This window comes from Megalobrama amblycephala, linkage group LG6 (assembly GCF_018812025.1).
Source record: "Megalobrama amblycephala isolate DHTTF-2021 linkage group LG6, ASM1881202v1, whole genome shotgun sequence".
Classification (NCBI taxonomy): domain Eukaryota; kingdom Metazoa; phylum Chordata; class Actinopteri; order Cypriniformes; family Xenocyprididae; genus Megalobrama; species Megalobrama amblycephala.
Genome location: NC_063049.1, coordinates 33,417,507 through 33,622,779, shown reverse-complemented (window position 1 = coordinate 33,622,779; position 205,273 = coordinate 33,417,507). Strand labels below are relative to the sequence as shown.

The 205,273-nt window shown below is 37.2% G+C and overlaps 17 protein-coding genes across 31 annotated transcripts in view; 10 read left to right on the top strand and 7 right to left on the bottom strand.

Annotated features, from left to right (window-relative positions):
• The first annotated feature begins 1,851 nt into the window (after nt 1–1,851).
• On the top strand, nt 1,852–12,158 carry pla1a (phospholipase A1 member A). 2 transcript variants are annotated; one of them, XM_048194225.1, is made up of 11 exons: nt 1,852–2,397; nt 3,593–3,812; nt 3,912–4,089; nt 4,324–4,432; nt 8,894–8,995; nt 9,184–9,276; nt 9,376–9,561; nt 10,075–10,164; nt 10,805–10,913; nt 11,017–11,172; nt 11,296–12,158. In XM_048194225.1, exons 1-11 carry the CDS (start codon nt 2,337–2,339, stop codon nt 11,375–11,377), a joined length of 1,386 nt encoding a protein of 461 aa, XP_048050182.1. In that variant the 5' UTR covers nt 1,852–2,336; the 3' UTR covers nt 11,378–12,158. The 2 variants fall into 2 exon arrangements, with proteins under 2 accessions (XP_048050182.1, XP_048050183.1); XM_048194226.1 differs by having other exon boundaries at nt 1,853–2,397; nt 9,394–9,561.
• A 146-nt stretch (nt 12,159–12,304) lies between these two features.
• Nucleotides 12,305–19,058, bottom strand: popdc2 (popeye domain containing 2). The gene is made up of 4 exons (XM_048194227.1): nt 17,621–19,058; nt 14,962–15,070; nt 14,269–14,825; nt 12,305–12,598 (listed from the first exon to the last, which is right to left on the bottom strand). Exons 1-3 carry the CDS (start codon nt 18,115–18,117, stop codon nt 14,319–14,321), a joined length of 1,113 nt encoding a protein of 370 aa, XP_048050184.1. The 5' UTR covers nt 18,118–19,058; the 3' UTR covers nt 12,305–12,598; nt 14,269–14,318.
• Nucleotides 19,059–21,082: 2,024 nt separating this feature from the next.
• Nucleotides 21,083–23,044, bottom strand: LOC125270534 (cytochrome c oxidase copper chaperone). The gene is made up of 4 exons (XM_048194224.1): nt 22,837–23,044; nt 22,420–22,548; nt 21,883–21,997; nt 21,083–21,267 (listed from the first exon to the last, which is right to left on the bottom strand). Exons 2-3 carry the CDS (start codon nt 22,536–22,538, stop codon nt 21,913–21,915), a joined length of 204 nt encoding a protein of 67 aa, XP_048050181.1. The 5' UTR covers nt 22,539–22,548; nt 22,837–23,044; the 3' UTR covers nt 21,083–21,267; nt 21,883–21,912.
• A 2,655-nt stretch (nt 23,045–25,699) lies between these two features.
• On the top strand, nt 25,700–33,021 carry hcn5 (hyperpolarization activated cyclic nucleotide-gated potassium channel 5). Its single transcript, XM_048194223.1, has 11 exons — nt 25,700–26,439; nt 27,793–27,979; nt 28,056–28,160; nt 28,251–28,388; nt 28,516–28,677; nt 30,224–30,317; nt 30,432–30,559; nt 30,663–30,809; nt 30,935–31,172; nt 31,322–31,495; nt 31,811–33,021. Exons 1-10 carry the CDS (start codon nt 26,258–26,260, stop codon nt 31,489–31,491), a joined length of 1,551 nt encoding a protein of 516 aa, XP_048050180.1. The 5' UTR covers nt 25,700–26,257; the 3' UTR covers nt 31,492–31,495; nt 31,811–33,021.
• Nucleotides 33,022–35,522: 2,501 nt separating this feature from the next.
• Nucleotides 35,523–39,578, top strand: ska3 (spindle and kinetochore associated complex subunit 3). 2 transcript variants are annotated; one of them, XM_048194219.1, is made up of 10 exons: nt 35,523–35,667; nt 35,987–36,129; nt 36,225–36,286; nt 36,368–36,539; nt 36,709–37,156; nt 38,106–38,185; nt 38,405–38,595; nt 38,742–38,933; nt 39,062–39,268; nt 39,380–39,578. In XM_048194219.1, the coding sequence occupies exons 2-10, from the start codon at nt 36,021–36,023 to the stop codon at nt 39,401–39,403; spliced, it is 1,485 nt and encodes a 494-aa protein (XP_048050176.1). In that variant the 5' UTR covers nt 35,523–35,667; nt 35,987–36,020; the 3' UTR covers nt 39,404–39,578. The 2 variants fall into 2 exon arrangements, with proteins under 2 accessions (XP_048050176.1, XP_048050175.1); XM_048194218.1 differs by having other exon boundaries at nt 35,572–35,725.
• Nucleotides 39,579–39,946: 368 nt separating this feature from the next.
• On the bottom strand, nt 39,947–41,411 carry sap18 (Sin3A-associated protein). The gene is made up of 4 exons (XM_048194221.1): nt 41,218–41,411; nt 40,725–40,834; nt 40,521–40,643; nt 39,947–40,431 (listed from the first exon to the last, which is right to left on the bottom strand). The coding sequence occupies exons 1-4, from the start codon at nt 41,287–41,289 to the stop codon at nt 40,275–40,277; spliced, it is 462 nt and encodes a 153-aa protein (XP_048050178.1). The 5' UTR covers nt 41,290–41,411; the 3' UTR covers nt 39,947–40,274.
• Nucleotides 41,412–41,542: 131 nt separating this feature from the next.
• LOC125270531 lies at nt 41,543–44,283 on the top strand. Of its 2 annotated transcripts, XR_007185384.1 has the most exons (3): nt 41,543–41,720; nt 42,053–43,945; nt 44,129–44,283. XR_007185384.1 is itself a non-coding variant. In XM_048194220.1 (2 exons), the coding sequence occupies exons 1-2, from the start codon at nt 41,543–41,545 to the stop codon at nt 43,375–43,377; spliced, it is 1,503 nt and encodes a 500-aa protein (XP_048050177.1). In that variant the 3' UTR covers nt 43,378–44,283. The 2 variants fall into 2 exon arrangements, 1 of the variants encoding a protein (XP_048050177.1); XM_048194220.1 differs by having other exon boundaries at nt 42,053–44,283.
• A 928-nt stretch (nt 44,284–45,211) lies between these two features.
• Nucleotides 45,212–62,579, top strand: lats2 (large tumor suppressor kinase 2). Of its 3 annotated transcripts, XM_048194217.1 has the most exons (10): nt 45,212–45,470; nt 46,322–46,364; nt 48,240–48,480; nt 48,580–48,972; nt 55,048–55,180; nt 55,274–56,799; nt 56,958–57,540; nt 57,656–57,838; nt 57,941–58,047; nt 58,533–62,579. In XM_048194217.1, exons 4-10 carry the CDS (start codon nt 48,619–48,621, stop codon nt 59,061–59,063), a joined length of 3,417 nt encoding a protein of 1,138 aa, XP_048050174.1. In that variant the 5' UTR covers nt 45,212–45,470; nt 46,322–46,364; nt 48,240–48,480; nt 48,580–48,618; the 3' UTR covers nt 59,064–62,579. The 3 variants fall into 3 exon arrangements, with proteins under 3 accessions (XP_048050174.1, XP_048050173.1, XP_048050172.1); XM_048194216.1 differs by lacking the exon at nt 46,322–46,364 and having other exon boundaries at nt 48,240–48,464; XM_048194215.1 differs by lacking the exon at nt 46,322–46,364.
• A 3,444-nt stretch (nt 62,580–66,023) lies between these two features.
• xpo4 (exportin 4) lies at nt 66,024–106,715 on the top strand. Its single transcript, XM_048194205.1, has 23 exons — nt 66,024–66,179; nt 73,265–73,370; nt 76,939–77,080; nt 77,240–77,378; nt 78,553–78,669; nt 80,149–80,302; nt 86,616–86,728; nt 92,491–92,648; nt 93,944–94,118; nt 95,468–95,644; nt 95,943–96,085; nt 96,166–96,311; nt 96,587–96,764; nt 99,675–99,834; nt 100,006–100,175; nt 101,235–101,409; nt 101,549–101,842; nt 101,993–102,173; nt 102,256–102,374; nt 102,501–102,631; nt 102,821–102,938; nt 104,243–104,335; nt 105,436–106,715. The coding sequence occupies exons 1-23, from the start codon at nt 66,114–66,116 to the stop codon at nt 105,631–105,633; spliced, it is 3,453 nt and encodes a 1,150-aa protein (XP_048050162.1). The 5' UTR covers nt 66,024–66,113; the 3' UTR covers nt 105,634–106,715.
• A 69-nt stretch (nt 106,716–106,784) lies between these two features.
• On the top strand, nt 106,785–113,627 carry eef1akmt1 (EEF1A lysine methyltransferase 1). 2 transcript variants are annotated; one of them, XM_048194212.1, is made up of 5 exons: nt 106,785–106,887; nt 107,048–107,208; nt 107,350–107,432; nt 111,524–111,813; nt 113,119–113,627. In XM_048194212.1, exons 1-5 carry the CDS (start codon nt 106,785–106,787, stop codon nt 113,247–113,249), a joined length of 768 nt encoding a protein of 255 aa, XP_048050169.1. In that variant the 3' UTR covers nt 113,250–113,627. The 2 variants fall into 2 exon arrangements, with proteins under 2 accessions (XP_048050169.1, XP_048050170.1); XM_048194213.1 differs by lacking the exon at nt 106,785–106,887 and adding an exon at nt 106,909–106,967.
• Nucleotides 113,566–116,287, bottom strand: il17d (interleukin 17d). Its single transcript, XM_048194214.1, has 2 exons — nt 115,788–116,287; nt 113,566–114,265 (listed from the first exon to the last, which is right to left on the bottom strand). Exons 1-2 carry the CDS (start codon nt 116,093–116,095, stop codon nt 113,947–113,949), a joined length of 627 nt encoding a protein of 208 aa, XP_048050171.1. The 5' UTR covers nt 116,096–116,287; the 3' UTR covers nt 113,566–113,946.
• A 127-nt stretch (nt 116,288–116,414) lies between these two features.
• ift88 (intraflagellar transport 88 homolog) lies at nt 116,415–129,602 on the bottom strand. 4 transcript variants are annotated; one of them, XM_048194206.1, is made up of 29 exons: nt 129,422–129,602; nt 128,984–129,070; nt 128,847–128,909; nt 128,670–128,729; nt 128,329–128,382; nt 127,799–127,862; nt 127,581–127,650; nt 127,356–127,446; nt 127,165–127,269; nt 126,981–127,083; nt 126,757–126,871; nt 126,413–126,644; nt 126,258–126,328; nt 126,068–126,154; nt 124,746–124,845; nt 124,566–124,571; nt 124,266–124,352; nt 123,962–124,148; nt 123,697–123,805; nt 123,421–123,571; nt 122,733–122,848; nt 122,592–122,644; nt 122,424–122,489; nt 122,228–122,334; nt 121,812–121,872; nt 119,961–120,005; nt 118,111–118,158; nt 117,025–117,138; nt 116,415–116,810 (listed from the first exon to the last, which is right to left on the bottom strand). In XM_048194206.1, the coding sequence occupies exons 2-29, from the start codon at nt 129,068–129,070 to the stop codon at nt 116,689–116,691; spliced, it is 2,574 nt and encodes an 857-aa protein (XP_048050163.1). In that variant the 5' UTR covers nt 129,422–129,602; the 3' UTR covers nt 116,415–116,688. The 4 variants fall into 4 exon arrangements, with proteins under 4 accessions (XP_048050163.1, XP_048050164.1, XP_048050165.1 ...); XM_048194207.1 differs by lacking the exon at nt 124,566–124,571 and having other exon boundaries at nt 129,422–129,596; XM_048194208.1 differs by lacking the exons at nt 119,961–120,005; nt 124,566–124,571 and having other exon boundaries at nt 129,422–129,593.
• A 111-nt stretch (nt 129,603–129,713) lies between these two features.
• On the top strand, nt 129,714–140,591 carry cryl1 (crystallin, lambda 1). The gene is made up of 8 exons (XM_048194210.1): nt 129,714–129,872; nt 130,332–130,439; nt 131,836–131,962; nt 132,777–132,938; nt 133,652–133,846; nt 138,912–139,020; nt 139,946–140,052; nt 140,221–140,591. The coding sequence occupies exons 1-8, from the start codon at nt 129,832–129,834 to the stop codon at nt 140,317–140,319; spliced, it is 948 nt and encodes a 315-aa protein (XP_048050167.1). The 5' UTR covers nt 129,714–129,831; the 3' UTR covers nt 140,320–140,591.
• An 837-nt stretch (nt 140,592–141,428) lies between these two features.
• Nucleotides 141,429–144,170, top strand: gjb8 (gap junction protein beta 8). The gene is made up of 2 exons (XM_048194211.1): nt 141,429–141,597; nt 142,162–144,170. Exon 2 carries the CDS (start codon nt 142,193–142,195, stop codon nt 142,991–142,993), a length of 801 nt encoding a protein of 266 aa, XP_048050168.1. The 5' UTR covers nt 141,429–141,597; nt 142,162–142,192; the 3' UTR covers nt 142,994–144,170.
• Nucleotides 144,171–145,711: 1,541 nt separating this feature from the next.
• On the top strand, nt 145,712–151,579 carry gja3 (gap junction protein, alpha 3). Of its 4 annotated transcripts, none has more exons than XM_048194203.1 (3): nt 145,712–145,815; nt 146,818–146,881; nt 147,943–151,579. In XM_048194203.1, exon 3 carries the CDS (start codon nt 147,978–147,980, stop codon nt 149,298–149,300), a length of 1,323 nt encoding a protein of 440 aa, XP_048050160.1. In that variant the 5' UTR covers nt 145,712–145,815; nt 146,818–146,881; nt 147,943–147,977; the 3' UTR covers nt 149,301–151,579. The 4 variants fall into 4 exon arrangements, with proteins under 4 accessions (XP_048050160.1, XP_048050158.1, XP_048050159.1 ...); XM_048194201.1 differs by having other exon boundaries at nt 145,755–145,943; XM_048194202.1 differs by having other exon boundaries at nt 145,755–146,099.
• A 14,054-nt stretch (nt 151,580–165,633) lies between these two features.
• On the bottom strand, nt 165,634–187,746 carry zmym2 (zinc finger, MYM-type 2). Of its 2 annotated transcripts, none has more exons than XM_048194199.1 (23): nt 187,591–187,746; nt 184,455–185,295; nt 183,354–183,642; nt 183,021–183,186; nt 180,839–181,051; nt 179,346–179,493; nt 178,926–179,041; nt 178,648–178,770; nt 178,359–178,509; nt 177,967–178,139; nt 177,494–177,659; nt 177,384–177,415; nt 177,130–177,271; nt 176,912–177,039; nt 175,311–175,476; nt 174,349–174,483; nt 174,032–174,141; nt 173,657–173,846; nt 173,154–173,296; nt 171,293–171,407; nt 170,249–170,491; nt 169,916–170,051; nt 165,634–166,953 (listed from the first exon to the last, which is right to left on the bottom strand). In XM_048194199.1, the coding sequence occupies exons 2-23, from the start codon at nt 185,278–185,280 to the stop codon at nt 166,767–166,769; spliced, it is 4,098 nt and encodes a 1,365-aa protein (XP_048050156.1). In that variant the 5' UTR covers nt 185,281–185,295; nt 187,591–187,746; the 3' UTR covers nt 165,634–166,766. The 2 variants fall into 2 exon arrangements, with proteins under 2 accessions (XP_048050156.1, XP_048050157.1); XM_048194200.1 differs by having other exon boundaries at nt 177,130–177,259.
• Nucleotides 187,747–191,573: 3,827 nt separating this feature from the next.
• mphosph8 (M-phase phosphoprotein 8) overlaps nt 191,574–205,273 on the bottom strand; it is a 17,847-nt gene continuing 4,147 nt past the window's right edge. The window contains exons 2-14 of one of the 2 annotated variants that reach the window (XM_048194196.1): nt 203,887–204,036; nt 202,721–203,764; nt 200,308–200,398; nt 199,746–200,216; nt 198,890–199,012; nt 198,681–198,769; nt 198,161–198,301; nt 197,897–197,983; nt 196,370–196,524; nt 195,350–195,507; nt 195,136–195,260; nt 194,949–195,032; nt 191,574–192,795 (exon numbers count right to left, since the gene is read on the bottom strand). In XM_048194196.1, the coding sequence (XP_048050153.1) occupies nt 192,754–192,795; nt 194,949–195,032; nt 195,136–195,260; nt 195,350–195,507; nt 196,370–196,524; nt 197,897–197,983; nt 198,161–198,301; nt 198,681–198,769; nt 198,890–199,012; nt 199,746–200,216; nt 200,308–200,398; nt 202,721–203,764; nt 203,887–204,036 (2,760 nt within the window). In that variant the 3' untranslated portion in view covers nt 191,574–192,753. The remainder of the gene's footprint in view (nt 192,796–194,948; nt 195,033–195,135; nt 195,261–195,349; nt 195,508–196,369; nt 196,525–197,896; nt 197,984–198,160; nt 198,302–198,680; nt 198,770–198,889; nt 199,013–199,745; nt 200,217–200,307; nt 200,399–202,720; nt 203,765–203,886; nt 204,037–205,273) is intronic. The other variant, XM_048194197.1, reaches the window with a different exon arrangement.

Below are 205,273 nucleotides of genomic sequence, written 5' to 3'. Positions count from 1 at the left end.
GAGGCAGTGCTAAGGAATGGAAAAAAATCGGCACTTTTGAAACGGCACTGAGCAAAATGTGAGCTCTTGACAAGCTAAAATCGCAAACGCTGACAAGTAGACGAAACGCAAATATGTGCGTCCGCAAAGCCACTGGAAGGCAAGCCTGCAACCTTTAGCCAAAAAAGCGTAACGGCTAATGCTAACACTGTATCTCCAATGGAGATACAGACCCATAATAATACGATACAGACCCTCATAATACGATCTGGTGTCCGTCACTACACGATTTTTGCCGCGATTTACAGTCTGGAGGAGTCAAAGGCTCAACGCTAGTTGACGAAAATCAGAGCCAGTTTGCAGAAATTATGCAGATTCTCAGAAAATCATGTATGATGGGCAAAGTCATAGTCTTTTAGTATGCCTAGTGTTTTAAAACCTGTTGAGGTTTTAAAGGTAAGTGTAGTGTTTGTTTGTTCAGTCTCCCCCATATCTTCTGCAAAAGAGATGTTCCTCAGAATATAACTGTGGTGACCAGGGCGGGTGAGAGCCGTGAGGGAACGGCGCGAGGCCAGTGGCACGAGAGTTAATGAGCTCCACCTGGGAGGTGCATCGGCCTTGAGTCTCTCACGGAGGAGCTCATTAACTCTCTCGCACCACCTGCCTCGCGCCGTTCCCTCACGGCTCTCGCCCGCCCTGGTCGCCACAATAATCTTTCGTAAAGACCCACCCCTCTTAGTTACTGTTGCTTTGTCCGACAATGGCGCTGTCATGCCACACAGAGTGAAAAATACATCGCGGAGCAAAGACAAAATAATAAAAAATATTATCTGAGGACACAGTGTCAATCAGAGTTTGATTGACAGGCGATCTAACCAATCATAATGCCGAATCCACCATTTTGTCCGACAAAGCAGTCAGGGGAGTTAGCAGATCAACGTCGGTGGACTTGAACCAAAGACTATAGAATAACACTTGAACTTGAAACATGGTGTGTACTTAAGTCTTTCCGCGATTGAAACAACATTCCTTATGATGTTCATTTATGTTTATTTGATGCTAAAAATTAACTAGTAGGAAGAGATGATCCATTCACTAGCCGCTTGAACTGAGTCGCTACAGCGATCTGTCACGACACAGAGCCAAAAAAAGGTATTTATTGTTTAAATTTCTTTATAAATGACAACATTTTAAATGTGAGACTTAAATGTGTCCTCTTTGCTCCGCGATGTATTTTTCACTGCGTGAGAATATGATGTGAGATCGGCATGGCTTGTCAGACGTAGCAACAAGTAACTAAAGGGGGCGGGTCTTTGCAAACGGTCAATTGACCCTTTGTCAGGAGTTTGATTGACAAGCGATCTAACCAATCATAACGCTGAATCCGCTATTTTGTCCTACAAAGCAGTCAGGAGTTAGAAGGTGGACTTGAAATTGAAAAATGGTGTGTACTGACGTCTTTCTGCGTTTGAAACAACATTCCCTCTCATGTTCATTCATGTTTATTTGTTGCTATAAATTAACTAGTTAGGAAGAGATGCTCGGTTCACGAGCCGCTTTAGCTGAGGCGCTACAATAATCTTTCGCGACACATTAAAGAGCCACAAAATGGTTTTTATTGAATTTCTTAATAAATTACACAGTTTGAAAGCTGGGACTTTGTTTAATATCATAAGTAACGTGCTCTGTCTTGTCTGTCGACGTGTTGTCAGTGTCCTCTATGCTGAGGAACATCTCTTTTGCAGAAGATATAGCTTTATGAGGGAGACTGAACAAACAAACAGCTGTTGATAATAATGTCTTTCAAGTGAGGCCAACTGATTGTGTTAATTTCACTTCAAACCATCTAAAACCCTTCTGAGAGTTTTGGCTTGACACTGTGCTAAAGAGGCCAGAGTCCAGCCTCTGGACAAACAATCAGACATTTCATCTGTGAGGTCATTGGTTCACAACCAGCTGCAGACCGGTGGACAGATCATTTGTTTTTCATTGTTACATTCCAAGCTTAGATAAAGCCACCACTACATAAGCTATCACAGGATGGATGCTGGGAGTTAATTTCTCTCAGGTTTACATGCTGACATGGTTTATAACAGCACACCAGGAACGGAAGGAAAAGCCCTTCATCTCACTTAATCGGATATTGTAGCATTTTTCTCAGAAACAGGCATTGTGCAACAGATTGTGGCTGGATATTAAGTGGATTCCAAGCTTCTTAAGGCAACTAGTTGAAGAACAGTAACAAAACATTGAAGGATGCAGAAAGAGTGATTGAAGAATGATTTTCCACCTGAACAGGAATCTAACCAGCAGAAACGTCTCACTCAGCAGATTGAGCACTGTTGATCAGTAAAGCCATGGCTTGGAAATGGATCAAAGCTTTTGTTTATCTGTCAGTGTGTGTCACCTCTGCTGCGGGTAAGATCATTTTTGTTTAATATTACATAGAATACATTTTTTAATATGCTATTTATGTAGGTGTCTGTGAACACACCACACCTAAATGTATTTAATTTATAGAGTACAGCAGTTTTATTTGGAGAAACACTGAAACTTGAAGTTATAGTGTCAATAAGTGGTTCACTGATCAACAATTGCGAATATAAGTGTGTACTGTTTACTAATCCACTGTTTCATTTAAAAGAGACCTTTTGACTTCTTTAAAATTTCGAAAGAAGCAAACAGAGAATAACAAAATGAAAGTAAAAAAATCATTGGTACATAAAAAGCATGTTGAATTGCATTAATCAAAATAATAATAAAAAAAAATACTTTGCTTTAACAGTGCTTGCATTTTTGATGGCTGCAATTTAATATGTTTGTATTTAAACATCGAATATCTAAATTTGATCGTTAAATCCTTAACAATTTAAAAACATAAAAACATTCACCTTCCAAAGTTAATTTCAAAAATATATTTTCTTCCCTATTATTCAATACACAATATTCAGTATTTCACTTTACAAATTTGCCTCTACAAAGTCAAACTTGCACTTCTGGGGGCTTTTATCTCAGGGTACGCACAAAACTAGCACATCTCGCTTCGATGCTTTGAAACTTTTCCCGAAACTTTTAGAGAAAAGCTTTAAAGATTTAAGAGGCTTCATTTCTCCATCCCTACTCAATAGTTTTAGGCCTTTTTGCAGATCTTTCAATCGAATTTAGCTGTTTTAGAGAGCGTTTACTCATTTTGAGCCTGTTTTTAAACATTAACTATTTAAATGTCTTTTTTATGTGTGTAAAACGCGACAAAACTAGCCAATCAGATTTCTTTTCACCCATATCCCCCACGCCAACCCATGCACGCACATTCAAACATTTGACTTTACAACACACAAACGCACACCTTTATTCTTATGCTTTCTTGCTTTCTTTATATGTCATGAGTGTATGTAGTTAGATTATAATACGTATAATACTCAGTTTAAAAATTATGTAATGTAAAAAAAATAAAAACGTCATTAATTAGTGCCCTCTCATGGTACGCACAGTGCGTACAGCTGTACGGCTGCAGGCGCCACAATTATACATAATTAAAATCTCAAAACTGTGTTTTTACTTTTTGGCATACTCATGAGTTCCCACACAGAATTCCATGCGTGCAACTTTACAGGTGATGAGGAACTATCTCGAACCAAGTGTGCCGACTTCAACAACACAACCTGGCTGGAATACAGACAGGCCACCAAGCTCCAGGTTCAGTACCTTCTCCTTACACGAAAGAATGCAGACTGTGCCAGCCTGTTCACGCAGGACTGCCTCAACCACACCCAGAAACACACGGCTTACTTCAACTCATCTCTCCCCACTAAAGTCATTGTTCATGGATACAGGTGAAGCATTTAATCTAATTAAGCAGCATTTTGTAATAGGAAAGAAGTCCACGTGAATGATCTTTTACACAGATGATTCCTTGATTTACTGTGTTTTAGAGCCTTGGGCAGTAAACCTTCCTGGGTGAGTGGCTTAGCCCAGACTCTACTGCGGGCAGAGGACGTGAATGTTCTGGTGGTGGACTGGGTCTATGGAGCCTCCTTTGCTTATAACTTGGTGGTAGAGAACTACAAGGAGGTAGCTGTGCAGATATCGGTGCTTATCAATCAGCTTACGGTAAATGTTTTGATTTTGTCCAAGTATTATAGAATCTATTGTCATTATAGAACATTTGACCACTACGTACTAATGGCTGCACAGCTGTAGAGTCTTCTGTAAGCATTGTCTTTCTGGCAGAAGTAATAAATATAATAAACTTGTTCACATTGATCAATAGTGACAGTAAATGACCAAAAAGTACATTTTAAAGAGTAATATAACATTTAAAAGTGCATTGATGTTCTTTTGCAGAAATATGGAAGTACGCTGGAATCTTTCCATTTCATCGGTGTGAGTCTTGGAGCACATGTGTGTGGATTTGTGGGGACCCTATTTGAAGGCAAGCTGGGTCGAATCACAGGTAATATTTTAATTGAATACCTAAAAAATATATATAAATTGAAGTGAAGTGAAGCGAAGGCCAAGTATGGCAACCCATACTCAGAATTAGTCCTTTTTTAGTCCAGAATTGAAGAGTTAATTTGCAAAAAAACGATAAACGCCATTTAAAAAAATGAACTATGTGCTGTGCATTATTCTCCATATTTAGCACGTTCTGTACCCTAAATCCATTTTGTCAGAAAAGCCGGTTTTGTCCACTGTCGGGCATCGCAAGTTCACATTTTACAGCAGAAGCCGACAAGCGCCCTTGTTGTTTGTGTACAGAAACTAGGGATGTGCACATCGATGCTGCAGTATCGATATATCGATACTCAGAACCTACTATTTTGGTATCGATATTTTCTGCAAAGTATCGATACTTAATTATAATAATAATTTCTGCATAACTAAATGTTTTTTAGCCGTGTGTGCAAGTCGATCGGAACGGTGTGTGTATATATATAAAAGAAAAGCTCTCGCGGACGCCGTGGTATGACGTTACACACCGATCGGTCTGCAGCTGCGCACAGTGCAGTGTGCCACAATCACAAGACGGCACGCATGGTCTCACGAAAAATGGCATGATGGCAGAGAGCAGAAAACGTAGCGTGGTGTGGTGCTACTTCTCAACAGCCGAAAAAAGTATTGCACGATGCAATATTTGTGATAAGAGAGTCACACACTGCAACAATACAAGCAACCTTTTTAAACATTTGCAAACAACACACCCTGAAACGTATAAAGAGGCTTAACAAAAACAAGTTGCCCAGTCTTCTTCTGCCCAGCCTCCCTCTGTCCGACAAAAGACGTTTTCAGGGAGGCAAACCCATCCAGGTACAAAGAGCACAGTCATTAGTTAACTTATTATAACTCACTGTCTCTGTCGTAACCATTAGACGAATAAGAAGAACAAATATAAAGTGCGTAGGCTATTTGTGTGGGGTGTCCTGGTATTCCTTACGTTATGGGTGACAAAACGTTACCACAATCATAATCAATAATATGTATTTTGAAAATGTTACAGTGTTTTCAATGATGGGTAGGTTTAGAAGAATATGTTTGTACAGTATAAAAATCATTACATGTATGGAATGTCCCCTTAATGGTAGGAATACCAGTATGTGTTTATATGTATACTGTGTGTGTGTGTGTGTGTGTGTGTTTTATATATATTAAATTTTTATATATATTAAAAAAAAATAAACTGCTAGCAGTTAAATGAGAAACAAAAACCATGCAAATATATATACATCAGCTACAAAATGTAGAAAGTTGCTACATGCTACAAAAATGTAGAAAGTTGAAGATGAAGAAAACATGGTCTGTTTAAAATTAAGAAAGAAGTAAAAGTATGCACAGTTTATTTTGTTGGTATTTTAGTTTATTAAGATTTGTTATGTTATTTAATCAGTATTTTTTGTAAAATATAGAGATAGTACAATAGAATTTTGAAGAATAAGAAAAAAAAAACTGCCAGTTTAAAAATTACACAATTAAAATTATAAGCAGTATCGGTATCGTTAAAATTGTAACAAAAAGTATCGGTATCGTATCGCATGAAAAAAATGTGGTATCGCCCATCCCTAACAGAAACCGATAAGTCCGTTTTAACGAATCAGCGCACAGTATTCAGGTCAGGTGGCAAGGCTTCTAGTCACTTCAAAAAGACGCGCGAGCTGAGGGAAGTTTTGTCAAAGCTGACTAAAAGTGATCGAGGATTTATAATTTCGACTCCTGTAAGTCCTTGTACACCATACACGACTTACATGCTGAAAAGTTGGTTGTCCTTTTGCTTGTGTGTGTGTACCATAGACTGTAAAAGTGTGTACTTGTGTGCCGATCTGTTTGTGTGTGTGTGTGTGTGTGTGTGTGTGTGTGTGTGTGTGTGTGTGTGTGTGTGTGTGTGTGTGTGTGTGCGTGCGCGCGCGTTTTGTGTGCACATGTGTGTTTGAGTGTGTTTTAATTTAAAACGCAATTACTTGGGTTTTGTTTAACTATGAAACATGAAATGTGGAGTTATCTGCTTTTGCCAAAAAACGACTGTTGGAGTTATCTGCTTTTGCTAAAAAACAAACATTTTTATATATATATATATATATATATATATATATATATATATATATATATATATATATATATATATATATATATATATATATATATATATATATAAAACATACTTTCAATGAACTTTAATTTTTTAATTTACCTGTATTTTTAAGAGTTATTATTACTTAATCAAAACAACCCAACTGCAGTTTGATTGATATTACTTGGAATGCACAATAAAAAAAACATGATTTGTGAGAATTCATAAAAAAGGAATTATCTGTTTTTGCAAATAAACTTGCATTTAACCCCTCCAAGTTAGTGCTCACACACATTAGGAGCAGTGAGCAGTGAACACACACAGACACACAAAACAGAGCAGAGTGCAGCCATTCACTGCAGCGCCCGGGAGCGATTGGGGGTTATGTACATTGCTCAAGGGCACCTCAGTCATTTCCTGCTGGTATTGAGAATCGAACCCCTTGACCTTCGGGTTACAAGTCTGACTGCCCCCAAATATTGAAAATATCATATTGAAAATATAGGTATCAAATGCTGTCATTAAAGCAAATGTTATTAATAGATATGTTCACAATTTATCAAAAATAATATTATAAAATTTAAATGTACAACAAAATAATGAAAATGATACATAATTAAATTCATATTCATGTTAAAATTTTCCATTCAGCTTGTCCCTCAAATTCTTATGCTGACAATATCATTTGTCAAGAAAAAAAAATCTGGTAACACTGTATAATAAGGTTCATTTGTTAACATGGATGTATTAAATAACATGAACTAACCATGAGCAATAAATCTATTACTATATTTGTTAATCTTTGTTAATGTTAGTTAATAAAAATATAGCTGTTCATAGATTGTTCATGTTACTTCACAGTGCATTAACTAATGTTAAATACAAGTCATGATTTTAATAATGTATTAGTAAATATTGAAATTAACATTAAAGGGTTAGTTCACCCAAAAATGAAAATTATGTCATTAATGACTCACCCTCATGTCGTTCCAAACCCGTAAGACCTCCGTTCATCTTCAGAACACAGTTTAAGATATTTTAGATTTAGTCCGAGAGCTTTCTGTCCCTCCATTGAAAATGTTTGTACGGTAGACTGTCCATGTCCAGAAAGGTAATAAAAACATCATCAAAGTAGTCCATGTGACATCAGTGGGTTAGTTAGAAGTTTTTGAAGCATCGAAAATACATTTTGGTCCAAAAATAACAAAAACTACGACTTTATTCAGCATTGTGTTCTCTTTTGTGTCTGTTGTCAATCCGGGTTCACGACTCCGCAGTGACGCTGCTGACGTAAGACGCTGCTGACGTGTTATCCGGTGCGCCCGAGCTTCGTTTACAGTCTGAGGGAAACGCACGCTGTATTCAAGCTATTCTACATTGTTTGTATTTTGGTATTGCTATATTTTTTAAAATGGTGTGTAAGTGTGCATGTCGCGGATGTCCTAATCGCCAAAAACAACAACGTAAAAGTGCATTACCAACGCCGACAGATGAAAGGATTCAATGGAATCAATTTAATGGAATCAATTCAATGGAAAGGATTCCGGAAGAGAAGACAATGCTGAATAAAGTCATAGTTTTTGTTATTTTTGGACCAAAATGTATTTTCAATGCTTCAAAAACTTCTAACTAACCCACTGATGTCACATGGACTACTTTGATGATGTTTTTATTACCTTTCTGGACATGGACAGTCTACCGTACATACACTTTCAATGGAGGGACAGAAAGCTCTCAGACTAAATCTAAAATATCTTAAACTGCGTTCCGAAGATGAACGGAGGTCTTACGGGTTTGGAACGACATGAGGGTGAGTCATTAATGACATAATTTTCATTTTTGGGTGAACTAACCCTTTAAGAAAGTTTAATAAATGCTGTAGAAGTGCAGTTCATTATTAGTTCATGTTAACTAATGTAGTTAACTAATGAATCTTATTGTAAAGTGTTACCAAAAATCTATTAAATTAGAAAACATGGAAAAACAGGTTTTCACATTTGTGTGCTTATGTATCTAATCTCTTCTAATTCGTGTAATGCTATTGCATAATGACTCTGTGTAATAGTAAAGCCTGCCATAGGACCATGTAGGCTGTTAATTTTGTCCTGATAAGAAGATGCTAGACTTATGAGTGGAACAAAGACCAACACTGCACCGCACTGAATGAGTCTTTCAGACAAAAGCAAAGGCCACGAGAGCACTCCAAATAAACAATGACCGATTGTTACAGCACACAACCTTGGCGAGAAAACAAGACCTTGTGTTTAATGTGTTTATGCGGCATCCTAAAAGTGCCTAAATGTGAATAATTTACTATAATACAGAACATATATGTGAGTTTTGTGTGCCCAGGTCTGGACCCAGCAGGACCAATGTTTAAGAGTGCTGATCCATATGACCGTCTGGATTCATCTGATGCCTTGTTTGTTGAGGCCATCCACACTGACTCTGACTGTAAGAGCGAATCAGTTCCTTGCCTGAGATGACCTAAATCTATTTTCATTTATTTAGGAATGCCATCTGATATTGAAAAGGGCAAATTTCTTGATTTATTATTTAACCACAAGTGTTCATATAATTATGCCACTGGTCAATACAGTATATTTTTGCACAACTGAACTGAAAATGTGTACCTTTGCCAGACTTTGGCATATCCATTCCTGTCGGACATGTGGACTACTTCTTAAATGGTGGAATGGACCAAGCCGGTTGCGCGCGCTCAAGGTTTGCGTCAAGTAAGTAGACAGCAAAAGCTGACCAAATCACTAACATAGACATTAAGCTTGAAACGTACCGAAGCTTCATGCTACCTGAGAATCTGTCTATGTTGTCAGTTTTGATCTACTTTCCAGTGTATGGCTATGTCATTTGTGACCACATGAGGGCACTGCATGTCTACATGAGCGCCCTGAACGGCTCCTGTCCGCTGATTGGTTTCCCCTGCTCCAGTTATGAGGAATTCTTGGCAGGAAAATGCATCACCTGCGAGGGCCCCTTTAATGGCACATGCCCACAAATAGGTAATGATGAGTTAGCAGAATGCTTTAAAGGAAAATCTGTTTGGAAACTTTTTGAAGAAAAATATTTTAAATATTTAAGTCTGTTTGTGAACACATTTCATTTTTAAAAGCTTTTTCGAGCTTTTAAAATCGATGAAATCAACATATACATCATACATTTTCTTATTAAAATAACCATAATGCACAAACATTTTTGCAGTTCAAAGACTCTGAATGATGAGATGTCTTCATAAGGAGGATGGCCATATTTAACACACATGTCCTCAATCTCAGTGCCTGTGTCAGTGAAGATGTGTATAATAATTCTGAGGGGGTTTGCATGCTAATCTAATTTTGGATGGTTATTACCATGATGTTCTAGTTCATTTAGGTGTTTAATCAGGCTTGACTTTTTCTGAGTGTGCCCAATTGCAGAAAATTTATCACTTGGATAACATTGTTTCACATAATGTATGACACAAGCCTTTGATGCACAATACTCTCTCTGTCTATTTCTATACGTGTGTATTTTAGGCTTGTTAAAGAACAGTGGGATAACAGCGAGTCCCCTGCCAAATCAGGAGAAGGTCTATCTCCTGACCACCGCTATGGCTCCGTATTGTGGTATGTGTAACTTTGTGCATTTTTTAAAAGTCCACTTTCATAGAATATGGAACATATTAACACTGTGATTTATGTATTTCACAGTATTTCATATTAACTCATCCTGTTGTCTACTTTTTAAACTCTACCTACACTAGTTTGGCATCAGTAATACAGCCTAATACTTTTATTCAGCATGGATACAAAAATTAAATTGATCAAAAGTGACAGTAAAGATATATCAGGGTTTCCACAAAAATATGAAGCAGCACAACTGTTTTCAACAATGATAATGTTGAGAAATATTTCTTGAGCAGCAAATCAGCATATTAGAATGATTTCTGAAGGATCATGTGACACTGAGGACTGGAGTCCCTAATAGTGATGAAAATTCAGCTTTGCCATCACAAGAATAAATTACATTTTTAAATATATTCAAATGTATTTTTGATCAAATAAAACCAGCCTAAAATTTTGAATGGTAGAATATAGACACCCAAAAAATATTTACTTAGGGAGGAAAAAAGTAGTCTCTACAGGCTTGGTGAAATCAATGGAAACTATACTGCCTCACATAACAGTATATAAATGAAGTGTTATGTTAATTTAACATTAAAAAATACAGCCAAATAATGGCACTCATGCCCATACTCTTTTTCAGCGCATCACATCCTTGTGGAATTGAAGGTTTCCCCATTAGACAAGACTGCAGAGGTTCAGCTCACCCTGATCTCTACAGGACACCCTGAGACAGAGCTAAAACTCAAACTGTATGTATTCTCTTTTGAGTTTTACCTGCAAATATTGATCAATGAGCTATAGCCTGTGCTCATTTATTACAGGTTCAGCAGTTTAATTGTACATAATTTTCAGAAATACAGATGAAACTGGGTATAAAAAGGTGGCTGCACACCCGGAACGACTGTGTAATATTGACTCGGTGCAGCTGAAAAACACAGGAGCACGATTCTACAGACAAGGAGACATTCATTTTGAGTACATATGCATCTCTGAAGTCCCTCACACCAGGTAAATGCAGTCTTAATGTTTGCCTTTAAACTTACTTTACACAATATTTTGATTTATACATAAAGTGTGCATGTCCCATGTGATACTGTATTTAATAGTACTGTATTTGTGCTCTATGTGCAGAGGGTTGGATCCATTATGTGTGAAGAACATTAATATTGGACGGGGAGTACCATGGTCACATGACTTTGTACAGGTGTGCTAAATTTAAAAAAACAACAACAAAATCTACTTAAGAGAGCTTATACATTAACCAACTTTTAAAGTCTTAAATTCAAGCGAACGTCACACACTAAAACATTTTTAGCATGTTTAGGTTGGGAAACATTAAAGCTTGGCCACAAAGACATAGCTAAATAGGATACAAGGGGACTGAAATGCTTTGTTAGATATATTTATTGTTTTCACAAAATGATTGTTTTCACAAAAAAATATTTATATGATTTCACAAATAACATAATATATGATTTCAGATACTTTTGTTTTTATGTGCACTGTTCCAGAGAGTGTTATAGTGAAATATCAGTCAAGAGGAATTTAACGTGCCTGAATTTATTTTAGTTTTGTTAGACAACAGCTACAAAAATATTGTATATTATGAAAGTCAGTCATTTAACATACAGCAGTTCTTTTATGTGTTAATATATGTACTGGTTCATTTTCAGTTATTAAAACTTACTATTCAAGTTAAAAAATTCAATATTTTGGCACTTTGATTAGTTTTTATAACTGCACACTGCATACTTGATATTACAAATTAGATCTGTCCATTCACAATTAGTAATAAGGCTAATCTCTGCTTTGAAATGGTATTGTAAGAAGAATATCAAGTCATGTTTTTAACCCAGCACTTAATAGTTGGCCCCATGAAAATACATTTTCATAACATGGTCAGTATACAGTCTCACTACATGATGATAAAGCACACACTTTTGTAATCGTATTATCTACCTACTATCAATAAACTCTGAGGTGTTCAAATTAAATAAAAATTGATTTGTTTGTGTTGAAAAATCTAATTTGTTGCTTTTACCTTACAAATCCTGTCTCAAGTACAGTATTCCAAACAGATTTCACTAACAAACACATGCCATTTCAAATACATATAAAACAACCATGCTGAAATCACAGCAATGTGGAATCATATATAACACAGTATCTGTCTGGAAGAAAAACAAAACAAAAACAAATTTGTGTTTTGTCCTAAACAAAAGTACATTTGATGGATCTTTTACTGTTCTGTGTTAATGTTGTCTTCAATCATGTGAAAGGAAACGGCTATGATGGTGATTTAATGGAGGAATCGTTCAGATGTTATGGTATTTATACCGCTGAAACCATTCCTACAGCTTTGGGGTGTCAGTAGGGGCCAGTGGGGCACATCCTCTTTGGAAACGAAGTGGAAGACTTCCTGGAGTATCATCCTCTGTTAGATTTATGGGAAAAAAATGACACATTAAAATGTCATTGAGAACACTGAAATAAATTCCAACACTCATTTCAACACAACATAATCACATCTTTTTATCCATCGGTGTAGTTCTCACATTGTTTTCGGTATAGGACAGGCTGTATTTCTGGACATGATCCATATATCTCATTCCTTTGGAAACTAGCATGTGAAGGTCATGTCTCAAATGACAGCAGAACCCTCCTCCTCCCACACCTGTCCCACTATCCAGTAGCCTACAAAGTGCAATCTGCCCCTTGCTGGCAAAGCCAAGTATTTGGAGAGGGAGGAGTGCTGGATAAACAGACTTGGCATGTTTGGATCCCTGGATATCCCAAACCCCTTCCAGTGTTTCATCCAGCCTCTGGCACAAGTGTATGTAGTAAAATAAAACCAGCCTTATTCTAAGCATAGAAACATCTGACAAAATATTCTACGACGGAAACACTGAATATAACTCCACTACCACGTACTAAATAAAACTCATCTCTCACCCAATGAAGCGTTTCCTCTGCCAGAAAGGACACACGTGTTAAATTAGGACGTACCATAGACTTTCTTTATAATTCATAATTAAACGTTAAAAATACTGTAATTATTAAAGAGTAACACAAAGCATTCATTTTAATTAAATCATAAATTAATAGTATTAATTTTAATAATAATAAGCCTACAAATGTAAAATTTTAATTTAATAGCATTATGATTATAATAATGACTTTTGAAGTAGAAGTATACTTTGTTAATTACAAAACATTTACTTTTTAAAGGGTTAGTTCACCCAAAAATGAATTTTCTGTCATTAATTATTCACCCTCATGTTGTTCCACACACGTAAGACCTTCGTTCATCTTCGGAACACAAATTAAGATATTTTTGATGAAATCCGAGGGTTTCTGAACCACACATAGACAGGTGTCACTGCACATTTCAAGGCCCAGAAAGGTAGCAAAGACATCGTTAAAATAGTTACCTTAAGTGCTGCAACGTAAATAGCATAGGAGACTGACAGGGAAGAGAAGAAATTGTTGAATAAAGTTATTTTTGTTTTGTTTTTGTGCACAAAAAGTATTCTCATCGCTTCATAACATTAAGGTTGAACCACTGTAGTCACGTTGACTATTTTAATTATGTTTTTACTACCTTTCTGGGCCTTGAAAGGTGCAATGACGCCTGCCTATGTGTGGTTCAGAAACCCTCGGATTTCATCAAAAATATCTTAATTTGTATTCCGAAGATGAACGAATGTCTTATGGGTTTAGAACGACATGAGAGTGAATAATTAATTACAGAAATTTCATTTTGGGGTGAACTAACCCTTTAACCTTTAAAGAAACCTGGGCAACTTTTTATTCAAAACAGTATTCTTGTAGAATATTCATTTTCAATATAATAATCACTATATATGAACTATTGGCCTTCCTTCCTTCCATTTGAATCAGATGACACTAAAGCCATAAATCAAAAGGTAAAAAAAAAATAGCATAAAATATAACAATTCATCATGCACATTCATCACTCTGCATTCTCTTAATCAGTCAGTGTTTGTGCAGTTCAAATGTCCAGTTAGTGCAGTTGTGCCTTTTTCATGCAAACCAGCCCCGTCTATGCCGACCCACCCGTCAATCCCTTACTTGTGTACTTACATTGTGATTTAAGAAGTGTCCCAGTGTGTTAAGCCTCAACACCCTAATCTTTACTTCAAATATTCCCTCTCACTCCCGTAGTCCATTAGAGAGCCTGTCATATCAGCAAAGTCCTCCAGAATCAAGCTGGTTGAGTCCTCACCAGAGGGCATCTCTGTGTCTGAGGGCCAGTGCTGGTGTGGAGGTTTGGGCACAGGGGTCTTTCCCTGGTCCGGATGGAAGTTTTTTTCATCTGAGCGCTGGTTAGACGGTGCTGGATCAATCTTTACGACTGTAGGATCTCCTTGGCTTCCCCTGGGCGGTGAGCTAGTGCTGCCACCCTCGCTGCCCTGTGGCGAGGGGGCGAGGACGTGGTAGAGACTGGGCAGACGAATATCAAGGCGCACGCCGCTCTTGGCAAACAGCTTGTCATTGAGAGAGTACAGTTTGTCAGCAATGTCGCTTCCGAGCATGACAGAGAAAAGTCGGGCAATGTAACGATCCTTGGACAGCAGAAGGTAAAGCCGACGTCTGCGCCAAGAGATGTAACGGCAGTCCGTCTCTGCGGTTAGTGTCACCTGAGGTCAAAAGTAATGTTTAAGGGCATGCAATATTTCATGGTTGTATTAACATTGAGTAATTTTGCTCAGTGGCACAGACTAAAAGATGTTGCCATGATGTACCCAAGCACATAAAATTAGTATGTTATAATACCTGGAAGTTGCCCTCCTCTGTTGGTCTTAGAGACTCCCATTCTGGAGAGTCAAGAAATTGGTGAGGGAAGATATAATGGAGAAACTGACCTTCTAAGGACACTCTAATCCTGTAAAAGCAGAAACGCGTGTCAAGTTCTTTGAAGTGTCCTTTTTGTATTAATGTTGGTTTCATATGGTTTTAAAAAACATTTGTAAGAAGCTTAAAGTCAGCATGAAATGAAAATTCACCTATTTTCTTAATCTAAGCATGTTATTGATCGTATTGTGAAGGATTTATCCATTTCATTTTTAAAAATGTTTTGACCTTGTAATGTCTAATCAAAATGCCATAACTGAACCTTCCGGTGAAACGACTTCTCTCAGTGCAGGGATGACGCATTGTTTTGTATGCCAAAACCCAGAAACAAGTTAGCATTTTAGCACTTCCGCTTCAATCGTGCACAGTCAATGGTTTTTTTATTTTTATGTTTTTGGTTAAGTGCTTGAAATAAGGTCTGTGGTGTACACAAGCTCAAGATATTTTCACATTTATTCTATGGCATTAAATACATCAGTTATACCCTCTTGTGATTTTTTTTTTTTTAAAGGTGCCCTAGATTATGTTTTTAAAAGATGTAATATAAGTCTAAGGTGTCCACTGAATGTGTCTGTGAAGTTTCAGCTCAAATTACCCCATAGATTTTTTTTTTCTTAATTTTTTTTAACTGCCTATTTTGGGGCATCATTATAAATGCTCCGATTTATGCTGTGGCCCCTTTAAATCCCGTGCTCTCTGCCCACAGAGCTCGCGCTTGCCTTAAACAGTGCCTTAAAGTTTACACAGCTAATATAACCCTCAAAATGGATCTTTACAAAGTGTTCGTCATGCATGCGTCGGATTATGTGAGTATTGTATACTGTTATATTGTTTACATTGATTCTGAATGAGTTTGAGGCTATGCTGCGTGGCTAAAGCTAACATTACACACTGTTTGAGAGATTTATAAAGAATGAAGTTGTGTTTATGCATTATACAGACTGCAAGTGTTTAAAAATGAAAATAGCGACGGCTCTTGTCTCCGTGAATACAGTAAGAAAGGATGGTAACTTTAACCACATTTAACAGTACATTAGCAACATGCTAACGAAACATTTAGAAAGACAATTTACAAATATCACAAAAAATATCATGATATCATGGATCATGTCAGTTATTATTGCTCCATCTGCCATTTTTCGCTGTTGTTCTTGCTTGCTTACCTAGTTTGTTGATTCAGCTATGCACATCCAGACGTTCTGCCCTTGTCTAATGCCTTTCATAATGATAATGTTGGGAACGTGGGCTGGTATATGCAAATATTGGGGGCGTACACCCCGATGTTATGTTGAGATCGCTACGTCCATATTTTTTTACAGTCTATGGTTGAGATTCGCCTGTTTTCCGGAGGTCTTTTAAACAAATGAGATTTATATAAGAAGGAGGAAACAATGGAGTTTGAGACTCACTGTATGTCATTTCCATGTACTGAACTCTTGTTATTCAACTATGCCAAGATAAATTCAATTTTTCATTCGAGGGCACCTTTAAAGCTTTTACTTGTTCATAAATGTTTTGTTCATATTTGAAGATTATCACGATGAACAAAATTGAGTAAGAATCATACGTTTTTGTTAGTCACAGACCTTATTTTCTGCAATAATCCAAAAGCCATTGGAAAATATACTATTGTGTTTTGTTGAGGGAACATGCTAACTTCTGGGTTGGCCTATAAAAATACGTCATCCCTGCACCACTTTAATTAGTCCGCTTAAACCCCACCCCTCCACAGCTGACTGCAAGCTGGCATTAATTTTTGAGAGCAATTTCCACATCTCAAAATCCAATCAACAACTGATGGATAGAACCAAACTTTATTTTCTTCTTCTTTCTTTTGATAATCCATTACACTCGGATATACATCACAATATGGATTTAAAGATGTCACTACTGACTAGATTTAATGACTCTACAAATGTCATGTGGTGTAACCATGAGGTAAAAAGTAAAAACATTTATTTTGACCTTAAATAGGCCTACATTATTTTCGAAAAAGGTTTCCAACATAATTTAAGATAAATATCACAGATACTAATAAATAATTCATAGATATTAAGTTTTGGGGGAGTTTTACTATGACATTTTACAACCTGAACTAATCTTGCTGTGTCATAAAAAGGTCAAATTATTTGAGATTTTAAGAGACTAAAGACCTATTCACATGAAGGACAATAACTATAATGGTAATAATATGGTTATAAAAATTGTTTGTCCACACGACAACTATAATGATAATGGCACAGAGGAAAGATATCATTGAAACACTTTCAAGAGCTTTTCTTCATGAAGTTAAGTTACCTTTATTTATATAGCACTTTATACAATACATTTAAATTATGCTCTGTATTTACTGCATTTGTAATGAATTTTTGAATTATTAGATAAGACAAAACACATCTTGACCCCAAAAAAATATTAATTATTACACTATACGATTCAGAATGAACAGCTTGCATATTGTGAGCTATTACAAACATTGCCGTTGGTACACTTTCAGGTAAAGAAGCAGATATTTGCAGATTTCAACCACTAATAGAAAGAGAACCACATGTCTACAACTCTACGATACATTGTTTCTCACCTGCCAGAAATGAGAAAAGACAGCTGATCAATGGGCGTCTTCCCCTCCACGGCATACGTCTCCTCCGCCGCTAGAGAGAGCACTTTGTTCTCGCTGGCAGCCGTGATGTCCTTGAACACCTGCACAGGTACATCCAGCGGCAGATAGACCGCCGTGTAGAGCGCAGAAAGCTCCTCGTTGGCTAAACCGTCCTGCATCAGCCGAAAAATAAGATGACACACCTGGGCCAAACACTGCAGCATCAGCAGCAGGTTCCAAAGGAAGACATCAAGGCCGCACACCGTCAGCCAGCCCCACAGAGCCAGACAGAGGAAAGCTGGAGCCAAAAAACTGAAGATGTACAGAACCCCATATGCTCCACTACCACCCATATAGCCCAAAAAAAGAAAAGTGTTACCCAGATGGTAGATGGCACCTTCAGTGCTGTTGGTCCAGCCATTGCAGAGTGTGTGATTGAAAATTATGCTGTCAATAAAGATAGAGTCGCCACTATTCATGTTTGAGTCTCGAATTCAAAGAAATACTGAATTAAAAAAAGAGTGTCATCAAATACCTTGATGGAAAAATTAGAGGTTCAAAAGCCCAAGGTATTAAAATGGTTGTGAAAAAGACGAGATATTAGATACAAAAAGATTGTTCCCCACACCCTCTAACAGTCAATGCACTACTTACTGCCAAAAACAGTTGGAATGAAGGAAGCTTCATAATTCCGTTCCATTCAGTTCCATTGACACCCACTTTTCCTTTTAGAAATCAGCCCTATAATGTCTCTGCGTCTGTTCCCTGTCCCACACTGGACTGAAGACTATTGGAAACATGGAGCAGGATAGGCGGGGGTAGAGACCATGAGAAGGATAACCATGTTTGGAATTGAAACCCAAGGAGGAAAGAGCCACAGACAGAAAGCAGACTCACTACTTAACATAACACAATGATGGTCGAGCAGAGTGATTATGATAACAAGTGGCATGGAGAGAAGCGTTCACTGACATTTGTGAAGATCTTTGAAAGCTCTGCCAGATCTCACCAACACTCATTTTCTCACAATCAAAGAGTAAACTTGTATTCCAGCGCTTCTGGTGTTTGAGGGGAGGAGGGTCCTAGGCTATGGGGGGCATATTTAGAGAATCTGAGACAGATAAAATAACAGAGGAGATCATGTAACACTGTTTACCTCCCCCTCCCTGACCATTCCTGTTTGTAGTTTCACATAACTTGGCCCAGCAATTGGTAGATAATGTAATACAATTCTGCTGCTATATATATATACATATATAAAATAAGATTTAAGAAGCTGTGCTATACTGTCAAAATCGTTGAGTGACATGCAACATTATTTACATGTAAACAACAGCACAACTTGCATTTATAGCAAAAAAGAAAAAATGCAAACTTAATTTTACTCAGAATTTCCATAAAAAAGTCAGAATTGTGAGATACAAACTCAGAATTGCGATTAGTAAATTCAGAATTGAGAGATATAAACTCAGAATTGCAAGAAAAAGTCAGAATTGTGATAAAGTCAGAATTAAACTCAGAATTGCAAGAAATAAAGTCCGAATTGTGAGAAACTCAGAATTGTAAGATATAAACTCAGAATTGTGAGAAAAAAGTCAGAATTGCGAGAAATAGTCACAATTGCAAGAAAAAAACTCAGAATTGCGAGTTATAAACTGAGATATATGAGAAAAAGTCAGAATTGAGATAAACTCAGAACTGCGAGAAATAGTCAATTGCAAGAAAGTCAGAATTGCGAGAAAAAAAGTCAGAATTGAGATAAACTCAGAATTGCGAGAAATAGTCAGAATTGCGAGAAAAAAGTCAGAATTTTAATATAAAGTCAGAATTTTAATATAAACTCAGAATTGCGAGAAATAGTGAGAATTGCGAGAAAAAAGTCAGAATTTTAATATAAACTCAGAATTGCAAGAAATAGTCAGAATTGCAAGAAGAAAAGTCAGAATTATGAGAAACTCAATTGCGAAAATCAGAATTGTAATATAAACTCAGAATTTCTAAAAATAGTCAGAATTGTGAGAAAAAAGTCAGAATTGTAATATAAATTCAGAATTGCGAGCAATAGTCAGAATTGCGAGAAAAAGTCAGAATTTTAATATAAACTCAGAATTGCGAGAAGTCATAATTATGAGAAACTCAATTGCGAAACTCAGAATTGTAATATAAACTCAGAATTGCGAGAAATAGTCAGAATTGCGAGAAAAAGTTAGAATTTTAATATAAACTCAGAATTGTGAGAGAAAAAGTCAGAATTATGAGAAACTCAATTGCGAAACTCAGAATTGTAATATAAACTCAGAATTTCTAAAAATAAAGTCAGAATTGCGAGAAAAAAGTCAGAATTGTGAGTTATAAAAAGTCCAAATTGTAAGAATATTATATATATATATATATATATATATATATATATATAGTAGTCAGCATTTGAAGTGGATCAAAACCTTCTTCTTAGGACAACTTTGATTAACTTTTTTGATCCACTTCAAATGCTGACTACTGTATATATATATATATATATATATATATATATATATATATATATATATATATATATATATATATATATATATATTATAAATATAAACATAACTAAAAAACACAATGAAAGTCAATATACATTGGTTGTCTTGTGCAGCTTAACTAGCTGATATAGTTGATGAGTGTCAAAGCTACTATTCAGAGCTGTCAATTTGACATGTACCCTTGCAAGAGAGGCATGCAGATACATTCTCTCACTCATACGATGTACACGGTCTCATTGTAGTCAAGCACCATCGAAAGCAATTTGAATGAATGAAATAAACCAGACCAAACCAATTTACACATTAAACATCTGAAAAATATCAATTATGCATTTGCACATGCTGTGCCTATGCTAAGAATTATTAAATTGATTATATAAATATAGGTAATTTTTATTAATTAAAAGCAGAAAGAATAGTGTAATATGCTAAATAAGCAAGTTGTGTTTTTGTCAGAGACTAACTATGCTCATGAACTTTGCAAAATCTATAGAAGAAAATGCAAATTATGAACTGCATTTGCTAGGTTCACACCAGGTGTACATGCAGAATAAAAGCACTTCTGCGTGTAGACCTCAGATTAGAGTGTGCTGGGAGCAGCAGCTCTATTTTAGGCCTGCATGCATAGTTAAGTGCAGCTGTCACCAGCCAAAAGCTGGTACAGGGAATTCAAAGGCCAACCGAGTAAGAGGCTCGAAGGAATAGTCTGTTTGCGTAAAACTGCCTGGCCTGCATGCTGTCGAGCAAAAGACAATACTTCATCATCAATAATTTAATGTGATAAAATTAGCAAACCAAGCATGTGATACATTTTGATTAGACTGAATCATTTAAAATAGACTTGAAAAAGAAAAAGTCAGCCCTGTTTTAAAAATGACATATTGCATACAAATAAAAGGTAAAGATACAAGAAGAGAATGGCTTAACATCTTGCATAGGATCTTTATTGACCATAAACGTATGTAAAGCACATATGAAAAAAAGAGAAAGAAAAGACAGACAACATTTCCCTCAGAGGAACAAATTCGCCCTGTATAATCTTCCCTCCAGTGTAAAAATATAAATAAAAGAGCACACCAGGTCCCATTTCACACAGGCTGTCACACACTACAAAGGAAAGGAAAAGAAAAGTCAATTAGGAAATGTATTGTAACTCATTCTTTAAATACACAAAAATATCCAAGAACATAAGACACAAAAATGAAGACTGTTTTTATATATATTTAAGGGATATTTAAGAGCACTAAAATGGAAATCTGTCATTATTTACTCCCTTCCATGGAAGACCAAGTTTAGCAGAATATCTGAGCTGCTCTGTTTAATACAAAAACATGTGGACCAACCATAAATCCATCAAAAAAGATTTTTGATGACTTTTGCATTATATTCAGAAACTTCTGAAGCCATATAATAGCTTTGTGCATTCCCTTAGTCTTGCTTGACAGCTGTGGTCACCCTTTACTTTTATTGAATGGAAGAGAGCAGCTTTGACAATGTCCTATAAATAATTCCACTGAAGAAAGTCATGACACATGACATGATGGAGTGAAAAAGATAATTTGGGGTGAACTATCCCTTTCAATTCAACTTGCAGCTCACAGAGATTTCTGAAAATTGCAAATTTAAAGTTGTAGTGGCCAAAATGTGGAAAAAATAATGTAAGAAATATCAATTATTTGAAAGAGACTTTCCATTGTCGTAAGACAGTGAAAATAAACTTACCATTCACTCAATATGAAGATGATGGTGGTATCATATCTTAAAACCAAGAGCCCTCATGCACTCCTTGTGTGCTTCAATGAGGTCTGTGCAGCTGTCTTCTCCCTTTTCAATTATGCTGCAACAAAGACAATAATATGACATAGCTGCACAGAATCTAGCTAAAAATGTAAAGGATTCGTTTACATAAAATAAAAATTCTGTCCTTATTTACTCACCCTCATATTGCACCAAACCAGTTTGATAGGCACACACAAAGAGACATTTTAAGAATTGCATCTGCCACAATACAGCTCCAGTACTCAAAGTAGTACTGACCAAAGTAATATTGACTACTTTTATGTCCTTTTTGATGTTTGAAAACCTCTATTTTCTGTCATTTATTAACTGAGCAGTGCAATCCTTCAAAAAGTCTCTGTTTGTGCTTCACAGAAAGTCATGCAGGTTTGGGACAACATGAGGAAAATGATGTGTAATAGCTGGCTTTTAATTTTTATTGTGTAATATCCCTTTAAAGCAGAAGTTAAACGGTTTCCTAACCATGCATCTCGTGCTTTCTTGGTCTCAGGACACGCACAGCACGGTTTCAGAGGTTTCTTCTGCTCTGCCCCCTCTATTGCTGGTGAAGCCTCCACACTGGCTGCTGACAGGCTCGACATTTCCCCTTGTCTGAGAAAAACAAAAGAGCAGGGGACACAATGATTAAGACCAGCTCTAAACTTCAGTTTCAACGCTACATATTTTGAACAGCCACCAGCTGGCAGCAAACTATCCACCATATCACTGGTTACATCATGTCCTCTGCTGTTTAACGACCCGTTTCTTTACAATACTACAACACAGCTGGTATACTTCGCTGTTAAGGATGCTGTATCTAATCTCGGGGGTAACAAGATATTAAAACCGTGCTGTCAGGTAAACTCAATAAAAACATTTAACTAAAAAACGTTCACTCACTTTATATAATGCAGAGACTGATGTGCTCACGTGCGTCCTTTCTTACACAACCTGCTTCTGTCAAATAAAAGCACAACCCCGTAAACGCGGAAGTGTCCCTTAGCTTCCGGGTTACGGTCTTTAATTAAAACAAAACTTAAAACAATTTTAAACTAAGCTGTAGCAATTTATTACCTAAATATGATTTACATTTACACACATTAATGGCTAGAGGTAAAATGAAACGCGATCTAAAAACAGGGCATAACAACATGTCGCAACAATAAAGCATAATAAAGGTCTTTTTACAGAATAAAAGCCATTTATTTATAGTATTAGTTTATTGAAATGATTTATATTATCATAATATTATTTATTATTTATTATCTAACATTTCTGTATAATAATTTTTAATATAAAAAATAAAATATTTAATGGTTTAATTAAATTATCTCATATTTACAATTAATATTAATATCAATGTAATATTAATATTAACAAGAAGTCAATATTTGGAGGCAAATTTAGCTTAACATTCTTACAACTTACAATGCAAATGTTCTTACTGATTCAGCTTCACAGATGTTTCTCATATTGATGATGACATTTTTTTTTTTTTTTTTCTAAGAATTCTGTCAGGTTTGGTGTCAGGGATGAGGCGAGGACTCAAATGCAGGGGATGATGAGCTTTATTTAAATAGCAAAATAAGCTAAAACACAAGAAAAACTATCCCGTAGGAGAGAAAACAGATCATAAGTCAGGTGCTCTACAAAAACATGAGACCTAATCACATGATGAGGGAACTAACACTTGTGTGCTCACAACAAAAGACGAAACCTGGAACATGAATGTCTAGACCCTGAACCGAAACCGAACTTGAAAGGACAGCAAGCTTCACAAACACAATGCATAAATCAATCGAGAGAGCGCAGAGCCCTGGTACAATTGAAGCTACACACTCGCACAAGGACAGGAAATACATGAGTATCAGGGTTCTGTCACTCCGGTTGTCAAGACTTGTGATTCTGCTGTGAAAGTGCAAGCACAAATGTATTCTCAACTTCATGTTTATTCAGCACAACTGCATTGTTTCATACTGTACACATATTCATCACATGAGCGGAATTAAAGACAGCTTGTTTCTGATGTGTAACAGAGATACATCTAGTGATTTCAGGTTTACTACATCAAGTATTTCCTTTGATTATCAACTGAAATGTAAAGATGGTTACCTGGAGTGAGCTTTTGAGGACAGACTTATTATCATAAAATCTAATTTACACGAGATGGGGAATAATTCCTGATTACAGAACCCAATACCTAAACACTAAAGTGTAGCTAAAACAGTGATGTTTTGTAACTAAGTCTGCAACTTGCATCAAGTCTGACTTTTTAGATGTACACCAGGTAACAGCTTATATAGCAAAATATTGTGTTTATAAAACAAAATAAAATGTTTGTATTGCATTTTCTCTGCACCTTCTGCTAAGTTCAGCATGATATAAGCAGTACAAATATAGTACTTTTCAATCATGACGTGAATTTGTAGGCCAACAGAGATGCCAACTCAGCATGGATTCCCTCAGGAATTTCTGCTGGGTGTTTAATATATTTTTGTTTGTATGTCGTGTTCAATTTATGAGTACAAAATGTGGCTTTTTTCAGAACATAAATTGCAAAGCTACTGTACCTCAAACATGACATTTGAAAGTGTTGTGTCCGATTAATCATACATAAAGCCTATAAACAGATGTGTAATTAATCAGACAGCACTGCCGTGCTTTTGTAGCAACTTACATTTTTAACATAACATTTTCAAAACCGTTGAGGTATGACCATGTATAATTTATATAGTTGTTGTTCCTTTTTAGAAATGTTTCCATTATATATATTTAATTATATATAATTTTATATGTTTTAAAATAATTTGGCAATTGTTTTTTATTAATAATAATAATAATTATTATTATTATATTATACATTTTTATTATTAATATAACTTTCTTGTTTTTATATTTAAAAGTTTCACAGATTAAATTGTTGAATGGATGCATCGTTTCATATTTTAAGTAGACAGAAGCTTCACAGATGAACTTGTTAATAAAACCAGTGACTGACTTAATGAATTTGTGACCCTGGACCACAAAATCGGTCATAAGGGTCAATTTTTTGAAATTGAGATTTACACATCATCTGAAATGTGTGTGGTCTGTTAGGATATGACAATATTTGGCTGATTTTCAAACATATATTTGAAAATCTGTAATCTAAGGGTGTAAAAAATCAAAATATTAAGAAAATCACCTTTGAAGTTGTTCAAATGAAGTCCTTAGCAATTCATATTCACTCACAAAAATAAATTTTTGATATATTTACAATAGAAAATTTACAAAATATCTTCATGGAACATGATCTTTACTTAATATGCAAATGATTTTTAGTATAAAAGAAAACTCGATAATTTTGACCCATACAATGTATTGTTGGCTATTGCTACAAATATACCCGTGCGACTTATGGTCCAGGGTCAGATTTAGCGATCCACTGGATAACTGAATGCAATGTGATATATAGACTACAACAAATTAATGTAATTTAGGTGTTGCCTTCTGGGAATGTAAGATCAGTTACCCGTTACATTACTTGAATACCACTCTGAAATTCAACACTGTATTGTGACTCTCATAAACATAGGCTGCCAGTGCAATACAATAGTGTATTCAGTTTAATGGAGATCTGAGCTCCACCATGTAGATAGCTAATTGTGTCTGTTTTTGATGTAAACACATCCACAACAAAAACACAGACCAGTTTTCCCTGATGTACAGGAGTTAAACTCTGATTTCTTACAAAACATAAATGCCTGCAAAAAAAGATTCTCTCTTTTTGCAATAGCAAAATGATCTGTGCACTTTTATGTGCTCATTAGAAAGAATCTCTTTGTGATATCAGTACAGTCATTTACACACAATGAGTGTAAGTAATTCTATCACCTCCCATTGTCAGCCTTGGGTCCGGTCCTATCAGAACCATCTGTCTAGTTCAGATGACAATAGTTGTGATATTCAAAACCGCCTTGTGTCAAAGAACCGCCCCACAGTCCAGATGAGCTGAGCTGATGTGAGCGCGAGGCAGAGATACTGAATAGTTGATGAGACAATATAGTTTGACAGAGGGGAAAGAATGGAAAGACTGGAACTTATCTCTTTCTACATTCTGGACCGAGCCAGAGAACTGTGATGGAAAATTACTCTGTGACTGTGCATGTGCGTGCGTGAGAGAGAGAGAGAGAAAGAAAGGGAGCGAGCGGGAAGGCGAAAAGAAGAAAAGTGGATGAAATGGTCAGCATAAAAGAAAGTCCAGAAATAAAGTTGTCACAGAGGCTCGGTGAGAGATGTTAGAGGAGCTTCGCTGATCATTGTGCTTAGTCAGGGCCTGGAAATGCATCGTTTCGCACCTGAGAATCTCAGGCGCTTCAGTTGGAACGGCTGGAAAAACCTCCTGCTGCCGCAATTGAACAGACGCTCGCTGTTTGTCTACGGCAGTGAGGTGGCGGTTGAGAAGGAGTGTATTAGACAGAAAGAGGGAGGCGTAATTGTCATCCATCCCTTCAGTCGTATAAGGTAATGTGCACTTAACTTGTCCTTGGCGTTTTTATTTACTACATTCTTAAGGTTACAAAAAAGGGGTGATGCCATTGATAGAAGAACCTTTTTTGGTTCCCCAGGGAACCTTTCAGTGAACACTTCATTAAAGGATTAGTTCACTTTCAAATTAAAATTTCCTGATAATTTACTCACCCCCGTGTCATCCAAGATGTTCACGTCTTTCTTTCTTCAGTTGAAAAGAAATTAAAGGTTTTTGATGAAAACATTACAGGATTAGGCTATTCTCCGGACTTCAATGGAGCCCAAACGGTTGAAGGTCAAAATTACAGTTTACAGTGATCCCAGATAAAAAATAAGGGTCTTATCTAGAGAAACCATCGCTCATTTTCTAAATTGTTTAAAATTCTAAAAAAATTTTAATTAAATTTTTCTAAAATTTTCTATTTTAAATTAAATTATACGTTTTAACCATAAATGCTCATCTTGAGCTAGCTCTCTTCTTCTTCTTCTTCTTCTTCTTCTTCTTCTTCTCTATTTGAATTCCAGCAGTGTAGATGCTGCTAAGTGTATTACTGCCCTCCACAGGTTAAAGTTAGAACTAAATTGTCATATACAATATTCTAGTGCAAATATATAACAATTAGTTCAAACTTTAACCTGTGGAGGGCAGTAATACACTTAGACACTACCGGAATTCTAATAATAAAGAAGAAGAAGAGAGCTAGTTCAAGATGAGCATTTATTGTTAAAACTTATAAAAAAAAAAATTTATTTTATTTTATTTTTTTTTTAAGAAAATGCAGTGGTTTCTCTAGATAAGACCCTTATTCCTCTTCTGGGATCATATAGAACGTTCTGAAGCTGCAATGAAACTGTAATTTTGACCTTTAACCGTTTGGGCTCCATTGAAGTCCACTATATGGAGAAAAATCCTGGAATGTTTTCATCAAAAACCTTCATTTCTTTTCCACTGAAGGAAGAAAGACATGAACATCTTGGATGACATGGGGGTGAGTAAATTATCAGGAAATTTTAATTTGAAAGTGAACTAATCCTTTAAGGATTTTTTTTTTTCTTAGTGTGAAGAACATTTTAGTAATTTAAATAACCTTTTCCACTATAAAGAACATTTTGTGGCATGAAAATGGTACATGTAAATTTAAAGATTCTTCATTTAACCACCAAAGCCAATAAAGTACCTTTATTCCGAAGAGTGCAGTGTTTAATGGACTAAATATTATATATAAAAAAAAATAAATAATAATAATACTAATGAGTTTTGAAAAGGTAAAACCCCATGAAATGCCATGCAATGTTTTTTATTGTAATTTAATTTTTAATGCATCTCTTTTTTTCTTATTTATACAGGAGTTACTACATCATGTGTATGATGGCCATAACATTTCTGAATCTAATTGGGATCCCAATGGAGATTGCCTTTCTAGATGGGAACAGTGGAGTAGGTTGGGAGGGTTTCAACGTGTTCTCGGACACTCTGTTCCTGATTGATGTTGGGCTTAACTTTCGCATGGGGATCATTACTGAGGACAGTGAGGTAAGGATTAGCCCTAGACTTTACAAATATCACATTTCTTAAACGTATCCAATGAATCTTTCTGTTTGCTACACAGGGAGCTATTATGGATTTGAAAAGCATTCGACAACGGTATTTAAAGAGCTGGTTTATACCTGATATGGTGGCAGCATTCCCAGTTGGTTATATCCTGCTTATTGCGGTAACGTGTCTTTTTCTACAATCCTTTGGCTGTATTTAAATTACATTGCTTCAAATGGAAAACTTGTGTCTTGTGCCCTTTTCATGACAGGACCTACAATACCACAGTGACTCTCCCTCATCCAGAGCCAGCAAAATGATGCGCATCTTAATGTTTGTAAGAATCCTCAGTCTTGTCCGCCTGCTGCGTGTGTCAAGGCTTGTTAGGTTTTTCAATGAGGTGGAGAGAGTAAGTAATGAATAGCTTGAACATGTGAAACTGAGCTCATCTGAACAAAACTGAATTGTTTATAGTGTACATGTAATCAGGAAGTCATCATTCAGATGCCCTGTTATATTGGATCTCTGCCCCATAGGTTTCAAATGCCAACTTGGAGGTGGTGAGGGTATTCCTAAGAATCTTGTCATTATTTATGATGATTTTCCTGCTGTGCCACTGGAATGGCTGTATTCAGTATTTCGTACCAATGCTTGAGGAATTTCCCTCAGACTGCTGGGTTAGAAGAGAAAATCTAATGGTATGTGGCTGATACAGAACATTCACATAAACAGTATTCCCATAGTTTCATTGAATTTGAAAATTGTACTTACAAGGCCTGGAAAAGTCATGGAAATTAATAATATTTTAATATTATAGTAAAGTATAGCATGTTTTTATAGATATGTTCTAGAAATTATTTCAATGTTTCCAGATGATTTAGAAAAAAATATCTTAAAATGTTTTAATTATTGCCAATTGGTACATTATCCTGCACTTTATATGGCTACGCACTAAATGCATAAATGTGTCGATATGAAATACTGGGCCCTATTTTAACGATCTAAACGCAAAGTGTAAAGGGCACGTCGCAGGTGCACTCAGGGCGTGTCCAAATCCACTTTTGCTATTTTAACGACGGAAAAACGGTCCGTGCGCCGGGGCGCGTTTTTGAAGTGGGTTGTCCCTATTCTCTTAATGAGTAATGGGCGTAACGTTCAATAAACCAATCAGAGTGTCATCTCCCATTCCCTTTAAGAGCGAGATGCGCTCGCGCCATGGCGGATTGCTATTTACATGGCGGAATTTGTTGGCGGAAAAGCTGAATGCTTTTCAAGCGAAGAAACCGAGTCAGTTAATATATATGTGTGTGTATTGGCACGATTGTTCAATTAATTAGCCAATTTCGTTCATCATTATAAGTAGTAATAGGCTGAATTGAAAATAGGTAGCCTAATTCTAATACACGCAATGACTATTCATCATTACATTTTTATATTTATGTAGCCTACACAATAATATTATTTTACACTGTAATCCTTTTGTTTTTAATATTTGGCATGTTTGTGTGATGCGCATCCCTGTGTGTAATAAGCAAAGTCAACGCGCACTGTGGACGCGCCCAGAGGCGCAGTTTCTACCAACGCGCTCTAACAAAAAAAAATTTGCGCCATTGACTTTAGACTTTAGACCAGGTTTGAGTTGGTCTATGGCGCAGTCTATTTTCAGCTCCTTAAAATAGCAATGGGCCGGCAAATGCATTTACTAATTTAAGGACGTGGCGCTGAACGGGAAAACGCGAACGGCGCCGGACGCAAACTAGCAAACACACTTGCGCTGCGCCTTGCCTCGCATTGCGCCGGGTGTATTATAGGGCCCACTGCTTTGTGTTGAAATTATACCTGTAGGCCTATACTATCATAAGGCTGAATCCTGCAATAATATAACAGTAATATTAATACTGAGGTAATCGATAACCGCGCTGATACACTCTTAAAAATAAAAGTTTCAAAGGAAGGTTTTCACAGCGATGCCATAGAAGAACCATTTCTGGTTCCCTAAAGAACCTTTCAGAGAATTTTTTTTAAATCTAAAGAACCACTATAAAGAACCTTTTGTGGAATGGAAAGGTTCCATGAATGTTAAAGGTTCTTCATGGAACTAAAAGCATATACTGCAACTGACCAATCAGAATCAGGTATTACAGAGAGCCATATTACAATGTGATATTATTTTAGAGCTGTTGTGGTTTTAGCGGATAGGATGAATGCATTAATGTCAACTTTTTGTTTTGGGTCATTTGTCAGAATGCCACAGTGGGAGAGAAGTACTCCTTTGGAGTTTTTCGGGCCCTCTCTCATATGACTGCAATATCATATGGTTCCTCTGAAACACCCACAAGCAAGGAGTATACTTTTGATCAGCTGATTTAGCAATATGCTAATTTATCATTCAACAATAACAACGCACAGTTGATACTTCTTTTAATGCCTGATGTTTTGTTTTGGTTTTTAGATGATGTTGAGCTGTGGATTGTCATGACCAGCATCGTGTCTGGAGCCATCATGTACACGGTGATGGTTGCCAACACTGCTGCAATGATGTCTGATGTGGACATAACCGCAAGAGCGTACAAGAACAAGGTGCTAGGAAACAAATACCTTGATAAAGCAACATATTAGATGCTTATTATTGTGTATGCCATTCACATTTTCTGTTTTCTCTTACTTGCTTGTTTTTTCATAGATAAATCATCTGGAAGATTATATGACGTTCATGAAGCTTCCCAAAGCCCTTCGTATGCGCATCAACAACTACTATCAAGCTCGTTATGCTGGGAAATGGTATGATGAGAAGGATGTCCTGAAGTGGGTGTCCTCATCTCTCAGAGAGGTGCTGCTCACTGTTGGAAATGTTAGATAGTCATAGAAGTGATTACTTAAAAGAAGCTTGCTTAAGCTATTAATAATAAAACAGTGTCTTTTATAATTGAATGATGATTTGGATGGTTTTATTAGGAAATTCTGCTGACCATGTGCTCTGCCCATGTGAGAAAAGTTCCCATTTTCCGGAACCGTGACATAAACTTCATCAATGCCATTCTTCTGGAGCTGCAGTATGAGGTCTTCCAGGCAGGTGACATCATCTTCCAGCAGGGCGCTCCTGGTGACCGCATGTTCTTCATCGAGCACGGCCAGGTCCTTGTGGAGAATGAGTTTGTCCAGAAAGAACTGTGTGATGGAGACTACTTTGGAGGTCTGACTCAATAATATATCTTTGCTTTGTCAATGCAATGTCTGTTTAGATTATGTACGGTATTCTGTGTTGTAATACACATAGTCAGTGTCTTGAAACAAACTCACTGATAAGATATTTTAAATAATATCTGTCCTTGCCTTTTCCAGACTCGTGTCTCCTAACAAGAGGAAAGCGCTTGGCCACAGTACAAGCTCTGACTGTCTGTCAGCTCTTTTCCTTGTCAGTGGACACCTTTCATTGTGTTCTGGAGGACTATCCAGACATCAAGAGAGACCTGGAGACATCTCAACAGGATAAAGACATTTTGTTATGTTGAGAAAGTAAGTTAGTTTTAGTGCTATCAATGCTTAATATTTTTATAGTAAGCGTGATGCATTTTTCCAAGATCCTTGATGAATTGAATATTCCAAAGAACAGCATTTAAATCTTTTATAACATTATAAATGTCTTTACTGTCACTTTTGATCAATTTAATGCATTCTTGCTGAGTAAAACTATTAATTTTTTTTTATTTTTTTATTTTTTTTACATTTCTTATAAGTAATACAACACATTAACCAATACTGAAAAGCGGAATTAAAGTGTACTAAGGATGCAGGAGGAAAGTAACATTTCATCTCTATTTTGACTGGTAGATGCCTACACCTGCATCAAACCCTCCTGCAGCTTCCTCAGCATGATATTTGCCAGATTGGGCTTTGCATTACTTGGATCTTCCTCTGTATTGGCATAGATTATTCTATTCCAGCTGGTGGATGTGGGCTTAAGCAATCCCGTGGCCCTACATAGGACAAGCATTTTGGAAACTAGGCTTTGTCCAGTGAATAAGGTGTAACTCTGCATCATGCAACCACACTGGAATGCAATTCCTCTGAGAATACTGATAGGATTATATTAGTTTGTAGGCCTTCTATTCCATTTCCTCCATTCCCTCCTGGCTTCTGCTGCCATACTACTTTCCAAGTGCCCACAGGAGGATGCACCATCACAGCTAAGCATTGCCAGTCACAATTTCACTCCGTTTCCAGGATCTTTGCCACTTGCTCTTCTAGGTTTCTGCTTCTCCACACCTCCTTGATCTGCCTCTTTACGTCTTCCTCCGCCTGTTCTCTGAGGTATCAGAACAGCACATCACAGCCCACCGGTGACCTTTATTTTCAGTCAGATTAGCTTTCAGCTACTAATGTAGTAGTATCAGGTAATTTTTACATTTTAATGTCCCACAAATGTCATCAGATTTTCCCCAAAAATCAGTGTACAAATTCGGTCAGGGCCTAGAAATAACCCACCATTTTACCTTTTTTTTTTTTTTTTTTTTTTTTTTAAATGTTATTTTTCGTGGGGGTGGGGAGGTAAGATTTGCTGAATGTTACATAAAATGATCCAAAAATGTGAAAATTGTAGCTGTGGTTCCTTTTATAAAAATTTATATATGTCATATTTTAAAAAGATATAAACAGGGAACTCTGTCATTGCATTTTTTCCCCTTGTTTTTTCTGAAAACTTTTTGTGAAGAACACAATATATTTTTACTTCTCTTAATACAAAAATGCACGGTTCTTTATTTTCAAGGGTTGTATGTTACCATGTTTAAATTACGCCTGTAAATCAACACGGATAGCAGTTTGATAACAGTGTTTCCCTTTAGCATACCATGAGTTAATATATGCATTCAGAAATCTCTGTGGGCCTTCAAAGAAAAAGTTTCATTAGTCACATCTGTATATAAGTTACTCCTGTACACGCAGATTTAGAGAAACAAGTATTAAAGTTTAGAAGACTCTCTTCTGTCAAGAACATATAAAACATGAATTAATAAAGAAAATAAAGACTTTTTAAAACATGATTTAGTTGTCCCTGATTTTTTTTTCCACATCAAAATGATTTAGAAAGCAATCAGTGTGTAGTGTGTAGATGTTCAATCCTTTCATTTGACCTCTATTTATTACAAGTGTTTTTTAAATAAATGGAAAGACTCGGTTCATTTAGTAAATATAATCTGAAAGGAACAGGAAATGTAAATTAAAAGAAATTTCCACCACTGAGGAATGAGGTGTCCAGAAATTAAATGAAGCATACAGAATCCTGAGGAGATGTCCCGTCATGACTATTGTGTTAATGTAGGGGGAATAAAGACGGCCATAGTCTATCTGAAGCTCTCTAATTTGAAGTCTGGGGCACATTAAAAGGATGAATGAAATTAAACATTTTGTGCATCCAGTGTTAACCGAGGATTACGTCATTAGCCAGGAAAGTTCTATTATTGGAAATAGAATGTTAGTTTTTAGTTTGTAGAACATTTTTTTTTACGTTCCCCTAAAGTTATTTTAATGTTCCTCTAACATTATTCCAACCTTATTCTAACGTTATTTTAACCTTATTCTAATGTTATTTTAACATTCCTATAATGTTATTCTAACATTAGAATAACGTTCCACTAACGGTAGTCTTTGATTCCCAGAATGTTCTTTTTTAAGTTTTGTTTTTGGTAAGCCAGGAAAGCTTAGAATGTTACTTTTTGGTTTGTAGAATGTTTTTCTAACATTCCCCTAATGTTATTTTAACATTCCTCTAACGTTATTCTAACGTTTTCCTAACATTACTTTAATGTATTCTAACATTACTCTAACATTATTCTAACATTCCTTTAACATCTTTGGCTCCCAGAATGTTCCCAGAACATTAGTTAGAACATTAGATTTTGGTTCCCAGAACGTTCTTTTTTTAGGGTTTGTTTTGGGTTAGCCAGGAAAGTTAATGTTCCTCTAATGTTATTTTAACATTATTCTAATGTTATTTTAATGTTCCTATAACGTTATTCTAACATTATTCTAATGTTATTTTAACTTTCCTATAACATTATTATAACATTCTCCTAACGTTAGTCTTTGGTTCCCAGAATGTTCCTCTAACATTATTTTAACTTTCCTCTAACTTTATTCTAATATTTTCCTAACATTGTTCTAATGTTATTCTAACGTTATTTTAACGTCCCTATAACATTATTCTAACGTTGTTTTAACGTTCCTTTAACGTTATTATAAGTTTCCTAACGTTATTCTAGCGTTATTTTTATGTTCCTCTAACGTTATTCTGTTTTCCTAACATCATTCTAACGTTATTCTAACGTTATTTTAATGTTCCTATAATGTTATTCTAACGTTATTTTAATGTTTCTATAGCATTATTCTAACGTTGTTTTAACGTTCCTATAACATTATTCTAACGTTGTTTTAACATTCCTATAACGTTATTATAATTTTCCTAACGTTATTCTAATGTTATAATGTTCCTCTAACGTTTTTTTAATGTTTTCCTAACATCATTCTAACGTTATTCTAATGTTATTTTAATGTTCCTATAATGTTATTCTAACGTTCTTTTAACATTCCTATAACGTTATTCTAACATTCTCCTAACATTATTCTAACGTTAGTCTTTGGTTCCCAGAACGTTAGTTTTTGGTTCCCAGAATGTTCGTTTTTAAAGTAGGCCTATGTTTTTTGTTAGCTAAGAAAGTTTTCTTAACAGAAATAGAATGTTAGTTTTTGGTTTGAAGAACGTTATTCTAACATTCCCCTAATGTTATTTTAACATTCCTATAACTTTATTCTAATGTTCTCCTAACGTTCCTCCAACATTATTCTAACATTTTCCAAATGTTATTTTAATGTATTCTTAACATTAATCTAACGTTCCTCTAACGTTATTCTAATGTTATTTTAACATTCCTATAACTTTATTCTAACGTTCTCTTAACGTTATTCTAACGTTCTACTAACAATATTTTTGGGTTCCCAGAACGTCTTTTTTAACATTAGGAGAATGTTATAATAACATTATAGGAACGTTAAAACAAAGTTAGAATAATGTTATAGGAACGTTAAAATGACATGGATAACATTAGAATGATATTAGGAAAACGTTAGAATCAGATCAAAAGCGCGTGAAGTGAAGATAGAAACAATACCCAAAATGTATGATTTCTGTGCTTTTCGCACTATGCTTAACACTGGCTTAATATTTTAGCTATAAAGTTAGATTTATCTTAACTGCAAAAACATCTTCAGTAATAAATAATAATCTAAAAACAACCATTAGATCAATTTTAATTCACATGCCTTTATGTGAAGCAATCACATTAAAAATATAGTTCCCAAATCCAAACAAATTCATACATAAACCCAGCAAACACAGAACGTTTGCAGTGTAGTTATTTTAAAATAACCTATGCTGAAACTACTTCCTCCTTACCCTACTGGCCATTAATATTTGACTGCTTCGATTTACACCGGAATTTGTTTCTTCCAAGGGCTGAAATGAAATGAGTATGAAATCCCCATCAATATAATTCGCGTAGAATGACAACCATACTGCAAACCATCACTGGGTGGCAGTAATGAGTCTCACGGTGTTTGGATGTACGTCAAGTCTAACGAGTCAGTCAAAACGAACCCGGATGTGCCGCGAAATTTGAAACAAAAGTTCAGAGGTATTTTTATTTGTTGCGTTCGGAATATAGTTCATAAAACCACAGTATTTCTGTTAAGGTATTATGCGTTATCTGTTCCCGTGTATTTCTGAAATGAATGTGCTCAAGACAGTAGCTTCCTTGTGCTTTTTTAATGTGATTAGCTTCTTGTTATTGTACACATTTCTTATTAGCCGTACAATCCAAAACGGTTATAGTTTATTGTTTATGCATATAGAAAAGAACTACCAGTATTATTATCATTTATATATTTTTAATATAACAATATTATTTTATTTAAAAAACGATTTTCTTATTATGATAGTAACTGTCGTTTCAGTTTGCGTGCTGTAAACACCGGAGGGACATTGAACATGAATCCTTCAGAGCGTTTCTTTGCAAAGCTTCGGAAACTGACTGTTTATCTGGAGACTGAAAGCAACAATCTCCTGCATACAAGTCAAAACCTCAAAGACGACGATGGTAAATTGCCAGGAAATGTTTTATAGTTAGTAATAAAATGATCAGGTCATAATTTTGCATCCATTGACTGGTGTATGTGATCTGTGGTTGTTTAGAGGATGAAGAGAATGGGGCTCAAGCACTGTACCAGCTGCACTCTGAAGTCAGAGCACTCAAGGTATGTGTATGTTCAGTTATAGTCCATGATTTCAGTTAATTTTTTTAATATGGGCTACATTTGATACAAAATCATATGCAGCGTCAAGTTCAAGATCAGGTTGCTACACATGATTCAACAAGTACTGAGCTGAGGAGCTTCATCAGAAGATGCTTGGTGCTGAAGCAGAGGACCACAGAAGACATAGACAGGTTGAAGAAACACTATGAGAAGTATGGCTACAGACCACGAAAAGAAAGACAGGGGTATACAGGTAAATGTTTATCACCTCTGAGAATGTTAACATCCCAGTGCTGCCTCTGCTTGGATTTTATATCAATTTATTATCTCTATTTGATTATTAAAATAGTTTATTTTTTTGTTTTAAGTACAATTCATGTATATTTCAGTAGAAATTTTGTTCCATTTTCTCACTATTCTAGAGATGAATGGTACAAAAGAGACAGAGGAGCAAGCAGAGAAAGATGCAGAAAAGTCAGATGCCATGCAGGAAGACGAAGGAATGAGACAAGGTGTTTGTGAAGAGGCTCAGCAGTCAGAGACGCCTGAAAAGATGCCACCACCCGTCGACCAGCTGCGGACACCAAAGCTCTCTGATTTTGGTCTGTCTGCACTTCAGTTCCAAAGAGTGCTTGGTGAAGCAGAGCAGCCTCTCAGTGCCGCTCCTGTCCCAGCTGTGGCTCTGTCACCACCACCGTTTGTCATGAACATGCATCCACCGCAGCCAAAGACACCCAAGTGCTCCCTGCGTATGGAGGAGGATGCTCCGACCCCAAGACTGGAGGACTTCGGCATCTCTGAGTATACCATGTGCTGGAATAATGATTTTACCATGGATTTGTTCAACAAGAAACCACCAAAGTCCTGCAGGTACACTATATCTGGTTATGATTGTAAAATCACAAGCATGTTTGTCTTCTGAATATGCCACTTTGAAAATGTGCTTCATTTTTAAAGTCACAAAATTAACATTTAATGCTGTCTAAGTAACAGCATTGTTGAATTTACAAATTTACGAGTAAGTGATGGTGGCTAGAATCTTCACGGCTTTACAACATTTTGCTCAAAATTTTGAAACTAAAAAAATTATAAAGATTCAAGTGAAATAATATTTTCAGTGTGCATCTCATTATAGTGATTGTGTGTGACAATCTAAAAGTTATACATACATTATATACATAGAATATACACTAAAAAATTTTTATGATTTTGAAAGAAGTCTCTAACTTTATTTTAAGGTGTCCTTGTTACTGTAATTATACGTTTAAGTACTGAGTAATATTAATTTGGTTTAGGGTTAGTTGAATATAATTATGCATAATTTATAGTTATTACTACAGTAACTACATGTAACGTGTAACAAGGACACTGTAAAATAAAGTGTTACTGAATGCTCACCAAGGCTGCATTTGATTAAAAATACAGTAATAATATTATTATTGTTGTTTAATATTGTTGTTTAATATAACTGTTTTCTATTTCAATATATTTTAAAATATAACTTATTCCTGTGATGGCAAAGCTGGATTTTAGCATCATTACTCTTCAGTGTCACATGATCCTTCAGAAATCATTCTAATATGCTGATTTTGTGCTCAAGAAACATTTATTATCAATGCTGAAAATGGTTGAAATAGAAATATTTTGTAACATTATAAAATGTTTTTACTATCACTTTTGGTCAATTTAATGTGTCCTTGTTGAAATAAATTTTGAATTGTTTTTTAAAAACAATGTCTTACTGATTATAAATTTTGAAAGGTTGTGTATATGTAGTGTAATGTAGTGTAATGTGTGTGTGTGTGTGTGTGTTTCACAGTGAAAGAACAGAGAATGGTCAGAAACCCCCTCATGTTTTCTCCACTCTGACTTCTGTGCTTAACAAAGGTGTTGCCAATGGTAAATCATTTAGATTTTTTTTTACATTTTTTTTAATATAAAGTTATGATTAGTAGTTAACCTATATGGTTTGAATAATTGATTCTCAAACTTTTACATTTGGTCTCTGAAATCCTGAATATGTGTTTATATGCGTGTTAACAACTGATTACAAAAGATGCTGGCTCTCTATATTTGTTCTAAAGTTTCTCCTTTTTTATTTGTGTTTAAATATTTCAGAGAGTCTGGAATCCCCAGAGCCTCCTGTGTTTTGCACCCCAGGATTTAAGATTGAGAAGCACCAGATTCCGTCCTCTCCACCACTGAAAGGAAAGAATGATCTCGATTCTCCTCCTCGCCCTAATAACTGTCCTTCTACCCCAGAGCTCCCTGCATTTGAGACACCATTTGTCAGCAAGCTAATAAAAAAGGTGCGATGTGCCCCTTAACTCAGTTTTGTCATTGATGTATAAATCTGCCACAAGACTTTTATTACATTGATTAAACCATGATCGCATACAATACCTGTCAAAATGTGTAATGGTTTTACTCATTCACTGCAATTACTTTTTCACAGGACGACAGGCCAGAAGAAAGTAAGAGGCACAGGGGATCACAGGAGGACAGTTTTCGCCTACCAGATCCCTCAAACACTAACAGAGCTCCTTCGTTTGATGCTCCAGAGATGCCAAAAATGCTACATTATGAGGATGAGGCCATACCTGAGATGCCGACCCTGCAGTCCCTTTTTGGGAGTTCTCTTGCTTTTGTAAGCAATTGTGTGAATATCTTTTAATCATAAAAAAATAGCATCCTAGATTTCATGCTAAACCTTATTGGTTGAGTTTCACTTATTAAGATGCAGATAATTCTTTCCCTTCCATCAACTCTGAATAGAAAAATGCATCTGGTGAAAGTCTCTCTGGGATGAAGACGGGGGCAGGAAATGTGTTAGAGCTGAAGCAGACCCCTGTCCCAATGCCTGAAGATGGCTTCAATCAGGATTGGTGCCTTGCGACTCCAAAAGTCAGAGTGAAGTTCCCTACAGAGCCTTGCACACCAGAGATGCCAGATATAAGTTCAGTCACTCAGGATATCTTAAAAGTGAGTCACTTACAACCTTATAATGCTAAAATGGCTAGATTGCAAATTGGACTTTTATGCCAGAGAAAACATTTCAAATATGGTTAATGTTTTTCCCTTCCCCTCTTTTAGCTTGTGGCTCAGTGCAAATCTTAAACGCTCACCATTGGATCTGTGCTGCAGACCTCAAAGCTCGGCTTTCAAAAAGTGCCACCAAGAGGAGAACAGCAGATTGCAGTCATAACACCATGACTCTATTAATTTATTTTTTTGATAAGTGCAAAACACTTAAGGAGTTTTTTGAAAAATAATAAAGAGAATTTAATAAAGATTAAGGCATTGATGGTTATGTAAAAGGAACCAACTCAGAATAAGTTTGAAAAATCAGAAATTATAAAAATGCAATTATCCATGTCCACTAATTCCAGCATTTCTGGTGAATTTGCGGAGTAACTATATTTCCAGACTAGTCTGCAAATAAGTCAAGATGGACAAAATGCTGTAAAGCCAAACATTTGACTCCATAATTTAAAAAAAATAATGCAGGTCATTTTGAAGTTTAGCTTCATGTCTATAAAACTTAACAGGTTAATTCTGGGGTTGAAGAATTTTGCTCATACAATTGGTTTCTTGTAATTCAAAAGTCAGTTTTGAATTAAAAACAATTAAAGTTCATAAATGTTTAGACCAGAGACAATATACTGAAAAAAAAAATTTATTCAACATTTTATGGGAATCATGGTAACAGGGCTAAAACTTAAAAGGTAGACCTGATATAAAATCCCACGAAGAATGTAAAATATGAAAAAGAATATCTATATAACTTCCAACCCCCCAATATCTGCCCAACCCTGCTGCTGGAGATGGACCTTCCTGTAGAGTTTAGTTCTGACTTCATAAAAACTTCAACCAGCTGACCAAAATCTTGAGGTTCACCTGAAAAGCACAGGCAGAGATTGAACTAAACTCTATAGGAAGGCAGATTTCCAGAAATTCCCCCTTTATGTGTTTAAATGCAGGTTTTATTTCAGTAGGGTCTCATGCGTCCTTGGAGAGGTGGTGCACGGTTAGGTGGAGTGATCGCGATGTCAAGGTAATCTCCAATCTGAAAGCGTTGAGACTGAAGCGTCATGGAGTCATCTGCACCTTTGCGTCCCGAAACTGTATTGCCAATCTCTTTAACCCTACACACAAAAAAAGCCAGGTTACTCTAAATTCACAATAGCAAATCTAAATTGACCAAGCTACACACAAAGCCCCCTCTATACATTACCTGTAGATTTGTCGTTTAGGGTCTGGGTAAACAATGGCAAACCCAAAATGTGTGCCTTTCTTTCTAGCTTCCGGATAGACTTCCTTCACCAGGCTTGTCAGTTCCTTCAAAGTAGCATCCATCCTATAAACAATGCAGATACAATTCAGGATCATAATGTTTACTTAATTTTTAAAAGTTAAAGTTAGACCTACTAAGTCCTACCAGGTGTAAATCTGAAGCTCGCTAGATGGTACATTCCCCCGGGCAAACTCATCCATGCGATGGTGCCTTCCATTGTTGGTGGTGAACACTCTCAGGAGAAGTGGGCATGTCTGTGCGACAGCAGACATGGAGAAATGAACAACATTCTCCTCCAAGCAGCAAATCAACAGACGAATGTGCATTTATTCAATATTGATAACAATATTCAAGTTTGTAATTCCGTGATTGTTGTAAAAAAAATAGTATATTTTAAATATCAAATCTATAGTTTAATACTTGTTATTTATATTATATGCTATACACTTATATTATTAAGATTTGTAGTATGCTATGGTGCAACTAGACATTTTATTATCATCATATAATTTAAGCATAATATGCTGTATTCTTAAAGTTTTACTAGTTAAATGTACAAATTAGCTTAGCATGCAGGACGCGTCGTTTGTACACGATTTTTTGCGCATCTGACGAACAAAAGCAACGAAAAACAAACCTTTTCTCTGTCCACTGGCTTTTCTGGCTCTTTCTTGATTTCCTCTTGTGTAACCCTCGATTCTACAGCCATTTTAATCCAATTTCTTTGGAAAATCGCCGATGAATTGCTGTTCACAACGCCTGTTAATGAGCGATAGCGGCGCGGTGAGATGATATCACCACAGCAGTGACCGGGAACACCAATCACAGCCAACTGATGACGACCAGTGAAATGACGACACACTCGCGTCGTCTACGCTACTCCCACCGCCATTTTGGGAGTCAGATTGTAAATATTAGTAGTGAAGTAAAGCAAATACGTCCACAAATTCGGTGGCCTTAATATGGTTCACACTTGCGTAGTGGCCGGGTGTCGGAACAGGAGGACTCCTGGGACCACATTATCCTTCTACAGGTTTCCACGGGACCCTGATCGGAAGCAGCGCTGGATCGCTGCTGTGAATCGTGAAGGGTGGGTGCCAAATGAGGGCAGTAGACTCTGCAGCACTCACTTCATTTCAGGTATGTTAAATAGGATGTGCTGGGTATTGTATGTTTTGTTTTGTGTTTTGCATGGATAATACTAATCGCTGGGGTGAATGTAGATATGTCTGGTAGTGGGGGAATATGTTTTTATGTTTGCAACGCCCATGTCTGATATAGATAACGGGGCGTCATGTTAACTTTACCATTTTTATACACTTTTATAATTTGCACTGTTTATTAGGATTTAAGATTAACCCTCTGGCATTCTTTACTTAGGAATCAGAACAGAAATGCTCTATTCTAAATTTAATGCACTATTCTAGGTTTGCATTATGATATAAATAAATGTATTCTTGTTCCAATTACAGGAAAACAAGTGAAAAATCCTCGATCCCCAGACTATGTTCCTTCAGTTTTTACTTCAGCGCCACTGTCGCCAAATATGAAAGAAGCAAGTGCCTGTGAAATGTATGATAAACAAGAGGCACAAGTCGAGGCAGCCAATGCTTTGCTCTTCCTGCAAGGACAAGGGCGTTTCCTGGAGGCTCATGGCCAGATCAGAAGTCAAGAAGAGCCAGAGAGTGTTTCCTCTTCACTAAGTAGCTGTGATGAAGAGGATGATAAGACTGAAGATGGCATAGAAGAAGAAATCTCACTGACAAGGGTAAACCAAAAAGGAAGACCTTCTGAATATGAGTCCAGTCTTGAGGTTCTAAAGAAAGAGAATATGGAGCTGAGGGAATCGATAGAAAAGATGTCTCTCACTGAGGCGTCCTTCAAAAATGATCCAGAAAAGGTTCGGTTCTATACGGGATTGCCAAACTATTTTGTGTTCGAGACGGTGATGTTGCTTCTCGTGCCACACATGAAAGGGGACAAAAATGCGAAACTCTCAAAATTCCAGCAACTGCTCTTGACTCTAATGCGACTCAGGCTTGATCTTAGAAACCAAGACTTGGCCTATCGTTTTGGGGTCAAGGTTGCAACGGTGACCAGGACCGTCCATCGGATTATTAATATAATGTTCACCACCCTCGTGCCCACTGCTGTTTTTTGGCCATCTAGAGTGGAGCTCAGAAAAAACCTACCTGCAGCTTTGCGTTGCATGTACCCAGACTGTGCAGTGATCATTGACTGTTTTAGAGTGTCTCTGGAAAAAGCTCTCAGCGTGGATGTAAATCAAGAGGTTGCCTCTACTGCATTGACCGTGCCAGCTCAGCCCACGGTGAATGAGCTTAAATATGTAATAGGTGTTGCTCCTCAGGGTGTGGTCACCTTTGTCTCGAGGGGATTGCCGGGTCACGTCAGCGACAAGGATTTAGTCGAGAGTTCCGGCCTCCTCTGTAAGCTCCTTCCCGGTGATGTTGTTCTGGCCGAGCGTGACTTTGACATTGGGGGCTTGGTAGGGGCTCGCAAAGCCGAATTAAAAATCACTAGTAGCAGTTACACTGAAAATAATCAGAGTGGAGAAGATTTTTCAATGGTGGGTACGCCTTCAGATAAGGTGAATGTTCATAGGCATGTTGGGAAGGTAATAGACATGGTCAAAGGAAGATATTCTATGTTGACCGGACCAGTGGAGAGTCCCTTTACAGTCATAGAACGCACTTCCAATGTGAGCACTTTTGATAAGATAGTGCAGGTTGCTTGTGCCTTGAATAATCTGTGTATTTCTGCTGCACCCCTGGAATGATTGCTCATATTCGCCATACTTTTGCAAAAGTGACTTTTACCCTGTACAATGGCTGAATGCACCTTTATTGTTTCCCTATTTTAACAGAAGAGAAGAGATTTTCTGTTGTTAAAAGAGGGATCTAAACATTTCTAAGAACATTTATGCAACCTAAGGACCAGTTTATACCAAACATATTCATCAGGCACAGCTCACTGAACAATTTTCTGTCTAATCTTTTTTTTTTTTTTACATGAGGAACTTCCTTAGTCTCTAAACTGACTTTGTTGATGCTTTAGTTTGATAGAGACATTCCATCCATAGCTTAACTTTAATTTGCTATTGTCGAGAGTGGCGCTTGTATGCTGAGAATGTAAAACATTCAAGGCACTGAAGAAAGCATCTAGTTATAGTCATGTGTATTGTGACATCGGCTGCCCTTAGTTCCAGTGCCTTTGTCCGTGTGATGCCTATACCGTATTTTGCTTCTGTATAGATATACATTATATTTTTGCATTAACCCAGCAGTAGCCTACATCGTTCTTTCCTTCTGATGATGCCTTGTCATTCTGCCATGTAAAGTGATTGTGTAAGTACCACAAAATTACAGTTTAGTTATTAGCATTGCTATGTGATCATTGTTGTTTTAAATCCACTCTAATAACAATTAGAATGATATAATCACTCTGAAATTTGACAATAGCACATGTTTCAGTACTTTACCCTGACTATCACTTAACTGTGTCTTTGTGTGTTTCATTTATCTGTTAAGGTTTGTGAAGATGATGATGCTTATGTTGAATTTTCCATTTTACTCATATGTTCTATGTGTAAAATTCACCAACACAAATGTAATCAAATCAAGCATCCTGTTGTATAACATGTATGAAAATGTCTCCATAAAAATGTAAGTACTTGTAATTGAAACCGGTACACTTCAGTTTCTTTATTCCTGTGAATTTCTACTTATTTTTCCTAACTTTTTAGGTAGTTAAAATTGTTCTGCGTAGTGACATTCTGTACTCTATTCTAAACAGCATTTTGCTTGTCATTATGATGCGTACTTGAAGTCTTCAGATGCAAAAGCCTCTAAGTGCCATCTAAAATTTTCTTCTAAAATGAGCATTTTTATCAAGCTCGTATGTTTAGGTTCAGTAATTTCACTTTAATGGCAATTAATAGGTCATTTTTATTGCCATTAAAGTGAAATAACTGAACATAAACATATACAAGCTTATTAAAAATGCTCATTTTAGAAGAAAATTTCAGATGGCACTTTTGCATCTGAAGTCTTCACTTGTTAATTATTTAAATATATATTTTTAAATAATTTGAGAGAATGCATGGAATAAATACACTATTAAAAATGAATTAGTCACAATGCAGTAGCATTTAAAACAAATAAAAGAAATGTTTATATTGTCATTGACATTTTAGCTGAAAATCTTGATGATGAAGAAATGTATGAGCCATAATGTGTCAACTATTCAATACCAGTTTCACAATCATTCATCAGAACATGTCAAAACTTATAAGCAGGGTGTTTAGTCTGTCTTTTTGTTTTTGTGCTTGGTTTAATTATGTGTGATTTCCTTTAGGACTTGAGACTAACATAACTAATTAATTAAAGGACGCCATGCACCAACCTGATCAACGAGGAGCCAGTGAAGAATATGTGAAAAAGTGTATTTAAATATTTTATAATAACATTAATAATGACCATTCTGTGTTAATGTCTAAGCGAAGAACGCATATATCGGCCAATATTTTCCCATTCCAATGATTTTTATCTGCTCGTGTACATCAGATCAGAATCTCAGCGTTGTAAATGTAGGAAGCCCCGCCCAGGGTATGTGCAGTGCTGACGTGCATGGCCGCCTCACGTGACTCCTCTGGAATGTTAACAATGCAGTAAGTGTCCAACTTTGTACTGCATTCTAATTCTGCCGTGAGTGCCGAGAAAATGGAGGACAATCCCATGATTTTCACTCTGTGCTTTTTATGAGAGGACATCGAAACACGATCCTTGGGCAAGAAAACACCAGACCGATAATCTACAACTTTACTGAAGTTTAAATCAATTCCTTGGATTAGGGTACCACTTATATCACATGGTGAGTCGCTCAAAACTTTATTAATTTTTCATAACGCTGGGCATTAGTCGTTTTAAGGAATTTCTATATTCGATTTGCGATTGCAAATCCGTTGTAAGTTTCGGAAGGAAGTTGTATCGCTCATTTAAAGTGAAATAGGAGTGAACAGCACATTCTCCCTGTGCTGGAATGCGGACTTGCTCCAGCGGATCTGCGTTCCTCTCGCTCCAGTCCCTCAAAGCGCTGGAACCTCTAGGCCCCGTAACTCTATTCTGCCTTAAAGTTACTTTTTGTCTATGAAAAGCATTTTGAATAGTCGCTGTTTGTTAATCCAACGAGAAGCGTATGTAGCGTACGTTAAAACATTTTTACAGCAGGCATGAAGACAAATGATAAAACCGAATCTTTATTAAAGGCAAAAATATATTGTCTTTCACTGATAAAACAGCCCACTACATTATAGTTATGTTAAAATCTCATGAAATGTAACCTTGCCTGCGGTGGTGATGAAATAGACGCCACCGAGAGCTGCAGGTAATGTTGTATTTTTACTCGTGCGTAACAAACCATCGCTCTTTTCCGCAGGTTTTTTTTGTTTATGTGTCGCGCGCAGTCAGTCAGATGTTTTAGCTGTACTACAATGGTCCGATTGCATTACACATTGATTGTTTTGAATTTTTATAATTCACTCCACCCACAAAAATATCTTTTTTTTCTGCATAAGTTGTGCGATGATGACATGTGCTGGATCTGTCTTCATATGAACACTTGTTGTTTTTGTCTGCTTTGTGTTGTCAATATTTTACTTGTGATGATAAAATTATGAAATTAAGCAACAACAGTGGCAAATGTAAAAGCTTTTTTTTTAACAGGACCACAGAGGGGCCAACATGTAAAGAGAGGAGCCGAATTAATGTCAGTATGATTCTTCATACATGAGACAGTTTTGTATTGGAAAGTCACTGTGCATATGTAAAGGATATCCTTTCAGAATTTGTTTATATTGCTTAAAACAATATGTGTGTTTAAATTGCTTATATGTTACTTAAATTTATAAAAGCAATATAGCTCATGATCTATACAGCATTGTGTGGTTAACGTGATATTTTTGCAAATACTTTATGAAAATTCTCTATTAATTTTAACTAAAGTAAGAATAGTAAACCTCAGTGATTTATGGATCAAGCTATAAAACTGAATGGCCTCCAGTTCCCATGTTACATTTAAATGGGCAATCAGATTTTATCTGGGACCCTGAGACCCCATCATTAGCTATAAGTAATAATCAAGCAAAAGTATGAAAGTTTAATGATTTGAAGTGATGGTAAAAAATCTATATAAATTGTTGGGCATCGTTCATGTCCCATGGATGCCCATGGAGTTGTTGGTAACTAAAGCTTACAATGAAAGAACACATGCATGTTTGTGCTTTATGTATATGAACTGTGGATTATTGCTGCAGTGTATTTGTGGTCAGTTGGCAAAATTTTGCCAGCTATGGACATTGTATCCCCTTAATGAGCTGCATCAATCCAACTGCAGATCTAGCATCATTCATGGATTGTGTATAATGAATATGAGTCTGTAATTTTTTTTTTCATTGATTATCACTGAAGTGTACTTGGATTAGTGTTTGAGTGCAGTGGTTCTCATTTTGCTGTTGTTACTTGTAAAGTGGAAGGCATAGAAAATAGTGTTGGAGGCTTTCCTTGACAATAAGAAAATGAATCTATATCTGTTCTGTTCTAGACTGGGCAATACATTTCCAGTATTGAGCACCAGCATTCCAGAAATATGTTTGTCCTGAATGTCTTTTCTTCTTCATGGTCATATCCCCCTTTCCCTAGAAGACAAGAAATAAGATTTAATGCTGTGAAACATTTGGAATTTGAACACACCATAAAATATCATATCATGATCCATTTTCTCTCCTGTTGTGAATATGAGGTATTTCCTATAGAAACAGGACGTTTGAGCGGACTATATATCGAAGGCTTGCTTTAAGTTGAAGTCACCATGATCAGTAGTTTTTTGGTCTGTTTTGCCAGAACAGAACACTGTACATTTTCAGCAAAAAATAATAATAACAGAATCATTACTCCAGTCTTCAATGTCACATGATCCTTCAGAAATCATTCTAATTTGATGACTTGGTGTTTAAGAAACATTTCTTCTTATTCTCAATGTTGAAAACCATTGTGCTGCTTAATAGTTTTTATGAAAACCTTGGAAACTTTCTCAGGATTCTTTGATGAATAGAAAGAACAACATTTATTTGAAATAGAAATCTTTTGCAATATTATAATTGTCTTTGTCACTTTGCTCTGTTTAATGCAGGGGTGTCCAAACTCAGTTCTGGAGGGCCACTGACCTGCAGAGTTTAGCTCCAACTTGCCTCAACACACCCGCCTGGAAGTTTCTAGTATGCCTAGTAGGACATTGATTAGCTGGTGTGCTTAATTGGGGTTGGAGCTAAACTTTGCAAGACAATGGCCCTCCATAAATAGGATTGGACACCCCTGGTTTAATGCATCCTGAATAAAAGTATGAATTTCTTGCAAAAAATCTGACCCAAACTTTTCAACGGTAGTATATGTTCCACAAAATACGCTGTAGAAGAAAAGCACAGTTATATCAAGTTGATCTGCATGTGTTTAGCGACGTGTTTAAACCCATGACAGAGGTGCTAATGTCTGATCAGACTCAGGTATTTGACATAGAGTAGTGATGCAGGGCCTTGGACGTGCCTGGACCGCACCCTGACCCTTCTGTCTAACGCTGTCTCCACAGGCAAAGATGCATACCGGACTGGGATGGAACAAGCACGCAGATGGAATAACCCCTCACATGTCTTGGGAGGAGGGGGAGTGTGAGCCCTGAAAGGGGTGCTGGGATGTGAGTAGGCCAGCATCCAGCACAAGCCAGAGCCAAAGAGGCAGCAGCAAAAAGACGAGCGACAACAGGAATCCTAATCTTCACTTGCATCTTTCCCACTGCAGCCTGTTATCTATTCAGGTCAGACTGAGCCTGGGTGTGTACAGTTGTATTCTTGTATTCTTGTCTTCTTGTACTACATTTGTGCATTTTTCTAAAAGTGAGAAACTGACTGAATCTTTCTGTCTACTCCAAGTGTGAAGAGTTTGTGTGAGAGTACAGGCCACGTTCACTCATGAGGCCTAAGACCTTCCCTGCCGCCCCATATGTGGGCAACACGCGCCAGCGGCTGCAGGAGATCAAGGAGGGACTGAAACAACCAGCAAAGCTGGTGAGCCAGGCACTTCATGGAGGGAGCACTCGAGGGGAGGGGGGCAGAGGTGGCGACTCCAAGGGCAAAGACCAAGCTGGTAGGCAACAACAGCTCCGGCAGCCCCAGAAGTTCAACAACTACCAAAACGCCCTGCGAGAGATCCGCAAGTCTCTGATGCCCTTTGCCAATGAGTCGGGTGCAGGATCCAGCTCAGGCCACCCTGGTGAAGTCAACAGACAGATGCTACAGGAGCTTGTCAACGCTGGTTGTGATCAGGTAAGGAATGTCTCTGTTGGATATACGTGTGTGTGGTTTAATAATATAAATAACAATACTACTAATAATACTAAAATATAAATATTTGTTTTATATTAATATTTATTATTTATATAGTCTGTATACTACTAAATAAATATGCACCACCCTTCAAATGTTTGGAGTCACTAATATATATAATATATAATTATTTTTTTTTAATTTTTTTTTTTACTTGTGATGGTGACCAGGGGTTAAAAAATATGATTATTTTACTGAGCATAAACTTTATGCATTCAGAATTATTTCTGAAAATCCTTTTATCCTGAGCAATTAACATGGTGGAAGCTTAGCAAATATAGGGCTTTTTACATTGTACAGTGGATATTCAGTGCAGTTTATCCAGTCTTTGCCAAGTATGAAATTGTTACATAATATTGAGTGTAATGTTGAAATGGCAGTTTTCACAACTTATTTAGTATTTTAGTTTTTTCTTCTTTCCTACATCTCTGCCCCAAAGGAAGCGGCAGAAGCCAAGTCAGCTCTTCCTCACCATACAAACATTTATACATGCGTAGTGTTTCATTTATGTATTAGCCAATATCATTGTTAGTTGTTTATGGTCCAGTTCATACATAACTATACTAGAATATAATACTGTAATTTTTTTTTTTAACTGGTTGTTTTAGTGTATTTGTGTTTCTGTGCAGTAGTGGTTGTTGTGCAATCACTACTTAGTTAAATGTGTTACATGTGTTGTGGTCCTTTTGGATTATTTTGGATATTGAAATCTGATGGCTGAATATTAAAGGGATAGTTCACCCTAAAATGCAGAACACTAAAGAAGGTGTTTTGAAGAATGTTGGTGACCATTGAATTCCATTGTATAGACAAAACAACAACAACAAAACAGTGAGATATTTAATCTTCTTTTATGTTTCACAGAACAGTGTTTTAACTTTTATTATAGTAAAACTATTAAATATGTTTTTGGTATTTAAAAATAAAGATGAAATAAAATAAAATTAGAAAAAAAAAAATAAATAAAAAAAATAAATATATATATATATATATATATATATATATATATATATATATATATATATATATATATATATATATATATATATATATATATATATATATATATATATATATATATATATACAAAGCTGATAAAAATGTCAAAAACACACCAAAATGACAAAAAAAAACTCTTTACAATAATTAATCTTTACAATAATTTATTAATCTCAGTTAATGTTAATTACAACATTTACTAATACATTATTAAAAGTTGTATTGGTTAACATTAGTTAATGCACTGTGAAGTAACATGAACAAACAATGAACGACAGTATTACAAATGTATTGCACGTTGTTAGTTTGTTAGTTAATACATTAACTAATGTAAACAAATGAGACCTTATTGTAAAGTGTTACCACAAAAATTTAAATGAAAACTGAAAATATGAAAATAAAAGCGAATTCAAAATATGAAAAAAAATATAACAATTCTAAAATAATTGAAGAAATAAAGTCATAGGTTTGAAATGACATGTGGTGGAGTAAATGATGACAAAATGTTCATTTTTTTGGGTAGTTATTTGGGCTGTCCAAAATAAATTATGACCTCTGACAGATATTCTGTCACTAAATATTATTTCTTATGCAAACATGTTCATAATTTGCAGATATATGATGTGGCCTTTTTTGTTAGTAGCTTGTTCATGTTTACTTGTATCAAACTTGTCGGAGACCAAAACTGAATATGTTTAGTGTGCTTTGATTCATCCTCTCTAATACAGAGCCCTTGTCAGATCATTAATGAATATGTGTTAGGGCTTTGCTACTAATGTTCAGACACCGCTCTGAGAGCGGCCCTGTGATTGCATTAGGCATGTGAGGAATGCTGTGCTCAAGCCCATGCACAACACCACCGAGAAATCCACCACGGCCCAGTGGAATTACGAGGCCTAGCTGAAGGGAGCCGAGCTGCCTTTATGACATGGCTAAATAGAGACTGGAATGAGGCTTTTTTAGGTCTCTGGAAGCTGAAACATGCTATCAGATGAAGTATAGTATGGAGTCGGACTTGATTTGGATCACGTTGTCTGGATACATTCTTGACGGTTTTATCTTTTGCTGTCGGTCTTGATGATTTTATGTTTTACACGCGCGCACACACACACACACACACATGGATCTCAACTGTTTTGTCTTTTGGAGCTATTATTTTACATTGGACATCAAGTGTTGTTGTTGTGGTTTTTTTTTTTTTTTTTTAGAAATGTCCTTAAAATAAAACATTGTAGTTTATTAATATTAATTATTTATTAATGTTATCATAAGAATAGCCATTTTTGGATTACAACCCTCCACTGCTTTAAACAAATTTGGTCTCTCACAAGATTGAGAGCGTAAAATTTTACAGGCTTTTGTGAATCATCAGTCATTATGTTGATTTGTCTTTGCCCTGCATTTATGGGACAGCATGTACAACATTAACACACACAGAGGAAGTACTCCGTTCAGTTGAAGATGGGTGGTACAGTTTCCCCAGCTGAAATGACAGACAGTGGGCTGGGATGGCATAGACTTTCTGACTTTTGCATGTTGTTGTTTTTACGTGTGGGTTAAAGTTTTCTTTTTTAGTTGATACAAAAACATGAAATTTGTGTTTTGTGGCTCAGTCTGTCTGACTTCGTGTCTCCCCTGTATTCAGATTTGGCGTAGCCGAGACTTTTCCTGAGTCGTACACCACATGCACCTAGTCCTCCCATAAGATCTGGGCATATATTTCTCCATGTTTTTATTAATAGTAAAAAAAAAGGTCATTATTGTGAAATGACTCAGCTGTGGTGTGTGACTTGGTATTTTTAGTTCTCTGTCGTCCTCTGACTGGGGCCTGTGTTCCTCTTCTGACCCTCCGTACATTCCAGGAAGGTAAATGGCCGCCGCTGGTCCTTCCCTGGGTTTCTTGAGTTTGATCATTATCATTGGTTTTCGCCTCACAAATTACACAGCAATGCGGCTGACGGTTACATAACCAACTTTGAAGGAGGAAATGTTTTGGTTGTGGAATGAAAGGGGGTGGGAGGGTATAGGAAGAAGATGAGTATGACATGTGTTGTGGATTTGTGGTTTCTTTCGAGCTTAGGATATGAAAAGCTGCCTGCATACATCATGCATGTGATGTTTGTGTACTTGTGGAATATACACAATATGATAAATGTGTAGTGCTGTGTTGGCATATCATGTTTGCACATGATCTAAATGTTTATATTAGCCTTCCCTTGCAACCCAGAATTTCCAGGGTCTCAAACCACAACTGGTCAGTGCTGTGAAGCGTAACATTTTTGCATTAAAGTCAACCTGAAACACCATATGACTTAGGTTATGCGAAATTTCTGTGTGGAACAGGATATTTAACAAGGGCAGAGGTGGAGTTTACTCAATCAGCATACTGGAATGATTTCTGAAGGATCATTTTTGATCAAATAAATAAATAAATAAGCCTTGGTGAGCATTTCTTTCAAAAACAAAAAAAAAACCTTTCCAACCCCAAACTTTTGAGCATTACTGTGTATAGCTATTTTATCGGTTCATGCATACCCTAGGAATTGAACCCATGATCTTGGAGGTTCTAGCGCCGTGCTCTTCTATTTTAGCTATTTTATTACAGTATGGATAGTGTTCCACCTCTCCGTCTCTGTCCATTGATGATGATGTCCATCCGGTCCTATATCTCAGAGTCCTCCATATGGCTTTCATTTCATGTTCATTGGTGGAATGTGTTTCAGAATTTAGGTCAAAGTGGAAGCTCTTAAAAATGAACAGTGAACAGTGTTGGAATACAGTTATGTCACTTTAGTCAAGAAGAATATATATTGTTTATTTTTTTTAAGGAAGTGTTTTGGGGGGGCTGTGTGAGTGTTTGTGTGGTACTTACCAAAACCACAGTCAGAAATTGAATGTCTAGTATAGCTTTGAGGCTTGTGGTCATGACAATAGTGTAAATATATTTTGGATCCAACCAAATGAATTCTAAAGGCACATTGGAACAGAATGATCTCAAAAATAAAGAGGGGAGGAGGAGGAGGAGGAGGAGGGACAATTTAAAGCAAGACTGAAGCATAGATTTCCACATAGCTGGAATTCTTGCTTCCTGGCTCGTGGAATGTCCTGAACATCTGTCGCCATGACAGTGGAGGTCAGGGCTGAAACTCTGACCTGGGGCCAAACCAGACCCAGCCTTTCCCGAAACCAGACTGAAGTTCATGTTGGATTGTTGTTTGTGTGTGTGTTTTAAAAAGAGAGAGTGGCGCCTTTAAATCACTAAGGGGGACAAGAAGGCACACCCTTGGAGCGGACAGTGATGGAATGCAACAGAAAGCCCTGGCACTTCTGAGAGCAGCGATCACAGACAGACAGCGTGTGTTTGGAGTATTTCCTGTGTTTTGTACAGTACCAACCATACTGCCAGACATTTGTGAAAAAGCATTTAGACAAACTGATGGCAATACACATAGATTAACTCTAAAATACTCAGGGAATGTGTAGAATGTGTGTGGATGTGGCACTGCATAATGAGTGTGCCCACGGTTTATAAGGCTGCTTCTTTATGCCCATTTCTTTCTTTTTTTTTTCTTTTTTGTTAAATTACTCTTTCTTCTATAAGTGCCATCTAACCAAAACTTGACAGAATGGTCTTTATTACTCTAACTTTGTCATAGTTACATTTAATATTTACCTACTTGCTGTTCTTTGAATGCATAGTGGACAAAAAGCAAAAGTATGTGCTGAATTAGGCACTTATTCCTTCTTTTTTTTCTTTTTTCCATGGCATGCTTTGTGCAGTATAATGTTTGAACACCAGAGGCAGTATAACCCAACTTGCTGTGCTGCTGTAGTATTTGGTTTGGGCAGAATGTCTTCTGAATGAGGTCATATGCCATTCAAGGGGATTTCCTCATATAGGTGTGGGTCTCTGCTCACAGAAGACTGTACATGTCGGAGTCGTTTTATTTTGGATCGCTGTGGCTTTGCAAAATGTGACAAGGAAAGCTTGAGATTAATCTGAAGATCTCTACAGATTAATACAGAGTTGTTGCATGGTGGGTAATCATGAGTAGAGATTAAGAACTATTTTTACTTTAAATAAAAATTCAGTCTCTCTATATAAAATTATTTCAATTGATATAAAACTCTTTATTGCTTTGAAATGAGTATAACTATAAACAATAATACAAATAATTTTGAAAATTTTAATGTATTACCATGAAATCCATGATCAAATTATTGCAAATCTCTTGCAGTACTATATGTCATCAAATGTGCCAATCTACGGTTTATATTTACATGCATGTTCATGTGTACATACAGTATGTACACAAATATGTGTTTATCTAAATAATCAAGGTGCATGAAGGTCATTTTCCATAACCAATACAAATTCTAAAACCGTACGTGCGACCAAAACTTAACTACTCAATAGTAAGACTCCCCATGAATGTAAACTAAATTAAACATTGCCTTTACATGATGGAAGTCTGACTTTGACTGAAAATTAGTTTTTTTTTAAAATTATATTATTTTGCCTCCATTACAAAATCAGTCTCCAGTCATGAGTTTCTCTAGTTCACACTGGTGCATGCAGCAAACAAATATTAAGTAGCAGATGTTAAAGAAGGAAATCAGGCTCTGCTGCTTGCTCTACATCTGACCTGGGAATATTTGACTCAATAAATATGTCAAAATTTAGTGGCAGTCATGGCCTTAGCAGCTTTTCACTTCTCTTAAAGATAATATTTTATTTTGTTGAAATATGCTCTAATTCGCAGAATTAATCCAAATTATGTCTACAGGTAGTTTTGTGCAAATACTATACTATACTATACTATACTATACTATACTATACTATACTTAAAAGTTTCAAGTAGTATTGGATCATCTCAAGTATCTATTTAAAAACCTTACATGAATGTAGAAGTTGTGCCTCACTGGTGCATAATGAGAGGAAATGCATTGTGAAAAAAAAAAAAATCCATGTGTTACCTATGTTCTGATAGTCCTTTGCTTGAATTTTTGAAACAGGAAATGGCTGTACGTGCCCTAAAACAGACTGGCAGCCGAAACATTGAGGCAGCGTTGGAATACATTAGCAAAATGAGTTACCTGGACCCTCACAATGAACAGATTGTTCGTGTCATCAAACAGACTTCTCCAGGTTTGTGCACATTTTTAAAAACAAACTATATATAATTTTAGAAATGATGCACTGTCTGTAAGTGCAAAGTGAACCTTTTCAAATTCCCTACAGGAAAGGCTGGCATGCCAAATATGATGGACCACAGGACAGCAATGGAAGGCACTGGGGATGGTGCAATGCCCCCTTATCACCAAATGGGAGCACCTCTGTATGAGGGAGCTAGTTATGGGGCTGAGGGTGAGATGGCCCGTGCATACATGGGTGGACCACCTGTCATGAACTACATGGCACCGCCTGCCAACACTTCACAGGGTCCTACCATGGGAAACCCAATGGGTCGTCCTGCAAGTATGGGTGCTTACTCCACAAGCATGGCTCCTCAAACTAACACTGGGACCCCTATGTACACCCCTGGTCCAGCCCAACAAAAAGGATACCCTGGTGGAATAGACCAGGCCATGATGGGATACAGTGTGCCTGGACCACCCATGCAAATCCAGCCTCAGCCCTCAGGAGGCCCTGGGCCTCATTATGACTACAGGCCTCATATGATGGAGGCCTCCAGTTATGGGGTCAAACGAAGTGCTTCCTTCCAGAATAAGATGCCCCCACTAACACCTGAAAACTATGTAAATATGCCAAGCAAAGGAGCAATGGGCCAAAATGCTGGTGGCTACGCACCCAACTTATATCTGCCACCACATTCACACCCACGCCAAGCCAGCCCCACCTCACATCAGGTTCACTTGATGCAACGCCCCCCTGGAGCTATGGGTGGTGAGTTCTCTGATGTTCCTCAAGGCCTCCTCACCCCTTCCAGGGCCAGTCTGAACCTCGACCTGTATGAGCATCACTGGCCAGGAGCCCAAGGTCCTGAGGGGACTCCTCCAGCCAGGCAGCCACAGGGGCCTTTTAGAGGGGAGGTGCGTGTCCCCAGTAGGACCAATTCTTTCAACAACCACCAAAAGGTGACTGTAAGGCAGGCATTGCCTCCTCCAGCTAGTGTTGCTGGCAAGCCGGAAACATCATTGGGTCCACCAAACACAATAACTGCAGTGACCTCTCCACCAATCCAGCCACCTGTTAAGAGTATACGGGTCATGAGGCCTGAGCCGAAGACAGCAGTGGGACCATGCCATCCGGGCTGGCTGAGTGCACAAGCCCAGGAAGCACCAGAGTCTCATGGATACATGCCAGATGAGGCTTTTACCCTGGAGCCCAATCAAGAACACCGCTGCCCGCCTCCACCTTACCCCAAAACACTGCTCCTGCCTGGATCAGGACCTGGAGCTGAGCCTGCATCCCTGGAGACTGGAGCCATGGGTGGACTTCAAGATGTCAGTGCTACAAGTAGGACTGTCCAGAGTGCCTCAGTTGGAAAGCAGGAGGAACCTGTTTCCAAAGACAAAGTGAAGACAAGTAAAGGAGAAAAGGCTGTGAAGGATAAGAAGCAGATCCAAACCTCACCTGTGCCTGTGCGAAAGAATGCCCGTGATGAAGAGAAGAGAGAGTCACGCATTAAGAGTTATTCTCCCTTTGCCTTCAAGTTCTATATGGAGCAGCATGTGGAGAATGTGATGAAGACCTACCAGCAGAAACTCAACCGCAGGATGCAGCTGGAGCAAGAGATGTCCAAGGTGAGCAGTGCTGGAACTTCATTAACCACAAAGCACACTATTTGATGATTTGCACTTTCCGACAATTGTGTTGTTAATTCTTTGAGTGTTCACTATTGAGTGTAAGTGTTATTGTTGTCAAATCAAACCATCCTCTTCTATATCTTTGTCTCCTCCAGGCTGGCCTTTCAGAGGCAGAGCAGGAACAAATGAGAAAGATGCTTTACCAGAAGGAATCCAATTACAACCGACTACGACGTGCCAAGATGGACAAATCGATGTTTGTCAAAATCAAGACACTTGGCATTGGGGCTTTTGGTGAGGTGTGTCTTACACGTAAAGTGGACACGGGGGCACTGTATGCCATGAAGACTCTAAGAAAGAAAGATGTTCTGAACCGAAACCAAGTAGCCCATGTGAAAGCAGAACGGGATATCTTGGCAGAGGCCGACAATGAGTGGGTAGTCAGGTTGTACTACTCATTTCAGGACAGAGACAGCCTGTACTTTGTCATGGATTACATTCCTGGAGGAGATATGATGAGCTTGCTGATCCGTATGGGGGTTTTTCCAGAGCCCTTGGCCAGGTTTTATGTGGCAGAACTGACACTGGCCATTGAAAGTGTGCATAAGATGGGCTTCATCCACAGAGATATCAAGCCGGACAACATCCTCATTGACCTGGATGGACACATCAAACTAACTGATTTTGGTCTGTGTACTGGGTTCCGTTGGACACACAACTCAAAGTATTACCAAAAAGGTAAGGGACATGAAGACAAGGTGATGCACACAGCTTTTAAAAGTGGCCTTAATACTGTTGCAGTGTTTAACAAATCATATTAATTGGTTGACTTCTCTCTGCACTTCTTGAATAGGGAACCATATCCGACAGGATAGTATGGAGCCAAGTGACTTTTGGGATGATGTGTCTAACTGCCGTTGTGGTGACCGGCTGATGACTTTGGAACAGCGGGCAACTCGACAACACCAGCGCTGTCTAGCACATTCTCTGGTTGGCACTCCTAACTACATCGCCCCTGAGGTGCTTCTGCGCAAAGGTAAGAACTTGCACATGATCACCCAGATGTACAAGTAAGTTAACAGGAAGTGCTTGTGTTTAAAGATCTCTTCTCCTGTTGTGATACTTTTTTAATGTGCAGGATACACACAGCTTTGTGACTGGTGGAGTGTGGGAGTAATCTTGTTTGAGATGCTGGTTGGCCAGCCACCCTTCCTTGCTCCAACCCCAACAGAGACACAACTAAAAGTGAGAGCTCTATATGCATGTTCTTAGGTTCCTTTGCTTATAGGGTTGATGTAAACCAGTGTTTCTCAACCCTGGTCCTGAAGGACCCCCAACACTGCAGGTTTTGGCTTTCTCCCTAATTAAACACACCTGATTCAACTCATCAGCTCATTAGAAGAAACTCCACTACCTGAAATGAGTGTGTCAGACAGAGGAGACTTTCAAAATGTGCAGTGTTGGGGGTCCTCCAGGACCAGGGTTGAGAAACACTGATGTAAACCATGGGTGTCCAATCCTGTTCCTAGAAGGGCCAATTAGCTGGTTCAGGTGTGTTTAATTAGGGTTGGAGCTAAACTCTGCAGGATAGTGGCCGTGGAGGAGGATTGGACACCCCTTATGTAAACAGACTAGACATATTGTCTTTGGTGATGTTAAAAATGTATGAGATTTATGGAATGGGGACATTAGGGAAGAAATGTTGCTAATGTTTGTCATCACTTCCACAGGTGATAAACTGGGAGAACACTTTGCAGGTGCCCCCACAAGTAAAGCTGAGCCCCGAGGCAGTTGACATCATTGGTCGGCTCTGCTGCTCAGCTGAAGAGCGTCTAGGAGGCAATGGCGCAGGAGAGATAAAGGCTCACCCATTCTTTTCCGAGATGGATTTCTCCAGCAATCTTCGCACACAACCTGCTCCATATCGACCGAAGATTGCCCACCCCATGGATACATCCAACTTTGATCCTGTGGAAGAGGAGGGGGGTCCAGGGGCCTGGAGTGACAGTGGAGACAGCACCCGCACATGGGACACCCTCTGTTCTCCACATGGCAAACACCCTGAGCATGCCTTCTACGAGTTTACTTTTCGCAGGTTTTTTGATGATAATGGTTGTCCATTCCGTTATCCCAAGCCCCCAGAGGCAACACAAGACCTGTCCAGCAGTAGTGTGCCTGGTAGTCTGAAGGCTGAGTTGGAGGAGGAAGATATTCATGAAGAGGAAGAGCAAGGGGAAGGGTGTGAGCCGGTTTATGTGTGAGAATGTTGGATCGGGTGTTCATGCTGCTCTGCCTTTACCCATAGAGGACCTCGCCAGTTAACACGCTGCATCTCCTACACTTCCTTTCAACCCTACTTTTTCTTCAGCGTGTTTTTGTACGTTAAGTGCATGGAAGAACATCAGAAATGGAGTGCAGAAAGTTCCATGTGAAATGTTTATTCCTCTCAAACCATTATGCAGTATCCTTTGCCTGTTACAAATGACTGAAGCTCTGACCAGGGACCAAGGAAATACACAAGCTATGCAGCTTAATTCATGGGGACATTGATGTGACTGATAAATTTGGCTACTCTCCTACGAGAGCACAAAAACAGAGATGTGTAGCTGCTGCTTTGTGGTTTGTCAGTCAAACCACTCTACTCTTATGGTTAGTGTGGTCTGTCTCAACTGTGCCCCATTCCTTTATTCCACTGGGGGAAAATATCCCAGTCTTACATCATATGTTAACACTTCCTTCACCTCTCTCAGCCTGGTGATGCTAACATAGTCATTCCGAACACCAGAGAGGTCATGGTGAGGGATCAGGAAAGAGCTGGGCTTGGGATGGTGGCTTTGTGGTTAGGCTGCGATTAGGATATGTGCCGAGAGCAGACAGAAATATCACAGTTCCCCTCCATAGCGCAATCCCACAAAAATATAAATGCAATATGCAAATGCTCTATCAAAGCGGTGTGTTTTTACTCATAAAACCAAACTGATTTCAAATTCAGAAATATTTTCTGAAGTATGGAGGCCAGATTTTCAGATTTGGGATCTTATGATCCCAGCCATTTTCATATAATTTGTCTAAAATTAAAATAATTAAGTTTTAGAAGATTTTATGGCGCCACCAAGTGGTTCAAAGTGACACTGTAAACAATCATGCATATTCTTCTGAAGATTTAAGTCCTAGATTATAGACTGACAGTATTAGGTCACTTCTTCATGCAAAGTCTGTCCAAAAGATCATGCAGTATTTTGCAGTTAAAACACTAATCACAGCCTTTTTGTAAATATTATACAGTTATCTTTTTTTATGTTTCATGCCTTATCAGGTGAAATGGTGCTCTCAGACGTGACACAATATATGTACAACCAGCACTTCAAGGACGTGAGATCTTAAAAATCCCATTATTGTTAAACATTTTATAAAACATCTTTTAAATGTTTAAACAACCTATGATGTTAGAGTTGAATCCTGAGGTCATACATAATGCGTGGTAATGACATAAAATATGCCACAAAAATTGCAATATGGAAAACAAAGAGTTAATTTAAATTAACCATTGACTCTTAAATTAGAAAAATGAAATCCTAAATCCTGCTTTTTGTTTGCTTGCCAGTAATATGCACGGTAACATTCATTCATTCAAAATAAATGCCGCACAAAATGTTGCGGTATTCACACATTTTAATTTTGCTTAAGTGTGTTAGTTTAGTTGCCAAAGTATTGTTTTATTTCATTGATATTTAAATTCAACAAACATTTATCTTGCCTGGCTTGATTTAATTTGCTTAAAAGCTTACTTAACCTGTTCCCAATAGTTGCTTTACATTCATCTGCCGCTTTCATGTGTATCTAACACATGCATCACACATTGTTTTTAGAAGTGTGTTTTCTCAGCAGCTAGCTATCCAGAACAAATTCATAGCATTATGGTTTTTACATAAAACTTCTGAGAACAAAACTAGTGCTGGGACTCCAGCTATTTCCTTTTCATGTTATGCAGACAACTTTATGTGCTTTTCATTATATAACTCTGTCTGCTTTATCCTCTTCCTGTTTCCCAGAACATCTTAATTGCATTTAGCTTCATAAGAAGATCTTAAAAGTCAGACGGGTGGTTTTTGTTGTGTTTGTTCATGCTCATCCAGATCCACTGGAAATGATCTTGTCTGTCACCATCAGTGAACTTTTTAACAGATTTAATAGAACAAGTGCGAAAATGTTTTGTCATCGAGGCTGCTGCACCATTTCAACGTGATTACACAGCACAGTATTATAACAAGACAGTCTCTGACTGAAATGTAAAGAATACTTTGAGGCAGACACCTTTAAGAAAATGGCGAAGAAGTGGCAAAAGAAAAAATGTATCTGATGGTATGACTATGTGCAATACAGAAAATACATTATATAGTTTTCTAAATACAACAAATAGCCTTTATAACTTTAAAACTGAATTATGCTATCTAAAAGTATATATTATATTGATTTATATATTTTCAGTATAGTTTCATGACCCAATGCTGCTTATTGTTATTAATATTACACTATAAAGTACATTATCATCATACTTTCATTTATACTTTCTCTCTCTTCGTGTATAAAGTGTGGTTTTGATTGTCAGTGTGATTGATCTGTTGTAAGACGAACTGCGTGCCTTCTAATGAATGTGTGGGTGTGTGTACCATGTGCTGATCAGTATTTCAGGAGAAGATGGAAATGCCGTCACTTCTTGCTCTCGGGCAGGTCCTGACTGTAAGAGAGGCGGTGTTTTTGGTGGGATAGCTTGAGGAAGACGCATAAGAAAGCAAGAATGAATGATTGTGTTCTTTGAAAGACAAAAAAGCAAGAATGAATGATTGTCATTGAGACACTGAAGGACATGTATATGGATGTCATGGCAGGATGGATCTGGTCAATGATAAGGATTGTTTTGAATTTCTGTGATAAGTCCATTTAATTATCTTTCTGTCATCTAATTTGTAGTGATGATGGGTCACTGCATGAAAAGTATTCTCTCTCAAGCTGACTGACAATCATGAGGTTATGTGCTTGCAGTCAGTATTGTCAGACTACCCTGTATGACCGCTGACTGGAAGAGCTTTAAAATAACAGTTGATGATGATCCATTCATATTTTCTTTTCTTTATTGTGTCAGTACGATCAGTTAAGAGAAACCTTTAGAGAAAATGTAAATACCAACTCAAATTGGTATCATGCCTTTGGTCCAATCAAACAAGTTGATTGAGCTCAATGGAGTGTGACAGCAAGTGTTGTAGATGTTTTGCTACCCCATATTCGTCAGAACGGACCACTCAGTGAAAAAGCATGAGCTTTCTAGAAGTCTCTCACAGAGTCAGGTTTAGGGTTTGAATGTAATTAGTGTGTTGTGCTTAAGATGGATTCTGTGTTTTACTTTTGAAAATGTTGACTGACAATCTTTGACTGTATTTAGAACTGTGTGATGATGGGACTTTTTCCTCTCATGTATGTTTTTGTATTTTAATGGATGAATGGGTTGGGCGTTTGTAATCTTTTAACTGTATTATACAATTCTGTTACTATTGAACATATATTTATACAGATATACATATTTTTTGTATTCTTTTATTCTTTATTTTTCTCTTTTCTGAGCTAACTTTTGAACCCCCATGTCTACAGTATTACAGACAGTATGCATTTGGATTTATATCTCATTTTTTTACATGTATGTATGAATTGAGAATGTTTAAGAAATGCTTTCGCTGTCCTCATGTGTAAATGTATATGTCTAAATTAAATTAAATAAATCATCCTCTTGTTTTGAGTATTGTTGAATGAGTGGTGGTGGGTGCATGTAGAGGTGTCTGGACCAAGATCTGTTTAGCTAATGTAAAACAGAGCGTGAATGTCTTTGTGTAAATAACCCATTTATTCCCACCAATAACTTTGTCATCAAAAATTTCTTTTAAGTTTAAAGGGTGGATTTTACACAAGTGCAGGAACAGCTTTCAATTCTGTTATACGAGTAGGGATAGTTGGCAGCCGATGGTGATGATCTCAAACTGCTTTCTTGAAAACAATTTTCATACTGTTATAGTAACAATGTAAATACTAGTGGTCTCTGTAGAAAATAATATATTTACACTAGTGTTCAAATGTTTGGGGTCGGCAAGATTTGTTTTTTATTTATTTGATCAAAATGCAATAGTAATATTGTAAAATTACTATAATTTAAAATAACTGTCTATTTGAATGTATTTTCAAATGTAATTTATTCCTGTGATGGAAAAGCTGAATTTTCAGCATCATTACTCCAGTCTTCATTGTCATGTGACCCTTCAGAAATCATTCTAATATGCTGATTTGCTGCTCAAGAAACTTTTCTTATAAAATTTTTAAAATATTTTTGTAGTAAACATGACATGTTTTCTGAAGTCTTTGATGAACAAAGTTTTATGTGACAGAAATAGAAACTTTACTGCCACTTTCATTCAATTTAATGCATCATATCTTCATAAAATATAAAATTCTTTGAAAAAAAATCATACTGACCCCAAACTTTTGAAATGTATTGTGCTTGCATATGTAAGATTATTTAATGTAACTGGAAGATCACGTTTTAAATTATGAATGAATGCCCTCTGTATTTTATTGTCATTTTTTGGTGCAGTCTTGATTACGTATGATCATTTTTACATGGCTAATGTAAACAGTCACCAGTTTGCTCATCTCAGAAACCTGTCATCACACAAATACAACTTGGTGAATATAATATTTACAGTAAATGGTCTATCATGATTTGTATGAAAGAGATGATTAAAAAATCTATATATGTGCTCACATTTGTGATTAGTATAAAAAAAGCTTTTCATAAATTGTATATTTCAAGGTATTGTTACATTAAATGTACAAATGAACCATGTATTATCATTGCCTCATAGTAATATATATATATATATATATATATATATATATATATATATATATATATATATATATATAAATTACCATTCAAAACTTTGGAAACATTACTAATGTTTTCGAAAGAAGTCTCTTCTACTCATCAAGCCTGCATTTATTTGATCAAAAATACAGAAAAAAACAGTAATATTGTAAAATATTATTAGAATTTAAAATAATGGTTTTCTATTATAATATACTTTAAAATATAATTTATGTCTGTGATGTAAAGCTGAATTTTCAGCATCATTAAACCCAGTCTTCAGTGTCACATCATTCTAATATGTTGATTTATTACAAATGTTATGCTGCTTAATATTTTTTTATAGCGTGATACTTTTTTTTTTCTTTGATGAATAAAAAGTTAAAAAAGAGCAGCATTTATTTAAATTAAATCTTTTGTAACAATATACACTACTGTTAAAAAGCTTGGGGTCAGTTTTTTTTTTCTTTTTTTTTTGGAAGAAATTAATACTTTTTTAATACTTTTTTTAAATTTATTTTTTCAACAAGGATGTGTTAAATTGATAAAAAGTGATAGTAAAGATTTATATTGTTAGAAAATATTTCTATTTTGAATAAATGCTGTTCTTTTTGACTATTTATTCATCAGTGAATCCTGAAAAAAGTATCACAGTTTCCAAAAAATATTAAGCAACACAACTGTTTCCAACTTTGATAATAACTGAGTATCAAATCAATATATTAGAATGATTTCTGAAGGATCATGTGACACAAAAGACTGGAGTAATAGCTGATGAAAATTCAGCTTTGCATTACAGAAAAAATATATATTTTAAAGTATATTAAAATAGAAAACCATTATTTTAAATTGTAATAATATTTCACAATATCACTGTTTTTTTCTGTATTTTTGATCAAATGAGCATAAGAGACTTCTTTCAAAAAAATTTAAAACAGTAATGTTTCTAAACTTTTGAATGGTAGTATATACAGTACAGTCCAAAAGTTTGGAACCACTAAGATTTTTAATGTTTTTAAAAGAAGTTTCGTCTGCTCACCAAGGCTACATTTATTTAATTAAAAATACAGTAAAAACAGTAATATTGTGAAATATTATTACAATTTAAAATAACTGTTTTCTATTTGAATATATTTCACAAAGTAATTTATTCCTGTGATGGCAAAGCTGAATTTTCAGCATCATTACTCCAGTCTTCAGTGTCACATGATCCTTCAGAAATCATTCTAATATGCTGATTTGCTGCTCAAGAAACATTTAATGTGTACAATTGTACAAAATATTTGTGTGCAATATTTTTTTTCAGGATTATTTGATGAATAGAAAGTTCAAAAGAACAGTGTTTATCTGAAATCTAATCTTTTGTAACATTATAAATGTCTTTACTGCCACTTTTGATTGATTTAATGCATCCTTGCTGAATAAAGTATTCATTTCTGTAATTTCTTTTCAAAAAAATAAAAATAAAAATTCTTACTGACCCCAAACTTTTGAACGGTAGTGTATAATGCTACAGAAGCTTTGTATTTCAGATAAATGCTGTTCTTTTGAACTTTCTATTCATCAAGGAATCCTGAAAAAAAAGTACACAACTGTTTTCAACATTGAAAATAATCAGAAATGTTTATTGAGCAGCAAATCAGCATATTAGAATGATTTCTGAAGGATCATGTGACACTTAAGACTGGAGTAACGATGCTGAAAATTCAGCTTTGCATCACAGGAATAAATTACTTTGTCAAATATATTTAAATAGTACACAGTTATTTTAAATTGTAATAATATTTCACAATATTACTGTTTTTTACTGTATTTTTAATTAAATAAATGTAGCCTTGGTGAGCAGACGAAACTTCTTTTAAAAACATTAAAAATCTTAGTGGTCCCAAACTTTTGGACTGTACTGTATATATATATATATATATATATATATATATATATATATATATAGTGTGTGTGTGTGTGTGTGTGTGTGTGTGTGTGTGTGTGTGTGTGTGTGTATATAAAACGACTAATTTTCCACCAGTTACAGTTCTAACCAGTAATAACACTAAACTTAAAAAATAAAGAAAATTCTAGAAGGCATAGAGTGGTTTATCTATTAAGATAAACACAAAAAAGCTCTTTCAGAAATTGATACTGCTTTCCAAAAGTTCAGTGTCTAGATCAAATGCAAATTCCTTAAAATGAAAAAAGCGTGAGTTAATAATAATAAAAAAGTCAGATATTACCTTAGTTACAACGGAATGAGCAAAAGGTATAACATCCAGTGCCATATCGTGTATTACATAACCTTTGAGGGGCATCAGAACTGTCTGCCAAAAAGTGCCCGTAAACTCGCTGGCCCGAAGTGCTGCTTAATCCCACAATGCAGTGCATGGCGCGTCACTGAAGAACGACCATGATGGCGGCGGTCGGTGCACCAGAAGTGATTTCACAGCTGGAAAGCGCTGCCAAAGTTTTAATGGTGAGCATTTCGCCGCTGTTTTCACATCTCTGTCAGTGTGCTGTTAGCTCTGTGTGGGGGTTCACTCTGAGGGGGTCTTGCTGTTCGTCAGTTAGCGGGGAAAGTCTCGATAAACGCGGAGCGGTGCGTGGCGCAGTGCTCGACTCACTCCATCCCGCCGAAGCCCAGCGCAGCCACCATCACCTTCATCATCATCTTCATCATCATCATAATAGCACCACTCTGGTGACAAAGTTAATGTGTATAATGAACGCCGTGAGCTCAGGTGTTGTGTCTCAGAGGCCTAGTTTGATCCTCCAGCCTTGTAAAAGCGCGCTGAATGAGTTGAAGTGTGTCTGCTGGAGTTTCTCCATCAGCTGCTGTAGTTACACACGCTGTTGATTCAGCCTCATGTTTGCTCAAGCACATGTTTAGCGAAGCTCCAGGAGACCAGAGACAAAACAGAAACTTTCAGCTTGTTATTTAGCTCATAATAACACCATATTCTTCATGTTCTGCCGTTAAAAGAGTTAACTGAAAGCTAACTGAAAGTTGAGAGCAGGACATGTATAGTTACATGATGGCCTGTGCAATTCACTAGCAGTCTCTCAAAACCTGGTTACCTGTCTAGACGGCATTTCTGGGCATCATACGGACAAAACGACACGAATTGAGCAGTGTGTGGTTGTGTTAAAATCTCATGGCAGTCTCATTCATGACTAGTATTTATAAATTAAGACTGAAAATTTGGTTTTTGATTTTCAGTGCAGTGTTTGCATTTGGTGAATCACTTTGGTTGTAATAGTCTGTAAAGCTTTTAGTCCAGTGTTTTGGTTAGTTCACCAAGGGTTAGTTCACCCAAAAATTAAAATAATCTAATTTATTACTCACCCTCATGTCGTTCAACACCCGTAAGACCTTCGTTAATCTTCGGAACGCAAATTAAGATATTTTTGTTGAAATCCGATGGCTCAGTGAGGCCTCAATAGCCAGCAATGACATTTCCTCTCTCAAGATCCATTAATGTACTAAAAACATATTTGAATCAGTTCATGTGAGTACAGTGGTTCAATATTAATATTATAAAGCAACAAGAATATTTTTGGTGTGCCAAAAAATAAAAATAACAACTTGTATAGTGATAGCCGATTTCAAAACGCTGCTTCATGAAGCTTTGGAGCGTTATGAATCTTTTGTGTCGAATCAGCGGTTCGGAGCACCAAAGTCACGTGATTTCAGCAGTTTGGTGGTTTGACACGTGATCCCAATCATAATTCATTATGCTCCGAAGCTTCATGAAGCAGTGTTTTGAAATCGACCATCACTATATAAGTCATTATTATATAATATTATATTAATATTGAACCACTGTACTCACATGAACCAACTTAAATATGTTTTTAGTAGCTTTATGGATCTTGAGAGAGGAAATGTCATTGCTGGCTATGCAGGCCTCACTGAGCCATCGGATTTCCACTAAAATATCTTAATTGCGCTCCGAAGATTAACAAAGTTCTTACGGGTGTGGAACGGCATGAGGGTGAGTAATAAATGACAGAGTTTTCATTTTTGGCTGAACTAACCCTTTAATTTCACATATAAAACATTTAGTTGTATTGGAGACTGTTATTAGTTTGATACTGCTGTTAGTTTGCTGATAGCGATACTATAAACTTGCTTCATTAAATGTGTGAATAAATGCAATTATTATTATAAAGAGAGTGCATTATAAATTGACAAGGCTGTGGATGAATTTTGAAAATAACACCAGGAACAGCTTTCAATTCTGTTATACGGGTAGGGATAGTTGGCAGCCGATGGTGATGATCTCAAACTGCTTTCTTGAAAACAATTTTCATACTGTTATAGTAACAATGTAAATAGTAGTGGTCTCTGTAGAAAATAATATATTTACACTAGTGTTCAAATGTTTGGGGTCGGCAAGATTTGTTTTTTATTTATTTGATCAAAATGGTAATATTTTGATCAAAATAGTAATATTGTAAAATTACTATCATTTAAAATAACTGTCTATTTGAATGTATTTTATAATGTAATTTATTCCTGTGATGGAAAAGCTGAATTTTCAGCATCATTACTCCAGTCTTCATTGTCATGTGACCCTTCATAAATCATTCAAATATGCTGATTTGCTGCTCAAGAAACTTTTCTTATCAATTTTTTTGATACAAGTTTTCTGAATTCTTTGTTTTATGTGACAGAAATAGAAACTTTACTGTCACTTTCGATCAATTTAATGCATCATATCTTCATAAAATATGAAATTCTTTGATTTAAAAAAAATCATACTGGCCCCAAACTTTTGAACTGTGTTGTGCTTACATATGTAAGATTATTTAATGCAACTGGAAGAATCACGTTTTAAATTATGAATGAATCATCATTTTTTGGTATTGGGATTATGAGCAGCTAGCTTGTACTGCTTTTCATTGATATTTTTATAATATGATATTTTTCATAAAATCACTAAAATACTTAAAACATATTTGGCTGCCGTCAGATTTAATCTTAAAAAATGCTTTAATTAATTTTTACAGACCTATTTAGTAAGAGTGACCCAATATATCTTAATTATTCAGTAGTTAAAGTTAAATCTCTTGATAATTCTCTCCATTCATCTAGCCCGAAGCCTGACCAGTCCACCGCTGGACTGAGTAGATTAGTGGTTATAGTCAGGAGACTAGGTTTTGTCATGGTTATTTTTTTCAGATAGCTGAAAGGTCAGACTCTACCAGTGGAGATCGGTTATTGATTTGTGGTTGTGGAGCCCTGATCATCAGTCAGACTCACTGATGTCACTGCAGTCATGCTTATACTAATCACTAAAGGGTGCTAGATAGTAGGCATATCATTAAAGTGTAGTATCACTACACTTTCATCACAGTATACATTCAATACATTGATGAATTGATTTCAATTAGCCTACTAATGTGTGATTTTGTTCTGAAATTTTTGTTCGTTTCATATGTTCATATCAGCTTGCTCAAAGAACAAATTTCCAGCTGTGTTGTGAATAATTCTCCATATTCATGACTAGATAATTTTGCTGCTTCTTTTTTTTTTTTTTTTTTACGGTTCCATCAATTAGGGATGTGTGCAACCAATGACTATTATTTCATTAACGTTTAATGGAAATTTTGCAACCAACTATAGACCAGTTAATCTATGAACAGTCAAATCTCATACTAAATGGCACTAAAATAGGTCAGATTCATGTGCTTGCCTTGCATTATGATCATTGTATATTATACTTGAGCGTTCACTTAAGCAATGTTAGCCATTATAGACATATTAATTCAAAACAACTGATTCAATAGTCAGCGCAGGACCAATAAGTTCATAAAAGTTAGTCCACATAAGTCAGCATGTTAAGGTATTGTTGTTCATGTTGTGTGTTAAAATTAAATGCTGAAGAGAATTTTATTTGAACAACAAACATACCCATTGTGTCTGTACCAGTCCATCACCACATCGCCACAGGCATATCTGACTGTGAATGAAGCAAATAAATATTTCCAGTTAATATCACATATCAACGTATGTCTGCTTTCTGTGAAGCCTTGACATGCATAGATTTAGCCAGGTTCTGATGCTGCTGAAACCTTCATCAAGAGCTAAGCAATCAATATACACAGGCAGATAGGCTGGTGACCAGAAACATCAAATAGAGCACAAATATAAGGAAAGGTACGGGAACTGCTATATCTGCCATGTTGAACTGCTTTAAAAGGAAAGTAAATCATGACATTAACACTTTTCATGATTGGTTTGGACTAAATCAGGGGTTTGTGTTTTTCAGGCCAAAGATACCTTGTTGGTTATTGTATAAAATTGAGTGTTACATTATAGCCTGACCTGTAATAACATGAGCATAGTACAGAGTTATTATCGTAAACTTTAGTGTAGTTAGTTAGTTCACCCAAAAATCCAGCTTCCGTGTTCTACATCAGAACGCCGACTCTTTATTGGCCGGCTCCTGCGTCAGCATCACACTCATGCGTCGGGGTGCTCATATAAACGGCACCGGCGTTCGGACATAAACACGGAAGCGCTGCACTGTATTCACTGCGTCAACTGCGTAGGAGACTGACAGGGAAGAGGAAAAATTGTTGAATAAAGTCGCTATTTTTGTTTTGTTTTTGCGCACAATAATATTTTTGTCGCTTCATAACATTAAAGTTGAAACAATTGTAGTAACAATGACTATTTGAACAATGTCTTTACAACTACTCTGTGATAATTTCTTAGATTTCTATGGGAGATTAAAAAACCTCTCGGATTTTATCAAAAATATCTTATTTGTGTTCAGAAGATGAATGAAGGTCTTGCAGGTTTAGAACGACATGAGGGTGAGTAATTAATGATAGAAATTTTAATTTCTTGGTGAACTAACCCTTTAAACTATTAAACATTTTTGTTTATTGGAAATAAAATTATTAGTGTAACTAAAATAAGTTGAAGTTGAAGCACTAAAATTACTTACTGGAAATAACTAAAACTGAAATGTACAAAAAAAGTCATTAAAAAACCAAGCTAATAAAATGAGAAAAGCATGACAAAATTACTAAAAATGAAAACAAACTATAAAATAAACTATAATCATAAATGATTCTAAACTAACAGTGGTTTAGTACCATATTAATGTATTTATAGCCTTGATGCTATATGCATTTATATTTTAATTTTACTTAATACATTTTAATGTGGGAGGGACATTGAAACATTTTGCAACTTTAGATTTAGATTTATTAAGAATTTATTAGGATTTATTGTAGTTAGATTTATTTCTGTTTAATGTACATTTTAATTTTTTTTAACAAATTTGTTTGCGACCAAACAAAAGCTAGTGGACCCTGCAGTACAGCTGTAGACCACCTGTTGTGGACCTCTGGACTAGCTTATATTCTTGTTCATGTTGATGTTTCCATGGCATCAGACCGGATTGAGACCATGGAGCAAATGAAGCAGAAGTCTGCAGGATTCACAACAGCTAATAGGGTGTTATCACTGTTTTCTTCTGATAGTCTTCAACTGGCAGATGGGATTTGATATTTGTGTGTTAGGGAAGTGGCACATTTTTCCAATGCCTCCTGATGGTATTCAAGACTAGAGGTTTGCAGTAGTTGTACAGTCTGACATAATGCCCTAAGGGTTGATCTGCGCATGGAAAATGTTTCTATTCTGCAGTACGTGTTCGTTTTAATGTGCCTAGTGACGCGTGTCAGGTGATCTCTGTTTGTGTGCATGTATCAAATTATACCCTCTTCTCCTTAGTCTGGTTACTATGAGGTGGATGACTGCTATGCTGTAATTAGGAATGGAATGTGATGTTTAACGTAATGACTCAAGTGTGTGATGCGTTCACAGGGCAGACAGGACTGGGTGTGTTCATGTGTGTTGCTTCATTGTTCATCACTCAGCACAGGCTGTTTGATTTCCGTCATCACTTTTGGAGGCTCTTTTACCATTTTATCAGTGACCTGTTATGATTATAAAATGAATTTTTGCTTGGTGTAGTATTTCTTGTTTGTTTGAGACTAAAGGACATTAAAGAACTATTGAAAAATTAAATAAATATATTATACACCACCATTTAAATGTTTGGGCTCAATAAGGTTTATTTATTAAATTAATACTTTATTCAGCAAAGATGCATTAAAAATGACAGTAAAGACATTTAAGATGTTACAAAAGATTTTTATTTCAGTAAATGCTGTTGTTTTGGGGGGAAAAATTAAACTGTTTGGAACACTGATAATAAGAAATGTTTCTTGAGCAGCAAATCAGCATATTATAATGATTTCTGAAGGATCATGTGACACTGAAGACTGGAGTACTATTTTAATATTCCACAGCATTGCTGTTTTTACTGTATTTTTGAAATGCAGTCTTGGTGAGCATAAGTGACTTTGTAATAATTGTAATAAAAATATTGTTTATTTAAATACTTAAAGATGGATGGTATGACCAAAATCTAACCACAAAATAATTAATCTTCTATCACGGTAATGATACATACAGAAAAATCCTCCATGTCCTGCAGATTCTTCAGTTTTCAAGGATTTTTTGCATATTTGAACCCTTTACAGCAGTGGCTGTATGGTTTTAAGATTCATCTTTTCACACTGAGGACAACTGAGGGACTCAAACACAACTTTTAAAAAAGGTTCAAACATTCACTGATGCTCCAGAAGGAAACCGGGGAGTGAACTTTTGAACAGGATGAAGAAGTCCAAATTTGTCTTATTTTGTTGAAATATTTTTTTTTTCATTTAGTACTTCCCTTCGGAAGCAACAGAAGATACTTGCATGTTTCCCGGAAGACAAATGAAGTACAATTTACCTTGATCATCAAATTCTAAAAGTTTTCAAAAGTTTTTAATGCATCGTGTTTCCTTCTGGAGCATCAGTGAATGATTGAACCTTTTTTAATAGTTGAGTTTGAGTCCCTCAATTGTCCTCAGTGTGAAAAAATGAATCTCAAAATCATACAGTCACTGCTGGAAAGGGTTCAAATGTGCAAAAAAATCCTCAAACTGAAGAACCTGCAGGACCTGGAGGATTTTTCTGAAGAACAGAGCTCAGTTTAACTGCTCAGGACAAACAAGGGACTCATGAACAACCATCACAAAACAAAAAAACAGTCATAGATCATCCAGGTAACCACACACAGTGTTAAGAATCAAGGGTTCCCAAACTTTTGAACAGAGATATTTTAATAAATTCAGCTACTTTTTTGTCTTGTGGATTATATGTAAACATCTTTTATGTAAAATATCTTATTCTGGACCGTACTAAATTAAAAGTAGCATGCATTTTGTATGATCTCTCTTATTTTGACGAAATTATTCACATTTTCACAGATTCTGCAAGGGGTTCCCAAACTTTCGCATACCGCTGTGTCTGAATCTGTAAAGCTGCTTTGAAACAATGTGTATTGTGAAAGTGCTATACAAGTAAACCTGACTTGACTTTAGCTCATGATTGGCTTGTTTGTTTTGGTATACATGTGTGATATTCGATATTGACCAGTGTAACATGTTCAAAAACACAAATGTTTAACCTTCCTATGAATGTGTTCACAGGCACCGCCGTCCATGGTCAGCACAGAACAGAGGCAGCATGCAGAGCACATATTCCTGTCCTTCAGGAAGTCTAAATCCCCCTTTGCCGTCTGCAAACACATCCTCGGTAAGTCTCATCACTCAGATCTGACAGACACTGCAACTAGTACTGACCTTTTGCTGAGTCTTTTGGATTCTACTTCTTGGAGGTCACCAGTGACTTGACAGTCCTCTTATAAAACACAGACTATACATTTTAAATGTGTATATCTGCTAAAGGTTAATCTGTTAACTAGAAGTATACCGGCATATGAATGTTGTCAAAGCTAACACAAATTGATTAAAAGCTACAAAACTCCAGTTTTGATTACATGGGGTCTTTCTTGAACTCAGAATTGTCTGTAAAGCTGCTTTTAAACAGTATGTATTTTGAAAAGCTACACAAATAAAACTGACTTGACTTCTCAGTAAGAATGTCTGGTAGATTCTTAACCCTATAAAGTTATAAAGTCTTAGGCCTGGGGCCCATTTCAGAAAGGAGGTTAAGTGAAAACTCTGAGTATGTTAACCTTAAAATAAGGGAAACTGGGTTTTCCCTTTCAGAATGGGAGGTATGTCAAACCTGAGAAAGCGGGGTAAGTCAAGCCCGTTTTTGAAAAAAAGAGGTAACTTATACTCAGAGTCAGTTATCATGGTAACTTACTCTGTGAACCTAACCAGGGGTTCGTTTGTATTTTTTTTTTTTTCTTATTTCAAATACAAATATCTAAAAATTCTTAAATCAAGATGGAATTTCTGTATAAGAAAATGATATAAGATATTTAGTCTTGTTTCCTGGGGGGATCTAAATGAAGTGCATTTTACTTAAAGCTGCAGTACGCAACTTTTTTTGTGTTAAAGATTTACAAAAATTATATAATGAGAATATACAACATGAATCCGTGTTTTTGTCTTATCCTGAATCATTATGGTACACTTATAATAAGTGTTTATATTCAGACTATTTCAGACCGGACTGGTAGGACTCGCCGCAGAGTATCACAGTAACTGCGTGACTCGCCATAGACATACACAGAGAAAAAGTAGCTCCGGCTAGAATGTTCCTCCGCAAGACGCGTGCAGTTCTGTTTATTAACCGCTAGAGGGCCAAAAATCGCGGACAGCAGCTTTAAGTAAAATTATCTTCCAGTGTGGTAATAAAAATAATCTTAATGCAAACATAAAATCAGCCTTTTGCAGAGCTCGCTCTTCTCCCTTTTCCCATCACATATCACATCAGAAAGGCATTTATTTTCAATAAAAATTAAGAAAATGTTCTAAAAGTGGAAGTAAAGTGCCTAACGAGTGTTTAATAATAATAATAATAATAGAAGTATTTACAATTTTAATAAATATTATCATTTACACTCTATTATTGCATCCTGTTAATGTACAACAATACTGAGACGCAAGTAATATGTATCTGCCAGTATAAAGTATAAATAACATCTAATTTACTATTTACACTTATTGCAAAGAACTGCTACTTTTACATGGTAAATGCACTTAAGTAATTCTTTTTTTTTTTGCATATGGTATACCATGAAAATGAATAGTAGTTCAATAACTTACCGTTCTGCCAGTTTTCACCTCTGATATTATAACAGTGATAAGAATTGAACTTGTATTGACTCGGTATGCGGACGTCTTTTTGTTGGGTGCTGTTGACATGGTGAATCGTGATATCGGAGCTCCATTAATGATGGCTTTTCATAGTCGTGGTGCACGTGCTTCAACCTACTCAGAGTTTGAACTAACTCAATTCAGCTGTTCTGAAACCGAAAACTCAGTTTCCCATTTCAGAGTAAGTCAACTCAGAGTTGGTTGAACCTCCTTATTGAAACAGGCCCCTGGCTTCACAAACGGGGCTTAGATTAAGCCAGGGTTAGGCCTTAGTTCAATTAGGATATTTAAATAGCTTTTATAAACATGCCTTAGGGAAAAAAAAAAACATTGCTGGTGTGCATCTTGAGACAAAACAGTGGCACTGACATGTTTTAAGATATGTCAATGCAAGTTGCTTTCAGTTGAAACGGCTCAAACTTGCATTTTAGTCTTGGACTAGTCTTAAGCCTTGTCTGTGAAACCAGGGGATACGAAGTATCGTATTTGATTCAAGGTGCCCTAGAATTGAAAATTGAATTTACCTCGGCATAGTTAAATAATTAGCGTTCTGTACATGGAAATGACAGTGAGTCTCAAACACCATTGCTTCCTCCTTCATATGTAAATTTGATTTGTGCAAAAGACCTCTGAAGAACAGGCGAATCACAACATAACACCGACTGTGACGCAACAGTCTGGATCATTAATATGTACGCCCCCAACTTTTGCATATGCCAGCCCATGTTCATGGCATTAGACAAGCCAGTATTAATGTCTGTAGCTGTGCACAGAGCCGAATCAACAGACATTATGCAGGTAAGAAGCAAGGACAACAGTGAAAAATGGCAGATGGAGCAATAATAACTGACATGATCCATGAATTTTTAGTGATATTTGTAAATTGTCTTTCTAAATGTTTTGTTAGCATGTTGCTAATGTACTGTTAAATGTGGTTAAAGTTACCATTGTTTCTTACTGTATTCACGGAGACAAGAACCATGCCGTTATTTTCATTATTAAACACTTGCAGTCTGTATAATTCATAAACACAACTTCATTCTTTATAAATCTCTCCAACAGTGTAGCTTTAGCCCCGTTAGCCATGGAGCATAGCCTCAAACTCATTCAGAATCAAATGTAAACATCCAAATAAATACTATACTCACATGATCTGATATCCTGCATGACAAACACTTTGTAAAGATCCATTTTGAGGGTTATATTAGCTGTGTGAACTTTGTTTATGCAATGTATTATAGAGCTGCGAGCTTGGGGGCGGGGAGCGCAAGCATTTAAAGGGGACACGCGCTGAAATGGCGCATTTTTAATTATGCCCCAAAATAGGCAGTTAAAAAAATGAATAATAAAAATCTATGGGGTATTTTGAGCTGAAACTTCACACATTCAAGGGACACCTTAGACTTATATTACATGAAAAAGGGTTCTAGGGCACCTTTCACAAATTTCAAAGGCCTCTAAATTATCAACATGGCCAATTTTGCTGAAAAATGTTTTGTGCACAATCTACTATATGACTTTTGTTGCCAGATTGATAATTCATGCTTTTTTAGCATGTAAAAGGCTATTTAGTGTAATTTAAAAAAAACAACAAAAAAAAAAAACATTTTTTTCAGATTGCGGTACACGTCTTTTTGCTGTGAAATTTATAATATAAAGTCAATGTAAGAATTACTTTTATAATGTTAGTAATATTTCAGGATGAACATTTACTTAACTGACAATGTTTATTTGTACATCTCTCAACCTCTTTCTTACAAGCTATCAGAATTTTTCTTACGTTTTGGCCCCACAAACATCAGCAACTGTACCAAATTATTTTTCTCCTCGAGTTTTTTGAAAAAAAATTTTTAATTATAACTTTACTTAACTCTTATTTCGCATGTCAGGCATTTTTAACACCTAAACTCATTGAACTCTGGTGTGAATTTCAGAAGCATCTTAAACTTTTAAAGTATAAAATAATGTTTTAAGAACAAAAAAAGGAGAATAGAGAATAATAATAAATTAATGTTGTCTTTCTTTCTCCACAGAGACTAGTAAAGTGGACTATGTGTTGTTCCAGGCAGCCACAGCCATCATGGAGGCTGTGGTTAGAGAATGGATCCTTCTGGAGAAGAACAGCATCGAGTCTCTCAGAACATTCCTCCTCACATATGTCTTACAGAGACCCAAGTAAGTGTGTGAATGAACATGAAAGTTGGATATGAATGTACCTCTGCATAACCTCTGAAACCCATCTCTGGTTCAGTCTGTATTCAGCTTAGCTCAGTAAAAGTGTACGTCTCTTTCCCAATCTTTGAATTGTGTAAATCTCCCTCTGGTTCACTGCAGTCTGCAGAAGTATGTCCGAGAGCAGATCCTGTTAGCAGTAGCAGTAATAGTGAAGAGAGGCTCTCTCGACAAATCCATCAACTGTAAGAGCATCTTCCATGAGGTCAGCCAGCTCATCAGCAGCGGCAATCCCACAGTGGTAAGACTCGCGTATCACATGGATGAAAGCTGTGAGAGTTGACTGTGATGTAAAAACTATAATTAAATTCACTAAAGGCTCATTAGTGAATTTAACATTAGCTCATTGCATACACTTTGTATGCAAATGATTCCTTCAGTTAGTAACATTATTGTTGGTCTTTTTATTGAAAATACTTTAATTACACAGCCAGGTCTGGGCAAACATCACATAACATCATTAATATTCATGACCACAGCCTTCACTCTAGTAGGACTTGTTTATGTGAGGCTAATAAGAGGATTTTTCTTTAATTAACACTTTATAGCAATTTGAATTGGTAACATTAACAAACAAGAATGATCAACAAATTCAAATAGTTATTAATAGTTTTATTATATACATTCATATTTGAAAGTTCAAAAACATTTAACTATGCATTTTCTTAACATTTAGTCAGGTTTTAGAAATGAGAGTACATTAAGTCATCAAAATGTCTGTAGTCAATATAATTTTGCTAGTTTTGGCTTTTTGTATTTTTATATATATATAATATATATATATATATATCAACAAAGGCAACATTCATGGCAAAAAAAAAAATTCAATTAAACTAAAAAAAAAAAAAAAAAAAATATATATATATATAATATATATATATATATATATAATATATATATATATATATATATATATATATATATATATATAATTTTTTTTTTTTTTTTTTTAATTAAGAAGTTTAATTGTATATTTTTTTGTACTTATTTTTTTTGCCATGAATGTTTCCTTTTGTTGATATGTCAATAAACATCAATCTAATCCATTTTCAGTAAATGTAAAGTAATTCTGGGGGAAAATATCAAACATTTATTGGTCAGAACACGTGGAGGCCCTAATGTGTTGTATGTGACAGTCTATTTAAAAAAACGGCTTTGACCCTGCCTAAAAATTATTATTTTTTTTTTTAAATTTTTAATTAATTTGTTTGAGTTTGGCTATACGAAAAAGGTTAAAAGAAATTGAAGTACATACTGTGTCCTGCAGAGGGCGCTCCAGTTTCATGTTTTGAATTTGTTCAATTGAAGTTTCTGAAAAAGTGTCTAGGATATGTTTCCTAAGATATTTAACCCATTTTGGCTTGATGGAAATTAAACAATGTTGTATCTGTGCATGTCTTTATCTGTCTTGCTAGCAAACACTGGCCTGCTCCATCCTGACGGCTCTGTTGAGTGAGTTCTCCAGCTCCAATAAGACCAGTAACATTGGCCTCAGTATGGAGTTCCACGGAAGCTGCAAACGTGTCTTTCAGGTCTGTCCTCCTGCCCCAATCATTTTCTGTGTGTTCTTTTGATACCAGGTGTATTGACCCAGGCCTGGGCATTACATTTATGTGTTAACCTGCAATAGGCAAAAATTAAATGTGAAAAAGAAAACCTTAAAGCAGTGTTATATTAGTGTCATTGATGTACTATTATAGTGTCTAATTTTTTGAATTGGGTTTTATTTTTATATTTTCTGTTTTCTTTTTAATTTTAAAGTTTTAGTAATCCTATTGTGTATTTAGCATTTTTATTATTTTGTTTTTTGAAATGTATGTATAGATTTAATTCATTTTAATTTATTAGTTGTAGTTTATTTAGCTTTAGTTATTTTTGTATTTCAAGTTAAACCAGTTGAAAATGAGGAATGTTGCCATGCCATCTAGATGATATAAATGTAAAATTTTAGATATATATTAATGCTGTCAACGTTAACGTATGCAATTTAATTTTTTTTCCATTTTAAAGCATTAAAAATATTAACACAACGCAGCATCCATTTTTTTTCTGTCATTCTTTGGCTAGCATTACAATATATGATCACATTCTTATTTATGCAAATGCTTTTAAACCATTTAAACCTGCCAAAAGAGAAAATGAGAACGCGCCGTCTGTGAATGTCTTGTCACAAACACACGCGACGCACACACGCGCCATCGTGCGGATGGACGGCGCGCCAGAATCGAGTTCTCTGTCGTGCTTGAACAATAACACGCACAATAATGCAAAAAAATAGCCGTTTTGTCGAGTATCCTCATAAGAGCAGCCTTGATTGAGTTAAATAAAGTCTCAAAACGAAAGTAAAGAGCTGTGAGAAAGTGGGACTCGTGATCCGCGTCTTGCAGCAGCAGCGGCAGCTCTTAAAGTGACAGCAACCAATAATCCCGTCTGTCATTGAAGATAATAAAAAAGAGAAAAAAGGTAACAGAGAAAATTAATCACTGCTGTTGACTAAATAACTTTTGTAGCTTTAATAATGAGTATCTATATTTAATTTAGGCTATAAATTATGCAGTGCAGACTGTTTGGTAACTTTATTAAATTTCTGTATTTTTTCTATCTGTTAGGCAGGTAGGAAAGCACTATATATATATTGTTATATACACGGTTATTATTGTTAACTAACTAAAACCATAAAGAAATATGTTTGTTACTTGAAACATTATATATATATATATATATATATATATATATATATATATATATATATATATAGTTTCAAGTAACAAACATATTTCTTTATGGTTTTAGTTAGTTAACAATAATAACCGTCTTGAAGCATGTGTTATGGTCACATTGCATATATGCAGAATTATGTAATAATTGAAACAAATCTTTTTACTGAAATATTGTCTAATACATGTGATCAGAGTTGATTTGAATCTTGTGGAATTAAATCTGGAAATCAGTACCAATACCCAGCATTAATTTGACTGCTTGTGCATTTTTGGCGCACGTGTGTGTTGCAGGAGGATGACCTCAGGCAGATCTTCATGCTCACTATGGAGGTCCTACAGGAGTTCAGTCGGAGGGAGAACCTCAACGCTCAGATGTCCTGTGTGTTCCAACGCTACCTTGCACTGGCTAATCAAGTGCTCAGCTGGAACTTTCTTCCACCTAATCATATCCTTTCAAGAAGTGACTTTTTTATATTTGAGTGCTTATATTTGTAGTCATGACTTTTTCACTTTTAAATTTAGTGGGAAATTGAGAGAGGTGATGCAGGCTAGATTTATCTCCCTGGGAGCACAAGGGAACACTAGACCTTGGCTGAAGCTTGAGAGGCACAAGGGTTAAGAAAGAAAATTAACTGACTTATTTTTGGATTAATAATAGACAAGCTATAATGTGATAATCATTCTCAACCTTCATAGCAGTTCTCGTGAAATAATCGCGAACAGAACCGGATCCAGGCACAGTTCTTTTTGCTCCTTAAAAAAACAAACTGATCTAGAGGTCAACTTTTTCTGAGCGTGGAAAAAAAAAAAAGGCTTGAAGCCATTTTTGAGGAATTAGAAAGCAAGTTCTACAGTTAAATTCTTTTAAAATATTGACATCAGTTTTAAAGGTCTGGTTTTAAGGAACTTGTCTCACCATAGTTTTACTTCTGCCTTCTTATGTCATTTTCTTTTGCTGTTAGCATGTGTTTGTGTTAGTCCTAAATCACAAGCTGTGATTGATGGTGCGCGTGCGTCTGTGTGTGTTTTAGCTCTGTTAGGCGTTAATCCCACTCAGGCTGACTTTGTGTCTCTGTGTCTCTTTAAAGAGATCTGAGCTGGCGTCTATGCCAACCAGGGTCACGTATCACTTACAAAGGAGGCTTGTGCCAAGCCCTTATCGTGCTCAATAAGTGTGCCTTTAAACACACAGCTCATTGAGTGCTGGCTTGGAATGTCGGGCGGCCATTTGTGCATTGATGTGTTTGCATAGTTTCAAGTCATATTAATTGCCCACTGGGTGCTGGAGGGGGAGATGGTTCTTTGATACCAAGAGCACATTTGTTAAGGACACAGAGAGGACAGAATGTGTGAGTTTATTAGTGTATATTTATAAAAATCGACTAATCTGTGAGTTGTGTGAATGACTAGTCAATTAATCTGTTCTTTTAAAGTTTAATGTCTATACTAGACTTGCATTCACAGCAGTCTAATTAAAGCACTACTTTAAATGTAAAAGAATAAAGAATGGAAAGAATATATATGGTAAAAATATATAAAATGATCAAAAATACATTAAAAACAGTAACATTGTGAACTGCTATAACAATTTAAAACAAGTCTTTTCTATTTTAATATATTTCAAAATGTAATTTATTCCTGTGATGGCAAAGTTGATTTTTCAGTGTCATTACTCCAGTCTTCAGTGTCACGTGATCCTTCGGAAATTAATTTTTATTATTATGTTATAATAATGTTATGTTGAAAACAGTTGTGTTGCTTGAGATTTTTGTGAAAATAAATTTTTTTCAGGATTCTTTGCTGCTTAGAAAGTTCAAAATAACATTATTTGAAACCGAACTTTCGATTAATTTAATGTGTCCTTACTAAATAAAAATATTAATTAAAAAGCAAACAAATCCAAAACCCAAACTTTTGACTGGTATTGTATATAAAATATTAAATAATTAATTCATTTTATATATATTTTATATTTATGTATGTGTAATATATTGTAAATTTATATTTAATATATATTTATATTTTACATATTCAAGACTAGTTGACCATCTTGACCCATCCCAAGTGTGTGTGTGTGTGTGTGTGTGTGTGTGTGTGTTTTAGTGTGCGTTCCTGACAGCCGCTTAGATTCTGCTTTCCTCAAAGTGCCGCCATCTCTCAGTAGTCAAGGCCATGGCATGCGTGTCATTTGTCCACGACACACTCCCACTTGACGCATGTACATTTTTCATGTACATGTTGGCGTGATTCTTAAACGTGATTCCCCTCAGTGTCTGAAGTACTGCATGTCTGTCCATGGCCCTAGTGACCCCGGGGTGGGTTGTGGCCAGGCTTTGAGCCGGTCAGGTGCTCTGAATGGAAGAGAGAGATGACAGATGGCTGTGTGCCACCCCTCATCTCTGACACACAAACACACATGCACGAGTGAGAAGAGCTTTGTAAGACCACTGTCCCGGGCCTGACATCAGGGAGGAGGGCGTTCCTGGGGCTGTGAGGGGAATCTTAAGAGGGAGGATGTGACACTCAGGCTTCCTAATAGCCTTGGATCTCATCTCTGCTCTCTGGCACCGGCAGCTCCCAGCATTCTCATAATCATTATGTCTGCTGAATGCCCCTGACTGATTCAGTCTGCACAAGACTCCTTATAGTTCTCACACTTCAGTGTCCACTTTTGTTTAATTGACCTGGCCAATACATCAGCCAGGCTATCATTAATCTATACAGAGATTGAAATATACATGTCATGTTCAGTCATTTTAGGATAAGGAAGGAGTAGCTTGCAGATTCAGACCAGTTTCTACTAAATTACGTCTATGGTTGGTACAACTGCCAGCTCATTGCTGTGGCCACAATTGAAAAAGTGTTTTCATTGTGTGGAAACTTTGTGCTTGATATTGCTTTTGTGTTGTCTTTATTTACACGTGTTCTTGAGGGGAAAAGTAAATATTTAACTTTTATGTAGTGACTGTTTCCCATAGAATTTTTCCGAGATGTCACACTGGTGTTTTTCGGAAGCCAAACAAATTGAATTTAAAAATAAGAATAATTTCTTCTTCTACTTCTTGTTCTTCTCTTCCTTCTCTTTCTTCTTCTTCTCCTTCTCCTTCTTCTTCTCCTTTTTCTTCTCCTCCTTCTCCTCCTTCTACTACTACTTCTTCTTCTCCAAGACAGAAATGTATTACTATTGTAATATAGATGCACTGTAAAATAAGTTAATATTTTAGAAGTATATTATTAATGCTTTTAACAGTAGTAACATTACTTGCGTCTTAAAACTCTTGCAGTTGCAAGTCAGGAAATGATTTAATCAACCTCAAGCTTTTATTTTGGCAGAAAACTCTCGGGATACTGTAACGTTTCTGTGATAACAGACTTACAAATGTTTCTCATTACAAATCTAGTGATATGCTGTAATAAGTTCAGTTTACTGCAACATGTGCTGTGAACTGAGCCACTTTGAGATGCTAAAAAACAGATCATGAGCTGCACACGTGTATATGAACACAGTTCCACACTTCACTCTGAAACCCATAGCGCAGTAGATTATAATCATTAAATACTTATTTAATTAAATTTTTGCTATTTAATAATCACAATACTGATTTTAGTTTGATTGACAGATGCTTTGCTAAAGCAGTGGAGCAAAACACATCTTTTCTTATTATGAGAAAATATTTTTGGTTCGTAATGAAACTTTGGTGGGATAGCTTAGACTGGTGGGCCGCCACCGCCACAGTCTAGGTAATTAATAGGAAATGCCGAGTGTCGTTTGGATTGGATTACTTTAAAAAGGTTACAGACTCAACACAGATCAGTTTAGCGAAACAAATTTAATCTTTATGAATTTACAGAAATCTCTTTTGAATCAGATTTAAATCAGTCACTGGTTGATGGAATTTATTTGCTGTCAACTCAAACATTCATACCCCTGCTTGATATCCTGTTCAGTTCTTTAAAACTAGAAAGTACTGTTTTCTCTCGAAGTATCACATCTCCAAATAAACTATGCCTTCTAAAATGTAGTAATACTGCTCTATGAGTGTGTATGGCTCTGTATTCACCCCTTGAGCTCATTTGTCCCTCCATCCTCTCTCTGTCTCCGTCACAGCATGAGTCTGTCTCTTAAATCTAACTTGTCAGACTTTGTCTTCATTATGGCTTGTTCTGCTTTCTCTCATATGTGACACACCATAAGTACAGAACAGATATGTTTAATCTTTCCATCTGGAAGACCATGTATATGGCTCTATGTGAATATAGTGTGTGTGTATGAAAGTGAAGGAATTGTATGTTAATGTTGGTACTGTACAAATTATAATTAAGGCCAGTCTGAACCCCAGCTCTTTTTTCCAGGAGTTATTACTGTCAGACTTCAAATTGGCTGGTTATAGATATCACAGTTTCCACAAAATATTCAACTGTTTTCAACATTGATATTATGTAAGAAATGTTTCTTGAGCACCAAATCGGCATATTAGAATTATTTCTGAAGGATCATGTGACACTCAAGACTGGAGCAATTATGCTGAAAAATCAGCTTTGCCATCACAGGAATAAATTACATAAAATGAACATAGACAATAGTTATTTTAAATTGTAATATTTTTGATCAAGTACTGTTGTGGTAAATTCAGTGTCTCAATGTGCCTTCAGTTCTGGTCTCAAAGAAAGCTCTCTGAGTTGAAGTTCCAGGTCTCAAAAGCTTAACTTTATTGACAAGCAACAAAGTGAGATACCAGCTGTTCATCTGAATTTTTCTCCGGCCAGGGCTCAATTCTTATACAGTTTTCTTATCTGTTATTTCGCAATAACCAAGTGACATAATTCTCTGGTAAGATTCACCCCTCCTGTTTTCCCGCAACCAAGTTCGACATCTTTTGCCTTTCTCTCTAATTGTGGAATTCTGCCAATTGATGGTCAACTCTTTCTCATAGGCAAAATGTAACATTCTCCAAGGACAATCAACTCTTCCCAGTGGCAAAAAGCCTCCACGTTGACACTTTTTCCAACAGTGGTCTTATTTTTTTCACAGCCACCTGTTGTTTCCTTGAAAAATCCCTGACTAAGCAAAATATGCTCAGTGGCCAAGCTAACTTTTCAGATACATTTGACCCTTGTAATCACAGTCGCATAGGCCATGAGGCCTCAAAACACTTCTGGCTTTTATAGTATTCAAGCTAAATCTACAATTGTTTTCTATAGGATAAATAAAAAAGTTCATCAGTAAATGCAGCATTGATGAGCATAAGAAACAATAAAAATCTTACTGACCTCAAACTTGAACAATAATGAATATTCAACAGATATATAGGATAAACATTTACCCTATTGAAAGGGCTTTGCACTCTGCGTTTTATATATTTATATAAACAGTTGCTGGATATACACATGCAACAGTGCGTTTTTGGCTGTTGCATCACATCTCACATTGTTTTTCTTTTTTTTTTTTTTTTTACACTCACACCATGAGTGTTTTTCATTCGTCAAGTTTAAAATAGTTGTCTATATAGTCATCTATATTTTAGTCTAACTGTGTTCGAACACTATAACGTATCCTTTGTGAATGCCCCCTGAGAGACTCATCTTGTGGTCATGACCTCTGACTACTTGATTTGACATGTAGTTTTGCACATCTCTGGTTGAGGTCATCATGTGTTTCGTGTCTTCAGCAGCTGGGACGAGGACTGGTGTAAACGAGTCATGTGCGTTTATGAGTAAGCCCGGGTTGGGTTTCAGGAGGTCATATCTTTAGTCACCCTCCCTGTTTTTCATACGCTCGCACACTTTTCCAGCAATAGCTCCAAGTGACATTAAATGACCGGCTGGTTTATCCCCTGCACCAAGTCAGTGCTTGTTGGCGTCCATCCGTCCGTCAGTCAGTCTCTCCCTGCTGCTTTCATATGGCAGGCTGCTATCAGCTCGCTGGTGGTCAGCACACAAGCTCCAGCCGCTCTCCCTTGAGGCCCGTTCTCTCCTCAGCGCGGGTCACACAGAGTTCTGCCGGCCCTTTCTATTTTTAAGAGGCCATAAAGTCAGATCTGCTCAGGACCGACTTCGGGCAGAGGGGATGTTACGCACTCCATCACCCTAGTCAAACACCTGGCACTTCCTGGTGTTTGTATAGTGAATTCATAGGTGAGTCGCCACGTATTTGCGTGGTGTAAGATAATTTACTTTGATATATGCAGCTGTATATGGCGGACATGAGCAGAAACTGTAATGTCTGTGTGTGTGTGTGTGTGTGTGTGTGTGTGTGTGTGTGTGTGTGTGTGTGTGTGTGTGTGTGTGTATGAGAGCACTTGCATTTGTCTGCTGGGAGTGACTGTGGGTCCGGCCCAGAGGAATGCGTGGCCTTTGCCGGTAACTGGCTTTGATCAGACATTCCTGTGGGAGCCTTTTCTCTCTCTCTCTCGCTTGCTCGCTCGCTCGCTCACCCTCCTCTTGCTCATTTTGTCGTTTTGTTTTCCCCCTCCATCTCTTTTCCCAGTGGGCTACATATGGAAAGGGGGAGATTTTGAGGTAAACATTTAGTGGGAGGGGACAGCACGATTGAACGGTAGTAACAGTGCCGCTGAAGAAGAGCCATAGAGAAAGAGCTGGAGAAAACAGATGCTGGGAATTCACTGCAGCAGTTTTCCATACTTCTCTTATTGTAGATCAGGAGGAACAGCCAGAGAGAAGTGATAGAAATACAAGGGACTTTGAAAGGTCTGTCCTGTCTTTTCTGCTTTTGCTGTTGACCTTAACTGAGGTGTCACTGGGGAGGCACTACATTGCCATGTTCGAAGCGACTCAGAATGTCATGCTCAAGCCAACCGATTCCTGGAGGGAAACTCTTCTAGACCACAGAGTCATGGACCTTTTCTTCACTGTGAGTACCACCTTTTTTTTTTTTTTTTTTTTTTTTTTTTTTTTTTAATACATTTCTCTCGCAGGTTTATTTTCCTTGACGTCTTATTCTTCGCTTTGAAACTGCTCTTTTTTACTCCTTTTTCCTCTTTTCTTATGCTATTGCACATTCAATACCTGCGTTCTCTCATCCTGTTTATTCCTCATGTTTTCTCTTCCTGCTTCTTTCAAATAATTGTCTCTAACCGTTGATGTGGTGACCTAATGACACGGCATCAGACAGAATTAAATGATTGATATTGAGCAGATGTAAAAATACACGTTTAAAAGAAATGAGCTTCATTTTTGTTGCGGTGAGTAAACACTCATTATCATGTGTTGCCTTAGAACCAGCGGTCAAAGACACAGTCCTGTCTGGTCTGTGTGAAGATCTGAGAAAAAATGCGAAAAGAAATCACATGTATTTATTTATTTAGTGTATAGTTGTGTATTAAAATAAAACTCTATCTATCTATGTATCTATCTATGTATCTATCTATGTATCTATCTATGTATCTATCTATGTATCTATCTATGTATCTATCTATGTATCTATCTATGTATCTATCTATCTATCTATCTATCTATCTATCTATCTATCTATCTATCTATCTATCGCATGCAAAAAAAAAAATTGGGGGTCAGTAAAATATTTTGATGTTTTTGTCTTTGTCTGTCTTTGTAACACTTCAGTTTAGGATCCAATTATCACTATTACCTAGTTGCTTATTAGCATGCATGGGTCTAGGATATTGGCTGTTTATTACTTATAAAGCACATATTAATGCCTTATTCTGCATGACCTTATTCTATATCCCTTAATCCTACCCAATACCTAAAACTGCCTTACTAACTATTAATAAGCAATAATTAGGAGTTTGAGGCAAAGGTCGTAGTTAATAGTTAGTTAATAGTGAGAATTTGTGAGAATCCTAAATCAAAAGTGTGACCAAAAAACTAATATTGGGATATATTAATACAATTTAAAATAACTATATTTGTGGAAACCATGATAAATTCTCTGATTAGAAAGTTCAGAAGAACTTTTGAAATCTTTTGTAGCATTATTAACATCTTTGCTGACACTTTTGATGAATTTAATGCATCCTTGCTGTATGATTTATTAATTTCTTTAAAAAAAAAAAGGAATATTTTATTGACCCTCAACTTTAACGGTAGGGTTTATGCTACAGTATATATGATGACTTTCAGCACTCGTGTATACATGAGAATTTGCCCTTTTCATCTGTAACCGAATCTGTGGTGACACAACTGTCCCAGGGCAAACCATTTTCCGAACTCTTAAGTTTGTGTGAGTTGCGCACTGCAATAATGACAACAGTACAAGGAAAAATGTTAGGTAATTATTTCTCCACTGAATGTTCATTAGCTATGCATTAATAATGATTTGGTTCTGTCAAAATTGTACTGAGAAGCAAATCTATTATAGTCCATAATCTGTTAAATCCATAGTTTATTTTTGATGTTACTCTTCAGATTTAGATGGCTGAATAAAGTTACCAGTCAGGAGCAGTGAATGTTTTTTTTTTTCTTTCTTTTTTTTTCTTGTCAATGTTGTTTAATTAGTACTCCCCAATTACCCATTTTATTTGTACGTTTGATCTAGTAAGGTCCCACGCTGAATGAAATATTTTCTTTCTTTGTGCTCTATATTAAAGCAGTATAAATTTTAGATTATTATATCCAGAAGACCATGTGTTATGCATGCATTCTGCATGGTACACCTTCAAGTCATTATAAATTCAGTCTAATGGGTCATTACATCTCACAGAACTAATGCCTGTGAGGCTCCGGTCGCGATGTGTGGAACAATTCCGTCAGGTTACCCTCGGCATCAGTGATGCGCATGCCAAATAGCGTTCCGCTCTTTCTCCATTACCATTGCACGATCTCCCTGAGGCATCTGCTGCCAAATAATGCTCTACTTTCCACCATCAGTCTTGGGTGGTTTGTACAGCCCGATTAGATGTTACTTTCCTTCACTCTGCTGCTCAGGAATGAGTCTACAAGGTGCCAAAATGCTGCTCCATCATTCATGCCTCTTCTGAAAGGAGGCTGCAATCTGGTAACTGGCGACAAACTGTGCACCCGTCTTAACAAGGGTCAGTCTGTTGACCTGGAGGTCAAGGGCTGTTCAAACATAAGTGTCTCATTTGTCTTTTATGGGATTTGCTGTTATGGGTTTTAAGCGTACTGAAATAGCAGATATTTGCTTGTTTTTTGACACATGTATGTAATTTATTTATTGACTTATTACATTTTTTATTTACTTTGTAAATGTCAGTATGCTTGATAGTCATCTAAAATAATCAAATAAGTAATTTTGGATTTTATAAGATTTTAGCTGGTTTAATATGACAAACTATTATTACTATTAAATGTATTCTTTTTATTATCAAAAACTAAGGAAGGTTTAAACAGATTTAAATGTTTACAGCACCACAGCTCAATGTGTCAAAGCACAAGCGTTAGTGTTTAGACCATGACTCTGATAGAACGCAAAAAAAAATTTGGTGTTGTATGAGAGTTCAGTGAAGTCTCCTCGGCGCTGAGCATGATGTTCAGTGGTTTTGTGTCGGTCTCTCGGGGTGTTGTTTGGGCCATGTGATATTTAGTGGTATTTACAGTGGGTGGGGGGAATGTTTTTGTTAAAGGATGAAGAGTGGTCAGCTGTCACACCCTCTGTGTGTCTTTACGAGTCTCCTTGTAGCTCTGTGCGGAGTGCTCGTTGTTTTTCTACGCCCAAGCCAGGGGGATCTGTGTGTATAAGGGTGAATTATTGAAGGGGAGGGTGAGTGTGCGTGTGTCGGCCTGTCAGCGGCGTCTGTGTGTGTATGCTGGCCCGTCAGCTGTTGGTCCTCACTTCTCAGCTGTGCCCTGAACAGACGAGGGGGCGTCCAGACACGCGCTGCTGGGGTCAGAGGTGACTAGAGATGAGCTGCAGGATTAGACTCTGAACCCTGGATTCAAAGCCCCTGTTAACAGCCTCAAATCCTCCCTCAGGTGGTCCGAGGAGAGTTCTAGCCCTCCTTTGAAAGAGAAGGGGTCTCCCTCTGCCTCTTTGATTGCATCTCAGAAGTTTCGAAACTTGCAGAGGAGAGAAAATGAAGCACAACTTAAAATAAATCTAATTTTCTCTTTGCACCTAATAAAGCCATGGCTGCGCTAACATTTTCCTACCAGCCAAATCGGCTGAAGGGTGTTTTTGTTTGTGGTTTTAGTTTTGGTTTGTTCTTACACCCTCTGTCTTCATACGCTCTCTCATTTAGTAACAAAGTCACATTTTTATACATCCATAAAATGGGTGAAACTCAGAAAAACATGTCTGAGTCACATTTCAAAGAAAAAGAAGAGAAAATATTTTGTATTTCCAAAAAATAAGCATAATTTAGGACCCTTAAGATTTTTGCAATGTGAGATTTTCATGACAGTCAAGCACATTCCCACCAAATTTTCATATATATATATATATATATATATATATATATATATATATATATATATATATATATATATATATACTTTTTTTTAAAAGAACAATTCCCATTGTTCTCAGTGATTCTCATTAAAATTTACATTTTAAAAATTACTGTCATACATTGCAGCAAGAAGAATGAGATATGTATTTAATTATTGTCGAATGAGGTCTCAATTCAAAACACATTTCTATTTTTTCTTTATATATATTTCTTTATAATATATTCTTTGTTTTATTTCTTTTTTTTGAGATTCAATATGATTGTAATTTTGATTATTGTAATTACTGTATTTTAAAAATTACTTCAGACAAAGAACTTTTTTTTGTTTTAATATTTGAAAATAAGATTTGTAATTATAAATGTGATAATTTCAGTTAAAACAAATAAATATACATTCTTTCTTTTAGAGTTTATTTTGGGCCACACATTCTTTTCATGACAAATTTCATGAGATTCACCCACATGTGTTTAGCGCTAAGCAAAGAGTTTTAGAAGCTGAGATCAGATTCTGACTCAGAGCATGTGCGTGGTTTGTTTATGGTATAAACACAATCAGGGCTTGTTATGGCACTTTGAGTATAACGCTGTCGTAAGTTGATTGATTGTGGCCTCTGATTTTGTAACAGGATCTGAACACGCTGAATGCGGCTGGAGCAACGAGCGGTGAGAATAGAAAGCAGGAGAGGGTCTAATCCTCCCCGTGGACAGACACAAGGCTTTGTCTTGTCCCTATTAATAGGTCTCTCTGCCTCTTTTCTCTCTTGCATTCATTTCAGAGAGCTACCTTGTCTTGTTTTGATTTAGACGCCCCCTGCCAGACTCTAACTATAGTCTGACTCAAGGCGATTGGCATAGTTTACATGGCGTGGATGTTCTTCAGCGCAGCTGTTTTTACAGAGCATGCTGCTCGCAAAGCGTTGGCCTTGTACTCTTTTCTTTCTTCTCTCATTCCCTCTTTCCCTATCCAATTCTCTCTCTCATCTGCCCCACACACCCCTCCTCTCTCTCTTTTCTCTCTCTCTCTCTCTCTCTCTCTCTCTCTCTCTCTCTCTCTCTCCCTCCTTCTCTTCTTCAGCTCAGAGGATGATTTCACACCGCTCTAGCAGACAGGGCTGTGTGCTATGGTGTGTTAGCGTTAGCACTTTGCCCAGTGGCTGATGTTCATCTGTGTATCTGTAAGAGGTGGTATGTGTTGGGGAAATGCCACTTTAGGTTCATCCACATTCTTCCAGACCGTTCAGAGGGCTCCATCCGACTCCGTGCACCTCTTCGCACAGCATCTCCACCAGAACGTCTGGTGAACAGACGAGCGAGAGTAAGATTCCAGGGATTTAGGAAAGAAAAAGAGCAAAGGAGTGTGCCAAACAACCATATGTGCTGGAGACTTGAGTCAGTCCGCTCAGAAACGTTAGCCGTCTCTTTGACCATGTAGCGCTCTCTTTACGCCTCTCGTCCTCGTGAACGCCTCGGACTGGACTGGTCTTTGAGAAGCCGATCTGATTGATTGGCTTGGGTTGAGGCGACCAGGTGTTTTTGTCCGTGGCAAAAGGCTTTAGTTTTGCCGTTGGCGAAGGTGAGGGGTATTCCACAATTTTCCTCCGTTCATTATTCCACTGAGCAGAAGGTTTCAGAGACTTGCGTGAGATGAGAAATCGAAGACAGACTGCGTATCTGTGCGTAAGAGAGAGCAGAAGAAAAAGAGGGGAGAGAGAGAGAGAAAGTATGTTTTTATATGTCAATGAGAGAGGCTTTTCTCTGTGATTCAGGGAGTCTGTGTGAGCTCCCCAGCCCGTGTGTTTTGTCAGCTGCCCATGGGCCGGTCTGCAGTTCCTCCTGGACTCTTTGAGGGGGCCTGTCTGGTTTTAACACTGTAGAGTGTACGTATGGTCATATGTACATTCTCTCCAAACTCCACTGCTTTTATTTTATCTTTTATACGCTCGTGCTATGGTATCATGTCTCCTGAGGAGAAGAATTTCAGTCTGTTGGTGAGCTGCGTTGGTGTCGGTTTTGAGAGTTTATCATTGTAGGATGTTTTGATCTATCGGTTAGTCAATGAAGGTATATATGTATTTTTGGCAATACAATCTACTCTTAGTTCATAGTAAAGTCAGTTTTATAAAGATGAAGAGAGAATCTGATATCAGACATGCTCCTTTTATGGGGTTTTTGAAAATAGGATTGGTTTACGTCAGCGTAATGACTTGTTTCAGCTCGCCTCTCTCTTGTTGTCTCTGTCTTTTAGGTGCACAGGAAGATCAGAGAGGACTCAGACATGGCACAGGATTCCCTTCAGTGCCTGGCCCAGCTGGCCTCCATGCATGGCCCCATTTTCCCCGATGAGAACTCTCAGGTGACCTACCTGGCCCACCTGGTGGAGGGATTGCTCAACATGATCAATGGGTGCGTTTCTCTGAGACCTTCAGTCATGTGCTGCACTGTGTGCTTGATGTGCTTGCCGTTCACAAATGTATTCTTTTTAATTGTTAGGTAACTGCATATTAGTTGTCTAATTTATAGATAAAATTAATGAAAACAGGTCTTGGTCACATTTCACCCCACAATCATTATAATCCACAAAATAAATTATATTTTGCGTTATTATTTGAGGATCATTGATAAAAATTTTACAGCAATGCAAAACATCTTAATGATCTTAAACATAGGATTAATTCTTTTTAAGTAAATTCTTTTCAAGTGATTTTCCAGTTAAATATGACCCAGACGTGTTCTTGACTGGGAGATTCTACCATATAGCAGGGTTAGAAAATTACTAGGGCAAGTTAAAAAACTACTATCCCGTATATTGAAAATTTGGGGGCAAAAATGCCCCTAAAGTGCATGGTTAAATAAATAAAAAAATACGGTTACTACTACTACTAACTATTTATTTATTTTCTCCATTTATGTTTATAGAATGAAATTGATACTTTATTTACATTGGTAGTTTATTCAAGAAACATAAATGGAACCAATATGCAAAAATGCTCTGAAATCCTTTCTGGGACTTAAAATTATAAGTTAAGTTGTGACACTGATGTACATGTATTGGCATAGTTGTGTGTTAGTACTCGCATTGTAAATGCTATGTAATGTCTATAAAGATGGAATGATGTCTCTGCAGCTTTAAATAACACACATTCTCTTATACACTGCTGTTTGGAATTTGAGAACAAGTAGGCGTAGTGAGTTGGGGTCTCTCTCTCCCCCCACTCCTCCCTCTCTCTGTCTCTGCCATTCTGTAATCACCTATTCCTGGAGCATTTTTCCAGTTGCATCATCGGAAAACCATGCGGCAGGTCCGCCAATCTGCCGTGATTGAACTCTTCTGCTTACAATTTAAATCCATCTGATATGGGTTAGAGCCGCAGTTGGGAGCGTAAAGAAAGGCAGACATCGATGGTCGATGTTTTGGTTGAAATCTTAAGTCTCCCTTTACAGCAGCTGTGGGATTTGTGCTTATAGACAAAGATTTTCAGTGAAACTGGAATTCCAGTGGATAAACATTCAGGCTGTACTACACGTACACAGTTTACACTGGACCACTGCAAGCTCATGCTGTATCTCACTCCCAGATAGACCCAGATCAGAGAACAGTGACTGAGGTTGGTTGTGGGATGACCCTTTAAGAGACAAGCTTGCCACTGTCAGGACATTATTGTTCTGTACTTAACTGTCTTTTTTTGACCCTCTGACAGGATTGAGATTGAAGACTCGGAGGCAGTGGGTATCTCCAACATTATCAGTAACCTCATCAGCACATTTCCTCGAAGCGTTCTGACAGCGCTCCCGAACGAGCTCTTCGCCTCTTTCATTAACTGCCTCACTCTGCTCACGTGTTCCTTTGGTCGCAGTGCCGCCCTGGAGGAGGTGGTGAGTACTACATTTGTGCCACAACAGACGGCAACCACACTTTACAGAGTAGCTGTAAATGTCTGTGAATGTCAAATTCATTATTCTTTTTTTTATATAGAGAACCGCTCTGTTCTCTATATAAAAAAGCAGACCTTTATTGTATTTAAAGGAAAAATAAAACCATTAAACCAGTGTACTTTTTCACACCCATATTTAGGGCTAGACACTGATTTCCTGATTTTATTCCTTTCAGTTTCACATATTATTTAATTAGTTTGGGGTTGGTTAGGTTCTTTATAAAATTAATTTAGTCATAATTCCCATTGCTGTGGAAAACAAGCCAGGGTAAAGGGAATACACCATCATTCAAAAGTTGGTCGGTAAGATTTTTTTTAGTATTTTTGAAAAGTCTTTTATGTTCATCAAGACTGCATTTATTTGATAAATATATATATATATGTATATGTATATGTATATGTATATATGTATATATATATATATATATATATATATATATATATATATATATATATATATATATGTATGTATATATATATATATATATATATATATATATATATATATATATATATATATATATATATATATATATATATATATATATATATATATATATATATATATATATATATATATATATATATATATGTATATATATATATATATATATATATATATATATATATATATATATGTATATATGTATATATATATATATATATATATATATATATATATATATATATATATATATATATATATATATATATATATATGTATATATATATATATATATATATATATATATATATATATATATGTATATATGTATATATGTATATATATATATATATATATATATATATATATATATATATATATATATATATATGTATATATATATATATATATATATATATATATATATATATATATATATATATATATATATATATATATATATATATGTATATATGTATATATATATATATATATATATATATATATATATATATATATATATATATATATATATATATATATGTATATATGTATATATGTGTGTGTGTGTGTGTGTGTAAAAACTTACTGTTTATTAATATTAAATAAAACGTATAGGGGTATGAATCACACACTAAAATTGATTTAATTACTATTATAGTCTGATGTGATTATTATAGTGTGGGTACTAAAAATAATATTTAATGTTAAAGTTATCTAAACTCTCCAGGATAGTGGGTCGCCAGGAGCAGGGTTGAAGACCTCTGATTTAGAGCATGGAATATATTAAAAAGGGTTGTGTCATGTGACATGATTAAAGTCACATCCGTTTTTTTTTCCTCTAGCTGGATAAGGATGACATGGTGTACATGGAGGCATATGATAAGCTGCTGGAATCCTGGCTGACATTGGTGCAGGAGGATGAGCACTTCCCCCGGGGCTGCTTCGTCCAGCCGGCTGTGCAGGTCTTCAACTCCTACATCCAGTGTCACCTCGCAGCTCCCGACGGCACGAGAAACCTGGTCAGAACAACTGCTTTTATTCACCTTCACATCCAAACACAGCTTTTTCACCATGTTAAATCCCATCTGTTAACATTGCCAAAGTGTCTTTGGCTTTCCAATTTGTTGGTAATTTGTTGCTTTTCTCGTAATCTTTTTGTTGTTGTTGTTGACTTTGTGGCTTGCTTTTCATCTTAATTAAAATTGAAATGCATGAAGCACAACAAATGTCTAAAACTGTTTTCCTTCAAAGAATCGTCTTCCAGAGTAACACAGCTGCTCTAGCACATGGTTTCAGTCATATGCTTTGTCTTTTCAGACTGCAAATGGTGTCGCTTCTCATGAAGAGGAAGAAATAAACGAGCTACAGGAGGACGACAGAGAGCTGTTCTCAGATCAGCTGGCCAGTATCGGCATGTTGGGCCGCATCGCTGCAGACCACTGTATACCTCTGCTCACAGGGTACAGACACGCATTCCTCTTCAGAGAAACTGTTGCAATAAACAACCACTGTGAGCCTTATATTTTCCATCTGTCTTCAGTTTGTTGGAGGACAGAGTCACACGGCTTCACGGCCAGCTCCAGAGACACCAACAGCACCTCATGGCCTCTGCAGACCCTGGCACGGTGGACCGGAAAGTTCTAGATGACCTTTACGAAGACATTCATTGGCTCATATTAGTGTCAGGTCCGTGTCATCCTTAAAGGGAAAAAATAACATTCTGTCATCATTTTCTCACCCTCATGTTGTTTGTTTCATCTCACATATTTGAGTAGCATGTTTAACCTCAGATGTATGTGGAGGTGTCCATTCATCCAGGTCATTTTAATGTGTCAGGTTGAACCTCAGTGTTTATTCCAATGCAGCCAGACATTATTTTGATTATTTAGAGGTTCTTTTTATATTTTAGTCGCTTAAGTTGCCTTTTGTCGTTGTTCTGAAGTCTTATGGTGTTTTAACAGGCTACCTCTTGGCTGATGACCCTCAGGGTGAGACACCATTGATACCTTCAGAAGTGATGGAGTACTCTATCAAACACTCGACGGAGGTGGATATCAACACTACACTGCAGCTCCTTGGCTCTCCTGGAGAGAAGGCCACCTCCATCCCAGGATGCAACAGGACAGACTCAGTTATCAGGTAAAGGGTCCTCACAGTATACATGTGCCAGTGTGTCATTACACTGTAAAGAAGATTCAGGTTTGTTGGGAGTTTGTAGATGTGGGAGTCATTATATGATTTCAACACAATTGTTATTTCCTTTCATTCCAGTTTTCATTCAAAGTTTTCCTTTTTGTCCTTATTTTACAACATTTTCAAGTTGATTCTCAGGGTATTGTGCTAAGATACACCTTCACTTCTTGTATGGCATCCTCATGTCAAATTTATTATATGCGAGTGGTTTGATTTAATGACTTTTGACAACCATAAAGATGATATTTACCAAATTTAGGTTCTATTCAATGTTTTTGGTAGGAGTTTTTGATAGTATTTTTTTCTAAAATCTAGTTGGGTAAGAAATCACTGTTCATTGCATGTTAAACTTGATTCAACTTTTTAGGTTAAGTTCAAAAGCTTTTAGTGAAAATGGATGTGAAATTTGATGCTGGAAATTTGATAGTGGCACATTTGATAGTTTGAGGGACTGACCCCATATTTGATCAAATGACTTTTCTTAATGTACCTTAAGTATGCCAAATTTAATATATTTTTAAGGAAGATGCAATGGAAAAAATTAACACACAGAAGGTGTTATACAGTGCTTTACCTCTAAATATATATGCTTGTCATAATTTTGAGTATATGAGGTATAACAATACTACATTCAATTTTTTCCTCCTCTTTGCTACACATTTTGGCCCATCTATTTTGCATAACATGCTCTTCTTTTATACATTTTTATACAACAGCCACAGAGCTTCATAATTGACTAGAAATTTAGCTACAGTACCATACAAGTTTTGGGTCAGTACAAATTTTGGGTCAGTACAAATATATATATATATTTTTTTAAAGAAATTAATACTTTTATACAGCAAGGATGCATTAAATTGATCAAAAGTGACTCTGAAGACATTTTTGTTACAAATGCTGTCTTTTATTTTTTTATTCATAAAAGTGTACTGAAAAACCTGTATCATGTTTCCACAAATATATTAAGCAGTTCAACTGTCTTCACCATTGATGATAATAAGAAATGTTTGTTGAGCAGCAAATCAGCATATTAGAAGGATTTCTGAAGGATCATGTGACACTGAAGACTGGAGTAATGATGCTGAAAATTCAGCTTTGCCATTACAGGAATACATTAAAATTTGAAATATATGAACATAGACAACAGTTATTTTTAATTGTAATAATATTTAACATTAATACTGTTTTTACTGTATTTTTGATTAAATAAATACAGCCTTGGTGAGAATAAGAAACTTCTTTGAAAAGCATAAAACAAACATGGTGGTAATGATCAGCTAGCAAGCCAGCTGTTGGCTGATTTTGCTGCCTACAGGAACAATGACTTGGTGATTTAAGCCACCTCATGTTTAAAGTTTATCACTCAGAAATGCTGCTGGAGAGAGCAGGCGTGGTGTAGCACAGGCCGTTTGATCTGCAGTTCGTTTGCCCAGCGGGAAATGCCCTGGCACGCGCCCAGCGAGGCCTGCCACGCGAACAGCAGCCCTCTAGTGGCCCCAGCCCCGGCGCCAGCCAATCCTGCAACACCACTCCCCACACATTATTCAATTAGAGCCAGGCCAGGTGCCACTCAGATCCCAGGGTCAGTGGGGAACGCTAGGGGCCCGGAGTCGTGCGTGTGCTCAGAAGCGGTTTCCTAGTTGATTGAATTTTTTTTTTTTTTCAATTTCTTTTCCTTCAAAACCTACGTACACCGTTGTTGTATTAAAGGCTGGTTTTATGTAAAATCTTGTTGTTGTTGTTGTTGTTGTTGTTGTTATTTAATAACAACAACTAATATAAATAATAATAAAAATTCTAAAAAATGTAATATAATATAATTGTATAATAGTTTAAGTATAGTAAATATAATAATATAATAAAACAAATGAAAAAATATTATATAAATAATAAAATATAATATTTAATACTAATTTAACTTTATATGTAAATACATATTATAATTATAATAATAAACATAAGGTTTTTTTTTTTGTTTTTTTTTTTTGAGGAAGGAACAAGAGGCAGGCTGCATGTGTTATGCTTAAACACACACTGGGTCTTTTTCCCCTGCCATTTCCAAGCAGATATTTGATCTGATTCTAATCTGATTGGAATGGGATACAGACTGTGAATTTAATGAATAGTGATTTTAATGATGTAGAAGCTGTTTATGTGGTTACTGGTAGGGTCTCATAGAGACCTAGTGGTATTGTCTGCAAAAATCTGCCTGTAATCTGATTTGGGCTTAATGGATGGTGTTATTCCAAAACTGTGGAATGGGATAGAGGTGAGGATTGAAAGATTGGAAGGACGCTGAGTTGATGGGTAGGGGAGGGATGGAGAATTTGAATGGGGGGCGATGTAGAGGTCAAAGGATTTGGAGAGACAGTAGGCTGGTGATGGGTGGGTGAAAGCGAGCAGACTGTAGAGGATTTGGAAAGACAGTGGGCCAACGGATTGTGTTTCCCAATAACAGGCACCGACCCCGCAGCTCTGAAATGTCAGTTGGGTTTTGTCTTTACAAACAATGTGAAACATTTATGGTGCTGCACTCCGCGGGGAGCGTGGGATATCTGTCTTCCAGGATAGTAAGCTGCTGTAATCCCTTTCTTGTGTCCTCTTTCTTTACCAGTGGAGGTGTGAAGGAATGATACCATTTGTTATTGTGAACCTTTGTTGAGTCTCGGAGCATCTAGACAGAACTGCCATGAACTCTGTTCCATCCCCTCTGCCATTTCTCACACTTGTTTTTCTTCTCCCTTCGTTTTCCTGTAAAGAACAGTTTGTCGAATTCAATTTCAGATTGTTCTGCTGGCAGAAATTTGCCTCCTATATATATTCAGCTAGATTTGCACTTCCATTTCTCTGTCGCAGGTTGTTATCAGCGGTGCTAAGAACGTCAGAGGTGGAATCTCGGGCTACGCGAGCAAGTCTGACTGAGCTCCTGAGTCCTCAGATGGGCAAAGACATTGTCTGGTTTCTTCGGCGTTGGGCCAAGACATACCTGCTGGTGGACGAGAAACTCTACGGCCAAGTAAGTTGCCAAAATGAGGTCGATCGATGTGTGGAAACAGCAGGCACAATGTCTGAATGAAGCCTTTTGGGATCTCTGTTTGGTTCAGTTTAGAAATCACGCATAGATTCCTGGAACACAACCTAGACATTTTTATGTGACATTTTATGGCTTCTGTCCTCTCTCCCTCAGATCAGTATGCCCCTCAGCACAGCGTTTGGAGCAGACACTGAGGGGGCGCAGTGGATTGTGGGATATCTGTTGGAGAAAGTAATCAATAATCTGTCAGTGTGGAGCTCTGAGCCAGAGCTGGCTAATGATACTGTGGAGCTGCTAGTGACTCTAGTGGAGAAGAGAGAGAGGTTTGTGGCTGCCTGCTGGAGTAATGTGTATGTGGGTATCAATGAGAGCTAAATATGTGTCTAATTATCCAAACGCCCTGCAGGACAGCTGCTCACTGACAGGCTCAAGGGAGCCAGTGGTTTGTGCTGATGTCTTCATAAACCTAAAATGTTTTTAATGTGCCCCACCTGCTGGTGAAATTATGGCATTGCATCTGAAATTCATTTCTAAACTTAAAGGTGCTACAGAGGATGTTTTGTTTTATACATTTTTGCAATATTACTTGAAACTTTACTAACTGATAAAAGACTATTTATTAGGTGCACTGAAAGGAATAATATTAATATACATCATCTGTGCACAAGGTAGGGCCCTAAAAACAGCCCTCTGGCTTGTCAATCACTGCCATGACGTTCCTTGTGAGAGACGTGCGCGGCTGCGCGCTCCAGTAACTTTCCACACTCCACAGGCGCCGCATGCAATGTTTTTGTCAGGAGACAGGAGTAACAACTGCAGATTATGAGTTACCTGCGGTGAGTGCGACATAATGAATCCACTAACACGACACAGCGAATGCCGGTGGTAAAAAGTTTTGGGAGGCGTTCCCTCGAAATGAGCTGTGAAGGAGGGGGGTTGTTCTTATGCATGCGCTCATTTAAAAAAACTCACTAACAGTCTTTGGTTTCTCAGTTGACGAAAAGATCCTCTGTAGCACCTTTAAGATTGCATAATACTACATGAATAAATTGCACTGTGTATCAATGAAAATCTTTTAAAGAAATTGCATTAGTTTTAGTCATTTACTCACACTCTAGTCATTTTAAACCTGTTCACAAAAGAGACTTTTTTTTAAAGAATGCAGCTCTTTTCCATTAAATGTACTAAACACAAGCACAAAAAAGCACAAAAAACACCATGAATGTAGTACATATGATTAATTTACTATATTCTAAATCTTCTGAACTATTCCTTAAGATGTTTAGTAAAATCTGCTCAATTGATATAAGGTTTGTTCATCTGTGTTTGTGGGTTGTTGTTTTTTTATTTTTATCTTAACTCTTTCCTCTCTCATGGTTCAGGGCAAACATTGTTGTGCAGTGTGAGAACTGGTGGAACTTGGCTAAGCAGTTTGCCAGTCGCAGTCCTCCCTTACATATGCTGTCCAGCACGGTCCAGCGGACCCTGATGAAGGCCTTGGTCCTGGGCGGCTTTGCTCACATGGATTCTGATACCAAACAGCAATACTGGGCTGAGGTCAGGAAAAAAAAAATGATTGAAGAGAAATTTTTTGAAGGAAGCTCAAGCATTATTGCTGCTAAGAACACAAAATAAAGCAGGAGTTTATGAAACGTTGCCTCATTACACTTCGTCTATTTCTGTCTCTGCGCTGCAGGTACTGCATCCTCTCCAGCAGCGCTTCCTCAACCTCATTAACCAGGAGAACTTCGCTCAGATCTGTCAAGAGGAGGCTGTGAAGCAGGAGATCGTGGCCACTCTGGAAGCTCTGTGTGGCATTGCTGAAGCAACGCAGATCGACAACGTTGCATCTCTCTTCAGCTTCCTCATGGACTTCCTGTCCAGCTGCATTGGCCTCATGGAGGTCTACAGAAACTCACCAGAAACAGTCAACCTCATCATAGAGGTGTTTGTGGAAGTGGCTCACAAACAAATCTGCTACTTGGGGGAGGTGAGACATTCACTCTTCCATTGGTTGTGATGTGACCGCACATTTCGGATGGGTTCTTCCACGTGCACTATTTGCAGAGAAAACTGTATGTGCATTACATCCTAAATATGTTTTTATGAATTTGAACAAACCCTGTCTCTTTCTCTACAGACTAAGTCTATGAAACTGTACGAGGTGTGCTTGACGCTGCTGCAGGTTTACTCTAAGAACAATCTGGGTCGTAAAAGACTAGATGTGGCCGGAGAGGAGGATCAGTACCAGGACCTTCTGCTCATCATGGAGCTCCTCACCAACCTGCTGTCCAAAGAGTTCATTGACTTTAGTGACACCGGTACGAGCGCTCATTCGTGATTCACATTGGAACTTGTGAGCCTCTTTGTGTGAGGTGAAGAGTAACTGTGTTATCTGTGCAGATGAGGTGTTTCGCGGGCAGGAGCAGAGTTCTGGTGCTGGACGGGCCGTATCTGCTGCTGATGTTGTGCTGTACGGGGTGAATATTGTACTGCCCCTCATGTCTCAGGACTTGCTTAAGGTAAGCTTTCGACCTGTATTTTGAGAATTATTAAATCAACTGCCTCAGATGTTCATTGCAAACTCATGTATTTGAAGTAAAAGTGCATTACTGTTCTAAAATACTCCCTCTGTCTCTTGTACCCAGTTCCCTTCTCTGTGTAACCAGTATTATAAGCTCATCACATTCATCTGTGAGATCTTCCCAGAGAAGATCCCTCAGCTGCCTGAGGAACTCTTCAAAAGTCTCATGTGCTCCCTGGAGCTGGGCATGACCTCGTATCCTTGTTGTTTCTGTGTATACAGGGAACAGTTTGTTTACACTTATGTTTTCATGATGTTTAATGGTAAGTAAGTATGTGCTTGCTAAGCATATTGTGTTGGATTTGACTGACTTCATTGAGGGTTTTTGTTGTTGAATTCAGGTGTCTATGATCTAGTGTTGTTTTTCCTTAACACACACTGCAGGATGAGCTCAGAGATCAGTCAGCTGTGTCTTGAGGCTCTGTCCCCATTGGCTGAGCAGTGTGCCAAGACACAGGAAAAGGACACACCCCTATTTATTGCCACACGACATTTCCTTAAAGTGAGTCACATGATGTCTAAACAAGTGGTCAACTGTTTTTTTTTTTTTTTTTTTTTTTTTTTTTTATACAGGCGATGTCTGATATGCATTATTGTTAAAAAGTTTGGAGTCTGAACGATTTTTTTTTTAAATGTTTTTGAAAGTCTGAGCAGCCATTACTCCAGTCTTCTGTGTCACATGATCCTTCAGAAATCATTCTAATATGCTGATTTTGCTGCTCAAGAAACATTTCTCATCATTAATTTGGCAAACTGTTGTACTGCTTAATATTTTCTAGAAACTGTTTTTTTTTTTTTTTTTTCAGGATTCTTGAAATGAATCAGAAGTTGGATGTATAGAAAGTTCAAAAGAACAAAATGTATTTAAAACTGAAATTAATGTCTTTATCACTTCTGATCAATTTAATCTATCCTTGCTGAATAAAAGTATTAATTTCTTTTAAAAAAAAATCTTACTGACCCCATACATTTAAATGGTAGAATGCATGACACAACAACAAAAGAGAACATTTAGATTAAGTGAACACATTTTACACAATATTTAATATTTAATAATTAAAGTGATAGTTCACCCAAAAATAAACATTATCCCATGATTTACTCGCTCTCAAGCCATCCTAGGTGTATATGACTATCTTCTTTCAGACAAACACAATTGGAGATATTTTCAAAAATATCCTGGTTCTTCCAAGCTTTATAATGGTAGTGAATAGGGGGCCAGATTTTGAAGCACAAATAAATGCATGCATCCATCCATCATAAAAATAATCCACACGACTCCAGGTGGTTAATAAAGGCCTTCTAAAGCGAAGCTATGGGTTTTTGTAAGAAAAATATCCATATTTAAAACTTTTTAAAAGTAACTAGCTTCCCGCAGATGACCATACCCATACTGTGCAAGTCGATTTGCGCCACAAGCTGTATGGATTATTTTCATGATGGGTGCATGTATGCACCCAAAATCTCCCCCCCGCCATTCACTACCATTATAAAGCTTAGAAGAGCCAGGATATTTAAAAAAAAATATCTCCAATTGTGTTTGTCTGAAAGAAGATAGACATATACACCTAGGATGGCTTGAGGGCCAGTAAATCAGGGGATAATTTTCATTTTTGGGTAAACTATTCCTTTAATGATAATTGAGAGTTATTGGCTGATGTCGACAATCTCAAAATGGTCAAACAAGATGGTCCGATATGTGTTACTAACCTTCATTGTAATACGTAATTGTCTGAGATTTAATATGCATGTATAAAATTTGTGAATTAATAATGAACATTTCTCTCTCACTCTCTTCCTCCATAGCTGGTGTTTGACATGCTTGTGCTCCAGAAGCACAACACTGAGATGACCGTAGCAGCTGGAGAAGCGCTTTATACATTAGTGTGCCTTCACCAGGTACACAGCACTATTTAACTCACTTGTGATAGTAGGTTAAAATAATATCAGCTGCAAAACATAAATCTTATACTTTAAAGGTGCCCTAGAACTTTTTTTTAAAAGATGTAATATAAATCTAAGGTGTCCCCTGAATGTGTCTGTGAAGTTTCAGCTCAAAATACCCCATAGATTTTTTTTAATTCATTTTTTTAACTGCCTATTTTGGGGCATCATTAGAAATGAGCCGATTCAGGGTGTGTGGCCCTTTAATTCTCGTGCTCCACACCCCAAGAGCTCGCGCTTGCCTTAAACAACATAAAAAAAGTTCAAACAGCTAATATAACCCTCAAAATGGATCTTTACAAAGTGTTCGTCATGCAGCATGTCTAATCGCGTAAGTACAGTGTTTATTTTGATGTTTACATTGATTCTGAATGAGTTTGAGGCTATGCTCCGTGGCTAACGGCTAATGCTACACTGTTGGAGAAATTTATAAAGAATGAAGATGTGTTTATGCATTATACAGACTGCAAGTGTTTAAAAATGAAAATAGCGACGGCTCTTGTCTCCGTGAATACAGTAAGAAACGATGGTAACTTTAACCACATTTAACAGTACATTAACAACATGCTAACGAAACATTTAGAAAGACAATTTACAAATATCACTAAAAATATCATGTTATCATGAATCATGTCAGTTATTATTGCCCCATCTGCCATTTTTTGCTATTGTCCTTGCTTGCTTACCTAGTCTGATGATTCAGCTGTGCACATCCAGACGTTCTGCCCTTGTCTAATGTCTTTCATAATGGGCTGGCATATGCAAATATTGGGGGCGTACACCCCGACTGTTACGTAACAGTCGGTGTTATGTTGAGATTCGCCTGTTCTTCGGAGGTATTTTAAACAAATGAGATTAATATAAGAAGGAGGAAACAATGGAGTTTGAGACTCACTATATGTCTTTTCCATGTACTGAACTCTTGTTATTTAACTATGCCGAGGTAAATTCAATTTTTGAATCTAGGGCACCTTTAACAAAACAACAACTTTAACAAAGAAACGCATGCTCATATTGAGGTGAAGTGGTTTGATAAGTGATGGTGTTTGTCTTAGGCGGAGTACTCAGAGCTGGTGGAGACGCTGCTCTCCAATCAGAGGGATGCAGTGATCTACCAGCGGCTGGCGGACGCGTTCAACAACCTCACTGCCAGCAGCACGCCTCCAACCATGGACCGCAAACAGAAGGTGGCCTTCCTCAAGAGCCTGGAGGAGTTTGTTGCCAATGTTGGAGGGCTTCTGTGTGTCAAATAAACCACTTCCTCCAGCAACTGTCCACAGCAGCTTCCCCTCTCTACCCCCTCTACCACTCAGAGAAGCCTTTCACCATGCCAAACCATGGAGATGCTCAGTGCAGCACGGGCTGAGACGCCTCTCTGCTCTGCCTATGGGCCTTCAGACACGCATGCCTCCAGAGAGGAGAGAGGCCGGCGAAGGCCGGGAGGGGGCGGCCAGTGGGCCATGATCATCTCAGTCTGATCTGATCGTTGTTTACTTTGCCATTGAGAGGTCCTCAGATGAACATTTACCAAGTGCGGAGGGGTAATCTTTCTGAAAACTGATCCCTTCATCCCCCTTTTACACTTACACACACAGTCTTTTGCAGACGCTTCTTCTCGAGTGCCTTCGTATTTGGTTTCTCACGGCTCAGATCCAGCTGTGTCCACGGCGACAATAGAACCGTGCCGTACTGCGCTCACGGTACCCAGGATTGTAAGCTGTGGTTGCCATGACAAAAGCCTTTCCCAATGAAACTTTGATTGCAGGAAGGCCCTTTGGAAAACCAAATCACTTTTGTGTTTAAGGGTGTATATATATATTTTTGAAAAAGACAAAAAATGAAAGTGTTTAAAAGGACTGAAAAGTTTTTATAAGATTATAGTTGACAGAAGTTTCTGACTTTTTTTTATTACAACTTCATCTGAATGAAAAGGGGGCTAGTTTGGATTTTTCTTTTTGATTGATTGATTTGATTGATTGTAGTTTTACTCTTTGCCTTTATTTCGCCCTGATCACAGCAGTATCACAGAAAGTGTTTCTCAACAAAAATTCATGTCTGATCAATTATGGACATTTTTCACATGGTCATCTGATGTTCCCATCAATGTTTTGATTTCAACAATGTTCCACTTACACTAGCACATACACATACTCAGAAGTGTGGAACAGTCAAGGTTGCTGTAGCAATAAAATACCAAAAATGATGATCGAGGGATGTCAGCCGTTATATTCAGGGCGTTTGATGGTCCTTATTTCCATTGTTCAAAGCACTAATTCTTATTTTGGAATGCCTGAAATGATCTGTAAAGTGTATATAAACTTGCTATAAAAAGTGAGTCGTCTTTCTTGGTTTATATTTTCAATATGTTGTCTGTGTAAATCAATGTATAGTGTGTTCTCGAAATATGGGCATGCGTATATGTTTCGCCTTTCGGATTTGTACTCGCTCGGCCACCGTAGTTGAAACACGTGTGAAGCCGTTTTCTCTTCTGTGTGCGTTGTTCATTGGTAAGGTAACTTTAAAGTCTGGTTAAAACCCAAGTTACTTCTATATTATTAAATATCGTTTGTGACAGTTGGCAAAAGCGGTTAGCATAATTATTGAACGAGCGTTGTACTGAATGTTTCTTCAGCACTCATTCCCGTGTCATTTTGTATCAAAATAAAGGATCTGTTTCAATGAGTGACAGTGACGATGATGTGCCTCAGCTCTCCGCGGCGACACTTGCAGCGTTGCAAGAGTTTTATGCCGAGAGTGGAAGGACGGGACTGGAGCAAGACTCGATCCAGACCGACAAGTTCTGTGTTGGTGCCGTGGAGGAAGACTGGGTAGGTACAGTAAATGTCGTAGAAGTGCCTTACGTAATGATTTGTTGATTGTTATACATTATATTGTATTTATTCGTGTCGTTTATATATAATATGTGTATGTGTATGAAGTGCGTACTGAGCTCATGTGTTTGTGAACAGCGCATGAGTCAGTTCTGGTACAGTGAAGACACGGCCACACGGTTAGCAGAGGAAGTCATGCAGCAGGCTGGAGAACATGGGAGGTTGGTCTCGAGCTCATTTGGTCAAACCTTTACATTTGTGCAAATGACATGTATAAAACACAAGGACAGTAGTGAAGGTGATTCTGTTGCACATACTGCAGGTTACCTCGATACGCCAGTAGATGGCGACAACTGATCATCTTTTTGTATGTTGAGTGAAATCAGAGATTGTATGGCAAGCCGTTTTGACTATTATTCATTCTCAGAATATGAGTTCTTGATATCGGATACTTCTTTATACTAGTAACAATGGCATTTTTTGATATCAGGAATTACATTTCCACTAGTAACAATGTTAATTCTTGATATCAACAATTCAATTTTCACTAGTTAAAATGCACATTTTTGATATCAAGAATTAAATTTCCAGTAGTAATAAAATAGAATTCTTGATATCTGTAATTGTAATTTACAGATATCAAGAATTAGTGAAATGTCATAGGCTGCCATTCAAATTCAATTGTAGATGTCAATAATTGATTTCTTACTTGTAAAAATGCAAATTAGGCACTAGTTGGAACATCACTTCTTGATATCAACAATTGAATTGCTTCTAGTAAAAATGCAAACTTTTGATATCTGAAAATGTGTTTCTGATATCAATATAATTTCAGATATCTAAAATGGTTTTCTTACTAGTAACTATCACATTCATGATATCAGAAACTAACATTGTCACTAGTGACTAAAATTATTGATATCAAAAACGAACATTGTTACTAGTAGTCAAGTCATCTTCATTTATATAGCACTTTACATATTGTTTCAAAGCAGCTTCACAGTGACAATAGGAAAATTGTTATCGAGCTAAAGTTGTTTTTTGATTGAATCACTTCTGTTGTAAAAATTGTTAATTATTACTTTAGGGGCCGCTTAAATGACACTTTTCCTACTGAAAAAAACCTGAATACCTTTAATGCATTCCTGCCGTTCATTTACGTGTTTAGTCTATAGGTTTGCGTGTTTGAGTGTGTATGTGCGCAGAAGCTTGGTCTTTTTTTTTTTAAGTGATATTTGCCAAATTACTTGTCTGGTCTGCATAATACAGAAAAATTAGTTGTGTCCACGGATCTATGCGAAACTGGAATAATTTTGATAACGTTTTATGGGGAAGGGGAAAGGGAAATGGGCCTTCGCAGGGGATAGTTTAGTTGAAACATCAGGGCTGCTGCGTTATCGTCATGTCTAGATGCAGGTCCTTCATCTCATCTAGATACTGCCTGGATCTGGCAGGCTGCAGCAAACCTCGGGATAAACAGAGAGAGACTAATATTAGCGTAGACGCCATTCTTCTTCTGATGTAGCGAGTACATCAGGTGTTATGGGAAGTGTTCCCGGTTCAGGCTGACCTAATCTATGCAGCCTAACAATTTACATGATTTGAATTATAGAAGTAGATGATGTGTTATGTGTATGCAAGTTTAAACAGATGTGTTAGATTTAAACTGACAGAGTGTGTCTGCTTCCCGAACAGCGATAGGAAGACTGTTCCAAAGTTTAGGTGCTGAATAGGAAAAGGATCTGCTGCCTGCAGTTGATTTTGATATTCTAGGTATTATCAACTGGCCTGAATTCTGAGATCGCAATAGACGTGAAGGACTATAACGCGTTAAGAGCTCACTCAAGTACTGGGGAGCTAAACCGTTTAGTGCTTTGTAAGTAAGTAGCAAGATTTTTAAATATATACGATGTTTAATAGGGAGCCAATGCAGTGATGACAGAACTGGGCTAATATAGTCATACTTGCTGGTTCTAGTAAGAACACTAGCTGCTGCGTTTTGGACCAGCTGTTTGTTTAACAGGCGAGCAGAACAACCACCCAGTAGAGCGTTACAGTAATCTAGCCTTGAGGTCATGAACTCATGAACTAACTGTTCTGCATTCTTCATTGAGAGCATATGTCGTAGTTTAGATATATTTTTAAGATGGAAGAATGCGGTTTTACAGATGCTAGAAATGTGGCTTTCAAATGAAAGATTGGTATCAAAGAGTTACACCCAAGTTCCTAACTGACGACGAAGACTTAACAGAGCAGCCATCAAGTGTTAGACAGTATTCTACGTTATTATGTGAAGAAGATTTTGGTCCAAAAATTAGAATCAGTTTTTTCTGAATTCAGTAGTAAGAAATTACTGGTCATCCAATTTTTTATATCAGCTATGCATTCTGTAAATTTTGTGAATTGGTAAGTTTCGTCAGGGCGCGAAGAAATATAGAGCTGAGTATCTTCGGCGTAACAGTGAAAACTAACGCCATGCTTCCTAATGATATCTCCCAAGAGTAGCATGTACAGAGTGAAAAGCAACGGTCCTAGTACTGAGCCTTGCCTGTACTCTATATTGAACTTGTGATCGATATGACCTCTCTTCGTTTACTACTACAAACTGATAACGGTCAGATAAGTAAGATTTGAACCATGCCAATGCAATTCCACTAATGCTAATATAATTTTCAAGTCTATTCAAAAGAATATTGTGGTCGATGGTGTCAAAAGCAGCACTAAGATCTAGTAACACTAATAGAGAGATACAACCAGAGAGATCGGACGATAAGAGCAAATCATTAGTAACTCTAATGAGAGCAGTCTCAGTACTATGGTATGATCTAAATCCTGACTGGAAATCCTCACAGATACCATTTCTTTCCAAGAAGGAAAGTAGTTGCGATGATACTGCCTTTTCTAGTATTTTTGACAGAAAAGGTCAATTTGAGATCGGCCTGTAATTGACTAATTCTCTAGGATCAAGTTGTGTTTTTTTTTAATAAGAGGTTTAATAATAGCCAGCTTAAGAGTTATCCTAGTGATAAAGATGAATTAACAATATTAAGAAGAGGATCTATGACCTCTGGAAGCATCTCTTTTAGTAGCTTAGTCGATATAGTGTCTAACATACATGTTGATTTTGATGACTTAACAAGTTTAGTAGCAATTCAGTTGTTTATATCAAAAACAGATATTTCCACAATTAATGATATCAAAAATTATGATTTTTACTAGTAAGAATTGTATTTCCGATATGAGAAATTGGAGTTTCAACTAGTAAGAAATCAATATTTGATATCAACAATTGAATGGAAGCCTAGTGAAAATACAATTACAGATATCAAGAATTCTAGTTTTTACTACTGGAAATGTAATCCTTTATCAAAAATTAGCATTTTAACTAGTGAAAATTGAATTGTTAATATCAAGAATTAACATTGTTATAGTGGAAATTTTAATTCCTGATATCAAAAATTGCCATTGTTACTAGAGGAAATGTAATTCCTGCTATCAAGAATTCCTATCCTGAGAATGAATAAAAGTCAAAACGGCTGGTCATAAGATAGATCATATGTATAGATGTGTATACATATAGGCGTGAAATCAATTTCTCAGCCGATTCATTAGAAAGCATGTCAAGTTAACATTAACATGTAATTCTAAATGTCACGAAGTAGGAAAACAAATGAACATTATTGTAAAACTGGACAGCATGACTGACTTTCGCTTTTATATCTACGTGAATCATCATAGATGTGTTGTTTTGGATTCAAAACACCAAATTTTGCCAAAGCATGACACGTGTGCATTTACATTTACGTCACTGCGCTGTGTTTTGCTAAATGAAATGACAAAAAATATGTACATGTTCTTTACTTGAGTTTACTAGGTTTTTTTTTTTTTTTTTTTATAAAGAAGCTCTCCAAGGCTGCATTAATTTAATCAAAAATACTTTAAAACAGCAATTTTGTAAAATAATACAATTGAAAGAAATCATTCTATATGATGATGATTTGATGCTCAATGAAATAATGCATTTCACAGTATTATCATTGTTGGAAACAGTTGTGCTGCTTAATATTTTTGTGGGGACTGTGATATATTTTATCAGAATTCATGTAACATAATAAATGTGTTTACTGTCAATTAAAGTAGGCCTATTCATTTCTTTAAAAATATATATTACTAATCCCAAATTTTTAAACAGTAGTGTGTGTATGTGTGTATAAAACACTTTAAATTGTAAATCTGTAAAATATAAAAACTAATATATTACTTCCCTTTTATGTGTCCCCTCTCACCCACATGTTCTATTCCTGTGTTGTAGGATAGCTTGTATAAGTGCACCAAGTGTGTATCAAAAGCTGAAACAGTTGGAATCCATGAGGTCAGATAGTGTGTCTGCTGTTTTGCTGGAGTTTGACCGACGTTTCGCAGCATATGGAGAAGAGTTTGTCTTTTATGATTACAACAACCCTCTGTGCCTCCCTGAGAATCTCCTTCCTCAGAGCTTTGACATTGTCATCGCAGACCCTCCATATCTGTCCGAGGAGTGTCTCAGCAAGGTGGCACTCACTGTTAAATACCTCACTAAGGGCAAAATCCTGCTCTGCACAGGCAAGTGGAAATTATTACATCTATACACACATATACTATATACACTATATTGCCAAAAGTATTGGGACACCCCTCCAAATCATTGAATTCAGGTGTTCCAATCACTTCCATGGCCACAGGTGTATAAAATCAAGCACCTAGGCATGCAGACTGCTTCTACAAATATTTGTGAAAGAATGGGTCGCTCTCAGGAGCTCAGTGAATTGAAGTTTCCTCACTACTACGTATTCCACGGTCAACTGTTAGTGGTATCAAAACAAAGTGGAAGCGATTGGGAACAACAGCAACTCAGCCACGAAGTGGTAGGCCACGTAAAATCACAGAGCGGGGTCAGCGCGTGCTGAGGCGCACAGTGTGCAGAAGTCGCCAACTTTCTGCAGAGTCAATAGCTACAGACCTACAAACTCCATGTGGCCTTCAGATTAGCTCAGGAACAGTGTGTAGAGAGCTTCATGAAATGGATTTTCATGGCCGAGCAGCTGCATCCAAGCCTTACATCACCAAGTGCGGATGCAGTGGTGTAAAGCATGCCACCACTGTACTCTAGAGCAATGGAGACGTGTTCTCTGGAGTTACGAATCAAGCTTCTCTGTCTGGCAATCCGATGAACGAGTCTGGGTTTGGCGGTTGCCAGGAGAACAGTTCTTGCCTGACTGCATTGTGCCAAGTGTAAAGTTGGTGGAGGGGGGATTATGGTGTGGGGTTGTTTTTCAGGGGTTGGGCTTGAACCCTTAGTTCCAGTGAAAGGAACTCTTAATGCTTCAATATATCAACTAACTCCCAAGTTTGGGGATGGCCCCTTCCTGTTCCAACATGACTGTGCACAAAGCAAGGTCCATAAAGACATGGATGAGTGAGTTTGGTGTGGAGGAACTTGACTGGCCTGCACAGAGTCCTGTCCTCAACCCGACAGAACACCTTTGGAATGAAATAGTGCGGAGACTGTGTGGCAGGCCTTCTCTTCTCATCCAACATCACTGCCTGACCTCACAAATGCACTTCTAGAAGAGTGGTCAAAAATTCCCATAAACACACTCCTAAACCTTGTGGAAAGCTGTCCCAAAAGAGTTGAAGCTGTTATAGCTGCAAAGGGTGGGCCAACTCCATATTAAACCCTACGGATTAAGAATGGGATGACATTAAAGTTTACATGCACGTAAAGGCAGGCGTCCCAAAACTTTTGGCAATATAGTGTATGCCAAATGTGTGTGTGTGTGTGTGTGTGTGTATATATATGTATATATATTTAATTTGTTATATTTCTCTCTCATGATCTGTATTCTAATATTTGCTTTGTTTTTACAGGAGCTATTATGGAGGAGCATGCTGGCAAACTTATGGATCTGAAGATATGCAGTTTTTTACCGAAACACAGTCACAATCTGGCTAATGAGTTCCGCTGCTACGTTAACTATGAATCAAGACTTCTCTCATGAAAAAGGCTTTCAATCTGACAACATTAGAACTTTGTTTTTCCCGTCAAACATCAGCAGATGATTATTTGGAACGATAAATATTCCGGAGAATAGCAGGATCCAGATATTACAGCTAAGAATTTGGCTCTTGATCACAGATTTGCAAGCAGTATTTGATTATGCTTTGGCTGAATTGCATTGTCGATTGCACACAACTTTTAAAGTTGCAGAATTGAAGCAAACAATTTCAGACAGTTTAACTTCATTTTAAAGCATAAAATGGGCCTAGAAGTGAATGTTTGAAATGCATTTGTATATAATATACCATACACTAGAATTGTGTGTTACCAGTGTTCTTGTTTTTATTAAAGTAATCATAAGAGGATGACACAAACTCAAGCTGAATAATATGTCTTCTTGTAAATGACACTCATGCTAGCTTTTAAAAGAAGTGTTTCTAGTGATCTTCTGTATACTTGCACACAGCTGGACTGTGTTATTTCACATCATGATGCTGACTGGCTTTTCCCAAGTACTTTGGATTAGTAAATGTTTGTATTTTGGCACTGAAAGTTTTCCTTTTGCTCGCCCTCACAGCTGCAGATTGTAGTCTGCAGTGCCAAGTTCTGGCTTTATTTCTTTCATTTTTGCTCTCACTGAAAGAAAAAAATAAGAAAAATTTACAGATAGAGAAAAAAATAAAAATTAATCAGTTCAGTTAATTCTTTCTAAAGGTGCTGGAAACTGCATTTTTAGACATGATTTTTTGCACACTTGGCTTGCTCTTCTGTCTTTTTCTGTCTCTTTCCAACAATGGCACACAAGTACAGCCCACTGCGATGGACACGTAGCTCTCCGTGTAGGAATGGCGACCCCCGACACATGAGCCGGTACGGCGTAGTATGACGGTTGGCATATACACTGGGGTGCTTCGGAAGCGGTCACTTTCCTCCCCGTTCGGCCCAGTCAGGCATCCCTTACACAAACAATACGCCTCCGGAAGATATCGAGGGTACCTCGCTGGATCATGGGAGATTCTTGGATCAATAATAAAAAGGTGTTATTTTTCTTGCAGATAAACAGGCAAGACATACAATCTTATGCCATTGGTGTGGGGAACACACAACCGAACTGAATAAAAGATATTAAATTAATAAACTCAACATTTTTGTTTGTATTATTTAATATACAGTTAGTTAGGATGAATGCAATCCAGTAATTTGCCCCTATCTCTAAACTCTGATATTAATCTCATTATTTAGCAAACACAATAATAATGGCTTTTCTTATTTCCAATTATTTCTATTGCGTTTGGGTACGTTTTTGGTTCGGTGTATATCATTTTTGTAAAACAAACAAACAAAAAAATCCATAGTTTTTAGTACAGATTTAAGATTTGTAAATACATTTATTTTTATTTTATTTATTTCTTCAGATTAAAAAAGAAGAAGCTATAACCATTTAAACCTTTTGCTTTCAGGTCTGTTTTGATCCGAAAGTGAACTGTGGCATGTCAAGCAAAAACATGAAAAGACTCGAACAGTTATATGTTTAACATTTACATGTAATTGCTCTGCAGCTATTTTAGTTTTAGTTTAGTGTCGTTTTGTTAGGAAAATAATGTGGGATTCATAAATTTAGAAATCTGTTTTCATCAGTCATGAGATATGTTTAAAATAAATTTATTTAAATCCATTGAAGTTAATGGAGTTCATACTGGTAATTATCATATGCTCTTATAATTTTTTTTCTAATGATATATTTACATAAAATTTCTAATATCAATAAAAAATATTTTCTTGAATCACACTGGTTTGCTAAAAAAATTTGAAAAGAATTTCTCAATTTAACTCTCAAATCAAAATTATAATTCAAAATTAACACTTTCCCCGCCAGCGTTTTTTTAAAATGATTTTTTAAGTTGCCTGTCACCGCCAGCATTTTTGATCATTTTCACAAAACCTTCATGGACCCCAGAATATTTTATTGTATGAATATCTGAACATACAATATCTATCAAAAGAACAGAGCCTCTGCTCTTTAAAAAAAAAAAAAAAAAAAAAAAAAAAGCTTTCAGGCATTCTTTTTTATCAACACTTGAATGTGGGTGTTTCATAAAAAAAGAACAAAAAGCATAAACAATGCTTTTATCGATTGTTTCTGTTTATTTTTTGCCTGTGTTTACCACTTGTTTCGGAGATTCTCTATTCTTTCAGAAGATGCGTAATAGCGCCCCCTACAGTATAACAGTGAAAACACGGAAAGCCGGCCAGTTCCGTCAATGGCGCGGAAGCGTTGTCTCATAAAAGACTGAAAATTCTGTCAACGGCGGGGAAAGAGTTAATGAAAGGGGGATAAATTAAGTAATAGCATGGTAAAAACACGGTAACATTCAAAACTACAACTATTTTATAAGCTTACGTTCCACCGGGTCCAAACAGAACCTGTAATGCAAAAGATGTAGGCTATAGTTTTTAATGCATTTGGAGGATTAAGAAAGCGGAGTCGTTAAATTCCACAAGATTCCCATCCCTAGTCTATCCGGTTCTTGAGCCCTACCTGTACGCCCACGGCGAGAGGCTGAGGAAGTTTACTGGGGTACGTGGTCTGTCGCGCGCTAGACGAGACGCTGATTGACAGGTCAGATTCTGGCGCTCTGGAGGCGCGAGCTGCAGGGTGTGATGAAACGCGCTGAGCACCCCGACCGAGAGCCTCCCAAACATCTGCTCCAAAATCTCCTCTGGTAAGTCCAGACAAGAGCGAGTCCTTGGTGCTCTCCTGGACACCTTCAGTCCCCGTTCACCCGGCGCGCTTCCGCAACACCACAGCAGCACCAGCACAACCGTCGAAACAACTCGTCCGCGCATTTCAATTTAATCCGAGTCTGAGCTCGCTTTACTGTCAGCAAGCGATTGTTGGGAAAGATGAATGAATGTAAACCTTTAGAGAGCTCTTAAACCGAGCTACACAAACTCTCCAGTTGTTGCGTAAAGCTGTGCCTCATCCGTCCGTCCCGTAAATGCGCTCAAGATACTTGACTCCAGATATTGGGCGGACTGTTTGATACTGAATAGATCATGCTCGAACTGATGCGAAACATCTCGCATTGATTTCACCCCCCAGTAATCATATGTATTCTTTTCAGATATTTTGGTGACTGAATCATTCATTAGATGCCGACGAAAAGTCTATAAAACTAGGCTTTAATATTTCACACAAAACATGCAAACATCTTCAACTTTGTTATACTGGTCTTATGGTTTCATACTGAAAAATCTTTTTTTTTTAATTGCACAAAATTCATTTTTCCCTAAATGCAAGTATATACAATACATTGCTATTATAAAATATAGTAAAGCATAATGAAGTAACAATTAAGTATTTTTAATCTACAGTGCTATTGGTTGAGCTTGAAATTCAAACAAATGACTTTCCACTGAACTGAGCTCTGTTGCACACGTCACTCAGGCAGTAAGTCATCTCCCAGCTCTTCGTCAGCAAACTCATCTTCCTCTGTGCGTTTCCTCACTGCTGTTTTTGGTCTCTGCATTTGAGGCCCCAATGGATCGACATAAGAAGCATCTAAAATTATGAATACAACAGGAGCAATACATTGTAATGAGTACAGGCCAGGCTAGAAGCATTTCTCCCTTCACATGAATGAGAAAACTCTAAGCTATTATATAAATCAGTCATTATTTCATTATTCTACCACAATTTTATCTTTATTTGATTGTATATTGGAGCAACAATGACAAGAAACTCCTTAAAAATAACAACCATTGTTGTTCCTCACCTATTTCCTGCTGAGTGCTGGCCTCATACGGTTCATTGGACCCAGGAAGAGTTTTCAGTTTAACGCTAAGCCTCTCACCCTTGGCGCTGGTGCCATGGTTGCTCTGTCCACTGTCTGAGAAAACACATCCACATGTTGGACTTGCAAACATTTCTGGAGTGAGTGTTATTTTACAGCAGTGTCTGAACAGAAGAAAAAAAAGACATTGGCATTTGAGCTGCCATCGTCGACAATGCGAGCCATGCTGTGTTAGAATACTGGTAAACAAAACAAAACAAAATTGAAAAGCTCCAGCTCCAGCTCCAGCTTGCACTTGAAGCAAAGGCTCTGTGGCACTAGAATCCTAATTAAAGTAAGTTCAAAAGAATTGCATAATTGAAAGCAATTGTGTTGCACAAAGACAGCGGCACACAGCTGCATTTCACATCTTGGCTGTGATGACAGGAACAGAGTGCTGAGGGGCAGATGTGAGACTGGAGTCTGGCAGGCAGGTAACTGAGAGCTTTAAATGTCCCTCAAAGGCATTAAAATGACAAGCCTTTTGCTGACATACAGTAGTTTTCCCAACCCTGTCCACCTAACTGAGGAATCATGTCAGAATCACGCTTAAATATTTATCACAAAAACCAAAATCTAAATAAAAACGGCCTCAGAGACTGTTTAAAAAATCACATTTAATGTGACAGCAGTTTATGTAATAGACAAAGTACAGTAAGAATCTGTTGATATCAATTGCACTGTTGTTCAGGAGTGTACTTGTGAAATATTTCACTGGTTTATTTGCACTCAGTGCTTTGCAAACAGAAAGGGTGCTGGAAACACTCTGTCAGACAGTGAGAGCGGGATATTCCCTGGAAATAGTGGTTTTGGCAGATAGGACATTTTCAGGCATTCACAGCACATGTTTGTTTTCTATTGAAATAATGTCCTTGGATGCTGTATCATTACGGGAAAACTTCAGGCATTAAATCATCATTTTGACATATGGATAAGCAAGTTCAAGTTTTCCATGAAGCTATGAGTTTTTCATTTTTAATCATCCAGAGGATTGATCAAATAAAGTGCACAGTGAAATACAGTACATACCTCTGCCCTGCTGCAGCACAGGACTATATTTAGCTTCAGAGCGAGAAACTGCAAAGAAAAGAAAGGAAAAAGAAGACAGATCTCTGAAGAGACAGTGGAAAGGCTGGACAGAGAGTTGAGAGTTGAGATAGGCCTATAAATTAGGTTGCACCATGCAACAATGAAGATTTTTGTGTGTGAATAAAACGGTAAACCTAGCATTATGTATTGAGTTCAGTTATGACCGCAGGGCTGAATGTGAGGAATGAATGGAATCTGTAATAAAGTGCAATAACGGGTGCAGTAGCAGCAGTTTATTCATGAGCACAGTGCTTAATTTGTAAATTAATAATTGCCGGATCAAAAACAGCACTTAAAAAAATGGCACAGCTATAAAAGCATCATTCACAAGTTTCTGCACAGTCCTAACTACAGCCTAGTGTATTATTCTGTCATGCATCTAGCTACTCAGTTGATCAGTGATATTCTCTCTCACCAACGACATCATTGCCTTTTCCATTAGATCAATTTCTGACTGATTTAATTCCGGTTGCTCATGTCTCCTGCTATCCTGATTAGTATCAGAACTGTCCAGGGGTGCAGTTCCATCTTCTCTTTTGATCAGTAACACCATCACCTCTACTTGGGGATATGAAAAATATAAATATGCTTGACTGTCTTACATTTTTAGCGATATTATTTTTAGAATAATTTGTCAGGTATATACACTATCTCCAAACTTTCCGCTGTTCACTGCACGCCAAACAACAAGTAGTAAGCACCAACCAATGAGTGATTTTCAATTTAAAGGGTTAGTTCACCAATTAAAATGAATTGTCATTAATTACTCACCCTCATGTCGTTCCACACCCGTAAGACCTTCATTCATCTTCGGAACACAAATTAAGATATTTTTGATAAAATCCAATGGCTCGGTGAGGCTTGCATTGACAGCAAGTTAATTTACACTGTCAATGCCCAGAAAGCTACTAAAGACATATTTAAAACAGTTCATGTGGCTACAGTGGTTCAACCTTAATGTTATAAAGCGACGAGAATACTTTTTGTGCGCCAAAAAACAAAATAACGACTTTATTCAACAATATCTAGTGATGGGCGATTTCAAAACACTGCTTCATGAAGCTTCGAAGCTTTACGAATCTTTTGTTTCGAATCAGTGGTTCATAGCACGTATCAAACTGCCAAAGTCATGCGAACCATTGAAATTTTGAAACACTTATGGTGAAAATGACTTTGGTGCTCCGAACCACTGATCTAAACAAAAGATTTGTAAAGCTTCAAAGCTTCATGAAGCAGTGTTTTGAAATCGCCCATGATCACTAGATATTGTTGAATAATGTCGTTATTTTGTTTTTTTGGTGCACAAAAAGTATTCTCGTCACTTCATAACATTAAGGTAGAACCACTGTAGTCACGTGAACTACCGGTATTTTAAAGATGAACGAAGGTCTTACGTGTGTGGTGAGTAATTAATGACAGAATTTTTGTTTTTGGGTGAACTAACCCTTTAAAAAAGCTGATTGTTCAAAAATATATATGTTGAGGGCCAATAGCAAAACACAATCTCCAAATACATCTGCATAAACCTGCGCTTGCTTGGTCTCACTCTTTCTCTCTGTCTCACATGCAAGTATGCACTGTCACCATGTAATGCACTTTTTTAATGCTGGATTGTTTAAAAACAAAAGCCGGAATGCAAAAATACAAAATCTGATATTTTCCGTAACAGTATCCGGCTCAAATTAAACACTGCCTGAGCAGAATGCAGTGCCATGCTTCTTGTAATAGTTATACAGGAGGAGTGTGTGATCTCTTCCTTTAATGTAATTCTGTAGTGAGTGTAGTCATACCACTGGCTCTCAGAGGAGGGGTATTGATGGGGCTTGAGCTGCTCCCTTTCAGGTGTACAGCCATGAATAGAATAACAGAGATAAACAATTAAAGAGAAGAACAGATTACTAACAAAATGAAGATGAAGCTGACAAAGTAAAAGAATGCAGGAAAATAAAATGCCTTCTGTGAAGGAGAAATTAAAGGGTTGGTTCAACCAAAAATGAAAATTCTGTCATTAATTACTCACCCTTATGTTGTTCCACACCCGTAAGACCTTCGTTCATCTTCAGAACACAAATTAAGATATTTTTGATGAAATCTGAGAGATTTTTTTAAATCTACAATTGAAAGCAACGAAATTACCACATTCAAGATCCAGAGAAGTACTAAAGACATGTGGTAATTTTGTTGCTTTCTATGGGAGAAAACCTCTCAGATTTTATAAAAAAATATCTTAATTTGTGTTCCGAAGATTAATGAAGGTTAGGGTATGGAACAACATGATACTCAATGACAAATTTCATTTTTGGGTGAACCCTTTAAGTTCTGTCCCGTTACTGTCAAAATGAGTGATTTCATGAATGCGATTATATGCTGTGTCTGACTGGCTGTAAATAAATTACACTACCATTCAAAAGTTTTGGGCCAGAAAGATTTTTTGAGAGAAATTTGAAAGAACTTAATCAGGAAGAATGCATTAAAATTGATCAGAAGTGACAGTAAAGACTTTTATAATGTTCCAAAAGATTTATATTTCAAAGAAATGCTCAGGCATGTGATCAGCTAAAGACAAAAAAAAAGAAAGAAAAGAAAACCTGACCACATATAACCGTTTGATGAGCAGCAAATCAGCATATTAGAATGATTTCTGAAGGATCATGTGACACTGGAGTAATGATGCTGAAAATTCAGCTTTGCCACCACTGGAATAAATTACATTTTAAAATATAATAGAAAACTGTTATTTTAAATTGTATAATATTTGACAATATTACTGTTTACTGTATTTTTGATCAAATAAATGCAGTCTTGCTGAGTATTCTTCTGCTGAGACTTCTTTCAAAAATATGAAAACATTACTAACCCAAACTTTTGAATGATAGTGTATGCCTTTTACCTGGCTTATTTTTCACAGCAATAGGAATTTTGACGAAATTATTTTATGAAGAACCCAAGTCAACCGACCACTTAAGTAGCTTCACATCATGTCTGAACTATACTACATAAAGCAGGCAGTGATCATACCACTGGGCTTCTTGGGGTTTGAGCCGCTTCCTAATGTGTTAGAAGATGTGAAAAGAAAATATTAGAAGAAGAGAGAGGTGAGATGCAGTAAGAAGCTGATAACAATCACTTTTTTGAAAATGAGTGTGTACTGCATGACCTTTAACCCCAGCACTGCCTGAAGCTGATAACTGAACATCACCTGATGTGAGATCCACATCTGATGTCCCAGAAGAGAAGTGAAGAAGGAAAAAATTATATTATTACTACATTATAAACTTAAAATGAACCAAAATCTAAAGGGGAACTGTTGGATTTAAATCTCTAAATCATGTGATTTAGTTTAGTCCTAAGGGAAAAGGTGTCTAAGGCACATTTATTCTCTTTTTTAAAAAAGTCACATCACAGGACTAGCAGTCTCCACTAAGTCTGTCCACCTGGAGTCACCATATTAGGGCAGTTACAGTCATACCGCTGGGTTTCTTAGGGGGAGTGTGTGTAAGGTTTGATGTATTTCCTGTTTACCAAGAGAGGCGGATGACAGGTTGATGGAAAAAGTAAAGTAAGAAGCATGCGTGGAGTTAATGAGCAGTATTTTATCTCGAAAGTTGATTGATGAGGTTTAGTTAAAACCGTCCACTCACCACTGCCAGCGCTGCCTTCCCTGCGACCTCGAGCACTGCTCTCCCTCCCAGATCTCACCCTCTGTGTGTGGGAATAACAGCATGCTGTCAAACACAGGCCATTTCTCCAGCTCTTTATTTTATTTAAGCGGGGAATGGGCTTAAATATTTTATATACAGACCAACACACAGGTTACTCAATAATCAACCATAGGTTTACTGGCTAAAGGAACAAATGAAGAAAAAATCCAGGTAATTTCTCTCTCTCTTTTAGTTTTCAATTCTAAAATATAAAACTCTCCACACTTGATTTAGAGACAGTCGTTTATCCCTCTAGACAGTTATATGTGTTTTTTATTCAGTCCTCACTTGCACCTTTCTATTTAAGGAAGCAAAAGAGGCCAGCATATAAACAGCACCAAGAGAAATCAGGGTACCTGCTCTCTGATCTCCTTCATTTTTTCAACTTTCTTCAGTTTGGTGGCATAATCCTGCACCTCTTTTAGTCCCATATCAGTGCACAGCCTGACCAGGAAGCGTAGACCTGCCCGATAGATAATGACATGAGATGCAATACTACTAAATAGACACAGAGAATCAAAGTTTAAAATAAACTTATGTTGAGCACATTACATTCAACATTTTCAGGAAATTTCCGATGAATGTCCTTGTAGGTCTCAAGTGCCTTCTGATAATTCCCTAAAAAAAAAAAGAAAAAAATATAAATCAGGACTTTGAAGGCACCGAGATCACAGCTTATGGCTCAATTTATTAAATGCATTATTATTGTCAAGTTCATACCACTTCTCCTGTAACAGCTAGCCACCATCAGCTGCCACTTGACCTGTGTTGGTCTGAAATTCATGATATGTCATTAATATAAATATCTCCACATACATGCAGAATATTCATGATAAATACATATGATATTTAGTGACTTACTGAATAAGGGTAGCTCTCTCAAAGTACTGAATAGCTTTCTCACAGAACTGGGTGTCAATGTAATATGCTCCCAACCATTCGATCACACTAATGTTTGAGGGAAAATACCTGTACGACTGAAATAAACAACATCATATAATCATTATTTAAAATGTTACCTCATTCAAATATTTTTCTTTAGAATAACTTAAGTTTTCTAACAGACAACCATGATTCATAATGACTGTAATTCATAAATTATACAGAATATTCTTTCTAAATATCCACTAAAATCTGGACTGTGATCTGTATGATAGGCAACTATGCAATATCATTTTGTCTAATATATATGTCTAATATATATATAGATAATATAGAGATAATTAAATATTTATAATTAATTAAATTTGTATTAATTTAATTTTAGATTTATTAATTTGTCATTATTACATATTAGTTACATTTAACTACAATTTAAAACATGAATTAAATAGTTCTAAATACAGCTATTTATTTGAAAACAATGATTGCTTGATTTAGATTTTTATATTTAGGTGGAAAATCATTGATTCCTTTTTTTTTTTTTTTTTTTTTTAAGTGCCATTTCTAGTCCTGCATTTATTTTATTCAAACCACATCAATAGTTTGAGATATGACTGATGAGCATGTCATGTCAAGCAGTGGTTTTAGGGAAAAACATTTTTTTCACCTCATAATAGTACTGGAAGGCCTGAGATTTGTCTCCTTCATTGTCATAGAGGTCTCCCAGTTTGGCCAGCACCTGGGCATCTGTGGGGGTCACACTGGTGAGCTGCATCAGCCACTCAATGGCCTGATGAGGGTCCTCCAACATCTCATATCTAAAGCTGCTTAAGGAATATGACTCTTAACAAGCACTTATCATACTTATGTCATGCTATTTATTTCCAACTGAAATTCCACAAACTGTCATAGAACAGAATGCTGATGTTTTAAGGAAGGATACAGATTAGCCAGCTGGTACATGACCTGAGCACTGTTTCTGAGGATAGCGTGCAGTTTGAGGAAGCAGTCCAGGGCTTCCTCCAGCCTACCCAGCCTCTTATAGGTCAAACCTGCATGAGGATACAGAGATTTCTGCTTTAAAAGGATTTACATTATTAATGCATAGTCTTGGTCTCAGAAACATTTTAAATGTAGAAAATGAGCATGTATGATGTAAAATGTACATGCAGTGTAACCCTTAGGATGTCATATTTGTGACAGCAGACCTAAGTTATAGAGGGCTTCGGTACAGGACGAGTCATTGCGAAGAGCCTCCTTGTAAAACTCTGCTGCTTTCTCATAGTCCTCTTTCACAAACACTGTGTTGCCTTTGTTAATGAGGGCAGCAGGGTTATAGCGGTCGGCGCTCATGGCCAGCTCAGCATAGCGGTCAGCCTGGTCATAATCTTTTTCCTGGAGAAGACAGCAAAAGAAGCAAAGCAAGAGCATATCTGTGAGAACCTGTATTTATGTGATAAATACAGCAATTTCCAATTCTTTAATGTCAATGCTTTATAGTTCTATACTCACCAAAAAGTAGAGAAAAGATAGATTAGTGGCAGCGGCACTTTTTACCCGACTGTCCTTCTTCTCAAACATCTTTAGCGTCTCCACTGCCTGAAAACAAAGTAAGTGATTAAGCATATTCATAGTGTTAGTGACATAAATAGATGTTTCACTATATTTTCTTTGAATAATACTCTTGAGATACATCACATTACATTTGCTACTACATGAAATGAATGAAGCAAGGTAACACAACACAACATCAGCACACATATACAGGGCTTACTGCAGACACACACAGGTTCTTCAAAAACGCAAACATACCTCAGCCTCAAGAGTCATGCAGATGGACAGGCAAGAAAACAAAATAAAATGGACCATTGAATGTGAAAAGTGTTAAAAGACAGAAACAAGGGTTCCACACAGACATAGAGCAAAATGGCTCTCTTCTGTGGTAATATGTTGAATGCAACGCAATTTGAGTGTCTCCAGGGTCAGATCTACCTGTTTGAAGTCCCTCTGTCTTAAGTATGTAATAGCTTTATTGATCTCCAAGTCATTTGCAAGCTCCACATATTGTGAACCCTTCACCATGTCCACACACCTAAAAAAGGACCAAATCAAGCTTCAGCACAAACTGAATGAACAGTTATGTTATTCTGTTATAAATGATCTTAAGTATTAATAAAGAATTATAACTATTCAAAATAAATACTAAATTGTTAAAGGGTTGACAATCAATTGAATAACAATATTGTAATACTTCACCCAAAAATGAAAATTCTGTCATTAATTACTCGCCCTCATATCGATCCAAAGCCATAAGACCTTCGTTCATCTTCAGAATACAAATTAAGATCTTTTTGATGAAATCTGAGAGCTGTCTGACTCCTCCATATACAGCAATTTAACCACCACTTTCAAGGCCCAGAAAAGTACTAAAGACATTGTTAAAATAGTCCACGTGACTTCAGTCAGTGGCTCAACCTTAATGTTATGAAGTGACGAGAATACTTTTTGTGCCCAAAAACAAAACAAAAATAACAATTTTATTCAACATTTATTTATCTCTTCTCTTCCATGTCAGTATACTGACGTAGAACCCAGAAGCGCTGCACTGTCTAAACAACGTAAACCACGTAGGAGAATGACACAGAAGAGAAGAGATTGTTGAATAAAGTCATTATTTTTGTTGTGTTTTTGAGCACAAAAAGTATTCTCGTTGCTTCATAAAATGGACTATTTTTATGATATCTTTAGTAACTTTCTGGACCTTAAAAATGGTGGTTAAATTGCTGTCAAAAATGGATTAGTCAGATACCTCTCTGATTTCATCAAAAATATCTTAATTTGTGTTCTGAAGATGAACGAAGGTCTCACGGGTTTGGAACGACACGAAAGTGAGTAATTAATGACAGAATTTTCATTTTTGGGAACATCATGAGCAAGACTTGCGATTTAACGCCCTCTTGTGGAATACATAAAGACTTTAATGTTTTTGAAAGATGTCTCAAGTCTCTTATCTCTTACAGTAAATTACAGTAACATTATGAATTATTAATATAATATAAAATAACTGTTTTCAATTGTAATGTTTTAAAATGTAATTTATTCCTGCTATAGCAAAGCTGAATATTTGAATAATAAATGCATAATATTTTTGTGGTGATGCATTTTTAATACAACAAAGATATATCTTTTCAGGATTCATTTAATAAAAAAGAACAGCATTTATTTGAAAAATAAATCTTTTGATCAACTTAATGCATCTTTTCTGAAAAATCTTAATGACTCCAAACTTTTGAACAATAGTATAAGCTACTTACCAGTCAAACCCAGCTGCAAATGACGACTCAATGGCTGGAGCAATAAGCTTGGCTGAGGTCATAATGTATTTTTCTGCTAATGCTTTCCTAGAAGGAAAAACAAAACAAAATGCAGATACAGATGCAAAGATTAATAAATGCCAAGCTGTAGTATGATAGATCCAACAGAATGTGCAATACATTATAATACCTCTCCCTTTCCATTTGGTGAAGCTTATCATTCTTTATAGCCTCAATCACCATGTTTGCATGAGAGTCATCCTGAAATGTAAAAAATAAACGTGAAAAATAAGCTGTAATTCAGTTGAAATGTATGACTAACAAAGATTTTAACTATACACTCACATTTGCAGGGATATACTTGTCTTCATCATCAATATCGAGGGGCACACAAATGAGCTTCTGAAAAGCTCTCTTCATCCTTTCACGGTCTCCAATGGCATAGTAGCACAGGATGAGGTTGAAGCCTGTCTTTATGTTGGGACTCTCACTCATGATGTACTCAAAGGATGTGATGGCATCTGAGTACTGGCCCATATGTATGAACACAACACCAATGTTCTGCATGATCTTGATCCTATACAATAAGGGAAAGTTACACATTGAAAATCACGCCAAATTGCTTACAACCTGAATAAGTTGAACAAATACGCAGTTCACACAACAAACGTACTAAACTAAGTACTGACCTCATTGCATTGTGGGCATTTGAGATCTGATCCAAAGCCATGCGGTAAAATTTGATTGCTTTTGTGTAATTCTTTTGCTTGAAATATATATTTGCCATGTTTACTTTCAATCGTCCTATAGTAGGGAAAGTGGTTATAGAAAACCTAAAATTAGAAACACATTTATATCAAAGAGAATTGAATTTGAACTAAGATATTTTAAATAATATTTGAAATTCGCTCACCGGCATTATTGAACATTTTGTTCTTCACAATGACTTGGTACGTGTTCAAGGCCTCAGTGTACATGTCATTATTGGCATATTGGTTTGCTAAATTAAACAACACCTGAACAAAGCATAAATATGTAATGAGAATTTTCAGAGTTTTCAGTCAAGACATGTATTTTATATGGAGCAATAAACTCACAGAGTAGGTCAGATCCAGATTGATGTGGTCTGCGGTGCCTGTTTGTTCTCTCTGTCTCACCAGAGCCCTTTCCTTCCTGCCCGCCTCTTTGGCTTTCTCTAGAGACTGGAGAAAAAAGATAATTCAGCATCTAAATATTCATCCTTCAAAAAAATAAAAATCAGGTATAGCAGTTATAAAGCTACACCCACCAGCTGAAGATCCCCACGAGCATGAGCGAGACAGCTCTCCTCTATCAAATCATTCACCTTCTTTTCCAGGATCTTTATCTTTTCCTCTGGACTGCACAAGAAAACAAACAATTAGACCAAAAAATTGTGTCCATCTCCAAGTAAAACTAAAGATGTCAAGGAGGATCTAATAAACAAAACTTGTCAGTTGCTTCTCAAGCACTATGAAAACAGATGGACACATACGTGTCTTCGTTCTGTTTCTCTAATGGAGGGGCTGGTCCTTTTGCTTGTCCCAGTGGATCAAACACTGAGCCTGAAAATTCAAACAATTAAAATGAAGGAGCCTATCATATTTTCCACCAACTCAGAAGTTAAAATGTATTCTTTCAGTATCATTATGAGACAGTTAAACTGAATTCCTGGACAGCACATGTGCAAGAGGGTTTAATGTGCGAAAGCACCTCTAGCTATAGATGAAGAGTATCCTGCTGCCCGCACTGCAGTCATGGGACGAGCCGCACCGTCCTGTACAACATACCACAAAAAAATAAATAAAATTATAAAATTTCATTGCATTTTACATATAGAAAAAATAAGGAGAACCAAATACATAAGAATAAAAATGGAATGCATAAGAAATAAAAATAACAGTAAAAACAGAGAATACCACTATCTGGATGGAAGAGTTAGAAAGTTTCAGGGAGTTTTTTGTTGTCTGTCAATGTGGATCTAAAAGGATCTATCCATCAGATCAGATCTAAATGGATCTTCCTCACACAGAAGGATAACTGTAAAAATATTTATGTCAGGTAGCTGTGCGTTTAAACAGACAAATCTTCCTGGACTAACTCTGTCAGAGGTCCATCCAGGGATAACAAATGCTTACTTTCTAATTCTCCCAGCTCTTTCAACCAGACAGCAAGACTTAAAATGCAATAAGAGTCAGAAATAAAAAGATGATACATAAAATAAACAAGAGATCGAGTCCCACCTGAACAGCTCCAGTCATAGGCCTTCCCATCGCAGTGCCAACAGGAATCCGAGACTGGAATATTAACATCAGAAATATAAAGACATAAGAGAAAATAAATAGAATCAACTCAGCCTCGCAATCCCTTACTTAAGCAAATAAATTCAATTTCTATCTAACCATAAATGCATTTGTTTTTCCAATAATTGATTTGACAGTCTTGATTCTGACTGTATATGCCCTGACAGCTTTCTTCTTGATTATAAGACATAATACATTCTAACATGCCATCAAGCCAACTTAAAAAGCTATTTTATTTTGAGTCAGAAATGTAGTAGTGTAAATCCATGTGCTCCTCTCACCCCATAAGCTGTTCCAATCGGTCGCCCTCCAATAGCAGTGCCAGGATATTTTGCGGTCATCTATTCAAATAATCAAAAATAAATGTAATGTCTATTGTGAATGAAATATTGCTGTGTGCTGATGTGCTTGTGCTTCCATACAGCACCTTCTGCAGCAGATCAAGCAATTTAACTTACAGGTGGTCTTCTGCCATGACTTGTCCTGACGGCCTGCTGAAAGCCCACATCGTTGTGAAGGTCCTGCAGGGACAGGAAAATGATGATGCAAAAGCAAGTTCGCAAAATGCATGTCTAAGGTGTAAGTATTTCTGCACCTCTGAGTCAAAAGTCGGATTGTAATCATTGTAGCCTGTATACAAATCATCCTCCTCTTCCTCTGGGACAAGATGCACGTTCTCCATCTGAAAAAACAAACAAAACAAAACCCATAGAAGTCTCTGATGCTATTTGTCGATATTTTTAATACATATTTAAAACATTATATTTGGATAAACAGGAGGCCATATAGGCTAATTATTTATCCAGCCTATTGGGAACATATTTAAAACAAGAAAAGAAAGAAGAAACTCTTAGGCAATATTTTGAACAAATATGCGAGTTCTTCTATTACAAACATTTCTTGACAGATAACTACACCGTTACACGGCTAGTACGTGACCACACCTCTTATCTCGTATACAAGTTATTTGCCAACATCTTTGGTTGTGAATTATGATAATTTAACATACCCGAAAAAAGAACAGTTTGCTTACCTAAGAAAAGTGCAAATTAATGGCCGTATTAAGCTGAAATATCCTGAAAAATAGCGTCTGTAGCCTAGCAGCACCTACAGCTCGCTAACTAAGCTGAGCAACACATCGGTTGCTAGGATACAAAGAGGGGTTGCCTTTAGGCACACAAGAGAGATTTTGCCATGTTTCGATGTTACATTGATTATGTTCGTGTCTTTAAATATTGTCTTTTAACATTACATTTCTAAATATACGTATAAACTTCTGAGCGTATAAACTATTATTCTTCTGCAAAAATCCTGATGTATTTAGGCACGAGTGGGACGCCGTAGCTCCGCCTTTCCTTCGTGCACATGATAACCTGAGGTCTGGTGATATTAGGGTTCAGGAAAGTAGCGGCTTGAGTTTTGAATTCTGTAAACGAGACTGCTATGAGTTCATTAAAAGGAAAGATCATTACTGTTGTCGGGAGGTGAGAGATAACTCGTCAGTTAATGTCAGTCTTTCCATTTGCGCAGACATGATTATCTAACAGATTGGTCTTTGAACTCTACTATGATGGTGTTTATGAATAGATGTATTTCTCCATATCAGAACAGTGCATGTGAAAAATGAGCAGTGCAATCATTTATGATAAAGCTCAGAAAAACATGTAACTCAGTATTGCGCTCATTTCACATATATTGGTGTTATTATTCTGACTATTTTACATGTTTTTATGCATGGTCATCAAAGTCATTAAATCTGTGAATTCATGTTTTTTTGTCATGCACTAAAGTTCATTGCAATATTTAAGTTCCTGTTGAAATAGCATCAGACACATCCCTCATTCTGGTATATAGATAATCAATTGATTTTCACTAATCTTGATCTATATTTGTATGTGGCTCATTTACTTTGTCCTCATTTTTATGTATGTGGCATCATAAAGTGGACTGATTGGCCGTTCCTGGGCCATGGTGTTCCTGAGTGGAGGATACAAGGTCAAGATCTATGACAACAAACCAGGACAAGCATCAGGGGCCATCACAGAGATCAGGTCAGTGGAAAGCAGGAAAGAAAATATGACTAAGTCAAAATGACCTGTTGACCTTCACCCAAATACTCTCCCATTACTGCTCAACTTTTTTTCAGAGCAGGTTTATGACCCATTTTGATGTTACAAGCTATGAAAACCAATGCTCAGGGGAGCTAATAAATGGCAAATGTACATAATGTGTAAAAAAGATAATAATAATAATAATAATAATTAAAGCATGGGCGTCGGAACCATTGTATGGGTGGGACAAGACCCATATTCCTCTGGATATGCAATCTCTTGATTCTTTTTCCCAAATCTTTTCACAATAATTTCCTTATTTTACTGAAATTATAGACGCGTAAGCCGATTATTATAAATTGAGGGACAAGGAAATTAATTAGTTGTAGAAACTGAAATTATTATTATTATTATTATTATTATTTGTTACAGCTTAGGCTATAAAAAGTTAGGCTATTGTGGTTTTTCTTCTTCTTCAGCATGTCAGTTTGTAGTAGTTCCCACGTGCCAGTATTCAGTTTCGCTTCTCCTGGCAGCGCAACGTCTTGTGCGGAAGATACATTTTGCTTTTCTGACAATTTTCAAATGGTGACAATAGCTTTGGAATATTGGGAAAAATCATGAATATATGAGACAAGATGGACTCTGTACTAGTCATTTGTCAATGCCCTCTCAAAGCACAAAGCCCGATGGGCTATGATAAAATAATTTTATTAAACTGACTTGTTTACAAAATTTCTAGTGCTTTCCTTGTTCAAGGACTTTGTATAATTTCTATTTTAATGCACTTTTAAAGATTGGATCACCATAATTTGTACAAAACGGGCTTGCTTCTTGTGTCTGCTGCAAGTTTTGCACACAAGCCACACACCTTTCTTAACTGACGATCGATAAGATCTATCTATCTATCTATCTATCTATCTATCTATTAATAGCATCTACTTCAGTAAAAAAAACTTGGGGGAGGACCCACCCACATTTTTTTGCTTAAGACGCCCATGAATCAAAGTATGCACAAATTAATGTTTTGGTACTGTCTGTCCATATCTGTTTGTTGTTTAACACACCTTCTTCCTTGATTCACCTCTTCTGTCACCAGAGGGAGTTGTAGAGCTTTCTGTCTCCTAGATATGATCTAGATGCCCTGACTTTAATGCAGTAAAAATGACGGATTAGGGCACATAAATTATCTTCTGTAATGCATGCTGAGTCGCTTCAGTTATTAAGAGGAAATACAGTTTTTCTGAAAGGCATAATTTACAATACACAACAAAACCTTATCTGCAACGGATACAGATATTTTATCAATCATAAACCATGGCTGAATCACTGTATTTGGACATAGGATAGGTATTTTTGGCAGTTTTTGAACACATTTTGTTTTGTGTGTGAGCAGGAAACAGCTTGAGGAGCTTCAGCAAGCCCAAATGCTAAGAGGAAATCTCAGCGCTGCAGAGCAGTTGAGTCTACTCAGCAGTCATGATGACTTGCAGCAGGCCCTAGAGGGAGCTTTCTTTGTCCAGGTATAGTTTTCCACTCAAACACACTAGATAACTTCCTGTTCAGCCAAAAATGACACGGGGGAACAATGTATGAAACAAACGTAATGGGTATTTCATGTGTGGAGAAGAGAGTTATCACATGATACATACCAAATCAGTCATTCCACATTTAATTTAGTCAGAAGTGTGACTGTGGTTTTAGTTCTGCAAGAGCATTCCATGATGGCTCTGTCACTTGAGTTAATGTGATTAACTATTGAAAATGCACCCAGGCTTAATTATTAAAATATATTGAACACTTAGGAGCCAAGCCTCTGTTTGCTATAGGAAAATGCTTTTTTTCAATTAAAGATGGATGAGCTAATGTGTCTGATCATGCATTCTTGTCTTTGTACTACATTCATTGACAGCAGATGGTTTCTGTATGTCTCCGTTATGATGACATCAGCATTTAATGACACCATATATGTGCTGATACTGCTGTATTTGCACATTCTTGCATTAGTGATATTCATATTATTTTAAGTTATTTTTATTTTTTTTTAGGTTATTATTTTCAAGTTATATTACTTTTTTATTACATTTACTTTAGCAGTTTGGTTTGGATGCTTGTTTTTATCCCATTATATCCTCTAAAGTCTTCTTATTCTTAATGTCGAAATGAAAATTCATACACAATTAATTCATTGTTTCTGCTCTTGTATTTCCTCCCTCTTTCTCTCTGTGCTCTTATTGTAAAATAGTTGCTACAACTTCAGTGTGGTACATTTCATAACGTCACGTTTGATACATTATTGCCCATCAACTGCTCTTGTCCTCTGTTTTCTGTGAAAAGGAGTGTGTATTTGAGGACCTGGAAGCAAAGCAGACCGTCTTCCATGAGGTGGAGAATCTGGTCACAGAAAGCGTGATTCTCAGTAGCTCCACTTCCTGCTTGATGCCAAGCAACGTGTTCTCTCGTGTTCAGAACCGAACTCGATGCATCATATCTCACCCGGTTAGTTTTGATTACAGTCACATTGAAAATGAGTCAAATCTAACTGTTAAGCTTTATTATGAAATTGTAAGAAATTATTATGTAAGAAAAATAGAAATAATGAAAATGATTATTAAAAAAACAAAAACAAACTCAGATTTTGTTTGTTCCAGCGTAATATTCCGGCTTTAGTTTGAACCCCCAACATCTCCCATTGAAAACAAAACACGTCTAGACAAAAATGTATTCATGCTAATTATGCTAATGGCTACAGCATAAATCCTCCTACAGATTCCATTCATTTTGAATGTTCCTATAATGAAAAGAAACTTTTGAAAATGAAAGCATTGAAAGTATTATTTACATGGACATTGTTTTTCTTGTCAGCCCTGATAGACATGTTTTTTTCGCCGTCTGTGGTGAGAAATGGAGAGAAGTATTTTAGGCCCAGAAGGGCATTACTGCATTTTGATTCCTTGCATGCTCAATGGAAATTCCACTCTGATCTCATGAAAGGTCTTGCCAGTCTTGTTGTCCTTCAAAACGTTCAAATAGTTCACCTTCACCTGCATTTAGTGAATGTTTAATCCTAAATGTGGTCAGACATTTTAGTCAGAAAGACCTTCATAGTTGGCTCTTATCTCTAGCTCTGGTAAACACATCGGTATAGTGTCTTGTCTGTGTCCAGGGGCAGTTAAACTAGTGTAATTTCCTTCTTGTTTTTAACCTCTCAGGTAAACCCGCCCTATTATGTGCGTCTTGTGGAACTGGTGCCACACCCCGAAACACTGCCTGCTGTAATAGATGTTGCTTACTCACTGATGACGGATGTCGGACAGGCACCTGTGCGCCTCAAGAAGGAGATTGATGGTTTCGCATTGAACCGTGTTCAGTATGCCATTATAGCCGAGTCCTGGAGGCTGGTTCAGGTTGGTTGAGCCATGGAACGAAGTCACATATGAGTTGTGGATATTCTGTGTACTGGTTTGGCAAAATTCATAACATGTTAATAACATGAAAGTTCTGTCATTAATTACTCACCCTCATGTCGTTCCACACCCGTAAGACCTTCAGAACACAAATTAAGATATTTTTGATGAAATCCGATGGCTCAGTGAGGCCTCTATTGCCAGCAAGATAATTAAACACGTTCAGATGCCCAGAAAGCTACTAAAGACCTATTTAAAACAGTTCATGTGAGTACAGTGGTTCAACATTAATGTTATGAAGCGACAAGAATACTTTTTGTGCGCCAAAAAAAAACAAAATAATGATTTTATTCAACAATATCTAGTGATGGGCGATTTCAAAACACTGCTTCATGAAGCTTCGAAGCTTTACAAATCTTTTATTTCGAATCAGTGGTTCGGAGCGTGTATCAAACTGCCAAAGTCACGCCCCCCAGTGGTGAACCATTGAAATTTCAAAACGCTTATGACGAAGCCTCGTTTACTGAAATCACGTGACTTTGTCAGTTTGATACACGCTCCAAACCACTGATTCAAAACAAAAGATACGTAAAGCTTCGAAGGTTCATCATTAGATATTGTTGAATAAAGTCGTTATTTAGTTTTTTTGGCGCACAGAAGAGTAAAGATCGATTACCAATGGTAAAATCATTGCAACACACAGTTTATCATGGTTTATTGGTTGTTCGTGTGTGGGGAAAAAAATATTGCTGTCAAATCTCATTACTCATCTCTGAACAGGAAAGTCCAAAATGCGTTTTCTAAATTTTGATGTACGTCTCTGTTACACTCTGTTATTATAGAGAAAGGGAAGTGAAGTTAGTGGAAAGAAAGAATGAACAGAGACTATTGGGTAACACGTTATTTTACAGTATCAGTATTATGCATGTTACATGTAGTTACGTAATAGCTATTAATAGTAATAGCTATAAATAATACCTATAAATTATGCATGCAACTAACCCTAAACCAAACCAAACCCTTAACCTAACCCTGTAGTAAGTACATGTAGTTACTTAATATTACTCAGAACTTAAATGTATAATTACTGTGTAACAAAGACACCTTGAAATTAAGTGTAACCTACTATTGTATTTATTAAAAGCAACATTCATACTCTTATCACATGCTGTTTACAAATGATCAATTGAGAAAAGGGAAAAAACATCTCGTTTCCTTGTTTCTCTTTTAGAACAGCCAGCTTATCTTTCCTCACACTGGTGGTTTTGTCCTGCTTGTACAGTACACCTGTATTACAGTGTATCAAATGAACATAGGGTAGAGTGAGGTGATCCACTTTAAAAACCATGCCCTTTTCAGCTCTGCCCACAAGCAAAAACAAAAAGCAGAGTCAAGAAAGCACTTCAACAAACAATGGACATCTTACTGCATAATCACAAACTGTATATGATTCATGGCGACACTGAATGATGGTTCCATACTTGGGTGTGGAAGAACATATCGTACCTCTTTGTAAAAGAGGTGTGGTGAAATTGTATTTTATTATGCATGATGGCAAATTTTTAAAGGTCAGTTAAAGAGACGCAGTTAACTCTTTTGAGAACCGTTAATCCTAACCATAGTTGTAGCCAATAGTAGCTACGTAATAACGTTAGTATTACCCATTTTGTTGAAATCATGGTTTTGTTGCCGTATGACACTGTGTCTTTGTTGGTTCCTGGAAAGCTTTAGATGGGTCAGAGTAAAGTCCACTTCTCTTCAGCATCCACAACAGCAGTTAATTCTCTGACAGATATTCAAAAGATAGTCTGCAAACTTGTGCATGATGTGGACACTCAAACACCACACCAATATGTGCTTGTGCAAATGTATTTAAAAAAAAAAAAAAAAAAAAAAAAAACATTGTTTAGAAGGCAGTGAATGACCGCATGCTTCTGTCCATGCAGAGCTTATGAAAACTGAGAGTATGGCCCTGTCTGGTCTTTGATAAAGACCCTTATTCTACATTAGTGACGCTGATTAACCAAAAGATTTTTATGCACAACACAGTTATCTCTTATAATTATCACTTAGGGAGTAATTGTAAAGATTCATCATCATCATCATAATTTTATATCATAAATTACTCACCCAAACAACATTGTTTCAAACGCATGATTTTCTTTTTTCTGTCTTCTAAATGAGATATTTCAAAGAATGTTCAGACTGCACTTTTCATACAATAGCAGTAAGCAGAAGAAAGTCAAATGAGCAAAGAAAAAAATCGGTTCTTCGATCCCAGAGGAATACTCTCGATGTTTATATAAAGCCAAAACAGAGGTTCCTTGCTGAAGAAAAAGCCCTTGTGTTCTTACCTGAGAACATGCTGTGACTAAATCAAAGTGACCGACATTTGATAGGTTAAAAATCGAACCACTTGTACTGATGTTGGTTAGTGTCAAATTTGCTATTCATTTAAGCTGGTCAGAGATGCATGTATATGTTGAATATAGCATGCTTTTTGACTGGCATGACAGCTTTACTGCTTTGAAAGATTTATAACCACTGAATAGAGGCAATACTGAAGGAAAAGCTTTTGTGAGGCTAAAGACAAAATGTTACATTTGTTGTAAATGTCATTTGTATTGTACCATTGATCTTATTTATCATGTCCATATTTAGGAATATATATACAGTACAGTCCAAAAGTTTGGAACCACTAAGATTTTTTATGTTTTTAAAAGAAGTTTCGTCTGCTCACCAAGGCTACATTTATTTAATTAAAACTACAGTAAAAACAGTAATATTGTGAAATATTATTACAATTTAAAATAACTGTTTTCTATCTGAATATATTTCACAAAGTAATTTATTCCTGTGATGGCAAAGCTGAATTTTCAGCATCATTACTCCAGTCTTCAGTGTCACATGATCCTTCAGAAATCATTCTAATATGCTGATCTGCTGCTCAAGAAACATTTAATGTGTACAATTGTACAAAATATTTGTGTACAATATTTTTTTTCAGGATTATTTGATGAATAGAAAGTTCAAAAGAACAGTGTTTATCTGAAATCTAATCTTTTGTAACATTATAAATGTCTTTACTGCCACTTTTTATTGATTTAATGCATCCTTGCTGAATAAAAGTATTCATTTCTTTAATTTCTTTTCAAAAAAATACAAATAAAAATTCTTACTGACCCCAAACTTTTGAACGGTAGTGTATAATGCTACAGAAGCTTTGTATTTCAGATAAATGCCTTTCTTTTGAACTTTCTATTCATCAAGGAATCCTGAAAAAAAAAGTACACAACTGTTTTCAACATTGAAAATAATCATAAATGTTTATTGAGCAGCAAATCAGCATATTAGAATGATTTCTGAAGGATCATGTGACACTGAAGACTGGAGTAACGATGTTGAAAATTCAGCTTTGCATCACAGGAATAAATTACTTTGTCAAATATATTTAAATAGTACACAGTTATTTTAAATTGTAATAATATTTCACAATATTACTGTTTTTTACTGTATTTTTAATTAAATAAATGTAGCCTTGGTGAGCAGACGAAACTTCTTTCAAAAACATTAAAAATCTTAGTGGTTCCACTAAGTGTTTTTTTTTTTTTTTGAGGTATCATGACATACTTTTGACATCTTCCAAGTCTTGTGATTTCCTCGCTGTCAAAGAGAAAAGTTACATTTCTAAACATTCCTCATTTGAAGCACAAATATACAGATTTACAGAGATCATGCAATCACTTTGCCCTCTTGCACAGTTTTACTGTCACTGACAATTAAATGTTTTGTGTCAACTTCTATGACATACTTCTCCTCCTCCTTCTCTCTTGTAGGCAAATGCTCTCAAGAATTTCAAAAGAATCTGCCATCTGAATTGTTAAAAGGTTTGACCAAGCGCCGACCATCATTTTTTAAAAAGCCATGTTGATGAACCAGTTAAACCAGCATGCATACTGATTTATGTATACGAGTTTTCTTCCATTACATCACATTTTAAAGGCCAGTTCACACTGCGCCGACAGACGGCAACAGACACTTCGTCGGGTTTTGTCGGATCAGTGTGTTTCCCCAGTCAGTATCTGTTTTCGGCGCTTGATTGAACATGTTGAATCGGTGCTTGTCAGGTCGTGCAATGTCTGAGAAGTGACATACTGTAATCTGGTGATCCGCGTAGGTCAGGTCTGTCAGTGCCTTAAAACTGTACTAGCTGAAAAACAGTTTGATCTGATGATCATAACAGCACTAAGCTTTCCGCAACCCTTTTTTTTTAGACTTTTAGACTTATAAACTTATGTTTTCATGATCTTGCCTCTTACATATTGTGTGTGTGTGTGTGCACACAGAGGTGCGTTTTTGTTTTTTATGATGAGGATCATTTAAAGTTTGGACGGTGCACTACACACAAGATTTGCAGCTCAAATCCACTCATGCTTCCTCTCAAAGTTCAGGCGGGCCTTTGAGAGAGAGCCAGCTCTGGAAAGTAGAGCGGCTGGGAAAGCTAATGGCTGCCCCTGGTGATTACCGTATACAGGAAAGGCCCCTTTTCACGGTTTCCCCAGCCAGTCCGCCGCCTGGCGACACTGAGATAACGGCCTCGTTGTTGCACGCAGGAAATGAACAAAGACCACCCTGTCCCCCTCCTAAACTCATCCCCCCACTGCCCGTTCTGTATCCAAGCTTTGATTTCAGCACAGTCAGGCAACAGGTATCTGTGGCCACAGGTAATCTGAGTGCAAAGTGGGCCCAATGCCTGGCACAACTATGCTTACCTCCCCTTGCCATACCATCCCATTGTTCAGAGGACACTGAGTTAAATGATAAGAGAAACCCAATACAGTGGGAGCAGCTTTAGTACTCTTCAGATGGGACAAAAAGGGGGGGGCAACCTCCGTTTTCCCCTCAGTCAGGTGAACCTTACCTTGTTGGCTGGACAAACTACTAAGCAGGAAGCTGTAATTTTAGGATTAGAACATCAGTAAACCACTTTTAGAAACATTGTCTTTCATCCAAGTGTATAATGCAGAGCAAGTTGCCAAATGAACTTCTCTTTCTTCTCATCCAGGACGGAGTCATCTCAGTGAAGGACATTGATCTGGTGATGTCTGAGGGCCTGGGCATGCGCTATGCTTTTATAGGTCCCATTGAAACCATGCATCTCAACGCACCAGAAGGCAAGCTACCCATTAACCCATGGAATCTTTTTTTTAAATGGCATAATGAAACTTTTGTAATTAACCACTGAGAAGTTTTTGTTTTCATCATGCATGGAAAAAACATTGCTGTGGTGCTTGGGGCAGCGGAAAAGCAGTCTGTGAAAAAGCTGCTGCCGTTATCAATGATCAACCTCACATGACTTTAATAAGTGTGTGTGTGTGAGCGAGAGAGTTGGTGAAAGTAACTGAAACAAGCTCAAAAGTGTGTAAATCTGAATGTGTTTTGAAGAGATCTCGTGTTCACGGTGAAAATCAGACGGCAGTGTGAAATCTGTAGGATGACCCTGCTCCCCCCATGAAATGTGCTTTGCCATGTGACACCAGTACTAGCGTTTGATGATGACAGATGAATTATTATCCTCAGCCCGGCCTGCTTGTACTGTGAGTGAGGTGTTACAGTACTCTCACTGTGGTGATAAAGCCCCCTGTATTCACAGAGTTTCGCCCTTGTTTCTTGTAATGGCACAGGTTCTTGGAATCTGTAAGGGAAGAACTATGGCTGAACTTTCAATGGTGCACGTCTTATCTGCTGAGAGACCTTCTAAAAGCACTCATGCCCTTCAGATGAGGAGCTACTCAATTCATGCTTGAAAACTCTGCTCGAAAACATCTATTTGCTGAGTCATTTTGGACTCAATTCCACATTGAATATGCAGACTTTACCTTTTGTGTGAAAGTTATTCAGAATGACAAGGCAGTCTTTGATTATACTAAATATGAATTTTGTAGCTTGGTTAAAAAATTATACAATAATATTAAATAATATACTTAAATGATCTAAACAGTTTGTGTAATATGTTGTTTTTAGAGTCAGATTTAATGGTCTGCTGTATTATATAAATGCCTCTTTATTTAATCCTTAACATGTGTTTTGTCTGTCCAGGTATGGAAGACTATCTCCAGCGCTATCGTGAGGGCATGAAGAGGGTTCTTAATGCTTTTGGGCCTGTACCAGACTTTTCTGGAGAGCCAGCAGCTAGAATCATAAAAGTATGCAATATTAATAATATTTTATGAATGGAAAAAGTCGGTTGTTTTAGAAATCTCAAAACGGACCGATGTTCTAAATGACCACAATTGTTTTATTAAAAATAATAATAATAATAATAATTTTTGTAATCATTATAAACTAAAATAAAGATTTTATCACTGCTTTAGGAGATCTGTGAGCTGATCCCTTGTGAGCAGGAGCATCTCACAGCCAGAAGAGAAAGAAGAGATCAGCTACTGATGGGACTAGCTAAGCTAAAGAAATGAGGCTAGTCCATAATGGAAATGGTCATAGATCATCTGAGCCATTGTTGTCCTTGGTTGAATATTTCCCTGCTGGGCAACTGAATATGTCTGATTATAGATGAAAATGACTGTAACAAAAGCTAACCTCAGAAATGGCTTAAGTGTTCATTTAATTATGAATTGAATTTTAACAGTATTTTTAAAAATCTTATATTTGTGACATACTTGTTATACAGCAAAGCACTTTCTTGCTCATGGTGTAAAATTCACAATTAAAGGGAAAATGAAAGCAATCTCTAGTTGGCAAGTCCTTTTCCTGATCCATGCTCCCCAGTGAGTGTTTGACTCGGCATGAAAAAAAATATGGATCCTTTTAGCAAATGTGTTTTCACTTGTGACTTCTTCATGGCACATTTATGAATAAGTATGTGGACACTTACCTTAAAATGTCTGAATGTTTTTGGATTACATAACATGGCAAACCAAGTGTCAGATACAAATAAATAATGCTAGAACATTTCTCAGAACTAACAATGACTTTTAACCAACTGGTGTCAAAGTGTATGACCTCAGTTCACACCGGTTCAGCAGGGTGAAGTTCATGACATTAAGTATGAAAATATTCCATATTACAACATAATTATGATTTTGAATAATTATTATCATTTAAAGATAACTAACTTATATTTGTGAAATGTTTTGCTTATAAAGTGGGTTTGTATATTCAATTTACTATTTGGTTTAATATTTTGTATTTTGTTATGTAATGCAAACACATTTTTAGGAGTGTCTAATACTTTTTGGAACCAATGCTTGTAAAACTTAGTAGTTCAAACTATCCTGAATACTTTTTTCTCTCTTAAATTGAAGTATTAGCCTTTTAAAAAGTAAAAGAGCTCGAGTTTATATTTTTACCGTCAAAGAAACTGTAGTTATATTAGTTTTATGGCCACTGAACGTTCCAAAAGTCTGTGTTTAAAAAGCAATTTCTATGCGACTATTGGTTATTTGGAACATGACACCACATCTGCACGCTAGAGATGGGACTAATCAGCTGAGTTATACAAGCATTCGTGGAGAATTCTAGTTTTGTCATTTGCGACCTCAAGAAGCATCCAATGAATGCGGTGGCTCCGCCCGGTTTTCAGGTGAACTAAATATGCGCTCGCTGTCCTCAGTCAATCACTTCATCTCACTCTTAAGCCTACAAAGGAACTCCGCCAGTGAATTTACTCATTTTTACTCACCTGGGCGGATATATATCATGGATTTGGTCGGAATCATCTTGTAGGCTAACAGGTACCTTTTTTGTGTGTGTGTGTGTGAATTTTTTTTTTAGGTGATCATTTTGTGTGAAAATTTTGACGCGTTAAGCTCGACCAATTATAACCAAAGTTACCAAATGTAAAAGAAAAACGGAATGTAACATGTGTTAGGCTAATTAATTAAGTGTTTTATTAATGTTATTGAATAACATGTTAATAAAAGCATTTGTAATTCAATACGTTGAGTCTTTTTGATGACATGGAATAATAGTTAATATAGGCCTACATTTACAAAAGAAAAAGTGGAACAGCCTATAAATTATTAAAAATAGTGATTTTCAGTGTATTTTGTTTGTCTGTGTATTTTTTCATCCAAAATGTAATTTTGAAGTTACCAGAAAAGTTGACAATAAAACTGTGTAGACAATATGTAAGGTTCATAAAGTTCACAAAATTGCATGAATATAACATATTGTTTACACAGAATCAGCTCCAGTTTGTGTGCCTATTGTGCGTCTAATTCAACAAATGGTTAAAGGATTTAAAGTTTGCCTTTTTATAGTTGCTATATCAAATTCCTCTCTTTCTTTTCAATTAGGAGCTGAGAGCAACAGTAATCCGGACTCAGGATGAGTTGGGGAGCGCTTTATGCCCAGCTGGGAGGGGTGAATAAACACTCCACCAGCTTGGGAAAGATCTGGCTGTCTGTCCTCTTCATCTTCCGCATTAGCATCCTCGTAATAGCTGCCGAGACGGTCTGGGGAGATGAGCAGTCCGACTTCGTCTGTAACACACAACAGCCCGGCTGCAAAAACGTCTGCTACGACCACTTCTTTCCAGTCTCGCATATCCGTTTCTGGTGCCTGCAGCTCATCTTTGTGTCTACGCCGGCTTTGCTGGTGGCTATGCATGTGGCGTACCGCAAACGCAACGTAAAGAAAGGCCTTTTGGCCAACCGTGCTGGCAGTGCCAAAGAGGACGACCTGGAGAGCCTGAAGAAGAGGCGTCTTCCCATCACTGGGCCGCTGTGGTGGACCTACACCTCCAGCCTGTTCTTTCGGCTCCTTTTCGAGGCCGGATTCATGTATGCACTGTATTATGTCTATGATGGGTTTCAGATGGCACGTCTTGTGAAGTGTGAGCAGTGGCCCTGTCCCAATAAAGTTGACTGCTTTATCTCACGACCAACAGAGAAGACGGTCTTCACCATTTTCATGGTGGGATCTTCTGCCATCTGCATTGTGCTCAATGTGGCTGAACTGGGCTACTTGATTGTCAAGGCATTGCTGAGGTGCTCAGCCAGATCCAAGGGGAGGCGCAACTTTGTACACCAAGATAAAATATCCACAGAAAAGGCACTCTTACAGAACGAAAAGAACACAATGTTGCTGTCATCCACTTCAGACTCCTCGACCAATAAGACTGCTTAAGATTATCCCTACATCCAGTGACTCAATTCTACCATCTTGGATGATAGTAGGCTCATAGACAACAGTGTTTGTTTTGTAGCTCGTTTTTGACAAGTTGAGAGCAGGTTTCAAGCATGGTTCATTTCAAAACTGACTTTTGGCTTAAAAGATTATTAGGGAGTATGGCACTGCATTGACTAAAAATTTGAGGGTTGTTGAATTTTATTTTCCACATTGCTCAGTAGCCTCAGTACTCTCTAATGGCATTAGAAAAGCCCAAGAGCGACTCCTAGTGGTCAGAAAAGGCACTCTTACAGAACGAAAAGAACACAAAGTTGCCGTCGTCCGCTTCGGACTCCTCCATCACTCCAAGACTGTTTAAAACTATCCCAACATACCATTATGGATGATAATAGCCTCGTAGATGACAGTGTTTTAACAGTATGTGATTTTTAGCTCGTTTTTGACAAGTTGCCTTAAGAACAGAACAAAATGGACTTCAGAGACCTTTGCACAAAATTGAGTGTCCTGTTTCTGAGGGACCAATTACTATGTTGTGTATTGTACATAAATGCTTCTCTTTATTTGGTCTTTTACATGATTGAGTTTTGCTTTGTTTACTTGTTTTTATTTTTTGGCTCTTTCTGTTACCCATCAACAGTTTTAGACTAGCAGTGTAATTTAGAGAGGGTTTGTGTTTGTATGTTTTTATTTGTGCTTGTTTTGGTATATGATTTAAATGTCTTCAACGACGGCACGTCTGTTTAGTTTTAAGTCGTTTCACAATATCCTTGCATTGACTCCTACCGGAGATTTCATATCAGCTTACAGCAGTGCCTTATTGAGAACAAATAGGCTGTAGTCGCGTGAGAATGTTTACTAGTGACGCGCCGCGTGCTCTTGCGACGTCTTGTCAGTCAGTCTACCTGTTGACAGGTGAATAGGCAAGAGCTCGTGCGTGGTTTCTCCGTTTAGTTTTTCTGCTCTGAGTGGGTCTACAAGTCAGCGGCGAACAGTTTTGTTTTTAATTCTGTGATTTAACCGCTGAAATCATTGTTACCAAAGTGTCCACATGTGGGTCGAGCTGTGATCATTTTTGATTGTCAACTGGTTGTCAGATAAGTACGTTTCTTTCTAATGTTGGCTAACAATTTAACTTTTATATGAATATCTTAATAAAAAAAACTTTTTAAATGTTTGATGTGTTTGTCAGTATTTTGAATCCCACTGGTGGGTTCTCCCAGGAAAACCAATGGAGGGCGGTGCATTTCCATTCTATTTTAGGCAAGGCCTGCTGCATGACTGGATACTTTACTATGCAATACAAAAATTACAGAATTTATGACTAATTTGTAACTTTTAGCCATTTTACAGCCACAAACCAGCTTTTAGTGATTGCTTTCATTAATAATGTAATATCCTAATTAAATTTCTATTATCAACTTCCACACTCCTGACCTTGCAGCCTAGTAACCTAAATCAATCACATGAGCAATAGTGCAGTTGTACTGAGCATTAGCTTTTTTTAAATAATTGTACATTTTTGATTATGATTAATTAGGGTAACATGGGGTAATATGACCCCTGGGGCAAGATGACCCTCCCACCCCCCACCTTAATTTTTTCTCCTGACCATAGATGGCACAAAATTGTAGGCCCTATCTCAGCACTTTTGATGAATAGCTACCCTATTTTTAATTGTCATTTCATCTGAATATCAACATTTGTGAGATTTAATCAGTCAAAACAGTTTTGAGGTTAACTGATCTAATTTTGTGTCCCTGGAAAATAGTGATTTTATATATATATATATATATATATATATATATATATATATATATATATATATATATATATATATATATATAATTACACTCTAAATGGACAAACCCAGGGATTGGGTTGTTTTCACCCAGCCATTTTTTTCAACCAATTTTGGATTTATTTTTTTAGCCCGCAATATAGTAATATAGTAAATGGCATGTTTTTGCTCACCCCTAAATAGGGGCAAATCTGTGGGGTATTTTAAGCTGAAACTTGACCAGACCAGAGACTTATATTACATCTTGTGAAAGAAGGCATAATAGGTGCCCTTTAACCCAACCTGCTGGGTTTGTCCATATTTAACCCAACTTGAGTTGTTTTTAACCCAGCATTTTTAAGATTTACATCAAAAGTCATTAATAGATTCTGTAAAGTGTGTGTGGGGGGTGGGTGAGGGCTTGTTACCCCAGGTAGGGGGCCATCTTACCCCTCTTTTGATATTTGACATGGAATATGCAATAAAAACTCAATTAGCAATTGTTTCCTATAATAACACATTAGCTGATGCATCATTATCCTGCACATGCTACACTTATTTCTAAATATGTTACAGTCTAAAAGTAAATCCACATTGTTCTTAAGGGGGCATCTTCCTCATGTTACCCTATATTTTACTCCGCCGACGAAAATAGTTCCGCAGAATCAACGCACGGCCTGTATTGAACGCGGAGTGATACAAAAAGTAAAACGTCCCTTTTTTGTTCTTATTTCATACAATAATAGGCCTAATCACTTTTTTATAATTATCATCGTCATTATTATGTTTAGATGAATCGTTTTTATTATCATTATTTTATGACATTTGGTATAAAGTAAAATAAAGCATCTGTCTTCATCGTATAGACGTGTGTAAAATATTGTGTGTTGGAGTATAGTTAAGTTGGGGCGATGAGTTTACCCCAGTTGACAGGGGCGTGGCGTGCGCGCTGACTGGCCGATGACTTTCTGAACGCAGCACTCCTGCATGACCACTCAAAGTGACAGTAGCGATGGCTGGGAACGGGAGACAGCTGCGCTTGGTGAGACCCCGTCTCCACACTCGATTTGCCATGAAAAACTAGATGTTCCACGAGAGTTTGGCCTCGGGTCTATGTGTGAAGAACTTTTGTGAATGAATAAGTTGGCCGGCCACTTTCAAAAGAGTTTGGTAAGCTGGCAGTGCTGCCAGGATTTGGGAACGGGGGGAGCGGGGAGGGCTCCTGCTGCCTTTGGGAGGTCTGTATGCTTTCATCGCACTCAAACTGTGGCACCAGTGGCCGCTGGATATTGATTTCTTTAGATAAGTTTGCCTACTTCAGTCAAGGTATGCTTTAAGTTAGGTGTACGGAATCTTTTATCATTTTACATCCCATATTAATTAATGAGAATTTTCGATAGCTGATAGGCCATCAACTTTGACTCCAGTGTGAAGGGTTTCTGCCTACTAACAGCTAACATCATTTAGTCACATTTCAAGAAAACATCTGTTGTTTGAGATGAACGGTATGAGCGCATAATCAGTGCAAAGAATAGAAAATCTGACCTGAATCTACAGTGAGAACAGAGGATAATAATTACTATCATCCGTTAATTATAATAAAACAGCAGCAGTTTGTAATTAAATGCTTAGCTGATAGATCAAAGACGATAAATATTAGTGATAATTATAAACTAACCACTTTAATAACTGTAATAATAGCTACCTTAGGAACCAAAAGTTTTTTTAGGGTATTTTATAATAATAGCCATATAAGACCATCAATTACTGGACTGGCTAAAATTGTTATTATCTATGGAACTAGTATAAAGATTTTAAAATAATCTTAATAAATGAAATTAATTTGTAAAACTAATAAAAATTATATTTGCAGTTTGTAAAGTTATATATATATATATATATATATATATATATATATATATATATATATATATATATATATATATATACATACACATACACATTTAAATTAATTAAAGTTTAATGTAAAATAAATTAATAAACAAATGTTTTATTATTATGTAACTTGCACCTTCTCTTTCAGGGTCATAGACTTGATATAGAACCTTAGTCGATGGATTTGCCGCCCTCAATACAACATCATTTTAGTAAGTAAAATTATTGTTTTTCTGCCTGTTGTATGTCTTTTGCTATTTTGGGGGTCATTGTTTACAAGTGGCAATACTATCTCACCCTGGTTCTGTTAAATCTTACTGTTTATTTGTGCTTATTATGATAAAGATGAATCTGTGTTGATCAAAATCCTTAGGTTATATATCATGACACTCATTTCTGGATTTATCCATTTTTCAAATCACTGACAGGGTGAATTCATGAATTGCACAGTTTTAGCTGGTAATTAATTATACTCATGTATACGAGTGTATTATAGATTCACACCTATAAAGTGGCCTGGTATTGGCAGTGCCATGTCTCCATATTTCACTGTATTTTCCCCCTTGATGTCCTGAAATTGGCTCTATCAGGGCCCTTCACACATCACTGTCCAGTCAACGCTTTCAACTGTTTTTGAACATTATAATGTCGATCTCAGCACATGCCTGCTGGGCAGTGAAGCGAACAGGTGAGAGAGAAAGAGACTGTGTTTGATTGTGGTGAAAAAGTGTGTGTACGAGTGTGTGTGTGTCAGTGGCTGGAGAGAAAGCGAGCCATAGAGAGTTTGCTTACACTGTGCATGCCAGGTTCACAGCAGCCGGTTAGAGAGTTAAATAGCGAGGGGTCACGAAATCCATAAGTTTATGTCAAACGTTTTTGTCAATGTGATATTTTTACTGTCATCATTGACAAGGCTGATTTGCTCGATTTTCCTAAACGTCATTTGATAAATTAGTGCGAGGTATTGGCGAGTGCTTCATCAGGGCTTACAGTTCGGATCTTATGCAGAACCGTGAAATGCTGTGTGAGTTCACGAGAGCTGAGCGTGTTTTTTATAGGTTAATATACCTTTAGCTGTGCCTGTTTGAACATACCTTCACGGCACAGGCCCAGACAGACCGAGAAGATCCAAACCATCTCATGTACAGTGTAACATGTTATTTTGTTAACTAGTTCTGATGAATCCTCTCTGTTCCCCTCTTAACCCTTTTTCTCACCTGACTCTCCACTCTCTCTCTCTCTCTCTCTCTCTCTCTCTCGCTCTTGGCTCCAGACTGTACTTTCTCTCTAGGCTAGAAATCGTGAAGCATGGGTGACTGGAGCTTTCTTGGGCGGCTCTTGGAGAATGCACAGGAACACTCGACTGTGATCGGCAAAGTCTGGCTGACGGTACTCTTCATTTTTAGGATTCTAGTGTTGGGAGCGGCGGCCGAGGAGGTCTGGGGCGATGAGCAGTCGGACTTCACCTGCAACACGCAGCAGCCCGGTTGCGAGAACGTCTGCTATGACGAGGCCTTCCCCATCTCCCACATCCGCTTCTGGGTGCTCCAAATCATCTTCGTGTCCACGCCGACGCTCATCTACCTGGGCCACGTCCTGCACATTGTTCGTATGGAGGAGAAGCGGAAAGAGCGCGAGGAGGAGCTGCGAAAGGCCAGCCGGCTCCAGGAGGAGAAAGAACTCCTGTATAGAAACGGAGGGGGAGGGGAGGCTGGTGGACGGGGTGGGGGCGGCGGCGGCGGCGGTGGCAAAAAGGAGAAGCCGCCAATCAGAGACGAACACGGCAAAATCCGCATTAGAGGTGCCTTGTTGCGCACCTATGTGTTCAACATAATTTTCAAGACCCTGTTTGAAGTGGGGTTCATTTTAGGTCAGTATTTCCTCTATGGTTTCCAATTGCGGCCCCTGTATAAGTGTGCACGGTGGCCCTGCCCCAACACGGTGGACTGCTTCATTTCCCGGCCCACGGAAAAGACCATCTTCATCATATTTATGCTTGTGGTGGCTTGCGTGTCCCTTTTGCTGAATTTGTTAGAAATCTATCACCTCGGATGGAAGAAGGTCAAACAGGGCATGACCAACGAGTTCGCCCCCGAGCGCGAGTCGCTGCCCGACGCGAACGAAGCGGAGCCCGAGTCTCCCAGAACTGCGCCTCCTACCCTCAGCTACCCGCCAGACTACACGGAGGTGGCAGTGGGTGGCGGCGTGTTCCTCCAGCCCGTGTCGGCACCCTCCACGGCCGAGTTCAAGATGGACCCTCTGCGCGAGGAGCTCGAGGAGTCCTCGCCTTTTTACATCAGCAACAACAACCACAGGCTGGCTGCCGAGCAGAACTGGGCCAACCTGGCCACCGAGCAGCAGACTCGGGAGATGAACGCCGCCTCCCCCTCCCCTTCCTCCTCCTCCTCGTCTCGCTCTTCCAATAATGGGCGGCAAGCCAAAGACGCCGCTCAGCTCGCTGACACCCCCACCTCTGCTGGCGGCGGTTTGAGCTCTGGGCCGGAGGAGGGGCACGTCACCACCACGGTGGAGATGCACGAGCCGCCCGTCATTTTCACTGACGCTCGACGACTGAGCAGGGCTAGTAAAGCCAGCAGCGTGAGAGCGAGGCCCAATGATCTGGCGGTGTAGTGGCTCGCCACTCCGAAACGCAAGTTTTTGTGGACAAAAACACAAAGAAATACACCAAAAACAAGAGGAAGTGAGAGGCAGATTGCTGGAATGGAAAAGTTCATTCCATTCATAAAGCGAGCGATGTAAAATCGCAAAGAGCTCATTCATCTCTTATGGGATTATGAAAGATGGCTGCTGAATGCTGGTTAGTGTAATGCAGTAGTTGAATGGAGCAGCCCACCTGATGCACGTTATGTTTTACCTGAATCTGGAGTGATTCGCTGAAAAATGTCACCTAAATTAGTCAGACAAGGCCTTAAAGTAGGAAACTCATATTTACGATAATTCCGAGGCAGCATAAGTCTCATGATATAACAAAGGCACCAAACATAAAATGTTTGCAGTGCGATAATACAGGTTACTAACAACAAAACTACATTTTAAATACAACATAAATACCGTCTACGGTTTAATTGAGTAGACAATGACACGACTCTCATGTATTATCACGTACTATATTTTTTATTTTGTTTCATTTATTTTTTAAACCTGGAATAGAACAGGCAAAAAATGAGCAATGATTGAAAAAAGTAGTTAAAGTTGTCAAATTCATAAACCCTTTTCTTTCTTTTTTTTTAAGTTCTCTTTGTTGTTCCAGCATCTGTCTCTACATTTCCTCACTCTAAAGAGAAATCAAAGTGTTGGGGAAGAAAAAAAAGAAGTAAAAAGCACATTGCCTGATGAAAGTGGCAAACCTTAATGCATAACAGAGAAAAGGTCATCCATACATGAAAAAATGAACATATACTGAGGCAAGTGACATATTTAGATAACTGTTGTACTACTGAATGGTGCAGTTTTAATTCATATAGCTTGTGTATTCTCTGGACCACATTTCTTTTTTTCAATCCCATGATCTGAAGTTCACCTCCTGCTCCTCTGTTGGATTTGAGAGTTTTGATATATGACCATCTTGCCATCAGGAATACATGAAGTACACTTTTGAAGTAGTTAATCTGAGGAGGGGAGTACTAACTCTCATTACATGTGACATTTGAAATCCTTATTGGTTTTTATTTCGAAAAGTTTGAGCATTTTTATTTCTAAAAATGTAAGCAATTGGTTGAGAATGAGTATAAAAATGTCATCAAAAGCATTGCTTTTCTGTAGTCAGTTCGTGGTTGCCAAAAAAGTAGTTACTTCAAAATGGACAAAAAAAGATGCTGCAAGTGTCTAATGCTAATATGAAGTTTATCCCCCTTTTTTTTTTTTTTTTTTTTCCCTTCATTGTTGGTCCAGTTTCAGGTTACTGTGAGGCCCTAATTTTCACTGACTACTACTGCTGTTGTATAGAACATGCCTTCGGTACACATACTGTAACAACATGACAGCACAACATGATTTTATTTTTATTTTTTTATTTTCTTGAGACCCATTTAAACACGATGTACAATGCTTTTATTATCAGGTATATACTTCAGCAATCTATTTAAAGAGACAGACAGCCCTAAATAGAAACGGTACATCATCACACAGAGACTGTGCAAGTTTGTGCTTAGGACAGTATTACTTTTGCTTTTATCAGATCACAGTATTTACAGATGTATGTTATTTATTTTCTGCTGTTTTAATGTATCCAAAAATGAAAGTGTGTTATTTTGTCATTTTTTGGTTCTTAAAGTTTACATTTTAGTAAAAAGTTGAAGATTTGCACATTTAGGCAAAAGACACTGTTCAACAATTCTTACATTGATAGAAAGGAGGAAATATTTTTGATCCTTAAAGGAAAATGTCTTAATGGTAAAAGTCGTTGTGTTGATGGCAGTATTATTCCACTTAAATAACATCAAATGTAATTTATAAAACAGCACTTGTAGAGTATAAGAAATATACACGTTTCCCATGTTTTATTTTAGGACTGTTGTGGTGGCCTGAAAGGACCGCAGGAAATTTGAACATTGTGGATTATAGCATTTCATCGATTCTGAATTTGAATTGGCCAGCCAGCCAGCTCTTTCCTATCTCGATCCGTTTGTAGTGTACTTAGTTGCAGCCCATTATTCTCAGATAACACTCATTTCTTGAACTTCTTGAACTGATTTTCTCAAGCAGAGCTGATTATTCTGACCAATCAGGGAAGTGAACCACCTACATATGCTCAGAACAGCAGCCTGTTTCGATGCTGTCTTAAGAGAAGTGCCTTGTGTATTCAATTTTATAAGAACAAGTTGATGTAAATGTTCATTTACCTCAAATGTTTACAAAGCTGTTACTAAATAAACTTTTTGTACCATAAATGTAAGCTACTCTGACCTTTTCATTTGTAAACGGCAGGCGTCAAAACGCACGTTTAATGTTATTGATGTTGTTGAGTGCTCTCTCAAGTGCAGGCCTGCTCACTAAAAAGGCTCCGTCAGTGGCTATTAAAAAGATCAAGGCAGAAACTTTCACAGAAATATGGGATCTTTGTAAAGGTTAGCATGCAATTAAGTTCATTTTGTCATTTTTAACCAACCCTGAATTTAATTAGACAGTTTAAAAGTTAATGTCTCAAATCCTTGTCAAGGCATTTATGCAATTTTATGCAATTCAGGCCAAAATCATCAAGAACAACACCATACTGAGAAACTAATCTGCAGGAAGCTTGAGCATGTCTCAACCGAAAACTTGCACTCGTTGACCTCTGACCTTTATGCTTATCAGTCCTCCACTTCAGATTCCAAGAGGGGAAGTGAGAATGAGACTGAATGATGAGGGACACTAAAATGTCCCCACGATCCACACAGTCTGTGAGGGAACGGCAAAACCATGCAGGCCATATTTGTTTATCACTCAGAGTGTTTCTAGAAGTCCCCACATGCAATTTAGATGCTGCCAAATAAATGTTTTCTTAAATGGGATTACTGTTACATCCGACAAGTCATAACTCTCTCACAATACACATCATGTTCTCACACAGTGAAAAATACATTGTGGAGCAAAGAGGACGCTGACATTGACAATGTGCTGACAGACAAGACAAAGCGGGTTACTTTTAGTATAAAAACAAAGTCTCCGCTTTCAAATGTTGGCATTTTTGTAAGAAATTCAAACAATACTGTTTTGTGGCTCTTTAATGTGTTGTGACAGATCGCTGTAGCACCTCAGTTCAAGCGGCACGTTAAACGACCATCTCTTCCGACTAGCTATAGCATGAAATAAACATGAATGAACATCAGAAGGTATGTTGTTTCAAACGCGGAAAGACGTCAATAAACACCATTTTTCAAGCTCAAATCCACCGAAATCCAATCTACTAACTCTCCTGTCTGGTTTGTTTTCCAGACAAATTAGCAGATTTTGCATTATAATTGGTCAGTTTGCCTGTCAATCAAACTTCTGGCAAAGGGTGAAATGTATTTGTGTTCCCATTTGATCCTGTCACCCTAATTGAGATTCGTATTCTGTTTGTGTCAGATAAATGCTGCTCTGTTTTGTTAGCAAGCCATTTATAATCTGAATAAAACTTAGCTTTAATGTATTTAACTGTTTGTTAGAGGTAATACCTGGAGAGAACTATCTGTTAGCATTCCCATTCTTCTCACAGGTCCTAATTGAGACATTAAAATAATATTCCCTGCTTTGCATTTTACTTTAGTTTGAATTGAAATAACTAAGCTCTATAGCTTTGACAGGCTGCTGGCATTTCAAAGCATCAAAGGAATGGTCCCCTGTTTCAAAAGATCTATACACAAATCAGTTAAAAAGAGCTTGTGTGCATTGCAAAGAAAAACATTTAGAGATATGACTACATATCAGAGATACTTAGTCAGTGATAAACTAAGTAATAATAAAAGCATAATCATAAGCAGTTTGTTCAATAACAGGGGTTATGAGAAGAGCTCTTTCAATGGGACAGTTAATAAAAACTTGATAATGAAAGTTCAGAACTGAAAGTTGCTGTTTTTAAAGACTTTCATACTAATTTGGGAACTCACATGTGTCAAAATCCAGCTGTCAGTCACTGATTCCAAAAAGTGCACATAGTAAAAGGTATGTCAGGAGCATTGTTGACAATAGTGATAGCATGCACTTTCAACAACTGCTGAAAGAGAATTAATTCAACCAAAGTCAACAGCTAAGTTACCAACTAACTGGAACACTAATCACCATAATGGTGACTTCAAACTTCAACAACCTTTGTACATGTACCAAAGAACTAAAGCCAAACTGGTTTGTAATAAGTGAATATGGTAATGCTGTTCAGTGTTGCCAATTGCTTTCAGTTGAAAGTAGATAAAATTGTTCACTAAATGTCGTTAGATGACGTCATACTGGCGAGTTCACTGATCTATATTAATATAAATAGTGGGCGAGTAATGGAAGCTAGATAAGGTTTCTAGATTTGTCACTAGGCTTTTGAAAAAAAGTCTCAAAAAGGGCAGGGAAGTAGCTAAATCTAATGACAAAATTGCTAAATTTGCAGCACTAATGCTGTGTTTGGTGTTATTTAATTATCCTCTGGTGAGATATTGATTTTATTTGCAGTTGATTTCATCTAAGGTTGTGTGGCTGTTTTTTGTGTTCCTGTTGTTCCTCTTATCTTCAGTGATTCTACTTGTTAACCACAGGTGTCATCACTAATGCTCAGTCATCACTTGTAGAGTGAACTTTATTTCACTACATGCAACATTTTTTCACTACTGCAACATTGCTTCAGTGTTACTTTTACTCTATAGATTGGGACCATTACAATTAAGGCAAATTTTTCAGCATGTAGTCAAACTTTACAGTAATTGACATTTATAACTATAAATATCAAATTAAATATTTAAAACATTTAAAACATGAAATGGAAGTTGTGATAGTCTTTTCTTCCCTACTGTGATGCATATCCAAGTGAAACTTTTTATTTAAAAAACAAAAAGGTTATACCTACAAAGTCCAATGGAATGCAAAAACTTTGAAGCTCAACATCTCAGAACTGGAAAAAAAATAAAGTATGAAATGGAAGTTGTGATAGTCTTTTCTTCCCTATTGTGATGTATATCCAAGTGAAACTCGATTTTGTTCATTGGGAATTGATTGGATGGTTGTGGTTTGCTATTGCTGTGATGTCATGTGAGCGACAGGTTGTCCCGTCCTTGCGCCAGTAAACACATCATCAGTGAAGAGATGTCGCTGCAGGAGGGAGGGGAAGTTATTTTGATTAAAGATTATGAGGGCACATGAATTAAAAAAAATATAATAAATACTGCAGTATTCCATAAAAAAATAAAATTGTCAATTTTGATTTCATGGTGACTTTAAACAGAGTCATGGGAGGCTATAGTGAAAGCCTGAGAGATGTTGAAGGGAGGCAGATCTCAACACTAGCAGCTTAAAAATGTCAGATCTGACATTGGAGTTCAAATTCAGAGAACTTTAATTCTCACTGCACTGGTCCGTTTGAACTGACACTTATTGCATTTAGTCAGCACATGCTGTGTGTTGTGGGAACAGACTCATACACACACACACACACACACACACACACACACACACACACACACACACACACACACACACACACACACACACACACACACACACACACAGCAGTTGAAGCTTGGCTGTTTCATGTGCTCTGTGTCTAGATATCTATGAGAGGACAAGTGTGCTGGGTTATTTTAGGGCCAAAGGATTAGAGAGACAATGCAAATTTAAAACGGACAAACCTCCTGTTAAGGTTACTGTACAGCACAGAATACAACATAGAACTAATATGGAGTATCAGTATTATGATAAGAATCAGTGATGACAGTGATCAATGACTATAACGAGAAGAGCAAAAAACATGACATCAAATGAAAGGGATAGTATTGGTAGAGGATTGTGGGAAGAAGAGCATGGAGCCAGGCATTGAAGAGGAGGTGATAGGCAGTAGGTGTTAAGTCCAGTGTTTAAGGGGTGTCATTTGATTGGTTGTCTGCGGGTTGAAGGTTGCAGTACTATCTATGAAGGGCAGGGTCTGTGTGTAGCACTTGGCTTCACCATCCCAGAACTAAAAACACACAGGCAGTTATTTATAGCCTTTAATCACCTTGGAAATTCATGCAGCCTCTCTGCCTGAATACCACCGTGCCGTGTTGTTTATATCAGGAAAGCCACTCAATATGTTTGGGGCCCAGTCAGCACCAAGGTGTGCATGTGCAGTTAATGACCACCAATGTTTTTGATGTTAGATTTGAACATTAGAACAAATTCTTTCAACAGTAAAAATCATATTTCTGTCAATCATATTCCATATTCCATTTTGAAGAAAGATGAGGAAGGCTTCTGGGAAGGCTTTCCACAAGATCAGGCCTGGTTCACAATCTCCATTCCAGTTCATCCCAGAGGTATTTGATGGGGTTAAGGTCAGGGCTCTCTGCAGGCCAGGCCAGTCAAGTTCTTCTACACCAAACTTATCCAACCATGTCTTTATGGACCTTGCTTTGTGCACTGGGGTACAGTCATGGTGGAATAGAAAGGGCCTTTCCCAAACTGTTCCCACAAAGTTGGAATCACAGCATTGTACAAAATGTCTTGGTATGCTGAAGCATTAAGATTTTCCTTCGCTGGAAGTAAGGGCCTAGCCCAAACCCTGGAAAACAGCCCCACCCTTACAAAAAGAAGTTTATTCAAGTGTGCTATTAGTATACTTCTTTTAAACTAAAAATAAGAAAGTATACTTTCAGTCTACTTTTTATGTACTTCTCAGACATATATTTAAAAGTTTACTTACACTGACAGAAAAGTCTAAGTATATTTGGTCTATATTTGTACTCAATCTTTTGATTGAGATATACTTAAAAGTATATTCTAAGTATATTTGGCTTGTAGTTGTACACTGCCCAGCCAAAAAAAAGGTCGCTGTTTAGATTTTAAAAGGCTAATATTTAAGAGTCTATGGATGGATCATTATTACAGTGTTTATTATTTTTCTAGCATGTTATATGTTTGGCAATGGTTCTTTTAACCCTTAAAGATGGAGTGTGTAGCTTTTCATTTCTTAAACAACCATGTATTAAGATGTATCATGGCCATATTCCTGGATGACAATGTCAAGATTCATCAGGTTCAAATAGTGAAAGAGGGAGCATGAAGAATCATTTTCACACATTAATTGGCACTGACCTTAACCTCAGTGTTGACCTCAGAACCTCAGAAGTTTTTGGGATGTGCTGGAGGAGACTTTACAGAGTGCTCACCTCTTGCATTGTCAATACAAGATTTTGACCAAAAAATGATCCACCTCTCGATGGAAATAAATGTTGTGATGTTATTTCCATCCATTTTTGGTCAAGATCTTGTATTGACAATGCAAGAGGTGAGCACTCTGTAAAGTCTACTCCAGCACATCCCAAAAACTTTCAATGAAATTAAGGTCTGGACTCAGAGGTGCCAATTCAGGTGTGAAAATGATTTACTATGTGCACTTCATGAACCACATCTCTGAACCATTCTTTCACAATTATAACCCTGGTGAATCTTAACATTGTCATCTTGGAATATGGCTATGATGTGTATTCCTACATGGTTGTTTAAGAAATGAAAAGCTACACACTCCATCTTTCAGGGTTAAAAGAACCATTGCCAAACATATAACATGCTAGAAACATAATAATCACTGTAATAATGATCCATTCATAAATTCTCAAGTATTTGCCTATTAAAATCCAAACAGCGACTTTTTTTTTTTTTTGACCGTGCAGTGTATTTACTCTTTTGATTGAGTAGTCTATTAAATTCTTTTTTAAAATAGTTTTACATACTGTCTTATATGTTTTGGCATCCGATACAATAGATTTGTTTGAAAATATTGAGAAAACTATAAGTGCTGACTTAAGTACACTTAAAGAAAACTAGTAGTCATGCCACAAGTAGTTATAAATTCAAAGTTTACTACTGTTATGTTCATACTTAACAGTATAATTATACACTAAAAAATGAAAAATGGGACAATTTAGTCCCAAGTAGTATTGATATAGTACATTTATACTAGTACATTGATATTGGTATACTTACTACATAAATATATATATGAAACTAAGTATACTTAATAAAATGAACTTTTTGTAAAGACGTCCCTCCTTCACAAAACTTTACATTTGGCACAATGCAGCCACGCAGGTAATGTTCTCCTGGAATCCTAAATGTTGTATGTATGTATATAACATTTAAAACATATTTTGCTAACTTGTTTGTACTCTAGCTGCATTTTAGATCAGTACATATTTTCATGCTCTAAGTAACTGTAAATATTGATAAATATACTGTAAGTCAGAGTTCAACTGTGTTTTAAAATCATGTGGTATTGTATAGGAATAGTGTGCATTGCAGTTTGACCTTTTGCCAGCTAAAAGCATCTTTCACTGCGATTGCAGAATGACCCAGAAGACAATGACAGGGCGCACAGATCTCTCTGTGAACGCACTCTCGCACCATTCTAGTTCAGTACAGAGAATGTCTGGACTTGTGCTTATATACTAAACAAGAGTCAGTATCTAAGGGCAAAATGGCAGTGACAGTGACTCTGAGTGAACTTACACAGGTCATGTTCATTCACAACGAGACCTGTTGTTCTGTTTAAAATGGGCTGTATCACACTGAGTCAGATTCTACATTGCTGGTCACACTTTCGACAAGCTTTCTAAACACAGATAGGACATTACAAATAAGTCCTTCAAACTGAGCTCTATGGGATAACAGCTGTCCGTGAGCATAATTCTGACTAACATCTTACATAAAGCAGGGCAGTTTTAAAGCTCATGTAGAAATGAAAATGTGAGAACTGTGGTGGTCATCCATACTGGTGTTTCTCACTTTAGGACAGCTGGTCGCTGTGTTCCCCCTCCAACATAAACTCCTCCTCGCTCAGCTCACTCTCTGTTGTTTTATAATTAAATGGTGACATTAGTTCATATCATGTGATTCTAAAAGGATTCATCACACATTAGAGGGCCTAATCGCCACCTATAGTCTGCCTCTCGCCTCTGCCGCGGCTCTATCCCAGATGACCCTGCTGAGGGCAGCACTTTCTTTATGTCCCCTGAAAGGACTGGGGATTGAGCCCAAACAAAAAAACCCACGAGGGTGAAAAAATGTTTTTACATCCGCCTGCCCTCTCGCCCGGCCGGCTGTGTGTGCGCTCAGGGTCGTTTTCGCTTTAGATCAATGGGACAAGTTATTGGAGTCTGGCCAACTCTAACTGATGGAAAAGAAAGAAAAAAGCTGCCTCTTCAAAAAAAGAGGGTTTGTCATACCTGCACGTGCCTTCACAAAACAGCCCGTTCTTCTTGTTCTAGCCGCTGATTTATCTCTCTTGTACATAATTTGGATTTTTGAACTGAAATGTTAAGCAGATTTGTTCCCTGTGCAGTACAGAGAAAACATCCACACACATAACGCTCACAAACGCAGGGAGGTGCCAAAGTTCACAAGCACACTCAAATAGGTGGGGTAACCTCAACGTGCTTTGCGTCACTCAAACAGGAAAAAAAACAAAAAAACAAAAGAGAGAGACCACATTCCAGTGTTCCTGAAGCAGGGATCAGAGTCGTGCCCACATGGAGAGCGATGGCCATTTATCTGGAAACAAAACTCACACCCAAATGTGAAAGAATTTAATGTCTGCATTCTGCCCCAGCCCGTCCTGGTTTAATTTTGGCACCTACACGCGTGCACAATGTAGGACGCCCCCAACTGGATGCACCGCAAGGACACGTGCTGAAAAACACCAGCTGTGGTTTCAAAAGGGCTCAAACAATTTTGCTAAACATTTCCAAAAAAGTCTGAAACTCTGAGATTAAAAATTTAAACCTGAAAACAAACCATTTTGGAAGCTTTAAATCAATGAAATGTTGTGATGTAAAATTAATAAGCAATATTTCTGGGTCAAACATCAAATATTGTGAACAAACACATGTCAGGAGTTGGTGGCTAACCTAAAATAACTAGAACTTTTCCCCAAAATAACAGCTCATTTGTGAGTTGTGAGTGGCAGCATGTTACTACGCAATTGCTATGATGTTCTAACTGTTTTTTAGCACATTGTTATGTGGTTGCTAAGTTGCTCTAATTGGTTTTTACGCATGTTACTATGCAGTTGCTATGCTGATTGTTTACTGGCCCATATCAAAAGAGCCCACTGCAAAATCAATATTCTGGTCTCTAAGTAAGGTCATCCTAGTTTAGGTCTATATGATTTTTTTTTTCACCTATTTTATCATTTACCAGATGAAAATGTTGCCTGAGCACAAGTAATAGTATCTCAAACTGCATGATTTCATGTCATTCATGTCTAGTACATTGGAGGATGAGTAAAGTGTCTTAAGCCCGAAGTGTCCTGCTGGTGGTACACTACCCCCCGCCAAAAAAATTCATAATCAAATTACTAAGCAAGTAGTGACGGGAATAACACAAAATAGGTATCATTTTAAAGCTTAGCTTTTTAATGCATCCAACCATTTTGTTCAACTCTTAATGATTGCTCAGTCATCCCGCTAAACCGGAGTGTGCCACGGTACAAACAAAATTAATAATCATATTTTTCAAAACTACTGCCATGATCAACACCAAAACAGATGTCATTTGAAAGCTTAGAGTCTGAACTTTACAATGAATGTAGCCAATTTGATTAACTAACTAAGTAGTGCTGAGTTATTTGCTGAAAAAAAAAAAAATTCATAATTTATGAAATAGAGTATTTTTATGTACTGCTACTGCAATGTGTCAAAAACATCATACAGCTCAGATAATCATATGTCGTGTGTCATTTGAAAGGTCTCAAAAAATACATCACGGAGTAAAGAGGACACTGACAACATGTTGACAGACAAGACAGAGCAGGTTACTTATGATATTAAACAGAGTCCCAGCTTTCAAATTGTGCATTTTTTTTTAAAGAAATTCGAACAGTAAAAAACATTTTGTGGCTCTTTAATGTGTCATTACAGATTGTTGTAGCGCCTCAGCTCAAGCGGCTCGTGAACCGATCATCTCTTCTACTATTTCATTTACAGCATCAAATAAACATGAAAGAACATCATAAGGAATGTTGTTTCAAATGCAGAAAGACGTCAGTGAACACCATTTTTCAAGTTCAAGTCCACCAAGGTTAATCTTCTAATTCCTGACTGCTTTGTCAGACAAAATGGTGGATTAAGCATTATGATTGGTTAGATCGCTTGTCAATTAAACTCCCAGTGAAGGGTCAATTGTGGGCTTTGACTAAACTTGAGCATGTTTTTGCACATGAAGCCCCAAAGACCCATGTAAATAATATACCGATGCGGCATTTATACCACGTTTTTGCTCGTAACTTCACAAAACATGATTGTGGAAATTTGCACATCATTTACAGCAGATTCTCACAATTAAAATGAGTCCAACATCAACATAATCCAATAAATTGATCATGAGATATTCCTCACGGAATTACGACACATAAAACCCCACAGGCGCACAGACGCTACCTAAAATCAGATGTAGCTTTCACGTGGCATTTTCACTTATAACTTCAAGAAACATGCATAGATCGTAGAAAATGGCACATCATTACTTAAAGTGGATGCCTCCGATTGAAATGAGTCCACGAGATATTCCTCGTGATGGAACGATTTTAAAAATGCCCATTAGGGGGAGTCAAGGGCTAAACAAAAAGGCTACTTTGGTTCAAATGCTGTAACTTTTGATTACTTTATGCTATCACCACAAAATTTGAATCAGATGCAGCTCACATATAGAGGAACATCACTAAAAATTAATTACCCCCCCACCTTATTTCCTTCATGAGATATTGCATGTCAAATTAGAAAGATATGTAAAATTTCCCTTGAACACCTTTTTTTTTAGCAGTTTTTTAACATGAGAATGTCCTTTTTTTATTTAAAAAAAATTAATAGTTTTCTTTCAAATGATACCAACCTTTTGACTCTCCTTGCTATAGTTTTAGAGTTATGAGTCTTTACTTTTTTGTATGTCACTCAGAAAAAACTCTGAAAATGCCTTCAGGGCTTAAGGGGTTAATTGATTTGTTTACATCCCTGAAACCAATTATAAGTAAAGGTGCACTCACATTTTCCATTGTTCTGCAAAATTTTGCAGGCGAGTCATTTCCAAAGGAATCCACAGGATGGGACATTTTGTGTGAGGGCAAAATATTTCCCCATTCAAATTTTGCAACAGTTTCAAGTTTATCATACAGATTGCCTGTGTTTAGTAACAGAAAGCTGCTTGGTTTGAAGGCGATTTCTGTGTGAACTGGGCTTCATACATCACGATTCACGACTACTGACAATCAAGATTTATGCCCATGAAAATTCCCTAATATATGACCAATAAATTATTAAGTGTTTGCATAAGACCAAGTGTTTTCCTTGAATGTTTGACAGGTAAAGGTGTTTATTATCTTATTAAATTAAAGGATTAGTCCACTTTTAAATACACTTTTCCTGATAAATTTACTCACCCCCATGGCATCCAAGATGTTCATGTCTTTCTTTCGTCAGTCGAAAAGAAATAAAGGTTTTTTGAGGAAAACATTCCAGGATTATTCTCCTTAAAGTGGATTTCAATGGCTACCAACAGGTTGAAGGTCAAAATTACAGTTTCAGTGCAGCTTCAAGGGCTTTAAACGATACCAGATGAGTAATAAGGGTCTTATCTAGCGAATCGATCGGTCATTTTCAAAAAAAAATACAACCGTTTATGCTTTATAAACAAAATATCGCCTTGAACGTACTTTCCGCTTCCGCATTCTTCATAACGCTTACGCTGAATGTCCTACGCCTTCCCTATTCAAGTTTCAGAAAAAAACGAAACTGACGCCGCGTTCGTTCCGTAAGTAGAATAGGGAAGGCGTAGAACATTCAGCGTAAGCGTTATGAAGAATGCGCAAGCGGAAAGCACATTCAAGGCGATATTTTGTTTATAAAGCATAAACGGTTGTATTTTTTTCGAAAATGACCGATCGATTCGCTAGATAAGACCCTTATTACTCATCTGGTATCGTTTAAAGCCCTTGAAGCTGCACTGAAACTGTAATTTTGACTTTCAATCTGTTGGTAGCCATTGAAATCCACTGTAAGGAGAAAAATCCTGGAATGTTTTCCTCAAAAACCTTCATTTCTTTTCGACTGACGAAAGAAAGACATAAACATCTTGGATGACATGGGGGTGAGTAAATTTATCAGGAAAAGTATAACGTTATTTAAAAGTGGACTAATCCTTTAAGTTTCAAAAGTCAAGTGAACACATCATGTCACAAAAGCTCTCATTCCTGCAGATCTCCTCCTTCCACTTATACCTCAATAGTTCCACTGCCCTATAAATAGATCAGCATTCAGAATAACTCCTATTTATACTGAAGAGGGGAGTGCTGTACTGCCTATGATAACATTACTGCCTGTCAATCACAACTCAGGCAACCTTAGTGAAAATAGAACATCACTGTCCACCTGGCAGCCATTTCCTGTCACATGACCATCCACTGCAATGACCTTGTGCTTCCCAGCGTAGTCGTTGACATGAGACACCTGCTGGAATAAAGTCCATCAAGGGGTTTGGTCTGGGAGCCATGTGTTTGTTTGGGAGGAGATGATACCAATCATTGGTGCCAAGTGAGCTCATGTCACTCGTCTGGCAGAAAGAGCTCATGCAGTACGACCCAGATAAATATAGTCTAACCTTACATCACAACTGCAGGCCAGGCTCAACTCTGGGACAATATGGAATTAAAACTCATTGCTGGCCATGTGACTACATTAGAGAGGCCTTCTACTATTAGCATAATGCAAAACGTAAGCACTACGATAGGCTCACCCACATTTGCAGTGTCTTGAATGATTTTGCTCAATATATGTTTCCATTCATGAATATCATAGGTACCAAACGGGAGGGGGTATAGGGTGATGCTAGCTTCTGCAAAACTCGCTTCCAAAATGCGAGGGTGTTACTAAATGCGATTACATACTAGCCTGAATAAAATGAGCCCACCCCCAAGAGTCTATATATACTGGCCACTATACACTACCAGTCAAAATTTTGGACATTTGTGACTGAATTGGTTTTTTTGTAACTTGGTATTTTTCCGTAACGCTAACTTAAAGGGTTAGTTCACCCAAAAATGAAAATTCTGTCATTAATTACTCACCCTCATGTCGTTCCACACCCGTAAGACCTTTGTTCATCTTCGGAACACAAATTAAGATATTTTTGATAAAATCCAATGGCTCAGAGAGGCCTCCATTGACAGCAAGATAATTAACACTTTCAGATGCCCAGAAAGCTACTAAAGACATATTTAAATCAGTCAATGTGATTAAAGTGGTTCAACCTAAATGTTAAGAAGTGACAAGAATACTTTTGTGTGCCAAAAAAACAAAATAATGACTTTATTCAACAATATCTAGTGATGGGCGATTTCAAAACACTGCTTCATGAAGCTTTGAAGCTTTAAAAATCTTTTGTTTTGAATCAGTGGTTCAGAGTATGCATCAAACTGCCAAAGTCAAGTGAACCACTAAAATTTCGAAACATTAATACACTAGATGTTGTTGAATAAAGTCGTAATTTTGTTTTTTTGGCACACGAAAAGTATTTTCGCGCTTCATAACATTAAGGTTTAACCACTGTAGTCACATGAACTGTTTTAAATAGGTCTATAGTAGCTTTCTGGGCATCTGAAAGTATAAATTACCTTTGCTGTCACTGAGCCACCGTTTTTTTGTATCAAAAATATCTTAATTTGTGTTCTGAAGATGAACAAAGGTCTTACAGGTGTGTAACAACATGAGGGTGAGTAATTAATGACAGAATTTTCACTTTTGGGATTTGGGATTTGTGAACTAACCCTTTAACCAAATGAAATTGAAAAATTAATGACTAGTTTTCTGAACCCCATGTATCCTCATCTGCCAATTGTCAAGATAGTCCCCCAAAAAAAAAAAAAAAAACGGTCCAATAGTGGACGATTTTTAAAAATTTATTGAGTTAAGGCCCTTTGACACTAGGAACGATAAATATATAGCTAACTATAAAATTTTAATAATCATTCCATGAGAATTGGGAAGTACACAACATAACTATAACCACAAAGAACAATATCATTGGAATCATGGTGCATTCATGTCCTCCTGAGAAGTTTATATTTACGAGTTGTGAACTTGTATTTATGACATGAGGTGCATTCAAGTCACTTATATCAGAGATTAAAATTAAAATTCTCGCAACTACAAGAAAAAAGCATTTAAGTCACTGTAAACTGTTGTGTATATTGTTATAACACAATGCCATTATATTTTGCACAGACAATTAGCTTATTTTGATGCAAATTAAAAAAAAAGCATGACAATGTCACTACTAAATTCTGAGTTTCTCACACTAATTTACAACTTTGTGGTGGCGTTCATGTACATACAACTCATAAAGCCAGCTGATGACCGATAAAAACCTCACCCGACTTTAAAGAGCTTGAGCATTAAAGCGGCAATGACAACTGCAGAGCGCGCTTATAATAAACAGAACGTTATGAACTATATAGCATCCACACCATTAGTTATTTTTAAAGCTCTTATTCTTGGTGTGAACCGGCCGTTATTCAACTTGCGAATTGCTTATTTGTACAACATTCATATATTGAGCTGGATAGGAAAAAGCATTAAAAAAATTAGTTACTTAGTGCTTTTTGAGACAAAAATAAACTGTGCTTGTGTATGAATTTGTTTTTTACAAATAAAAGAGACCATTTAAAAAAAAAAAAAAAAAACAGAACAGAAAAGCAAGGATCCAACACACATTGGTCCTCCAATAGCATGATGAACCTTGTTAGGTTTCAGAGCTGTAATCTAAGGTGACTTTTTTTAAGAAACTGAAATAACTTCTGGTTTAGATTTTATGCATATTCCTCTAGAAAGAGAGTGTAATTTACCTTAGTTTTTTTGGCCACTATACTTGGTGTTATGATTTTATATTATATTACCATTATATTAAAAAACAATAATAATTAACTAGTATTAAACAATAGGCAAGCATGTACAAACTTGAATGATAGATCGATTTGCACAATGTATTAATCTAGTGGATTCTTTCACATCTCCAATCACTTCAGGTAGAACACATGATTTGAGGTATCACTCGTGTCCACTGCAAAAACGGTGCAGGATGAATTAAGTGCCAAAGTTTAATATTTTTCAAAACCCTATAACCCTTGTGATGAGCTTGGCTTAGCAAGCACAAAAACAAACATCTTTACTCCGTTACAGAAGGCTACTTGCTTCTACCTCTTCCAAGCCAACAGAAGAAAAGGGCTGTAAACACAATGACAAAACTGAAAATTCACATTTCACGGTCTTGCTTAACAGTATATTTAATTAGAAAATATGATCTTTAAAAGGGTCTTAAGGTAAACCATTGAGACCAAGAAATTAGCTTGTAATTTATTGGTAGAAAAGGTCAAGGAAAATAATCGTAAAAGCCATGAAAACATAAACCCCACTGACTTTCACCTTATAAATAAATCACTTTTACTCTTGCATAAGCTAAGTGTTTTGAACATAACGTTTAATTATCTTTGTGCACACGCACATCCTTCAAATTACTCTAGACTCAAGGAAGGGTACAGAGCGAATCCTATGACAATGTTTAGACATTGACAATATGTCTCTGCTTATCTGTGTAATCAGTGTAATGCTGCAGATGAAATTCAAAGTTAAATTTCATACACTTGATTGTTCAGAGGAATAGTTTCACACTTAAAGGTTCAATGCCATTAACATATTGGCTGTGCAGGACCAACTCCTATCCAATCCACTCCAAAACAACACAAGAAAGGGGAGGGAAAGATGCACACGTTCACAAACACTCATTCCACTCGCACAAAGAAGAGGTCCAGGGCTGCAGCAGGTTTTAATGCTATTATGGAAGGCCAGAGAATTTGCACACATGGCACAGCGTCCAACACACACACCCTGCCTTGCTATTACAAAATCTTGGACTCTCAGATGTCAAATCAACAGTAATAAATAAATTTAATCTTTAGAAGGCTTTGTTGGGCAGGAAGAAAAAAAAAAAAAAAAAAAAAAAAAAAAAAATCCTCAACTCCATTAGTTTCCTTACAGGACCAAAGTTCCCATGTCTTTTGTCTGCTAACAGACTACACAAATATTTTCAGACCACAGTGGCCTCACAAGTAATGCTACATGAACAAAAGTTTCCAACAAATTGAAAAGAAGGGGGAAAAAATAAAGAAGAAAGCAGCATCCTGTAGGTTTCGTTTTTGGAGAAAACTCCTCAGGGTCTTTGGGAAGACTGATCTGAATCAGCATAATCCCACCAAAATCCATCCTGACATCATCTCTTAGCTGTATTGGGATCAGTGTGTTTAAAGGGAGAGTGACAGGGTGTGAACATGGTAAGCAGCTCGTTGGTGATGCACAGGGTGTGTCACGACAGCATAGTAAGAAGTCTTCAGTGCATCGGCCTCTAGACTCCCTCCTCCTCATGCTGGTTGTCTTTATAGATATCTCTGACCAACAGCACTCGAGTCAGGAGCCTAGCCAGCGCGCTCTTCTCTAGAGGCGTCGAGCTGAACCATAGCGGACTGTCCGAGGAAGCAGAGACCTCTGGCTTCATGTAAAAAAAATCTGTCCTCTGTCTCACAGACTCTGGGCTGAGGAGAGACAAAGAGAGGAGATGGGTAAAATTTAAACGCCAGTCAGATCCCACAGAGTTCATTTAACAGAACTAGAGATACAGCAATATTAAAAATACTAATATTTTCATGTTAAACTGATATATATTTAAATAAAACCCTAATATCAATAGTTTTAAATGCTAAAAGTATATTTAGGAATCACAGTATGAAAAATGGAAATTCATTTTGAGATGAACAGAGTAATCTTTTGCTTAAGATTGGTGTTAAATTTAACTTAAATTATTAATTATCTCCACTGCATAATTAGATCTACACTACCATTCAAAAGTTTAGGGTTGGTGAGATTTTTTAAAATATTTTTGAAGGAAGTCTCTTATTCTCACCAAGGATGCATTTATTTAAAAAAATACAGTAAAAAAAACAAAACAAAAAAAACGACAAAACAAAAAGTAAAATTACAATTTAAAATAAATTTTAAAATATATTAAAATAGAAAATTCATTTCTTCCTGTGTTGTCAAAGCTGAATTTTCAGCATCATTACTCTAGTCTTCAGTGTCACATAATCCTTCAGAAATCATTCCAATGCGCTTATTTGGCACTCAAGAAACATGTATTATTATTATTCTTATTATTATAAATGTTGAAAACAGTTGTGCTCCTTAATATTTTTGTGAAAACATGGTACAATATTTTTAAGGATTCCTGAATGAATACAATGAAGTTCAAAACAACATTTATTTGAAATTAGAGATGCACCAATTGCAATTTTCTTGTCTAATTCAGATTTCTGATTTCTGAAGTGCGACCTACCTATACTGATTTTTGCTGATTCTGATTTTCTTTCAGATACCTATAATTGACAGGATATACAAACAAAAATCTACTTTTCTCTAATGAAAAATTTTATTTTCATAAAAAAAAAAAAAAAAAAAAAAACAAGCAAAACGACAGTAATAAAGTAAGAAAAATATAAACAAATTTGAAACAACAGCACTAATAAATGCAATAGAATAAAGAGATATGAAATAGTTTTTCAGGTGGGTCTAACAGTATATTTAGGTAAGAAATACTACAGAAATTACAGTAATCAAATGTAAAATAACACTGGACAGTTTTCATTCTAAAAATTAAATACATATTAACTTACAATTGCTTACAATTAGTTACAAAAGTTATTCAGTCAAGACCAGAGTTTTCTTTGTCTTTTGTTGTTTTATTACCATGACAGACAGCAGCAGGAATATTAGACTGCTGTCACTTGAAGAATTTATGCACAGACCCAATATACTGTTATACAACATGTGTTATCTTTTTCAACTAATTAAGTTCCAAAACTGACTGTGTTTAACCGAATACTCGCCGAGACGGGCAATTTGACAAAATTTTACGTGTATTTGACAGCAGTAAGCCACTCATTTTGGTACTTGTTACTCACAAGCTGTTTGAGACTGAGAGGCGGCTTATGTGTGCGCCAATTATATAGATCAGTGGTGCGCGTGCTTTTGGTGTGAGCGCAAAACCTGTGGGAATTAGCAAAATTATGCACAATGCAAGCACTATTTAACCTAAACAAATGAGACAAGTGAGTGAGAGGCGGAGGGTGTGTCACTGCGCCTTCAGAGAGAAGACAGCAAGAACACGCATATGACGTTATTGCCTGTGATGCTGAAAAACAAAATGGATCGGCTCGGAATTGGCAAGACATGAGACTGACCAGCCATTTACGGGTACAGGCCGTGGAAAATAGTCCGATTCTGGTCCCTGGCCGGTCAATCAGTGCATCTCTATTTGAATTAGAAAACTTACCGTCACTTTTGATTAATTTAATGCGTTTTTTCTCAATAGAAGTCCTTAAGGGATAGTTCACCCAAAAATGAAAATTTGATGTTTATCTGCTTACCCCCAGCGCATCCAAGATGTAGGTGACTTTGTTTCTTCAGTAGAACACAAATGATCATTTTTAACTCCAACCGCTGCCGTCTGTCAGTCAAATAATTGCAGTAGATGGGAACTTCATCTATAAGAGTAAATAAAGCTTGCTTAGACAAATCCAAATTAAACCCTGCGGCTCGTGACGACACATTAATGTCCTAAGACACGAAACGATCAGTTTGTGTGAGAAACCGAACAGTATTTATATCATTTTTTACCTCTAAAACACCACTATGTCCAACTCCGTTCATGACTCCTTTAGTGATGTCTGATCGCGCTCTGACAACGGAAGTGATGTCTCGCGCATATACTTCAATGAGTGTCAGACATCACTGCCGCTGTCAGAGCGCTATCAGACATCACTAAAGGAGTCATGAACGGAGTTGGACATAGTGGTGTATTAGAGGTAAAAATGATATAAATACTGTTCAGTTTCTCACACAAACCGATCGTTTCGTGTCTTAGGACATCAATGTGTCGTCACGAGCCGCAGGGTTTAATTTGGATTTGTCTAAGCAAGCTTTATTTACTCTTATAGATGAAGTTCCCATCTACTGCCATTATACGACTGACAGACGGCAGCGGTTGGAGTTAAAAATGATCATTTGTGTTCTACTGAAGAAACAAAGTCACCTACATCTTGGATGCGCTGGGGGTAAGCAGATAAACATCAAATTTTCATTTTTGGGTGAACTATCCCTTTAATATCTTTTTTTTTTTTTGTCTGGCTTGTTTTAATTTTTCTAACTGTTTACATTAATACCTCACCAAGACAGGAGTTGGGTCACTGCAAGGTCTCTTTACAGAGAGTATGATGTGTCCTCATATTACAAGTGTCAACACCATTTTTCAGGATGTGAACAGCAAATGTTATAATCACTGGACACTGCTTAGTTCAATACAACTTGAACAAGCTAATCAAGGTCTTGGGTTGCCCTTTCCAACCAAAATAGTGCTAGTGTTTGGTCAGAGGATCTGCACACCTCTTTTAGATGAAGTTCTTCAAATGTATAACAAATAAGCAACTGTTATATGTGACTCACCACTTCGAAAGGTAAAGCTCATAGAGTCGGCACTCGTGTTTCTTAACAGGACAGTGAGCAGATCCTCCTGAACCACTGTCCGCCTCAAAGTTTGAGTCACAGTCATCTTTACGCCTCCTCTTACTTCCTGATTGCTCTACAGAAAAATAGACATGTTTCAGCATCAGGTAAAGTTAAAGGTACAGACAAAATTACATTTCAGCAAACGACTAAAATAAAAATCTGTTGCAGAATAACAGCAATGATGATGATAAAATATATCAAAAAAATAACTTTACAATACATTTTAAATGTATACATTTTGCTATGGTATAATACTTCAGATGAACACACCGTGCTGCTCCTGTGAGATGGAGGGGATACGTATACAGACGGTGGTCTCATGGCTGTGTGGTTTGGAACTGCTAGGGCCGTAGACGTTTCCAAATGAGAGGCGTAAGTGCTGTTCAGTGGTGTGAAGACCAAAGTATTTGGTGTTAAGATAGAGGAGGGATCTCAGTAGGACGGAGGGCGTCTGCTCCCCGAGCTGACCGCTGCTCCACAGATACTGCTCTTCAACACGACCCCACCGAGAACCTTAACACAAAAAAACAAACAAAAAACACTTAACACTGAAACAACACAGATCTTAACAGCTCATGCAAACTGTTATTGTATTTCTAATCAGCAATAAAATTAGACAACAGTCAAAGTCAGGTTAAAGGTAGGGTAGGCAATTGTTTTTATAAACACTTTTTGTTATACTGGTTGAAACTCTATTCACATCCTGATAGTGATCAATAATAGAACTTGTCTAAATATTAAAAGATGTACCCAAACAATGAGCTTATGCTGGGCTCATGCCATGTAGTCACTGCAATTATGAGATGGCAACCCATGACATTCTACCCGGAGATGTTTATGTCCTCAGACTCAGATTTATGCGTTTCTATGTTAACACTATCAACAGTAAAATGAATATGCAGCAGTCAGGTGGTACAAGTAAGAGCTCTGTAAGTTGTTTACGTACATTATTATTGTAATACAGCATTATATGCTTTGAGACATGAAGTAATTTAAAGCAGTCTTGCTTTGCAGAACGAGCGTTCATGTGTTTTGGAGGAGGCGTGGTTTTGGAGAGATCTCTGAAGGGACGGTGGGATATCATGCTTTCAAAGCTTGCTATTGCTAGTCTCTCCAAAATTGCCTACCCTACCTTTAAAGAAAGACTCCATATACTGAACACTTTTTGTGTGTGAAATGTCCTCATAGTTGGATTGAGTCAACAGTACTTTTCAGAATGTGAACAGCAATAGTTATAATCACTGGACATTTCAAAATGGCAATCATATTAGAATGATTTCTTTACATTTTCTATAAATGTATTAATGCATTTACCATCTGGAAGAACACTGGGTTGCCAGTCTTTGAGGAGCTTGTTCAGTTCTTCCCCAAACATGTGGTACTGTGGATCACTAAAGAGGTCATCTGTCCTTCCCTTGTCCTGCAAATACTACAAAACACCCACAAAAATTTGATAAACAAAACAGCACATTGCAAGACACATGCCTTTAATAAAAAGCGACTGGGTCAGTCTCCGATGAGTAGTGTAATGTGTCCTCATAGCAAAAGCATCAACATCATATTTCTGGATGTGAACAGCAAATGTTATAATCACTGGACACAACTTAACCCAGGAGTGCACAAGCCTAGACCTTGTTTCCTGCACAGTTTAGCTTCAAACACAACTTTACTAAATCATGGTCTTTACTTAATCATGGTGTCTTTATTTCTCATTTTCAATTGATGGGAACTTTCGATGTTGAACTAAAGACTTGTAATTTTTTTTTCAGGATTGTCTCATCACAAGATGGCTTTGATGTTTAGGGGTCCAACATGATTTTGTAAAAAAAAAAAAAAAAAGTTTAAACAAATGTACTACTTTATTAATTATTAATGTTTTTACTCCACATGTGTGCAGTTTTTTTTTTTTATAAAAAAGGTATTAATTTTGAACCATTCATTTCTAATGTGGGGTCTGGGGAGACCCCAAACATACTGAGCATGACTGTTTCCACACTAACATACAACCAGATATCATTCAATTTTTTTGTTTGTTTATTTGTAGAGCTAGTAAGTGTCAAAGTCATCAAGTCACATAGCATTTAGATGAAGATAAATGTTTTTTTTAAACATCAGCAAATGCCATTTGAGTTCTAAAATGACCCCAAACGGCGCATAATGGTTAAATACCTACAGATCGGTACCATATTGGTTATTTCCCATTTTAGAAACTTTAGTTTATTAGTACTGGTTAACATTGGAAATTTTAATCTGTTGAGTTACAGACAGAAGTCAATAAGGCAATATCAACACTAGAAAACTATAGTCTATACTTTTTTTTCCTGAAAATCCTGCACACTGCACCTTTAATTGTGCATGCTTATTTCCCTTATTTTTACATTTAGATTACTTTTTTTGTCATTTATCAATTTTTCACACTATCCATTATAAAATTCACTTGCATTTAAAGTGATTGATTTTAGTTTGTTTTATTTTTAAATTTATTCACACAATTTTATTATCAGCCATTTATCAGTTATCAGACATAACATGAAAACAATTGTATGCTTATCAATATAGGACAGAATTTTAATATTGGTGAATCCTTACTTGTAAAGCAAAATGTAAAGCAAGGTGGTGTAAATCAAAATAAATAAAAGTATAACCAAATTCAAGCATAATGATATTTGTATATCTGCAAATAAAATTGCAAAAGGCATAGTCACAATTTTGAATTTAATTAATTTATTTGTTATTAATGAATTGTGCAAACCTACTCTGGGGAAAAGCCTGCATCTCTGAATTTGTATTGATGTATATTGGGTTTCCATAGGCACATCATAACTTTCATTTATATCAAATGCACAGGTTTACTGAAGCACAGAATTTTAAACTCCACTGCCCTTTTAAACAAGATGCAGATGTCTAATGCAGTGATTCTCAAACCTGTCCTGGGACCCCACTAACACTGTTAGTGTTATGTCTTCCTCATCTAGCAACACACCTGATTCAACTCACCAGCTCATTAGTAGAGACGACAAGACTTGAATTGGGTGTGTCCGATGAGAAAGACAGAAAATGTGGAGTGGTGAAGGGTGCCTAGGGCAGGTTTGAGAAGCACTGGTCTTAATGATCCTCTTTTACAGCTTTAATGGGCAACAAGCATGTGCAAGACTCAGGATGTGGACAGTCTCACCTTCTGTATGCTGAGACAGAGGTAAAGGAGGCTGTCTGGAGTATAACGCTCCCCGTTGGGTCGACGCACCTCTTTGACAAAGCAAGATAAAGACTGATTCAGCTCTGCTGGGCTCAGGGACAGGAGACTGCCGTTTAAACTAACTGCCCATGAGAAACAAAAAAATTACCTTGAGTGACATCAGTATAGCATAGATAGACATTTTTAAGATTATCTTGATGACATGGCATAATAAGGCAGGTTTTACAGGACTGGGATACTGCAATCAATTCAGATGGATGGAAAAAAAGTGCCCTCATAACTCAAAGTGATCAACAAAACTGATTCAGAATGTGAACAGCAGTGAAGTTATAATCACTGAGCACAATTAAACCAAACGAAAGTTTCAAACAATCCAAGCTTGAAAATGTCCCTGGGACCATCTGGCATTACAGTCTACAAATCAAGCATTAAACTGAATGAACCAAGTTGAAGTTTGTGGGAAGATCAATCATGACGAATACCTTGTTTCTGGCTCTCCTTTCCTTTGGATTGACTGGACGGTGAGGCTTCAGATGTGGCCCATCTCCTCCATGCGTTTAAGCCATATCTGGAGCTCAAAGGGAAAGAGCTGTCTGCTGCTGAGGACTCTACTGTTGGTGACGAGGATAACGAGGATGAAGACTCTTCCTCTACTGCCCGCCTCTTCTGACCCTGCAGCAAAAGTAGGTCAGAAACATTAGCATACACACAGTGATTGTTAACAATCACCTCTGTGACTACTAGCCTCATATAAAACTTCAGCAATCACGACACATCAGCATGTGAACAGCAAATGGTTTTCTAATCACAGGACAGCACTGGAGATGTGATGTTACTGGAGTGAATGTGTTCATTACCCTCCTCCTGGTTCTGGGCCGAGGTGTCTTCTCTTTCTCCTCAGCCAGGACTGGAGGCAATGAGAAGAGCATGTCCGTATCTAGACGCTCAACCAGGACGGGCTCTGATGCTGGAAAAGACATGTCTTTTTACTATGTATAATTTTGCATTTTGGAAACAGTGATCGCATATTCAGAGAGATTAACAGAGGAAAATACTTTAAGGTAGACATCATCACGATTGGTAGAAATGGTATTGATATTGACCCTCCAAACATAAAAAAAAAAAAAAAAAAAAATCTTTTGCAATAACAATTGTTTATTTAGTGGTACTGTACCTAAGGGCAGGTCCTTCTCCAGGTCCAATTCTGGTTCATACTTGTCTTCCTCCTCCTCTTCTGAACTACCACTGCCATTTTCATGTTTTAAACTTTCCATCTTCACTTCTCTACTGCTCTTTTCACATTTGATGTCTATACAAAAAAAGAAAAGAAAAAAAGACATCAGGGTTTTAGCTGTAGGATTTCAGCTAATAGTTGCGTTGATTCTGCATAATGGGTTTTTGATGGGGATGCAACAATATGAAAAAAAAAACAATATATTGGCTGATAAATCTAAATCCAAATTTTTATATAATTTTTGAGAGCCCAGTTACAAAAACAAAAGTTTCACCATTAAAAACCCATGTACCAAGCACTTCAACATCACATATACAGTACAGCATCCTAGTTTGAATCAGTGTGTTTTAAAAATTAATTTTACACTCCTATGGCTAACTTTCTTTATCAAAACAAACAATCAAAAAAAAAATATTACCTTACAAATAAATAAAATAATGCCCAAATAATGCAAACAACTCATTGGACAACATTACTTGCATATAAAGAATCAAAATGCATATAACATGGATAAATAAAATGGAACAGCCTCTGCACAGACAATAATGAAATAATTTTAATTAAACCACATCGTTAATAAAAATAATGAGAAAAATGTGCTGGTTAATATTATTAATAATGCATCAATGTTTTTGAAAAAGAAACAAAATTAACATTACTGCATCCATAGTTTTTGAATATTTGTTGTAAACTGGTTCAAAAAGACATTAAACATGCAGTGTCAATTTAACAAGAAACAATGGTGCAGTATGAATGGGGAGGAAAGATTGGTTTATAAAAGAAGGGAGTGTGGGATTGCTACTGGAGCAGAAATGAAGAGGGTGTCAAAAAGCTGAGGCAGTGACTCTAGCAGAGTCTTGCTTCTATCTGTCAAAGGTAGATGGCTCCTAACAGGTTCTTACTTGAGCATTTGGGCTTCTCATCTTCTTCATGTGCAATCACTTCAGCCATCGCTATTAGATCAGCTTCCAGAGGGTCAGAGGGAACTTTGGCTTTGAGCTCATTGATGGTCTTCACAATCTGCTCAGCGTTCTGCAGCGTGGTTGGTAGAAACACTGGCACAGGCACCTGAAAGCACCAGAACGAGCCACAGAGCAATGTGGGTCATCTCCATGAAGTAAGGCATGTTGCTGTAATATATTTCAGACCATTCTCACATTTATACACACATATTTTTGTTTTATTAGTTTATTAATTTAAATAAATTAATAAGTAAAATAGTATAAGCACAACATGAAGCATTTTCACAAAAGGACTTAGGGTGATTTCACATTAGCACTTTTGGTGTGCACCCGGGTTCGACTGATGTCAGAGTTCGGTACGCAAGTGCCATTATGAACAAAACAAATTGTTCATAAACAAAAAATATAAAAGTGAGGAGAGCAACGTTATGCATTTTGCCGCCTTCTCCTGTGCCGCCCTTACGAAACAACGGAGTAAACAGCTACTGGTTTGATGATGCAAACGAACTGCAGGTTGGACCCAAATAATATAATATAATATGAACAGTCCAGTGGGGGCAGGGGAGGGGAAGCAATCAAACTCGGGTTCGGTCCAGGCAATTGAACCAAGTGTGAAAGCACCCTTAGACTTTGAATTGTACTGTATTTTCAACTTGTAGAGGAGCCTGACTTGCATATACCTACTAAAACAACATATACCCATATATAGGTCAGGAATAATTGGTGACAGGCTGTTGAATTATTTAAAAAAAAAAAAAAAAAAAAAAAAAAAAAAAAAATGCACTCCCGAAGTGGTAAAGCGGCCATGATGCAGGTGTGCATTATTTTTCCTTATAATTCAGCAGTCCAGAGTCAATTATTCCACTTATACTACGGATATCACACCTCAATTGACATTGTTCAGATGTTTTATTTCAAGACATTTGTGAGGTTTTTGTCCTTAAAATACTTGTGTATAGGACTCATTCGTCATTTCTAACGCATCTCATTGATATGCAGACTAATGCAATTATGAGACAGATTAATTGATTAAGGCTGCAGCGCCTCTACTATTAACAAAGCTAATAATTGAACTGCTTCAAGAACAGCGACATTACCACCTTTCTACTGAGAAATGTGTGTGCACCTACTGTACGTGTATGCATTTGCATGGGAAAGAGAGCAGGAGAAAGAGAGCGTGCTTTCCACAGATAATAAAATGTAATTTCATAGAAATAGTTTGTCATTTTTATCCTATTGTTTGTTAGATTTATTTGCCTGATCAATGTCTTTGTGGGTTTTGGTTCTTTTGCTTTTGGAGGTAGTAAGGACCTTTGAAATAACTGAAATAATTTGGCGAAGTGATACAGAACTGTAATGCAGACAAGAACTGCCTGGAACTACTTTAGCTGTGCGTTTACTGGAAAATAACTGCACACCTTAAAACGTTCATTAACCAATCAGAATAAAGCATTTAACAGCCCATGGTGTACACATTTATATATGCATATTGCAATAATAATAATAAAAGTGATGCTTTCATTCTGTGAGGAAACTCTTACCGGTACAGGTATTGCAATAGGAGTGGGTGTGGCCTGAGCATAGAGGTTCATGGGTACTGGGATGTAAACGGGAACAGGGATCGGAACAGGAACATACTCCTTTCCTGAGCCCTCCAGGTCTGCCTCATCTGAGGGGAAGCAGAGGAAGAAGCACATAACCCTCAATCTTTTCCAGAAAGTTTATGCATTTGTTTTGTCACAGAACAGAAGGTGCTCACCTGTCTGCAACGGTTTGCTCTGCATGTGGGGTTTGCAGTAGGTGGCCTTGGTCATGGTGAGGGGCTTACAGAGCACAGCTTTATTCTTCACATCCTTCAGGACCCCTCCCCCAGCATACGATACAGGCCCCTGAGTAAACGACTGCAAGTCACAATAAGAACGGACTACAGTGAATTGAAACAACTACTCTCTGTGCCAATCTGTAGCTTCTTGTGTTTAAGAAAGATTCGGTCAAAACTGACAGCATCCTCACCATCTTCGATGCTTGGGTTGGTCCTCCAAACCCTGTAAATGGACCAAAGGATTTAATTTTAAACATGATTTAAATATGCATATTTACAGATGCAGGGTTTTAAATTGCACCTAAAGCTGTGTTTTCCGGGCCTTTCTGAGTGGCCATGTCAGGCTCATTCTGCTGGCAGTAGAAGCGCAGGAGACACTGCTGGTCACAGAAATGCTTCATCTCTGCACGCCACTGCACAGACTCTGTCAGATTCCCCTGTACCTTACAGCAGTCGCAGCGCGCCGCCTAGTGGACACAGCCCAGAAATACAGGGATTTCAAATTACTGCAGCACAGAATTGGGTTAAAGACCTGTAATTTACAACAGAAATTATTTGAAGTATGAAGGATCTCTGATATCAACAGTTCCCCTACATATGTAATCCCTCATAATAGTCCTACATTTACTCTGTGTACTTTAATCTGGAGGAGGCCATTTTTGTGTGTCATCATTATATGTCAGTTCCATACAATCCCCTGTGTTCAGTGAACAAGCAGCATTATCAGGGCTTGATCACATGATCTTAAAGTTAGGAATGATTAAATCAGTGTACCTTGTAGTACCAGTCATGAAACTTTTTAGCACACGTCTCGCTGCAGAAGTCCCTGCTGACTCCATCTATCTGTTTGGTGACAGATTTCTTACACATCTGAGTGCAGTGGTTGCAAGTGACACACTTCAGGCCCAGACGCCTGGCAAAATCCTGCTTGAACAGTAACTTACAGCCTGCAGAAGGAATAAATAGACAGCCTGATATATCACACCTGTTATTATGAATAAATGTAGCAAACAGCTTAAAATAATACATCAAATTCATTAGAACATTGTCCTCATACCCTAAAGATAAAATCACAGCATGTCATGATGTGAACAGCAGTAGATTTAATCACAGGACAATATGCTGTTAAACGTGCCCCGAAATTTGACTGTAAACAGAATAATGACCTTCACTACAGAAGGGCCTCTTCACCCCCGAGAACTTCACAGTCTCATGCAGAGTCTTCTCTTCTTGACAGTATTCGCAGAACGTCACTATGCAGTGAAGCTTCTTGTAGTCATCACAACAGGTCTTACTGCAGAACTGATGCACTTTATCCTGCAGAGTATAAATAATAATAAAATAAATAATAAAAATGTGAGTAAATAAATGGCAGAATATTAATTTTGAGAAGAAGAATTCCTTTAAAATATTTGAATCTTAATAAAATAATAGGCCATTTGAAAATGTTCTCACCTCCCACTCCAGAATCTCTGGCTTCAGGTTGAAGGAACCTCGACAGTAATTGCATTTCAGCTGAATGTTGTCTGACGCTGAAGTAGGAAGTTGCCCATTGGCTGATGTTTGGATGGTGGCATTCTGCAGGGGGCATTTGGATAACAAAGCCACCAGTAGAACATTACTATTGTGTACTTAGACATGGACATTCTTATCATTTTAGGATGCATGTACTAGCTTGAGTTCTTCTACTCAGAAATACCAGATATAACAAGCTTTAATGGCATCTGAAGTACCTGGAACTTAGTGACACATTGTGAACTGCAGAAGCTCAAAACCTTCCCTTCAGGCAGTGTGGCCTGATATTGAGGTAATGCATTTCTCTTACAGAAGTGGCATGAGGGCTCAGAATCTACAAATACAAACAAGATCAAACATGAGCTGACATTTATAACAGATACTTAGTTCTTATAACTCCAAATCTCTGACTCAGAGTTTGAAGAAATCAAATTGCCTATCAAGTATAAATGTGGTAAAAACTCTATGGGCATTATATGTACTGCAGAACAAAAAATGTGGAGAAGATTTTGTATATTCAACAACACATTATGAAAACAACATCGAACTTGGGCATTAGGGGAACACAAATGTAGGCTGTTTGGCACCCACGGAGTAAGAGTCACAATATCAGCTCTAGGTTGTGATTATCTACTCACTCTGTGCAGCAGCTGTGAATTTGCTCTTGGTCATACAGGCTGTGGTGCAGTAAGACTCCATGGCTCCATTTGACCCGATACACTGAGTGGCATCAAATGATCTGCACATCACTTTACAGCCACTACACTGCACTATCTTCCCATGAGTCTGTGAAAAAAAAAAAGAAAGAAATGAGAGTAATCACTAAAAACATTAGAACTAGGGCTGCACAATTAATCAAAACAAAGCCTAAACTGAAATGGCTTGGTGTGATTATCAAATTACAAAGGCTCAGATTTGCTCAGATATGCGCTGCACGTTTCAGAGTGAAGCACAGCACTGTGTTCTTTTACACGTATGCAGCATGATCAGGTGTTTTCAGTGTCCTAAGGCCCATTCACACAAAGAGCAATAACTATAAAGACAACGATAAAGATATAATTCTAAAAATTGTTCTAAATATAATAGAATAGCAGAGTCCACACCACAGTTATAACGATAACGATATAGGCTAGAGAAAAGATATCATTGGAATAACTTTCAGAATGATTTTTTTTTTCCAGCTGTTGACTGATAAAACACAGACAGCCAATGAGAATCCATTTGAATTTAAGGGCTTGTGCATTTAAAATGACAGACATTGCGGAGAAGTTAAGGTCCAGAAAAATCCACCACTGTTTGACAATTTAAAACCCCTTTACAAGGGTACTTTAAAGAAAATGGATATATGGAAAACAATCGGTCATACCCGTGGAATAAATGGTGAGAAGCATTAACGATAAAATTATTATTCTAGACAAGCAAACAGTGTGACATAAAAATTACCTCAGGTATCCAGTGCTAGTTTTGACAACATTGCCTTGTTTCCTTTGATGTTGCAGTGAAAAAGACTAGGCGTTGTTTTTATTTCACTATATTGACTTTGTCAGCTAAATCCACTGTTAGATTAGATCTATTAAAAAAAAAGCTATTTGCTCAAAACATAGCATGCTGAGGACATCTGCTGGTTAAAGCTGTGTAAATGCAACAAGAATAGCAAAAATTAGTTGTACACTTTGAAACCACAGCGCATGAGCTTAGAATAAACAGACCGTTATCGTTCGTTGATGTGGATGCAATGAAAATGAGATGAGGATGAGAAAATAATGACATAAGGACAGCCACAAATGTTAGTATTGTAATTTTACAGTGGCACTATAAATTACTTATATTGTTATTTTTTCTTAAATATTTTATTTTACAGTGAAATATTATAATAGTAAATTTCTTATTTTGTTTTATATTTTTATTTAGTAATAATAATTATTACAAACAACCATTGCAAAAGTTTTTTTTTGTTTAAATCGCAAGTTAATCCAAAACAAATGTGCAATAAAATTTTCACAGAACTGAGTGATGTGAACGTTAAAGTTTGACTTTGTAGAGTTTCTTGATTTGAATGTCAATCAAAGACTGAGCTGAAAGAAATGAGTGAATTTTTCAGGACTTTAACACATTAAACTAAAACACTGACCTGTTTATAGTCCCTGATGCAATTTTGACAGCAAAAACGTTTCTGCTGACCGTCGATGAGTAAAAAGTGGTTCGCTGTGGCACGACTTGGCAGGTAGTTCCCGCACTGTTCGCAGCAGTTCATAATGAGCCCGTTAGCCATACGGTAACGATTAAAGCATGCGTCACTGCAGATCTTGTGGGTCACATTCTTGAAGCTCACCTCATGTCGAATCTGGAGAACATACATCAAAATGATGAATTGAATTGAATGCTCATTCAACAGTTAGATTAACATTATAAATCAACAAATAGACTACTAAATTGGTGTAATGGTCTTTTCTTCTGTTCCCAAGGTGATCGCTATGGATACACCACAAATACAGTCAAGGATAGCAGTAACCATGGCTACAAGGCTGGAGGCTTGATAGTGCTCGAAAATGATATTCTACAATGCACAACAATAAAAGGTGGGTGAAAATTACAGTACTTGGGTTTTCCATCCAGTTGCAATGAACCTTTATTACAGATATAATGAATATGTGAGCTGATTATGACCATCCTTCCTAATTGGCAGCACTTTTAAAGGCAGGATTCCAGCGCTCTACGACGAGTGAAAATTATTTGGCCGCACAAGTCCTAATACAGTCAAAATGCACAAATTTATGTACATAATACCATCAGAATAAAAACTCCCTAAGCACATTGCATCACTTTCAGAGTGCACACAGCCTTGCTGAATGTAATGGGAATAATCTAGCTCTAACTTGTCACACTATTCATCATTAATTACTATTCATAATCTAATCTATGGTAGGATTCAACAGCATTCACAATCATCAGTACAGCTTTTATCATTTAGGCCTACTGAGCGAACATCACGTAACAAAAACTAATTAATGAACTAAGCATTTTTAAGTAGGATTGGTACATTACAGAATATAGACATACTAATTTATGACAAACTCTTTACGATTTTTATTCATTGTTTTAAAGTTGGTAAAGTTGAAACAGAAGTAGCATAAGATCTTTTCATCTACTTTTTGACATATCTGAGAGTAAAAAACGATGGGCATGATTCTGTGTTTATTGGATTTAGGGATGTGAGCTTGCAAGAGCGGGGTTTAAGCAGACTAAAGGATTGTAGAAGTCATGTGTCACTGGAAGGCCCAGTTATGACATTTTAATTAAACATCACAAGGTCAAAACATTTATAAAAATTGAAACATGAATTGTTCACAACAAAATCTTTAACATGAGTTTATAAAATCGTTAGAATGAATATTCATTTCATGTGACTTTAATTACCTATTTCAAAAGACTTAACAGATACAATCAAACAGTTTTGATACTAGAATTTGATTCATACATTTCGCTTGAAAAATTTTAGGGTCAGTATGATTTCATATATTTGAAAAAAAAGTCTCATGCGCCAAGGCTGAATTTATTTGATCAAAAATACAGTAAAACTGTGATATTGTGAAATATTATTACAATTTAAAATAACTTTATTTTTACTTTAATATTTTTAAGTCATTTATTCCTGTGATTCCTGTGCAAAGTTACATTTTCAGCATCATTACACCAGTCCTCAAAGTCACATGGTCCTAGAAATAATTGATATGCTAATATGCTGCTAAAGAAACATTATTATCATCAATGTTGAAAACAGTTGTGCTGCTTGATATGTGATATGTTTTTCAGGATTCTTGAATGATAAATAGAAAGTTTAAAAGAAAAATCTTTTGTAGCTTTATAAATGTATTTACTGTAAACTTTTATTGGACTACTGATCTGTTAAGGATATGTAATATGTAAATGCTTCATTAATTTACATTAGTCGAATAAATAAATAAATAAATAAATATAATGTCAGTGCAATTGAAATGGTTCATCATTGAAAAGGTCTAATGCCCTTTATTATGCATCAAGTATAACAACGGATCTTCGCCTGTGCCTCAAAATGTTTGTCTGCGCATCGTAAACAGAAACGCAAGCACAGAGCCCTGACTCCAGAATTCACATTCTGAGTAACACCATATCCTAATCAGGTGGAACAACATTCTTGATAGAAGCAATTTGTCTGTACACATTGAACGTGAAACAAACGTTCACAGCAAAAAATATATGCAGACATAGTCATGGCTGCAGCTGTGAGAGGTTCAGTACAAATCAAATGTATAGCAGCATGTAAATTGTCTGACCTCAGTGAGCTTTCCACAGACGGTGCACTTGGTTTTGAGCTGGTTCTTCTGAGGATTCTGTTTGTTTTCATAAGCTGCCAGGCAGCCGGTGCTACAGAACTCCTGAAATGATTCACTGGAGTCCACCTGGGCCACTATGGTGCCTCCTTTCATGTTGGTAATGTCTCTGATTTGGAGAAGAAGCACAAAAGAGAGAATGACACTCTAAATGAAGAAAAAAAAAACCTATCAAACTGTGCATTTACAAGCAATAGTGCTTCAGTGTCATTTTAACCTGTGGTTAACACCTTCAGACATAAGATTACTCTCTGAATCTCATTTTAAATGACATACTTCTTGCACATGGTGCAGCTCTTCTTGGGAGCGGGCTTATGGGAGAAGGCAGACAGGCAGGTTGTTGAGCAGAACAGGTGGGACGATCCTTTGCGCTGGTACGCAGTCTGGCCTTTCTTCAAAGGCTTCTTACAGTTGGCGCATGTGACTTTCATGGTGCGCTGTGGCTGCTGGGATCCTGAGGAGGACTGGCAGGGAGGTTTGGGCAGAGGAGCTGCAGGAGACGGTGAGTCCACTCCAGGCTGCTTCTGGTTACGGGGAAAAGAGGCCGATTGGGAGATCCATGAATCTGAAGAAGGACCAAAAAAGAAAAAAGATTCAACCTCATACGTCATGACAGTCCCTATTAAGATCTCTGCAAACCATTTGGTTTTTGAATCCTGGTAACAAAATTTTACCTTAAACTACTATAAAATATGCACATGAATGGTCAAGTGATCATCATCAAGTCTTTTAAGATAAAGAGAGTATCTCTTAAAGTCTGCTTTCACGCTATTTATTTTCTAAATTCATGTTACAGATCTTATTATAAACACTTAATCTGTGCATGCATTCATTTTTTAAAAATGTTCGAACCTCGTAATATTTAATCAAATCATAACTTGACCTTCCGGTGAAAACAACAGACTTCTTTCTGGTGACATATGCCAGACATCTACAATCATTTAGTCCTCTTTATCTCCACCCCTGAAAGCTCAGGTTCATCTGCATAAAATTCTGAGAGCAACGCTCACATCTCAAAATCCAATCAACACTCAATGCATAGAACCAAGTCCCCACTCTACAATTGTTTTTTTTTTTATTATTATTATTTTTTTTTTTATAAAATGTATGTCACAATACAGAAGAAAAGATCTGTCGCTACTTCCGTTTCATTGCAGCTTTAAAATACATATCTGTCAGTGAGCAGTCTTTCCTAGTGGTGTAAACATCTTTGCACAACATGCATTACGGATAATGATGCACTGCTTTTGGAAATTGAAACCTCTAATACAGATATAGTATTGTTTTATTAGTACTAGAGAAACAAGTCAATGCAAGCCTTATGTACATCATGTTCGTTGTAAAGGATGACACAGCAGCTACGTGTGGATGACTTACCAGATCTCTGGTGTGTCCCCGTTTCTCCATTCTGCACAGGCTGGCTTGCAGCGCTAATGCGTCCAGGGTTGAACGTGGGTGAAGGTCTGCCGGCTGTACCCTGGTTCTGCTGGGCCTCTGGGTTCAGGCTGAATGCACTGCTGATTTGCAGTCCATTCTCAGACCCCTCCAAATCCTCCAACCGGCCTGCCGCTGGACCGCCCTCGCCTTTCAGCGATGTCACATTCGTGATCATGAGGTTTATATCCTCTTGTGCGCACACCGCCAGTGGAGTTGCTGTTGACGTTGCCAAGGCAACCGCAGAAGAGTCCATTCCCAGCGTGGTAACACTAGCGATTTTGATTTCAGAGTCAGGCTCGGTGCTGCTCAGGGCATCCTTAGACTCAGGGGGCAGCAGGCAGGAAGAGGCGGCACCCTTGAGCTCTGAATCCTCCTCATCGTCGATAACGATTGGCTCGCTCTGGCTTTTGGCAGTCGTGGATGCGGTTGTGCTGGTGGTAGCTGCAGAGGAGGGAGGACTGGGCGTTTTGGAGGAAGCTGTTGCCGTGGTAGCCGACTCTGCACAGTCATTGGCTGCAGCAAGGGTATCTACAGGTGTGGGGCTGGGGGGCTGTACTCTCCCCTGAGACTGAACAGGAGGCTCTTCTACCAATACTACATCGTCATCATTGTCTTCTGAGGCCTTGGGCAGGTCTGGTGCTGTCTGTGACTCTTCTGCAGATGGAGTCTGCTCTGTCGTGGGTGTTTCCATATGACCCTCCTCCTCCTCCCCTGTGACCGTACCTGCCTCCTCAACATCTGCCCTGGCTTCCAAATCTCCATCCATCGCTTAGGCAACCACCTGTAGACACAAACACAATGAGCTGAAAAATTACCTGAGGAAGCAAAAAAGCCATGTGAATTATGAGTAGAAATAGCTTGTTGATCAATAATCCTTGTATTGTCTGACATAACTGAAAAAATTAGCTCAGATTACTGTTAATAATGACAGATGTCAATGCGATTAAGAATTTACCAAGGGATTACAAAAGATCAAATTTCAACAAGGGGTTCTTTGGAGGAAGAAAAAAAAAAAAAAAAAAAAAAAAAAAAATCACTGGTGAACTTCAAATTATGAAATGCATGAAAGTGAAAATGATTAAGAGTCACCAAGTATCCATGACATCATTATCAAGAAAACAGTAATCATTAAGCAACCCAAATTATTCACTCAAGCAAAAGGCTAATAAATTAATAGAAACTCTTATCAACATGTGACCCATTTAGACTTTTATTACAGGGCTCAACAAACACCATTTGCCTGACTGTGCTTTCTATCAAAATTAAATTGATGCATGTGTTATTTAAAGTACATTTAATAACTTAAAAACATCAAATCTTTTGGTCTCTCTGTAGATTATAAAATTGCATATTAGTCTTAAACCCATGTGCAATAGTACACACAAAAATCAGTGTGATACAACTTTACAATGGATGGATTGTCATAGCAGACACAGACTTCCAAAAGCAAAGACTTTGGTTGAACTTTAATACATCTGGACTGCAATGCAGAGCTTGGAGTCTGTCTCGGTCCCTTCCCAGGCTTTCACACTGAATGCCCCATTTCAGATCTTAATGTTGATGCAATACCGGCACAGACGAAGGCGACGCCAAACAGCAAATACAAAAACAAAGCTCAAATAGACGTGACAAGTCAACATTTTAAATCTGTGGGCTTTGCTTGCAGGCTGATGTCATGATCAGGATGCTGGAAAGAGGAAAGTATATGCAGTGCTACTGATCCACCTCTCAGACGTGATATAACCACATGCATATGCGCCATGCGCGCGCCAAGTCTGCATTCTAAGCAACAACGCAAATGTTTTCCAAAGGTCCCCACTGAAATGCATCACACTTTCATGGCCCCATAAATCTGCACTCCTCGAGCACCAGTTGTGTCAATTAGCAACATAATGAAGTCATTTTGGGGCGATTCCTACCATTCACCCCTGGGCCGTGCCCTTGACTCTGGACCCTTCGTATCCACACACACACACACACACACACCCGACCGTGATCCGCGCGCTGTCAAGGCAACCGGATGACGACGTCAACACGCGGTGCTTCATAGGCTTTCATTATTTTCTGGAAACTCAAGGGCCAACGGGTCTTCAAACTTGCTTCGCGAGACCCCCAGGCGGGAGGAGCCTCCCAATCTACCCCAACTGCCCCTCTTCACGTAAAATCCCCGGCCCATGTGTCGATTGTGCTCCCACCCCTGGCCTCTCTGGCACATGCAGCCATTGGATTAGCGGCGAACTGGAGGGAGGAGAGCCTCCGAGACTGCGCCATTGTTATTGTAGCGAAAAAAATAGTCAGAAGTAGTTATCTGAGAATAATCTCCGCGACAAAATTGGAGGGAAACTGAATTAGAACATCATATATCCATATATATGCAAAATGACGCTCTAAAAGATGTAATATTTGTTTAACAACCCACATATAACATTGCGACCAATTTCGACTCTTGCTATGAGACACTGAACACACTTCTAACACGTTAATTTAGGAAAATACGTCTACTTTTGGCTATACTTATGATCCCCTTTAGGATTTCTACGAGAATAAAGTTTTATTGCCGGTATTACACTTGAGTGAAGGTTTAATTGAAGTTACCCCAGAGCGTTTACCACTTGCAATCAAAAAGCAATACCTGTGGTGCCCTGTGGGGGCGCTGCACTGTTAAGAAACATCAACTATAACGCCTATAGGTGACCAGCCACAAATATTTCACTAAATATTCAAAGCTTGTCCATTTAACTAGGGTCTAAAATCACATGTACTAATTAGCAACAAAAAACAAGAGCTATTTACAAATTGGTAAATCATCTTGCCCCCTTCAGTCAGCGGGTAGCACTGCTTCATGTCCGCCATTAGAGAGCGAGCGAAACAATGCGCGAGAGCATAGGCAATAGCACCCTGCCACGGCGGAGGGGGGAAATCTCAGGCGGGGTAAAATTGCACGTTAAATTACCCTCGCGTACAAACGCAGGTGACCCCGATAGTTTCCTCAGCTCGAGCTCCACGGCGGACATAGTTGTAAAAACTTTGGCCAATTACGCACAGTTCAGCATCAAAACGCCAGAGAAATTCTTACCGGAGTAGAGCTGGAGATGATAGAGCGCCACTTTTGTGCCTTGACATAAATCCTGGCGCGCATGCGTGAAAACGTACATACGTTCCAGGCGCGTGGGAGGAGAATACTGCCAGCGAGCTCTTCGCGCTACTCACAACGGATCGTGCGCGCGCTGGTTATGGGAAGTCCGATTTGTGTGTGGGAATCGGTTCTTTTGAACAGTTCCTTTCAGAGACCCGGTTTAAACGCGATTCCGTGATTCTTTTTACGCCATGACGTAATAACGCCACCACGTGATCCTTGACATCTCAGTGTGGCACATTATATGTTTTTAAAAATTCCATAATGTTATTGCTATTCTCTCGAAATGCTATAATCATCTCACTCACCTTTTTCTGGCTCAGTATGAATCAGACATTTTCAGAAGAGACGGTTCTCGGTTCAATGAGTCAGTGAGTTGTTGACTCAAACATCTCTGACCGAATCATGAACGAACCATTGTGTGAAATGGTTCAACTGATTCATTGAAAAGAATCGACTCGAAAGAACTATTCGTTTACGAAGCAGACATGGCTGGCGCGCGCAGGCGTAGCAGGAACAGCGAACACGATGATGATGACACACCTCATTAGATATATTTCATCACGTTGACAATTCACTGAAGCCATGATTTGTAAATTAGAGCTTAAGTTGTTTTGGTCGATTTCATCCTAATGGGATACAAATTAACACTTTAACGAATATGCTATTGTATTAGTAGAAAAGCAATAGTTAAAAGGAAAATGCTTAAGTGTTCCTGAATGTTACTTAATTTCATCAGTTTAGAGGAGAATTTATCATAGATTAAGCTTTAGATACTTGCACAGTTCTCTCAAGCAGAACAATAACAAGTCAATAGCTGTAATTATACACACTGGAGCGTTTACGCAACATTACACTTGGGTGTAAATATGGCGACGGAACTGCATTACGTAAGAGTCAAAGTTACATTTTAGGAATCCTTTCTGTAATAAATCCTTTCACGAAACATATATAACAAACTTTTCTGACTTCAATTACTTAAACAAGTGTCCTTAAAGACTCCTTTAAAGACTTCCTTGCCCAACACAAATGGACACTGATGGGATCCAAAGAGGAAGCGAATGGAGTGACCCAGTTCGTCGTTGTGAAACAATTTGACTGTGGCTACAAACTCAGTACCATTGGTGATAATGTGCTGACATTTATTTTGACAAAACAGACAGGCCTATTTTTTTTTACAGTTGTAATATGTCTGTAAGTGGTGACAGGCAGCAGTTTATTACCATAAACATTTGTATGACAGATACACACACGAATAATGTTATACGTTTAATCAGAATAACCGTCTTAGCATTATAAGATATGTTTGTTATTTCACATAACCGTTATACTTGGACCTTTTTAGCTGTTGGCTGTTAATCCAATGGTTACTAGTTTGATATCACCGGGGACTGTATTATGAGTGGTCAAGGTCGATATATCGGCCGATATTTGGCATTTTTTAAATTTCTGGGTGAAGTTTTTCAGTTTCTGTGTCGGAAGCGGGACTTTTATTTTGACAGCGCCATTACCCATGAGCAATTTTAGTTTTAACCATAGGTTTTAACATTTAATATGAACCATATTAACAATTTAATTTCAATGAATATATATAGATAATATGTAATGTAATGTAAATAAGCTTTAAAATAACTAGCCTACACGTGAGCTTACATGTTCCAGTCTATTCAAAAATACAAATACACACAAGACCGGCTCTAGTGAGGGAAAGAACTACAGTCCCATAATCGAATTAAAAACGATGCAGAAATATAAAAAAACACTCATTTACAAATGTTGATTTTATATATAAATAATATATTTTATGTTTATTGAAACAGCTCAAAAAAAGATCAAGGCACACTTTTAAATCAGAGAATAGCATCAAGTCAAATTACTGGGATATTAATCTGGGGTGAGTTTCCCGAAAGCATCGTTGGTGAACCATGGTCGTAAGTCCCATTGAACTCTATTGGTAACGACGGAACTTGCGACCATAGTTCGCTTTGGGAAACGCACCCTGGTCAGTTAAGTAGCAGAGGGGTTTCAGCTGCTTTGGTGTTAATGAAATTAACAACAGGCGCACTAGATGGGCAACAATGAGATGACCAGGAATGGTTTTACAGGTGAAGGCCACTGATATTTGTGTCTCTACTCATCTTTTCTGACTGTTTTTCACTAGTTTTGCATTTGGCTAGGGTCCGTGTCACTACTGGTAGCATGAGACGATACCTGGACCCAACAGATGTTGTACAGGCAGTTCAACTCCTCCAGGATGGCACATCAATACGTGCCATTAGGTATCGGGATGAAATCCTTGGACCCATTATCAGACCCTACGCTGGTGCAGTGGGTCCTGGGTTCCTCCTGGTGCATGACAATGCCCGGCCTCATGTGGCGAGAGTATGCAGGCAGTTTCTGGAGGATGAAGGAATTGATACCATTGAATGGCCCCCACACTCGCCTGACCTAAATCCAATAGAACACCTCTGGGACACTATGTTTCAGTCATAGACTGTAAAAAAAATAGGTTTCAGTCCATCCGACGCTGCCAGGTTGCACCTCAGACTGTCCAGGAGCTCAGTGATGCCCTGGTCCAGATCTGGGAGGAAATACCCCAGGACACCATCCATCGTCTCATTAGGAGCACATACAAGCACATGGGGGCCATACAAACTACTGAGTACCATTTTGAGTTGCTGCAATGAAATTTCAGCAAAACAGACTAGCCTGCTGCATCATTTTTTTCACTTTGACTTTCGGGGTGTCTTTGAATTCAGTCCTCTGTTGGTAATTTTCATTTCCATCAATTGACATGGCATCCTTTCGTTCCTAACACATTACCCAGTCCATATCAGTATAGATATCCAGCATGATATTTTCCCCATTGAGATCTGATGTCACACACAGACACACACAGCTAATGTGATCTTTTGGCACATGTTGTTTTTTTGACTCCCTGATTGGTGTAATTTTCTGTATAGCATCATAGGTAATGTAGTTTTTCACCAGGAATTCCACTATTAAACATGATTATTTTAAAAATAATGCAGGCTGACATCTTCAACAGAAGCAAATACCATCAATTAACAACCTCTTAGCTCACTGTAGGTCTGTCTTTAAAGGTTTATAAGTTATCGTTAAAAATCAATCTCCCTATGTAGAAAACTAATGGAGTTTTTTTCTTCCGAAACCCAACTGGTGCGCGAGAGCGATTTGATAACATACAGAATCGTCTGCTCTTTGGTGTCATACACCGATTGGTCTGCGCAGCGCCACTTCAATTCGAACACACCTGATATTTTTCAAAGCATGTGATTAGCTGTTAGCTACTGATGTCACACTTTCATGTGCACATGTTCCATATTTAGTTGACAGAGAAAGCTTGAGGTACCAACAAAGCCTGATTGGATTTGTTAGGTTTTGTAAACTCAAAACTAATCCTGTAACCCTCTGGACTTATTCCCATGTGAAAAATCTGTTGCCCTTATAGAATATATAGCAGGGATGGGCAACTTCGGTCCTGAAGGGCCACTGTCCTGCAGGTTTTAGCTCCAACCATGATGAAACTCACCTGCCTGTAGCTTTCTAGTAATCCTAAGATGTTGATTAGCTTGTTCAGGTGTGTTTGATTAGGGTTGGAGCTAAACTCTGCAGGACAGTGGCCCTCCAGGACTGAAGTTGCCCATGCCTGATATATAGTAAAGACATTTCTATCACAACCATCTCTAGCGTGTATGTTGGCTAAGGCCCATCTTTCCCATCTGAACACATTCTAACATGCATTTGTTCTGAAATACAGTTTTCCTTGTTACAATGAATGTGTATACTAAATTAAACTGCAGGGATGAAAATCCCCAATGCTGCACCAGATAAGAGAACAACTGTTTATTTATTTCAGAAATGTGTAGGTTGCTATATTAAAGAGGAGTGAAGACAAAATATTGATTGTTATGGAAATATATGTACAGTTTATTTACTGTAGTCAAAAGATGATGTGAATCAATGAGCAGTCTCTCTCACACTTACTAATAGTACAATGACGGGAGAAAAAGAGGTAGGCCATGAACAGAATAAAAGAACTCTTCACTCCACTTCTAAAACTTTTCAGGATGAGCCCAGCTGTAAATTCCTGATCCGACTCTTAGTTCATTCATAAACGATTTTATATAATGTCTGTGAAAACTACACTCACGTGACTTGTATAATCAGTATGAGAAGATGACCTGAGCTCATGTGCTGCCATTTTAACAGTTATATAACTAAAGTCAAATGCAAAATCTAATAAGAAATTAAACTGACATAGGTACACACATGAAAAAAGTCACATTCCCTACTAATCAGCATTAAAAAAACCTGTTCTACTGATAACTCGTACTTGGATGACTTGAACCTGTGTGGATCCTCCCCTCAATGCAAACACAAAGAAGCCCTTAAAATACCTCACGAACCAATTGTACACATTCATTCATTTCTTCAACTATAATGGCTTCATTTTGTCCAATTTAGGATTCACGCCATTAGTTCATGCTTTTTAAAAACCATCACATTCTCAGGAAACAAAAAGAACCCACTCGTGTTCAAAGTCACACTTGGGTCCAGTCTTGTCACAGTCCCACGAGCACAAAGCGACAGGGAGACAAGAACCACTCGTTCATTACTTCATTCACTCTGCAGAAGCGATGCAGATAGAAGCACATCGGACGAGCGTGTGGTCGGGTTAAACACAGAACATAGAACAATGGGTAAATCTGAAGTGATAAATTATTCTATTTAAAAGAAAAAATAAAAGGAACACTTTACAAACAAGATTTACAAATGACCTTCAGATATAAGCCCAATGCGTCACACTTCATGCTGACCTCACGTGTAATGCAGTTGCTATTCAAAAATCAGACCTCCAGAAACTCGTTACAACACTTAACCAAGCATGAATTTATAGTCACACCGTGATTTGTGACTGTTGTTAATGACCTGTTTCTACTTCAGTCTTTCCCCAAAATAAAACAAATCCGTTTCTAAACCGTCTCCTGCTCAGCATGTGTCAAGTGTAGGAAAAGTCTCAGTTCTTGGAGAGGCCGAGCTCCTGCAGTGATCTTTGACCTGGAAGGGAGGACTGTGGCATCACTGTAGCTGGACTCTGTATGCACAAATGAGGAGTTTAACCTGTGGAAAGAGAGAAACGCATATCTGATTAATACATTTAAATTATCATAAAGCTTGCTTAGCTCAGAGTTACCACTTTTCCATGATAAGGATTTTTAAAGGGGATGTATAATGCTATTTCATGCATTCTGACTTATTTACACTGTTAAAGAGTTGGATTCTCATGCTAAACATGGCCAAAGTTTCAAAAAAATGAGTTGGACGTATGACAGAGTATTTCTGTGCCAAATACTCTCCTTCAGGGTTCGTATTCAGTTTTTTTTCGAGTATGGCCCTGTATGACGTCATAAAGGGCAGAATTCCTTGTATGGACAATTCTGCCAGAAGAGTGCGTACACACATCAAACAGAGCGAGAGCAATAGCACGCCCATCAATGTGCTTCATTCAGGTTACGGAAGCCGTCGGCAGTGTCGTCATTTTGTTTTTAGACCAAAGAGTCAACAATGTCACCAAAGAAAGGTGTTTCTGGTTGTGAGGGAAAGATAACCTTGTTCGGCTTCCCAAAGAACCCAGCGATAAGGGTTCAGTGGATGCAGTTTGTTTTTCCAGGGCAGCAACGGAGTTGTGCAAGTGTTTATTCCTGGCATTTCAGTGACAGGAACGCTGGATTTGCAGATCGTTTGAAACTGAAAGATGGAGCAGCCCCAGTGATAAAATATTCCGGTCATGAGTCGGAAAGTACCACAGTACTACAGGCGGTAAGTAAAACAGCACCAAATGTCTGTGTTTTGTTGACAATCGGCGCGTAAAGCCGCGCACACACTTAACGATTGTAAGGCCGATTATGAATGTAAATTGATACTTATGACGGATCGCGCTCAAACGCGTCCAGTCAGAGCCAGTTGCGTTCAGTCTGCGATTGCAGTCGGTGTTTAAATTCCATGTGTAAGTATTTAAATCGGCTTCAGTCGCAGGAAACAATCGCTTGTATGTTGAGCACCATCTTAGAATGTTTTAGCTATTCGTTAAATGGGTGCCCAGCTTAAGTGCATATAATGTAAACAACACGAACGTATAGTGAATCAAAAGTTAACCAGGGATGCAATGATGTATTGTGTGTAATGTCGTGACTCTTTAGCTCCGGCCATGGCACGTCTCCAGGAGCTCGACTGTTTTCGGAAAAATCGGTACAGCATATCAGTCTTTTATAAATCTGATAAAACTAAAGACTTTTCAGAGATATGAAAGATGTAGTACTACTTTATAGGTACTCAAGATTAACAGGAGATTGGCAGAAACCCTTCAGACTGATTTGTGAATTGATTAGAATGAATTTAAATCAATAATAAAAAAAAATCTACACAGAATTACTCTAAGAAAAACCAGATGCTATTTTTATTAATATATTTCCATGACTTTTCCAGGCCTGAAAAAAGAAAAAACTATTAAAGTCGCAATGTAACTGAAGTATCAAAAGTCCTTTTCTTCTGTATTGTGAATGTGGATGACATTTTTGATGAAAAATGAAATGTTTTCTTTAAAAGAGTGGTAATGGAAGCATTTTATTAGTTTTGCTTAATTCTTACTTTATGCTCTCAAAATAATATGCTTCTCACAGGCTCATATAAAAATGCTCCTCACATGATTTAATAAGTCTAGACTTTAGTAATGAATATGAGAATACTGTCAGACCAGTATGAGTGTAATACATGCATGTTTCAACTTGAGAATTTTTAATTTGCAAGATATAGCGTGTGTATTTTTTTGGTCGAGTTGCTCTGTTGTGTCTGTAGTTACTACCGGCCGGTCGCTAATGAAGCTTTTTATTGTAAAGAGTACTTGGGAGTGTTGCATAGCTAAGGAAGCACTAAAGTGATAGTGATAGTGGCTTCTTGGATGGGGTGCCGTCCTCTAGGTGGTTAGGGTCTACCAAAGGCAAGAAGGTAAGAACAAGGCCAACAAAAAAAAAAGAAGTGCACAAATAAATTGTTTACAATAATTTTAATACTATGCATTTAAAAAACAGATAGGGCCAACTTTTACATTCCCTGATATTTCCAAAGAACCATGGGAACCAAGATAGCTACAAGTTTGATTATTTTGCAGATGCCATGTTGTCCCACTTGTTTGCTTGATTTGGTGCATGTTCAGGCATTTATACAGCAGTATCTAAACTCTCATATAAATATTAATGTTAAACAGTCACAATTACCTTAGCTGTGGGGGATTCTGCCAGACGAATGAACAGTTTATTGGCTCCTTGAACAGGACTGAAAGAGTATATGAAATGGCTGTCCTGTAGGGGGAGCAGCATGCAGAATGTGAGAGACTGCAGACATTCAACAGAACAAAGAAATGATACATTTGAATAAGGATCTTTCATGACATCAGCGTCTTACCAAGAAGATGGGCAGCTGAAACTTGTCATTCAGGACGACAGCATGGACACTACAGGGCCCGCAAAGTCTAGCTGTAATCTCATTAAGGAAGTTTGCATGGAAGATGAAAAGCAGGATGCCAGATCCTGAGACAGAAAACACAATAATTGCACACTAAATTGGTAAATAAAATGGCAGTTATTGAGAACAGAAGATTTTGAAGCAAGTGTCTCACCTTCCCCAGGTGTGTGTTGAGGGGGTTTGTAGTTGAACTCCAGTGAAAAGTCTGGTCCCTCGCACAATCTGTGGCAAGCCAGAGGAAATACAGGTTCCAGCAGTGCCAGCCGCGTTTCAAAATAAGCTCTGATTGTCTCCTCCGCCACTGTTGATAACCTGTGAGATACATTTCACACATGCATCTTTATATTCAATGTATTGACACATATTAACACACACACGGGCTTTATAGACAGACAGATTGAGATTGACTCTTGAAGGACCACCACAACATCCTCTTGTACCACTGTTTGAAGAATTTATCTTCCAGAATGTGTGCAGTCTGTCTATAAAGCATATAAAAAAATTAGTCTTCATGTATTTTACTACACTTCAGCTTGTGATTCTTATTAAGTGCGCGTCATTTTTTAGGATTCTTTACCTAACCTAAGTCTCTGAGATCCTGACAGCTTGGACTTCTGGAGACTCCAGGTAGGTTGCAGTTCTGGAAAATGGTGGCGCTGGAGACTAAAGGAATCCTGATGGTTTCACACTTAATTCTTCACCTTAATTCTTAATTCTTTTGCAGTTAAGGGGTCTTTTCTTCTCCACCTGTTTTTGTCTGACTCTGCTGAACTAATGAGTATTTTGCTGTCCAATGGCCATGCTTTAACTTTCCAATTTCTAGTATTGCATTAGTATAACATCCTTCTCATGAGCATTTAATAATTTTTGACTTTTCAGTCTGAGCTAAATCTCTTTTTGGCTCATTTTATCTGTATAAGAAAACGTGCTTAATAATTATGCACACCTGAATATAAGGCGTTTTTCACTTCCAGCCTTCATGAACAATTATATATCACTTATAAATGATTAAATACAAAATTAATAGTAGTTTTTAATATTGATGTGGTTTGGAATTGGTAAAATGTACTTGGAAAAAAAATCATGATTAGAAAAATCAACCTGCATAATTATGCACGCAGTGTATATACATAGACGGCAGTGTTCGAGATAATAAATAGCAACAAACACTCACGTTTGCATGTGGTCTTTGATGAGATCATATACCATAACATTGTTGCTAACTTTGGCACAGTACAAGGCAGTGTTCTTGTGTTTAGACAGGATGTTGCAGTCAGCCCCATATTCCAGCAGGAGGCGAACCACATCTGCATTGCCCCTTTTACAAGCCTTAGAAAGAAAAATACAACAATCAGGAATCAGGATACACTGAATTGATAGAACATCACAGTAATGACATTTACATTGTCACAAAAAATTATATTTCAAATAATTCCTGTTCCTGTTCGTCAAAAAAAAATAAAAATAAATGAAATTATTGTAGTAATATGTAGTAATATGACTGAGCACCAGACTCTCTCTCATGCACACACGCACACACACACACACACACGCACACACACACACACGCACACACACACACACACACGCACACACACACACACGCACACACACGCACACACACGCACACACACGCACACACACGCACACACACGCACACACACACACACACGCACGCACGCACACACACACGCACACACACACGCACACACACGCACACACACGCACACACACACACACGCGCACACACACACACACACACACACACGCACACACACACACGCACACACACACAATCACTGTGTGCCAAACTACCTAAAAGGTGCCTCGGTAGGCACTGGAGTGTTAATTATAATCAACAGATTTTTTAAAAAATAAAAATAACTCTATAAACGAGTTCCAAATGACAATTATTTTTGAGCCCCACAATTTTCAGGGATTCAAAGCTCTAACAGTGGATGGTAAAGAATAAAGATAAAAAGAATAGGGCAATCATTTCTGAATGGAACGCTCTCTCTCCCTCTTCTCAGAACTGTCTCTCATCCCTCACAGTCACACGTACAGAGCAAACATCCTTTCTATTCTAAATAACTTAGTGATACAGTCTTTGTTAGCTGTGGCTTGAATAATTTCTGTGCAGATTTAAACAGTGGCTCAGGATTTATTTATTTATTTTAAATAAACGAGCACATTTAGCTAACATATGAATGTTTGAATTATCACCTCGGAGATTGCATTCACTTTCAATAGTTCAATGCAACTTTGACGATCCCTTATTGAATCGACGCACTTTAGCTATGTTCATTATTCTTTCTAATTTAATGTCAGGGGAATGTCCTTAAACACTAATCAAAGAAATATCATACCCTCTGTTCGCTTCTTTTTAAAGAATGTCCAAAGATGCGTTTGAACAGTTCTCTTGGCCAATTTGAACGGCACGAAAAATGACTAAGGCTTGCTTGACTGAGCGCAGCGCGTTACAGTATTGAGTTCTGATTAGTCAATCGTTGTTATTTATAGTTTGTTAATTATCATACATAGAGAATTTTAATTTGCAAGTTTTGCATAATACACAACACTTTTAATCTAATGGGGATGGCAAGAAGGGAGGGATGGTGGTTTTACAGAGGGGATGCTTTTTGTCATTTTTTTCAACAAGGGGGATGCCCTGAAAAAGCCCTGAATATAACAACCTTCTGACCTTCATGAGAGCCGTTTCTCCACCCAGAGTTTGGGCATTTACAGATGCTCCTGCCTCCAGAAGAATGGCCACTGTCGTCAAGAAGTTCTGCACCAAACAGGACGGGTTATAAAAGAGACAGATGAGAGACTGTGCACTTACCAACAAAATCACATAGAAAATGAATGCTTAACTATACAAAATATGCTAATACTCTCTTGGATTTAGTGGTTGAAGTGAAACAGCCATTGTGAGGGTTCCTGAATAGAGCAGTGTTGTTCTCACCTTTTCAGCAGCATGCATCAGGGCAGTGGTGCCATTCTTCTGTCTGGCGTTGACCTTCACTCCTTTCTTAATCAGCAGCCTGAGGACATCATCCTGACCACCTGCAGCAGCCAGCAGCGTTAAGGACATGCCGCTAGAGTCCTGCAGGTGGCAGCACATAAACAAAACATTCAAAAATGTTCACATGATATCATCTCAAATAGGTTTACTTTTCTAGACCCCCAAAAAAGCATATTTCTGCACTGATTCAATTTCAATTAAATTCAAAATATTTCATTACATTATAATAGATGTTCTAACAGATGAGCGGTATGTTAACAGATAACTCTGCAGGTATAGACAAGTATGTTCATTTGAGTGAAAACGTCTGTTCCTGCTCGGTGAATGATGGTTAACACAGGGATTGAATGTTGAACTGTAACATGACCCAGTTTCTCTGAAAAGTCATAACAGATTTCAAGACAGACACAGGCAGAGATAGAAAAATAAGAGAAGAAGAGAGAAAGAGAAAGTAGCATACCTCCTGGTCCAGATTGTAGTCCTCTTTGGAACTAAGTGCACGTTTTACCGCCAGGTAATTCCCATTTTTCACCGCTTCTCGCAGCTCAGCTAAGAGTTAGACGGTAAACAAAAAAAAAAAGGGAGAAAAGGAGAGGAAAATTAAGAAAAAAAACTGAGTGTTACAATAAATGAAAGATGATGCTATTGTTTTTCTGTGTTGTCACTCACTGGGAGTTAAGGCAAGCGGAGAGAGATTCTCATCTTCTCCATTCAAGTGTTTCTGAAAGTCCTCCAGTGTCATCCAATCCAGCTTGAGCTCCACCCCAAGATTAAGAGATGGCAGTCCCCTGTCTGTCACACAGAGACTTATGGTTACTTATGCATAGGTTATGCATTCACATGCATAGCCTATAATACATATATATAATAGGCAAATGCCTATAGATCACACAATGTGCTATTCCATTAAAAAACAGCTAAAAAAAACAATTAGGGCTGCACGATTTGGGGAAAAAACTGTACTGGAATTGTATTTTTATTTTAAAAAGTGTAATTGCGATTTTTTTTAAAGGCACCTGGTTTAATGTGCTTGTTTACAATTTGGCAAAAATACGACTAAAAATACAAACAATAATTATTATTTTAATTATGATGATTATTATTACTAAAAATATTATACAAAAAAAAAAAAAATATGTTATTTACAGTACAGGTTTAAAATAAATCAAATGTATCGCTTTCTTAACTTCATTTTTAAACATTAAACCATCAAGCTATTATTTTGAAACATGTTGCTTTTTCAAATGCATGTTATAAGTGAACCAAACTCAGATGCAGAGATGATTTTGTGTGGATCATTATTTACAGTGAAGCAAGCTGCTCTGAGACACTGAAAACACTGGATCATGAGTGCACTCACGTATAAGAACACATTGGTGCCCCTCACTCCGAAACACACAATTCCGTAATCGCACATATTGCGATTTCGGTTTTATTTTGATTAACCGTGCAGCCCTAGCGCAAATGAACAAGACATGTTTTTAAAAGTTGAACCTCTTTTAACTTCACATTGACATGTACAAACCAGGAGTTTTGTCTGAGCGCTCCATAGTCTCCTGAGAGTCCTGATTGTCATCGCAGGCGGTGAAGACCCGTGATTCACTTCTCCTCCTCTTGTCCTTCCACCTGGAGTCTTCTGTAGAGTCAGGAGACGCTATTGACTCCGTCATGGACTTCCTTTCCAGCCGCTCTTGCCGGGCTTCTTCTGCCAGTCTCTGTGCCTCCTCCATGCGTGCTTTTCTCTCCCGTTGGGCTTCCTCGATTCTTTCTTTTTTCTTTCTCTCCTCTTCTTCAATTCTTTCTTTCCTCCTCCTCTCCTCCTCTTCCATCTTTTCTTTCCTCTTCCTTTGCTCTTCCTCTCTCTGCTCCCTTTGTAATACCTCCTTAGACTTTGGGGCCGGCTCATCTGATTTATCACTTTTCTCCATCTCGGATGTTCCCTTCTCCTGTTTCTCGTCTAGCTCCATGGAGACAGGACTCTGACCTGGTCGTGGCACTGGTAGGAGAAGAATGTATTTGTTAATATCAGGTGATCAAACACAGCACAAGACCATTAAAAATGAAAGTCAGCTGCAAATGTATTTTACCATCTTTTGCCTTCTCTGTCTTATCTGAATCAGGTTTCCGTGCAGGAGACTGCTTTGACAGTTTTGTTTTCTTGTCATTTTTCCCTGCACCCTGTAGAACAAGTTAAAAAAAACTGTCAAATCACAAACACAATACTAGATATTACATTTTCTGAAAACATTTCTAAGCATTCTTGGTGGCTGCCAGTAAGTAAAAGAAAAATAATTAATACTTACACTACCGCTGAAAAGTTTGGAGTCAGGAAGTTAAAAAAAAAAAAAAAAAGAAATTAATACTTCTATTGAGCAAGAATGCATTCATTTGATCAAAAGTGACAGTAAAAACCTTTTCATTGTTACAAAGGACTACTATTTAAAATAAATGCTGTTCTTTTGAACTTCATTTAATCATTAAAGAAAAATTTATCACGGTTTCCACAATGATATTAATCAGCACAACTATGTTATCGAAAATAAGAAATGTTTCTTAAGCAGCAAATCAGGGCCCGTATGTATAAAACTTCTCAGAAATGCTCTTAAGAATAGTCTTAAGTTTTGACTTAAGTATCAAAAATTTCTTAGTAAAGAGTAGGACTTTTCTAAGAGTAGGAGACTTTTATAAAGAAGCTAAAAGAAACTTTTAGTAAAGTATAAGACGGATTCTTAAGTGCTGACTTAAGTGTTGTGAACTAAGGACTACAATGACGTCAACTCAAAATGGCTGCCCTCAACCTCTGAATCAGCCAATAGTGAGTCTGGAAGGGTGAAGTCACAGCAGCACAATACCAATCATTTAATGTTATTATAAAAAAAACAATAAAGAAAACAAACGTTTTAATATTTAAATTTATTTAAAAGCAATAGCTTTGCATTGTGCAAAATTTTCACAAATTAGTATTGATGGTGTGGAATCTTTTTCTACTGATATACGTGTCCTCATTTACAGTTAGAGCAATGATGTGAACACGCGTTTATCAATGGCTCCAACAACTGCAGGGAAGCCCACAGTCAACATAAAAGTGGCTTTCTTTTGCCGCATTGATGGTCAGTTGGAAAGTCAATGAACTGCCATAGAGTAAAGGCCAGATGTGATGTCCAGCTGTATGAAAATTGACATCTTCAGCCTTAATTCAAATATTTTTAAAAATGTGTTAAAAGATGTAAGCATATTGTGTAGCTGTGCTTGGAGTCAGTTGTTTCATATGTTATAATGAAATGAAATTTAAAATTATTGTTGGCCAGGCTGTCATACAAAGAAATTACGAACACATGCAAAAACAAGAGAGAACCAATTAAATATTAAAAACTGATTATGTTGTAGTCAATGTCATATTTTAAAAACATTTAAATAACAAACATAAAAATAATATTTTCCTCATATTTTGATGGTTTAAGCAAAATTGTTTGCAATTAACAATAAACTCTTGTTTGCATTTACTCTTGTGTACTGTATGTTCATTTTTTGTGCTTCCTTGTTGTTCGTTCATCATCTGCGCTTTATTTTTCGTGAAGCATTTTGTTTCGCGTCAGCTGTGATACACAGACACCCACTCTCATTATGTGTGTAACAGTGGCTAGATAGAGAGAGTTTTGCAGGTAGACTACTGCACACTGACGCCCACTAGAGACTGAGGTGTTTGCCGTCATTGACAGTGCATATGCCTTGCATGACAGCAGTGATCGGGCCGGGGTTCGAGACCGACTCAGAGCAGGGTGGTTAGTATTGGAGTGTGAGTTTTGGAGGTGGCGCAATGTTTGTTTGGGTTGATTTCAAATATCAGTTCAACAACGAATTTGAGAAATCGCATACAGCACCTTTTAAATGTATTAAAATGCATTAAACATATTAATTATTGTTTAAGTAATATTTATTAAATGTATTACATTTATTTAAAGTTATTAAATGTCTTATTAGGTCAGTTACAAAAAGAATTGACAATCAAGTTTATATAATTTTATCAACTCCATGTCATCATATAACTCCAATACAGTATATCTTCATTGGAAAGCATGTATCCTCTTCTTTGCTGCCATCTTGTTACTCTTAACTAGGTTAAGACACCTCTACAGCTCTCTTAAATAATTTAGGAGCCAAGACCTAGTCTTGACACTTAGGAACCTTTATGAATCATACTTATTCTTAAGTCTAAGAATAAGAGTAAAATGACGTCATTCTTAGAATTTTGACACACTTAAGACTAAAATGTTACTCTGAGCGGCTTTATACATACAGGCCCAGCATATTAGAATAATTTCTGAAGGATCATCTTTTGCAGTGATTTTGATCAAATGAATGTAGCCTTCTTTCAAAAACATTAAACCTTTGAACGGTAGTGTGTATAACAGAGTGAGAGAGAATTTTTGCCTTATGTCAAAAATGCCAAAATAAGGAAAGGAATAAAATGGGTTCCATCAGAGATGTATAGACATGTACCTTTGGAGTTGCATTCTTGTTCTGGTCCCCTTGTCTCCTTGGTGCACGATCTTTTGCCTCACAGTTCAGCAGGAACTTCTCAAACATGTGAGAGGCCCCACCCTTCTCACCACCTTCTTCTTTCGGCTCTTCCTCTTTGGATTTGATGGGGGCTGTTGATGCTGTGGATGATGAGGAGGAGGAAGAGGCAGATGAGAGCCGCTGAGAAGGCAGGGCTGCTTCTTGCCCTTTGCTTTTGACCTTTGACTTGGGCGCAGAGGTAGCTGCCCCCGTGTCACTGGAATCGGGCTCCTCCTCGCTGCGAGAAGACTTGCTAGTGCTCTTGCTACTAGTATGGTTCTTGAGCTTGTTTGCACCACTTTCTTTGAGCACAGCTGTTGAAACCTCTACTTTTTTAGGCTTCTTCTCTTGAATCAGGTCTTTGAAGCCTTGCAGTTTCAGGTCAGGCTTGGCCTTCTTCTGCTTGGCCTGCTTGAGGTCGCCTCCGCTCTCAAGTCGCACAGATTTGTCTGTGGATTTTGCTGATGTAGTTTTGAAGGAATCATTTGTTTCTGTGTTTGTCGTATCATCCGTGTGGGACTCAGAGGGCACGTCGCTCTTATCATCCTCTTCGTCCGAGGAATCGATCTCTTTTTTTGACTTGATTTTCTTTTTCTTGCGGTCTTCTCCACTATCTTTCTTATGTTTTCCTCCATCTTTAGGCTTGTCAAGCTTTTTTTGTTTCTTAGGAGTAACTGGGATATCGTCTTCATCTGATTCAATGAGCCTCTTCTTTGTCTCTTTTTTAGGAGGTGAAGGGGAAGGATCCCTGCTCTCCTCCTCCTCCTCTTCCTCATCAGACTCAGGCGCAGGCAGAGGCTTGTCCTCCCTCCATTTCTCCTTCTTTTTCTTCTTCTTCTTTTCCTTCACAGGCATCTCGTCATCCGATTCCTCCACTTTCTTCTTTTTCTTCTTCTTCTTCTTTATAGGTGAATCTTTGGGTTTATCCTTATCGCTTTCACTCTCTGAGTCAGCATCAAACAGATCACTCTTCATGGGCAGCTTCTAGGTACAACGGAACACAAATCAGTATTCAAAAAGACTTGAGAAAGTAAACCAGATATTGCCTTGTCCGTACAAGCTCTTAGAAAAACTACAATAATGTGAATACATCTTAAGAGTCTCACCATGCCACTTTCTTTCTTTGGCTTTATCTCGGCAAGGGCCTTCTTGTAGGCCAGCAGCACCTCCCTGCAGTCGTCCAGATGTGCCTCAGGCTCCCAGGTGTCATCTTCCGATGAATAGTTCTTCCATCGCACTCGATACAGCACCACTCCCTACAAAAATGTTAGAGGTCAAAGATTATGGCCTGCCATTGGGTATTATGGCCTGCCATATCGACAATCTCCAAACGGCAATGTCAGTAATGTTCATGAAAACATACAGGTTTATACACTCATTTAAGGGGCATGAAACCCCCTATTTCAGCACCGGTTAAGCTTGGTTTAAACTCGCCGCATCTGCACGAGACCCTATTTCGCGCTTGTCATTTTTTTGTAACTTTGCGTGCAGCTCCGCTTCCGAAGATGCACGACTTCAGGCTGATTCTGGCCGACGTCTGTCAAGCACCCAAGTCCAAATTAATTGCTTACATTTACAAAATGAGCCTACAATAGCAGAAATAAGCCCTTTTAATGAAAATAAAGGTCCATGTTTAATAAAAAAATGAAACTAAAAAATATATTTAATCATTTTTTTAAAAATATTTTTTAATTTAGTTTTATATGCATGTTCTCATATCTGTATATTTTGTTCTAATGTCACAAGTAACAATCTCAAGATTTATGGGTTTGGTTCTTTTGTGAAGAAAAACCAAAAAGAAAATGTTTGGTGAGGTGCAATAAAAAACAAACATCATCACGTGTGTACCTTACTTGTCACCGCTGCTTCCTGATGGTTCAGAGAACAATTATTCCGAGTTGCCCCGTCGTTTCAAAGAATAGTACAACAGCGAGTGCGTAAAGTAAAAATGCTTTGTCCATTTGGGGAAAAGCACTCGCAGGCATCGAAGGCCAAGGTTTAGTTCTCCCCCCAGTTTTGAAAAATTCTACCAAATTGGGTGTGGTACGCTGTGGAGTGGAGGGGGACACAGACAACAGGTCCAATCTATTTTATTTCACTCTCTTTGAGTTGAAGCATCAAAGATTCCTTTCTTTCTTTCTTTTAACGCCATGCCAGCTTCTACAGCTATATTCATGGCAAAAGTGAGGTTTAGTTGGGGGAAAAAAAAACTAGAAGATGTTTAAGATTCATTTTTCCTAAAAACCTTAAAAACTAAATTTGGATTTACTTGGTTGAAAACATCAAAGATTCCCACAATTGCACGCTGCAATTCACCACTGCATGCATCAAAGTAAACAAATATATTTCACATGGTTTTAAGCTTACAGTACACAAATACACACATATTCTGGGACTCCGAAGACAAAACAGCACAAAATGAACCAGTTTTCCCAACACTAAAAATGAATGGATGCTAATATTTCATACTATGAGGTGCAACACAAACACCTC

Bases quoted from the DNA above. Each gene is read 5' to 3' on its own strand.
- pla1a (XM_048194225.1), top strand. From the start codon at position 2,337: ATGGCTTGGAAATGGATCAAAGCTTTTGTTTATCTGTCAGTGTGTGTC. The intron at 8,996-9,183 runs GTAAGAGCGAAT...TACCTTTGCCAG, and splicing joins CATCCACACTGACTCTGACT to ACTTTGGCATATCCATTCCT. The intron at 10,914-11,016 runs GTATGTATTCTC...CATAATTTTCAG, and splicing joins ACAGAGCTAAAACTCAAACT to AAATACAGATGAAACTGGGT.
- popdc2 (XM_048194227.1), bottom strand. From the start codon at position 18,117: ATGAATAGTGGCGACTCTATCTTTATTGACAGCATAATTTTCAATCAC. The intron at 15,071-17,620 runs GTGAGAAACAAT...CTGCTTTTACAG, and splicing joins TCTTTTCTCATTTCTGGCAG to GATTAGAGTGTCCTTAGAAG. The intron at 14,826-14,961 runs GTATTATAACAT...TTTTGACCTCAG, and splicing joins CAGAGGAGGGCAACTTCCAG to GTGACACTAACCGCAGAGAC.
- LOC125270534 (XM_048194224.1), bottom strand. From the start codon at position 22,538: ATGTCGAGCCTGTCAGCAGCCAGTGTGGAGGCTTCACCAGCAATAGAG. The intron at 21,998-22,419 runs GTTAGGAAACCG...TCTTTGTTGCAG, and splicing joins AAGAAAGCACGAGATGCATG to CATAATTGAAAAGGGAGAAG.
- hcn5 (XM_048194223.1), top strand. From the start codon at position 26,258: ATGCATCGTTTCGCACCTGAGAATCTCAGGCGCTTCAGTTGGAACGGC. The intron at 27,980-28,055 runs GTAAGGATTAGC...TTTGCTACACAG, and splicing joins TCATTACTGAGGACAGTGAG to GGAGCTATTATGGATTTGAA. The intron at 31,173-31,321 runs GTCTGACTCAAT...TGCCTTTTCCAG, and splicing joins TGATGGAGACTACTTTGGAG to ACTCGTGTCTCCTAACAAGA.
- ska3 (XM_048194218.1), top strand. From the start codon at position 35,595: ATGTACGTCAAGTCTAACGAGTCAGTCAAAACGAACCCGGATGTGCCG. The intron at 35,726-35,986 runs GTATTATGCGTT...CTGTCGTTTCAG, and splicing joins ACCACAGTATTTCTGTTAAG to TTTGCGTGCTGTAAACACCG. The intron at 38,596-38,741 runs GTGCGATGTGCC...ACTTTTTCACAG, and splicing joins TCAGCAAGCTAATAAAAAAG to GACGACAGGCCAGAAGAAAG.
- sap18 (XM_048194221.1), bottom strand. From the start codon at position 41,289: ATGGCTGTAGAATCGAGGGTTACACAAGAGGAAATCAAGAAAGAGCCA. The intron at 40,835-41,217 runs GTTTGTTTTTCG...GCTGTCGCACAG, and splicing joins AGCCAGTGGACAGAGAAAAG to ACATGCCCACTTCTCCTGAG. The intron at 40,432-40,520 runs GTAATGTATAGA...TTTTGTGTGTAG, and splicing joins CCTAAACGACAAATCTACAG to GGTTAAAGAGATTGGCAATA.
- LOC125270531 (XM_048194220.1), top strand. From the start codon at position 41,543: ATGGTTCACACTTGCGTAGTGGCCGGGTGTCGGAACAGGAGGACTCCT. The intron at 41,721-42,052 runs GTATGTTAAATA...TTCCAATTACAG, and splicing joins CAGCACTCACTTCATTTCAG to GAAAACAAGTGAAAAATCCT.
- lats2 (XM_048194216.1), top strand. From the start codon at position 48,619: ATGAGGCCTAAGACCTTCCCTGCCGCCCCATATGTGGGCAACACGCGC. The intron at 55,181-55,273 runs GTTTGTGCACAT...AATTCCCTACAG, and splicing joins CATCAAACAGACTTCTCCAG to GAAAGGCTGGCATGCCAAAT. The intron at 58,048-58,532 runs GTGAGAGCTCTA...TCACTTCCACAG, and splicing joins CAACAGAGACACAACTAAAA to GTGATAAACTGGGAGAACAC.
- xpo4 (XM_048194205.1), top strand. From the start codon at position 66,114: ATGATGGCGGCGGTCGGTGCACCAGAAGTGATTTCACAGCTGGAAAGC. The intron at 95,645-95,942 runs GTCAGAACAACT...TTGTCTTTTCAG, and splicing joins CCGACGGCACGAGAAACCTG to ACTGCAAATGGTGTCGCTTC. The intron at 100,176-101,234 runs GTTTGTGGCTGC...CTCATGGTTCAG, and splicing joins CTAGTGGAGAAGAGAGAGAG to GGCAAACATTGTTGTGCAGT.
- eef1akmt1 (XM_048194212.1), top strand. From the start codon at position 106,785: ATGGGCATGCGTATATGTTTCGCCTTTCGGATTTGTACTCGCTCGGCC. The intron at 106,888-107,047 runs GTAAGGTAACTT...ATCAAAATAAAG, and splicing joins TCTGTGTGCGTTGTTCATTG to GATCTGTTTCAATGAGTGAC. The intron at 111,814-113,118 runs GCAAGTGGAAAT...TTGTTTTTACAG, and splicing joins CAAAATCCTGCTCTGCACAG to GAGCTATTATGGAGGAGCAT.
- il17d (XM_048194214.1), bottom strand. From the start codon at position 116,095: ATGCGCGGACGAGTTGTTTCGACGGTTGTGCTGGTGCTGCTGTGGTGT. The intron at 114,266-115,787 runs GTAGGGCTCAAG...TATTGATCCAAG, and splicing joins CTCTCGCCGTGGGCGTACAG to AATCTCCCATGATCCAGCGA.
- ift88 (XM_048194206.1), bottom strand. From the start codon at position 129,070: ATGGAGAACGTGCATCTTGTCCCAGAGGAAGAGGAGGATGATTTGTAT. The intron at 124,149-124,265 runs GTGAGTATAGAA...TGTCTTCTCCAG, and splicing joins TATCTTTTCTCTACTTTTTG to GAAAAAGATTATGACCAGGC. The intron at 121,873-122,227 runs GTACCCTGATTT...TCCCACACACAG, and splicing joins TGAAGGAGATCAGAGAGCAG to AGGGTGAGATCTGGGAGGGA.
- cryl1 (XM_048194210.1), top strand. From the start codon at position 129,832: ATGAGTTCATTAAAAGGAAAGATCATTACTGTTGTCGGGAG. The intron at 129,873-130,331 runs GTGAGAGATAAC...GGCATCATAAAG, and splicing joins ATCATTACTGTTGTCGGGAG to TGGACTGATTGGCCGTTCCT. The intron at 133,847-138,911 runs GTTGGTTGAGCC...CTTCTCATCCAG, and splicing joins AGTCCTGGAGGCTGGTTCAG to GACGGAGTCATCTCAGTGAA.
- gjb8 (XM_048194211.1), top strand. From the start codon at position 142,193: ATGAGTTGGGGAGCGCTTTATGCCCAGCTGGGAGGGGTGAATAAACAC.
- gja3 (XM_048194203.1), top strand. From the start codon at position 147,978: ATGGGTGACTGGAGCTTTCTTGGGCGGCTCTTGGAGAATGCACAGGAA.
- zmym2 (XM_048194199.1), bottom strand. From the start codon at position 185,280: ATGGATGGAGATTTGGAAGCCAGGGCAGATGTTGAGGAGGCAGGTACG. The intron at 178,510-178,647 runs GTGAGAACATTT...TATACTCTGCAG, and splicing joins CAGAGATTCTGGAGTGGGAG to GATAAAGTGCATCAGTTCTG. The intron at 177,040-177,129 runs GTGAGCACCTTC...GCTTCCCCTCAG, and splicing joins GAGCAAACCGTTGCAGACAG to ATGAGGCAGACCTGGAGGGC.